Source organism: Sinohyriopsis cumingii, chromosome 9 (genome assembly GCF_028554795.1).
Source record: "Sinohyriopsis cumingii isolate HCF-2022 chromosome 9, ASM2855479v2, whole genome shotgun sequence".
NCBI lineage: Eukaryota > Metazoa > Mollusca > Bivalvia > Unionida > Unionidae > Sinohyriopsis > Sinohyriopsis cumingii.
The window spans coordinates 15,325,877-15,614,234 of NC_142969.1; the positions used below are offsets into that span (position 1 = coordinate 15,325,877).

At 38.3% G+C, this 288,358-nt stretch overlaps 1 protein-coding gene across 1 annotated transcript; it reads right to left on the minus strand.

The window, feature by feature from the left end:
- Nucleotides 1–94,882: 94,882 nt before the first annotated feature.
- Nucleotides 94,883–224,762, minus strand: LOC149791310 (uncharacterized). Its single transcript, XM_089969839.1, has 36 exons — nucleotides 224,680–224,762; nucleotides 211,915–211,984; nucleotides 207,384–207,407; nucleotides 202,408–206,670; nucleotides 201,584–201,711; nucleotides 192,944–193,279; nucleotides 190,010–190,208; nucleotides 188,008–188,267; nucleotides 187,274–187,487; nucleotides 181,413–181,655; nucleotides 179,787–179,945; nucleotides 174,867–175,061; nucleotides 174,358–174,606; nucleotides 169,512–169,722; nucleotides 168,798–168,970; nucleotides 164,822–164,992; nucleotides 162,399–162,527; nucleotides 157,410–157,535; nucleotides 154,468–154,593; nucleotides 150,492–150,608; nucleotides 149,093–149,350; nucleotides 142,953–143,081; nucleotides 141,518–141,643; nucleotides 140,764–140,895; nucleotides 139,560–139,691; nucleotides 138,053–138,304; nucleotides 136,786–136,896; nucleotides 131,652–131,887; nucleotides 131,005–131,069; nucleotides 127,100–127,251; nucleotides 124,087–124,186; nucleotides 123,000–123,019; nucleotides 120,864–120,993; nucleotides 111,574–111,692; nucleotides 106,083–106,132; nucleotides 94,883–101,211 (listed from the first exon to the last, which is right to left on the minus strand). Exons 1-36 carry the CDS (start codon nucleotides 224,680–224,682, stop codon nucleotides 101,200–101,202), a joined length of 9,420 nt encoding a protein of 3,139 aa, XP_089825965.1. The 5' UTR covers nucleotides 224,683–224,762; the 3' UTR covers nucleotides 94,883–101,199.
- Nucleotides 224,763–288,358: the final 63,596 nt, after the last annotated feature.

Consider the following 288,358-nt stretch of genomic DNA (forward strand, 5'->3'; position numbering starts at 1 on the left):
TAATGCCAGGCGGCTGCTGAAGCTGACGTAAGCAGTGTACTATATAAAGCCCAATCAGATAGGTTCAGCATTTAAAATATTTTAGACGTTGTGTGAGACAGTTCAAGCTACTGTTACATAAAACTTATTATTTTATCCATTTACGTACAATAAAGAACAGTAATGCCTCGAAAGTGTGTTAATACCGCGGACAATTTTTGCTATATTTGTGGGGAAGTGACATTTGCCAACCAGAAGAAAAGTATCAATTCTCAAGTGAAGAAGGCATATCATCTTTACTTCGGATGCAAGGTTGGTGACCAAGACAAGCCTTGGGCTCCGCATATATGCTGTGCTACATGTACAACACAGCTTTCACAGTGGTTGAATTGCAAAAGGTCATCAATGCCGTTTGCAGTCCCAATGGTGTGGAGAGAGCCAAGCAACCACCTAAATGACTGTTACTTCTGCTTGGTTCCTCCTCTTTCCGGCGGAATAACGAAGCGAAAGAAGTCGAGAATAGTCTACCCAAACATTCCGTCTGCATTGAGACCAGTTCCACATGGTGAGGGATTTCCTATTCCAGAACCTCCAGCAGAATATTCTCTTGATTCATCTGACGAAGACAAAGGTGAGTCGACCTGTTCTTCTCCTGGTCCATCAGCATGCAGTGATCCAGATTTTCACTGTGGTGCATCATCAACCCCACACAGAATAGCACAGGAAGAACTAAATGACCTGATTCGTGATTTGGACTTATCAAAGAACAAGGCAGAATTGCTAGGATCAAGACTCCAACAATGGAATCTTCTAGAAGAAGATGTCACAATTACTGCATATCGAAAGTGCCACCAGCAATTGGAGCCTTTCTTCAGAAAGGAAAGTAATCTGATATTCTGTTCCGATATTGAGGGCCTCATGAATGCTTTAAAAATCACTCATGACCCACAAGAATGGAGACTATTTGTGGACTCTTCGAAACTGAGTCTCAAGGCTGTGCTTTTGCACAATGGAAACATTCTTCCATCTATTCCAGTAGCGTATGCTGTCCACATGAAAGAGACATACGATAACTTAAGGCAGCTACTGAATTCCATTGAGTATAACAAGTACAGCTGGCACCTCTGTGGTGATTTGAAGGTAGTTGCCCTTTTAATGGGACTGCAGCAAGGATATACAAAATACATGTGTTTCTTATGCGAGTGGGATAGCCGAGCAAGGGAAATGCACTACATGAGGAAGGAATGGACTCACAGGCAGAATGTAGCCATTGGAGAGAAGAATATCCAACACCCAGCTCTGGTTGAGACTCAGAAAATCTTGCTACCACCCCTTCACATCAAACTAGGTTTGATGAAGAACTTCGTGAAAGCCATTGACCGGACTTTGCCAGCATTCCGATACCTGCATGAAAAATTCCCTCGACTCAGCGAAGCAAAGATTAAAGAGGGAGTCTTTGTGGGTCCTCAGATTCGAGAGCTTTTCAAAGATGACTGGTTCAACAACTTGCTGGAAGGTGACGCGAAACAAGCATGGAATGCTTTTCGCCTAGTTTCTACAAACTTCCTCGGAAATGTTAGGGCAGAAAACTATAAGGAACTAGTAGAAGACATGTTGATGAAGTATAAGAAACTTGGCTGCAATATGTCTCTAAAGATTCACTTCCTTCATTCCCATTTGGATTTCTTTCCTAGCAACTGTGGTATTGTTAGTGATGAACACGGCGAACGTTTTCATCAAGATATCGCAACAATGGAACAAAGATACCAGGGAAAATGGTCCACTACAATGCTGGCTGACTACTGCTGGACACTCCTCAGAGATGCTCCCGAACAGCTGTACAAGAGACAGGCGAAGAAATCTAAGATGTAGTCAATGACTTGATTTTTTATAGGTAGGCTATTACAGTTGACCTTTTACTATTGGAATGCATTTCGTTATGTAAACATTAATTTCTTGCAGATTACAAAAAAACTAGAGCCAATTTTGCAATTTGACTGTCATATTCGTGTTCAGCACATAAAAATTGATAAGAATTGACTAATTTTATTTCAGTAACATGACTTTTGTAAAAATTTGTTGTCCAGTGTTATCATTTACGTTTATATGCTCTCTCTCTCTTTATATATATATATATATATATATATATATATATATATATACACACACACACACACTATCTGGTGGTCTGTTGAATTATTTTTAATTCTTCGAATTTGATAATGGGAAAATTAAATAATTCCTGAACTGAACTACAAGTAAGAACTCTGTGATGGATACATATATATATATATATATATATATATATATATATATATATATATATATATATATATATATATATATAACTATTAAATTTAAATTTAAATTTTAACAATTTCGTTCACTGTTGGCATAACTTGCTGTTTATACAGGAGGAAAGTAGAGATTATAGTCTTGTAACAGTAACCATGTGCTGTATCTAGGCGAAGATGGTACAATAATTTGGGCAGCGTTACATTTCAATGCACGTTGTGACAAGATAACCTCGGTTGGCATCTAGTTCTATCTTGCTTTTGTGCAATTGAAGCCACTGAGTAACATCTGTGTGGTAATTCCTTCAAACTGTTTGATTGTGATGTTATGGGTACAGTCCACACAAAATTAAACGTCACACTTTTAAATCTAAAAAATATACCTACGTGTGTTCCATGATAACTTTTAGAAAATGCGAGTCACCTAACAACTGTTCTGAGACTCAATGTTATGAGCAAATTGTATATTGTGACCAGTCAAGACACATTACAGTTGTTGTCTACATGCATAATTTTTGTATTAAAAAAATTGAAAATGTAGATGAGACCGGCTGAATAAAAAATTTCAACAGAATAGATGTTTCGCAAACACGCAATCATCCAAGATTAAACAAATGGTTCATAGCCAAAATGCGTCGTGTTGTTTGATCACTTTGAAACATAGTATACTCCCGTACTTGGCTAACCGCTCAATTAATTGATGCCATTGTAGAAGCAATTTTTGCAAAATGTGGCAGCGTTCCAAAAAGATGGCATTTGAGACCTAGAAGGAACAACTTACTTTCAAGCAATTCAATAAATCTAATTTGAAGTCTCAGGTGTGCACATTGTTCGGTTCAACTTTTAACAAATAAACACATTGGCGTCATTGTAGTCTAAGATGGGCAGACCATTCAGTTTACTAGAACAAATAAACACACACCACATTAGTTCGACGTCTTTTTAAGTCTAAGATGGGCAAACTGTACAGTTCTACTATAAACAAATAACACACTGTACATTAGTTTGGTGACTTTGTAATTTAAGATGAATTAACTGTACAGTTAAATAAATAAATAAATAAATACACCGTACATTAATTTGGTGTCTGTAATCTATGATGGACAAACTATTCAGTTCTACCATAAACAAATAAACAAACACAACTTGGTTTGTCATTATGTTTATTAACCCTCGGCCGCTACTAATTCTCTTCTTAACAAAAATAAATGTGCAGGTACCAAACATAAATACTGTTCCAGGCTTAAAATGTTGACACTATTTTCGGTCACCATTAATGTCAGAAGTCGTAAATGTATCGTTGGTTGTGGTCTTTTTGTTTCTGGTTTCACAATAGATTTATTTCCCATCACTGTATCCATATTCTACATTATTATTATTATTATTATTATTATTATTATTATTGATCCCAATAAAGCACGTTGGAAATCTGTATTGAGAAATTTTGACCATCACATTAAATATGATTCATTGAACGTTACCTGTAATCAAATTTACTTTGCTATTCATTTGTTAACTTCTGAAGGGTGCTACAATATGTTCACGTCTCTGAATATATTTTAATTACTGAATATTAATTATTTACTGAACAAAGGTTACAAGGCTTTTATTCAGAATGTTATTTCAACCTGCACACGAGTATAATGTCAGGATTTAGTTCATATCGTAATTTCGACGTTAGTTTGTTTACATTTAATGCCATAAACCACAAATAAAACCTCAGTGGTGGTCTTTGAAATTTTTGTTTTATAATCGATTTTCCTTCAATTTATCCAAATTCTACAATATTATGATTATTTATGGTCCAAATAAAGCACTCTTGTCATATGTAATCAGAATGGGCGAGTTCATAGAGATATGTTGCCTCGAGTGTTTCCACTCAAGTTTACGATGCTCTTCATGTGTTAACTACGGAAGGGTGATAATAAAGAAAAACGTTCACGTCTGTAAATATTTCACGATATTTGTAGATGGGAAGAGGTCTGCTACTAACTTGACCACAACTAACCGGAATATAGTTTTGAAGAAAGGAGACAAATTTATTTACCTTTTCACAGTCGTTACTCTTTATTTCGACCTTGAATGGAACTGATACTGGTGAACTTTTATTTTTCTTTCATGAATAGATTCGAAAAATCGATCGTAATAGGTTTAAGACAAATATACATGTGTTGCTTGATAATCGATATCAAGGCTCAAACTTGCATCAATATTTCAATCTATATGTAATCATATTAATATCAATTACAGTAATAATATGAGATAAACGAGAACATCTTCATCTAAACAACAGTATAAAGAAAGAACAGTCGTAGTATTCGAATTTTGAAGATTAAAAGAATTTGTCTTGCAGGGTAACACCTCCCACAATTATTCGTCTTGATGATTGTACATACTAATTTGTAATGTTTAAAAATATTTTGAATGTTCTAAAACTAGTAAGATTGTTTTAAAGCTACCTAGATTGCTGTAAAACTATTTTGATTCGTCTTAACTATTTTGAATGTGTTTAGACTATTTTTAATCTTTTTGAACTAGTTTTGGAATGTCCCCTAACAGACCATTTAAAAAAAAAAACTCTTGTGTGTTATTTTTAACGTAATATATGCAAATTAACATTCGTTCTCAGATCAAAACGGTGTGTGTGAGAATAAACGCATGCAGGTCATATCACTAATAATTATAGATTATTAATTAGTTTTCTAAAGTTAAATTTGAATCTTCAGGAAAGTAGAATGAGACAGATGTCCAACCTCGAGCATATTCTAATAAAGCAAAACATTCCAAAACATCCAGTGAAATATAAACAGGGTTCATATATATAGTGCAGCTTATGGAACTGGAAATTTTCAATAAGGCTTCCGTGAATTTGCGTGTAAACGACTGTTGGAATGATGTTGTTTTAATATTTTCCGAACATAAATATCGCAAAATTCTAAACAGATTTTGATTGTTTAAATCAAGATGACCACATTATTTTTATCTCTAATTTTCTACTTCAGTTTCACTTTGTCATCTATCTTTTAAAGTGTGATATTAGTTATCAACTGAATACAAGTTACAAGGCTTCTATTCAGAATGGCTTTTTGTAAATCAAATATTATTCTTCAACCTAGATTTACAGCAGGAACACTTGAGTTCAACTGTAATAGTCATTTTTATTGTTTCGGGTTTTAACAATTGGTAATTTCCCTTACCATTTGATGCAATATTATTTTTTAAATAATGCTTGCTTTCTTCTTCGCCGGTCAAAAATGTGGAGTAATGAATTACACTCACGTATTAAAACAGTTTAAATGTTATTTGAGAACGGGAATACTATCTATAAGCAAGATTAATCCCAAAGGTAAGCGTCTACTTCATATATATATATATATATATATATATATATATATATATATATATATATATATATATATATATATATATATATAAGAATGTAAATCATATGGCGAATAACAATCCCTTCAAATGCACTGGATGCAGCAATGGATCACGTGTGTTAGGGATTTACTAAGATAAATGAAATAAACTGACAACGAACAGTGCGAAACTAGTATATAACTAACCTGAGCGCTTTCGACTCTAAATTTAGAGGCTTTTTCGAAAGCAAATACAAAACATAGACAAGACAAACAAATAAAACAGAAAAACAGTTATGTTTGCAAAATTTTACATGGCTGTTTCTCCTGGGATTAAACCTTTAATTTTATTATGTTTCAACTAGTTTCTGTCAACTTGTTGCTGATACTGGAAAATATTTGTATTGACCTAGAAATCGATCAGCCAGAACGACATCTGTTATTTTATGTAAATTTATGAAGCGCAAATTATATCCCGGATATCGCATTGTTATACAGGTCATTATAGGCTATTAAGTAAATTTAGATAATTATTTTTTTTAAAAATGGTGTCTTTTTCTAGTCTACTTGGTTTAAACCGCTTGGTTTCAATGTTTTAAGGTGGAGTATCCAGTAAGATTCCTTTTCTTTCCTGGTTTGGGAAATCCAGTTGGAGTTGTGAGCAATTGCAATAAGTGTTATATCACTGAAAGTGTGGCCAGGGGAGGAAACGTGTTCTGTGACCGAGTTTCTGTACAGCTTCTTTGTCATCCAATCAGATCTATGAAAGTTGATCCTTTTGTGTAGCTTTTCAGGTTCTCCGACAAACTGAAGGCTACAAATCTTACATGTGATGATATAAATGGTATTCCCTGCTTTACACGTTTTGTTTGGACCATGTATGTTTAGTTTAACTCTAGTCACTGTTCTAGAAACTGTTCTGGTCTCTATCCTATGTTGACAGGTTTTGCACCTTTTATCGCCACAGGAGCCAGATTGACTAGGGTGGTCTTGAATACTGATTGGCGTTAGCCTCGCCCTGAGTAGGATCTTCTTGAGGATTTTTTGTCTCCGGTAGGCTACTACAGGTTTGTTAGGGGGGATTAACTTTAGTGCATCCGACGATTCCACGATGGGCCAGTGTTTCGCGATGATTTTACCTACTTTGGGGTTGTCTGGATGGTAGGTATGTACACACTGACATCCATGCAGAAATCCATTTTAAATGGCCTGTGTATATTATCGCTACAATTTGTACGTTTCTTCGCTGTGACATGGCATGTGTAAGCAGAACATTTGTTATTTTGTGTTCTGGTGTCTTTTAAGATGTTGCTGACATTTTAGAGTAATAAATATGAGATTGCTATAGATATTGTTTAGGTTGAAAATACATATATCAGGTTACTACTGGTATTTTGTAAGTTGTACTCAAAACTCAATATATTGTTTATATCGTATAAGACGCTAAATTGTATGTACCGCACCAACGTCCTCTTGGAAAAACACAGTAAGGCCTAACCTTGGCCGCATTAGCATTTTTGGAAAAGCCAAACCCATACTACCAGAAAATGTGAACAAGCCCTATGCGTTATTCGCTGTTTCAATTCAATCATAAATTCGCATGAGTGACACTTTAACATTGATATAGTGCAGGATTAGGATTAACATGATAACGAGTTCAACTTTCTCTCCCCTCGCTTTTTTTCCCTCATTTCTTTAACTACTTGATAACAAGTTCAATTTTCTCTCCCCTCTCTTTCTTTCCCGCATTCCTTTAACTACCACATGTATAATTAATCATATATCTGTATTCGTGTATGTAAATGTGTGCATATGTATGTGCAAACATGTGTATGTGTGTGCTCGAATAAAGATATCTTTTTGACCTTTGACTTTAAAAGGGTTTTTGGTAGAGAACGTGTAATCTCTCTCTCTCTCTCTCTCTCTCTCTCTCTCTATATATATATATAAAATTCATACTGTAATTTTAGTGATAATTTATACCCCATATACATTTTGTATTTTTGGTGTTATGTACTCCAACAGTCTTTCCACTTGACCACTTGCTTTGTTACAATAAATGTATGTTTTTATCAATCGTTCCTGCTATCGTTCTTTTTATTGTTTATTTTTATGGTTCCATCTGTTCATTCATGTGGGGTGTTTTTGGAAAATCATTTTGCATTCTAGACTCTGTTGTCTTAATTCACAAATCAATATGATTGACACTGTTGTTTTGACAGACGAACATACAGATAGTTTCCTCGTTCGAGCTAGAAGTGCACCAAAACAGACGATATTGCTACATGACGATGCTGTGTTTGCAAATCCTGTAATGTCCCCGGGGGAAAATATATACCCGTCATGGTTGATCTATTATACAAAATCTTTGTCATTTAATTGTTTACTTTTTGAGAGTTTAATCGTATTATCTGTCATTTTCGTGTTTCAAGTAGCTTTATGGGTATCTACTCTACCCAGTACGCTACTGTTATATTACTTTTGGTTTACTTTAATTTTGTTACTAAAAGGTTATGTCAAATTGATTCCTGGTCAATCCCATTCCAAAATATCAGATACAAACAGTCTAAATTCATTTCACTCGGCAAGAATGCACTTTCACTTGTCCAATTAAACGCTAAACCGGTCTAAAACCAACTTGAATTTCTTGCTGATAATTCAGATGACACTTATATTATCGATATTATAATAAGATCATCCATGGCAGGATAGAGAGAGAGAGAGGGACAGAGAGACAGAGATATGGGGGGGGGGGGGGGCAGGCTATGGAAATGTAGAAACATGTGGCGGTGACGGTTCTTTTTGAACATATCTTGAGTACTTTGCCAGTGTTCAGTCACTGCATTTTCACTGTCGTATGCATGTTTTTTTTTTGTTGGTTTTTTTTTTTGGTGGGGGGTGCGGTGGGGGTCTCGTTTTCAAACTTGATTTGTGCCTGTTTGTTGCGTTTGTACACGTGTGAGTGTGCGCACATGCAAACGTAATTCTTTTCAATATCGGATGACATTGTCAACCACAACTACTGCATTATTTAGATTAAATTGCTACATTAATGGATGATTACCAGTCTAAATTCGGGTATAAATTGTATGTATCTTCTAGCATGATGCTCTTTTTTATATAACAAAAGGATGACCAGATGATCAGCAGTTCGTACGAGTGTACGAGTGTGTCCATGCATGCAAGAGTGTTTAAAAGTTCTTCTGAATGGATTCCCATTCAGTGGACAAGGAAAGCATTTTTTTACATTTATCAGATGTGAACGTTTCCTTATCTAATTATGTCATCATTACATTAAATTACAATTGCTTTGTCAAACTTAATCAAAACTGATCAAAGTCCCTTGTAAATAAGTTATTACGTTTCGTATTTTATAAGAGTGGCGTCAGCCATTTTGAATGAAATAACATAATCACAAGTGAAACGTTCACAGATCATAGTATGTCAATATCGAAAATTTTGTTAAAGTAAGAACCAAAACAGTTATTGCTATTTTCACTTTTAGAAGTTATATTTGATACATTATTCATCCTGTGTGAAAGAGCTTCAATGCATTGATACCTATATGTTCCCTAGCTGTGGGCAAAGAATACAGCCTGCATAAGCAATATTTAGTTATAAGTGTCGAAGGAGTGGAATAAAGAGCTTTGATACCACTTTACATAATAGGAACAACTGTGGTAGGGAAGTGCCCTCGGGAACAAATTTGGTGAAACATATTCAAAGGATATTCTTTCCACGTTGTATTCAGATTGGTTACGTGATATTTTAAATATAATTTAAGCATTGGAAATGTGTCGGACGGTCGTACAAGGGACGCTTTCGTATCATTACCTAACATGACCTTCAGTTAGGTAGCCTAAAACAAAAACACTAAGTTAAAAAAAAATACTTGTGTTGGGAAACTGAAGTTAGGAGAGTACACTTTTCAAGGGTCATGATTGATGACGTTGAATCTAAGAATTCAAGCAATTAGGACTATCGTCTCTGTAAGCGTGTATGCTAAATTTGGCTGGAATCCAAAATTTCTTAATAACACTATGCGGATGCAGTAGACACTTATTATGGCGGTCGCTGTGTATTGGATTGCTGAGTGATTAATTTTTTCTCTCGTAGAAATACCCCATGTACTTCTCGTGCCGCAAATCGTGCTTCACGACAGGCTTTGAAATGCTCAGGTCCTTTCTGTTATCATTAGGTGTACCCCTTTTCTACTCTGAGTTTTTTGGTGTGTTGTTCCCTCTTTCTAATAAACGAACGCTGTATGGGCGGCGGCCTTAATCCAACTCGTTATGCATCTTGGGGCAAAATAAAACATTCATCTGATTAGTGTCTGATTTCGTTCATCTTAATCTTGTCAACAACTTTCTTGGTGCCACTGCCGAACACCGGATGGCCAGCCGGGTAGTTATTGGTGTCTATTCTTCCTCTTCTGTCATGTCGAGGTCGACATCAGGAATCTCGATTGGAAGCAGGAGGTTGTTGGTGTCGGTTGAAAGAAGGTTTGCTTTTCACCATAATTTGTCTTGATATTGTAGTAAAAGTCATACATCAATATCTTGCTTGAGTCGAGTACCATCTGCCCAATATCAATCGGCCTGTTTTAGCTTTTGGGTGGTCTTCGCTCTATGGATAGCACATTGGTTGGAGTATTTGGTCGGGAACCAGGCTGCAGAGCTTTTTGTCCTCACCATCGGGAATCACTAAATTCGCCTGGATCTGCTTCCCAAGGTTTTCAATCGTCATCTCAAAGACCGAGATATTCATCAAGTTTAAGAAGTCTTGTTCAGACCTTTGTCCCGTCAATATTAATTGACATTTCAGCGTCAATTGTGTCTAAAGAAACATAAATGGCATTTCGTGTTACTGGTAGGTGACGCTCTAAAAATGTATACCGACGACAATGACAGATGGTCTAAGATACGCACGTTGCCTTCTTTTTACTGCTCGTCAGTTATGAGCACAAACAAGAATATGTCTAAAATTTTTATATTTGTTAAGTAATTAAAAAAATATTTACTATCGAAAACTCAAACGTGATACCGAATGCCTATTAGTTTTGAGGACTTCAAAGAGGCGAAAATCGGGTATATTTGAGTTTTGTTTATTGACAACAGGCTGGTTAGGAACAAAGTTAACTGTTAATTTCGCACTATTTCATTTTATGATTTGTACATATGTTGCAGATGATACATAACCATTATAAATACCATAAATAAATTACCGAGTAATAGACAATTTCAAAAACTTTTATATTTCTTTCTTCGGTTTAAAATATGTACTATACCAGCAAAACTATCAAATATAGATAAATAAACTAGATAAAACTTATCTAAAGATAAAGAAGCATGAAAGATTGCATTGGGTAAGGGGATGGGGAGAGGATGGGGATGGAGATGCATTAAATATGCGAAGTACTCTCATATCCCTGTGTGCGTATGGAAAACACGCCCAGCTGATGTAAATATAAGTACGCTCTTTCGCAAAATGATAACCATGAAGATACGTTAATGGGTAAAAGCAAACAAAGTCCATTATAGCTCAAGCGTTTAAATGCTTTTCTTCAGGTGCACATCCTAATGTAATTAGATCTACAAGGTCCTTCTAATCTAGGTAATGCTTATCAGGTAGGTGTGTGTGTGTGTGTGTGTGTGTGTGTGTGTGTGTGTGTTGATGGCTAGACGGATGAGTGCATGCATGTTTGTATATATGTCTTTATAATTTTTGTTGTTGTTGTCTTATTCTTTAATCTGTAAATGAACAGAATTATACTGTGATAAGTTGTGTTGATCTACTACTTTGACTTTGTTCCACCCTGTACCCAATTATCACTGTTCTACAGTCAGGATTTATTGTGCCTGTTTACGTTACCTGTTGTCTTATAATTTTTAAATCATCTGAATTCGGCCTAGTTAAGACAGAAAGGGTTCTTTTTAAAAGTAGTTCCTAGAGCGAGGACACTTTGACCGAGACGACAGGACTGAGATAACCAGACTGAGATAGAAAAAGTAAGGTTAGCAAAACAGGTAGATTTCTCTGTCGCATGGGTGAAAAAGGGCTAACTCGTACCTGGCTCAGTAACATGAAAACATGACCCCTTATTGTGTCCAAAAAGCATATTGTGCAAAGTCCGTTCCTATGAATATATTTTCATCAGCATGAATAAAACATTATCTTCTTCAGCGTCATTTTGTTAGACATAACCCCAGAGAGAACGATTATGTCAAACATTTCACTGTCACACACAGAAAGAGTGGATTGGGTTGGTAAACATATGGACAACTTAGGAATGCGCCAGAATATATGACTTTGCTTCAGTTGGAATGTTTAAAGTCAAGATGGGTGCATTATCAAGAATTATTATACGTAAAGATATATTATATACGGTCATTCAAGGGCTACTAGTTATATTGCCATAGGGTTATCAATTTGCCCGCAAAAAAAAAAAAATTTTTATAATTCCTATATAAACACAAAAGATGATCCATTGGCCCACCGTTGTCCAAATAATATCTCGAATTTATCGACTTCGACCGTACAGTTTCCTGGTCACTTAGACGTTTCATTTTTAGTTTTAATTTCCCAAATATCATTGACACTTCATACATAAACGTTTTAAAGGTTATAACTAGGAAGTTTACAATATGTGGCTCACACACAATTTGCAATAGGGAATAGCCCGACATAGTTAACTGGGCAGAATCTGACAAATAAGTTGGTTTTCTGGCGTTTCAGGCAGTTACAGTTGATATTTGGAGTCTCCAACCGGACGCTTCCTCTTTTGCCTCACCCAAACATTTTTCATTCCTGCATTATGAGATACATACAAAGAAAAGCCAAAGACACGTGCTATAATGCAAGCTGGAATGGTGCCTTCAGGCGATCGGTTATTCTTCACACGAAATGATACATTAATTAATATTTAATCCCCGAACGAGCGCGACTAATACGGGTAGCTCGCTGGGTGGTGACAATGTTCCCACCCATAGAAAAATTAATTTAGTGTGCAGGGCGCAAACCTTTTAATTAAAAAGCATGCGGTGCATGCATAAACGCGTACGGGAGTATAAGCAGCAGGGAGGGCGAATCCTACAAGCTACTTTTCCGAGACACCCCATCCACTGAAACTATTCCCGATAGAAGCGTTATTTCCATGAAATAACACTTTTATTCAGAAAACGAGACAAAAAAAAAATGTCCTTGAAAATGCTTTGTATTTCCGCTGATATAACGCGAGTTAAATCAATAAATCCGACTCGTATCCGACATAATTTCCACGGTGAGGTATCATCGAAAAATCAGGTGTAGTTTGCACCCTCCCTGCTGCTGTGGGAAGACGAAGATTTCCAAGGAAACATTTTCATGTTAACGGAATTAAATCATTGATAAATAAATAATGGCAAATATCGGAGAAGCACTCACAACTAGATTGGCACGACAACGACTAGCCGCGATTAAAAAATTTCTTCCGGTTCGTGATTCCGTCAAAGAAAAATTAAAAGCAAGACAAGAAGCGCGAGTTGAGTTTGCAACATCTGCGGAGGAATTATTTAAGCCTATTACAGCAGCTACTGGTGAGGTTAAAACTGCAATTGTAGGAAAACCTGATCCTGCTGACCCTACCAAATCAAAACGAGGGCTACTTCAAGCAATAGAAGAACTTAAACAGCAACAGGCAGATGCAGGTGCCGCAGCTGATCCAGGTGCCGCCGGAGTAGTGACAGTTGCTAAGGAAACATTTATTAATAAATTTACCGAAGATGGTATTACTGAAATAAAAAATATTCCGCTTACTAACATAGATGAGCTTAGGGAGTTTTCTACCTGGATTGTCTTAAATTATCCTAACCGGCAAGATTTTCTAAAACCAGGAGCTGGCTCGGGTATGACTCAGGGTGAGTGGCGGGATTATGTTTATAAAGTAAACCGAGGCATTTTTCGAATATCTAGCATTGATGATACCTATAATTTTATAAAAACTGGCATAATTGGGGTTAATAAGGAACTAAGAGACCAACGAATGAAGGCAAAGGAAAAGGAAAAGCAGGCAAAAATGCAGGAAAGGGAAATGAAAAAGCAAGCAAAAATACCGGCGAAGAAAACACAAGCTCTAAAACAGACCCCGCAAATGACACTGCCCGATCCAGTGTCTGAATTTTTATCGCCTGAACAAATGGGCGCTAGCGCTCCCGATGACGATGATGATTTTACCACTTCTGTTTCGTCGCCCATTTCGTCGCCCGAACAAATAGGAGAATTAATCATGAAAAAAGATAAACTGATAAGGGAACAGCTCGATCTTTCAATAAATAAACAAAAAACAAAGGAACTGGACCAAAGCAATCCGGAAAATAAGGCTAAGCACAAAGCCGCAATTGCTGCATATTATAGAAATAAAAAAGAAATTATCGCAATAAACAAAAAAATTGCTGAATTAGAACAACAAGAAAAAGAGAAAACAGGCAGCGGATACGACCACATCTGTCCTGATAGCGTCGTCAACGATGTGTCCAGACTAGAAGTTCTCATCGGAGGAAAACGCGCCGGAAACAACTCCCCAGAAATTATAAATGAGGCCGCAGGTATCTGTCAGCGACTATTTCAGCGTGGCATTATGAATATAAGTACATACCGGGGACTCATTGATGAACTCACGGATGGTTACCACAGCGACTAGTGAATTTAGTTAGAGAAACAATAATTAAATAAAATGATCGTGCACAATTCTCAACCTAGACACGCTAGCGTGTTACCAGTCCGCGTAGTGAACTCGCGATTACCAGTCTACAGAGCAACCTACGGAGATGGTCTCGGTGATACAGTTACTGGTTTGTTTTCAAGAATAGCCCCTAAGGTGTTACCGATTGCAAAACAATTGTCGATGAAAGCTATTGATGTTGTCAAGGATAAAGCCCTTGGATCTGTTGGTGATCTCGCCGGGAAGGCATTCGCGTCAATCAAGGACAGACTGTCACGGTTAATTCGCAGATCAAAAAAACCACCACCGGTGAAACTGGCGAGTACTGAACTTATGCCAGCGGATGTCGGTAAAATAATAAATCAGGCCGCCAATCAAAAACTTGCAGAGCTTGTAACCCAAACACCCGAACAAATAAATACAAGCCTGATATCAGGAAGCGGATTTCGTTTTAGAAGACGATAATTTTATATAAAATGTTTAAACCTATATCTGATCCAGCGTTCGACATGGATGCACCAACACTCAAAGATGAGTCCGTGCGCGATTATCAGTATTATTCTTATGAGGCAACAGTACCTAATCAACGCGGACGAATTGAATTACGAGTCCAGGATACAAGTAGATATTTCCTGCCCGCTGAAGCATTTCTTGAAGTCACGGGTGAACTTGTAACAGATGTTGCCGCTAATACAGCATACGGAGCTAATGTTCGAGTTGGTTTTGTTAACAACGGTATCATGGCGCTGTTCAAAAGTGCCTCATACAACATTGACGGAAGAGAAATTGAAATAATTCAGGATAATGTTGACGTTGCTACAACAATCTTGGGATTAGCGAGATACTCAGATGATTACACTAGATCAGCTGGTCCGACTATGATGTTCGCTAAGGATAATTCTGATCATCCCGATCACAGAAACGTTACTGTAGGTAATGTAAGAAACGCAGCTGGAGATAATACAACGCCCGCAGTATTATCGATGAATGCAGATTACAATTTAGGTTTTGCTACACGTAAATTAATGTTATCAGGTGACCGTAGGAGATTTTCATGCGCAATTCCACTGTCTCACATCTTTAGATTTTGCAGACATGTCAGAAGGGTTATTTTTGGAGCCAATCATACAGTTGTACTTAACCGAAAAAGTGATGACGTTGACGCTATCTGGCGAGACGATGATGCTGGTGTCGCTGCCGGTAAAGTAATATTATTCAAGCTTGCGTTGTGGATGCCAGTGATGTCCCCATCAATCACTGAAGAGCAACGGTTACTCTCTTTCATGGACACAGGTGGTAAATCATTGATATCATGGTTGACAACATCTACAGATTCCATTCAGGGTGCCGGTGCTGGGCAATTCACGTGGCACATAGCATCACAGCAGGGGGTGTCAGCACCACGACATATTTTCGTGGCACTCCAGACTAACGCAAGAGTAAATAGTCAAACACGATCGCATATGATATTTGACAAACTTGCTGTCTCTGAAGTTTCGCTGCGAATAAACGGGCATCAAGAACCATCCGAGGATATAACGATAGATTTTGGAAATAATCAAGTTGCACGTGCGTATCATCGTTTGATGACATTTATGGGACGTGATCAAAATATTGATACCGGGTTGCAGATATCACAACTGGATTTTACAACGCTGTATCCGATTTATTACTTTTCGCTGGAACATTTGGATCTAACAAAACAATCTGTCGTTGATATACACTTCAAAGCTCATGTAGGTGAGTTTCCCGCTGCTGGTTTTAGAGCTGTCGCGGTTATACTCTCCGATAAAGCAATGCTGCTTGAAGGTGTTGGCGGACGAATGAGGGTCATCGACGCTCCAATCGAGAATATGTAACGCAATTAAAATCAAACTTAGGATATAATGTCATACAGTCATGTTAATGTCACCTTGACTTCCGGTCAGACAAAGAAATTGCAATCGAAGAACGCAAGCACGTGCGGGACATCAATAACACTAAAACGAGATCAGATTACTGGTGGTCCAAACAAGCTGTCGTTGACTAATACTCAGATTAAACATTTTAATAAGGCACTAACAGCAAAAACCGGTGTCCGACTTGATTTCTCTGCTGCAGCTATCAAGGACATGACTAAAACCGGTGGAATATTTCCTCTTCTCGCAGCAATACCGGCGTTGATTGCCGCGGCAGCACCAGCCGTAGCAAAAGCTGCAGCGTTAGGTGCAGTTGGAACCGCAGCTGGAATGGCACTTAAAAAGGCAACCGGGGGACGATATAGCAAACGGGGCGCGACAACGGGTGGTATGTTACCATTTGAGGTCCTTCCGGCACTTTTAGCTTCATCGTCATCAGCTTCCCCCGCAAAGCGAGCACTCATGTCAGGTCTTGTTGCACCAGCTCTTGGCGTGCTGGCAACCCGGAAATTTCTTGGATCCGGGTACAAAAAAAAAGGGAGATCCGCTCGCGGATCAGGGCTAAGACTACCAGGAACTCCGGCATCATGGTACCCAAAACGGGTTTAAAAACGCTTCGTGAGACGCAGTCTCCAATGAGCAATTTTGATTTATTAGATGCTGTTAAAAAATTGCGTATAAAACATTTCAGAGGTGTATTCATGCGAGATCAATTACCGCAACGACCAAATAATCCAGAAACTGGCATTATCAATCTCGACAACAAAGACGGTCCTGGAACTCACTGGGTTGCTTACGCGATCGATCCACGTGGAATTATCTATTTTGATTCGTACGGTTTAGCACCGCCAGTTGAGTTTCTCAGGTATGTCAGCAGATTTTTTAATATTCCAGTGTGGCAGTCGACGCTACCAACACAAACATTAGTTGATCCGCCCATTTGTGGGAACGAGGATTTAAATGTTCTTGATGCAATCTCAAGAAATCCGGCAACGTCTCCGCATCGAGTAGTGCATGAATATACCGCATCGAGAAATGCTTAGCATTTTCATGCTCGCATTTGAAAAACAGCAATAAGAATAATGGTAGATATTTACGGAAGACCTTTCACAAGAAAAGTCAAACCAGGCACACATGCTGATCTCTCAAAATATGCGACCCGAGATGAAGTCGATAATCTTTTGAATATAGCTGGAGTTGACCCAGATGAAGTTGCTATTTTTCAAGACAGGCAAGGAAAACTAAGAACGAGCAACATTAAGTGGAATGATATAATTCGCAGAGTTATTGGAGCTACCAAGGATAACTTCGTTGCATTTAGTGATGGCGGCCGGATCAAGGACTCGAATATATCAATCGCAAGCATCAAAGACAGTATTGATAAAGGTGTTGACAAGTGCGTGAAAAAAGACGGTGACACGATGACAGGCGAACTCAGCATGAGCGGCAACAAAATAACCGCGTTAGCGAATCCCGAATCCGACCAGGATGCGTCAAACAAACAATACGTGGACATCGTCAACGGTAAACTAAATACGCTGCGTGCAGAGCATGATGTTCACGTGGGCGCGTTTACAAGATTTCGAAGAAACTTCGTAAAAACTGATGAGGTCGTGGATAAGTTCTTTGGGACTCCTCCAGTCGTCGATGTAAAACTCGCTGATGTAAAGACCGACATTAACACGATCAAACAAACACAGCAGGATATCGTATCGGGTATTCCTGATATCGTTAACAAAACCAGTTTGATTAAAGTTCCCACTGGAGTTACTCCGGGGCATATCACCAACATCGTATTCACGGTATCATCGGGATTCGCAACATGGTCACGACAAAATAACACTATCAAATATACAGCAACAGCCACCGGTGTTTACAGGTTGTCTGTGTTTTCAGCCGCTAAATTTGAAATCTTCACAACATATCCTTGGAGATATTCCACCGATAAGTATTCGGGGGTTTGCACTGTAATACTAAACAGCGGAACCGAGGAAACATTTATGCTTGAAGCCGACGACGATAGTTTAACAGCAACATCTTACTGGTTTTGTTTGGAATTCGTCGCTGCAACGCCTCAATTGGTTACCGCGTAATTGAAAATCGCCAGCGATTTTAAATAATGTCAACGACGCCAGATGCTCAACAATATCGATATAATCAAGTCCGTGAGTGGCAATCTGAGTTAAAAACTGTCATCGAAGTAACCAGTCAAAAAGTAAAAAAATACCGCAGACGCATAACAGTGTTAGACGTTATGGTTTATTCAGTATCCGCCGTTGTTGCATCCGCGGGAGTAATACTATCAGCGGTCACTCCGGTAACAGCAGTAGTCGCCGCCACGATCTCTGTTTGTGCGACCACAACCACGGCAGGAGTTTTCGGCATCATAGCAAAAAAAATATCCTCGTGTGCTAACACAAAATTACACGATTACACGACAAAATTAAATACAGCCACGACCGCATATCAGAAATTATCATCGCTGATATCATCATCGTTAGACGTGCAAAGTAGCGACGCTGCGTTGATATCAGATTCTGAATTCAAACTAATGTCAGATGCGTACAATGACTATTTGAAAACTAAACAAATAAATAATGTCAACGGAACTGCTTCAACAAATAGTCACAAACACAACACCGGTAAGGACCACAATGATCTCAGTGTCCTCGACGACACCAGAATTCAGTATTAATTTTCGAACTCCAATTCGGGTGAACGAAATCGCGTTAGCAAAGCTCAGTGTGTATCACAGCTGGCCCAATATCAGGTCGGCATCATTTGGTGGTCTGCAGCCGAATAATTCGTTTGTGTTCGGGAAACCCAGCGCGGGCCGGGAACAACGTGAATTTGAATGGGATACAATTACACTCCCCACTGGGAGTTATCAGATCGAAGAAATCAACAATGAGATACAACGCCAAATAAAACGAATCACCGGCAAGGAAGCCAAAATATCTATAGCCGCGCACGAACCAACGCTGTCTGCGGTCATTGAAATCTCAACACCGCGATACGCCGTGGATATTTATAAAAGCTCAATCAGGTCCGTATTAGGATGGCCACAAGAACAACCGGGGTTCGTGCCGGGTCCGGAACTGCCACCGAAGTCGGATTTCACGACCACGAAGGAAGAAGTACACGACCTTGTCGACAGGGTCGGCAGCGACAATTTTGTTTTAGTTCGAAACCAACCATTAATAGAAGAAGTTGCGTTTACTTCAACTCACAAAGACGATTTGGGTTTAGGATTTAACCCGTCCGAGAATCATTATCTCAAGATTTTACATGTAACCGAGATAGAACCTCAGATATTTATTCCGATCAAACAAATGCATAAAGAACAACTGGAACTGTTGCGGGCGTATTTCCAGGATTATATTTCTGATACGACAAGTGGAAACGCTAGCGTTTCTACAAGCAGTTCTCGCACGAACATTATCACGACCATAGAAAAACTAAACAAACTCGCATCCGCAATGGAAAAAACAAATCAAATAGTAATTCAAAAATTTCTGGATGATCCCGACAAAGGAATAAAATTTGCGACGTTGTATAATATCCGCGTGGAAGATATTCCTAGTTTTAAATTTCCTGGGTATAACGCACCCGTGCTGCGAGAATCAGTCCGGGATCTCATCGAGGAATCCTACAAAGATATCACTGACGCGTACTCGCGAACAAAACCGCAGCCGGTTATTCTCAAGCACGACAACAGTACTACCGGGGACGGCAGACACATCTCACCCGGGATCGTAAATATCACAGATGTTATCGCGGTCAATCTTGTATGTGACGTCATCGACGGTAGCTACAGCGCAGGCAGCGCTAGCGCTGACACAACGACGGCGACGCAGGGGTTTATCCTGTATACGTTCACACCAAAAGACCCCCCTGGGTTTCTGATTGTGCAAGAACCAATCAATCCCGTCTATCTACGGTGTAATAATCCGTGGTTGTCAACGATAAATTTCAAACTCACCGACCAACGGGGAAATTTGTTGGACCTGCGTGGCGAGACAATCTCGGTACACTTACTGGTGAAGTCCTAAAATGCCCCCGAGCGTGGAAACTCGAAGAGTTTCTCATGCTAGCATCGTTGGAAACGCTAGCGTTTCTCTGGAAGTCCAAGGGACTTCTCACGCATTTAAAAAAAAACGGTTGTATATAATGTATGAATACATTCACGCACGAGTTCATATTCATGATAAGCAAATTCTTTACGAGGCAATAAAAACCGCATTTGGAAACTCTTTGAGTTTCTCGGGACAGACACACGAACAGTATTTCCCCGTTAAAATAATCGTTGACGTGTATGGCAACGAAGACTTCTTGTTAACTCCGTCACAATTGACGCAGTTACAGCAAAATCATATGATCACAGCTTGGTGTCAACGAGAACAGATTATGAACTATTCTCATTGTTGTATTGATGCGCCCGCGCTCGAGTTAATCCTGAAAATGTAAAACATTTCCAAAATGTAAAACATTTCCAAAATCTGAAATTGGAAACGCTAGCGTTTCTCTGGCGATGCTAGCATGAGAAACTCTTCGAGTTTCCACGCTCGCGCAAAAAAAAAATGTATTATTTTTTTTTACCGTGAAAATGTACAAAGCGTGAGACACTTTCAGTGTGTGAAACTCAAAGAGTTTTCCACGCATAGCGTTTCCACGCATAGCGTTTCCACGCACTTATACTTCGTCGACGGAGTCACAAACACTAGTACCCGTAGGCGCTTCCGTGTCAGAACTCGAAGAGTTTTCGAAACTCGAAGAGTTTTCGGAAGTGTTAGCGTTTCCAAGATTCTTTATGTGACCTTGTAGCCGTCGTACCCTGGTGTTGATTAATTTTCGAGTCTCATATTGTTGTGACAATCCAAGCCTGATCTTCTCAACTGCGCCGCACAGTGGAACGAATTCAGATACCTGATCGTCAGTTATCGACGCAAGTGACCCGTAAACGTAATTCTGTATATTTTTAATGAACCTATAACACGCGGCGAGATTGTTCTTGCCGGCGCGCTCATTCAACGATTCAAAATCTGACATAATTGTTTCAGCGTTTAGTAAAATATTAAAACCACGCTGTTGCAATTTTTCGAGTTCAACAATTATGACATTTATGTTTTCGTGATTCATATTATTATATTTTTTATATTTTTAAATTGCATGAGAGTGTTTACGAGTTATCGTCGAGGATAAGCTGTATGTAGGAAAATGAAATATATTGTTTGAGCGATTTTGAAAATGCTGTTTTGTAGATCCCATTTGCGACTCGTTGTACCGAAGGTTGACAAATACCGAAATATTTGCCAGCTGCGGCCATTGATTGAAATATCATTTCTTGGCCCGTCTCTGTATTTCGAGACTTAACAGCCCGTTTTCCAACTGTTTTACAATGACCTGTGTTACCCAGTAAGCAGTTCTTGCGTTGCGTGACCATCCGAAGATTGTTTATGGCATTATTGGTCGGATTCCCGTCAACGTGGTCAACGACAAGACCCTTAGGGATCAATCCATGGAAACATTCATAGACGAAACGATGACAGAGATAATCTTTTCCTCCAGCATGGAATTTTAGATAACCGGTATTGGATACAACACCGATTGGTTTCCGTCGCCGGCAGTGTCTGACTGTACCATCGTGTGACGCTTCATAATTTGGAATAGTTGGATGTGGAACAAATTCTTGTTCGGGGACGAATTCTTGTTCGGGGACGAATTCTTGATTCATTATACTATAAGCAAATCATTTGTCTAATTCATAATTTGTCTGAAAACTTATTTATGTAATCACGCTCCGAGAGAGTGTTCGAGGCTGGATATTTTTATCATAATACCGTTTTAGTTCTCGATAGCGTTTTCCCCCACACGCTGAACATAATTGCGTTTTTCCTCGTACTCCAATGCCGCATCTGATACACGGTATCGGTCCTAGACTCCCGCCGCGGACCTGTTGAGCATGTTGTCCACAGTATTCGCCTCTGCAACGTCTGTTACACGGCGCTGATGAATTTAGTTTGATCCACTTGCATGAGAAACTCTTTGAGTTTCCGTTCATTATATATAATATATTTGTCTATTTAAATACTTGTCTTAATTATAATAATGAGTTTTGAAAGACTATCCAGAATAAAACCCGCAGGTTCTCGATTCGATCTTGACCGGTTAACCACTGATCGTCGACGAAGAGAGTTGGCAACGGTAATTGGTGTTATCAAGGATGCCAAAGAAGAGTTTCGTCGTGATGGTGCCGCACACACGTGGTCTTCGTATAAAATTATCCCGGAAATGCAAAGCATTTCTCCTCGAAGAGTTTCCCGTGAAAACTCCTTGAGTTTCATCATTGATGGTACCATCAACGATACAATCGCGCGTAATATAATTGAGTATCTCGACGATAGAAGATATTTCGTGCAGATAAAATTTATTGTTGGAGTCGACGACGAGGGAACCCGAAAGTGGATTATCAGAGACAAACTAGACCCTGTTCTTGATCCGCGCGGAAAAACCATTTTGTTGAGCAAAGACTCAAACCCGGGAGTACTTGTTGGGATTGATAAACCGTATTATGCCAGAGCGTATCCTGTGACCGCGGTCGTTTATGGAATTTATCCGATAAAGAAACCAAGTGTCGATAAACTCGCCCCGATGAGGGTGTCGCCGTTGACAGAGTCAAGGATGAATTGTGTAGCTGAGCGAGTAATGGAACATTTTAAAAATGCACCACGTGGAAATGGTCTAACCGAGATCAGAAAAAATAAAATAACAGAATGGGCTAAACGAGTAGCGGATACAGGAGCGTCAATAAATGATGTTGCCGCGTTGGAACGCTCGCTGAGATTTCCTATAACGGTTTCATCGTTAACCGGTACGGTATTGTACGAGTCAAAATATAATCGCAATGGAGCTTCAATAAATATTATCGATCATAACAGTCACGCTTGGACTGACCAGGTTAGGATATTTCCGCGAGACCGTGTTGTGAAGTATTACTCGGGAAATATGTTTGATTGTATTCATCGGATAAGTAAAACCGATCCAGTGTCGGTGTGGTTATTCTCGAGCGAAGATGGAGAATATAATCAGTTTGTGAGACCCGACGGGGAAATATACAGAACGGCGGCGTTACAGCACGAAATGAAAAAACTCGCAGAAAAATATCATGCGACGGACACTGATACGTTACTGCGACATTGTTTTACTGTCCCGGGTGTTGCCGCGCATGTAGCCCGGGAACGAAATTCATGGAGACCAACTCCGAAAAGTTTTCTTGCGGATATCCAACAGAGCTGTGTCGAATACGGACACGGCGGTTTGTGGAATACTCGATATGATCACCGCGGTATGATATCCGTCGACATGACGGCGTGTTATCCAGGAAGTTTCCTTGGGCGTGGAGAATGCAGCGAATATTTTAAACGGTTTGGCCACGTTACAAACTCGATGACAAGAGTTGCTGTAAACGGACCATTGCCTGATTTTGACTTGACCGGATTTGCTTGTGTGTCGTCGTTTAAATTCGCTAAGGATTTACATCCTGTGTGTTATGTTTGGTTTGGCAGACATTTCGTTGAGAAGCGATGGGCACCGATAGTGTTATTGCGATACATGCTTGACAGTCGAATACTGTTGTCGCTGACCGTCAGCGAAGCGATTATATGTTATTGTCGTCAAACCGAAGTTTGGTTGCCAACTCCGGTTACGTCACAAGAAGTCATCGAAGATTGGTCACGAGAATATCCAGAAACTTCTATCGACGATATTATCAAAAATGATGCAAGCACAGCAAAAGATCTAGGACGAAGAATAATAGGGAAATTCACTCAAGGTGGAGCGTATGATCATAAACAACATCACAGTCGATTAATCATGGACAAGGCTGAATTGGATCTTGTTGTCGCTGATGCAGCCACGAACAACATACTCTGTAACCGCGAAGATGTGTTTCTGTCAAACGGGGAAAAACTAGGGACTGTTTTTAGTTATATCGACGGAGAATCATCTCAGTACACACATTTGAGATCTTCGATGCTAGCTTATGTATCCATAAATTTGTTGTCTATGATTAATAGATTCCCTGTTGTCGCAGTGAGAGTTGCAACGGATTCATTTTATATTGATAAAAAACACTCAGCGCTGTTGGATAATGTTATATCGGATGATCCATCGTGGGGCTCGTGGAGAATAAAGAATGAAATGTTACACGGATATTGTGAATCGGCTGATGTGACAATCGAAGATAAATACCGCAGCGCAGAAATGCCTTCGACGTCGTTGTCGCCGCCGGTGCACGATCCTGTTACAAGACACAAAACAGTTTATCTGAACGGCCCTGGTGGTTCTGGTAAAACAACTCGGGCGATTGAATTATTTAGAAACTCTGACTTGGTCGTGCTGACTCCCACACACAGACTTGCCAGGGAGATGAGACAACGGGATATTAACGCGTGCACGTATCACAGTTTTTTCAAATACAGCGGCGGCACGTGGACACCATCGCGGATGGGGACGAAATATATTCCCGAGAAAATAATCTGGGATGAGATAGACACTGTGCCGTTGGATACATTAAAACAGTTTCTGGATTGGCTGCTAAAGAAAAATACCGCAGTGGTGATGTGCGGCGATCATGGTCAACCACCGCCATTTACAGGTGAATCTCCACACACGTGGCTGAAAACTTTTGTAGATTATTATGAGGAAATAACTAACGATCACAGAGCACTCGATGAAACGCTGAAAGAGTTTAAGACACTGATCAGGCTACAAACTAATAAAGTCCAGTGTGAGATAATGCGTGAAATAATTCCAGAGACGGAGCTGAGCTACTTTTGGGAAACGTGGAAACCAGATGATTTAATTGTTGCAAGTAGAAAGATAGTCAGGGACACGCTTCAGCAGCAGTTATTTCAGTTACATCAGAAGAAATTTCCCATGCTGGTAGTGCCGTTGTGTTATAGACCAGCTGATACGCGATTGCAGAATATTGATGTTGATATTCCAGGAAAATCGGAAAAACAAAATTTAGTATTAAATGATATTGTTATCGTTGATGTTGATGCTGTTGAACAGGCACTGAAAATGAGCAAATCCCCGTGGACGCTAGGATACGCTATGACCATCCACAGTTCGCAGGGACTAACTATTTCAGATACAACAGTTTGGATTGTTGATGATCGCATCGAGTGGTCAAATTTAGTTTATTTAGCCGTGTCAAGAGTAAGAAGGATAGCTCAGTTACAAAGAATTGTATTAGATGATGTTATCAACGACAGCATCAACAGATCAATCGCTGATGATACAATAAGAAAGAAATTAGCCGGTTACAAACAGAGCGACAAAAAAAAATGGCAGAGAGTTTGATCTCGACGAAACATTTATTATACAATTACAACAACAGCAGAATAATCACTGCGCGAGTTGTAATTGTTTATTGCTGTGGCAGTATTCGAAAAATAATCCAAGGCAATTTACCGTAGATAGAATAGATAGTAATCGCGGTCATACGCGTGAAAATGTAATGCTGACCTGTCTTGAGTGTAATCGACGCAGAGGTGTTGCTGCAGTTATTTAAGTGATCGAGGTGGTAATTGTGTATCCGTGGGAATCACCTGAAGTTGCTCGCGTGTGAATCCACGCTGAGGAGCAGTTGAATCTAATCTGTAGATTGCGTTTCTCCCAGTTGATCTTGTTATGCTGGATATCTTATGTGTAGTAACACTCCATGTGGGATCGGTTGCTCTTTTTTTTCCTCCTTCTAGTTCGCCTGGTTCGTATAAATACCTAACGGTGACATTACCCAGCAGTGGGGACGCTAGCGTCACTGGCTGCGTTGAAACATATCTGCGTGTACTGACGGGGGGTATATATTTTTTTGTGATTGCATTTACAGGTCTCATGTTTGTTGTTCTGGTAATTTCATTATTCAGCGCGGCTATCACGTTTGGCAGTCTTGCAACCCATTCACGAGATCTCGTATCGTAAATGAATTCCCTCGCGTACTGGTATCCGAATAATCTCTCAGCGAGTGTTCTATTAAATCGCTCAACAATTGCCTGATCCCGATGAATTTCAGTATGCCCTCGTCGTATGGTAACGTTACGCTGCTTTGTCAGTGATGATACCGCGCCCTGAAATTCTTTACCAGGATCAACTTGTAATAATCGGGGCCAGCTTAGAGGTCCTCGCTGATAAATTCGTTTAAACGCAGAGGCGACTTCGGACGCTGTTTTAGTCGCTAACGGTTCTGCTTCTTTGTATCTACTAGCAACATCAACTACTGTTAGCGCGTATTTGTATGTTTTTCTACGGACAGTATCATGAGGCAGAAATAGTATGTCAGCCTGATGAACTTCATTGGGGGTACTAACATCAAAATGTGCAAAATTGATTTGTCGAGGTGGTGGTAGGTAGATTTGCCATATTGCTTGTTTTGATAGCCAATTTTTGGCAACCTTGCGTGTTACTTTTGCTGCGCTGGCGAGTTTATTAATTGCTGAGTTACCTCTCCAGTATCCGGCCGGGGAATAATAAATCGCTTCCATTTTTATTTAATTATCCAGCGCCTAATACTAATTTAGATTTCATCGCTGATCTTACTAACCAATTAGCGAGTGACTCCTTAAATGATTTATTTTTTATGGAGCTTAGTGCATGAATTAATTTCACATCCGCGATATGCCTGTCTTGTAGATCTTTACTTCGATAAGCAACATCATGTATGTGACACGCTGCGTCGATAGCGTTTATCGGATACTCTCCCGGTTTTGGTTTAGATTGTTCATCAAGTCTGATATCTAGTCGTGTCCCTGGACCGCAGTAATTGTATCCCGGAAGATGCTTTTCTCCGGGATACTTTGCCCAAGGGGTACCTGGAAGTCGTCCGAGGGTTGCTGCAATGTCACCTCCGCTGACTTTGTCAGGCTTTTTTTTGAAATCTAAATTTTTTTGTGCCACATCGCGTACACTTACCAGAAAGTGCTTGTCTGTTATTTTTTGTTGTAATGGTTGTTATGTCGTTTGTAGGGGTTCGTGCCTTACACTTTACACAATATAAATCCATAATTATTATTCTTTATATACAAATGGAGATCACTGATTTTTCTGCGACGCGAAGGAAAGAACCAGTCAAGCATAATTCCGTGCTACCAAATTCTATCAGAATGATCATCATAGGACCGTCAGGATCAGGTAAAACGCAACTGCTACTGAACATGATAATGAAGTGGATGAAATGGGACAAACTATACTTGATAGCTCCGTCTGTGGATGATCAACGTTGTTATGATGTTATAAAAGATTTTAATGAGAGTGCAAAAGCGCTGAGTGAAGACGGCGACGAAGTAGTTGAATTTATAACTGATATTGAAGAAGCTCCGTCCGTGGAAGACCTTAACGGGGAAATAAATAACCTAGTAGTGTATGATGATGTGATGCTGGACAAGCAAAAAAATCCTGCAAGAATATTTTCACGAGGTCGTCATAAAAACACTGATGTGATTTATGTTACTCAGCGTTATACACAAATTCCTAAAGTAATTAGAGACAACTGTAATCTTCTTGCGGTGTTTAATGGAGTTGATGTTCACACGCTGAGAAACATTCATCAGACATGGTGTAGCGGTGATATGGACATAAATAAATTCAAAAATTTCTTTAGTCGCGCTCAAAGAACCCCGCATGGATTTGTAACAATAAATTTACACGACCCCAGAACAAGATACCGTATCGGACTTGATACACTGTATGGTTAACATGAAAATGTTTCCTTGGAAATCTTCGTCTTCCCACAGCAGCAGGGAGGGCGCAAACTACACCTGATTTTTCGATGATACCTCACCGTGGAAATTATGTCGGATACGAGTCGGATTTATTGAAGTAACTCGCGTTATATCAGCGGAAATACAAAGCATTTTCAAGGACATTTTTTTTTGTCTCGTTTTCTGAATAAAAGTGTTATTTCATGGAAATAACGCTTCTATCGGGAATAGTTTCAGTGGATGGGGTGTCTCGGAAAAGTAGCTTGTAGGATTCGCCCTCCCTGCTGCTGTATAATTCTTATTCCATACCGTACGATTAATTACGAAGCCTGCACTGCAGGTATTAAATAACTCGTCGCACAAGGCTGTATGTCCATAAGCGACGGTAATTTATGATCAGTATTCAAGGGAGCTACGGTGGCACAGTGGTTAGTTCGTAGGACTCACGACTGAAAGGAGGCAGGTTCCAACCCTACCATCAGACCATCCATGGTCAGTTACCGTTGTGTATCCTAGGGCAATGCACTTTACTGCTTGACCAGGCAATAAATAATCTGCATGTGCTTATGTGCAGTAAAGTACCAAACCGCACTCCAGTCTTCATTCTACATGTTTTATTTAGTCATAATTTTTAAGTTCTTTATTTATTTATTTTGTTTTGCTTATATCAATATCAATCTAATAAGAAACATTTACATGGTTACCTTCTGTTCCATTTTAGGGTGCTGTATTTGTTTAAATGTCTTTTTCTTGTTATTATGAGGTACATTTGATAATCACGACTTCTGTTTACAATTTATATAGTTGCTTTCGGGAAGAATTTTACTCCACAAGTCAAATCATCCGATCAAAAACCATAAAGGCGTAAAAACTTAATTTTAAATATGCATTTAATTCGTTGCGGGAGTTTTATTTCACGAACCCAAGTCCAAGCAACACTCATGTTTTGACATGTAAAAGTCGGATATTTAAAAAACAGTCATACATAACTTCGCAAGGGCGATACGTTAATCCGTAGAACTGAACTAAAACTGGATAATAGAAAACAACTCATATATTACAGGATGTTTTACTTGATTCTGTCAAGCACTACGATAATTGAATCCGTACAAGTATTGCAATCATTACTGCAATGGCTCATTTCAAGATAAGCTTCCACGGGCAGTAACGGCCTTAGCAAACGCGAGCCCCGAATTGGATCATTTTGGCGGGGCCCCCTGTCAGCACGGCATTTGGAAATAAACCTTTAAACAAGTTTTATATGATATTGAACTTAAAATGTTCTTCTATCGCTTTAAAATTACTTTCTCTCAGTAGATATATTTTTTAAAAATTACTGACGCGGGGGCACCTGTAAGCGTGGGGCCTAATTGGGTCAAAGGCCGGCCCTGCCCACTGGCTCTGCCAACGTATTTTGCACTAGAATGTGTTTAAGACGGCATTATGAATGGTACTTGGTGCTTTATCTAACACCAGTAACGTACTAACGGGGGGTAGGGGTGACAGGGCGGATGCCCAGGGACCCCGAGATACTGGGGCACCAAAATTCACGCGCGCCAGAGGTTTCGGGGCGCCAAGACCCCTTTGGACCATCATCGTCGCCGAGAGCCCATTTACCTTTAGTACGCCACTGTCTGAAATTTGATTAATGTAAATGCTACAGTAACGGACAAAGACAGTTCTTTTCACACGGTTTTACGCATCAAAAATGTTATTCTGTTCCCTGTTAGAGCGAACATGAACCTGAAAGTATGACGTGATTATTTAAGGGAGGTTATCCCTTCAAGGTTATACCAACTTCTTGCCACTCCTATCGGGTGCCTAAAATTTGAATTACGGAAGCTTAAACTTTTATTTTTGAATTTAATGCATAGTGTCTAAGTTAATTGTGTGATTTAGATTTTTAACGTAGCTTTAACAATTTTTCAGTCATATCGCTACGATGTCTGCAGTGTGGCACTTTATATTGATGTCTAGCACTGGAGCATCATGCCGCAGATATGTGGCATGATGTCCCACCCAGTCACATTATCCTAATACCAGGCCGGCCAATCCTAATACTAACCTCTTAATGCTGAGCGCCAAGCGAGGCAGCTGTTAGTACCATTTTTGTAAGTAAGATTGAACCCGCGACCTCCCGCATCTAAGGCGGATGCTCTAACCACTAGGCCACCGGAGCGATTAGTTAACGAGGAAAATAATAGTAAAGTAATTAAAGACTGTACATAAAACGAAGTTCCATTTTAATATAGTTTGCAGGAATACATTTTTAGACGGGAAAACCTCTGTCCAATAAATCAACCCACAAATCTGTGTTGATACTGATAGACGATATGTGGGTATGTTGTCACATGTTTATTGAAATGTGCAATTTTGCTGCATACAAATCATTCCGGAATAAACTCGCGTACACTTTAGACACAACCCGGTAATTGGTAACAGCCATATCTAGCGCGAAATTCAAAATGGCTACAGGACAGATGGTTGTGTTATTCTACGTGTATTTAAAAGTCAACACACATATGATTTGCTCTGGAAGTATAATGTACATATTACCAAATGAACCCTTCAGCCGACGGTAGCTCCAAAGCCACGAGAAATACCGGTAAGTGTATAAAATATACACCGAAGTGTGCAGCAAAAATTCACAGCAGATAACTGCAGCTTTCAATGAATAGGTGATATCATCCCCTAACCCGAATATCAATATCACCACGGGCGAGGGATTGATTTATTGGCCTAGGAAAACCCCTACGTACATTTAAATATGACCTTTTTCAATGCAATTTTCTACGTTTTGATATAGTACACAGTCATGATGTCATGATTTTTCCATATATTGAATCAAACTATAAATAAAAAATAAAATTAAACCTCATAAAAATGTATAAAACAGTGCCCTTTGAAGTGTTGCCTTTATTTTTGCTGCTAACATGATATAGAACTAACCCTATAAAGTGCACGATGTATTTTGCGGAGACACTATACAATAATGTCTGACTCAAGCAGGGTGTCCATACAGCAAATAAGATGAATATATTTTAAGAAAATCATGGTTAGTTTCATCTGAGAGCTTGTATTTTGCTTTAAAACTTCTGCTTTTATTTTGTTTCCAATCTCCAACGTCCGCTTCACTTAACATACACATGAAACGAGAAAAGGACATGATATCATCGATATCATTGGGAACAACCCCGGCTATTTACGCGAGGCAAAACACGTCTCAGATGAAAGCCGACGCAGTAATGAAGATAAATCAAACATTTTGTTCGCCGAAAACTTCTCCGCATAAAACAAATCTGATCTATTCGCAACCGTCGGTTGTTTCTACGATTGGATAGACTGTAGGATTGACCAAGAGGTTAGGATTTTTAAAAAAATATTTTGATCATTCACAGCATTTCGATCATTCCTGGTTTCTTAAATAGCAGAGGTGGTCCGAATAGCAACTATCATTATAATGCGATGGTATGATCCTTAGGCTTTATCTCGAATTTGCAAATGTGTTTGAAAGAAATAGAGAACTAGTTCCCATAAAGAAATTCCACTTATCTGGGGTATATATTCACATACACAACACCCTTTGCCGGTATAGCATAATTGAAGCAATATGAAGAAGAGAAAAACAACAACACTCCAGCTCACTAGATACAGTGCCGCACACGCGCAGCAGTTCGCTTTCAGCGAAGAAAACTGAAGGGCTTCCTGTTGTTTTTGCATCCATTTTATACCCGTGTTCTACTCCATTCAATTGACAGGTATTACATCATTATGACATTCTTTTTGTGTGCAGCTGGGAAAGACAGTTCAAAAAGGAAGTACTTTCACTTCAAGAAATACGAACTTACACTAAACACCCGGATGCCAAAAGTGTATAGGTGGCTGGGGACAATTTCGTAATTTGGCCCCTGAGAAATTTTTTAATTTTTTAAGAGAAAATAGTCTTAGCGACTGAAATGACTAACAGTGATTACTTGCTGGAGGTTTCTCAAAATACACAATTATTACGAGTCTATACTTGTAAAATAAGTGTTAGAAAAGAGTGAAAGACAACAAGCTTTGTACAATTTAGCAACTATAACATATTTCTCTAAAATACAAAGTGAAAAGAGAAAAAAAGAACTTACGATATTGCGAATTAAATACCAAAATAATCAAAGAATTACATACACAAGTCCTAATAATTTAAAGTCCTGAATAAAACTCAGTACAAGTCCTGAAGAAATCCAAAAATTGAAGGCGATGACGTGTCTGCTATAGTTTACAGAGTGTTGATACGTCAAGTCTTTTGTTGAATCACAGTAATATAATTTCAATTTTTGAATTCAGCATTATTTCCAATGAATGTCGTTATCCAAGAAATTTATCAAAACACTTGTATTTCCAGAGAAAAAATCACTTGAATTCAATAATTTGAACAAAAAGGATGCCAGCCAAAAATTACTAGTCACAACATATAATATACAACTTGAAAGTGCTAGATGTTGAAGCACAAATGACCAAGTCATCATTAGTACAAGATTGTATAGTTCTCTACTTGACCTCAGGTCACAACTAGCATTTCTAAGACAAAAACAATACCTAATAGAAAATAACCTTATAGAATGATGCTGATGCTTACAAAATCAAAATCATAACCTGGATATAACTCAGGAAATTCCAAAACTTGGACCCAAGTAAACATATTTACTTCTTCTATTAATAATGATCCTGATATTAAGTCCATACACAGAGACAATAATTTAGCTATGTATTAGTTGCTTACCCAAAATGAAATATAAAAAGTCAATCAGGTCCAGGAGAGATGAACTCAGTTTTGGACAAGGTCAAGTCCAGCATACAATGTTACATTACAATAGCTTGTATGAAGAAAAAAACCAAATAAAATTTAATATACAAAAAAAAATAATACATAAATTGGTTTAAACGTATTAAAGACCATATTTTAAAACATCCACCAACCCCTTGATATGAGAAAAACAGCCTTTTCTGGTTTCCTGCTTCGTATGTTCCCTGCAGCCATACGGACATAGAACACAATTAATTTTACTATATGTTCTTTACATTTGTTTCTCAATACTGACCTTTCCACTGTGTGATAATCACTACAAATCATATGTTAATCTAAAATACCTTCAAAGATGACTTCACGGTGAAGTTCTCGTCAAAGGTTGACCTGCTCTTTTTCGAGATGCTGGACTGTCATCATATCAGCATGTAAACAGAACACAGATTTCACTTCCGGATCATCACCAAGGCCTTATTACTCATTGTGCACTGTCGCCGAAATACACACAGACAACAACACCCTGAGCTCATATTCTCAAGAATAAATAATTACCTTTAAATCCCTACCCAAAAAGCATAAATAAAACTCTTCTATCACCACCAAAATGAGAGAGGGAAAATGTTCTCAGAAAAGACTAGAACTACATTCGTGGGTACTGAACTGGAAGTATTTATTGTGACCCGATTCCTGACAGGGTTAGACAATTTCACCTCCATGAAAAAAACTTCCATCCGTGATCAAATCAGTGTCTGTTAAATACTGCTGCAAAGTTTTAAGGAATTTTATCCATGAATAGGACAGTTACAGGCTTTTAGCTGACACCACTGTAACACAAGCACAAGCCAATTCCAAATGGGCGAATTTCAAAAATGCACAAAACTTAAAGTTTAATTGTGATTTTGCTAATCAAGATAAACACTTCAAATAAACTGTAATTAGTTTTTAGTTCTAACACCAATCTGGAAATTACTAGAAATTAAACTTGACTGTTTAACTTTCTTAGAAAATTCAATTTTAAAAAATGATACATATTTTTTATGAAAATTTAAATTTAACTTAAATTTTAATGAAAATTTAAAACCTGAAGTCGACAAATTTTTTTCTATTGCAAAGTCTCTCCATTCCTTTGTCATAAACATCAATGGTTTTCCTTATCATGCGTGAAGCAATTAAACCAGAGCTTGTCAATGAAAGGTAACACCTAAAATCTGGTCGCATCTAAATACGCAAGCTAGGTCTAACCAAGTACATGACATCATTTCCACCCATGAAGGGGAGGAGTCTTCAGATGCTAGGCTTCCAGTAGTATTGAAGAGAATGAAGTTCTCTGAAACCAAGCTAGCATGCCTTCTCCTGGTTATATAAGTGAGAGAGAGAGAGGATAATTCTTGTATTTTACATGCAGTTATTGTAACTGAAACCACGAAAGGAAACAAGAAGAGGAAGACAACTTTTTTTAAACCTGGATATATTCCACATAACAAAGGAGTCACATATCTGACTGATGGTACTCTACCAAGTTCCAGTGCTGCATCTGTTCGAGTGAACAGAATAACTGATGCAGTCAAGTTCTCTCTCATAACAGTGACAAAGCCGACAAATGGGGGTCTCAAGTCAGTTCAGGCACCAGACTGTAATGGCACACCTGGGTCTGCAAAAATTCTACGACCATCATCCAAAGCAAAACTGAAAGAGACAAACTTGAATGAGCACGATGTGACACGTATGATCTGTATGAAGAAAAACAATGTTGAAATGTGGAATGATATCATTCATCGCCATGGTAATCAAGTCAACATACGTGGCAGACCAGAGTTCCAAATTGCTAGTGAAATAAAATGGGGACATGCTTGGAAGCATGCTATGATGTGTAAAAAGTGCAGCTTTAAGTAACAAGAGTATAAGTTGTATGAGGAGATAAAAACAAATAAACCTGGGCCAAATTCTGCTGTTGTAAATATGATGTTTCAAGCTGGACTACAAGATACACCAATGGGCAACACCAGGGCTAGATACTTGATTGCAGCCACTGACATTCCGCCACCTAGCAGAACATCTATGCAAAGGGCCTCCAACCTTGTAGGCAAAGCAACTGTGGAGCTCAATGAAATGGACATGACAGACAAGCTGAAACTAGGCAGACAAGTTAATGTTATGCGTGGTGTTCAGCATCCTGAGCAAATACATGTTGCTTTTGATGCAAGATACAATGCCATTAGCTTTGAATATGAAAATAAACCTGGTCAAAGGTCATCACAAGCTGTTGGAATTGCCTGCGAAACTGTTACAGAGAAGCAATACATTGTGGGGACTACAGTAGAAAACAAGCTGTGTTGGACTGGAGCATGGCTGAAGGGGAAAGGTTTTGATGTGCAATGTCCAGGAGGCCATGTTGACTGCACAGCAAATCTGTCACCAGTTGTACCACATTCAGAGTATGAAATGGCAAGAGAAATGGGAAACAAGTTTGTGCTGCAAGAGATTCTCATTAGACATGCAACAACAGATGGAGATGCACAGGCTGCTGCTAGCTTCCAAAATGCTTACACCATTCTGCATCCAACGTGCAAAGTAGAAAGACTGTCGGATCCCATCCATTTGGGTCGTTTACAGTTCAAACGGTGTAATTCTGCAATATTTAGTGAAAACATGTTTCCAGGAATACGAACAAGAGAAGGAAAAAAACTCAAACAGAAAATTGTCAGCCAAGACATTAAAGCACGTTGCGGTTTAATCTTCAAGCAAACGATGGAGGACAATAGTGGTGATGTTACAAAAATTAAATATCAACTTCCCCAAGTACTGGATGCCACTCTGCGCTGTTATTCAGGGAACTGCTCAAAATGCCGGCATTATTCAAAGGTCTGTGGTGGAGGAAGTACTAACAGCTGGTGGATGCGATCAGCATTCTGGGCCCTCATCAAGTGACTCATCTCAACATGACAGAAAATGATAAGAATATCCTGCCAGAAGTTCTGAAAATGAAACTCTCCTGTGATGTTGTAGAAAGACTGCGACTGAACACAATCACAAAGAAATGTGAGGCGGTGAACAGAACAATCAGTGATTCATTACCTAAAAATGTGAACTATTCCAGAAACTTTGAGGCAAGAGTGCATTCAACAATACACAGACTCAATAACAGTCTGGGATCATCACTGAAAATAAAAGTGACACACTTGGGAGGTAAACTTTCAACAAGGACTCTGACATCACTGGAGACAATGGATAAAGACTGCACTTACCATCACTTGTAACAAAAGCATCCACAAACCAGGAAACGTATTCTAGCAAGACGAGGCAATATGATACAGGCCCATCTGAGGTACAGGACACAGCAAGGCAAGAGGAAGTATGACTACTGCAAAGGACTGTTATACACCAAGGGCGATTACTCCTATGCAAAGGTTTAGCAGGAGCCAAGGGACACTGCAGACTGAAAAAGTTATCTTAATTCCATGTGCAAAATGAAAGTGCTCAAAGACACAATGAAGAACACATTGTGCAGAAGGGAAAACTGTAGTGGGGAAATCCGTAGGTAACACAACGCATGTTATGTGCAGTTGTGTTACTTACTACCACCTGATGAGACCTATTATGGAGAGGTCGAAACAGTTTTCTCTGAGTATGAAGACACAAATAAAGAAATTAAAAAGCAAAATAAATAAAGATTTAAAAAATTCAAAATTAAAATAACATGACATGACAATACATGACTTACTAGACTAGCTGAATGAAAGAATGAATGAATCAATCAATGAATGAATGAAATGAAAGAAGGAAGGAAGGGAGGGAGAGATGCATTTAAGAAAGCACTGTCATACCAGCATGGTCTACTAAAATAAAGACCACACTTTCTTTTCTCCTTGTTACTCAACACATCAATCCATCCATCCATCCATCCATCCTTCCTTCCATGACAGACATAAATTGATATGGATGTGGGTGTAAAGGATATATCATGATACCTAAATTTATTCCATATTACAATTTCAACTTTACCATGCAGTCTGGATAGTCACCATGGCCAATGTAATGACCATAACCTTTGCAATACTGCCTATTATTGTTAACGGAATGACGCTCTAGAATCGGATGAATCACATTCACGCACAAACTATTATGGCATAAATGGGATGCATCTAGCTCCTTTGGTATAGTCAGACTTCTCAACTTCACCATCAGTGCCAGTCTGTGAACATATTTTTTCTTCCAAGTGTTTGTCAAGGGATCCTTATATGACAATAGGCCATATAATCCATTGGCTGTTACATTTCCTGTCCATATTTTACAAACACTATTATGTGCTATTACAGAATTTAATGAGATTTTCGCAAACAGGCTTTGAAAAAATCCTATATTGCAACTTCCATATGGTGTATTAATACATTGCTGCTAATAATAATGAGTGTCATCTCCAACAGATACCATTTCTGTGAATTTAAAGGGATTTTTATTTTTAATTTTTAAATTATTAAAATTAATTTCTAAACACAATTAATTAAAAATTTTAAATTTTAATTATATTTTCTGATTGCTACATTCAATATACACATGGTGTGAAAATCTCATTTGTCTATCATTAATAATACAATTTGTATAGAATTTAAAGTTGAATCAATGCTGCCCTGACAGGATATAGAACACAATTAATTTTACTATATGTTCTCTACATTTGTTTCTCAGTGCTGACCTTTCCACTGTGTGACAATCAATACAAATCATATGTTAATCTAAAATACCTTCAAAGATGACTTCACGGTGAAGTTCTCGTCAAAGGTTGACCTGCTTTTTTTGAGATGCTGGACTGTCAACATAGCAGCATGTAAACAGAACACAGATTTCACTTCCGGATCATCACCAAGGAATTATTACTCATTGTGCACTGTCGCCGAAATACACACAGACAACAACACCCTGAGCTCATATTCTCAAGAATAAATAATTACCTTTAAATCCCTACCAAAAAAGCATAAATAAAACTCTTCTATCATCACCAATGTGAGAGAGGGAAAAATGTTCTAAAAAGAGACTAGAACTACATTCGTGGGTACTGAACTGAAGAATTAACTGTGACCCAGTTCCATATCAAGCAGGAAACCCGACTGAAAACAATCAAAACGAGTTAAATGTAAAGGGAGACAACTCGTAAAAAAAACTATTCCACAAATTACACAGAATTTCCACCTTCCGCAATAGCTGTGCGCGCTAAATGTATGTTCATTGGAAATCGTTGGAAATACCAAATTACGCGAATGTCTGCACTGACAGCAATGCAAGCCACAGTTTGAGATTTTGAAAACTGAAAGATTTCTTCATTTTGATATTCGAAAAATCCAGGAATTATATTACAAAGTAAATGTATTTAATTTATTTGAACTGTGAGCAAATACATGTTATTTTCAACACCTGGATTTCATGGTGTCTATGAAAAACGTACCCATTTGGGAGGAAGTATCACTGCGATTACTTCCAATTCTCCTTCTCAGAGTACATTTTATTCGACTCGTGTAGAAAAAGAACATACTTCTTCAGAATGAAGCCTTTAGGTGTCAAACTGAGCAAGGCGATTCCGGAATTGTCCGAATTCGATATACCCATGTGACTTTTTAAAAATTATTCGTGGGGATTGAGACAGTAACTCCGGACTATGAGCCAAAAAATCTACTGGAGTTACTATTGCAGTTCGGCCACCAGACGGAACGAGAACGTGTTTTTAAGCTACAAATATCAGTCAGAAAACTGCTCTCTTACATTTCAGGTGATATCTACATTGATTGCGTATCTTTTGTCTCTCAAGTAATGTATATCTTTCTTGCTTCTAAAGCAATCTACCAATGACAATCAACGCACACATTTAGGGCACAATAGGTTATTACCTGGACACAACTATTAAGGTGCTCGTTTTCATTGCCATTTAACTCAAGCTCATGGGTATATTTGCCGCCTCAAGACAAGATATCTGTAAGTTTTTAGATATCTATTTAGATATATATCTATGATGTCGAACCGAGGGTGTTCTTGAGGATCTGTTTCTTCGGTCGGCAGTAGTAACCTAAATGGTTATTATTTTGCTCACTTTCGTCTCGGTAGTAGCGACTTAAATGGCTGTTATTTTGAATACGTTCAATTCGATAGTAGTGATTTAAATGGTTGTTATTTTTACCACGTTCCATTTGGTAGTAATGACTTAAACGGTTGTTAATTTGACCACATTCCTTTCTTGTCTCACGAGAAAACCACCCATGTTATTTGAAGATACATGATTCCCAACTGACAAATGCGCGGATAACAAATTATAACAGACAAGCAAGCAGACCGTTCAGCGCAAAAACATAACAAAAAGACAAATCTGTCGATACAACCTTCCACATTCACAACTGTATTTTTAAAAAAGGATGATATTCCATCAAAAGGAGTTAAAAGAAAGGCAAAAAATAACGCAGCTGTAAAACTAATATTCATATGTTATGAATGTATTCCTCGTGGACAAGTTTTTTAAAAACAAATTTGTAGTTGGTCAGCTGAAGAAGAAGACAGCTGCCTGTCCAGTTCCTCGTTTCAACATAAGTCTATGAATTGCAGGACAGGTCTTCAAACACAGTAGGGGCCCCGTGTGGCCGAGTGGTCTAAAGCGCTCTCCGTTACGGATCACTGCCATCTCACCTCTGTCTGCGTGGGTTCTAGTCTCGGATTCGTCCAATATTGGTATGTGAGAAAGCTTGCCAGTAGCTTCTCGTGGATCGGTGGTTCTTTCCGGGGTTTTCCTGGGTTCTTCCTCCACCATTAATACTGGCCGCCATTTATAGACTATCGTGTGCTGAAAAATGATGTTAAACCCTACAACAACAACAACAACAACAACATCAACTAACACCAATAAGGTTAATCAGAATGTGTATGATCACATACCGGCAATCAATAATGTTAATTGTATGGAATGTACAATACCAACCCTATACAGTTTCAGCAAATTCCTGTCCTCAGCCATGACTCCTCACTATTTCAAATTAAGGTTTAATACCGTTAATGACACACTTTTTAGCCAGTTTCTTGATCATCCTTAATTGGATTAGTTTTGAAATTTTCTAATGATATTAGTAGTGAATAGGGATAGTATAGCGACAATGGGAATTAGCATTAAAAACACCCTTGGGAACATATAGCGACAATGGAAATTTAACATGGAGAAAAATCGTGGGAACATATAGCGACAAGGGAAATTAACATGGGAATAAATCGTGGGACTGTTGAGCGACAAGGGAATTGAATATGAAGAAAAATCGTGGGACTGTTTAGCGACAAGGGAATTGAACATGGGATTTTTTTTTAAAATTTTTTTTAAAAAAGGGGTAGGCAATTGAAAGGCTATCTCTTTTCGAGAAATATGGCTGGCCCTGAAAAGGGCCTTTGGGTTTCTTCTAACACTTCCACTTCTTCAACCATCTTCTCACTTTTGTCACTATTCCTGTCTTCTTTTTCTCCTTTTCTGGCATCCAGTCTGGATGACCCAAGGCTCTAAACTTTTCCTGGACTTTGATCCAATTTTGATTTAGCCTTTCAAAATCAGCCTGTTTCTTTTTGTTTTCCTGATCTTTTCTTTCTTTATACCATCTCTCTTTAATCTTCTTGACTTCTACCTCCATTACTTTTCTCATCAACTCCTCTCCTTTCCTCAGTCTTTCCTGGCCTCTCTCCACATAAGAGCACTCTGTCCCATGTGACATTTTTTCAAGAAAGCACCTGACTTTGCTTGCATTGTCAAGTGCTTCCTTTAGGCTTCCCACTCTGACATAGGTGGGATTTATTATACCTCTCAATCTTTTTTCCTCCTCTTCAATCATTCCTGCTATCACTTCTTTTGCTATGTTTAGACATTTAGCGTAGTCCAGGTACTCTGCTATCTTCCATTCTTTTTCCAGTCTCTCCACTACATAGATACCATCTATTATCCAGTTGTATATATGTACCAAATTGTTGAACAAGTCACTTGCAACCACCATCTTCGTTTTTATTATTCCGTAGAATGGTTCGAACGACGAACGTGGTGGGTTCTTATAGTGAAAGCGCGGACGTGATGGAAAACATCCCCTAAAAAACATAAAATTAATCTTACCTAGATCATGACCCATCAACGCGCGGACGTGAAGGAAAACATCCCCACTTTTCTCATTTCATATAATCAAACCCTAACTATACTCTCCACATAAGCTAATAAACCCATAATCTACTATTCACACAAACTTACGTGAACTGTTACAAACAAAAACACACAAACACACAAACACATACACTCTCACTATGAATAAAGAGTTAATGTTTATATTCACACTACCCTACCTACACACATTGGCAAATAGATAGTTATTTCTTTTCTAGAGTATTGGGTAGCCCTTAAAAGGGCTGTTTTTTTAACTCCAGATGCACCTATCTAATGGTTGCACCTTCCAGGTCTGGCGCCGCACACGCATCTTTGACTCCAGTCTCTTTTTACTTTTTGTCTTGAGAGTGCAGAGGCGGGATGATTCGCTTCAGCACCCCAATCCTCTGTCTCGGGAATATTGAACGACATCCTCTCTTCTCTTTTCTTTTCCTCTTCTTCCCTCTCTCTTCTCTCCTCCTCTTCTTTCTTCATTCTTGCTTCTTCTACGATAGCCTCCGCTGATAGTTCGTTTACTATGCGCCTGGCATATTCCAGGTGCATCTGGAGTTCTAGCAGCTTCACAATCCTTGTATTCATTGTCTTGCTGTTAACAGGTCGACGATGGGCCCAACTGACGATTAGTTTTTAATTTATACTGAAAGCGCGGACGTGAAGGAAAACATCCCCCTAAAAACATAAAATTCATCTTACCTAGATCATGACCAAAAAAAACAACAACGCGCGGACCTAAAAGAAACACTCACTCACTTTTTTTATGCTACCCATCACTATTTTAAAATTTTTTATAAATCACTTCAATGGACTATCCACATACCCAAATCAATCCAATCTAACCCCAAATATACACCTCTAACAGCCAAAAAAACAAACAAACATCATTTTAATCTACTATCCATACCAACTTACTTGATCACTTACAAACACAAACACACAAACACAAACACACAAACACATACCCTCACAATTTTTTATATAAGAGTTAGTGTTTATTTTCACACTACTCTACCTACACACATTGGCAAATTGATCGTTATTTCTTTTCTAGAGTATTGGGTAGCCCTGAAAAGGGCTGTTTTTTTTGTTTGCTATGGCATTCTTTTTTAGTTTCTAAGAATGCGATGTCCTCTGAGGATTGACTTTCTGGCGATAGGTCTGCTTCTTCGGAAAGAGAAGAAGAACTCTTTGGTGTCGATACGGCAATCGACAAAGCCTCTGTCAGGTTCAGGTTGCTGCTGCTGTTGTTGCTGCTGTTGCTGCTGTCTCTGAAGTCTGTACTTCTCTGTCCATTCTTCTTTCTCCCTGTTCATTTCTTCTCTGAAGAGCTCTTCTATCAGGTCTTCAGTGATTTTTAACATTCTCACATTCTCTATTTCTTCTGGCTTCGGTATCAGGCTGTGTCTGACCCTATGCAAATTCACGTAGGCTTCGTTGAGCTTAGCTAGTTTGGAGCACATCTTCTTAGGAGGATGAGTCGACAATGGATGGTTAGACTGGAAACAACCCCGGTTCTTAAAGTCAAAGCGCGGACGTGAAGGAAAACATCCCCCACACGGTTTTCGAGCCGCAACGTTCAGTGAGTGTCATGAGAGGGATAGTAAGAAATGAAAGAGCATCAATCCAACATTCTTATAGCTAAACAAAAGACAAAGGCATTTTTTTCAAAACACAACATTTTTTATTCAAAAATCACTTAACACTAACCAACAACAACTCTAACATTTTTTAACAATAATCCAATACTATAACATCAAACAATTTTTTTCAAATGACAAACATTTTTTTTCTCAATGAACAATCTACTTTAAACAGGGTTGACAACGTTGTGAATGAAATTGTGATTTCCACTGTTGGAAATCATTAGGCCATTGATGGACACTACGTTTCCTAGCTTGAGACAAAAGATAAGCATAATGGTCACAAAACCATCGATCTACTTTCACATCATTTCTAGCAGAAGAACGAGGATCAAAATGAGTCACTAAATGTTCTAAGGAATAGCCCAGGCTGCGATGATGCAGAAAATACACACAGTACTGTCCACACACCAAGGAATCTGTGCCTTGTAATTTCACGTTATTGAATCGGGTAGTCTGAGCATTTCTTCTCATAAAGTCAATGATATCGTCTTCCAAAGGGGGCAATCCGTACGAATCGAAATATTCCACACATCCTTCTTGAGGAAAGTAGACGGCTACCCAGTGGGTTCCTGGGAGATGACTGTCGTCCGTGTTGATTACGTAAGCTAGATGGTCTTTAGGTTTGCGATGAGGGAGTTCATCTTTAGCACAGACGACAGGATTCCAAGAAGCCGTATACGAACTGTGGTTCAAAAGGTAATAAAGTTCCCAGGTATCCATTGTTTTGTGTTTTTTTCTTCTTCTTCTTCACAGGTAATAATAAGTCGTCAATTCGATCCTGACTTTTTGCTTGAAAATGTCTGACGAATAAACGGTTATTCGTTCTGTTTCCTCACTCTGATTCAGGAGAGCTTCGATACGATGGATCTCTTGAGTGGTTAATGGTGGACAAGAATGTTCACGCAAGTCTTTATACCACTGGTGCAACACGTCTTTGTTCGAGATGAGACTCCAAGCTTCGTCCAGATACTCGTCCAATTTTTCTTCTTGGCTCAACATCAGGCATTTATCGTGTTGAATTTGACTGGGATGATCGTTTTGACATCCATAGCAATTTTTCTTGATCAATTCCGTCATTTTGTCGACCAAGTGTTTGGCAAAACAGGAGACTAAATGGGCTTCTTGTTCTGGCCATCTTGACTTCATCATGATCACTTCTTCTTCCACAGTCTCCTTACATTTCATGTCCAAAGTTTCTCCACTAGGTAAAGAGGGATAACAGTCTTCCATGATTTCTAGTAATCTAGAATGACTTCTCTCAAACTGTTGATTTCTATGGTATTATCGAATTCTGCATACAGGATGACGTTCACTGTCTCTGGCAGAGGATTTGCAAACTGAAGTTCCACACGAATCTGGCCTGATTTTATAGGGTGGAAATGTCCCTCGTCGCTGCCTTGGTCTGGAGTGAAATCGAAAGCCCACAAAGCATAGCCTCCTGAGTAATCGTCGTACGTAATGCCGTGACTGGTGTTGGTTCCTAACTGGCCGGTGGCTTCGTACAGGGACAAGTACGATCTCAAGTAATTCTTCTTGGCAAAGTCAGGCTCGAAAGGTCGGGTACACAAGGTCTTGCCATCGCGACTGACTTCGATTTTCTTCACGTTGAAGTGTTGAAAGTGGAAAGGATTTTCAGCGAAGTCTCCGTTGAAGGCTGAATTCTCGACCATACCAAGGATTAAACGTTTCGGTAACTGTCCTTGAAACAGATGATCTTCGATCATGGAATGATGTCCAACGGGAATGGTGAACGTTTTCACTTCCACACGTCGTATGGGATACTTGGCGGTCGTTCTGCTCAACGTCTGACTGATGTCGTTTCCCACTTTGGGTAACACTTCCACGCGTCGTACGTAGAGTTTGGCCTCCTCGATTTGGCTTTTAGGATTGCCAGTCTTAGTAGCATCAGCATCAGCCAACAAATGGAAAGCGGCACTGCTACGATTCAGTCTCAGGCGAACATTGACACCGTTCAGCAAATATTTCTCTTGCAACCACATGTCCAAATGCAAACGATCCATCAGTTCTAAACTCTTTCCATCTTTGATTCTGCTTCGTCTTTCCCCAAAGCCGTCATTGTCATCTGCGTCAGCTATCTTAAACTTGGTCGCTTCGTCAGGTTCCCACAGCACACAAGCATTGAGATGGGTATCCTTGGCATCTATTCCGTACGTCAAGAGATTTTCCAGGTAGGCACGGTAAGGGTAAGTATCCATGCTGCTGCTGACCAGTTTGTTATTCAAGTACAAATCCACTGAGCTGAACAAGGAATGCATGAAATTGTTGACGGGAGCTACCTTTTCATCGTCTATAGGACCTCCAGTCTTATCTACAACTTTGACTTTCAGGTACAAGTAACTGCTATTCAGATCGATGTAATCTTCGGGCTGTCCTTTGATTTCAAACTCGATGGGAACGGAATCGGTCAATGTGGAGACGGGGTGAAATTCCACCCATTGGGATTCTTGCCTGGTCATCATGGTAGGGGGCATGGCAAACAGATCCAGTTCCGTCTTGGAACAAGCGCAAGACTCTCGGTGCATCATTTTTTGTTCTGTTCTCTCTCAATAATCGAAAACGTCTAAGTCTCGAACGGTTCTTCTTTTCTTGGCCTTTCTCGCTTGAAGTCTGGTGAAAGGGTGTTTTCTTCGTCGTCTCTTTCTGCCTTGTCCTTGTTGAATGCTTGACTCGGTAGCGTGCAGGACATTTATAGGTGTGTCTCGTCGGCCTAAAATGTCTTTGCCCGTTTGCAGCAAGACATTTTTGCCTGCCCTCATGAAGGCTTCTTTAGGGTTTTGTTTGTCGATGATGACATTTTGGAGAAATTCTTTGCCTTGCGTCAGTGCCGCATCTTTCAAGGCGTGCAATCCGCGTGTCACCATCGGTTTCAACAGCGGGGCCACCGAACGAAAGGCCGATTTTAACATGTCTCCTAAACCGTGTCCTCGCTGTCGAGCAACTCCTCGGTACACTGGATACATGACTTACTTACGAGTCGTGAGAGAACCGTTTTCGAAAATGGAGTTTCACAGTGACTTTTCCTTTGGCGAATGAAATATTTTGTCCCAAATCTCCTTTTATAGTAATGTTGACCGTGTCCAAATACGACTTGCTGACCGGTAAATAGTGAGGATGGACAAATTCGCGGTGAACGTGGTAAGTGTTTCCACCTTCCTCGTCAGCGTTTGCGGCAGAATCCACTTTGAAAGGAATGACACGCAGTAACGGTACGGAGGTGTGTCCCACCACGTTATACTCCACCACATCGGAGTACACGAACATCAAATTCAGTCCTTGGTTCAGTTCTACCGGGGTACGAAAATACTTGGCAAAAGTATCGTTGTCAGAAATGACTAGTAATTCGCCTTTTTGTTGTTCTGCTGTCTTCTTCAGGTTCATGTCACCGCCCAACATGTCAAACAATTCAGGACAAAATAAGAAAGACATGATTTTAGACCCCTCAGGAAATTTCATCAGGAAGCGACGAGCTGTTTTGTGGTACTCTAGGGTGACACTTTTTTTGGCATGCTCCAAAGCTTTCCCAAACACGCCATTAAACCTGGTGGCTATGGTGTTGACCAAATGTTGACCACTAAAATAATAACCTGGGGAAATGAACAAGTGATAGTCGGTCCACTTTGGATTTTCTTTTTTACGGGTTTTCTTGTCATATTTGCTATGGGTATCCATCCACTGTTGCATTTGCTCGTCATGAACTTGCACCGTAAAAAAATTTTGATTGGGAAGGACATTGAGGACTTGGGTCGGGTGAATCATTTCTACTAAAGCCACTTCCCAATGGGCTTCGTGATCTAAGGGGATGGCTTGAGGTAATTTGGCCGTGTAACAGCACAACGTGTTATTGGGAAACACCTCCATGGAACTGTCACTGGGTAATGTTAAGTAAAATTGGTTTTGGTGACTCATAATTCCAGAGTTCTGTGGCTGTCCGAGGGGTTAGTGGACGTCAGAGGCGTGTCTCCGCCCAAAATGGGGTTCTGGTTGTTATTGGAGTGGTGACTGGCACTGGTACTGGACACAAGGTTCCCGTGGTTCCCGTTCGAGGAGAATTTCAGGGAGGGATTGGGAAGCAGGTAACCGATGCAACTGCTCAATAAAATGGTCCACAATTGTTTGTCTCCTTGTTGCAAACTCAAATTGGCGATGGCTGCCCCGATGACACAATACACCACGAAGATTTGGCAGAAAAAGACGATTTGTGTTTTGGGCACACGTTCTCCACACCACACCCACAAGGGTTGTTTTTGTAAATCTTGCACAGAAGAACTGGGTGAAGAAGGAGTGGTCGACGTAGCTGCGTCTGTTGTGTGAAAGGGCATGATGGTCACTTCTTTTTATAGTCGATGACTTGCGAAGCGTCGATCCAAGAATCGAAACTGGGTGGATATCCTTTCCAACGTACTTTGACTTCTTTGACACGTCGTTTGCGTACTTTACGGGTTCTGCGTTCGAGAATGCTTTCGATGTCGTACACGTCGTCTTCTTTTTTGGTGACACGTTGTAACTCGGGCAAATAAAACGTTCCTTTGAGTACTTCTCCGTTCATGTCTTCCAATTTATAGACGGCAGGATGACGGCCATGCACTCGTCCAGTGACGCGAAACAATTCGGTCGTCCAGTTAGGTAAGTAACCTTTGTCGAAAGTGCGTTTGGTTTTGCCAATGCGCACCCAATCTCCTACCGTCAACTCTCCACTTTTCTTGGGGACAGCCCTCGTCGGGGACGTACCAAACAGGCGCTCAAACACCAACACTTCGTTCTCGGGAGTCACGTCTTGCGGGGCACGTCCGATGCTTCGATGGTAAGATTGGTTGTACGCTTGCACCAGGTGCGGTAAGATGTCGATGTACTTCAGAGTGTGGTGATGCGTAAAATATTTCCACATGCGTTCTTTCAAAGTGCGTTGAAAACGTTCCACGATGCTGGTTTTGGTTTCGGGATTCTCGGTGGTAAAAAAATGAATGTCACGTTTCTTTAATTCTTTTTGGAAAGCTTGGTTCAGAAATTCGGTGCCTTTGTCCGTTTGCCATCGAAGAGTGTGACGACCGCTTTGTTTCAACACCCGTTGCAGGGCTCGCACTAACTCGCTGCTCGATTTGGAAGTCAAGGGTACGACCCAAGCAAATTTGGAAAAGACGTCGATGACACAAAACAAATATTTGTAGCCACGATTGTAGCTGGCCAAATGAGAGACATCGGCTAAATCGGCTTGCCATTGATGATCGATGCCTTCCACTCGGGTGCGACTTCTGGCAAACTTGCGTCGAATGGGTTTGTGTAAAGTGTAGGTAGATTGTTCTTGTAACCATCGTTGCACTTGAGGTAAACGGAGACTTTTCAGTCGCGTTTTGGCAGCACGATACAATTTTTGAACTCCTGCATAACCTGCAGGATGGGAGGGATCGTAGTAAATGCTGGCTAAGACTTTTTCCATTTTTTTTGGTGTGTTAATAAGACACCCACTCTTGGAAGATGCTACTCTTTTTCTCTTGGGGTACTTTCTTGGATTGCAATGCTTTGCGTGTGCGGCCAGAAATAGGTGTCGAAGAGGAGAAGGATGTCTGAGCGGGGGATATCGGTTCTTGTTTCACTTCTGTCTTCACTTCTGTCTTCACTTTCTTTTTCTCTTGTGAGGAAGAAGGGGTGGCCATCATCTTTTTAATCCATCCAATTCTGGAGGTAGGTGGTGTTGTTAACTTGCGTACTTTTTCTGGTGGAGTTTGAAACCCTTCCTCTTCTTCTCCTTTTTCTGTCTTGGTCACGGGTACTGGTGGTACTGGTACTGGTACTGGTACTGGTGCTGGACTTTTCATCAAGGTCTTAAAATCTTTCAAAGTGGGTAGAGCTGTTTCGTCTAAAGCTTTCTGGTGAAAGAGTTGCAGTCGTTGCAAGAGTTGACCGTACTTTTGCGACTTTTCTGTTTCGGACAAATCTTGGCGATCCATCAAGGACTGCAATTCGTGTTGTAACTGGGACATCTCGCTCAAATGGGGATTGGGAGGTAAATGCGGGGTGTGTTGTTCTTGCCACCGATGGTATTCCATCCATCGTTTGTAAGGCACTAAAGCTAGTTTTCGTCCTTCCATGGGGTTGTCAGGGGTCGATTCTGAGATCTTGGGACTTCCGAAGGCCTTTTAATCTTGCTCCCACAAGTCCTCCCAACATGGTTCCCAAGACTCCTTTCAGTATGGGGCCTAACAAGAGAGGTAAAATACCTCCACGTTGCACTAACATCTTCTTTTTTTGACGAATGGGAATTTTCTTTTGAACCATTTTCCGAAGAACGTGACGATGTTTGCCTAAGCATTGTTTCTGGTGTTTGGACAAAGGGATCGTGCCTTTCAAAACGTTCAAACAACATTCGCACACGGTATCGATGACCTCTTTGGAGGCCGTTTGAATGAGTTTTTTTCGTAGGGGTGGAGAAGCTTTGGACAGGACAGATAACAGGTCCCCATGTTTGGCTAAACGTGGTGGCAGTCCTTTCCTTTTCTTTCCTTGGGGTTTTCTGGAGGGTGACATCTTTGAGTCTTTAGGAGCACCAAAAAACACTGATACCCTACTCGGTCACAGGCCTTTTTTATACTGGAACGCGTCGCCTCTGATTGTCTTTACGGCGTATTAGTTTGAGGACAGGCATGACACGTCGTGCAGGGATACGTAACGGACTAAATCGAGCCAGTTCTTGCTTGGACAAATCCAGTAAACTTTGTAACATGCCCGATCTTTCATGGACTTTGATTTTGGGAGAAGGTACTTTGTGAGCAGCAGCCACTGCCACTAAATTGGAAGGTCCTGCCACTGGGGAAGTTCTTTTGGGGTCATCAACGGAGAAGTTCTTGGTGTGATCAACGTCTCCAAGTACTCTTCAGTTCCTGGTGACATCAACGGAGAAGTGGATAAACGTGAGGCTGCCGGAGACGCAGTCACCGCTGTGGCAGGTCGTGGTTTGCGAGTGTAAGGTTGCGTCCTGGCCGAAGTGCCTCTCTTGCGACTAGTTTTCTTCTGTGGACTTTTCTTTTTCTGGGGACTTTTTCTCTGTTTCTTTTTCTGGGGGCTTCTTTTCTTTTTCCGGGGTGGTGTCTGGTAAGAGGAGGGTCCTGCCACTGGAGAAGTTATTCTTCTTGGGGACCTGTTTTTTTTCTTTTTCTTCTTGGGGCTTCGTTGGACTTTTGTCTTGGGGATAACTTTGGGGGCATTAGGATCCCATCTTAAGAGTGAGCGAATGATGACCCCTCCTAGAGTACCGCTCCCTCCAGGTTTCAAAATGATTTGTTTTTTGGTTTGAGTGTCGATGCGGGGATCGGCCAGTTGGACTAAAGCAACTTTGTTTCGATCGAAAAAGCGTTGGGTTTGATGAGGAATCTGAATGATTCCTTGGAGTATTTGACGTGCTGTCACCGTGAACCATCGTAAGACTTCTTTGAGACTAGCTTCTAAGACACGAGCTCGTGTTTGTGGATTTTTTTCTCGACTGATGCCATACAAGGCACGAATCAATTTGACGGGAAGATGCGACTGAAGGGACGTCATGTTCACACTGTGTGAGACAGACGAAAAAGGGTCTGAGGTTTTTATAGATATTTTTCATGGGGAGTGAAATGAAGTCGAGGACGGAGACGTGTACAGGACAGGCCCTCCGTCTTGGCACCAGTGGTGAAACAAGTGGGTACGAAATCGCAAATCCTCGGGAGTCGTAGGTTTCAAATCGACGAGTAAATAGGCGTGTGGCGTTTGAGTGGCATCGTCGTACGCCTGAGTCAGCCAAGGCGTTCCTAACTGTTTGGCTAAGACTTGCACTTGCGATTTATCTCGAGGGCTTTTAAACAAGACCACGTAATGCGCATTGAGACTGATGGTGCGATGGGCTTTACTTTGTTGAAACAAATTTTTGGTGATGTAAACGACACTGGCATTACGGTGATGCCCTTTGCGCGTGAACCACAATTTAATTTCTTCTTCGTCTTCTCCTAACATGTCGTCGAAAATGACCAAATGGGTTTGACGGGAGTCAGAGACGATGCCGTCGTCTTCTTTAGGAATGCCTTCCACAAACACGATGGAATCGCCTTGACTTTCTCGCAAGAGGCTGTACGCCGATTGCCACACTTTGTAACACCACACGATTCGTTGAGGGGGTCGATCGATCAAATGATGTTTTTGTTCGATCAAACGTTTGACGAATTCGGTTTTGCCTGAACCGCTAGGTCCAGCAATGAGCATGTTAAAGGGATGGCGAAGATACAAAGCCTCCCAACTGGCACGATCTAAGTGTTCGTCGATGACTTTGACAGTAGAGGAAGAGGGAGCAGAGACAGTAGAGGTAGCCATGGTGTGAGAAATGTCACTTGTGACACCAGAACAAACAAGACAAGAGTTTATATACTTTTTCAGAACACGTTTATTGAATGTTTTTTTTTAAACATGAATACGAAAGACAAAAATACATAAAAGCCAAAGGCTTAAGTACAAGGATACAAGGCACATGATAACTATGAACGTGGAATAAACACAAGTGTCTGTACAACAACCACATGTTTTGGGTAATGTTCTAACCAGTTCTATAGTAGGGGGTAAGGTCACACAAGTGTCCTCCCGAAAGGGTCTTTCAGGCCTGTCCACGACAGTCCTGTCCTGGGTGACGGGTTCTTCTGGCACCGTCACTAACACGGGTTGAAAAGTAACTTTTTTCCTTGAACAACTCTCGTGCATACTGGGCCACTTCTTGGGTCCAAGCCTCAAAACCCCATTCTTTCCAGGCACGGACATCTGTCCAATGGGAATGTAAGTCACAAGCTACACACACATCGTCATACACGTCTTGGGTAGCTAAAAGTTGACGAATCTTTTTTTCCTGTTGAGGTCAAGAAGTATCCAGATGAAACCGCAAGGCTTTGAGCAAAAGGAGTTTTTCGTGACCATTTAAGGCCATTGAGGTGGTAAGTACTGATCGTAAAGAGTCCACAAAGAATCGGCTGGTAAACGAAATCCCAGAAAACAAGTCACTAAGACACACACCACTTGTCGTCCCAAATTGAATGGATACAGTTCTTGTAATAATCGATGGTAATGATCCACGGTTTGAATATGGTCATTGAGTTCCTTCCACGGAATCTGTTGGATGACATGTGACATAAACCGTGGCATGGCAGCCTGTTTTTATATTCTCTTTTTTTCGGATGCAATACACGTACTTTCTAGCCAGAGATCTTCGTTCTCCAGTAGGGAATGTAAATCTTGCATACTGTAACCGAAACGTCAGAGTTCCTTTAGGTGTTTCCTCTTCCTCTAAGTAGGTTCCACGTAACAAATGTTTGTAATCCTTTAACTTGTCTTCCTCAATGCGTTGCACTAGGTGAATCTCGAAGTAACCATAATCATGAACATGTCGATCATTAGCGACCTCAAAGTTTTGAACAATGTCTGACCATTGAAAGAATTTCTGACGAATCAGTTCTCTTATACCATTCAGGTACCAGTGGTTAAAGATCTGGTGACGTATCGGATGCAATTGTTCTTTACGTTTCACTTGTATTTTGACCAGCTCTCGGTAAATGCGTTATCTCAACTCCACAGGCAAAGCACGAATGTTCTCTTGTAAAGTATCCATGAATAGGTCATACTAAATCCTCTTTGGTCTGACACAAGAAATGTACTGTTTGCACAAACATGGTTTTAATTCATTGTCGAATCTAAATCGTTTCACCACTAATCTACACATTACAATTCGTTCAGAAGTTTCCTCTTTCACCAAGTTGACATTGCGTGAAAGATGTTGGTAATTCGTTAACTCTTCCTCTGGAATTCGATGCAGTACGTTTACAATGTAGTAGATAGAATCGTCAATACCAAACCATTCCTTTTTATAACCAGGAGGTCGTTGATCAATGTCTGTCCAATGGAACACTTTCAACTCAATCAGTCCTTGTATAGCCTGAAGGTACCAGTGGTTCAAACACCGGTGACGTAACGGATGCAATTGTTCTTTACGTTTCACTTGTATTTTGACCAGCTCTCGGTAAATGCGTTCTCTCAACTCCACAGGCAAAGCACGAATGTTCTCTTGTAAAGTATCCATGAACAGATTATTATGGTAAGAAGTTACTTCAATGTCTCGGTCCCACTAAGGGTAAGTAATAACAATTCGGTGACCATCGAGCATGTTCTACGTAGGCCGAATCTTGCGGTTCCCAGTGGTGAAGTGACACACCGCAACTGAAGCACTTGACTTTATCTCCTTCGCCCAAGTAGAAAAATCCGGCTCTGACTAATTCTTCGGGGGTCGGTCCTCCCAGATACTTAGGCCATTTTCCTTTGAACGATTGAAGACGATTTTCAAAGTCGCAGTATTCCGACAAACGCACAGGAAACGAATATTCGTTTTTCACAGGTTCGTTTCGATGAGGGTTGGGTGACATGAACAGGAGTTTGCTCAGGGCTGGATGACATCCGTAGGGGGGTAGACGTGAAGGTGAACATTCCCCTTTAAAACGAAACCCAGTAAAATGTCCAAGAGGACGAGCGGCATCACTTTCGCATCCCACAGGTTTGACACGCACAGCATCACTTTCCATGATAGGGGTAGGGACACTAAAGTTCCCATGATGCTTTACGGCATCGCTCAGGTCACAACGTACAGCATCGGTCCCATCGCAAGGCTCACAATCGCACTCGTCTGCAAACTCCGTTACGCAATTACAATGGTAACCACATGGACAATCGCAGTTTCCTTCCGGACATTTTCCGTCGCAATGCCTGGGTCTTATCCATCCAGTATTAGTCACACTAGAGAAAGATACAACTTTTTTACAATCCCCAAACTGGAACGATGTCTCTTTCAAAGTATTCATCTTGTTCGCTCGGTCTTGGTAGTCACAATGAACTATCGATCTTGACCATAGCCCCCTTTTTATACTAGTCGCAATGCAGTCTCCAGCTTGTACATCTTTCCTTTTTTACGTTTTTTATGTCTTGTTTCGGAAGGTACCGTCTCTAAGGTACCGTCAACATTGTACCGTAGTGTGATGGGTGGAAAGGCCATAGAAAGGTAAGGGCAGTGCGGAGACCATCGAGTATGTTCCAGAATAGCTGAATCTTTATAGATACATAGATCCATTCGTAACTTTAGTCCGCAAGCGAAACACTGTACCTCGTATCCCAATCCTGACTCAGGTCCCAAGTAGACAAATCCTGTTCTAGCTAAAACATGCGAAGAAGGTAATCCTTCCCTATCCGTAGGCCATTTCTGAAACGTGTCCAATCGACGGGCACAATCACAATAGTCAGGTAAGAAGACTGGAAAATGGTAGGGTTTGAACTTGGAGTTCTCATCGGGTTTCTCACTCGATTCTTGCTGTGACGAAGTCATCTTTCTGGTGGGTGACTATCCTCTTACAACCAATGTTTTATACCAACGTGTCCATACGGTAAGGTGAAATGATTGGGAAGTCGAACTCGCTTCTGGTACACGATTTGATAAACTTTTTCCAAAGGTTGACTGACGATGTGGTGAGTGGGTAAACGTACAATCTTGTTCGGTTGGTAAGTGGTCACTTTAAAGTTTCCATCCTCTCCCGATTGCAAGGCTTCTTTCAATACCCCAAAGTTGACCACTCGACTGGTACGATAATTCAGAGTCAGTCCTTTCACTTTGCACGTCGTGTGCACTTCTCCTTGTTTGTCCCGGTATTCGTAGCCGTAATTTTTGGGACCGCCACTGACGAAACTTAGAATCTTGTCGTCGGGATGCTCGTCTGTCCAGGCTCCTAAACGGTCTCCTTCGATGTTAGGGTGATGTTGAATCGGGTGATGGATGTAAATGCAACTGTCCGTGTCAAAGTACAGGACGCGTTCTTCTAACAGTTCTAAAGCTTCGTACAATTTTAAGCGAGCATGGGCTGTCACGTAAGCCGCAATGATGACATTTCCAAAAGGGTCGTCTTGTACAAAGTCCAGATCTTCGTAATTGACCAAGATCAAATTCTCTCGAACGACGTCCACGTGCTTCATGTATTTGGTTTTGTCGTGAATCATCTGGAAGTAGCGGGAAGGTTCTGTCAAATATTCCGTCTTGGGTAAACACGGTCGTTGTGCCATTTTACCCCACAAGCAATTTAACATCACTTTGGCAAACGATCGCCTGCCTTCGTTTTTCTCGATGTGGTCTAAAGAGATGCCTTCTTGTTCGTAGTATTTCTCTTTGAATTGTATTTGGTCTTCGGGAGTGTGACACCAGGAAGGATAGCCGCTGGCTTCTTGTTTCAGTTTCAGAAAGGCATCCACGTAGTCAGCGAAAATGCCTTTCTGACTGGGATCACCCTTGTGGTATTGTTGTGTCTTGGGAAAGTGGCAAATTTCGTACACTTCTAACAGTTGGTATCCCATGTCCAGAGCTTTGAACAATTCTACGCTGACCCAGGTTCCCGTCAAGGCACGTTCTTCCTGGGTGTGCTGACAAGGTTGGTCTTGGTTGCACGTTTCGGCACAAGTACGGCACAATGGAAACATCAGTTTGCCTTGACAATGGTGAGGTAAGACGGGATGGTATAGGTTCGTGGGAGGCAAAACTTTACACTTGATCAACCCTTCGTATTGTCGAATGTTTTTCAGGTCGATGTGTTCCGTTAACAATTGCGGGTGCCCTACAGGAAAGCGATAATATTTGCACACGTAGGGATACAGCGAACACACGTCCAAGTATTTGATTTCTTCTCCTTTCTCTTCGTCGGCTTGGTACAGCAAACAGGTGGCATTGGTCCTTCCTCCGTACAAACTATCCCTCGGGTTCAGCGGGTCCATGAACTGGTAACTTTCCACGAGGCGTTTAAACTCGGGATCGGTTTTCATACGGTGATCGTACTCGTGTTCCCACATTTCCACCACTTGGTATCCTTGCTGTTCTAACTTTAGGCGCCGCTGACAAGTATCCTGGTACAAGTCTTCCATGGTCCGTTGTAAAAACTGATTTTTAGTGCCACGGTCAGGGTAACAGACGGGACATCCGTGAAATAAGCAACCGTTAAACTCGTACACGATCTTGGGGTTTTCTAAGTCCCAGCCATCGACCGAATACGTTCCGATGGTCTTTTCGCCCCCTCCGTTGCGAGCATGCTGAATCCACTTGTCTTCCTTGTCGCACAAGTAATGTAACCAACGTAGGGCTTTGACCGAGTATTGACGTTTGACATAGTGAGTCGTTTGAGGACTGATGACAGCCACGGTGTTTTCAGGCATGAATCGTTGTCGATACACTAAGGAACACGCTTTGGCAATGGTGCAAGCTTCTTTCAAAGGATCGACCCCTCCGTGTTCCATGAACAGTTCTCGAAATTTTCCACAGCAACGCCGTAAAATGTCCACGTCGGAACGACAATACTTTAGCATTTCTTCCTGAAAGTCGAAAGGGTCCGAGGCGTGAGCCTGGTACCAAGCGTAGAAAGCTTCTCGTTGTTCGGTACGCATGTTGTCGGGGTAGTAATAGTGAGCCTCAGGTAAATGGGGTAGAACGGCGTGTTGATTGGCTTCCGTATTGAAAAAGTGTGGAAAGTACCCTTTAGCCATTTCTGTCATTCCAAACGTTTTAGGCATTCGACTCAAAGGCATGGCCAAGTAACTCATCGAATCTTTAAACTGTACTTGTCCCACTTGCATGAAAATGATTTTGGCTCCGTTCAAAGTCACTTTAGGACGCTCGGTGCCTTGTTCCGTATAGTACCTCAAAAGAAACTGTCCATCGTATCCGGAGAAATTGTGAGCCATCACCGTGGCATGACGATGACAATCTCCGTAACGTTCAATGCATGACGATGACAATCTCCGTAACGTTCGATGTCCTCTTGGCTCCACGTCTTGTCGACGGGGTCTAAGACCCATTGGGCAAAATCGGCTAGCGTGTTCGGTCCCCAAAAGATTTTTTCACGCCCTCCAGGAATCTTGCTGCAGTGAGGGCAATGACTGAAGATAGGTTCTTGAATGCACTTCTCGCACGCTCGATGAGCCACGCAGAAATTAGGAATGTGAATGCCGGTTTCTTGCATGCATTCGAAATCGAAAAAGATGAAATTGCCTTTCTTCTTGTGACCGTCCTCTTTCTCTGGTGGGGGTTGATATTTTTGCACGTAACATTGGTGTTCCAAGTCCACGATGTGGTGACAAATGTGACATTTTTTCTTTCCTCGACATACGTGTGCCTTGGCAGCATTGGTACATATGACTTGTTCACACGTAGGGCACAATCTCAGGAGTTGACAAGCACATTTCTTCTGTGAACCTTGCGTTTTCAGATGTTGTTGGTAACAGGTAGGGCTGACAAACGTGCGCAGACAAGTTGAACAAGGCACTGGTTCTTCGCTCAGACAGGGTGAAGAGGCCAAACATCCTGAGCATTTCAATCCACAATGCTTGTGCTGCTCTCGATTATTATAACCATGGTCACATTTCTCACAGTAATAACCGTATCCCAGGAATCCGGTGATACTGGTAATGGTATCGAAATGGTCATCGTGATGATAAACATGAATGTATTTTCCGTCCTTAAAGTCTTGGCCTCGAAACAACAGAGGTCCGCGCACTTCTTGAGGGTGCACTTTCAAGGTGTAGCGTGGAGCTAGGGCATCTTGCAATTTTTGCATCTCAGGAATGCCACAGGGTGTGTCTTTGGACAGTCCGGCTTGTTGTAACAGGAGTTCTGCTTCATTTCGTTGTTTGGCTCGATCGGATCGTTGAATAGTTTTCCAGGTTCTTTTCCATTCTACCGTGTCGTTCTTGTTGGCATAGGTTCGTCCCACCACGATGGCACGGGCTAAACACATCTGGTCATGAGGGTTGTGAATTTGGACAAGGCTACGCTTAATGCTGAGAAGGTCGTTCACCAATAACATCTTTTTGCGTCCGGTCCCTTGAGGAGGAGAGACGTGGGTCATGTCCAATGTGGCTTTTCCATCGGTGATGTCAAACTGGTCATTAGATTGTTGCACGTGTTGAATCTTGTCCATGACTTTGGAAGCGGTCAATTCTGCAGGGGTGCTAAACTCGATCCAAACAGGGGATTTCAAACCGTCGTGTTGTATGGAAAGTCTCAAGCGATCGTCTTCTTTGGGTTGACATTGTTGCTTGAGTGCAGTGAGCAAAGAATCCCACACCTCAGTGATGAACACTTCTGCTTTCTCTAACGGCACTTCAGCCTTGAAATCTTTAAACTTCACTGTGTATTTGTAAGCCGTGGTTCTAAATTTTCTAGAGGAGCGCTTTTCCGTCTCTCGAATGGAATAGTACTTTTCAGGGTTGACTAAGGGTGGTGAACTTGGTTTAGAGGGTTCTGATTCTGGTTCACTCATGTCCTCTTCAAAATCACTGGCATGAATTTGTGCCAAGATTTCAGCCCTGGTACGAGGCGATAGATCACGTTTCTGCCTCTTACTTTCTTCTTCTTTCTTCTCGAATGAATTAGATCGTTTCATCTTGAAAGCAAAAAGTCAAATGACTCAAGTTCAAACACCATGAGCTACTTTATAGTCATAGCAGACCAGCGTATATAAAAGGGTGTGTGTCTTGTCCTTTCACTATTCATTTCACTCTCAAGCCGAGCACAACGATGGAAGAGACTAACCAGATGGAACGTTTCGTCAGAGCTTTGCGAGGGGTCATTAGAAAATTCTCTTCAGACCAGCCTACGGACAAATCTTGGCGATCCATCAAGGACTGCAATTCGTGTTGTAACTGGGACATCTCGCTCAAATGGGGATTGGGAGGTAAATGCGGGGTGTGTTGTTCTTGCCACCGATGGTATTCCATCCATCGTTTGTAAGGCACTAAAGCTAGTTTTCGTCCTTCCATGGGGTTGTCAGGGGTCGATTCTGAGATCTTGGGACTTCCGAAGGCCTTTTTATCTTGCTCCCACCAGTCCTCCCAACATGGTTCCCAAGACTCCTTTCAGTATGGGGCCTAACAAGAGAGGTAAAATACCTCCACGTTGCACTAACATCTTCTTTTTTTGACGAATGGGAATTTTCTTTTGAACCATTTTCCGAAGAACGTGACGATGTTTGCCTAAGCATTGTTTCTGGTGTTTGGACAAAGGGATCGTGCCTTTCAAAACGTTCAAACAACATTCGCACACGGTATCGATGACCTCTTTGGAGGCCGTTTGAATGAGTTTTTTTCGTAGGGGTGGAGAAGCTTTGGACAGGACAGATAACAGGTCCCCATGTTTGGCTAAACGTGGTGGCAGTCCTTTCCTTTTCTTTCCTTGGGGTTTTCTGGAGGGTGACATCTTTGAGTCTTTAGGAGCACCAAAAAACACTGATACCCTACTCGGTCACAGGCCTTTTTTATACTGGAACGCGTCGCCACTGATTGTCTTTACGGCGTATTAGTTTGAGGACAGGCATGACACGTCGTGCAGGGATACGTAACGGACTAAATCGAGCCAGTTCTTGCTTGGACAAATCCAGTAAACTTTGTAACATGCCCGATCTTTCATGGACTTTGATTTTGGGAGAAGGTACTTTGTGAGCAGCAGCCACTGCCACTAAATTGGAAGGTCCTGCCACTGGGGAAGTTCTTTTGGGGTCATCAACGGAGAAGTTCTTGGTGTGATCAACGTCTCCAAGTACTCTTCAGTTCCTGGTGACATCAACGGAGAAGTGGATAAACGTGAGGCTGCCGGAGACGCAGTCACCGCTGTGGCAGGTCGTGGTTTGCGAGTGTAAGGTTGCGTCCTGGCCGAAGTGCCTCTCTTGCGACTAGTTTTCTTCTGTGGACTTTTCTTTTTCTGGGGACTTTTTCTCTGTTTCTTTTTCTGGGGGCTTCTTTTCTTTTTCCGGGGTGGTGTCTGGTAAGAGGAGGGTCCTGCCACTGGAGAAGTTATTCTTCTTGGGGACCTGTTTTTTTTCTTTTTCTTCTTGGGGCTTCGTTGGACTTTTGTCTTGGGGATAACTTTGGGGGCATTAGGATCCCATCTTAAGAGTGAGCGAATGATGACCCCTCCTAGAGTACCGCTCCCTCCAGGTTTCAAAATGATTTGTTTTTTGGTTTGAGTGTCGATGCGGGGATCGGCCAGTTGGACTAAAGCAACTTTGTTTCGATCGAAAAAGCGTTGGGTTTGATGAGGAATCTGAATGATTCCTTGGAGTATTTGACGTGCTGTCACCGTGAACCATCGTAAGACTTCTTTGAGACTAGCTTCTAAGACACGAGCTCGTGTTTGTGGATTTTTTTCTCGACTGATGCCATACAAGGCACGAATCAATTTGACGGGAAGATGCGACTGAAGGGACGTCATGTTCACACTGTGTGAGACAGACGAAAAAGGGTCTGAGGTTTTTATAGATATTTTTCATGGGGAGTGAAATGAAGTCGAGGACGGAGACGTGTACAGGACAGGCCCTCCGTCTTGGCACCAGTGGTGAAACAAGTGGGTACGAAATCGCAAATCCTCGGGAGTCGTAGGTTTCAAATCGACGAGTAAATAGGCGTGTGGCGTTTGAGTGGCATCGTCGTACGCCTGAGTCAGCCAAGGCGTTCCTAACTGTTTGGCTAAGACTTGCACTTGCGATTTATCTCGAGGGCTTTTAAACAAGACCACGTAATGCGCATTGAGACTGATGGTGCGATGGGCTTTACTTTGTTGAAACAAATTTTTGGTGATGTAAACGACACTGGCATTACGGTGATGCCCTTTGCGCGTGAACCACAATTTAATTTCTTCTTCGTCTTCTCCTAACATGTCGTCGAAAATGACCAAATGGGTTTGACGGGAGTCAGAGACGATGCCGTCGTCTTCTTTAGGAATGCCTTCCACAAACACGATGGAATCGCCTTGACTTTCTCGCAAGAGGCTGTACGCCGATTGCCACACTTTGTAACACCACACGATTCGTTGAGGGGGTCGATCGATCAAATGATGTTTTTGTTCGATCAAACGTTTGACGAATTCGGTTTTGCCTGAACCGCTAGGTCCAGCAATGAGCATGTTAAAGGGATGGCGAAGATACAAAGCCTCCCAACTGGCACGATCTAAGTGTTCGTCGATGACTTTGACAGTAGAGGAAGAGGGAGCAGAGACAGTAGAGGTAGCCATGGTGTGAGAAATGTCACTTGTGACACCAGAACAAACAAGACAAGAGTTTATATACTTTTTCAGAACACGTTTATTGAATGTTTTTTTTTAAACATGAATACGAAAGACAAAAATACATAAAAGCCAAAGGCTTAAGTACAAGGATACAAGGCACATGATAACTATGAACGTGGAATAAACACAAGTGTCTGTACAACAACCACATGTTTTGGGTAATGTTCTAACCAGTTCTATAGTAGGGGGTAAGGTCACACAAGTGTCCTCCCGAAAGGGTCTTTCAGGCCTGTCCACGACAGTCCTGTCCTGGGTGACGGGTTCTTCTGGCACCGTCACTAACACGGGTTGAAAAGTAACTTTTTTCCTTGAACAACTCTCGTGCATACTGGGCCACTTCTTGGGTCCAAGCCTCAAAACCCCATTCTTTCCAGGCACGGACATCTGTCCAATGGGGATGTAAGTCACAAGCTACACACACATCGTCATACACGTCTTGGGTAGCTAAAAGTTGACGAATCTTTTTTTCCTGTTGAGGTCAAGAAGTATCCAGATGAAACCGCAAGGCTTTGAGCAAAAGGAGTTTTTCGTGACCATTTAAGGCCATTGAGGTGGTAAGTACTGATCGTAAAGAGTCCACAAAGAATCGGCTGGTAAACGAAATCCCAGAAAACAAGTCACTAAGACACACACCACTTGTCGTCCCAAATTGAATGGATACAGTTCTTGTAATAATCGATGGTAATGATCCACGGTTTGAATATGGTCATTGAGTTCCTTCCACGGAATCTGTTGGATGACATGTGACATAAACCGTGGCATGGCTGCCTGTTTTTATATTCTCTTTTTTTCGGATGCAATACACGTACTTTCTAGCCAGAGATCTTCGTTCTCCAGTAGGGAATGTAAATCTTGCATACTGTAACCGAAACGTCAGAGTTCCTTTAGGTGTTTCCTCTTCCTCTAAGTAGGTTCCACGTAACAAATGTTTGTAATCCTTTAACTTGTCTTCCTCAATGCGTTGCACTAGGTGAATCTCGAAGTAACCATAATCATGAACATGTCGATCATTAGCGACCTCAAAGTTTTGAACAATGTCTGACCATTGAAAGAATTTCTGACGAATCAGTTCTCTTATACCATTCAGGTACCAGTGGTTAAAGATCTGGTGACGTATCGGATGCAATTGTTCTTTACGTTTCACTTGTATTTTGACCAGCTCTCGGTAAATGCGTTATCTCAACTCCACAGGCAAAGCACGAATGTTCTCTTGTAAAGTATCCATGAATAGGTCATACTAAATCCTCTTTGGTCTGACACAAGAAATGTACTGTTTGCACAAACATGGTTTTAATTCATTGTCGAATCTAAATCGTTTCACCACTAATCTACACATTACAATTCGTTCAGAAGTTTCCTCTTTCACCAAGTTGACATTGCGTGAAAGATGTTGGTAATTCGTTAACTCTTCCTCTGGAATTCGATGCAGTACGTTTACAATGTAGTAGATAGAATCGTCAATACCAAACCATTCCTTTTTATAACCAGGAGGTCGTTGATCAATGTCTGTCCAATGGAACACTTTCAACTCAATCAGTCCTTGTATAGCCTGAAGGTACCAGTGGTTCAAACACCGGTGACGTAACGGATGCAATTGTTCTTTACGTTTCACTTGTATTTTGACCAGCTCTCGGTAAATGCGTTCTCTCAACTCCACAGGCAAAGCACGAATGTTCTCTTGTAAAGTATCCATGAACAGATTATTATGGTAAGAAGTTACTTCAATGTCTCGGTCCCACTAAGGGTAAGTAATAACAATTCGGTGACCATCGAGCATGTTCTACGTAGGCCGAATCTTGCGGTTCCCAGTGGTGAAGTGACACACCGCAACTGAAGCACTTGACTTTATCTCCTTCGCCCAAGTAGAAAAATCCGGCTCTGACTAATTCTTCGGGGGTCGGTCCTCCCAGATACTTAGGCCATTTTCCTTTGAACGATTGAAGACGATTTTCAAAGTCGCAGTATTCCGACAAACGCACAGGAAACGAATATTCGTTTTTCACAGGTTCGTTTCGATGAGGGTTGGGTGACATGAACAGGAGTTTGCTCAGGGCTGGATGACATCCGTAGGGGGGTAGACGTGAAGGTGAACATTCCCCTTTAAAACGAAACCCAGTAAAATGTCCAAGAGGACGAGCGGCATCACTTTCGCATCCCACAGGTTTGACACGCACAGCATCACTTTCCATGATAGGGGTAGGGACACTAAAGTTCCCATGATGCTTTACGGCATCGCTCAGGTCACAACGTACAGCATCGGTCCCATCGCAAGGCTCACAATCGCACTCGTCTGCAAACTCCGTTACGCAATTACAATGGTAACCACATGGACAATCGCAGTTTCCTTCCGGACATTTTCCGTCGCAATGCCTGGGTCTTATCCATCCAGTATTAGTCACACTAGAGAAAGATACAACTTTTTTACAATCCCCAAACTGGAACGATGTCTCTTTCAAAGTATTCATCTTGTTCGCTCGGTCTTGGTAGTCACAATGAACTATCGATCTTGACCATAGCCCCCTTTTTATACTAGTCGCAATGCAGTCTCCAGCTTGTACATCTTTCCTTTTTTACGTTTTTTATGTCTTGTTTCGGAAGGTACCGTCTCTAAGGTACCGTCAACATTGTACCGTAGTGTGATGGGTGGAAAGGCCATAGAAAGGTAAGGGCAGTGCGGAGACCATCGAGTATGTTCCAGAATAGCTGAATCTTTATAGATACATAGATCCATTCGTAACTTTAGTCCGCAAGCGAAACACTGTACCTCGTATCCCAATCCTGACTCAGGTCCCAAGTAGACAAATCCTGTTCTAGCTAAAACATGCGAAGAAGGTAATCCTTCCCTATCCGTAGGCCATTTCAGAAACGTGTCCAATCGACGGGCACAATCACAATAGTCAGGTAAGAAGACTGGAAAATGGTAGGGTTTGAACTTGGAGTTCTCATCGGGTTTCTCACTCGATTCTTGCTGTGACGAAGTCATCTTTCTGGTGGGTGACTATCCTCTTACAACCAATGTTTTATACCAACGTGTCCATACGGTAAGGTGAAATGATTGGGAAGTCGAACTCGCTTCTGGTACACGATTTGATAAACTTTTTCCAAAGGTTGACTGACGATGTGGTGAGTGGGTAAACGTACAATCTTGTTCGGTTGGTAAGTGGTCACTTTAAAGTTTCCATCCTCTCCCGATTGCAAGGCTTCTTTCAATACCCCAAAGTTGACCACTCGACTGGTACGATAATTCAGAGTCAGTCCTTTCACTTTGCACGTCGTGTGCACTTCTCCTTGTTTGTCCCGGTATTCGTAGCCGTAATTTTTGGGACCGCCACTGACGAAACTTAGAATCTTGTCGTCGGGATGCTCGTCTGTCCAGGCTCCTAAACGGTCTCCTTCGATGTTAGGGTGATGTTGAATCGGGTGATGGATGTAAATGCAACTGTCCGTGTCAAAGTACAGGACGCGTTCTTCTAACAGTTCTAAAGCTTCGTACAATTTTAAGCGAGCATGGGCTGTCACGTAAGCCGCAATGATGACATTTCCAAAAGGGTCGTCTTGTACAAAGTCCAGATCTTCTTCGTAATTGACCAAGATCAAATTCTCTCGAACGACGTCCACGTGCTTCATGTATTTGGTTTTGTCGTGAATCATCTGGAAGTAGCGGGAAGGTTCTGTCAAATATTCCGTCTTGGGTAAACACGGTCGTTGTGCCATTTTACCCCACAAGCAATTTAACATCACTTTGGCAAACGATCGCCTGCCTTCGTTTTTCTCGATGTGGTCTAAAGAGATGCCTTCTTGTTCGTAGTATTTCTCTTTGAATTGTATTTGGTCTTCGGGAGTGTGACACCAGGAAGGATAGCCGCTGGCTTCTTGTTTCAGTTTCAGAAAGGCATCCACGTAGTCAGCGAAAATGCCTTTCTGACTGGGATCACCCTTGTGGTATTGTTGTGTCTTGGGAAAGTGGCAAATTTCGTACACTTCTAACAGTTGGTATCCCATGTCCAGAGCTTTGAACAATTCTACGCTGACCCAGGTTCCCGTCAAGGCACGTTCTTCCTGGGTGTGCTGACAAGGTTGGTCTTGGTTGCACGTTTCGGCACAAGTACGGCACAATGGAAACATCAGTTTGCCTTGACAATGGTGAGGTAAGACGGGATGGTATAGGTTCGTGGGAGGCAAAACTTTACACTTGATCAACCCTTCGTATTGTCGAATGTTTTTCAGGTCGATGTGTTCCGTTAACAATTGCGGGTGCCCTACAGGAAAGCGATAATATTTGCACACGTAGGGATACAGCGAACACACGTCCAAGTATTTGATTTCTTCTCCTTTCTCTTCGTCGGCTTGGTACAGCAAACAGGTGGCATTGGTCCTTCCTCCGTACAAACTATCCCTCGGGTTCAGCGGGTCCATGAACTGGTAACTTTCCACGAGGCGTTTAAACTCGGGATCGGTTTTCATACGGTGATCGTACTCGTGTTCCCACATTTCCACCACTTGGTATCCTTGCTGTTCTAACTTTAGGCGCCGCTGACAAGTATCCTGGTACAAGTCTTCCATGGTCCGTTGTAAAAACTGATTTTTAGTGCCACGGTCAGGGTAACAGACGGGACATCCGTGAAATAAGCAACCGTTAAACTCGTACACGATCTTGGGGTTTTCTAAGTCCCAGCCATCGACCGAATACGTTCCGATGGTCTTTTCGCCCCCTCCGTTGCGAGCATGCTGAATCCACTTGTCTTCCTTGTCGCACAAGTAATGTAACCAACGTAGGGCTTTGACCGAGTATTGACGTTTGACATAGTGAGTCGTTTGAGGACTGATGACAGCCACGGTGTTTTCAGGCATGAATCGTTGTCGATACACTAAGGAACACGCTTTGGCAATGGTGCAAGCTTCTTTCAAAGGATCGACCCCTCCGTGTTCCATGAACAGTTCTCGAAATTTTCCACAGCAACGCCGTAAAATGTCCACGTCGGAACGACAATACTTTAGCATTTCTTCCTGAAAGTCGAAAGGGTCCGAGGCGTGAGCCTGGTACCAAGCGTAGAAAGCTTCTCGTTGTTCGGTACGCATGTTGTCGGGGTAGTAATAGTGAGCCTCAGGTAAATGGGGTAGAACGGCGTGTTGATTGGCTTCCGTATTGAAAAAGTGTGGAAAGTACCCTTTAGCCATTTCTGTCATTCCAAACGTTTTAGGCATTCGACTCAAAGGCATGGCCAAGTAACTCATCGAATCTTTAAACTGTACTTGTCCCACTTGCATGAAAATGATTTTGGCTCCGTTCAAAGTCACTTTAGGACGCTCGGTGCCTTGTTCCGTATAGTACCTCAAAAGAAACTGTCCATCGTATCCGGAGAAATTGTGAGCCATCACCGTGGCATGACGATGACAATCTCCGTAACGTTCAATGCATGACGATGACAATCTCCGTAACGTTCGATGTCCTCTTGGCTCCACGTCTTGTCGACGGGGTCTAAGACCCATTGGGCAAAATCGGCTAGCGTGTTCGGTCCCCAAAAGATTTTTTCACGCCCTCCAGGAATCTTGCTGCAGTGAGGGCAATGACTGAAGATAGGTTCTTGAATGCACTTCTCGCACGCTCGATGAGCCACGCAGAAATTAGGAATGTGAATGCCGGTTTCTTGCATGCATTCGAAATCGAAAAAGATGAAATTGCCTTTCTTCTTGTGACCGTCCTCTTTCTCTGGTGGGGGTTGGTATTTTTGCACGTAACATTGGTGTTCCAAGTCCACGATGTGGTGACAAATGTGACATTTTTTCTTTCCTCGACATACGTGTGCCTTGGCAGCATTGGTACATATGACTTGTTCACACGTAGGGCACAATCTCAGGAGTTGACAAGCACATTTCTTCTGTGAACCTTGCGTTTTCAGATGTTGTTGGTAACAGGTAGGGCTGACAAACGTGCGCAGACAAGTTGAACAAGGCACTGGTTCTTCGCTCAGACAGGGTGAAGAGGCCAAACATCCTGAGCATTTCAATCCACAATGCTTGTGCTGCTCTCGATTATTATAACCATGGTCACATTTCTCACAGTAATAACCGTATCCCAGGAATCCGGTGATACTGGTAATGGTATCGAAATGGTCATCGTGATGATAAACATGAATGTATTTTCCGTCCTTAAAGTCTTGGCCTCGAAACAACAGAGGTCCGCGCACTTCTTGAGGGTGCACTTTCAAGGTGTAGCGTGGAGCTAGGGCATCTTGCAATTTTTGCATCTCAGGAATGCCACAGGGTGTGTCTTTGGACAGTCCGGCTTGTTGTAACAGGAGTTCTGCTTCATTTCGTTGTTTGGCTCGATCGGATCGTTGAATAGTTTTCCAGGTTCTTTTCCATTCTACCGTGTCGTTCTTGTTGGCATAGGTTCGTCCCACCACGATGGCACGGGCTAAACACATCTGGTCATGAGGGTTGTGAATTTGGACAAGGCTACGCTTAATGCTGAGAAGGTCGTTCACCAATAACATCTTTTTGCGTCCGGTCCCTTGAGGAGGAGAGACGTGGGTCATGTCCAATGTGGCTTTTCCATCGGTGATGTCAAACTGGTCATTAGATTGTTGCACGTGTTGAATCTTGTCCATGACTTTGGAAGCGGTCAATTCTGCAGGGGTGCTAAACTCGATCCAAACAGGGGATTTCAAACCGTCGTGTTGTATGGAAAGTCTCAAGCGATCGTCTTCTTTGGGTTGACATTGTTGCTTGAGTGCAGTGAGCAAAGAATCCCACACCTCAGTGATGAACACTTCTGCTTTCTCTAACGGCACTTCAGCCTTGAAATCTTTAAACTTCACTGTGTATTTGTAAGCCGTGGTTCTAAATTTTCTAGAGGAGCGCTTTTCCGTCTCTCGAATGGAATAGTACTTTTCAGGGTTGACTAAGGGTGGTGAACTTGGTTTAGAGGGTTCTGATTCTGGTTCACTCATGTCCTCTTCAAAATCACTGGCATGAATTTGTGCCAAGATTTCAGCCCTGGTACGAGGCGATAGATCACGTTTCTGCCTCTTACTTTCTTCTTCTTTCTTCTCGAATGAATTAGATCGTTTCATCTTGAAAGCAAAAAGTCAAATGACTCAAGTTCAAACACCATGAGCTACTTTATAGTCATAGCAGACCAGCGTATATAAAAGGGTGTGTGTCTTGTCCTTTCACTATTCATTTCACTCTCAAGCCGAGCACAACGATGGAAGAGACTAACCAGATGGAACGTTTCGTCAGAGCTTTGCGAGGGGTCATTAGAAAATTCTCTTCAGACCAGCCTACGGACAAATCTTGGCGATCCATCAAGGACTGCAATTCGTGTTGTAACTGGGACATCTCGCTCAAATGGGGATTGGGAGGTAAATGCGGGGTGTGTTGTTCTTGCCACCGATGGTATTCCATCCATCGTTTGTAAGGCACTAAAGCTAGTTTTCGTCCTTCCATGGGGTTGTCAGGGGTCGATTCTGAGATCTTGGGACTTCCGAAGGCCTTTTTATCTTGCTCCCACCAGTCCTCCCAACATGGTTCCCAAGACTCCTTTCAGTATGGGGCCTAACAAGAGAGGTAAAATACCTCCACGTTGCACTAACATCTTCTTTTTTTGACGAATGGGAATTTTCTTTTGAACCATTTTCCGAAGAACGTGACGATGTTTGCCTAAGCATTGTTTCTGGTGTTTGGACAAAGGGATCGTGCCTTTCAAAACGTTCAAACAACATTCGCACACGGTATCGATGACCTCTTTGGAGGCCGTTTGAATGAGTTTTTTTCGTAGGGGTGGAGAAGCTTTGGACAGGACAGATAACAGGTCCCCATGTTTGGCTAAACGTGGTGGCAGTCCTTTCCTTTTCTTTCCTTGGGGTTTTCTGGAGGGTGACATCTTTGAGTCTTTAGGAGCACCAAAAAACACTGATACCCTACTCGGTCACAGGCCTTTTTTATACTGGAACGCGTCGCCACTGATTGTCTTTACGGCGTATTAGTTTGAGGACAGGCATGACACGTCGTGCAGGGATACGTAACGGACTAAATCGAGCCAGTTCTTGCTTGGACAAATCCAGTAAACTTTGTAACATGCCCGATCTTTCATGGACTTTGATTTTGGGAGAAGGTACTTTGTGAGCAGCAGCCACTGCCACTAAATTGGAAGGTCCTGCCACTGGGGAAGTTCTTTTGGGGTCATCAACGGAGAAGTTCTTGGTGTGATCAACGTCTCCAAGTACTCTTCAGTTCCTGGTGACATCAACGGAGAAGTGGATAAACGTGAGGCTGCCGGAGACGCAGTCACCGCTGTGGCAGGTCGTGGTTTGCGAGTGTAAGGTTGCGTCCTGGCCGAAGTGCCTCTCTTGCGACTAGTTTTCTTCTGTGGACTTTTCTTTTTCTGGGGACTTTTTCTCTGTTTCTTTTTCTGGGGGCTTCTTTTCTTTTTCCGGGGTGGTGTCTGGTAAGAGGAGGGTCCTGCCACTGGAGAAGTTATTCTTCTTGGGGACCTGTTTTTTTTCTTTTTCTTCTTGGGGCTTCGTTGGACTTTTGTCTTGGGGATAACTTTGGGGGCATTAGGATCCCATCTTAAGAGTGAGCGAATGATGACCCCTCCTAGAGTACCGCTCCCTCCAGGTTTCAAAATGATTTGTTTTTTGGTTTGAGTGTCGATGCGGGGATCGGCCAGTTGGACTAAAGCAACTTTGTTTCGATCGAAAAAGCGTTGGGTTTGATGAGGAATCTGAATGATTCCTTGGAGTATTTGACGTGCTGTCACCGTGAACCATCGTAAGACTTCTTTGAGACTAGCTTCTAAGACACGAGCTCGTGTTTGTGGATTTTTTTCTCGACTGATGCCATACAAGGCACGAATCAATTTGACGGGAAGATGCGACTGAAGGGACGTCATGTTCACACTGTGTGAGACAGACGAAAAAGGGTCTGAGGTTTTTATAGATATTTTTCATGGGGAGTGAAATGAAGTCGAGGACGGAGACGTGTACAGGACAGGCCCTCCGTCTTGGCACCAGTGGTGAAACAAGTGGGTACGAAATCGCAAATCCTCGGGAGTCGTAGGTTTCAAATCGACGAGTAAATAGGCGTGTGGCGTTTGAGTGGCATCGTCGTACGCCTGAGTCAGCCAAGGCGTTCCTAACTGTTTGGCTAAGACTTGCACTTGCGATTTATCTCGAGGGCTTTTAAACAAGACCACGTAATGCGCATTGAGACTGATGGTGCGATGGGCTTTACTTTGTTGAAACAAATTTTTGGTGATGTAAACGACACTGGCATTACGGTGATGCCCTTTGCGCGTGAACCACAATTTAATTTCTTCTTCGTCTTCTCCTAACATGTCGTCGAAAATGACCAAATGGGTTTGACGGGAGTCAGAGACGATGCCGTCGTCTTCTTTAGGAATGCCTTCCACAAACACGATGGAATCGCCTTGACTTTCTCGCAAGAGGCTGTACGCCGATTGCCACACTTTGTAACACCACACGATTCGTTGAGGGGGTCGATCGATCAAATGATGTTTTTGTTCGATCAAACGTTTGACGAATTCGGTTTTGCCTGAACCGCTAGGTCCAGCAATGAGCATGTTAAAGGGATGGCGAAGATACAAAGCCTCCCAACTGGCACGATCTAAGTGTTCGTCGATGACTTTGACAGTAGAGGAAGAGGGAGCAGAGACAGTAGAGGTAGCCATGGTGTGAGAAATGTCACTTGTGACACCAGAACAAACAAGACAAGAGTTTATATACTTTTTCAGAACACGTTTATTGAATGTTTTTTTTTAAACATGAATACGAAAGACAAAAATACATAAAAGCCAAAGGCTTAAGTACAAGGATACAAGGCACATGATAACTATGAACGTGGAATAAACACAAGTGTCTGTACAACAACCACATGTTTTGGGTAATGTTCTAACCAGTTCTATAGTAGGGGGTAAGGTCACACAAGTGTCCTCCCGAAAGGGTCTTTCAGGCCTGTCCACGACAGTCCTGTCCTGGGTGACGGGTTCTTCTGGCACCGTCACTAACACGGGTTGAAAAGTAACTTTTTTCCTTGAACAACTCTCGTGCATACTGGGCCACTTCTTGGGTCCAAGCCTCAAAACCCCATTCTTTCCAGGCACGGACATCTGTCCAATGGGGATGTAAGTCACAAGCTACACACACATCGTCATACACGTCTTGGGTAGCTAAAAGTTGACGAATCTTTTTTTCCTGTTGAGGTCAAGAAGTATCCAGATGAAACCGCAAGGCTTTGAGCAAAAGGAGTTTTTCGTGACCATTTAAGGCCATTGAGGTGGTAAGTACTGATCGTAAAGAGTCCACAAAGAATCGGCTGGTAAACGAAATCCCAGAAAACAAGTCACTAAGACACACACCACTTGTCGTCCCAAATTGAATGGATACAGTTCTTGTAATAATCGATGGTAATGATCCACGGTTTGAATATGGTCATTGAGTTCCTTCCACGGAATCTGTTGGATGACATGTGACATAAACCGTGGCATGGCTGCCTGTTTTTATATTCTCTTTTTTTCGGATGCAATACACGTACTTTCTAGCCAGAGATCTTCGTTCTCCAGTAGGGAATGTAAATCTTGCATACTGTAACCGAAACGTCAGAGTTCCTTTAGGTGTTTCCTCTTCCTCTAAGTAGGTTCCACGTAACAAATGTTTGTAATCCTTTAACTTGTCTTCCTCAATGCGTTGCACTAGGTGAATCTCGAAGTAACCATAATCATGAACATGTCGATCATTAGCGACCTCAAAGTTTTGAACAATGTCTGACCATTGAAAGAATTTCTGACGAATCAGTTCTCTTATACCATTCAGGTACCAGTGGTTAAAGATCTGGTGACGTATCGGATGCAATTGTTCTTTACGTTTCACTTGTATTTTGACCAGCTCTCGGTAAATGCGTTATCTCAACTCCACAGGCAAAGCACGAATGTTCTCTTGTAAAGTATCCATGAATAGGTCATACTAAATCCTCTTTGGTCTGACACAAGAAATGTACTGTTTGCACAAACATGGTTTTAATTCATTGTCGAATCTAAATCGTTTCACCACTAATCTACACATTACAATTCGTTCAGAAGTTTCCTCTTTCACCAAGTTGACATTGCGTGAAAGATGTTGGTAATTCGTTAACTCTTCCTCTGGAATTCGATGCAGTACGTTTACAATGTAGTAGATAGAATCGTCAATACCAAACCATTCCTTTTTATAACCAGGAGGTCGTTGATCAATGTCTGTCCAATGGAACACTTTCAACTCAATCAGTCCTTGTATAGCCTGAAGGTACCAGTGGTTCAAACACCGGTGACGTAACGGATGCAATTGTTCTTTACGTTTCACTTGTATTTTGACCAGCTCTCGGTAAATGCGTTCTCTCAACTCCACAGGCAAAGCACGAATGTTCTCTTGTAAAGTATCCATGAACAGATTATTATGGTAAGAAGTTACTTCAATGTCTCGGTCCCACTAAGGGTAAGTAATAACAATTCGGTGACCATCGAGCATGTTCTACGTAGGCCGAATCTTGCGGTTCCCAGTGGTGAAGTGACACACCGCAACTGAAGCACTTGACTTTATCTCCTTCGCCCAAGTAGAAAAATCCGGCTCTGACTAATTCTTCGGGGGTCGGTCCTCCCAGATACTTAGGCCATTTTCCTTTGAACGATTGAAGACGATTTTCAAAGTCGCAGTATTCCGACAAACGCACAGGAAACGAATATTCGTTTTTCACAGGTTCGTTTCGATGAGGGTTGGGTGACATGAACAGGAGTTTGCTCAGGGCTGGATGACATCCGTAGGGGGGTAGACGTGAAGGTGAACATTCCCCTTTAAAACGAAACCCAGTAAAATGTCCAAGAGGACGAGCGGCATCACTTTCGCATCCCACAGGTTTGACACGCACAGCATCACTTTCCATGATAGGGGTAGGGACACTAAAGTTCCCATGATGCTTTACGGCATCGCTCAGGTCACAACGTACAGCATCGGTCCCATCGCAAGGCTCACAATCGCACTCGTCTGCAAACTCCGTTACGCAATTACAATGGTAACCACATGGACAATCGCAGTTTCCTTCCGGACATTTTCCGTCGCAATGCCTGGGTCTTATCCATCCAGTATTAGTCACACTAGAGAAAGATACAACTTTTTTACAATCCCCAAACTGGAACGATGTCTCTTTCAAAGTATTCATCTTGTTCGCTCGGTCTTGGTAGTCACAATGAACTATCGATCTTGACCATAGCCCCCTTTTTATACTAGTCGCAATGCAGTCTCCAGCTTGTACATCTTTCCTTTTTTACGTTTTTTATGTCTTGTTTCGGAAGGTACCGTCTCTAAGGTACCGTCAACATTGTACCGTAGTGTGATGGGTGGAAAGGCCATAGAAAGGTAAGGGCAGTGCGGAGACCATCGAGTATGTTCCAGAATAGCTGAATCTTTATAGATACATAGATCCATTCGTAACTTTAGTCCGCAAGCGAAACACTGTACCTCGTATCCCAATCCTGACTCAGGTCCCAAGTAGACAAATCCTGTTCTAGCTAAAACATGCGAAGAAGGTAATCCTTCCCTATCCGTAGGCCATTTCAGAAACGTGTCCAATCGACGGGCACAATCACAATAGTCAGGTAAGAAGACTGGAAAATGGTAGGGTTTGAACTTGGAGTTCTCATCGGGTTTCTCACTCGATTCTTGCTGTGACGAAGTCATCTTTCTGGTGGGTGACTATCCTCTTACAACCAATGTTTTATACCAACGTGTCCATACGGTAAGGTGAAATGATTGGGAAGTCGAACTCGCTTCTGGTACACGATTTGATAAACTTTTTCCAAAGGTTGACTGACGATGTGGTGAGTGGGTAAACGTACAATCTTGTTCGGTTGGTAAGTGGTCACTTTAAAGTTTCCATCCTCTCCCGATTGCAAGGCTTCTTTCAATACCCCAAAGTTGACCACTCGACTGGTACGATAATTCAGAGTCAGTCCTTTCACTTTGCACGTCGTGTGCACTTCTCCTTGTTTGTTCCGGTATTCGTAGCCGTAATTTTTGGGACCGCCACTGACGAAACTTAGAATCTTGTCGTCGGGATGCTCGTCTGTCCAGGCTCCTAAACGGTCTCCTTCGATGTTAGGGTGATGTTGAATCGGGTGATGGATGTAAATGCAACTGTCCGTGTCAAAGTACAGGACGCGTTCTTCTAACAGTTCTAAAGCTTCGTACAATTTTAAGCGAGCATGGGCTGTCACGTAAGCCGCAATGATGACATTTCCAAAAGGGTCGTCTTGTACAAAGTCCAGATCTTCGTAATTGACCAAGATCAAATTCTCTCGAACGACGTCCACGTGCTTCATGTATTTGGTTTTGTCGTGAATCATCTGGAAGTAGCGGGAAGGTTCTGTCAAATATTCCGTCTTGGGTAAACACGGTCGTTGTGCCATTTTACCCCACAAGCAATTTAACATCACTTTGGCAAACGATCGCCTGCCTTCGTTTTTCTCGATGTGGTCTAAAGAGATGCCTTCTTGTTCGTAGTATTTCTCTTTGAATTGTATTTGGTCTTCGGGAGTGTGACACCAGGAAGGATAGCCGCTGGCTTCTTGTTTCAGTTTCAGAAAGGCATCCACGTAGTCAGCGAAAATGCCTTTCTGACTGGGATCACCCTTGTGGTATTGTTGTGTCTTGGGAAAGTGGCAAATTTCGTACACTTCTAACAGTTGGTATCCCATGTCCAGAGCTTTGAACAATTCTACGCTGACCCAGGTTCCCGTCAAGGCACGTTCTTCCTGGGTGTGCTGACAAGGTTGGTCTTGGTTGCACGTTTCGGCACAAGTACGGCACAATGGAAACATCAGTTTGCCTTGACAATGGTGAGGTAAGACGGGATGGTATAGGTTCGTGGGAGGCAAAACTTTACACTTGATCAACCCTTCGTATTGTCGAATGTTTTTCAGGTCGATGTGTTCCGTTAACAATTGCGGGTGCCCTACAGGAAAGCGATAATATTTGCACACGTAGGGATACAGCGAACACACGTCCAAGTATTTGATTTCTTCTCCTTTCTCTTCGTCGGCTTGGTACAGCAAACAGGTGGCATTGGTCCTTCCTCCGTACAAACTATCCCTCGGGTTCAGCGGGTCCATGAACTGGTAACTTTCCACGAGGCGTTTAAACTCGGGATCGGTTTTCATACGGTGATCGTACTCGTGTTCCCACATTTCCACCACTTGGTATCCTTGCTGTTCTAACTTTAGGCGCCGCTGACAAGTATCCTGGTACAAGTCTTCCATGGTCCGTTGTAAAAACTGATTTTTAGTGCCACGGTCAGGGTAACAGACGGGACATCCGTGAAATAAGCAACCGTTAAACTCGTACACGATCTTGGGGTTTTCTAAGTCCCAGCCATCGACCGAATACGTTCCGATGGTCTTTTCGCCCCCTCCGTTGCGAGCATGCTGAATCCACTTGTCTTCCTTGTCGCACAAGTAATGTAACCAACGTAGGGCTTTGACCGAGTATTGACGTTTGACATAGTGAGTCGTTTGAGGACTGATGACAGCCACGGTGTTTTCAGGCATGAATCGTTGTCGATACACTAAGGAACACGCTTTGGCAATGGTGCAAGCTTCTTTCAAAGGATCGACCCCTCCGTGTTCCATGAACAGTTCTCGAAATTTTCCACAGCAACGCCGTAAAATGTCCACGTCGGAACGACAATACTTTAGCATTTCTTCCTGAAAGTCGAAAGGGTCCGAGGCGTGAGCCTGGTACCAAGCGTAGAAAGCTTCTCGTTGTTCGGTACGCATGTTGTCGGGGTAGTAATAGTGAGCCTCAGGTAAATGGGGTAGAACGGCGTGTTGATTGGCTTCCGTATTGAAAAAGTGTGGAAAGTACCCTTTAGCCATTTCTGTCATTCCAAACGTTTTAGGCATTCGACTCAAAGGCATGGCCAAGTAACTCATCGAATCTTTAAACTGTACTTGTCCCACTTGCATGAAAATGATTTTGGCTCCGTTCAAAGTCACTTTAGGACGCTCGGTGCCTTGTTCCGTATAGTACCTCAAAAGAAACTGTCCATCGTATCCGGAGAAATTGTGAGCCATCACCGTGGCATGACGATGACAATCTCCGTAACGTTCAATGCATGACGATGACAATCTCCGTAACGTTCGATGTCCTCTTGGCTCCACGTCTTGTCGACGGGGTCTAAGACCCATTGGGCAAAATCGGCTAGCGTGTTCGGTCCCCAAAAGATTTTTTCACGCCCTCCAGGAATCTTGCTGCAGTGAGGGCAATGACTGAAGATAGGTTCTTGAATGCACTTCTCGCACGCTCGATGAGCCACGCAGAAATTAGGAATGTGAATGCCGGTTTCTTGCATGCATTCGAAATCGAAAAAGATGAAATTGCCTTTCTTCTTGTGACCGTCCTCTTTCTCTGGTGGGGGTTGGTATTTTTGCACGTAACATTGGTGTTCCAAGTCCACGATGTGGTGACAAATGTGACATTTTTTCTTTCCTCGACATACGTGTGCCTTGGCAGCATTGGTACATATGACTTGTTCACACGTAGGGCACAATCTCAGGAGTTGACAAGCACATTTCTTCTGTGAACCTTGCGTTTTCAGATGTTGTTGGTAACAGGTAGGGCTGACAAACGTGCGCAGACAAGTTGAACAAGGCACTGGTTCTTCGCTCAGACAGGGTGAAGAGGCCAAACATCCTGAGCATTTCAATCCACAATGCTTGTGCTGCTCTCGATTATTATAACCATGGTCACATTTCTCACAGTAATAACCGTATCCCAGGAATCCGGTGATACTGGTAATGGTATCGAAATGGTCATCGTGATGATAAACATGAATGTATTTTCCGTCCTTAAAGTCTTGGCCTCGAAACAACAGAGGTCCGCGCACTTCTTGAGGGTGCACTTTCAAGGTGTAGCGTGGAGCTAGGGCATCTTGCAATTTTTGCATCTCAGGAATGCCACAGGGTGTGTCTTTGGACAGTCCGGCTTGTTGTAACAGGAGTTCTGCTTCATTTCGTTGTTTGGCTCGATCGGATCGTTGAATAGTTTTCCAGGTTCTTTTCCATTCTACCGTGTCGTTCTTGTTGGCATAGGTTCGTCCCACCACGATGGCACGGGCTAAACACATCTGGTCATGAGGGTTGTGAATTTGGACAAGGCTACGCTTAATGCTGAGAAGGTCGTTCACCAATAACATCTTTTTGCGTCCGGTCCCTTGAGGAGGAGAGACGTGGGTCATGTCCAATGTGGCTTTTCCATCGGTGATGTCAAACTGGTCATTAGATTGTTGCACGTGTTGAATCTTGTCCATGACTTTGGAAGCGGTCAATTCTGCAGGGGTGCTAAACTCGATCCAAACAGGGGATTTCAAACCGTCGTGTTGTATGGAAAGTCTCAAGCGATCGTCTTCTTTGGGTTGACATTGTTGCTTGAGTGCAGTGAGCAAAGAATCCCACACCTCAGTGATGAACACTTCTGCTTTCTCTAACGGCACTTCAGCCTTGAAATCTTTAAACTTCACTGTGTATTTGTAAGCCGTGGTTCTAAATTTTCTAGAGGAGCGCTTTTCCGTCTCTCGAATGGAATAGTACTTTTCAGGGTTGACTAAGGGTGGTGAACTTGGTTTAGAGGGTTCTGATTCTGGTTCACTCATGTCCTCTTCAAAATCACTGGCATGAATTTGTGCCAAGATTTCAGCCCTGGTACGAGGCGATAGATCACGTTTCTGCCTCTTACTTTCTTCTTCTTTCTTCTCGAATGAATTAGATCGTTTCATCTTGAAAGCAAAAAGTCAAATGACTCAAGTTCAAACACCATGAGCTACTTTATAGTCATAGCAGACCAGCGTATATAAAAGGGTGTGTGTCTTGTCCTTTCACTATTCATTTCACTCTCAAGCCGAGCACAACGATGGAAGAGACTAACCAGATGGAACGTTTCGTCAGAGCTTTGCGAGGGGTCATTAGAAAATTCTCTTCAGACCAGCCTACGGACAAATCTTGGCGATCCATCAAGGACTGCAATTCGTGTTGTAACTGGGACATCTCGCTCAAATGGGGATTGGGAGGTAAATGCGGGGTGTGTTGTTCTTGCCACCGATGGTATTCCATCCATCGTTTGTAAGGCACTAAAGCTAGTTTTCGTCCTTCCATGGGGTTGTCAGGGGTCGATTCTGAGATCTTGGGACTTCCGAAGGCCTTTTTATCTTGCTCCCACCAGTCCTCCCAACATGGTTCCCAAGACTCCTTTCAGTATGGGGCCTAACAAGAGAGGTAAAATACCTCCACGTTGCACTAACATCTTCTTTTTTTGACGAATGGGAATTTTCTTTTGAACCATTTTCCGAAGAACGTGACGATGTTTGCCTAAGCATTGTTTCTGGTGTTTGGACAAAGGGATCGTGCCTTTCAAAACGTTCAAACAACATTCGCACACGGTATCGATGACCTCTTTGGAGGCCGTTTGAATGAGTTTTTTTCGTAGGGGTGGAGAAGCTTTGGACAGGACAGATAACAGGTCCCCATGTTTGGCTAAACGTGGTGGCAGTCCTTTCCTTTTCTTTCCTTGGGGTTTTCTGGAGGGTGACATCTTTGAGTCTTTAGGAGCACCAAAAAACACTGATACCCTACTCGGTCACAGGCCTTTTTTATACTGGAACGCGTCGCCACTGATTGTCTTTACGGCGTATTAGTTTGAGGACAGGCATGACACGTCGTGCAGGGATACGTAACGGACTAAATCGAGCCAGTTCTTGCTTGGACAAATCCAGTAAACTTTGTAACATGCCCGATCTTTCATGGACTTTGATTTTGGGAGAAGGTACTTTGTGAGCAGCAGCCACTGCCACTAAATTGGAAGGTCCTGCCACTGGGGAAGTTCTTTTGGGGTCATCAACGGAGAAGTTCTTGGTGTGATCAACGTCTCCAAGTACTCTTCAGTTCCTGGTGACATCAACGGAGAAGTGGATAAACGTGAGGCTGCCGGAGACGCAGTCACCGCTGTGGCAGGTCGTGGTTTGCGAGTGTAAGGTTGCGTCCTGGCCGAAGTGCCTCTCTTGCGACTAGTTTTCTTCTGTGGACTTTTCTTTTTCTGGGGACTTTTTCTCTGTTTCTTTTTCTGGGGGCTTCTTTTCTTTTTCCGGGGTGGTGTCTGGTAAGAGGAGGGTCCTGCCACTGGAGAAGTTATTCTTCTTGGGGACCTGTTTTTTTTCTTTTTCTTCTTGGGGCTTCGTTGGACTTTTGTCTTGGGGATAACTTTGGGGGCATTAGGATCCCATCTTAAGAGTGAGCGAATGATGACCCCTCCTAGAGTACCGCTCCCTCCAGGTTTCAAAATGATTTGTTTTTTGGTTTGAGTGTCGATGCGGGGATCGGCCAGTTGGACTAAAGCAACTTTGTTTCGATCGAAAAAGCGTTGGGTTTGATGAGGAATCTGAATGATTCCTTGGAGTATTTGACGTGCTGTCACCGTGAACCATCGTAAGACTTCTTTGAGACTAGCTTCTAAGACACGAGCTCGTGTTTGTGGATTTTTTTCTCGACTGATGCCATACAAGGCACGAATCAATTTGACGGGAAGATGCGACTGAAGGGACGTCATGTTCACACTGTGTGAGACAGACGAAAAAGGGTCTGAGGTTTTTATAGATATTTTTCATGGGGAGTGAAATGAAGTCGAGGACGGAGACGTGTACAGGACAGGCCCTCCGTCTTGGCACCAGTGGTGAAACAAGTGGGTACGAAATCGCAAATCCTCGGGAGTCGTAGGTTTCAAATCGACGAGTAAATAGGCGTGTGGCGTTTGAGTGGCATCGTCGTACGCCTGAGTCAGCCAAGGCGTTCCTAACTGTTTGGCTAAGACTTGCACTTGCGATTTATCTCGAGGGCTTTTAAACAAGACCACGTAATGCGCATTGAGACTGATGGTGCGATGGGCTTTACTTTGTTGAAACAAATTTTTGGTGATGTAAACGACACTGGCATTACGGTGATGCCCTTTGCGCGTGAACCACAATTTAATTTCTTCTTCGTCTTCTCCTAACATGTCGTCGAAAATGACCAAATGGGTTTGACGGGAGTCAGAGACGATGCCGTCGTCTTCTTTAGGAATGCCTTCCACAAACACGATGGAATCGCCTTGACTTTCTCGCAAGAGGCTGTACGCCGATTGCCACACTTTGTAACACCACACGATTCGTTGAGGGGGTCGATCGATCAAATGATGTTTTTGTTCGATCAAACGTTTGACGAATTCGGTTTTGCCTGAACCGCTAGGTCCAGCAATGAGCATGTTAAAGGGATGGCGAAGATACAAAGCCTCCCAACTGGCACGATCTAAGTGTTCGTCGATGACTTTGACAGTAGAGGAAGAGGGAGCAGAGACAGTAGAGGTAGCCATGGTGTGAGAAATGTCACTTGTGACACCAGAACAAACAAGACAAGAGTTTATATACTTTTTCAGAACACGTTTATTGAATGTTTTTTTTTAAACATGAATACGAAAGACAAAAATACATAAAAGCCAAAGGCTTAAGTACAAGGATACAAGGCACATGATAACTATGAACGTGGAATAAACACAAGTGTCTGTACAACAACCACATGTTTTGGGTAATGTTCTAACCAGTTCTATAGTAGGGGGTAAGGTCACACAAGTGTCCTCCCGAAAGGGTCTTTCAGGCCTGTCCACGACAGTCCTGTCCTGGGTGACGGGTTCTTCTGGCACCGTCACTAACACGGGTTGAAAAGTAACTTTTTTCCTTGAACAACTCTCGTGCATACTGGGCCACTTCTTGGGTCCAAGCCTCAAAACCCCATTCTTTCCAGGCACGGACATCTGTCCAATGGGGATGTAAGTCACAAGCTACACACACATCGTCATACACGTCTTGGGTAGCTAAAAGTTGACGAATCTTTTTTTCCTGTTGAGGTCAAGAAGTATCCAGATGAAACCGCAAGGCTTTGAGCAAAAGGAGTTTTTCGTGACCATTTAAGGCCATTGAGGTGGTAAGTACTGATCGTAAAGAGTCCACAAAGAATCGGCTGGTAAACGAAATCCCAGAAAACAAGTCACTAAGACACACACCACTTGTCGTCCCAAATTGAATGGATACAGTTCTTGTAATAATCGATGGTAATGATCCACGGTTTGAATATGGTCATTGAGTTCCTTCCACGGAATCTGTTGGATGACATGTGACATAAACCGTGGCATGGCTGCCTGTTTTTATATTCTCTTTTTTTCGGATGCAATACACGTACTTTCTAGCCAGAGATCTTCGTTCTCCAGTAGGGAATGTAAATCTTGCATACTGTAACCGAAACGTCAGAGTTCCTTTAGGTGTTTCCTCTTCCTCTAAGTAGGTTCCACGTAACAAATGTTTGTAATCCTTTAACTTGTCTTCCTCAATGCGTTGCACTAGGTGAATCTCGAAGTAACCATAATCATGAACATGTCGATCATTAGCGACCTCAAAGTTTTGAACAATGTCTGACCATTGAAAGAATTTCTGACGAATCAGTTCTCTTATACCATTCAGGTACCAGTGGTTAAAGATCTGGTGACGTATCGGATGCAATTGTTCTTTACGTTTCACTTGTATTTTGACCAGCTCTCGGTAAATGCGTTATCTCAACTCCACAGGCAAAGCACGAATGTTCTCTTGTAAAGTATCCATGAATAGGTCATACTAAATCCTCTTTGGTCTGACACAAGAAATGTACTGTTTGCACAAACATGGTTTTAATTCATTGTCGAATCTAAATCGTTTCACCACTAATCTACACATTACAATTCGTTCAGAAGTTTCCTCTTTCACCAAGTTGACATTGCGTGAAAGATGTTGGTAATTCGTTAACTCTTCCTCTGGAATTCGATGCAGTACGTTTACAATGTAGTAGATAGAATCGTCAATACCAAACCATTCCTTTTTATAACCAGGAGGTCGTTGATCAATGTCTGTCCAATGGAACACTTTCAACTCAATCAGTCCTTGTATAGCCTGAAGGTACCAGTGGTTCAAACACCGGTGACGTAACGGATGCAATTGTTCTTTACGTTTCACTTGTATTTTGACCAGCTCTCGGTAAATGCGTTCTCTCAACTCCACAGGCAAAGCACGAATGTTCTCTTGTAAAGTATCCATGAACAGATTATTATGGTAAGAAGTTACTTCAATGTCTCGGTCCCACTAAGGGTAAGTAATAACAATTCGGTGACCATCGAGCATGTTCTACGTAGGCCGAATCTTGCGGTTCCCAGTGGTGAAGTGACACACCGCAACTGAAGCACTTGACTTTATCTCCTTCGCCCAAGTAGAAAAATCCGGCTCTGACTAATTCTTCGGGGGTCGGTCCTCCCAGATACTTAGGCCATTTTCCTTTGAACGATTGAAGACGATTTTCAAAGTCGCAGTATTCCGACAAACGCACAGGAAACGAATATTCGTTTTTCACAGGTTCGTTTCGATGAGGGTTGGGTGACATGAACAGGAGTTTGCTCAGGGCTGGATGACATCCGTAGGGGGGTAGACGTGAAGGTGAACATTCCCCTTTAAAACGAAACCCAGTAAAATGTCCAAGAGGACGAGCGGCATCACTTTCGCATCCCACAGGTTTGACACGCACAGCATCACTTTCCATGATAGGGGTAGGGACACTAAAGTTCCCATGATGCTTTACGGCATCGCTCAGGTCACAACGTACAGCATCGGTCCCATCGCAAGGCTCACAATCGCACTCGTCTGCAAACTCCGTTACGCAATTACAATGGTAACCACATGGACAATCGCAGTTTCCTTCCGGACATTTTCCGTCGCAATGCCTGGGTCTTATCCATCCAGTATTAGTCACACTAGAGAAAGATACAACTTTTTTACAATCCCCAAACTGGAACGATGTCTCTTTCAAAGTATTCATCTTGTTCGCTCGGTCTTGGTAGTCACAATGAACTATCGATCTTGACCATAGCCCCCTTTTTATTATACTAGTCGCAATGCAGTCTCCAGCTTGTACATCTTTCCTTTTTTACGTTTTTTATGTCTTGTTTCGGAAGGTACCGTCTCTAAGGTACCGTCAACATTGTACCGTAGTGTGATGGGTGGAAAGGCCATAGAAAGGTAAGGGCAGTGCGGAGACCATCGAGTATGTTCCAGAATAGCTGAATCTTTATAGATACATAGATCCATTCGTAACTTTAGTCCGCAAGCGAAACACTGTACCTCGTATCCCAATCCTGACTCAGGTCCCAAGTAGACAAATCCTGTTCTAGCTAAAACATGCGAAGAAGGTAATCCTTCCCTATCCGTAGGCCATTTCAGAAACGTGTCCAATCGACGGGCACAATCACAATAGTCAGGTAAGAAGACTGGAAAATGGTAGGGTTTGAACTTGGAGTTCTCATCGGGTTTCTCACTCGATTCTTGCTGTGACGAAGTCATCTTTCTGGTGGGTGACTATCCTCTTACAACCAATGTTTTATACCAACGTGTCCATACGGTAAGGTGAAATGATTGGGAAGTCGAACTCGCTTCTGGTACACGATTTGATAAACTTTTTCCAAAGGTTGACTGACGATGTGGTGAGTGGGTAAACGTACAATCTTGTTCGGTTGGTAAGTGGTCACTTTAAAGTTTCCATCCTCTCCCGATTGCAAGGCTTCTTTCAATACCCCAAAGTTGACCACTCGACTGGTACGATAATTCAGAGTCAGTCCTTTCACTTTGCACGTCGTGTGCACTTCTCCTTGTTTGTCCCGGTATTCGTAGCCGTAATTTTTGGGACCGCCACTGACGAAACTTAGAATCTTGTCGTCGGGATGCTCGTCTGTCCAGGCTCCTAAACGGTCTCCTTCGATGTTAGGGTGATGTTGAATCGGGTGATGGATGTAAATGCAACTGTCCGTGTCAAAGTACAGGACGCGTTCTTCTAACAGTTCTAAAGCTTCGTACAATTTTAAGCGAGCATGGGCTGTCACGTAAGCCGCAATGATGACATTTCCAAAAGGGTCGTCTTGTACAAAGTCCAGATCTTCTTCGTAATTGACCAAGATCAAATTCTCTCGAACGACGTCCACGTGCTTCATGTATTTGGTTTTGTCGTGAATCATCTGGAAGTAGCGGGAAGGTTCTGTCAAATATTCCGTCTTGGGTAAACACGGTCGTTGTGCCATTTTACCCCACAAGCAATTTAACATCACTTTGGCAAACGATCGCCTGCCTTCGTTTTTCTCGATGTGGTCTAAAGAGATGCCTTCTTGTTCGTAGTATTTCTCTTTGAATTGTATTTGGTCTTCGGGAGTGTGACACCAGGAAGGATAGCCGCTGGCTTCTTGTTTCAGTTTCAGAAAGGCATCCACGTAGTCAGCGAAAATGCCTTTCTGACTGGGATCACCCTTGTGGTATTGTTGTGTCTTGGGAAAGTGGCAAATTTCGTACACTTCTAACAGTTGGTATCCCATGTCCAGAGCTTTGAACAATTCTACGCTGACCCAGGTTCCCGTCAAGGCACGTTCTTCCTGGGTGTGCTGACAAGGTTGGTCTTGGTTGCACGTTTCGGCACAAGTACGGCACAATGGAAACATCAGTTTGCCTTGACAATGGTGAGGTAAGACGGGATGGTATAGGTTCGTGGGAGGCAAAACTTTACACTTGATCAACCCTTCGTATTGTCGAATGTTTTTCAGGTCGATGTGTTCCGTTAACAATTGCGGGTGCCCTACAGGAAAGCGATAATATTTGCACACGTAGGGATACAGCGAACACACGTCCAAGTATTTGATTTCTTCTCCTTTCTCTTCGTCGGCTTGGTACAGCAAACAGGTGGCATTGGTCCTTCCTCCGTACAAACTATCCCTCGGGTTCAGCGGGTCCATGAACTGGTAACTTTCCACGAGGCGTTTAAACTCGGGATCGGTTTTCATACGGTGATCGTACTCGTGTTCCCACATTTCCACCACTTGGTATCCTTGCTGTTCTAACTTTAGGCGCCGCTGACAAGTATCCTGGTACAAGTCTTCCATGGTCCGTTGTAAAAACTGATTTTTAGTGCCACGGTCAGGGTAACAGACGGGACATCCGTGAAATAAGCAACCGTTAAACTCGTACACGATCTTGGGGTTTTCTAAGTCCCAGCCATCGACCGAATACGTTCCGATGGTCTTTTCGCCCCCTCCGTTGCGAGCATGCTGAATCCACTTGTCTTCCTTGTCGCACAAGTAATGTAACCAACGTAGGGCTTTGACCGAGTATTGACGTTTGACATAGTGAGTCGTTTGAGGACTGATGACAGCCACGGTGTTTTCAGGCATGAATCGTTGTCGATACACTAAGGAACACGCTTTGGCAATGGTGCAAGCTTCTTTCAAAGGATCGACCCCTCCGTGTTCCATGAACAGTTCTCGAAATTTTCCACAGCAACGCCGTAAAATGTCCACGTCGGAACGACAATACTTTAGCATTTCTTCCTGAAAGTCGAAAGGGTCCGAGGCGTGAGCCTGGTACCAAGCGTAGAAAGCTTCTCGTTGTTCGGTACGCATGTTGTCGGGGTAGTAATAGTGAGCCTCAGGTAAATGGGGTAGAACGGCGTGTTGATTGGCTTCCGTATTGAAAAAGTGTGGAAAGTACCCTTTAGCCATTTCTGTCATTCCAAACGTTTTAGGCATTCGACTCAAAGGCATGGCCAAGTAACTCATCGAATCTTTAAACTGTACTTGTCCCACTTGCATGAAAATGATTTTGGCTCCGTTCAAAGTCACTTTAGGACGCTCGGTGCCTTGTTCCGTATAGTACCTCAAAAGAAACTGTCCATCGTATCCGGAGAAATTGTGAGCCATCACCGTGGCATGACGATGACAATCTCCGTAACGTTCAATGCATGACGATGACAATCTCCGTAACGTTCGATGTCCTCTTGGCTCCACGTCTTGTCGACGGGGTCTAAGACCCATTGGGCAAAATCGGCTAGCGTGTTCGGTCCCCAAAAGATTTTTTCACGCCCTCCAGGAATCTTGCTGCAGTGAGGGCAATGACTGAAGATAGGTTCTTGAATGCACTTCTCGCACGCTCGATGAGCCACGCAGAAATTAGGAATGTGAATGCCGGTTTCTTGCATGCATTCGAAATCGAAAAAGATGAAATTGCCTTTCTTCTTGTGACCGTCCTCTTTCTCTGGTGGGGGTTGGTATTTTTGCACGTAACATTGGTGTTCCAAGTCCACGATGTGGTGACAAATGTGACATTTTTTCTTTCCTCGACATACGTGTGCCTTGGCAGCATTGGTACATATGACTTGTTCACACGTAGGGCACAATCTCAGGAGTTGACAAGCACATTTCTTCTGTGAACCTTGCGTTTTCAGATGTTGTTGGTAACAGGTAGGGCTGACAAACGTGCGCAGACAAGTTGAACAAGGCACTGGTTCTTCGCTCAGACAGGGTGAAGAGGCCAAACATCCTGAGCATTTCAATCCACAATGCTTGTGCTGCTCTCGATTATTATAACCATGGTCACATTTCTCACAGTAATAACCGTATCCCAGGAATCCGGTGATACTGGTAATGGTATCGAAATGGTCATCGTGATGATAAACATGAATGTATTTTCCGTCCTTAAAGTCTTGGCCTCGAAACAACAGAGGTCCGCGCACTTCTTGAGGGTGCACTTTCAAGGTGTAGCGTGGAGCTAGGGCATCTTGCAATTTTTGCATCTCAGGAATGCCACAGGGTGTGTCTTTGGACAGTCCGGCTTGTTGTAACAGGAGTTCTGCTTCATTTCGTTGTTTGGCTCGATCGGATCGTTGAATAGTTTTCCAGGTTCTTTTCCATTCTACCGTGTCGTTCTTGTTGGCATAGGTTCGTCCCACCACGATGGCACGGGCTAAACACATCTGGTCATGAGGGTTGTGAATTTGGACAAGGCTACGCTTAATGCTGAGAAGGTCGTTCACCAATAACATCTTTTTGCGTCCGGTCCCTTGAGGAGGAGAGACGTGGGTCATGTCCAATGTGGCTTTTCCATCGGTGATGTCAAACTGGTCATTAGATTGTTGCACGTGTTGAATCTTGTCCATGACTTTGGAAGCGGTCAATTCTGCAGGGGTGCTAAACTCGATCCAAACAGGGGATTTCAAACCGTCGTGTTGTATGGAAAGTCTCAAGCGATCGTCTTCTTTGGGTTGACATTGTTGCTTGAGTGCAGTGAGCAAAGAATCCCACACCTCAGTGATGAACACTTCTGCTTTCTCTAACGGCACTTCAGCCTTGAAATCTTTAAACTTCACTGTGTATTTGTAAGCCGTGGTTCTAAATTTTCTAGAGGAGCGCTTTTCCGTCTCTCGAATGGAATAGTACTTTTCAGGGTTGACTAAGGGTGGTGAACTTGGTTTAGAGGGTTCTGATTCTGGTTCACTCATGTCCTCTTCAAAATCACTGGCATGAATTTGTGCCAAGATTTCAGCCCTGGTACGAGGCGATAGATCACGTTTCTGCCTCTTACTTTCTTCTTCTTTCTTCTCGAATGAATTAGATCGTTTCATCTTGAAAGCAAAAAGTCAAATGACTCAAGTTCAAACACCATGAGCTACTTTATAGTCATAGCAGACCAGCGTATATAAAAGGGTGTGTGTCTTGTCCTTTCACTATTCATTTCACTCTCAAGCCGAGCACAACGATGGAAGAGACTAACCAGATGGAACGTTTCGTCAGAGCTTTGCGAGGGGTCATTAGAAAATTCTCTTCAGACCAGCCTACGGACTACTCTCCTTCCTTTCGAGATAAAAGTCAAGATACTTGCTATATCTGTCAGAAGAAAGGGCATTGGTCTTCAGAGTGTCCAGACCGTCAAAAAAGAACAAAAACAGGGACTAAAAAAGACAAAAGTCAAGATACCTGTTATTATTGTAAAGAAAAAGGACATTGGTCTCCAGATTGCCCAAAAAAGAAACAAGAGGAGTCAGAAGAAAAGAGGGATTCTTCAGAAGAAGAGAGGGATTCTTCAGAGGAAGAAGAGGAAGAAAGAAGACAATTCTATTTACAAGAGGCAAAGAAACAGGAGAAGAAGAAAAGAAGAAGGGAAGATAATGAGGAAAAGACAGTGAAGAAATTTAAAAAACAGAGACTAAACAAGGAGAAAGAAGAAGTCAATGAACTTTTTATTAAAGTGTTGTGTTGTGAATTGTGAATTGGATTGTAAAAAATGGATAAAAGAATAAATTAATGATATAAGGTAAGTGTCTTTGAGTTTTGATTTTAAAATAAGAACGTACACTCACGCACTCATACATAGACACGTACTATAAGGGTAAAATGGGTGGGTTTTTTTTTTTTTTTTGAATTATTGGCAAATTGAAATTGTATTTCTTTTCGAGAAATGTGGGTGGCCCTGAAAAGGGCCTTTTTCTTCATGGTGAAGGGGTGAGTTTAAGCAATCAACTTTAACTGCCTTAAGCCTTTGCCACGGCCAAGGCCTACTTCTGGACTGCGTAATGTTGATGATGATGATAATGATTGGGTTGAAATCACTAAGGGTGGTACGGTAGGCTTAGTCACAGGGTTGACGTGTTTAGCTCGGGAAGGTCGTATTCTCTTCGGTCGTAATAAAGAAGTCTGATATATTTGTTTCAGACTTCTTAACTCCGCTAAAATGTCCAACAGTACCGTGACCGTTTGATTTTCACCCCCTTGTTTCTTTGCTGCTACTTCTTCTTGCTGTTGTTGCTGTTGTTTTTTTCTTACCTCTTCTTCTTGCTGCTGTTGCTGTAGGAGAAAAGCCTGTTCCGCTTCCTTTTGTCGTTGTATAAATTTCTCCAATTCTTCTTTCTGTCTCTGTCTAAAATTCTCCACTTGCGGTAATGAAGAAGGTAACGAAGGTTCCGGAACAAATTCTTGCGAGGAGAGAAAATCCACAAAATCCCAATTCACCTCTTCTGAAAGTAAGTCCGGGTTCCCTTGGGCGGTCTCCCCTGCTGGTGCACCCCATTGGATCGTTTTCTGAGTTTCCGTCATGTTGAATCACTGTCGCATAGATTGACTGCACACAAGCGCTAGCGAATCTATATAGACCAACAGACGTCACAGACTGCTCTCTTCGGATTGGATGCGGGCTGAGTGAATTTTGTAACGCGTGTTCGGATAGGTGAATGAACTCAATCCGTTTCAATCCTACCACTGCCTATAAATAAGCGCAATTCACTGCATTGATTCACCTGTTCTCGTCGCTTCAAGATGTGGACCACAGTTGAGTCATCCACCCTTGTGTCTTCCATGATGTTTCGGACAGACTTGCTCATGTATGTCCGATCCAAGTGGACCGTTGTCCACAGGACAAACACCAGCCTGTGGATACGTAGGATCTACGTCGAAAGACAAGGATGCCTCAAAAGAGTGCTGATTTACGGACCAACAGTGAGACGCAGCCTAAGGACAAGAAGAAGACCAATGCGGTGCCCTTTATGTTAATGAATACATTAACATAAACCCAAAGGCCCTTTTCAGGGCCAGCCATATTTCTCGAAAAGAGATAGCCTTTCAATTGCCTACCCCTTTTTTTAAAAAAAATTTAAAAAAAAAAATCCCATGTTCAATTCCCTTGTCGCTAAACAGTCCCACGATTTTTCTCCATATTCAATTCCCTTGTCGCTCAACAGTCCCACGATTTATTCCCATGTTAATTTCCCTTGTCGCTATATGTTCCCACGATTTTTCTCCATGTTAAATTTCCATTGTCGCTATATGTTCCCAAGGGTGTTTTTAATGCTAATTCCCATTGTCGCTATACTATCCCTATTCACTACTGATATTCACTATTGATCTAACTATTCGAAAACTATCCAGGTTTATTGTAATCCTTAGTGTGTGTGTGTGTGTGTGTGTGTGTGTGTGTGTGTGTGTGTGTTTCAACCTGTAACATTTGCCACTTAGTCCAAAAATAGACAAGGAAATATAACAAATGACAAAAGAGAACATTTTACAAGTTTCTATATAGCACAAATACAAAACTACAAAAATCGGTGCTTCGGTTTGTTTTGTTCATGGAAATGTGTACTTTGTTAATGAGACTAATTATGTGTACTTTGTTAATGAGACTAATTATGTGTACTTTGTTAATGAGACTAATTATGTGTACTTTGTTAATGAGACTAATTGCATCGCCCCTGAACAGTTTAGAGAAAAATGGGTTGCAATCAGAATTTTAAAAAAGCAATAATTAGAACAAGCCTTTAAGCATAATAGATCCCTTATTTCACCACCCTGATCCTTTGATAAGCTCAATCTGAATCGACAGTATTTATACAAATCGGGATCAGATGACAAAGGTTTCTTAGTCTCGTTCAGTATGAAAAGTTTTCTTTAGTTAAGTTTTACTGAATTCGTCTCAGCCGTCTTGAGGCAGTCCTCAAAACCATGGATTGTCAGTGCAAATTACCTTATAGATGTGGTTGTATTATACGCTTTACCATAAAGTAACATTAATCATTTTCTCGCTTCGAGCATGGTAAAGTTAGTGTGTAGTAAACTTGCTTGCTTTGCTTATTGTGTCATCTTCGTCTGATTACAGCTATGGCGTAAGTCTAACATATGTGTAAATGCTGAAGGTAAGAGTAAAAAGAAAATGATGCCAGGAGGTAGTATCCAAACCAGTCATTCATCCTGTATTTAGACGTCAGCAATTTATATAACATGACATTGTTACAATATGGTCCTGTAAAAAAGAGAGGAAAAAAAAGAACTAGAGGAGGAAGTGAATATGAAATTCAATATGCAAAGGAAAGCTAGCAAAACATTTATGTTCATAATGACAGATGTTGGTTTAGAAATACCGATAAAAATATACAAACTATTTCAATACCATCCATTGCCATCTGAAGAAGAAAAAAAACATTCCAAACGAGAAACCATGTCTGATTTTGAAAAATAAAATAACCAACTGTACCTAAACTACTTTATATTTTTGAAAAACAAAGCCAAATACAAGATTAATTTCCGAAATATCATGCTTTTATATAGAGTTTGGTCTGTATTGAATTAAGATCTCAAGCTTTTATTTTACGGTTTGGACTGTATTGAATTAAAGAACACTTAATTAATCCTTCTCAATAAACATCCTTAACCCAAAAAAACAATGATTTTGAAAAAACCGTTTTAATTGATGGACAACTCTGTGTTTTGCAACGCGACAGAAAGAACCACAGTCAGAATATGTAAAAAAAATAAAAAGATATATTGAATGCTATACAGATATGTTATTTGCAAGGAGAACTATCATAGACGACAACTTAGTATTGGTTAGTACCAAACACAAAACCATCTTAAACTCTCCAAACTAATTATATGGTTGAACTACAGTAAGGCATGCTTTAAACTCCATCAAGTTACAAGAAGTATAGATTGAAATTGTTGATGACAGATACTTACTCACTATGTACATTTTTAGGGCTAAAACAGACGTATGTTATGACGTCATGAATACAAACACCAATTACTTTAGCAGGAGTGACTCACTATATTTTAGTGTTGAAACAGATGTGTTATGACGTCATGAATACAAACACCAATTACTTTAACAGGTGTGACTCACTATATTTTAGTGTTGAACAGACGTGTTATAACGTCATGAATAAAAACACCAATTACTTTGATACGAGCGATTACTCCAAGGACAAAATATTTAACATCCCACACATGAATCAGAAAGTTGTTGGAATTTATGACATGAATAGTTTAACTAATACATTTAAAGAAGCGAGTATTGTGAAATTTTGTTTCCCTGGAACAGTCCATTTGGAGAAAGCGTTTTTACAGTTATATTTTGTTTATATACCATAACTTTTCGATTCTGTTTTGTCTTACATGTTTGTTTCTGATAAAGGATTGTTTGAAACAGCGTATTCTTTTACACTGCTTTGTGATTCATGAACTATGCCAATTTCCTCTGAACATTTTTGCATATGTCAAACCAAGCATTATTTTTTCCCCCATTTCAATTAATGTGTTTTTAAAAATATAGATTAAACAGTATTTTCTAATTTATTCAAACTCATGAATTTACAGTAAAACGCGTCTTTCTACACCACCTAATATTTATCTGGTAGACGTAAGATGTTCCTTTAGAATATTTCTCCTTTGGAGACAACGAAATCGTTAGATCATTCAAATATTTTGGAGTTTATTTTTTATTGAATCTAGAATCCATTTTGAAATTTGAAGAAGCAGAAGATTAAGACATGAAGTGGCATTGAATATCAAATCCCCATGACACTTCCTCTGCATCCTCTGGTGTTCATATTATCCCATAATACTTACTCTGCATCCTCTGGTGTTCATATTATCCCATAATACTTACTCTGCATCCTCTGGTGTTCATATTATCCCATAATACTTTCTCTGCATTCTCTGGTGTTCATATTATCCTTGCATCATTTTCTGTACACACTGATGTGAGCAGAACATCATAGCTCTAAAACAATGACATTTGCCAACTCTCGTATGACATAATAAATAGTTGTCTTGGGTATAAAAAAAGATAAATCCGTATTAAATGGTGGATTTGTATTTGTTATACACTTTACATGAAATTAAAGCAATATTGTACAAAAAAAGAGTTTAAGATGTGACAGGACTTGCTTATTCTTTGCTTTCAATTTCCATGTGGCTTGCAGATAAGTAGACAGGTTTATCATCTTAAATATGAAAAGTTCTAGTGGGATTTATAATTATTTGAAGGACCCTGAGCATGTCAGCAATGTGAAAAATTTATATTATCTCTGAAATCAAAACTCTAGCTTGTGTTTCTGCTCACCACCTGCATATCCGAATGATCAGCCACACGAAAGTGTCGTAAAAAGGCAATTAATTCTCCATGTGTACAATATGGCAGTAATTATGCTGAAATGTCTTCAGTCTTGCAAAATGGATATGGTTTTGCATTCAATCTTACTACGAGTTTTCCAAATTATTGACGCTTATGAAATAAAAGCGAACATGATAAATCTTTAAAACCAGGTTTTTTCAACCTTAAGTTCATATTAGTCTAAACGTTGCTAACTTTTGAATGGCTTCCATTACATCAGCCTTGTCTAGCTACCAAATGATAGAGACGAAAACAACACACACACCCACCCCTACAGCAGAAAAGGAAGAATAAAAACAACAAACTGCATATATTCACTTTAAAGTTTGAGAGGTGACAAGATACATATCTTTAAAAACTATGCTATGGTTAGAACGAATACTTCCAAAAAACACTATGTGCCCAGATATCATTTTCAGCTTGTACATGTTTAATATCGTAAACTCAGAATTTCCCTATAAATGAAGGGACCTCATTATCAATGAACTGGAATTGGGTGTTCTCCAGATCACTTCATGTAAAGGTGCTGAATTGAACCTCAGTATAGCCAGCTAGTATGGCCACCGTATAGCCAGCTGGTGTCAAAATAGCAATGACTTAGAATAAGGGGCACATTCACAGAAAATCTATTAATAAAAAGTTATATTGGGAAACCTTCCTGTCACGTTGTGGGAAAAATTTACTGATGCTTCGTGCTTCATGTATACTCACATCTTCTTATAGTTAATTCATAGTTAAGAGACACCTTGGATAATGTCAATACGTATTATGTAAGATTACGACTATAGACCCGATACTGGACACAAAGAAACTGCCCGTCTGTTGTTTAACCATTACGCAACAAGCCGTACGTGGTAAATTCACAAGGAATTATACCACCAGACCGACCAGAGACTCCTCTGTTTTGCAATCAGTCAGTGATGTCACGACCGGTTTGGAAGCAATCTTGGGTTTTGGGGGACCAGAAACCCGAGAGACACAAGTAAGTGCTGAATTACCCCAGGGCAGTTTTCAAAGATACCAGACCATATCCAATCAAAATTGAGAGATACAAATCTAGGGCTGTGTCGCAATAAGCAACCGCTGATGCTCAGACTAAATCCATTTATTAATCAGTATATGTGTGAACCCCGCCAAGGGTGGATCATGGGTCATGTAGAAGCTGAGAGGCATTAGACTGTAAGCCAAGTTGTGAGCTCGTTAAATGCCAGGAAAGAATTCCAGTGAAATTCTAGGTTTCTTGAGGATGCTTAGAGTCGACATCCTAGGATCGGAGAGAGGGAAGACACGTGGAGAGTGCGTGGCAGGCGTTATTGTGACGTCAGCAGTGAAGGGGCAGTGCCAGAAGGAGCACGTGATAAACAGTACTGGAAGTTTCTGAAGGATGGATCCGGAAGTGCCAGGAGAGTACATAGTCAAGGATACTAGAAGTACCAAAGAGAAACAAGAGGCAGACAGCGATTGACAGATGAGTAAAAGAGACAGCACTGAAAGGAAACAATCCCACTTAAGACCTGTAATTTCAAATGATGAAATAGTAATTGGCAAATGTGACTAGGTCATTGATTGTATTTGTTCAAAATAAATTGTGATTGAGAAATTTGTTGATGAAATTATTGAATGCATTCGATATATTTTATTAAATTGTTATACCTGTCACTTTGATGTATTTATACACCTAGACCATTGGCATTACTGACTGCGGGCTTAGAGCTATATGAAGTTTAATTGTCCACCTTCTTTGGTATTAGAAATAATATTGTTGGAGGCAGATAGCACTTCCCCACCCATTCCTGAAATAACTCTAGTAACACACATTCAACATGTTCATGATAATTTTTTGGCCATTGATATTTTCAAAATAAATTTCAAAAAACCCAAAGAGGAAACCCCAAATATTGAATTTACAATGGGTGAAGTTCAACTTGTGTGCATGTGAGGAGGAGATTACTCTATTTTGAAATTAACCTTTCATCACTTTATTGAAATTCTGCACAGTAAACGGTTGTGTGTGTGTGTGTGTGTGTTTACATGTTAATATAAATATGTACACGTATTACTTGGTAAATGAAGTAATCCATGATTTCATTTTCATATGGATTTTTTTTACTTATTCTATTGTCAGCTTGATATTTTTAAAACTGAATATTACATCAGTATTGCCTGACATATTTATACCAGACAAAAATATGAAGCAAGTATTTGCATTACATTCAAAGCAAAACTAAGTCAAAATAAATAACAAAAAATCTGAATATACAAATAAAATTTTATTGAAGAAATTCTGTTGAAGAAAACTTAAAAAATAAAGCACATTTGTAAAGTAAAACAAATTTTGCTTTAAAAAATCCACAAGTTATTCTGCAAGATAAAGCTGTTGATGAGCAGGTGCTCATAATGTATACCTGCATCTTTCCCATGCATCAGCAAGTGTTACCAACAATGTTGAGCAACTGATTGAAAACAAGTCATCTAACCCAAATCTTACTGTATTTATGTGCTTATTGGGTAGGGGTTCTATTGTTTCCACAATAATATCATTGTTCACTGAGCCTTTGAATTAATGGCTTGCAGTAACAAATGAATCAACAAAAACTGGGATCACATGAATAAAATGGCTTCAGGGTAGTAAAAAGCAGTCATGGGGATGCAAAAAGGGAAGAAGGAACCTCAAAATGAAATGTACATAACACAATGTCAGATGAAATGAGCTAAATGCAAAACACATGTGATCACTGGAGCATGAAAATATGTCAATGTGATGTGCCTGTGTTAAGCAGTACCCTCCAAAATAAAAACACCCAGTTAGCTTCAGGACTGCATATGAAACAAAATTAGAGAAATGGAGCTAAATACAAACGTATAATGTGTATCCCTGGAGCACAGAATGTAGGTCACTGTGACTCATTAGTTCCCTTCAAAATGGACATGTATATCAAACTTTTGTGACCTTCCTTTGCCTGTTTGCAAGTAGCATCTGTCAGCCAGTTAAACTAAATACAAAAGCTTACCATAATTGCTGGAGCATGGAAATATGACCTTCTTATTCCCGTTGTGATTAGTACACTGTAGAATGAATGTACCCATCAGGTGTGATGACTGTCAATACAACAGTGTCAGGGAAATTAAGCTAAATACCATATATTTAATCTAATTACTGGAGTGTGGAAAGTAGGTTGTTGTGACCAACTTTTGGCTGTGGTGATTAATACACATATCAAGTTTCATGCTTGTACTTGCAATAGTGACAGGGAAATGAGTCAATACAAAATCTTTATGTGGACACCAATGCCATTAAAAGTGACCCCCCCCCATTTTACCTGAGCGTCACAGATGAGACAGTAGAGCATAAATACATGTTAAAGAACCGAATGAAAACAAATTTCAAATACCATAATTAAAACATTCACAAAAAAAGTATGTTAATTTTATTATTAATTTAAGAAAAAAATGTATGCAGTGTATTGCTAATCTCACAAGTTTAATATATAATACATCTTATGATGAATAAGTAATATGAAATAATTTTATTACATCAGTATAATAATGAGCACCGACAACTAATTTAATTCCCAAAGACCATAATGTTAATATTTTGCCAAATTACTATACCTTCGTGGTAAAACCATAAAAACACCTGCATTCTACGCATGATCTATCCAAGGGCAAACTTTAAAAATGATGAATATTGTGTGATGCACACCTCACACCTCATGTTTGAGAGGAAATTATTATACTACTAGGTGCACAGTAAAAAATCCAGTTGGTGAAATATCCCCAATTACATCTCGTAGTGCTTGTGAGGTGACACTGATAATATGAAATTTACTTCAGCCTACTAGTTACACACAGTCTTCTGAAACATTATGTTGCATTTTATCAGGTAATTCTTTCAGCCAATTAGCGAGTTTCATTCTCTTAAATATAGTATTTAACACATCACCACATACCAGCTTGCTCTATAGCTCTTAAATTAATTGTCTGTGATCATTAATTCAGAGAGAACATTTTTTTTTATAGCAAATGGAATAATAAGGAAATACTGGCTAGCTGTGCCGATATTTAAACATCACATCGACTGTATAAATTCAAAGAACAGTGCCAATAAAGAGCTTTATAATAAAGCAATACATGAATAAAACCTGAGTTTTGCATGGTTAACTTTGCAGAATTATATTAGGACAGTGTATTTCACATTGACTCTGGGATACTAAACATGGCTATAATCATCACGCATTCCAGCAGGCACTGCTGCCATGCATCGGCATCATATGATATTAAATTACATCATGTGAATTACCAAATATATTAAATTACATCATGTGAATTACTAAACATGTCGAGTTACATCATATGAATTACTAAACATATAGAGTTACATCATGTGAATTACCAAAATATATTGAATTACATCACGTGAATTACCAAAATATATTGAATTACATCATGTGAATTACCAAATATATTGAATTACATTATGTGAATTACCAAATATATTGAATTACATCACGTGAATTACTAAACATATTGAAATACATCTGGTGAATTACCAAATATATCATTGCCTTCTCACCTCGAAACTGTTGTTCTACAGCATTCTTTGGTGAAGTACAAGAGAACACATCATTAGGGCGAAGGCAATAATGGAATTATAGTTTTATTTCTATGGATCTTCATGCTTGGAATTGTTTTGGAAAAGGTGGCAAAAAAGTATATTAGCTAGAATCTTGTGAACATTGTCACCAGGCTTTTCCCAAATACCCGTCATCCAATATATCCCTTGTTATGCCTATAATGTTATGTGCAAAATAGCACCCCACCAGAAGCACTACCCCAACAGTAATAATCAAAATTATAAAGCTGTTGAGTACATATATAGACAACAGGAAATTACATTCCAAAGTTTTAAGCCCATATTGTGAACTGTGTAAGTCATGGTGACATTACATATCCATGCAGACACAGCTTGATGAGCAGAATCACTCAATCCCAAATTTCCCATGAAAATTAAGTGGTAATAAACAATTTCTTTACCATCTATGGGCTCTAAGTTGAATAGTAGACCAGTATTCAAATTTTAACTGTCAACTAAAATGAAGAGTAGATCTGTATTCAAATTTTAACTGTCAACTAAAATGAAGAGTAGATCTGTATTCAAATTTTAACTGTCAACTAAAATGAAGAGTAGACCAATATTCAAATTTTAACTGTCAACTAAAATGAAGAGTAGATCTGTATTCAAATTTTAACTGTCAACTAAAATGAAGAGTAGACCAGTATTCAAATTTTAACTGTCAACTAAGATAGAATAAATTGTCAATATGCATAGTTTCCATGCAATAGGAGAAATTATTGGCAAGAAAATATTAGGAGTGTTTATTGCAGTTATACTGATGAGAGCACTGAAGCTGTCAAGGCGATTCTGTAAGTTAAATATTATTCGTTCTGGTTCCAGTTTCAATGCAGTGAAAAATATCAAAAACATTTTGCCAAATCATATTAGAGATAATTCATTCAAATCAATTATTATTTATGCAGGTTCAGAATAAATTTATTCGAAAGAATTCCACATTCCACTTGTATTTTCTAAGAGTTAAAAAAAATATTACAAATTCCTTGTGACACAATTAGTATACACACTTGTCTTCATTGTAGTCATGCATTTAAACCTATTTATATACAAACATGAATAAAGTGACGTCATCATGAAAAATGGAAAAAAAATATTAAAGTCTAATATAATTACTCACACAGTGACAGACACAAGTAACACTGACAGACACAAATAACAATGGCACAACTCTTCAAGTTGACCTTCAAACAAATTAACATCCACAAAAATGCTTCACATGTAAACCAGTTTGTAACAGTACCATGAAACATACAAATCCACTAGATAACAACACAACAACTGTCATAGAATATAAAATAAGACACATTTATGACAGGCTGTTATAATGAAGATTTTCAAATCTGATCCATTTAACATGCCTCTAGTCAAACAATAAAATGATCTAATACATTATGATTTCATTCACCTGCCAAATTATCTGAACTGTCATGAACACAAGGATGTCCAGTGTCTGCACTGTATTACAAGCAAAAATCTGTCTCAGTGTCTGCACTGTATTACAAACAAAAATCTGTCTCAGTGTCTGCACTGTATTATAAGCAGTGAGCTGTCCCAGTGTCTGCACGGTATTGTAAGTAATGAACTGTCCCAGTATCATCACTGTATTATTAGCAGCGAGCTGTCCCAGTGTCTACACTGTATTATAAGCAATAAGCTGTTCCAGTGTCTACACTATATTACAAGCAATGAGCTGTTCCAGTGGCCAATGCCGCATTGTCATAAAAATTAATTTCTCTCTTTGTATCCAGATAATGTTTATATGTTTTGAAACTGAGTAAGCATCTTGATAGTTTCTAAGTTACCAGCCATGAGCAATTCCCTTCCTTTACAGCAAGAACCAAGACCTGTATTGGATATACAAGTGCATTCATTTTATAATTACCATTAAATGTTTGGTCATAGGGTGTGGATCTCAATAATTTCCAAATCCTGACCTAAAGAAGAGTATGTTACTCCAGGACATGATTTAGGGTCCATACTAGATATATGTCTGACTTCAGTGTTTTTGTGTTCTACAGAATTATCTAGATATGGTCGTATATGCAAATGTTCACATCTATTTTAAAATATTGACAAATATTTTAGATTTTCAAAAGACAGGTCCAACTTCAAACTGCTACTGCATGTCATGATTGGTGGTGTGTTAAGAGTAGTCAGCAGAACAGACAATGTAGACCCATATCTGCCTGCACCCCTACTTTCAGAGGTAATTAAAAGAAATGTTCAAACCATTCAATGCATGTAAAGCAACCAACAAAAGCAATATCCTAAGGTTTCAAGGATTTATAAACTTCAGAAACGAGCAGCACATGTAATTTTAAATGCATCTGTTGATCATCCCTCAAAAGCATTATTTACAGAACTCAAATGGTTCACAATATATGACAGGATAGATTTTCACAAGGCAGTTCTTTTATATAAATGTCTTCATGGAATTGCACCAGAGTATCTTCAGGACTTATTCATGCCTTTTTCAACACAATACCAGTTGAGATCAATATCACATGGAAACCTTCTAGCACCAAAACCAAGAACAGAGCAATTTAAAAAGAGCTTCGAATACTCTGGTACAGTTCTGTGGAACAAGCTTCCACTACATGTAAAATCTGCTGAAAATATTACAGTATTTAAGAAGAGATATCACGAGCATGTATCTGTTTCTAATAGATAATGGAATTTTGTATTTTAATACTAAACATGTTAAAATAAACAGTAATTATTGTTATCTTCATATAATGTGTATTGTTATACTCCTCTTAAGAGGGCCTCAAGGGAGAATAGTCCTTGGAGTCACCCTCTATAAATAAAGCATTATTATTATTATTATTATTATTACTAATACAGAGATGAATGGGCAGCAATACATATAGGCAGTATAACACAATCCCCACCTTTATAAAAAAAAACAGGAATAATTGATGTGAAAGGTCCTGCCTCTGAACAGTGTTGTAATGCAGCTTTTATTGAGTTGGCTAACAGTAAATCTAGTATAAGAATAACGAATTTAGGCATATAGTAGTAACCGATGAAAGTTTTAACTCAACCCATCAGCTAATGGAGAAGTCTAAAAACTATGTAGCTTTCAAAAACTCTATCAGAGAGTCTTAATGTTGATGCCAGTATTGGTGACAGAAATGTGAACCAATGTCTAATAATTCACAGGCTTGACTAAATAAAGAAAAGGAGAAAATGACTAAAAGCAATTGATGGCTTACTAATACCAACACTGGTTTAATAGTGCAAACATATACAAGTGGAATGAATATAATCTTAACAGTGTTAATAAAATGGGCCAGTATAAATCCATTAAAATCAAGCAACATGCAAAGAATTTAGACTTATACTTGCTTATAAGTCCTGTCCAAATTCAAACAACACTGACTCTGACCTGTTGTCACATAATGTGCAGGCAGATAAGGGTCTATGTTGTCTGTTCTAGTGACTACTCTTAACACTCTACCAATCATGACATGCAATAGTATAGAGTTGGGTCTGTTTTAAGTTTGAAGTTGGACCTGTCTTATAAGCAAGCGTATTCATGAATATCGCATCCAGGTTTAGCTGCAATGCGGAAATTATCAAGGAAAATATATAAGCAAGCGTATACAATATCCCTTCCAGATTTAGCAGCAATGTGGAAATTATCAAGTAAAATATATTAATCTTGTAAATAATAAAACCCGCATCAGAGTTAGATAAATGCATGGATCTATAAAGAATAATGATAAAATAGTTGCCAATTTACTTTACATAATAAATTATTTGCTTACTACGCCCTGAATACATGTGTAACTTGATTAGTACAATGTATGAAATATCAATATACAAAGAACGAGACCTATTAAAATAACAAGTAGTTTTTCTCCGATCCTTTAAGCCGGCATTATCTGCAGCACTGTGATGACTTTATCCATGACCGGTGGGAATGAAGATATTAATCTATACCTCAGCCTGAAAAAAAGAGCAAGTGAGTCGCTTACTCAATTACAGCTTCAGATTATAATGTTTGTAAACATATCATAGAAATGACTATGAACATTATCCAAATGCACTACACCACTAGCATCAAAATAAGCAATTGTGACCTATATTTTATGATCTAGTAATCTGTATTATTTATCTTTCAGTTGTGTTTCTCTACTACATTTGCCTGCAGTCAGGTACCCTGATATGCTGATGCATCATGGGTAATACAAACTGAGTAGTGGAGCCTCAGTAAAACTGACAATACTGGCATTGTTTGAAAAACGACTTCTCTGTTTCATTTTCCTACTAACATGGAATCAACAATAACCAGAATGTAATCAGAAAGTACACAGTCTATACCTAAGAATCATTTAGGAGTCTCCAATGGCAACTGTAAACTTTAAACATCATGCATAGAACAAACTCCGACTAAAGTGATCTTGACACTGTATTATGTGATGGCAGATCTTGGTCTGTGCAGTTTGCAGTTGGATTTGTCTTATAAGACAGTATATATAAAATACACATCCATCCTGATGAAGGTTACCTATCATATTAATATACAATGCAGAATCAAAAACTTATCACAGAATAAACATGTATTACTAAATATCATCTGAGCAAGTCAGAGAGTGTGTGTGTGTGATTAGGATTTTTAATGTAGTTTTAACAATTTTTCAGTCCTGTCGTTATGATGTCTGCTGTGTGGCAATTTATAGTGATGTCTAGCACTGGGGCATCATGCCGCAAACATGTAGCATGATGTCCCACCAAGTCACATTATCCTGACACCAGGCCTACCAGTCCCATCACTAACCTCTTAATGCTGAGCACCTAGCGAGGCAGCTGTTAGTACCATTTTTTGTAACTCTTTGGTATGACCTGGCTGGGGTTTGAACCCATGACCACCCGTTTCTGAGGCGGACACTCTAACCACTAGGCCACCGGAGTGGTCTGAGCTAGTCAGAAATGACTTTAATATAGCATGGAGAAATTTATGTAGCCATGTGCTTAACAGAAATACTTAATCTGTGTCAGTACAGTATAAAATATAAATTACAATGACCTTTCTTTGAATGTAAGGATCTATTACTTGTCATAGAATGTAAGGTTCTATTACTTGTCATAGAATGTAAGGATCTATTACTTGTCATAGAATGTAAGGATCTATTACTTGTCATAGAATGTAAGGATCTATTACTTGTCATAAAATGTAAGGATCTATTACTTGTCATAAAATGTAAGGATCTATTACTTGTCATAGAATGTAAGGATCTATTACTTGTCATAGAATGTAAGGATCTATTACTTGTCATAGAATGTAAGGATCTATTACTTGTCATAAAATGTAAGGATCTATTACTTGTCATAGAATGTAAGGATCTATTACTTGTCATAGAATCCAGTTAACAAGTTTCATGATTACATAAATGTACATTAACCACAAAATCTCAATAAAATCATTCAAGCATGAAATATGGGTCACAAAGAGCTTTTTTTGCAACAATGCTGAAGTATTTATCAAGATGATCTCCTCACTAAGATTCCTGGTTCTAAGTGGTACAGTATTTGTGCTGCATAACAAATCTTACATGGTCACAAAATAAATGTAAAAACGTAACCAAAGACAGTAAAATGATGAAAAATTGGGCCATAATGTTTTGTTTTTTTTGTTGTTAGGCTGTGTTAGTAACTGCAGTGCATGAAGCTCATGATAACAGCACAGCATTTAACCTAAGTCAGTGAAGCATAAAATATGTGCCATAATGATCTACTTCTGCAATGATGGATTTGAGCTCATAAAGTTGTATCCATTCACTAAAGTTCATGATTCTAGTTAGGACATATCACACAAGAAATCCATGTGGTTACAAAAGTAGCATTACTATTTAAGCACCCCTTATTTACTGTTTATGTTGGGACATGATAAAATAATTTTTTTTTTCCTGTCCCAGAACTTATGGTGAAACATTTTTTTCACTTTGGTCATATGTCCCAAGACTTACGAAACAAAATAAATTTGTATTGCATTTGTGCTTGCCCCCCTCTCCACATACTGCATGTTGCAATAAAATAGATTTAAAAAATGCTTAATTGATAATAAAAGGAAAGAAACTAACCTTGTATTGTTATCATTTATTCTTTTTTTCAACATGAGCATTAAAGAATAAAATATATCCATGAAATCCGTAGGCTTCCATGAAGCATGTATCAGTTATGTCCGATAACACATGCCACATTGTTCATTGATGTGAACACTGAGAAACAAATTGTGTGTGGTTGTGGTCAAAGGTTTGTACATGTTGTTCGACTGAAAACTGGATCCAACAAAATCGCAAACAAGAGGGAAATAATCAACTGATATCTTGAAGATGCCATTCACATATGACACGGTGTTAGGTGCAAAATAATCAAGACTGAATTATATCCAGCTCTACTATATGACGGTATCTTGCAAATAAAAATCATCATTTGAAAATGCATTCACTTGAGTGTAAGTGACAATCTTTTCACCAGCACAGGTTACAGGATACTTTTCCCCGTAAGTATCCTTACTATTTATCCGCAGACATCAATGCTCCTTTGTATTAATTGTAACTACAGATGCCAAGCACACAGAAGCCCAGGTCTACTGTATGACAGTATCTCACAAATAAAAATCATTATTTGAAAGCACATTCACCTGAGTGTAAGTGACAATCTTTTCACCAGCACGGGTTACAAAAGTATCACTACTATTTACCCGCAGACATCAGTGCTCCTTTTTATTAATTATAACTACAGATGCCAAGCACATAGAAGCCCTGGTGGTGAATAAACACAACTGGCAGCCAGCAGCAAACTTCTTCCTTGAACTTACCGACAGGACTTCAAAGACAAAGGTTATTTTTATTGCAAAGCAAGCTGACCTCAGAAGCTGTCTATGGATTCTTTTACGTGTACTGATTTTTTATCTTTTATACAAAGATGGCCATGATATGGAAGCTAACTTTGGTTTCTTTTCACTGGTATTCATGGAAATTTTGAAAATAAATTGAAACAATGGAACAGTTTTTAAAGTGATACAAAATAGTGATTCGTGCACAAACATAGACGACCTAGCATTGCCCAGAAGATTTGGAGAAAAAAAAATCGTGATGAATTCATGAAGGCCAGAAGAGAAACAGATCATATGATCATTAACATGGATGAAATTCTAGTGTACTTTGATCGCATTCCTGGATGGACTGACAACAAGATGGGGGTCAAAAGTGTGAGAATTAGTAAGACTAGTGCAGATTTGAAAAAAATCTGACTTTTGTCTTTGCAGTTTTTGCTTCAAGTGATGTGTTGCCTCTTAAAAAAAATTCATGGTATGAGAAAGCTAAACAAAATATTCACATACCAAAAGAATAGATCGTACATGTGCAGGAGATGGGTTGTATGGATGAGGTGCTGCTGTAGTGGATTAAAAGTTTTATCTCAAGTACAAAGTGCATTTTCCGACCTAATTTTCGAATGATTTAAAAGGTGTCCCACAACTTATGACTCGAAAACAATGATGTGTCCCACAATATACAGTGCACAAAATAAATTACTATTAAAATTAATTTATGGTGTCCAAACAAATACAGTGTCCCAACATATATGGTAAATATGGGTAAGCAAGCGAAATGTAGATCACAGTGGCCTTCACTGTACAGGTTTGTACTAAGAAGATATGTATATACTCATCTAGTTAAAGTACAAATTTAAACAATGTCAACAAAATGTGAAATATGGATCACTCTGACCCATATTTGTAATGATAGTATATTACACATCAACATGCATTCCCTCATAAAGTTTCAGCATTCTAAGCATAACACTACATATACAGAATGCATAAAAAAGCTATTAGGTCATAAAATAAATGCAAAAGTTGAACTTAAGCCTGTAAAATGTTAAATGAAGGTCACAATCTTTTTTCTTTTGCATGGATGTTGTGCTAATTGATATGCAAGCACTCAAAACATTTGATAATTTTAGCAAAAGCACATTCTTGATAAATAAACTTGAAACACAAAATGTAACTAATGTCAGTGAAGCATAAAACATTTGTCAAAATGACCGGCTATCCTTCTGATGACATTGTAGTACATGAAAAGATGGATCCCCTGACTAAGTTTCATGATTCCAGATATGTATGTATACAGGGTGCCAACAAATTTGCACTGAATGCAAAGGTTTATGGTTAATGTACATGCATGCACAATGTTTGCCCCTTTAGCCTCCCCCCTCCTGATGTACAATGTTTGCTCCTTTAGTCTCCACCCTCCTGATGTACAATGTTTGCCCCTTTAGTTTCCCCCTCCTGATGGCAAGTGCTAGGAATCATACTCTTAATTACACCCGAGGAACTACAAAGAAACAATAGTTGTGACAAAGCAAGTCTCTTAACACAGTTATGTATAGCGAATAAACTTTCCAAATGCAATAGATCTTCTGAACTTCCATTTTTGTAAAGGAAAACTTACACAGGACACAAGCCTGACAAAGAATGGTAAAACAAGTTAGAACTGGCCACTTTTGAGATCTTTGGATACTTTCTTCAAGGTAAACAAATAAACAATTACATGCAGATAAATTAGGAAAAATATCTATTTACATGATGCTGTGTTACTGTATATATATATATGGAAACACTGATAATGACCTCGATGCTGGTAACAAGGATTGCACAATGCTCTTCTCTACAGAATAGAGGTGAGCTGAAGAAAATTGCAATTAACTGCCATTAGTAACATTTCTTAAGTTAATATCATCACTGCTATTGTAGATTATTCAATGTTAATTCTATATTCTATTGTGACCTACTCAAAGGTATTTCCACCTACCCTTGTCATTGCCCAGAAAGATCCCCTTGGTGGCTCTCCATTTTCAATACCTGAAGAAAAGACAATGTTGTAAAGGTAGTGGACCTTCATGGATCACATCACATAATTGTGTTGGCAACAAACCAAAGATTTTGACGAAAAGAGTCAAAATTTATGACCTAAACTGAACAGTACAACACTGTAGAGGTGACTGAAGAAACTATGGTCTTTTTGGCTGACAGGTTAACCAAATGTCATCCTTATGGCAAGAATTAATGAAGAATAAACTATATGTAATCTATACAGGCTAAGACAATTTCTGTCCTATGAAATTTTATGTCAGCATATCAATATGTGAACTAACATTGTTGTTTTCAAAATAGGGCTGATATAAAAATAGATCAGTTTACAAAATGTATTCCAACTGTTAAATTAGAAACCAGTTCTAAAGTCAGTAACATTAACACACATCAGAGAAATCTAAGATTTTCATGTGAAACATCATTTCTGCCATTCAGTGTACATCTGAAAAGGATATTTGTTTCCATGCAATGTTCTCTATAAGAATGATAAGTCTTCTTGGATGACAGTCAGTGACAAATTCCAGAACCATTTTCAAATCTACCTAAGTGCACAATTTTCTCTGTAAAATCTGTTTACCAAATATTTTGGTTGTGATTTGCAGCAAGTCCATTCTGAACCAAATTAAATATGGCAGACTTGCTGGGCATATCTTTCATATACTGTGGAATTACATGTTTACATGATTGGAAATTGATGGGTTGCTGCTGCAGTGTATTAAATATAAAGAGAAAAGCACTGGCATATCCATCTTATCAGTGACATGACTATCCAAATCTGTAATTTATCTGAATTATTCTCAAAGCCATCTGTCCACTGTAAGACAGTCTTGACTACTTAAGGGATATTTTCCTGCAGTTCATAAAATGCTTGATGTGTTTCACTAATAACTAATGTAAGTATATATTCTTCCATACTGAGCTAACATGCTCTACTTTAAATCTGACTTTGTTTTTCATTAATATGATGTGTATCAAAATAATAGTGGATTCTTTGTCTTCAAAGTTTGAATGGTCTAGTAATTATTAAATTTGTGAACTAAAAGGCCTAATCTGACTGGTCTAGTAATTTTTTTAGTATCAATATTGGCAGTTCTGGAATTAGAATTTTTCAATTTAGTTAGTGCTTTATTTATTGCACATGTGAAAAAGCAAGTTTAGTCATATCAAATTTCACTATTTTCCATAACTGTCAACATGCATACTATAAAGGTTCCTTTTACTGACAATTGCATAGTTGTCACTCCATAAACAAAACTCGTAGAATATTTGTAAACTAGGTGGCTATTCCAAAATAATCCTCATCAATGCTGCCTAGTGAATTAATTTCTGAACCTAATAGAACAGATTACCTGCTGACATTTCCCAAAAAATGTCTGAGTGTAGGTTGAACTGTTGTATATAAAAGAAAATTAATGAGACAAAAATGGAATGGAGGTATCAATGTTTTAAATTCAGGTTTCCTTCAGTTTTTATTGACCTTAGTAATGCAGAGTGTGTATAGTTGATGAAATTTTCACAATCATTTAGTTTTGACCATATTAATGGAAACACTATTTTGCTCCCTACAGGAAAGTACTTAGGTGTATGAACTATCATAAGGGTTCTTACCTTTGTTATGAATTGTCATTACATATACTTGAATACAGCAGTAAAGCAAACACCAATAAATCAATGACTAATTGTTACACTGTTAACCCTTCATGCTAGACACCAATGAAATCACAATACTAGTTCAATGAAATCACAATACTAGTTCAATGAAATCACAATACTAGTTCAATGCTAGTTCAATGAAATCACAATACTAGTTCAATGAAATCACAATATTAGTTCAATGAAATCACAATACTAGTTCAATGCTAGTTCAATGAAATCACAATACTAGTTCAATGAAATCACAATACTAGTTCAATGCTAGTTCAATGAAATCACAATACTAGTTCAATGAAATCACAATATTAGTTCAATGAAATCACAATACTAGTTCAATGCTAGTTCAATGAAATCACAATACTAGTTCAATGAAATGACAATACTAGTTCAATGCTAGTTCAATGAAATCACAATACTAGTTCAATGAAATGACAATATTAGTTCAATGAAATCACAATATTAGTTCAATGAAATCACAATATTAGTTCAATGAAATCACAATACTAGTTCAATGCTAGTTCAATGAAATCACAATACTAGTTCAATGAAATGACAATATTAGTTCAATGAAATCACAATACTAGTTCAATGAAATCACAATACTAGTTCAATGAAATCAAACTAGTTCAATGAAATCACAATAATAGTTCAATGAAATCACAATACTAGTTCAATGAAATCAAAATAGTTCAATAAAATCACAATACTAGTTCAATGAAATCACAATACTAGTTCAATGCATGACAAAATGTAATGAATGATTGTCTAACTTTATTTCAAATATAGTAGAGTGGAACAATATTAAGACCCAGCAAAATTACAATATCGCTATTAGGATATACACAGAGCAGGAATAATGAAAGTGCATAATAATAATACGTATCACTGTATCGCTATTAGGATATACATAGAGTAGGAATAATGAAAGTGCATAATAATAATACGTATCACTGTATCGCTATTAGGATATACACAGAGCAGGAATAATGAAAGCGCATAATAATAATACGTATCACTGTATCGCTATTAGGATATACACAGAGTAGGAATAATGAAAGTGCATAATAATAATACGTATCACTGTATCGCTATTAGGATATACACAGAGTAGGAATAATGAAAGTGCATAATAATAATATGTATCACTGTATCGCTATTAGGATATGAACAGAGTAGGAATAATGAAAGTGCATAATAATAATATGTATCACTGTATCGCTATTAGGATATGCACAGAGTAGGAATAATGAAAGTGCATAATAATAATATGTATCACTGTATCGCTATTAGGATATGCACAGAGTAGGAATAATGAAAGTGCATAATAATAATATGTATCACTGTATAGCTATTAGGATATGCACAGAGTAGGAATAATGAAAGTGCATAATAATAATACGCATCACTGTCAGAATGCATTCTGCCATATGATTGTGACATGTAGTAGGTATCAAGGAATAAATTTGAATAATTCAAAAATTCTATAAACTTTATCAAGTTTACTACCATCATGTCACAGCAGCCTATGTATGCATGGGAGAATAGATGGACTGACTTGCTTTTGAAAAAAATAAACAACTTCTAATTGCTCAACAATGAGTCTGTTATTCTTACATTGAGGGTATCATACAAATTAACATACTTAAAACCAGATAGTAATCAATTTCATCAGTCCACCACCTGTCAATATTAATCAATTTCATCAGTCCAGCTGTCAATATTAATCAATTTCATCAGTCCAGCTGTCAATATTAATCAATTTCATCAGTCCAGCTGTCAATATTAATCAATTTCATCAGTCCACCTGTCAATATTCATCAATTTCATCAGTCCAGCTGTCAATATTAATCAATTTCATCAGTCCAGCTGTCAATATTAATCAATTTCATCAGTCCACCTGTCAATATTAATCAGTTTCATCAGTGCACCTGTCAACAATTTAATTTCCTCATTGTACCATTACTATGAAATTAAGGCCCATCTTTCCTAGCTCACAATATTTGCTTTCTATAAATAACTTTAAAATACCTGTAACATGCTAAACAAATTTTGCATACATCTTTAGTATAGAGACCACTTTTTTGGAAGCCAAACATGTTAAAGTTGTTTACTGAAACAGAGGTCCTTGCAAACTTGCAGCATAATTTAAAAGTAACATGAAAAAATATGAAATAAATATCACACTATTGAATCAACTTTTGCTTTTGATTAGTGCAGGGTCCTAAGTGTATAAGGTCATTCAAACTTACTGCTGCAGACAAACTAAGATGTTTCAAACAGAATCTTTTGTATCGAATAGGCATGGACTAACTTTACATTAATATCCTATCCACTGTACTGGCTCATTAGGATCTGTGGTGTTCAATGTAAGTATGATTTCAAGTGAACAGCATAGGGTCTGTGCTGGTCAGTGAGTATAATTTATGTCAACAGCATAAAAATAGATCGGCAGATCTAGATATGTACATTTCACTGTAAATATATGAATTAAAGTGAACAGTGCAGAAATTGATTATTATATTATTATATCTGGATTATAGTGATTAAGTGTAATTATAATTTGAAGTTAACAACCTAAAATAGGATTAGATTTTTTTGCGGCTGGGTGCCCATTATCCTCAACTAAATATGGTATATACAGAAAATTACACATATTTTTGTTTTGGTGTCATGGAAGGAATGAGTCTGATATTGTGTAGGGATGCATTGATGCTACCAGGCCAAGATGTATTCAGACATCAACTTCTTTCCAATTCAGGACACAACTTGAATGTGGTACTGTATTTATTACACATCCATTATTTGTTATTCCAAAATATTGTTATTTAGACAGTATGAATCAAATTAGCATTAGTATGTATGTATGTATGTATGTATGTATGTATGTATCTATATATGCATGTATATATGTATGTATGTATGTATGTATGAATGTATGCATGCATGCATGTATGTATAAATTAGTTTACCTTCTCTTTAACTTTGCTGCACCTCTTTAGTTTACAAATGTTGTACATGTATACATATCGAACTACATGTCAATGTAAATGTGCAACACATTTGTTTATTATTTTAAGATACATACCTGGAAACATATTAAAATAAACATGATAAACTTTTAAACCATCTTTTGCTTTCTAATACTGCAGGGTATTTAGTGCACATGGTCATTCAAACATATTACTGCTGTCAGACTTTGATGTTTTGAAGACACTTTAGTACTGAATTGGTATGAAGCAAGGCCTGATGTTTAGACCGAGTTTATATTCAGCATCTGTCAAAGTCGAAAACTAAGAATGTTTCTGCCATTTCAATGCCTACTGAACACTAAGAATCCTCTTGAGCTTCAAACATTTTCTTGGAACAAGAATACTTCACCAGTGCATGAAGTGTCTGAAATGGACACAAGGATGTACAAACGGTCAGACAAGTGTAACACCGTATGAGCCATACAACTAAGGTGCGATGGACAGATGGATATACATACTGACAGACAAGCATAACACCATATGTGCCATACAACCAAGGCATGATGGACAGATGGATGTATGTATGGACAGACACAGGGTAACATCATATTTCCTATACAACTGTTGTGATGGACAGATGGATATATGTAAGTCTGCAGAAGATATAAGGATCCTTATAGCTGCTGATGTTATTTGTTTTTTTTTCTTCTCTTGTACCAATAGTACAGATGCCTCCTTGATATTCAATGTCAATATCATGACATAAATCCAATGCTTGGTGAAAGAGGTCCTAACGATGATATCTACCTTCATCTTCATCAGGGTCATATTCTGGCTTGTTGGCTTCAAATCCAAATGGGCTTGGTGCATGGTCAGATAGTGTTCTGTGTTTTCCCATGGGATAAAACTTTGCTTTTGTGGCCCATCTGTAAGAACAGAATAGCATGTTATATACAAATCCTTACCTTTTTTAATTTCCAACACTAAATTCAAAGTATAAATAACGATCAGTTATGGCCTAGTGTGATATCCAATAAAAATGCATAAGGCATAAAATGTTGATATTTCAGCCTTCTTGGAGCATGATGAACTTGACTGTCAACAATACTAAGAGAACAGTTTGTTGATGTGTCACAAGGGAGCATGAACTCCATGTGAAGCACATCAGCACAATACAAACAGCGTATTATCACTGTTCTTACATGATCAATTATAAGGTACTGCTATTATATAACATATACCAGGAAAATTTAACACTTAAACACAAAACAACCTTTACATGAACAGCCCATACAATTCTTGCATTTTACTAAAGCTGATGATTTAAAATGGGACACTGACGATGGACTCAAACATGGATACTTTGCATATAAAATGGGACACTGACGATGGACTCAAACATGGATACTTTGCATATAAAATGGGACACTGATGATGGACTCAAACACGGATACTTTGCAAATAAAATGGGACACTGACAATGGACTCAAAATGGATACTTTGCATCTGTATGGCTGCATACTGATTGTAAATAACCTAGCGTGAGGTCCTCGTAGCACAGTGTGCTATAAGAATTCAAATATTTATCATTTAAAAATTAACTCAATATCCTATAGTATTAACTTTATATTTACTTCTAAACTTCCATGAAAAAGCATAGGAACCTGTTCAAATTATGACCAAATTTAATAAGTATATGCTACACAGAAACAGTCACATTCATGGTAAAACATAAAACTTATACACCTCTACCTCTTTAACTCGCGCACATTGGGGGGTCCAAATACACATACTGCATTATAAGCAAGGGCACGAGTAACCAAGGGACCTCCAAAAAACCCACTAGACATCCAGAAAATTGCGGCGTTGGGGGGTGGGGAACTGGGTTGTTTAATGACTGAGTCCTCATTTTATAATTGAGTTGAGAAAAATTGTACATAAAGTGTTTTTTCTGATGAAGTTGTTTGTTATTCTCTATAAATTACATTTATTTTTAAAATGTCCAACATCTGAAAGATTGGCAACATGATTGCAACTTATTTAAACAACCATGTCAACACAGTACACAAAAGCATTTGTGTGTTATGTCATGGCTATTAGTTTTGTTGATTAGTCTGATTCCAAGAGTGATGTATAATAGTATTTTACAAAACTAAGAGTCTACGAAGCAGGGAACCAGACTAACTGTTGATACACTACTAAACAAGATTCCTTTTAATCGAAAACATGCAGCATTTATTTTTGTGAGACAATTGTCAACGTCAAAACTCAATTTCTGTATTTTTCAAATTAGTAAAATGTTGATGCTGAGATTTCATTTCAAGTAACAGTGAAACTTCTTATCATCATTGAGGATATCTCTATGTGCAAATTCAGGAATTCTCTGAAACTCATTTTTCTCACAATGGTTTGTATCTGTGAAACAAAGTTATTTTATTTACAAAGTACTCATTTTGCTTGGTTGCTTTGCTCTCTTCAATCACATTTATGATTGACTAGGTTAATTCGAAGTAGTTTAATTAGATTAGGTACACAATAAAATTTATAACAGTGTTAGATTGAACAATAAAAATGAGTTACCCAACATAAAACTGGGGCCGCTGGTTCTTAAGCATATAGGATTTGTATGCCTTTAACTTCTTTCATTCCACCTTCTTAATTATTTGATTCAAAAGACATAATTGCTGTGATAATATAAAAGAAGGCCCACTTTTTATTATGCAACAATACAATAAATGCTTCCATTTCTCTGATATCAAACATGGTGTGCACTTAATAAAATTCTTAGAGAAATGCTTGTGGACATAGCTGTTACAGTAGATTGACACATTTTACATTTAATTACAAGAGAACACATTGCATTTATGATGATTACACTTAAAAGGAACTAAAAGATAGAACTAGAACACAAATTCAATTGATAACAATTATTTAATTGGTATTTATTTATTAAAGTACTGCATCCTCTAGGCATAAGTAACATTTTATTGTTCAAAATGTCCTTGAATATAGTTGATTGCTGTGCATTAAGAATGTCGTTTGAAAAGAAAATGTAACAAATTATATGAATTCTTATTAAAAGTTGATATTTCATATTGTTGATTAAAATTTCCAGGTTCAATCTACCATTTTTGACAATAAAATAAGTGATATATCAAGTTTCCATTACCAATTTTCATCATGATTTTCTTCAAGTTCAACAAATAGGGATCAATTTTTTGGTATTTTTTGGTTTAAAAAATGGGATCCATGCCTGCATTGTTAGTGGGTTTGCAAGTTATCAGGGCATGAGTTACTGAGGGAGTGGTTTATGTGGCAAAAAACTTTATGTGTCTATAAGAATGTAATATACTTTGTACATTGCCAACAAAAGCAGCACATGCACATGTTACTGTCAGAAGGTGATCACAAATTACACCGAAGCCCATTTTCTTAGTATATTATGTTTCTTGGAGAATACTTACCCAGTCATAATACATTTGAAGAACAACTACTCCTCACAAATCCAGCCCTCGTAGATACTATGTTTAGCTTAAGAGAACTAAAAGTTGTCTGCCAACACAGGTGGTGGTTGGGCAGAGTGATCTCCCCTTAAGTATAAGGATTGGCAGCAAAACTTGTGAACCTGTCAGTTACTAGTGGAGTGTAAGACATGCTCTCTATGAACATAACTGCGGGGAGGGTATATGTGTATTATGATTGGGTAGGTATTCTTGAAGAAACATTTTACCAGGAAAAACTGTTTCTTCTTTAAATACGTTACCCAATCATAATGACTAAGAATAGGTATGAGGTGGAGGGAAGTACTTCCCCTTACCCCGGAGATGCAATCGCCAGTCCCCTACGGCTTGTGAGACTGCTTCTAGGTAACCCGACTGGAGGGTACTCCATCTGTCAGGCAGCAACTTCAAACAGGGAAAAAAATTCCCCCTGCAAATCCAGTGGAAGTTATGAAGCTGCATCTTAAAAGGCTGTCAGTCGACCTGGAAGGATGACCTGTTCAGCTGCAGACATGGGTACCACCACATCGAACTGGGCCCTTTCGGATGACGCATCTCAGAGATAAAAGCAAGAGAATGTGGATCCAATCTCCATCCCATGGCATGAATGATGTCGGCCAGAGAACAGTTCTGGTTGAATGCTATACTGGTGGCAATTGCTCTAACCTCATGAGCTGAAATGCATAATAAGTTAATTTGAGCTGGGGTTATTTCTCAATGTGCAAGGTGAATAACCCATTTAATACAGGACTAGATAGTCTGTGTATATATATCCTCCTGTTCTTTCTTGAGAGGTAAAAATAGGTGTGATCTCCATCAATGCAGCAGCTCTGTTCTACTAAGGTACGACTTCAAAGCCTGAACTGGGTCTTGCAAGTGGCCTTGAGCTGATGTGTCCAGATTAGACAGAGGTTCATGACAAAAGTCTGGGTACCTGTAGAAAGCAGCCTGTTCTTGGTGATGAAAGAGGACGCCATCATGAGTAAGACTAACCCATCTTGTCAGAACCGCATGCAATTCGGATCTGCTGATATGGCCTGTATTCACTAATTCTGCCTGCTGTCACTAATGCCTAGAAGAAACAGGTCTTGTATGAAAGGTGCATGAGAGATGACCTTGAGAATTGTTCAAAGGGTGTCTTGTCCAGCCAGGTTAATGCCCAAGATTGGGCACAGGGCTAAAATGATTTTGGCTGTGTATACTTAAAGTTGGAGAGAAGGTCGGATATGTCTTTTCTTTGTCCAATATCCTCAAAGTGATCATGGAGCATTAAACGTTTATCATACTCTGTGCAAACTTTCTCTCTTTGAAGAGCCAGAGAAAGTTAGCTATTTGCATATAGACGCCTGGAGAGGAAGGATGTGTTTGTGTGTGCACCACTGGGTGAAAACTTGCCATTTATATTCGTATGTTTTCAGAGTGGAGACCTCCTTTGCTAAAGCAAAATTCTCTCCATAAGTGGTTGTGATAATTGTTTATTTCTGAGGGTCGGTTTAATATGATCCAGATGTGCAGGTTCAGTAGCGCTGGGTAGGAATGAAACAACTGCCATTGTGGTTGTCTGAGTAGATGAGGGAAAATTTCTATTGTGAGACTGATCAGGTTGTTGGACCATGACTTCTCCCATCTAAGTTGTGCAATGAGATAAGGTGACACTTTGATTCTCTTGATTTCTGTATCACTTTTGGAATCAAAGGAATGGGAGGATGGGTTTATGCATCCTGGCCTTTCCAATCTATCAACAGAGCACTGAGTGCCCAAACTTTTGAGTCCAGGACTTGAGATATATATAGATTGGGAGTTTGGTATTCCACCTTGCTGCAAACAGATTCATCAATAGTCTGTCCCATCAAGTATATATCTAAGAGGAAACTGAAGGATGAAGAGAACATTCCATCTGTATTAGTTTATTGTTCTGGGACAAAGACTCAGCTAGTATGTTAGGCATCCCAGGATATAGCGAACGTGTAAGTGGATTCATTGTTGACACTTTAGAAAGTCCCAAACCAGGTCCTGCAAAGGTCTGGGGACTTGGTCCCTCCTTGTCATTTGAGAATGACATAATGAGAACTCCCCTACTATTTAAGTAATCCTGCCACAAATTAAAGGCTTTCACAATAGATGTCATCTCCAAAATACTGATATGCTGAAGTTGTTACTGGGCAGACTATACACTGCTGGCTTCCTGGAAGGATGGTAGTAGATGGACTTCCCAGCCTTCTGTACTAGCATCGGTAGAGACTGTAATTTCAGGTAGTTGTACTTGCAGAGGTATACCAACCATGAGCTAAGTTATGTTGTCCAATTCCACAGACAGTTTCTCCATTGTGTGAGAAGGTGAGAGGTTGATCCAGTGGGCAAACATTTGGCCTCAATTAGGACAGAAGAATCATTTGCAATGGATGCATAAAATGGTGACCTAGGACAATGAGGTCTGCTACAATGAGCAAGCCTAGTAGGTGAAGGAATTCCCATGTGAATAGAATTTTCCTCGAAAGTAAAGAAGCCACCATGGTTCGGATTTTCAATGCCCAATCCTGAAGGAGAAGAACTATCTTGCCTGTGTTTTTAAGTCCATATCTAGGTGAACAAATTGTTGAAATGGTAAAAGGTTTAATTTTTCCTTGTTGCTGTGATAGCCCAGGTTGGTAAGCAGTGTAACAAGGGTTATCATGTTGTGTTTAGATATAACTCCTGTGATGTTTAACAAGGATGTCATTCAGGTAACTTGATGCTGCTGCCATAGAAATGGTCTGGACATGAGCCATTACTCGATTTATCAGACAAGTCAAGACACAGGGTCTGATGCTGAGTCACCCTGAATTGCGAATATGGACATGAAGGTATGTGTCTTTTATGTCCACAGTGATGGCAGAGTCTCCCTCCTGGAGGCATTCAAAATGTGCTGTGGTGTTTCCATTGAGAACCAAGAACATGAATGAATTGATTTATAGTGCTTAGGTCATTGACCTGACGCAGAGTGCCATTTGTGTTTGGGATCAAGTCTGGAATAAAACCCTGGAGAATTTGTGTTTAGAAGGTGTTCTACCACCCTCTTCTGGAGGTCGTTTATTTCTTGCTGCAAGGTTTGGCCTTGAATGGGTCCATTGGGACATTAGTAACTGTTGGGACTATAAGCTGAGGATGAGGAGCGTAGAAAGTGATGCAGTGTTCCTCAGAAACCACTTGTTGAGTTCATGGATCATTGTGACAAATCTTGTCTCATTTGGCAGTGAAGAATTGAAGCCTTCCACTGACCAGGAGGTGTGGAAAGGGAGGAGTGGAGATGACATCCTTTTTGAGGAGAGGAGGCTATCAGGAGGAGAAATAGGACCCTCTCTGTGCTTTTTCTGCTTTGGTTTGTGAGAATGGTGGTTTTCGCTGGCTGTAGATTCGATAGGATGGTTTTTGTCCTATATATGGCCCTTGGGTCCTTCCATTGATTTCCCATACTATCTCTGTATCGATGTTGTAGTTGATGGGGAGGGAAATTTGTCTCCTTGGTGGCTTCTTTGCTTTGTGGACTTCTTCAATCTGGCTGTAAAACAGAAGGTTAGAGGACAAAGGCTATGCTCTTAGCTTGACCTTATGGTGGTCCATCAGAAAACTGCAGGCATTGGTCAAAATGTGTTGAATGGCTCTGTTCAGGATCCATCCACTTTTTAAACAGACTCCTTCCCATGCATGCCCTGAGGTATTTGGAGTGGAAGAAGATAAGGCTATGATCTGCCTGTTGAAAGATAGCAATAGAGACAAAGTCCAACAACAAAGCCGCTGCAACAATATTGCACAATAACTGCTGAGTGTCATCAAAGGCCATAAGATCCATATGTATGAGGTGTGGCTTTGTAATCCTCATAGCGGCGATATCATTGTTGATTGTTGGGGGTTCCAAATGAAATACCGGTGTATGACAAAGGTAGAACCATCAACAAACTGATGATGAAGGCAGGTCAAAACATATTTGTCTCTTAGACTGCAAAAGTCGGACTGTTCCTTTTCATTATAAAATCAATAGATGCTGGAGCTCTGGTCCAAGTTGTTGATGGAGTGAGAGGAGGAGGGCAGAACTCCTGGGGTCAAAGGCTGAAAACTTCTTCAATAGTGATTCAGAAGGTTGAATCTTCCTGTGACATCGGATAGTCTAGGGGTCAAAGGCTGAAAACTTCTTCAATAGTGATTCAGAAGGTTGAATCTTCCTGTGACATCGGATAGTCTAGAATTGATGACATCACTTAAGAAGAAACAACATCTTCTTGATTGCAGGAGTTGAGGCTAAGGAGTATTGTAATGCTTGTGACATAGCTGCCAAAGAGTGACAAGGTCAGCCACTCTCTAAACTCATACAATGCCCTGAATTAGAAACAGTTGCTTCAAGATGGTCATTGAGTAAGGAGTCTCTTCTCATGGCAGATTGTAGAGAGATTTGTGAAGCGACATCTGCTGAAGCATGAAGAACTAGTCTTTAGATCACATAAGTGGTCTGTACAACTGCTGAGCAAGAGGGAACTTAGCTGTTTGTTTAGCTCTTTCTCTCACATTTCTGCAATAGAAATAGAGTCAAACCTAGAGGAGTCAAGGCCGATACGATTTACCACTAATGCTGAGTCCTGTGATGGTGACTTGGTGCCAGAGCTGTTTCGAAGCATGTCGATGTTCTGCACTTTTAGGCTGATGGGTAAGAGAAGACTTATCTCCCTTGTCTGCCAGAAATTCTTGCAATGAGCGAAGGTTAGCATGCAGACATATGATGTCTTCATCCTTAGCTGTGCATTAGTTTTGCCCATAGTTCTAATTTGTAAGACAATACGAGTAAAACATATCAAAACTGTGTAGCCCTGCACTGGTCTTTAGAAAGCAATGCAGAGCAAAATCTTACAAAGTTGATCTGGAAATAGATAACAGACAGTCTAATAAAGCAATGAAGTGTACAGGTAAAATATAATAATAATACCACCTGTAGGGAGGAGAATTATAAACCTGTCTTGTTTGAATACAGAGCGTGTGCAAAACTATATAAAGTGATGGTTAACTGGAAAATTGTGATAGCAGACAATCTAAATTACAATACTATCTGTAGGGAAGTCCAAGGATGGCATGTACAGGTAGAATCATTGAAGCATTGAGTTCTAAGGCTAAGGAAGCCATGGTAAAGGAAACTGACCTGTATGTACCAGTAATGACAGAATTATACATATGTAAGGAGTTTCTTAAGGGCATAAAGACATGCATGCATATAAAATATTGTAACCTGAACCTATCTTGTGAAGTCACATAGGCAACCCATGTGAGTGATTAAGTACTCATTAAACATGATGGAATGCTTATGCAGATAAACATCGCTCAACTGTCGCCTATGAGCACAATGTGACTGAGTAAACCATGTATAGAAAGTCTGTACTTGTTCAACCAGGATGAAAAACATACAGAAATCTACACAAATGTCTGTATTATACACATTAAGAGACAGTTTTACCTGTAGGGAAACAGGCCCACAGACAGCCTGAACAAGTAAAATAACTGAAGCTTGGTGCCTGGATGCTACAAATGCCTTGAAATAGAAACTTGGGCCCCGAGTGGCTGAGTGGTCTAAAGCGCTCTCCGTTACAGATCACTGCCATCTCACCTCCGTCTGCGTGAGTTTGAGTCTTGGATTCAGCTAATGTGGGTATGTGAGAAAGCTTGCCAGTAGCTTCTCATGGGTCAGTGGTTCTTTCCAGGGCTTTCACGGGTTCTTCCTCCACAATTAATACTGGCCGCCATGTACAGCCTATCGTGTGCTGAAAAATGGCGTTAAACCCTACAACAACAACAACTGAAATAGAAACTCACCAATATGTACCCATTCATAATGGAAAAACACATATATTAGTTTTTTTTTATAAGCACTAGAGACATGCATGTACATAAAAAAATTATAACCCGAACTTAACGTGAAGTTGCTTAGGCCCCTCATTGAAGTACCTAAATGAGTGACGTCGACAAAGAGTTAACAAATTGTAAAGGCAGAACTATGTCTGCATAGGAGAGAAAAAGAATTATAAATCAAGTATACTTTTGTTAGAAGTGAAAAACTCCAACTGGTGTATCTTCCACATAGATTCTGTCTTTTACAAGGTCTCTCATGATGAGAGTGCACTTCTTGGCTCAAGCGAAACTAGTAACTGGCAGGTTCACTGGTCTTTCCAGCAATTTTTATCACACTGCCCAACTGCCACCAAGGTGGGCACAACTTTCAGCTTGCTTTATCTAAAAGCAGTATCTGGAAGGGCTGGGTTTGCGAGTTAGTAGTAGTTCTCATAAGGTATTATGATTGAGTATCATATTTAAAGAAGAAACATGACATTTTATTGCAATCAAGGTAAGAAATTTTGCAATAGATACTGACACTTTCTTTAATAAAGTTAGTATGACCGATTTATGAAATTACCTCCCTTGGAATATGGTGCATCCGAGATAAACAGTAAAATTATGTAAGTTCATGGACTCTGAAAACTTTAACTTTCAAAAGTCTTAAAATTGCTCATGCTGGCAGTCACTAGAAAAGTGATATCTGTTAACACAAGGTGGTACATTAAACAAACACATGGAACTTACCTTCCACGACAAAATGCAACATCATAGATTTTATTACTTTTAGACTTCAGAACAAATACAATGATAACTGCAATGAGGATCACACCAAGTGGAATTCCAACACTAAGGCCAATCACAAGTGCTCTATTGTCTGAAAATAAAAAAAGCTACACTTTATATAAGACAATTATGCACCTAATGAAGAGACATGTCCCAACCACATGGTTCCCCCACCCCCAGGCCAACCAAGTCCAAGACTTTAAAATTTTTGGAAATGGAAAAAATGCTAATAATAATGAATCTGGTCATCCATATATAACAGAAAAATTTCAATCAAATTTGATTATAATTTTGCATACGTGTCCTGGAAAAATGTCAAAGTTCAAGAAGTCTGAAAACTTGTAAAATAATTTAAAATTCCTGAATGAAATCAACTTCTTATTAGGTCAACTTATGCATAAAAACATGGTTCTGTATATCACAATTACAAGTGTATTCATATCTAATGTATATGCTGAATAGAGTATCAACACCGTTTACTATCATGCCATTGTGGCATGCAGTTAATTCATAATACATGTAATTCCATTGAACAATGGCACACAGATTTACAATATTCAATAATTTTATCACAGATCATTGTGTCTGAATTCAACATCTAATATATAGCATGAACATAGTATTAACACTGTTTACTTGCCATCTGATATCGTACCATCGGGGCTTGCAATTAATCCATTATACATGTAATTCCATTGTAAAAATTGCATACATATTTAAACTATTCAATAATTTTGTCATAGATCATTATGTGTCCGAATTTAATGGCAAAAATTAACAGCAAAATTAGGTTAAGAAAGACATTAAGCATGTATTTGGTTCATTACGTTCCAGTGTCCATGAATGTTGTCTGTACAAATTTCATAATGCTAAAATTTTCTCATGCGTTTTCCGTGTACATTTATCCAATGTAAATTTCCAATAATTAACGCTTGTATGCCTATTTGTTTCAATGACTACAGCAAGAATAATTAACAATCAACACATGCTTTCATCGTGCATATAACTTTTACTTCAGATTTTGGGAATATCAAAAGAAACGTGAAATCTAGTATACTAATCATTGCACAAAGTCCAGAGAATGACTTGCGTTTGTGAACTTGCTTTTCCATAATGGTAAAATATTTTTATAAAAAATAGGAAATTAATAACGAGTCCATAAGCAAATGCCATACACATGTAAAACCCGAGAACTAAGTGCAGTAGGCCTGCAATGGTCACAAGTCACTTTTATAAATTTGTTTAAGCTGAACGCATGTACAATTTCATAGTACCCTTTCAATTTCCAGTTAATAAAGCGGACATTATTTACTGGTCAACTGATTGCGTCTAATAACACCGCCAAGCCCAGCACACATGTTGGCGGCTTTCGTTTTTTTAATGTTTATTATAATGTGAGAATCTTTTATCAACCACCGCATTGTCTGCTGCTTGGTTGTGTATACAGTTAAAGAAGAAACACATGTTGGCTATTGTTTGAGCAATGATTGTGTACAGAATTAACTGAAAACAATCACAAAGACAACTTACTGGCTTTACTCATGGAGCAGAAATAAGTATCTTTTGCGATAATGTTTCTTTTGGCATAACACTTCAAGAACCTGGTGAAACTGTTAAATTTTAGAAGCTATGCCACGATCATATTATATTCAAATTCATACACAAACTCTTCCCCAAACTGATAATAAACATTTTACATACAATTTCTCGTACTTAAAAAAATATTTTTTCCAGGTATGAGAAAAATACATGTACACGTAATTAAAATGTCAGGAACCAAGCTACGATCGTATTATATTCGAATTCATACGAGATCTCTTCCCCAAAATGAAAATAAAATTTGTATACACTATTTCATGTACTTTAAAAAAACATGAAATATTTTTCCATACGCGAATGAATATACAATATTTTGTAATTTTGGGAGCCATGCCATGACTGCATTATAACTGATTTTGCATTATCATGGGGCACGTTATGGCGGGGTCGCACTATAATATATATATATATATATATATATATATATATATACACACACACACACACATACATATGCAACTATTCCAGGGAAATACATTTATAAATATGTCATCTTACCACTTTCCTTGTCAACTGGTCTGAAAAATAAACATTGCAACATGGGTCACCTTCATGATAGATGTAGTCAGTAGACATATACAGGAGGGTATTTAATGAAACTGAAATTTATAAATTTGTCTGATATTTATTTACAATAGTGAGGTGATTGTTTTGCATTCTAAACAACGACAACATATTAAAAATATCATCAGCATTATCAGCAATTCTCATTTCCTAGCAAAAGATATGATCTCTAATTTTCAAATGAGCTATCTTAAATTGCATTGCAGATTTTTGGAGTCTTTGGAGTGCCATTATATGATATGACTTTAGAGTGCCATTTTAACTGATGGATGGCCAATGCTGCGCTCTGGTCATGGAAATGTTAACAGATCACAACTGACAATGACCTGCTGACTACTACAGGCAGAAAGATTGTTTTAAAACTAAAAATTGCTATAATTTCAAGAATTCTGATCCAAAGTTAGGGAAAGTTTCAGCTAATATGGTTCTTCCTCATCACAATGTTGCAAATGGATCTAAAAAAATGCCTATTGTGTCATATACATAACTTATGTTGTCACAAAAGATACAACTCAATTGTGTTCTATGTAAAGGGGATAGGGTTGGTGCCAGCTTGGAAATGATTTATAATAAAAGAAATCAAATCTCAATTTTGTGCAAGTTCATGTCAAAATGGGTGGGGTTGGTGGCAGCATGGAACTGATGTATATTACAATAGATCATAACTCAATTCTGTCCATTTTTATGTATATAGTGGTAAGGATGGTGGCAGTTAAAGATGTCCAACACAAGATAAAAACACAAAAACTTTCAAATCAGAGTCATTTCTGCACAAAATGTGTTCTTGCTACATCATAGTAAGCATGCAATGAACCTGTTCAAGTTACAAAATCTCATGTACAAACTGAAAGATTAATTACCAAAATGTGCCATTCTTTCTTCAATCTGGACTTAAGTTAAGTCCGGCATGTTCATTTCTAAAGTTGATTTTTCGAAATTTGAGCAAATAGTTTTCATAAATACCTTAGTCAATGTTCATTTAGTCATGGCTTATGTCAGTGAATAAGTAACAAGTCCTTACCCACAAGATGGATGACCTCCGTTAACAGAACACTTGTAGTCATGTGGACATGTACCTACTAGCGCCTCATACATTTCACACAGACCTCCACTGCTACTCACTGTCAAAATGGATAATATGAATAATTAATTAGGCAGGCCTATCATCACGAAAAAGGGAAATAAGGAAAGGAGTAAAGAAATAGATAAAAGAAAGTCTCATTTAAATATCCCCAAAATCAGTGTCTGACTATCCTGCAGATGTTGCCACAATACTATTGCTAAAATGTAGAGCAACATGGATGAAAAACAATTATTTTTTCACATCTTGCAGGCAAGAACATTACATGCAGAATCATTGCATAGAACAACAAGAGAAACTACCACATGGTACAAAATGAAATCATTGGAAACTCGAGACGTGAACATATAACACAGATGTCCCCAACCAAAGTGATGGAATTAACAGGCAAACTTGTAAGTAAATAGTAGCTGTAGCATCAGTGAATTTATTTACAAACTGGTAAAAATATGATATTAATCAAAGTTTTCTTAACAAAAAGCCCTCAATACCAAATTTGGCGTCAGATTTATTGGAAATAAAATCTTCAATGTACATGACTGGGTTGTTGGACAGACAGATGTGGGTAAAACTGTGTACCCTCTACAGCTGTGGTGAGGGATACAAAAAGGTAATATACCAGTCTTAGAATTTCTTAATTTCTATAGATTTGTTCTTAATTTCTACAGAGGTGGTGATAGATAAAAAAAGTAATATAACTTCTTAAATTCTACATATGTGGTGGGGGATAGAGAAAGGAATTGTATGAGTCTGGAACTTTTTAATTTCAACAGATGTGTTGGTGGATAATAATGAAGTAATATAACAGTTTGGGAATGTTTTAATTTCTGCAAAATTAAAAATTGTCCCAACAAATTGCTGCTTCTAAAGGTTGTGAAATACAATTCTGTTTCTTTAAATACTCTGCATTGTTCATTATGTATCAGCATAAATAAACTAATCTTTGGTTGTTTGTATAATGTGTAGCCTACTTTATATAGTCTGCACTCAGATCTTTGGTTGTTTGTATAATGTGTAGCCTACTGTATATAGTCTGCACTCAGATCTTTGGTTCTTTGTATAATGTGTAGCCTACTGTGTATAGTCTGCACTCAGATATTTGGTTCTTTGTATAATGTGTAGCCTACTTTATATAGTCTGCACTCAGATCTTTGGTTCTTTGTATAATGTGTAGCCTACTGTATATAGTCTGCACTCAGATCTTTGGTTCTTTGTATAATGTGTAGCCTACTGTATATAGTCTGCACTCAGATCTTTGGTTCTTTGTATAATGTGTAGCCTACTGTATACAGTCTGCACTCAGATCTTTGGTTCTTTGTATAATGTGTAGCCTACTGTGTATAGTCTGCACTCAGATATTTGGTTGTTTGTATAATGTGTAGCCTACTGTATATAGTCTGCACTCAGATATTTGGTTGTTTGTATAATGTGTAGCCTACTGTATATAGTCTGCACTCAGATCTTTGGTTGTTTGCATAATGTGTAGCCTACTGTATATAGTCTGCACTCAGATCTTTGGTTCTTTGTATAATGTGTAACCTACTGTATATAGTCTGCACTCAGATATTTGGTTGTTTGTATAATGTGTAGCCTACTGTATATAGTCTGCACTCAGATCTTTGGTGGTTTGTATAATGTGTAACCTACTGTATATAGTCTGCACTCAGATCTTTGGTTGTTTGTATAATGTGCAGTCTACTGCATATAGTCTGCAGTCAGATCTGTCAGGAAAAACATTACCAAATAACCATCTCTAGAGAAAATTGCTACAACTCTAGTTGGGTGCACAGACTGGTAAATATAGTACCATGCTATCAACTTTGGAGACTACTGCTACAATTTTATGGAACTTCAAAGATTGTGATCTATATTGTAGTACCTGAGCACTCAACTTAATACAAGGTCCCAAGACCAAACTTGGAAATGAAATTTGTCATGTACATGACTGGGTTGTTGGACAGAGAGATATGGGTAAAACTGTGTACCCTCTACAGATGTGGTGAGGGATAAAAAATAAGGTAATATACCAGCCTGGGAACTTCTTAATTTCTACAGATTTTGTGGGGGGGATAAATAAAAGATATTACACCAGTCTGGAAACTTTTTAATTTCAACAGATGCGGTGGGCTACAAAAAATGTATTATACCAGTCTGGGAAGCATTATCAATTCAACATATGTGGTGGTAAATAAAAAAAGTAATACACTTACAACATTCTGGGAACTTCCTAATTTCTGCAAAAATGCTCGATTTGCAAGGTAGTAGTAGTAATAGTAATCCTGTGGTATTATGCTCAAGTAATATATTTGAGGAAGAAATATTACTGCTTTGTTGTTGTTGTTGTTGTAGGGCTTAACACCACTTTTCAACACACGATAGGCTACACATGGCGGCCAGTATTAATGGTGGAGGAAGAACCCGGGAAAACCACGGAAAGAACCACCGACCCTCGAGAACCTACTGGCAAGCTTTCTCACATACCCACGTTGGCCGAATCCGAGACTCAAACCTATGCAGACAGAGGTGAGATGTCAGCGATCCGTAATGGAGAGCGCTTTAGACCACTCAGCCACTCGGAGCCTCGAATATTACTGCAATTCTGTTCAATCATCAGCTGGATGCAGACTGGTAAATATAATACTATGTAATGGTAAATATAATACTATGCAATGGTAAATATAATACTATGCAATGGTAAATATAATACTATGTAATGGTAAATATAATACTATGCAATGGTAAATATAATACTATGCAATGGTAAATATAATACTATGTAATGGTAAATATAATACTATGCAATGGTAAATATAATACTATGCAATGGTAAATATAATACTATGTAATGGTAAATATAATACTATGCAATGGTAAATATAATACTAAGCAACCAACTTTGGAGCGTATTATAACAATTCTGTAAACCTTCAAGACCTGATAAAAGCTACTGTACCTGTAGAACCACCAACAACTAGTGACTGAAGTGTAGTATTTATTCCACCTATAACAAATGGCTCATTCAACGCATCTATCAGAATATCAACAATTTGTGCAGCAGTAGAGTTTTGCATCAGCAAGACGAAGATTGCGATCAGGCTGCCTTTCCTAAAATGAGAAAACAATAGAGTGTTTTTGGAAATTGGGGGAGTGACATCAGTACAACCAATATTTATGTGATTCTACTGGTGGTAGGCATAAATAATGCTTTATAATCCCCTACTGTACATATAGTTTTATAGATGAAATCTACTGCTTTTAAATTTTCTTTCTAAAGCATGGCATTCTCACATGTTCTATCATGTTAGTGAAATCGGCCAGAACTAGTCTACTGGGGTTCAAAAATGTTCCACCCATGCAAAGAACACTGATGATGTATGGCTGAGTAATCATATTAAAATAGTTAAAGAACAGTTAACAGGTGCAAACAGCTGTTCATTGGGTCAAAAGTGTAACAAACACACCACTCTAAAATGCCTTGAGACTGGGTCAAAAGTGTAACAAACACAGCACTCAAAAATGCCTTGAGACTGGGTCAAAATTGTGACAAACACAACACTATAAAATGCCTTGAGACTGGGTCAAAAGTGTAACAAACACACCATTCTAAAATGCCTTTAGACTGGGTCAAAAGTGTAACAAACACACCACTCTAAAATGCCTTGAGACTGGGTCAAAAGCGTAACAAACACCACTCTAAAATGCCTTGAGACTGGGTCAAAATTGTAACAAACACACCACTCTAAAATGCCTTGAGACTGGGTCAAAAGTGTAACAAACAGTCACCATTCTAAAATGCCTTGAGACTGGGTCAAAAGTGAATAAAGTGGCACCTGAAGAGATTGTATGAGTCTTGTAGCAGAACAGAACTGAACATTCCTCAGAGCAGATCAATCAGTTAAAATGGTTAAATACTTCCAGACTCTAGGATTGTTCACAACTTTTCAAGCCAGTATACAGTGACAATGCACATTGTCACTCAGGCCCTAGTGCCTAGTGACTGGGGCAGAAATGTTGAAAATATGTGTAGGAGTCCAAAGTTCAGTATCATGATTGATGAATCAAATGATCAAAGCAATGATAAAATACTGAATGTTATAGTCAATGTGCGTGTTCAAACAGTTCTGCATATTTCTACCAGATTTCATGGTATGCCAGCATTTAAGAGGTACAAATGGTTACCCATTTTAATTTTTCTTTTATTCTATATTTTGGGAATTTTTGGAATAGAAAACTAAGTAATCACAATAATTATCATCAGAAGTCGCCAGACAGTGATCTTGTGAAGGATACTAAAAATTCTTTTTACATGAAAACAATAAAAACATTTACAGTGAACCGAATGATATACAACTGTTCCTTTTACATTTAATTGAAAATATACTGACTCATATTAATTAATTACAATTGTAACATTTTCCATGAGAATCTGACTATGTTTAAAGCTTGCTGTTTTATTATAGTATGATGGACATACAAATAATGTCAGAAAATACAAGTTTTATTTTCAATCGCTGAAAAGATAAAGAATTTATCTGGATAAAAATCTACTGGCTTAGAATCCAATCTACTAATCAGAAGTCTGGTCTGTCACATCTATGAAACTATGGTTGGAAGAGCATTTAAACTGGCATTAATTTCATAAAACCTATGAATCTAACTTTGGGAAAAAGCATTATTCTATCTGATATCCTTGACCACTTGTATTTATTCCCATTCATTCACTACATTTGTTAAGGAAGAGTCTCACAAAAGGACTGATGCTTTACCAGGTGAAAAGGATTTCCAGTTATTCAAGATAAGACCATTTCTTCTATTTAACTGCAGAGTGCTGAAATGGCCTCTGATATTCTTCAGCAAAACCAAGAGTTTAAAATTTGCTGATGTGGTGAAAAAATTAGATGTCATATTGATACCATTTTCATTTAGGACCAAACAGACAACATTAGAATAATTTTGGTGAAAAGCGCATGTCAATATCACCATCCATTCAGGGACAGAAAGATTATCAATACAGTCCCTGTGGCAGTTAAATTGGATGTAAAATTGGCATCATTTTCATTTAGAACCAACTAGATACCATAAGAAGTATACTGGTCAAAACTCCCACGCTGATATATCCGTCCATTTGGGAGGAGAAGAGATAATGATATTATTCAAGATGACCCCCGTGATGGCTTTACTGAGGGTCAGTCATTTTCGTTTTGGACCAACTGTATGCCATAAAATCTCTTCTGATGAAACCCCATGACAAAATGACTTTCCATTTAAGAGAAGTAGCAATAAAAAGAGTTTCAAGATGCTCCAACCACTCCTCAGTGGCCATGTTGGACATCAGAAGAGCACCATTTTAATTTAGGAACAAGATGTTATAAGAAGTTTTCTAGTGAAGTCTTCCCATGCTAATATGACCATTCAACCAATCAGAAGCAATGACACATTTTTCATGATGGTTGCTGTAGACTTTAGATGAGAACCATTTTGTTTAGGACCAATTAGACATCATAAGTCGAAACCCATTTCAATATGACTTTCCATTTGGGAGGAATGGCAGTGACAAGATTTTCAAGTTTTGGCAGCCATATTGGGTATCAGATCAACACCAGTTTCATTTGAGACTAACTGGACATCAAGCAATGTGTTTCATTCCAATGCTGATAGGAACAAAACACATATCATAAGAAGTCTTTTAGCAAAAGAAACCATGCTGATATGACCATCCATTCAGGAGGAGTAGCAATGTTAAGTTTCTCAAGATTGCCACTGTTGCAAACATCATGTCAGTATGACTTTCCTTTCAAGATGAGTAGCAATAACAAGATGGCCATATTAGGCATCACATCGGCACCATTTTCATTTATTACCAAATAGACATTATAAGAAATCGTCTGGTGAAAACCGAAGACCAATCAATATAATGTTTCATTTTGAAACAGTAACAATAACTCGATTTTCAATATGGCTGCTGTGGTGGATATGTTGGAGGTGAGATTGTCAGCATTTTCACTGTAGACCAGCTAGACATCAAAAGAAGTCTTTCAGTAAAAACCCCATGCTGATATGACCATCCTTTTAGCAGTAATGGTGGCCATATTGGACATCAGATTAGGACAATTTTCATTAGGACCAGTGGGACATTATAAGCAGTAATTTGATGGAAATCCCATGTGAACATGACTTTCTATTCAAGAGCAGAAACAATAATAAGATTTTCAAGATAGCTGTCATGGAGGCAATATTGGACATCAGAGTGGCATTATTTTCATTGAGGACCAACCAGATGCCATAAGGAGTATGTTAATGAAGACCCAATGTTGATGTGGACAGACATTCAGGAGGAAAGGCAATAATGAAGATTTTCAAAATGGCCACTGCAGTGGCCATACTGGATATCTGAGAGGCACTGATATATCATGAGTTAGACCATGGGATGAATGTTTGTGTTTGTGTAAAGTTTCATGGCAATACTCCAAGTAGTTTAGGAGGAGCAGCAATTACAAATTTTTTCTAATGGATGGACAATGGACGAAAGATGATGGACAATGGACGAAAGACGATGGACAATGGATGAAAGACGATGAACAATGGATGAAAGATGATGGACAATGGACAAAAGATGATGGACAATGGATGAAAGATGATGGAAAATGGACAAAAGACAGATGATGGACACAAACGATGGACAATGGACGAAAGACCATCTCACAAGCTGCTCATGACCAGTAGAACAATAAACTTGATTATTTTTATCAATCTGATGTAGGTGTCTTTCAAATATAACTCACATAATCAAATACTTCAAGAGATGCTAAGCATTAATGTTAGAATAAAAAAAAGAATACAAACATTTACTACACTTACGAAAGAGTGATGTTATCTATGCTGATAAAATCTTTTCCCATCTTCTTATAGAAATAACTGGAGAGCTACAAAAGATGAGAGCTGCTTATGTAAAGGCATATTAAAGACATTAGGTAAAGTATTATGTTATGTGTTTAGGCTCTAATAAACAGTAACAAAGAAAGAGTGAAAACAACAAGCTTTGAAAAATGCAACAAATAATTTATTTCCCTGGAAAAACAAGGTAAAAATGAAAAAATAAGAACTTCACAGCTTTAAGAAACAAACCAAGAATAATCCATGAATTAAATTTTAGAAGTCCTAGTAATGAAATGTCCTAATGAATTCAAAGTTTGAGTCCAGACTCAACTCCCCCACCTTCAGTTCCATCCGTGGCGAATGATTAAACATTCTGAAACCTTGGTACACATCTAGAGACCATACCTAATCTTATCTCAAAGTATGAAATCTCTCTGTCAATGATGTAGATGCTATAAGCACAGATCACCAAATTCATATCACCACTCTTTCTTTGTAGAGCAAAGGGACCAAAACTTACAAGAATAATTGAATCATGACATTTTACGCAACTGATACGCAAAGAATAAGACCTTCATTATTTCAAATAGTCCATGTGCATTTATCATTCAGACAGCACAAGAGCTTACCGTGTGATTTACATCATATAGATACGTGTCATACGTATCTGTCATGCTGAGATTCCCAGTGATTTGAATATCGAAAGTAAACTTTAGGCCTGAAGATGTCATAGTGTGTCCAGGCACGGGTGTGCAAGTAGTACCATTCAATTCATATCCTGAATAACACACACATTCATAACTTCCTTCTGTGTTCTGACAACCCTGTGAACAATCATCTTCACCCCGTAAACACTCATTTACATCTAGAAAGAAAGAAATTCATAACAAATCAATAAACCTATAAAATATATAAGTTTAGGAAAAATAAAAATTTGGACAGATTTAGCAATACCCCTATATATCTACCATATACATATGCTCAAACCTACATATACATATTGTTCCAAGTCGATGCAAAGAACCAGTCTGCAAGTCGATGCAAAAAACCAGTCTTAGTTGTCAAAGTGATATGCTGTACCAAGTTGATGCAAAGAACCAGTCTGATTTGTCAAAGGGATATGCTGTACCAAATCAATGCTAAGAACCAGTCTGAATTGTCAAATGGATATGTTGTATTGAGTCTATGCATAGAACCAGTCTGAATTGTCTAAGGGATATGCTGTACCAAGTTGATGCAAAGAACCAGTCTGAGTTGTCAAAGGGATATGCTGAGGACATCTGGCCATGACATATTCATAAGCCATATACAAGTTCTTTCCCAGAATTCAGAATAAGACACAAATGCTTATCATCTCTTTCATGCTTTGCAAATATTTAAGATATATTTTGTGTGGATAAAATCCAAAATATTCTGGAATCTTAAGTTTGATTTGATGCATCAAAGGATATTGATGATTGGACATTAATGAAAACAACTAAAATAGGTAACATGTTTGTTTAGAATATGATAATATGAACTGAACACCTGTACTGAAATCAGATCATCCATGTAAGGTTAAATGGGCATGCAAAAATACTCTATATACAGTATGTACATAATGCTAGTCCTGCAGATGCAGGCTTATCAGTCAAATCAAACTGCATACACCCAGATCTGCCACTGAATAATGTGCTGTCACTGATGTGGGTCTATATTATTTGCAGTTGTACTTGGCTTATAAGTGAGTCTATTAGTTACACAAATTTCCTTCTTTCCTTGAAGAAAAGAGACCAACTCCAAATGCTGACATCAGCGGTGCATGACTCGTACAACATCTAAATATGTTTTTGTCAGCAATAAGCACCTTAACCAGTATCAGATCATTAGGTGTCAAAAAGGTCCACTGTTCTCCATAGTGTTTGGCCCAGCATTCTGGTTTTTAGTTTGACTTGGATTGTGTTTTATGGCACAGCTACACTTTAAAGGTTATTCTCAAGTAAGCAGAGTAAAGTGCCTTGCCATAATACACACCATAGTACCCAACTCAGGCTGATGTGTTGGCAGGAATCAAACCCTAATTTCTCTGGTAACAAATCTAATGCCTTAACCATTAAGCCACCATGTCTCCACCACAACATTCTGGGGAAATTGTTATTATGAATAAAAGATTCAGGCATAAGATCCTAAACTTAATTAGTTCAGATGATATTAAATTATATTTTGTTTGAAAATAAGTCACTTTACATTAGGCACGAGTCTCTGTTTTGACCAAAAGTAAACAGGTTTTGTCTTCAAATACATTACCCAGTCATAATACCTTAGGAGAACTACTATACCATGCAAAGGCTGTATAAATGGACAGGACACAATGCTTGCAGAATATCCTAATTGGGATCACTAAGCAAACGTGCTTCCTTTTTAGTGGCAAAGGCATGCGAATACAGTCAATATCCTGTGTGTATTATGGCACTAAACTGGGTACCAGGTGCAGTGACTGACCTATGATACTACACTATGGATGCTATCCATTAGAGTGCCGTTATGGTGTGCGATAGGCAAACTGGATAAAGACCTTCGGTCTTTTGGCATAATGGTAAGATTGACTGTGATGAGGACCTGTTGTGATCTGAGACATCTGGCAATGTCAGGTCATGATGGAACAGTGCCATTTAATCTTGCATGATGTTGTCCAGTTCTTTGTATTGGGTAATGGGTTAGGGGATATTTAATCCACAAATCCGATCCATACCTCTGACGAACAATATTAACTGATTAGGCTTGCTTTGAGCTTGATCTCGCTCAAATATAGCCAATAGAGACTGGGCATTGAACAATGCAGCATTAGACCTATTGGTTCTGCCAATAATTGTCATGTTGAGGCAGTGATGGTTGATCCAGTGATGTTCCTAGCGCTGACTCAGGGTAACTTGTGTTGCTCCATGGCTGATGATCCTTATGGAGTGGGATACCCTTTGAAAAATAAAACATTCACCGCAATAATGTTAACATATGTGTCCCCAGTACTGCAGCCCAAATGGCATACAGTCCATGCAGCACATGTCGCTTGACATATATTCCAAAGTGTCAAATGGAGTAAACTAGACATGTAGAATATGTTTGTCAATCCCATGTTTCTACAGCATACATAACTTACACTCAATCCTGCCCATGTCTAAATCAGAAAGACAAATGCCAACTAAATGAAAACTGAATCCAGGATGAGTTTCATGGGACGGTTTTGAGGTGGAGAATGATATTATAAGTATCATCCTTTGAACTGGACCAAAGGAACAAAAGTTCCTCAGGGTATTCCTTTGTGTAGAGGACTTTATGTTTAAATCTGTCCTCAGGTGAATGTTTGTTGTCCAAATTACCTTATTCAAAAAATGTTTGTATTCATTATAATAAACGGAACATAGAGCAAACCAAACACCTTTCAAATCAACTTCACAATGGTGGCTGTTGATTAAAAAAAATGTAGAGTATCTAACTACCAGATTGGAATATTAAAAGAAAAAGAATTTGACTGAAAATGACAGAAAATTACTTTCTGAACATAGAATGTGCAAAAAATACATTTCTGAGTGTATAATTTTATTTTTTTGCCATGTTAATCTGGGATGTTTCTTGGAACAATCAATACAGTTGGCAGGTCTGCAGGTGTAGTCAGGCATGCATCTTCCTTTATGAATTCATTGTGGACATACCATGCTAGACTATATGAAAATTATTTGTAAGAAGGACCCATGTGGCAGCCTATACAGGAAAAACATTGAAGGATAGTGAGTAATAGTTATGAAGAATATGCAAAAATATCAATTCTAATAAAACGTTACATGTAGGAAAGGCCAAGTGACTGTCTATACAGGTAAATTCATCAAAGCATCTTATAATATCCATGAAGTGAATGATATGACTTCATTATATTTAGAAAACTTATCTGCATGTATCTGACAGCTGCCAAAATTATATAATAATTTTTTAGTTTTGTATAGCACACTCACTACCTGTACACAAAATACAGCTATAGTCATGTGAGGAAATGCATGAGTGACTTGTGCAGGTACATACAAGGGCACCAAAGTGTGTGATGATGGCAAAGTTATCAAACTCTAAACAGACAGGTAAATTCTGTCATTGAAAGAAAGGAGCAAGAAAAGTTGGATAATAATAAATGGAGCATACTTTACTTCAAAGAGAAAACTACTCCAACTTGCTTTAAGGTAGAAAAACTTCCAGAAAACTTGTATGGATCGTCAGGCCTTTATGTATGGATTGTCAGGACTCTATGTATGTAAAAAGTGTGCTACTAATTTTGCACGAGATCCAGTAGTAAGATTTGGTGCCTATTCCTGTGTCAAGGGCAGATCACTCTCTAACTGCTACCTATGTGGTCAGATTATTTTTAACTTCTTCGCTAAAAAGTTGTAGCATGGGAGGGCTGGATTTACAAGGTAGTCATTCTCCTATGGTATTGTAAGTGGGTAAAATATTTGAAGAAGAAATATGCACCATTTAGTATGTTTATTGTTAGTGACCTTTACTTTTCCTGCATACTGTCATAAGCACAGCAGCACTGCATTATCAATAGTTGAATTAGAAACTGCCTTATCATTGGGTGAATTAGAGACTGCTATTTCATTGGTTGAATTAGAAACTGCCATTTCATTGGTTGAATTAGAAACTGCCTTATCATTGGTTGGATTAGAAACTACCTTATCATTGGTTGGATTAGAAACTACCTTATCATTGGTTGAATTAGAAACTGCCTTATGATTGGTTAAATTAGAAACTGCCATATCATTGGTTGAATAAGAAACTGCCTTATAATTGGTTGAATTAGAAACTGCCTTTACACTGGTTGAATTAGAAACCTAAAATTGAGATGTAAAATATGACTGCTGGGAAAAATCTATGTTAAGGGTAGGTCCACTCATGGGAATGCTATTTTGTGGGTACTTACATTCACAGATTTGGGAAGGGTCCTATTCTCTCAACATATGACCCTATGTCATATCTTTAAATTCATTGATTTTGGAAGGGGTGTCATTACATTCGTGGATTTTGGACAGGGTTACATTCTCTCAACATATGACTCTCATATCATTACATTCAAGGATTTTGGAAGGGGTCATATTCTTTCATCATATGACTGTCATGTCATTACATTCGTGGATTTTGGATGGGGTCATATTCTCTCATCATACAACTGTCATGTCATTACATTCGTGGATTTTGGATGAGATTACATTCTCTCAACATATGACTATGGTATCTTTACATTCATGAATTTTGGACAGGGTTATATTCTTTCATCATATGACTGTCATGTCATTACATTCGTGGATTTTGGATGAGGTTACATTCTCTCAACATATGACTATGGTATCTTTACATTCATGAATTTTGAACAGGGTTATATTCTCTCAACATGTGACTATGGACTGTCATTGAATTTGTGGATTTTGGGAAGGATACTGTTCTCTTGACATATGATTGTTGCGTCCTTAAATTTGTTGATTTCTGAATGGATCTATTCTTACAACACATGACTCGTGTCAATACATTCATTGATTTGGAAAGGGGTCCTATTCTCACAACATAAGACTCATGTCAATGCATTCATGGATTTTGGAATGGGTCCCATTACACAATGTATTATTTTTTTTTTATGTCTTTAAATGTATGGTGCGTAGCATCCATGAAATCCAGAAAAACTGGTTCCAACATATTTAAAATCTTGCAAAGAGAATTAATACAGTGTGATACAAGCAAATTTACCTGCACAGTAAGATCCATTGACTTTATATCCAGATTGACATGAACATTGGTAACTTCCATCGGTGTTGTTGCAGGCATATGAACACACTGGCCCAGTGCACTCATCAATATCTGTACAAGACAAAATAAGAAAAGTACAAATTTAATGAATTACGAAGTTATAGGTAAAATGAATGTTCTAACATGAACAAACTTTAAAACCTGTGGAAAAATACCTGAAAAGATGGCATATAGTTGACTGGTTTTACAATAAAAGATTTCCATGCATCTGTGGTGAATAATTGACTACTGCAAAAACATAAAAGAGAATTAAATAAAACTGGTAGCAATGGCAAAAAAGATATTTAAAGGAGAGTGTCAGCAATGCAAAACAACACTGTACAGTGTTCACAAGTCAAAATAAAGCTGTAGTCATTTAGCAAGACCAAACAAAACTATACAGTGTCTGCAAGGCAAAACAAGGTTGTACAGTATCCGCAAACCAAAACAAGGTTGTACACTGTCTGCAAGCCAAAACAAGACTCCTGTAGTACTCAATGTGTAGACTGCAAACAAGACTTCCATGTGGAACAATGTGTAGACTGCAAACAAGGCTTCCATGGGGAACAATGTGTACCCTGCAGACCATGCTATAATGTACATTCTTTGTCATTTACAACATAAAATCATACCACAAACACTGCCAATACTGGTGGAAAGTTATAGGTTTTTCTGTTTTTTCTCTCTCTGAATACAGGTAAAATAATGGACACTAAAAATTATCATAGAAAATATGTTTGTACTAAAAAACTTGGCTGATTTTAAAGTCATAAATTATATGTACTCTATCTGTTTTGGTTTATAGTTGTATTTTTAAATTTTAAGGATATTTTTCATTCTATATGACATATCTAACCAATTCTAGATGGATGAGAAATAATACAAAATATAAATAAAATATATTTGTACATATAGCTGTTCCAATAAAAGTTAACTGTGACCTAGGTAAGGCACATTCAAAACTGATAAGTGAGCAATGGATGTCATTTAAATTTTGTAACATTTTAAAATAATCAGACTACAATAAAACAACTTGCTTATCTGGGTGCCATATGTGTTTAAATTCAACAGCCCTTTGTGCAAAATGACTATGTAATTGAGAATAAATATACTGCTTATATCTTTTAGTAAATTATATGCATATATAGATGCATTTGTGTATATATATATATATATGTGTGTGTGTGTGTGTGTGTATTGGTGTCTAGATTGATTGGGTGAGTCTCACCTATGCATGATCCATTTACATTGTTGTAACCATTTTCACATTCACATTGGTAAGATCCTGGAGTATTGAGGCAGTACATATTGGCCCCTGTACATAACGCTGTATTACTGCATTCATCGAAGTCAGTGTCACATTTTGTTCCATTCCAGCCATTTTTACACACACATCCAGATAGTCTGTCACACCTTTCTGCTCCAACACTGCAGTTGCAATCAGCTGAGCAGTTGATACCATAATGGAATTTGTCACATTCTGTAAGAAAGAAAAACAAACCAACCTGAAAATAGTTTGGGTTGGCAAAAGTCTCCTTGTCAAGTGGAATCTGCTGTTTTCCACTTCATCTTTTTCCAAAATCTAATCCAAAGAAATATTCAAGGCATGTTTTATTTCTAACATACATCAGAGACTGCATACCATAAATAAATTTTGTTGCACTCTACTTTTGGATTCCATCAACTCAAAATATAAACCAGTCTTTCTAATGGTATAATTTTCTATATTGTTTTTTATGCATTGAGTTGATGCATTCTTGATTATATCATGTAAAAGTGAATTGTTGGTAAAACACAAGCAAGATTAAAAATCAACCTTCTCTTTTCCTATAACATATTAAAAAAAAGTTGATATGTCCATATATAGTAGTAAAGTTTAAATTTAGCGTGGATGCTCTTAGGTCAATATAATGTATATACATCGTGAGCGTCCATCATGATGATTTAAAGGACTTGAAATTTTAAAGGATGAACATACTCATATTTTGTTGAATATATATATATATATATATATATATATATATATATATATATATATATATATATATATATATATATTGTTGTTGTAGTCTTTAATGCCATTTTTCAGCACACGATAGACTATACATGGCAGCCAGTATTAATGATGGAGGAAGAACCTGGGAAAACCCCAGAAAGAACCACCGACCCACGAGAAGCTGAAACTGGCAAGCTTTCTTACATACTGACATTGGCTGAATCTGAGACTTGAACCCACGCAGGCATAGGTGAGATGGCAGTGATCCATAACGGAGAATGCTTTATACCACTTGGGGCCCCATATATATATATATATTCAACAAAATGGATCCTGCAGAGTCATAATTATTCCAAGCAGGAATCACATCTGGCTGCAAGTAATGGTATCTATCAATTACCTTTCTGGCACAAGGAACATGTACAAATGAAGGATTGCTAATATCTATCACATCATATCCAACAGTAAACATGCAAAAATGGAGCATCAGTTTTACAAGTCTCATTTCGCCTAAAATTAGAAAATTTCTCCTTTCTTCAAATCAAGTGGAAAAATCCCAAACCAAATGTTTGGTACAATAACTGATCCTGTATATAGGTACAAAATCAAATCCAAACACTCAAACACAAATGTACAACTTACTGTGCTACGAAACTTGTCAAAAAATGGGATGAACAAGCTAAAATTGATGCTAAACAAATACATTTCGAAGAAGGTCATAAATCTGGAATGAACCTACCTGAACAAGTTCTGCCATCATTTTCCAACTTGAAGCCTGGACTACAAGAACATACATAGCTCCCATTCGTATTATGACAGTTGTTTGTGTCATTACATTTATTCAGATCACCAGAGACACATTCATTGATATCTGAAACAACACAAGCAAATAAATAAATATGCAACAGAAAAGCAAACGAAAAGAGATGATATTATAGAAGACAACTCGAGAAAAAACAGTGGTACATGTAAGCCTTACATCACATACCTAGGGGGCATGTGGTAAAATGCCAAAAGCAAGAGAGACTGGGCAAGAAGCTCAAGTCAGAGAAATGCTTTCTATAGAAATTTCTTACAAACCTGTTCATTCAAAATGTTATGTGACAACTGATTTGATGCATCTTTGATTTGAAATGTTATAAAAATGAATGCCTTCATGTATCCTGGATTTGAAATGTTATAAAAACAAATGCTTTAATGTATCTTGGATTTGAAATGTTATAAAAACGGATGCTTTGATGTATCTTGGATTTGAAATGTTATAAAAACAGATGCTTTGATGTATCTTGGATTTGAAATGTTATAAAAACAAATGCTTTGATGTATCTTGGATTTGAAATGTTACAAAAACAGATGCTTTGATGTATCTTGGATTTGAAATGTTATAAAAACAAATGCTTTGATGTATCTTGGATTTGAAATGTTAAATAAATTCCATTAGTGACTTCATTGAAGGATTTATTTCCAGAAAAGAATTAGTTAACAAATGTTTGGTTTCTAGTGGAGTTGGGCAAACAGTTTGGGTATGAGGGCGAGGCCCTTAGATTATTCGTTCAGGAGAGCAGTCGATGCTGTCTGTCTTTGTGTCTGAACATTACTGTCTGTGATGTGATGGAGCTGATGAGAAAACCAGTGACTGTCGGTGTTTGTTGGGCCACTTTGGAGCTGTCAGTGTTTGTGTTGTCAGCTGTGAAACTGTGTTAGATGCAGAAGTACTTAACCGTGTCATACGTACTACACGGTTTAGTTGCTATAATTTTAGCTGCTTTATACATGCTGCCATGCCTTATACATGGTTTGAACAATGACTTTTTGTTATCCAGATTTGTTGGTCATTGCAACTGTCATCAACTGATGATGAGACTCATCTTTACTGATGCTCATAGCTCACATCTATCACAGTTCTTTTGTTTAACTCCAAATATTTTGAGTAAAATACTTGCCTTCACAAGTTATGTTATCGCCTACAAGTTTAAATCCTGCATTACATGAACAGGTAGCTGTTCCTGCATGCAAGTCCACCAGACAGATCTGATCACATGTAATGTTGGCAAACATCTTGCAGGGATCATCAACTATGAAATACAGAATGGACAATACATTAGAATTTGATACTTCACTGTGATAAGAGTGTGGACATTAGCTACACTGCGATTAAAAACATCAATACATAACAGCATATTTCATTCAAACAATTAAACAGGTGTCCCTATTTTGAGATGCAACACTCTAGTGGGACTATACCCTGATCACATTTCACCTTGTCTTACACATAAGTAGTATATATTTAACAATTCTGTCCTCATCAAATGGGGATCACCATTTTATAAATTGGAAGGTTTGTATTATGATTTACTGCTTAAGGGAAAACTGTAACATTTTTCTTGTATTGGATATGATTTCTGACTTGCTGAAAGTAACATTTACTGCAGTTTAATCATTCATGTGCTATTGGGAACTGGCAACTTTGTAACTTTATGTTATGTCCAGAGGATATTTTGTTCATCTAATGAAAGAATTTAAAAACTGAAGCACTGAGTATTATGTTCCAATGAACACAAACGTTCAAAAATAAAAATTAAAACTAATTACACTGCATATAATAACATTTCGACCTGTTTAAAACTTCTAAATATTCTCAATTGGAAATTTATCTTATTTAGGTGAAAGTAATTGTAATTAAATTACGGTACATACCCTCTATGCAAGTCTTTCTGTCTCCCGTCAGCCCGTATCCAAAATAACAGGAGCAAGAAAATCTTCCAGGAGAGTTTTCACAGATTTGCTGACACCCTGACTGTTGTGCTGCACACTCATCTATGTCTAATAAGTGTAAGAAACAAACCCCTAGTTGATTATGCATCAGAAAGAAAATAAAGTTGTACAGCAAAAATTTAAGCAAATTTTGATTTCATGTTTGTTAGCTAACAAACAATGTGATCAGTTAGAATCTGGTTCTCAACTATACATCACATGGACAAATTTCTCATATTCAGTAAAAAAAAAACCTCAAAATAATAAATTATATTCTTAACTTGTGAATTACATTTTTTTAAAAAATCTGTGGATGAGAATCCAGAAAATAATGCTTCATCTTCAAAATTAGTAAAGAAAAACTATTTGGTTAGCTCTAAATGTATAGGTTCCAAAAACAGAAAAGATATAAGAATGACAATCATTGGAGAATCTGGTTTTAGAATGTTTGGTGAGATGAATTTCCTATAATCATAGGGTTCTGTAATAATTAAGCTCAATGACTTTTCTTGTGGGTGTAAATTTTTATTTTTTATTTGCAGAAAATGACATCGTCACAGGTATTATAATTCCGGGATATGTTTCTGATAGGGAAATTGGTCATACTGTCTGCATGCATATATTATTTTTTAATACACTGAAACAGAATCAAAACATTCAAACATGAATTTCACTTGACAATATATATTTAACTGGTGTTTATTTCTTTTGTGTTATAACCTGTTAGCATTTACCGCAATTTTTCATTAATTTCTATTTTGACATACATTATTATTTACAGTGCACTGAGAAATATTTTTCCAATAAAATCTAACAAAATGTGTAATTTCTTATTAAAACTTGCACATTTCTTGATGTTACTTATGACTTTTTGGGCACTAACTGTCATTTTGACAATAAAATGAGCGATATATCAAGGCTGATGTTAATTATGACTATTTGGACACTAACTGTCATTTTGACAATAAAATGAGCAATATATCAAGGTTGATGTTAATTATGACTTTTTGGGCACTAACTGTCATTTTGACAATAAAATGAGCGATATATCAGGGTTCATGTTAATTATGACTTTTTGGACACTGTCATTTTGACAATAAAATGAGCGATATATCAAGGTTTCCTTTACAGAGTCTGATTGTGATTTCAGGCGCATTCAACACATGGGGACCAATTTTTAAAAAAAAATCTTGGAAAAAAATGGAATCCATGCCAGTCACTGCATTATTATTGAGTTTGTAAGTTATCAGGGTGCAAGTTAATGAGGGAGCAGTGTAGAGAAAAAAAGAATGAGAGAGAGGTAGGTACAGACATATATAGATAGATCACCACAAACACTGGTAAGTAGATATCCAAAGACAAATACATTACCACTTACCTATACATTTAGTATGGTTATACGGATCTGTGTTGTATCCGGACTTACAGCTGCAAGAAAATCCACCCAGGGTGTTGATGCATATTTGCTCACATGTATTTAGGGTTACGTCTTCACATTCATTGACATCTTCAAAACAGAAATATCAAAGAAAATTGAGTTAAAAAGAAATTAAATAATGAATTTCGCTTCATTTTTTTCTTACACAATCTGTCTTGTACTTTTATTAAGAACAAATATTATACAAGAAAAGGTTTTTATTGACCAGTGTATATTTCATCACCATGAAATGAATGTTTCAGGTCTTGGGAATTTGACAACATGTTCTAAATGTGAGATATCATGGTACAGTGTATTTCAACATTCAAAGAAATACTTGCAATTATCAACTGAAGAAACTTGAAAAAATTAAGCATGATCAATGAATGTATACATATAATGAAGCCTGATCAATGAATGTATACTTATAATATAGCATGATACATGAATGTATACATATAATGATACATCATACATGAATATATACATATAATGATACATCATACATGAATGTATACATATAATGAAGCATGATACATGAATGTATACATATAATGATACATCATGCATGAATGTATACATATAATGAAGCATGATACATGAATGTATACATATAATGAACCCTGATCAATGAATATATACTTATAAAGAAGCACGATACATGAATGTATACATATAATGAAGCCTGATCAATGAATATATACTTATAATGAAGCATGATACATGAATGTATACATATAATGAAGCATGATACATGAATGTATACTTATAATATAGCATGATACATGAATGTATACATATAATGAAGCCTGATACATGAATGGATACTTATAATATAGCATGATACATGAATGTATACCATAATGAAGTGTGATACATGAATGTATACTTATAATATAGCATGATACATGAATGTATACATATAATGAAGCATGATCAATGAATGTATACATATAATGATACATCATACATGAATATATACATATAATGATACATCATACATGAATGTATACATATAATGAAGCATGATACATGAATGTATACATATAATGATACATCATACATGAATGTATACATATAATGAAGCATGATACATGAATATATACATATAATGATACATCATACATGAATATACATATAATGAAGCCTGATCAATGAATGTATACTTATAATGAAGCATGATCAATGAATGTATACATATAATGAAGCCTGATCAATGAATGTATACTTATAATATAGCATGAAACATGAATGTATACATATAATGATATATCATACATGAATGTATACTTATAATGAAGCATGATACATGAATGTATCCTTATAATGAAGCATCAGTTCATGTATATATATTGTCTGAATTCAAACATGTCATTTCATGTGCATATATTGTCTGAATTCATACATGTTATTTTACGTACATATATTGTCTGAATTCAAACATGTCAGTTCATGTACATATATTGTCTGCATTCATTTATATTGTATCGTGTACTTCAATTGTCTGAATTTAAACATGTCATTTCATGTACATATATTGTCTGAATTCATACTAGTCATTTCATGTACATATATTGTCTGAATTCATACATGTCATTTCATGTGCACATATTGTCTGAATTCATACATATCAGTTCATGTGCATATATTGTCTGAATTCATACATGTTATTTTACGTACATATATTGTCTGAATTCATACATGTCAGTTCATGTACATATATTGTCTGAATTCATACATGTTATTTCATGTACATACATTGTCTTCATTCATACATGTCATTTCATGTGCATATCTTGTCTGAATTCAAACATGTTGCATCATATAAGTCAATGTTTCTTACAGAAAATTTGATTGATGCAGAGTAAAAGTCATCTTCTAAGTGTGGCATTAAAACAGATTTTAAAAATATAGGAGTACTACATGTTGGCAAGTCTGTTTGCAGTGTATAGAAATACTATCATTGAATGTTTTCATGCCACTGTGAATCCCATTCAGAATTGCATATATGATATGGATTATATTTATCCCTTTCATGATGGTATTCAGTACATAATAGTTGTATCTACAGTTATTTGGATTTTAATAATTTAAAAATATCACTGGTACATTTATAATAGTTGTATCTACAGTTATTTGGATTTTAATAATTTAAAAATATCACTGGTACATTTATAATAGTTGTATCTACAGTTATTTGGATTTTAATAATTTAAAAATATCACTGGTACATTTATAATAGTTGTATCTACAGTTATTTGGATTTTAATAATTTAAAAACATCACTGGTAAATTTTAAAATTACCCACTGCAAAGTGAAACATGTTAATGTTCTTTACAATGGGTGTATACTAGCAATAATACTGCTTCCATTTTCATGCAAGACCAAACAACCTGTATTTGATATATTTTATGTTTTGCCAAATAAACACTGTTTAAATTTGGTGCAATAAATGTTTTCACTTAATTTGTATTTTCCTTTTTTATAAGTTAGATTAAGTTATGATTATATATCCCAATTTATCTACCAGTCCATGTGGGTTGATAAGTGCTTGACTTGTGAAGGAAGCATTCGTTTTGTTCCCAAGACAATAATCCTTTTGATAGAACTGCAAATTTTACACTTGTAAAGAGCCAAGAAGTGTTCTATAACTTCCTGTCTAATACATTTGACCTCAGCCCCATAGCTTCTAAGAAGCAACCTTTTTCAGCCAAGGACCAGATCGCATTTTCTAGGACCATTTGAGGGCTGCAAACATCTAATTTCATTAATATAAATACTGTTCAAATGCCAGATTTCATGTTGCTTTAATTTGCCCTGAGGGCTGAACAGAACAATTAGTTCATGGGCCAAATCTGGCTGGGGGTTGTGCACCCCTGTTCTAAAGGCAGTACCCTCTTTGTTTTTTAAGCATGACAACACTTCGATTATGACATGAGTTTGAAATTTCTTCAATGCCAACCAAATGAAGGTAGTTATCTGCACTTCCTGTGATATTGCCACACTACTGACACCTTTATCTGCACTGCCTGTGATATTGCCAAGCTACTGACACCTTTATCTGCAATGGCTGTGATACTGCCACACTACTGACACCTTTATCTGCACTGCCTGTGATATTGCCACAGTACTGACACCTTTATCTGCACTGCCTGTGATATTGCCACACTATTGACACCTTTATCTGCACTGCCTGTGATATTGCCACACTAATGACACCTGCTCGGTGACCTGATGAGCCAATGATCTAAGTTCCATCAAAACAGGATAAAATATAGCTTCCAAAGAGGTAATATTTCATCAAGTCAGATGCAAGATGGCCTCAATAATAGACATGGATCTTGTTCATTATCAAACTCATCTGAGATTTTGACGATATAAGCCCACATTCCATGTTTGGTCATGATAGTTTCAGAAGATATTACATTCCAAGTTATAAGCTCAGCCAATCAAAACTCTTCTGAAATCATGATGACATAAGCCCAAAACAGGTCTTGTCAAATCCGAATCAGAAAAATGATGTCTACACTGGTAAAAAGCTCAGATGATCAAATGCAAGATCACCTCATTATTTTGCATGGATATCACTGAGCCAATCCAATGCAATATCAAATCATTATTTTGCATGGATATCACTCAGCCAATCAAATGCAAGATTACCTCATTATTTTGCAAGGATATCACTGAGCCAATCCAATGCAATATCAAATCATTATTTTGCATGGATATCACTCAGCCAATCAAATGTAATATCACCTCATTATTTTGCATGGATATCACTCAGACAATCCAATGCAATATCAAATCATTGTTTTGCATGGATATCACTCAGCCAATCCAATGCAATATCACCTATAGTAGGAAAATATCTTACTCATTAATGAATTCATCTGATAACTGCATGACATGAGCCTCTACTTCAAGTTTGATCAGATTCAAAAGTGGTAATAAGTTCAGCCAATCAGCTGAAAGATTTCTCATTAGTACAGGTGAATTACATTGATTAACAAACTCAGATGAGATCTTGATAATTTAAGCCTATTTTTTAAATGTGAGCAAAATCAGATATGAAATATTGCTTCCAAAGTGGTGCAAAATGTTGCCACACAAGGTCAATTCATTATTATGCATGGATCTCACTAATTATCAAATCTAAAAATTTATGATATAAGCCATATTCCAAACTTGATCAAAATGTCACCAAAAATATTTTTTCCTGAGTAGTGACAAGCTCCAACCATTAGCTGCAACATCATCTCAATATATGTGACTCTCACCCATTATCTAAGTCTTCTGTGATCAATATAAGTCCATGTTCCATGTTTAATAAAAACAGATAAAGAAATATTGTGTCTGTTGTGCTGATAAGACGGCTGACAATAGATGGTGTAGAATGGATACAGGTCCACGCTTTAAGATCACCTGAATGCAGTGCGACCCCGCTATAATGGGTCTCATGATAACGTGAATTTGGATATAACGTGGCTGTTCATAGACCCTGGAACATAATGAACCGTACATGTGCTTCATCTTTCTTAACCTTATTTTGCTGTTAATTTTTCTGATTGAATTCAAACACATAATGATCTATGACAAAATTATTGAATAGTTTAAATATGTACGCAATTTTTGCAATGGAATTACATGTATTATGGATTAATTGCAAGCCCCAATGGTATGATATCAGACAGCAAGTAAACGGTGTTGATACTCTGTTCATGCTGTATATTAGACATTGAATTCAGACACAAAGATCTGGGACAAAATTACTGAATATTGTAAATCTGCGTGCAATTTTTCAATGGAATTACATGCATTATGGATGAACTGCATGACACGACAGTACGATAGTAAATGGTGTTGATACCCTATTCATGATACACATTAGACATGAATACACATATATGCGCCAATGTCTTGTTCTCTGAAGAAAAAAAAATACTGTAAAACTCCACATTAATGCGACCCCTCTATTAACGCAATCCAATTATTTGGACACCAATTATCACGTTATAGCAGGATTCCACTGTATATATCCAGGTCAACTCAATATTACTTCAACATTATTTTGCTATATAATGTTGGGCACTTACAACAGTTGGTAACTCACATTGGTTTATTTTATTAGGCTATGGCATGCTTGATTTGACTCACACAAGTTTATAACTAAAACTGCTTTCCATTTAGACCATGGCATGTTTAACTCAGCTCACACAATTTTATAACTTAAACTGCTTTACATTTAGACCATGGCACATTTAACTCGGCTCACACCAGTTTATAACTAAAACTGCTTTACATTTAGGCCATGGCATGTTTAACTCGGCTCACACCAGTTTATAACTAAAACTGCTTTACATTTAGACCATGGCATGTTTAACTCAGCTCACACAATTTTATAACTTAAACTGCTTTACATTTAGACCATGGCACATTTAACTCGGCTCACACCAGTTTATAACTTAAACTGCTTTCCATTTAGACCATGGCATGCTTGATTTAGCTCACACCAGTTTAAAACTTATATTGCTTTAAATTTAGACCATGGCATGCTTGATTTAGCTAATATCTTCTGGATTATAATAGAACTGCATATTTGAATGTTTAATCATTTTGTAAAATCTTTATGACACTTTTGGTTCACAGAAACATCACTTTTCTGGGACTCTAAATCAGGTGCTAAAATTCTCTTAGTTCATAAACTGTATTATTATATCTGGTTCCATCCTATCTTAATAATCCTACCTGTACCTTTTACATTACTTTTATTATTATTATTAATATCCTTACTACTATTCAATTTTAGTCATCACACCTGTAAGTAAAAGTACTATTAATCTTCTCTATTGTAATCACCTCACCTGTACATGTAGCAGTGGTAGTATATTTGCAGCTTGCCTTTCCTTCATTTCATTTGTTCCTGTATTATTGTTATTATATATGTCTGGAGATTGCCTTTCCTTCATTTCATTTGTTCATGTATTATTGTTATTATATTTATTATGTTTGGTACTATCCTGTCTTAAGCATATCACCCGTACAATGTATTGTTATTATTACTATTATTATGCTTGGCATTATCCTATCCAAATTATCTCACCTGTACAGGTATTACTATTATTGGTCTGATATCCAGATACACAACTGCAGGCATATGATCCAATGGTATTGAAACAGGTTTTCAATGTACTGTTACATATATTGGGATTCTCCAAGCATTCATTGACATCCTGATCACAGTTGGTTCCTGTCCACCCTGACTGACACACACACCCTCTTAAAGGGTCACATTTTATGGCTCCAGTCCCACATGTACATGTATTTGAACAGTTATTTCCATAGTAGGGATAGGCACATGCTGAAAGGAACAATAAGAAGACAGTATAGTTCATGTCTCATTATTATCAACATGCAAATAACTGACAACCCTCTATGTGATATTGTCATTTATGTCAAATATATTTCAAATTTACAGAAACAATGTGAATAGAATCCAAATTAATCAATCATGGTTTGTGAAATCAGGGCAAGACAAAATTCAAGGACTTTTTATAGATTAATAAAAAAAATTAAAATATAATTCCAGTTTTCTCGCATGTTATATCAAGTGTCCACTGAATATCAACATGACTAAACAATAAAAGGACACTTCCTTATCTTTGGTATGAAACAATTATGTTGCATCAAAAATGATCAAACTTGTGAGGATGGATTGGCTGAAGGCTGCTTAAAAAGTACAGCAACACATTAAAGGTTATGTTGTGCCAAGCAACCAAACTGGACATCCTGATTTGAATCATGAGGAAAAACAATACAATTTTGCATAGTCTGAATTTTAATTTTCAGTGCATTTAAATGTAAATGGAATTATCACAAATGTGTTTCCACAACCACAGTAAATTAAAATGATGTTAAGAAAATCTTTTTTTCAGTAAAATTAATAAACCTGAAGCACTCAAGGCCTAAATATTTTGGTTCAAATTATACGCCATTCCAAGCTCACTGAAAGGAGAATACAATGGAACTGAGAAAGTCTTTCGAGTGATACCCTATATTTGATGTTTTACTTACTGATGTTTTTAGAATGAGTTTTTACTAATATATAGCTAACAACGCAAGATCATCTTACCACTACCCAAGGTGTAGCCTTGTAGACATTTACCATGCAAACCACTCTATATTTCATGTGTTATTACAAATGAATACTTAAAAGCTATCTTACCACTACCCCCACAGTGTAGCCTTGTGAACATTCAAAGTAGAATTTCCCCTGTATATACTTTCTTTTTACAAATAGATACTTACAGATTAAAGATGCCATTTTACTATCATGGTGTAGCCTTGTAGAAATTTACAGTGGAAACTACAAGCATTTAATATGTTATTAAAAATGTGTATTTAAAAATTGAAGATGTCTTATTACTACCAAGATGCAACCTTGTAGACGTTTAGAGTGGAAACCACCCTGTATAAAATGTGTTATTACAATGTATACTTACGGACGCAAGATGTCTTATCACTTCCCAATGTGTAGCCCTGTAGACATTTACAGTGGAAACCACCTTGGACATTTTCACAGTCTTGGGAACATTTCTTCCACAGACATTCATCAACATCTGAATAAAAAACAAGAGATTTTTCTGTTGAGTCTGATTTTTATTTGCTTTAAAAGACATGTATAAAGGAATAAGAAAAGAAAAAATTAAATTCTGAAGTTAATCTTTGGTGCAAATATGATGATACAGGCATATGGACTTCGAAGTGACCACAACCAATTATGGATAAAGCAAATCTGTAATACTAGTATTATCTTTGTAACTGTTCAGTTATAAACTGCTAAAGATGAGTGAACTGGTAAAATATGATAAAGATGAGTGAACTGGTAAAATGTGATAATTAAATTTGGTATACTTAATATCGTAATTTTTGTGATGTTAAAAACATAATTGACTTCTATATAAAAGACCATCTGAATTTTCATTCTTCTAATCCCATACTTATCACTAATAATTTTCTAATATACAGAACAGATATAGACACATACTAAGATAATCTTTCAATAAAGCAAATGAAAATTCTGCACCATTAAAGGTTTTATAAAATATCTGATTTCAATCATTTCTCTCTTCCTCTTCAAAAAGAATTTTTTTCTCATAAATTCCTACCCAGTCACACAAAATTTCACAACATAAATTGTATACTGATTCATAGAAACTCTGATACAAATTTAGAGATTAGTTATGTTAATAGATATAGAAATTTTTTATGCAGAGATGCTGCCAGGAATTTTTTTATGAGGGAAAGGTCCCCCACACCTACCTCCCGAGGGGGAAATCGGGGGGGACAATGCCAAATAGGAATTTATGGAGGACAACATTATTAAAAGGCATATGCATATCTAATTTAAAACGAGCATTTAACAACTTTATATCACTTCTTTGACAGCAAATAGCATAATGACTATATGTCTTGGGACACTCAAAAATAATACTTTTTCATGTCCCAAGATTTATATGTATTTAAAAATAATAGCATTTTCAGTGTCCCAACACTTGTAGATGTAAAAAAAAATCAGGACAAAATTGGCAAGATTGCCATACTGTACCAGTGACCAACTCTTGTTTATTTACTATGGCAATAAACTGTTATAAACTACTATTATTTTTGTCTCTATGTTTTAATTTTGCATGTGCCTATTTTCTGATTTTTCCAACATGAAATTAAAAAAAAGGTCAATAAAAACATCAACAAATTCAAGGGGCTCTCAGAGTTTCCCAGGCATTTGGCACTATATACAGTGTACAGACCAGTACTTACATGGTGCAAATTGTATATCCTTGTTTATTCCCAAGAATAATAGATGCAGTTTTGCTTCATTCATCGTTCTTACCAAATCTCATTCTCCCAAATCACATTTCAAAACGTCAATTGCTATTTTGTTTAATTTCACCCACACGCCCAAGAATGACTGTTTTTCAGCAATATAAGCAATCCATCTAATTGATGTAACTCATATTAAATGACAAAGATCTTTAATTATACAAGTCACATAACCAGCATACAGTATATTCATACAACAGATCATCAATGATACATTTTAGTTTTGTGTTTCTGCTTACCTTAACACAAAATTGTAGCTTTCAACTGAGTAATCATTCCACCTTTGAATTTGGACAATTGGTTGCTTTTGCATTTCCTTGTGTTTATAATCAGCAGATTTGTCTTTTGTTTTGTCACAGAAAACCAGGTAATTGTTTGAATCATGAAACTGGTTTGTCAAAAAAGGGGAATTTTTGTCTGGCAGCAATACAGGTAAACTGATTGTTCTGCAATATTAATCCACACAAATTAATTGTTGTACAATTTGAAGTTGGTTGAGCAGGATGAGATGCCCAGCATAATAGTGGCAGTAAATTATTTAGCCCCCCAAAATTATATTGGACTGACTCATCACTGACTATCATTGTCAATCAATTAAGGTATGTTGTTGTTGTTGTTGTTCTAGGGTTTAACGCCATTTTTGAGCACAAGATAGGCTATACATGGCAGCCAGTATAACTGTTGGAGGAAGAACCCTGGAAAACCCAGGGAAGAACCACCAACCCATGAGAAGCTACTGGCAGGCTTTCTCACATACCCATGCTAGCCGAACCTTGGACTCGAACACACACAGACAGAGGTGAGATGGTAGTGATCCGGAATGGTGAGTGCTTTAGACCACTCGGCCACTCGGGGCCTTTAATTAAAGTATGAACACTCACTCAGTTGAGTAGCACGATTACCACAGCCAAGTAAATGGGTACTTATTTATGGTCGCTTACATTAAAGCAAGCTACGTCTTGGTGTTGAAGACATTACAGTTATTTTCAAAGCATTATTTCTGAATCTTCTTTATCATCTTTTGGAGGAATTATTAAAGTTGAGCACAACTATGCCAATAAATTGAATCCAAAGGATGTACTTCATTAAGTTGAAATCTTCAATGTACATGTGGTGACAACGTGATGTACACATGCTATCTAAATGCGAATGTTGAACCAAACACTATTGTTGCTCATTCTTGTTTTAACAAGTCAGGTATTGACATTTTCAAGGCAAATAAAAACATAATTACTGGTGCACTGATACAGTATTCTAATGCAATAATGCTTACACAAACAATAATACGATGAAGATAAAAGGGATAGGCTACTGTTGTAAATGCTTACAGCAACTCGCTAATGCTCAACTCTTGCCATCGACCAAACTATACACAGCTGGTTGAATTGGGTACAAATAATAAGGAAACAGAAGAAAATTGAATATATTTATTGTCTTTTTAAACAAAATGTTGAAGGTGTCCAAAGACTTATAGTACATGAAAAAATTGCAATAATTTTGTATCCCAACATTTATAGGTCATAAAAAAATTACTTTGGAAAATAATTTAGGGTGTCCCAAGATTTATAGTGTCCCAAGATATATAGTCATTACAGTATACAAAATATCGGCACATCAAATTTAGTTTGCTGTGCTGGTAAATATTCTTTTCTTTTACTTAACACTATAACATCTTAATGCCTGATCACTCCAATTTATTATGTTTCTGATGTTCAGAACAGTGTCAATTCTGTTTTGTGAACTAAATCCCCTTCTCCACTGTAATTTTGGCCAATTTAAACAACTTAGGGAACTTGTGTTCATGATATTCAAACATGTTCTTTTACTTGATTATGTTTTTCTTGGGATATTTCTGTTGTAGGATGACACATGTCGCAAGGCTGCATGCCAAGGGTGCAGCCTAAATTGAAGAACATAGGTTAACCTGTGCAACCATTTTTCTTTGTGAATGGATTATCTTTCTTATGCTCTCAACAGAAAACACACAGCATCTATCTATCTATATAAATATGTGTGTGGGTTTGTTTTTTTTAAGAACAGAAAATTCGAATGATGCAGTCTAAGACCTCTGTTTTTGCATACCTGTTTGGTTCAGATCCACTATTACAACAAAAAGCTACAGCAATCGCACAGTTACAATACATATACCAATGTATAAATTAAAAAAGTGACTGGTACACATGTAGTGTTTAACGTGATTTAAAGGCTGGGCAGTAAGTTCAAAAAAGACTTACCAGTCCTACTTCAACCAGCTGTTATGTTAGAAAATGTGTTGATCCACTGATCATTTTAACTGTGCTGTTATTTAGAATGACATAATTCAGTAATTCAGTGGCAGAAAAACCCCAGTTGTACAGGTGGTCATTATAAGAGTGCATGAAAAAACAAATTTAGCTTTCATTATTTGAATCTAGTAAAGCCCTTCCCCCCATTTGAAAATGTAATGTCTCCAGAGGCCTTGATTAGGATATATGTATGCAACATTTGACAAATACACCTGTCCTTATGGATCATCAGGAAAAATTTCAAATAACCGTGTCATCATTAAGACTCCTATATTTTAGCACTCACAAAATACGTTTATATGCAGCTTACCTTCACACAAATCTGTAGCTGTCAGCTGATACCCAGATCGACAGAAACATACTTCTTGACCTGTTTCATTTCTAGTACAACCATGAGCTCCCGTGCAGTTCTTTGTGGGACAAATTGTGCCATTCACTGCAAAAAAAATTGATATAAGAATAACTCATTTACACACACACACAGACACATTCTGACAAAAGACAACTGTTTAATTCAGTGAATGTCTTTTGTATACACATAATGTAATATATATTTTGTTCAAAACCAAAAGGTTACCAAAGTGAATGATTATTAAGTATGTCCAATCTTTGCCTCAATATATATACATGTGTACACGCCATAAAATGCCAATGATTAACATGGTGCCCTCCACATTTCAATCCATATTGTTCTTACATATTGGAAAATAAATCTACAGTGATTACAACATGGTAGGCACCTTGTTACCCATATGCTTTTGTAACCTTCTACATCCATACACTAAGACCTACATGTTTTATTGTTGCAGCCATGTTGATTCTTTGTCTAAACCTGAGATGAAATTTAAGACACCACTATGCCCATCAACAACAAATGAGTGCAAAGTTATGGTACAAATCATGAAACACCAACTATTTTTCCATAATTCCATAGGTTATTGGAAAGAGATGCCACTCCAAGACTCATAAAAATGTCATTATCCTGGTCCTAGCTACAAATGTCATTATCCTGGTCCTAGCTACACGTCATTACCCTGGTCCTAGCTACACTTGGCATTATCCTGGTCCTAGCTACACTTGGCATTATCCTGGTCCTAGCTACACTTGGCATTATCCTGGTCCTAGCTACACTTGGCATTATCCTGGTGCTAGTTACAAATGTCATTATCCTGGTCCTAGCTACACTTGGCATTATCCTGGTCCTAGCTACACATGTCATTACCCCGGTCCTAGCTACACTTGGCATTATCCTGGTCCTAGCTACACGTCATTATCCTGGTCCTAGCTACACATGTCATTATCCTGGTCCTAGCTACACTTGGCATTATCCTGGTCCTAGCTACACATCTCATTATCCTGGTCCTAGCTACACTTGGCATTATCCTGGTCCTAGCTACACATCTCATTATCCTGGTCCTAGCTACACTTGGCATTATCCTGGTCCTAGCTACACTTGGCATTATCCTGGTCCTAGCTACACATCTCATTATCCTGGTCCTAGCTACACATGTCATTATCCTGGTCCTAGCTACACTTGGCATTATCCTGGTCCTAGCTACACATCTCATTATCCTGGTCCTAGCTACATATGTCATTATCCTGGTCCTAGCTACACTTGGCATTATCCTGGTCCTAGCTACACATCTCATTATCCTGGTCCTAGCTACACTTGGCATTATCCTGGTCCTAGCTACACATCTCATTATCCTGGTCCTAGCTACACATGTCATCATCCTGGTCCTAGCTACACTTGGCATTATCCTGGTCCTAGCTACACATCTCATTATCCTGGTCCTAGCTACAAATCTCATTATCCTGGTCCTAGCTACAAAATGTCAGTATCCTGGTCCTACTGCTACACTTGGCATTATCCTGGTCTTAGCTACAACCCTTCTGCTCTCTAGATATGCCCTTCCAACCCTAACTGCATTTATCTCTAGAAAAATTTCCCAGAATCCTGCTTTTCACCAATGATACCATTTTTTTTCAACCTAAATGTTAAATAAAATGCATTCCGCAGTCAAAATAATTGAAACTATCATGTCTTAGCAAAAAATTGTTATAAGTAAAGGATCTGCCTGAACTATACATAAAAGATTTACAGAGTAGTGAATTACAAGATGATTCATCTTTGAAACCCCAATCCCCCTGCAAAAAATTTATTTAGATTGACATTCCTGTTTTATTAGACAATACTGACATCTATTATAAGTTTGTTTTCAGAATCTTTAAACAAAATACCCACCTTCTGACAAACCTGCAGTTTACTTAACAAATTAAAGCACTTTAACCCTTTAAGCCCCGATCCCGTCTGTAGGCGTGATCCAGTTTCTGCATTCAATGGCCGATCCCGCCTGTAGTCGTGATTTTTTTACTGCATTCAATGGCCGATCCCGTCTCCAAGCGTGATGAATGTGTGTTAGATTCAACGTCTCTGATTGGTTAGAAATGGGTTTAGTCCAAGAACTAACAACTATTAAACCAATCAGAAATGATTTTACTTTCATTTGTGGAAATTTGAATTGTTCAGAAGCTAAGGGCTCCTGTTTTGAAAGCGGTTTAACTACACGTGTTCTGGTCATGAAAAATCGTAAATGATGGCGGACGTAAGAGTGATTTTTGATGAGAGCAAAAATGAGGAGTTTCTTGGGTTTGATCTTGAAAATACTGAGCAAGCTGAGGAAACATATGTTCGGCAGTTGGATATTTTGTGAGATTTCGATTCGGACATAGAAGTTTCTGAGATTGAATTGTCCGAAGATGAGGATGCTGACAGCGATGATGATAGAGTTCTTGCGGATAAACGTTGCACATAATTTTGTAAATTCTGTATAAATAAATCGTGAAAGACTTGGACAAATAGGGAAAAAAAATACATCACTGTGTAGACAAATTCATTTGCAATAAATGGTGAAACTTTCTTGGATTTTAATTGGATATAAGCAGAGAAATTAAGGTAAGAGTGAATGCATGTGCACGATGTTTACAAAATTTTCAAACAGGTAAAAACTCTGGGGCACACGCAGCTAGACACAGCTTAGCGCTGCTGGGGCATAGCAGCAGTGATACTGATAATGGGTCTGGGGCTGAATGAGTTAATATTGCGTTTAACAATGATAAATGGATGCATCAGCATGCAGATGGAAACAGCAGGCTCAATAAAAAATAGTTTTGGAGATAGGGATGTTTTCCTTGCAATAAAATATATACTCATTGATTATTTCTGATTATGTAACATATATATTTTCTAACCTTGTTCACATGCTTGCTTGGTGTTGTTGTACATATATCCGTATTGACAGCCACAAATATATCCTCCATAACTGTTGTTACATACTTGATCACACCCAGACATCCCTTCTAGGCACTCATCAATGTCTGAAAATACATGTTGTAATTTCATTATTGAGACCTATATTGTCTTAACTCCTTAGAATATAAAATGTATATGATAGAATTTCAGTCCTTATAACAAAATATGGGAGAATAATAAAGAATGGCAAGCAAGGTGAATACAGTATTAAACAATTTCATGAAACCATTTAATATTTCCATGATAACTTTATGAAAAGTGGTATTTGGGGAACTCGTATTACAAGAGAAACCTCTTTGTCTGAATGTCTTTGGGAGACAAAAATAGGTATGGATAAATGTAGGGTCAGATGAAATAAGGTCACACCGAATCTGCATCTCTGGAGAAATATATATGTACTTAGGAAAACTGATAATGTGTGTGTGTGTGCGTGATCATGATTTTTAACATAGCTTTAACAATTTTTCAGTCATATCGCTATGATGTCTGCGGTGTGGCAGTTTATAGTGATGTTTAGCACTGGGGCATCATGCTGCAGACATGTAGCATGATGTCCCACCCAGCCACATTATCCTGACACCATGCCAACCAGTCCTAACACTAACCTCTTAATGCTGAGCACCTAACAAGGCAGCTGTTACTACCATTTTTTAAGTTGTTGGTATGACTTGACCGGGGTTCGAACCCACGACCTTCTGCTTCCAAGGCAGATGCTCTAACCACTAGGCCACTGGAGCGGTCAAAACTGATAATCAAAATAACTAATTTTTGCCAAGTTTCTGATCATGATTTATGAAGTAATGGGCACAATGTGCATATCCCAAGCAAACTTTATTACAGAATTTTTCTCACTATCCCATGTAAAAGGAAATGCCAGCTGTGAACAAAATGGCTTCAAAATTGTACAGTCAGTACATTAATGCCTTCAAATCTTGACAAAAAGTGTGTGAGAATTGTTTACACTGTATACCGACTGCTCCACTGGCCTAAGTGGTTAGAGCATCTGCCGCGAATGCAGGAGGTCGCGGGTTCAATCCCCAGCCAAGTCATACCAAAGACATAAAAATGGTACTAGCAGCTGCCTCACTAAGGCGTGCAGCATTAAGAGGCTGGCAGTGGTGTCAAGATAATATGACTAGATGGGGCATGAAGCAACATGTCTTTGTCATGATACCCCAGTGTCCTAGTGACTGAAAATTGCTAAAGTTACTTTTAAATTCCAAATATCGCACACACACACACTGTAAGCTGAGCATATGGTTAAAACACATACTCAGATATCTCAAGGTCTGAAATAAAATGATCGAAAAAAGATGACATAACATAAAGTATGTGGTACATGAAGATACCGTAAACTGGTCATATTTGTGAAGCATCAATTAAAATGCAATTATGATATGTCATGTTTGTTACGATTACACCCGTACAGAAATTTCTTATGGATTCCATATGGAATACTTATGGAATCCATATGGAATAGATATGGACTGAAAAACTTATGGAATCAGACAATTTATTCCATACCAATTCCATAAATACTTCACAGCAAGTGAAAATTCCATATGGAATAAAGTTGCAACTTTAATCCATAAGCACTTTTTTCCATATGGAAATCAGGCTCGTGTGTTACAGTATCATGGAAAATACTCTCTGAAGACTTAATAACTAAACTATCTGATTAAAATAGAAATGTTGGTGGGAGTTTGTGTACCTGTATATGTCAGTGTAGCTGATGTGGAAGGATGAGTATATACTCATAAATTTTAAGAAACACATGTATGTCAGTTTTCTTTAATTTATTTCCACAGATGTTTAAAAACAAAGACATGACCAAAAAAGTAGGGAAAATGTAAACATGATCAGAAATTTAATATTAAAATACAAGCATACATGAATCTTTGGTGCAAGGTGGATTTTGGGCTTGATCTAATGTTTATTCTGAAAAGTTTTTTGGCTTCCTATTAAAATATGCTCTACAAAAATCATGCCCTAGTGAAAATGTGACTTAAATTTCAGCAAAATCAATGAACATTTCTTGACATTCACTCAAATGTCCATTTTCACTAAAATCATGGTATTTTAGGAGATTTTACCAAAATTTAAGAAAATATCAGTGAAATTTTGTGATGAAATTTCACTGATTCTGCCAACATTTCTGAAAATATTAGCAGGAATTTTTTATTGAAATTTCACTGAGAGTTTGTCAAAAATTCTAAAAATATAGTGATATTTTGTGATTGCAAAATCACTGAAATTTTAGTTTAAAAAAATATAAATAAGATATAATAAAATTTATTTTTGTTTCTTGTACAATTTGATTGATTTTCAGCAGCATTTATATTCCCTGTTTCTGATAGCTGTAATTGTATTGTTTATTTTGGGAACAATAACTTCTTTCCACATCTTTCTGTATTATATTTCTTTATCAAATTTTGTTATTGTTGTTGTTGTATTTTTTTAAACTTAAACTGGATTTAACTGCCCTCAAACAAGTTTTCTTGTTTTCTGTTTTGAATCAGAATTTCGCTTTTCTCCTGACCTGAATTTGATTTTCCTTGACATGGACCCTTTTTTAATATCGTCTCCGAAACTTTTTTTAAATAATGCTCTATCCGGTCCCATTCCGCAACGGGCTTTATAATAAGTATTTGTTCCATTTATTATTTAAAGGATGATCAATGTAAAGAGCTTTCTGATCGGTCAAAATTTTGTACTTGTCCAATGAGTCGTTGTGTAACGGAAACTGACAGGAATGCTAAACATGGCGATTTGAGCGGGATACGAGTTTGAATAACCATTTGAAAAATGTGCGGCAAAGAGAATAGCTTGAATCAAAGTCGATGGGAGCATAATTGGTCAGTGTGTATGAAAACTGAACGCCAGGATTAGCATTTCGCTTTTTGTGCCATAACAGCTCTACAGTAGCGGCTAACATGCTAAATAGGACAAGGAATTGAACCAGGATGATTTCGAAGTTATATAACTCAAAACTGATTAACTTCCAGGATGAATTTAAGGAGGACAAAGTATAGATCACTGGTGGAATTCTTGCGAAATACCCATGTCTATCAAAGATGCTCATATCTTTGCGGAATTTTCTTGGCCCACGTAGAATCATCATTCAATATCGTGAGGCATTATTGTGTATATTTATCTAAATATTCTAGGTGTGTTGGAATTCAGTGTAAAATAAGAGTACTTCTATCATTATAAACGTTTGTCACACTGCTTATATAACAAGGACTAATTCAAGAGACCACAACAGCATCATAGTTTGTACATTAATCAAAAATCAAGTTGCAGTACAAGTGACATAGCAGGCTTTTAGCATTTCTTTTCATGTCTCAAATGGATGCTTTTCTGTAATTTTGCATTATTTTCACAGTTGAATTTTTCAATGCAGATTAATATTTTATATATGTTTATGTGTTCACAGATGCCTGTGCATATATTCTAGGCTTGATACTTTGATTTTTAAAATCACTTAATTATTTAGTTTCAAGCCAGATTCTTCACATCATGTTGTATATACTATAAATATTGTACATAACAGATAGGCCTCAAGGTAGATTAGTTCTTCAGTTAAGTTACTTTCTCTAAATAAAGTCATTATTATTATTAATTTTATTATTATTATTAACTCCCATATCTCTTGCCTTGGATGTCATATAATTACAACATCTGTAAAAAAAATCATGCAAACTTAATATCACCTTGGTTAATAAAGTTCTGTTTAAGTCATATTCATTATTAATCTGAAACCTTCTGAAATGTATGAAAAACTTCTGAAACTTCAGTAAAATACTATACAATGATCAAAATTGTAGTGAAATCTCACAAACGTTTTAGTTAAATATTTGTGAAATCTCACCAGACTTTTCAGTGAAATGAACAAGACTTAAGTGATGCCATCATGGATTAGGCTTTGTATGCGAGAAAGAAAATGAGGAAAAGAAAAACCTAAATCTTATTTGATAATGTCTGTCAAAATAAAATTTATATCCATTTTAAAAATTGTGGTGAAATATTCATCATTGATTCCCAATAATGTCTAAGAATCATTAGACAGCAGATTTTTTTATGGTTTAGACAGAAAGTACTTAAAAAACCTGTCTGAAATCCGCCTTAAGTATGCCTGGAAATTTTTGTACGGGATGAACTATTAGCAAATTCCATATGAACTATTTACAAATTCCATATGGAACATTTACAAATTCCATATGGTATATTTGCCAACTCCATATGGACTATTCACAAATTCCATATGGATTATTGCCAAATTCCATATGGATTATTCACAAATTCCATATGGATTATTGCCAAATTCCATATTGACAACCTACAGATCTCATGGACTAATTAGCATATTCCATAAGATTTTCCATACAGAGTACGTACGGAGTCCATAACATTTCCATATGGATACACTGAAATCCATAAGAGTGCTTTAACTATAGAATAGAAATGTCCATATGGATATTTCTGTAAAAGTACGTATGGATTCCATATCCATTCCATGTGGAAAATTTTGTACGGGCAGTCACATTAGGTAATCAATAATCACATGCACTGAAGTGGGACAGAGAGACTCCACCCAGTATTTAGAAATCTGGAAAATGCTCTGCTGATTTTCTACCCACAATGAATGATGCAAACAGTTTTGAAAATGTAAACATAAATGATAAAAATACTGTATTTGTCTGAAAATCTAACCAAGTCATTGTCTTACACCCCTAATAGAGTGCACCCAATTCTATTGCTTGAGATAAATAGGTTGTGTGCTATTGTACTTCAACAGATCTTGAGAGGGAAGCAAAACAGTATGTCCTAATAACAATATGGTAATTCACTGGGGACTACTTAAAATAATGCTGGACAATTTGTAGGTGTGTGCTACATATAGAGGGATTAAAAAGCAATACAGGTACCTTGACAGTCCTTTCCATTGGAGTGTAATCTAAATGTACTGTTACAAGTGCAGTAATAGCTCCCTTCTGTATTAACACAGGTCTGGTTGCAGCCATGGGTAGCATTAGTTGCATTACATTCATTTATATCTGTAACAAAAAATGATTTATAACTAACACAATACAAATCTTCCAATTAGTTTGATTAGCATCACATAATCATTCCTATATCATTTTACATGGCTCACTGGTTAGCTGAACACTAACCCCAGATTTGACTATTTATAAGTATTTCTAGGTCTTGAGATAGATGTACATTATACTTCAAGCAGCCCCACATCCCCAAACTAATGAAGTGAATAATAATACTGACACCTGAACTAATTAAATGAATTCATATGCAGGCACCTGAACTAATGAAGTGAATACTAAACACAGGTACCTGAACTAATGAACTGAATTCATATGCAGGCACCTGAACTAATTAAATGAATTCATATGCAGGCACCTGAACTAATTAAATGAATTCATATGCAGGCACCTGAACTAATTAAATGAATTCATATGCAGGCACCTGAACTAATTAAATGAATTCATATGCAGGCACCTGAACTAATTAAATGAATTCATATGCAGGCACCTGAACTAATTAAATGAATTCATATGCAGGCACCTGAACTAATGAAGTGAATTCATATGCAGGCACCTGAACTAATGAACTGAATTCATATGCAGGCACCTGAACTAATGAAGTGAATTCATATGCAGGCACCTAACTAATGAAGTGAATAGGAATGCAGGCACCTGAACTAATTAAATGAATTCATATGCAGGCACCTGAACTAATGAAGTGAATACTAAACACAGGTACCTGAACTAATGAACTGAATTCATATGCAGGCACCTGAACTAATGAAGTAAATACTAAAACACATCAAAACGTAAATGGGTGCTTTGCCACTTCTAATTTAAAACCATTTTAGTTATATTACAATTGACAAATTTGCCACTAAACTGTATACATTTTAAAAATTGGCTAATATATATCATGTCATATTCAGGTATTGTTCTACAATTTTTATTCCTTGAGAAACATAATAAACTTAGGAATGCATTTTAACAAACCCAATTACAGTATTTCTTCTTTGAAATGGATAATGAGCCAGTCCATTTGATTTTCGATGAAGTAAAGGTAGATTTTCATACAGACAAACATAAAACCTATCTTTGGTAAATACTTGAGAAAACTTTGTGAAAGTGATTTGTGGCCTTATTATCAAATGTAGGTTTATCGGTGTACAAACACAGTCTTCTGAATAATTCAAGGGTAATACATGGTTTCTGTTACTTTGCTGATCATGAAAACACAAGCAGTATTAAGAAAAAGAAATTGGTACATTATTTATTCTCTTTTTGACCAAACTGCACAGATTTAATATGAAATGCATGGATTTAAGATAAATAATTTAGTCATGGCTAAATGATGTGTATACACTTTCATGTCACCTGTATAAGCAAACCTGAATACAGTATCACATCATTTTTGAGAAATACAAGTAATAGCCAAAGACAGGAACATAAATGGCAGTGTAAGAAAATTGATGCTTGCCAAGAAATGATAATTATGATGATTATGACAATCGTATTTACCAATACACTTAGCAGGGTGTTCTGCCCCAATTTTGTATCCATTGGGACAGGAGGGATAATAACTTTATTTACCTATACACTTAGCAGGGTCTTCCACTCCATCTGTGTATCCACTGGGACAGGAGGAATAATAACTATATTTACCTATACACTTAGCAGGGTTTTCTACACCATCTGTGTATATATTGGGACAGGATGAATAATAACTGTATTTACCTATACACTTAGCAGGGTCTTCCACTCCATCTGTGTATCCACTGGGACAGGATGCGTAATAACTATATTTACCTATACACTTAGCAGGGTTTTCTACACCATCTGTGTATATATTGGGACAGGATGAATAATAACTGTATTTACCTATACACTTAGCAGGGTCTTCCACTCCATCTGTGTATCCACTGGGACAGAATGAGTAATAACTATATTTACCTATACACTTAGCAGGGTTTTCTAAACCATCTGTATATCCATTAGGACAGGAGAAATAATATCTGTATTTACTTATAAACTTAGTAGGGTCTTGTACCCGATCTGTAATTATATTGGGACAGGACTAATAATAACTATATTTACCTATACACTTAGCAGGGTCTTCCACTCCATATGTAATTATCTTGGGACACGACTAATAATAACTATAATTACCTATACACTTAGCAGGGTCTTCCATCCCATCTGTGTATCTATTGGGACAGGAGGAATAATAACTATATTTACCTATACACTTAGCAGGGTCTTCCACCCCATCTGTGTATCTATTGGGACAGGACATAAATAATAACCATATTTACCTATACACTTAGCAGGGTCTTCCACACCATCAGTATATCCATCAGGACAGGAGGAACAGTTGTAGGTCTGATTCAGCATCTGATGGACATCAGCAGGATTGTCTGTACAATTTCTTAGAGAAGAACATGGTCTGGTGGCACATCCATCAAAATCTCTTTCACAGTCATCACCTGTAGTGTGAAGCATAATTTTCAAGACAGTTATTTTAGTGATATTAACATGTAGTATAGTGAAGTGGTCCAGGGTAGACAATCTAATTACAAATTGCTCTGGTACAGGCATTTTGATCGAAAAATATGTGCGCTTTCAGGTCATGCTTGAATCTGGATTAGAATCTATGTTACAACATCTTATAACAAAAAACAAGATCAGCATTCCATTCAAAACAAACAAGAAAAATATTACAATCTTTAAAAATTTGAATAAATTACCAAGTAAAGACCACTGTCAGACTTTCACCTTTGTATTCTGGGAGAGTTGGAGTTGCAAGTAATGCTCTTAAAGTATCATGATTAGGTAATGTATTCAAAGAAGAAACACCACAGGTCACATTTTGGGGTTTTCATTTGTCTCAATGCTGGATGGATGGATGGAGGTTTGAAGTCAAAATGAAAGGGGAAACCATTAAATTTTATTCTTCAATGATGACTACATCATTTACCAAAATGGGCTGAAAATCAAATAAATTATCAGCAATAATGTGTTTAAATTTATTTATGTATTCATTGAGCCTTGAATTACTGGCAGCACTGAACCATCATGGCTCTAAATACATCCACAGCTATACCAAACCTCTAACATCAGCCAATAGAACTTCAAGTTCACTGAAAATAGCAGACCTTAGCTGAACATGTATAATACTATATGCCCCTGCACAATCACGTGTAACACTATATGCCCCCTGTACATTCATGTGTAACACTATCTGCCCCCTGCACATTCATGTGTAACACTATATGCCCCTACACAATCATGTGTAACACTATATGCTCCCTGTACATTCATGTGTAACACTATATGCCCCCTGTACATTCATGTGTAACACTATATGCCCCCTGTACATTCATGTGTAACACTATCTGCCCCCTGCACATTCATGTGTAACACTATATGCCCCTACACAATCATGTGTAACACTATATGCCCCCTGTACATTCATGTATAATAATATATGCCCCCTGCACAATCATGTGTAACACTATATGCCCCCTTTACATTCATGTGTAACACTATATGCCCCATGTACATTCATGTGTAACACTATATGCCCCCTGTACATTCATGTACAACACTATATGCCCCATGTACATTCATGTGTAACACTATATGCCCCCTGCACAATCATGTGTAACACTATATGCCCCCTTTACATTCATGTGTAACACTATATGCCCCCTGCACATTCATGTGTAACACTATATGCCCCTGCACAATCATATGTAACACTATATGCCCCCAAAACATTCATGTCTAACACTATATGCCCTCTGCACATTCATGCAGAGGCCCTGAGTGGCTGAGTAGTCTAAAGCGCTCACCATTATGGATCACTGCCATCTCACCTCTGTGTACGTGGGATCGAGTCTTGGTTTGGCCAATGTGGATATGTGAGAAAGCTTGCCAATAGCTTTTTATGGGTTGGTGGTTCTTTCCAGGGTTTTCCCAGGTTCTTCCTCCACTATTTATACTGGCCATAATGTATAGCCTATCTTGTGCTGAAAAATGGCATTAAACCTATAACAACAACAACAAATTGATGCATAACACTACATGCCCCCTGCACATTCATGTCTGACACTACCGTATTTCATGTTATTTTTCGTACCCTTTAATTTTTCGTACACCATCAAGCCATAAAATTAATAATCAATTAATTCTATCATATTTTTTCATACACAAAATTTAATATTTTCTCGGTCATCCTATTATTTTTTGTACATAAAACAATCTTCTGTGAAGATTTACTTTTGCCAGTGTGATAAAAAAAAAGTACGGCCCTTTAAATTTTACAGCCAAGAATAAGAGATAAAATCATTGCTTTAGCTGCATTTTTATTTTTTATTTATCCATTATTTTTATTTATTTCATTTTGTTAAAACTGAAGACAGGTTCCCATTTTAAACGGATTCAAAAATATACCAAAGTTCGATTTAGGTACATCAAATAACCAGGGTATTGTTTTGCTAAGCAAGTTATGAGTAATGACTAACTTTGGGCATGTTCTTAACTGAGGCACAAGTCGTCAATTCATTTTCAACTGGCTGAGATATTTTGAAGAAGGAGTGTATCACCAAACATGAATCCAGGCGGGGTAAGTAATACATGTATGTTAATTTTGCTCATTGATCTTTTACTTTTGCAATCAATACCATGTTACGACTCCATTGTCTTAATCTATGCAACAATAAATAGCAAAACAAACAAGTTTTGCATAATTGAAAATAATTTATTTCTCAAAATACATAAGTGAAAGAATTAAATTAACTTACAGCATGGTGAATGAATTCTTGTTTCCTAAAAGTCCTTTCAATTCCAATAATTCCAAGAAATCTGAAAAATGCCCCTTCTGTGTTGAAGTTTCAAATGTACAGAAAGATTTCCAAAGAATTCACCAATTATAAGTGTATAGAAAGCCCATTGCTCGGCTTACTCAGAAAGGGCAACTGTTTTGTTAACTGAGAATCTATTCACATTCATTTTATTGACCTTCTTCGTCTTTTGTATCGGCAAGAACATATAATGATTGATGTGTTTGTTCTGTTGTTGTCATTACAATATATACTGCTATTCATCAACAGCTGGACAGCGTCAATAATGAGCGCTCTTCATTACGTCAGTCAGAGTAACAAAGCAAAGCGCACATTTGAAAATGAGTTCAGCCATTTGAGTTTATTTATCCAGTAAAAATAATAATATCTCAATACAGGAAGACACGAAGACCACAGACCATTTGGAAATTAATCTTATTGGCTCAATATAGTAATGCAGTAAACAACTATAAAAACCCAGTTACTTTTAATCATAAATGCAAAAGTCATTGACTCGATGTGAGTTCAAGTTATATATACCGGTACTTAATATCTTCAAAGATCTTGGTCTGTTCATGCTTGGGCATGTCTTCATTATTAAGTTTCTTCAAACCCCTGCCAAAGGGAGAGACTTTTATCCCACCACCCCCTAAATGCACTGAACCACCAAACAAAAGGCGGAAAATTGGACCTGAATGGCCCAGAAAACTAACTATCATTAAAATCATTTACCCTTTTTTTAACTGGCTTCAGAACAAGCATTAGTAAATTAATATTTTTCTTGAGCTAATGGACTTGTCGTATACATTTTCAATACCCCATGGGTAGCCTCATTTCCCTATGTAGAGCCTCCTTAATTTGATCTGTAGAGGTGACTCTGGTCTTCAATCCAGTATTTACAGGAAAAGACCAAGCTAAAGGTCAAGCGTATTTAATTAGCATGTATATTACATCTGCATAGCCATGTGGCACAGTGACAATGGATCTCATACTTACATCCAAAACGATTTATTTATTCAGGTTTTAATTGCCAATGGAATATAATAGTGACAACTGACAGGTTACTGAACAATAAAGATTATTTTCTTATTTCTCTCTCTCTCTCTCTCTCTCTCTCTCTCTCTCTCTCTCATAATAACAACTGATTTTTCTTGAGCTGAGCAGAATGAGACCGATTTTGTACATTAGTTTTGTAAGTTAGGTTGTCGAGTGTCGTGTGTTCCACAGGCCTTGTCAGGTATGATCCCTTTATTTTTCGTACACGGTAATTACCACAAAATGATAATTATTTATTTTACCTATAATTTTTCGTACATTGAAATTAATAATTATTATTTCGTGTACGAAAAATAACATGAAATAACGGTATATGCCCCTTGCACATTCATGTGTAATATACTATATGCCTCCTGCAGATTCATGTAGGGGCATAAAATAATTTAGTTACCTTCCCAGTATGGACTACAATTGCAGGCAACATATTTAAAATGTGTTGTTGATCTATTGTCCTCCCTTTCTTGGGTGAAGTCACAGTCCCCATGGTTAGAACAGCCACTACACATCAGTATAGTAAGGTCCAGTGCAGGGGCTTGTACGCCATAATTGTCTTCCACAGTTACACTGATATAAAAAAAGGAAATACACATAGCTCCATGTCTAAAAGTACTACTGCAACATCCACTAATGTTGATTACCAAATCAGTAGTTCATTACAGAAGACAGATATCGCATACCATCTGCATTGCTCTCATTATAATCTGGCATCTGGCAAACTTTTTGGATTAATGGAACTTTTCCACAGTGAATATCCTGTTTTAAGCATTAAAAACTGTTCTGTTTTCTACCGTTTGAATGAAAATATTTATATAAAAAAAACATTTTCCCTGACATTTCAAATTATTGGCGAAACCAGTTAAACAGCAGTTATAATGGTGAACAATGTATCTGTACCTCAAAAAAGTTGTATAGGTGTACTGCAATCTAAAAAATTGATCATACCTTTCCAAGCTGAATAAAAAGTCAGATACAAACAAAATGCTACTCAGACATCTCTCTCTTTCTCTACAGGTAATTCACCTTGCCTGTCCATTAAAATTTTGCCTACTGGTGATATGGATTTGTTTGCAACATCATCATTATATCATGACCTGGCATTACATACCTCACTGATACAGGATTTAGATTGTCAAGAAGAAATGACAAAACTGCAGCTCTAGTGTCATTATCATTGAACTGGAATGAAGCATTGGCTGTGTTCTGTAGAAACTTAAATGAAATGTTTCCATCGTCAGATCCATTTATATTGACCATTACACGGCTGCCATTATATGCATACACTGTACCATTTCCAGAAATACTTGGAACAGCATTTCCTGAAATAATAATAATAATAATAATAATAATAATAATAATTATACTACTACTACTAATAATAATAATAACAATAATAAAATGAATACACTATTATGATGGGTATACTGCAAAGTACCTAACTCTCTACAGTTTGCTCAGCAGAGCTTTAAATAGAGGTTATGTTTGGAAGAAAAAAATTTGGAGATAGGCAGTCAGGGGCCACAACTCTTCTGAAATCAAATGTGAAGTTCTGGAAATCAAGGTCATTTGAAGTACAATCAATATATCAAATTTCATGTTTTTGTTTGTACATGGAAAAATAATTATTAATTTCAGTGTATGAAAAATTATATGTAAAATAAATAATTACCATTTGGTGGTACTGACCGTGTAAAAAAAAAAAAGGGATCGTACCTGAACAAGTTCTACAGAACACAAGCTACTCGACAACCTAATCATACAAACGTACAAAGTAAATGTTTATTTTTTGTCTCATTCTGCTTTCAACTCAAGAATCTAATTACAATATACCTAAATAAAGTAATCAAAGATTTTTGTTGTTATTAGTGAACGAGAGAGAGAGAGAGGTGGGGGGATTATATCTCTGTGTGAAAGCTCGTCTGCATTTAGAGCATCGGTAGCTGTTACATTGTGTAATGTTGGCAAAATGATTAAGATGGTTTGAACATGTATTAGTTATGGGTATTATATATTGGTAAATTGTACACAGCGATATGAGACCTCACTGTCAAGAAATTAAGATCAATTTGTATTTTTACAGCAACAATAATCTCATTATCAAATTGCAATAAAAAATACAGAACTTGAAATCATGCTTTAGTTAATGCGCATGATTGTGCATGTGTGTGTGTCAGAGAGAGAGAGAGAGATGAAACAAAATTTTGTCAGTGTACATGATCGTATTTATTCAGGTTGGTTTTTATTTGTAGCATTTGCAAAGAGAAGAAAAGACTATTACCTGATGATAGTGATAATCCTCATGTATTACGATCCTACTTCATTCCATTATCAATAAACACTGCTAAATCAACAATTCATTCTTGTTTTAATTATGATGTACAGTGTCACAAAAACCATATGGTTATGCAGCGTTATTTACAAGGTAATTAAACATGCTTAGCACTTTGGGTCATTCCATTTAAAACAATTATGAGTGCAAGAATAGACAGAAGAAGTCAAATCAGTGAGGCTGCCAGTAGAAAAATGAGGCTCTCTTTATGGAAATGAAATTCTGTCGATGTGCTAACTGAAGCCGTTGTCCATACAGCAGATGTTGGCATTTAAATAAGCTACATTCAAAATTTTGAAAAACAAAGAAATTAAGACTATGTTTCAACTTTAATTTATTTTGTTTTCAAATCTTCAATGTTCTTTTTAAATATTTTAACAACAATGTCTTGATGATCATCTTGTTTATTAGCTCTGACGAAAATCTCAGAGCTTATGTATTTTTGGTCAAGAGATGACACAAGACCCAAATTTGGCCCTAAAAATGGAGGTGAACTGAGAGACTCAAATTTAGCCCCAACAGTGGAGGTGGAACAAGAGCCAAATTTGACCCTAAAACTGGAGGTGAAACAGACCCAAATTTGGCCCGAAAACTGGAGGTGAAATGAGACCCAAATTTAGCCGAAACACTGCAGGTGGAGCAAGAGTAAATTTGGCCCTAAAATTGGAGGTGTAATGAGAGCATAATTTGACCCCGAAACTGGAGTCGGAAAATCACACTGCTAGTGGTGATTAAATAGTTTTTCAAGAGAACGGCAATCACTCTGTCGAAATTTGACCTGGAAAGATAAAAACTTAAAAACTATCTCTACCCATAACTGGCAATTTGCCAATAAATGCCATCCAGTTTTATGCAAAGGTAGCAAACTAACTCTGGTTACAATAAGTGTATATGAAAAGAAGAACTGATGGCTTAAAAAGGTGACTGTAACAGGGTACCAGCAACTACGTGTAGACCACTAATGCTATAGAGATTCCTTGATATGAATTCATCAGAATGTAAAATATTTAGGATTTGTATATTTCAGATTCATTATAAAGACGTCAGATTTATCCAATGTTATTGAAATATTTACTTACAATCACTGATTCTACTTCGTTATGTTGGAGTTTTAGATAACTGTAGTTCTTTTGCAATAATATATATATATATATATATATATATATATATATATATATATATATATATATACATGAAAGCAATCATAAAATATCTACATCATTATATTTTGTCCTCTAAATCTGACTTTTTGCCATCATCCAACCTCAAAATGCTGCAACACAGATCTGAACCTACAGTATCACGAACACATCCTCCAGAAACATCAATGTAACTAAATATATAAGCACATTAATGGATATAAAAAACACAACAAAAGTAACAATGTGCCTAATAGCACTAGTCCCATTTACTGTTTTCTACCTCTCATGTTGATGCTAATATGTAATACCAATAGTACCCTCATGTTGATGCTAATATGTAATACCAATATTACCCTCATGTTGATGCTAATATGTAATACCAATATTACCCTCATGTTGATGCTAATATGTAATACCAATATTACCCTCATGTTGTGTAATACCAATATTACCCTCATGTTGATGCTAATATGTAATACCAATATTACCCTCATGTTGATGCTAATATGTAATACCAATATTACCCTCATGTTGTGTAATACCAATATTACCCTCATGTTGATGCTAATATGTAATACCAATATTACCCTCATGTTGATGCTAATATGAAATACCAATATTACCCTCATGTTGATACTAATATGTAATACCAATATTACCCTCATGTTGATACTAATATGTAATACCAATATTACCCTCATGTTGATACTAATATGTAATACCAATATTACCCTCATGTTGATACTAATATGTAATACCAATATTACCCTCATGTTGATACTAATATGTAATACCAATATTACCCTCATGTTGATACTAATATGTAATACCAATATTACCCTCATGTTGATACTAATATGTAATACCAATATTACCCTCATGTTGATGCTAATATGTAATACCAACAGTACCCTCATGTTGATGCCAATATGTAATACCAATATTACCCTCATGTTGATGCTAATATGTAATACCAATATTACCCTCATGTTGATACTAATATATAATACCAATTATTTACATAGCATTAAAAGTCTATTCAGTGGACAACATTTTCTAAGCCCAATTTAGCAAAAAATAAGTATTGTTGTTGGGGCAGTGAAATTGCATTATGCAGTCCAAAGTTTACATGGACAAAATCAAAAGTAATTTTTTAAACATTTCTCTCTGCATCATCCTTATTTGGATATCAGGTCAAAATTGGAATTATCACCCTCTGCTAATCCTAAGATTATCCAGCTGTTAGTTTAATCAGGTGCTATCAAAAAGAAAATTATGCACTGCACTAACAAAGAAACCTGATGAAATGTGAAACAAACTTTCTTGGAGAAAAGTCATTCACATTTTCGCATATGAATGTTGAAATCTCTAAGAAAGCTGTACTCTCTTAACTGTGTGCATATCTCACAATAGTGAAATTTTCTTCATGACTGTATCTTATTTACACATTGGATGTTAATACTCTGTGTATAAGGCATCATAAAGCTATGTCATGGATTCATCAGCACATATGATGGTTGTATCCTTTAATATAATTAAAAAATCATTGTAGATCATATGAAAGAAACAGTAATGCATAACTCAGGTAGACTTCTCAGCTTGCTGAGAGGAACCTGGTGCAAAAATGAAATAGACATACATGAACTTCTGTTGCTTACCTTGGCAAATACCCATAATTGTATATTACACATGTCCTTGCTGACTCAATGGTAAACAAAAAACAAGTCACACATTTCATATGTCCTTATAATACAATTGCATGTGTAATATTGGTAACAAATATAAGAAAATTCCCTCTAACTTGAATTTTTTGTATAAATGATATTTGATTTCTCACTATGACCCCAGAGTATGGGCAAAAAAGGAATCCCAAAATGGGGCCTAAACACTATGACACTCTTGTGTATGGTTACCATATTAGCAACCTATGTACAAAAGTTTGGAGAACTTCCATCCAGTAGTTCATGATAAAGTTATGAACAGACAGATAGCCAGACAGTATACAAATATTTCCTCTAAAGCATGGGATAACTATCACGCATGCAGAGCAAAGACAGTAGAGGGAAAAATGTGCCTAATTTATGTTTTTGTATTTTCAGAACATCTGAGCACAAAATTCATAATTATGCATACAGTTTTTTCATTGATTAACACAAAACTCATAATTATGCATACAGTTTTTTCATTGATTAACACAAAACTCATAATTATGCATACAGTTTTTCACTGATTAACACAAAACATTCAGTATGTTCTTGAGAACTGCTACAATGGCCCTCTCTTACGATCAAGGGCCATCAAACTCAACATCAAAATCATAATTTTAGCATTGTCTCCCTTTCCAAAGACTATACCCTTGTTTAAACCACCCTATTGCAACAGGGAGAGAGACATCTTAAAGAGGGGATGGTTATATATTCAAAGAATTTTATGCTAAGAATTTGTCAAAAATGTGTCCAGAAAAGACATTGATGGTAACCAACCAATTTCAATCTGGCCTTGTAAGGCTCGGCTTTCAATCTTCCGAGTGTTGTTTGCAACTGCCTCATTCTCTGTGAAGACAAGATCAAATATGCACTCCTGGTTGGCTTCACCACAGCTCTCCTTAGCTTTCACCACCTTAGCTTGATCGGCTTCATCTAGGAACTTGGGAGTAAAGTTTCCATGGTGGAAGTTTGAGTGGTTCTTTCCTGGTGGATATAGGAAAACTGACTCACTTCCAGTGACCTCCCCTTTAATATACCAATAAGAATTTTACAAAGATGAATACCAAGTTATATATATATATATATATATATATATATATATATATATGTACACACACAAACAAATCCACACACACACACTGTACATTATATAAAAAATAAAAGGATTACAAGAGTCAAGCAGTCAATCAAAGCAGAAACTAAATGGACATTATTTCTATACAAAATCTGATTCGAGAGGCATCTAAACATGGTTGAAAAACAACAAACATACAGAAGCAACTTACACGTTTGTCCGTAGTTGAATATCTCTCGCTCCGAGATATTGGAAGGTAGGGATGTACCATTTGGACATATAAAATCATTGTCAGGGTCTCCATCAAAGTTTCCAAGCAGACCTTTTGGCATTCCTCTGAATGTTGTTGGTAGCACCACACTGACAGAGAGCATTTGAACTCCCACTGATATGTTCAGTGATATGCCTAAAATAACCACAAATAAATTTGTTAGAGTCTGTGTGAAGTGCTAGTTTCCTTGACAACTTCCTATAGTTATATGAATTCTTGATCTTCAATCCAAATCTTGTGTGGCAATGAAGAACAACTCCTTAATGATCTGCACTTGTTAATTTGGAATACGTCCTATTTGTTCCATTAAGTGCAAGATGCATTCCAATTATTTCCATTAAGTATAAGGATTATTCCTATCAGTTCCATTGTAAGGCATATTCCTATTTGTTCCATTAAGTGCAACGTGTATTCCAATTATTTCCATTAAGTATAAGGATTATTCCTATCAGTTCCATTGTAAGGCATATTCCTATTTGTTCCATTAAGTGCAACGTGTATTCCAATTATTTCCATTAAGTATAAGGATTATTCCTATCAGTTCCATTGTAAGGCATATTCCTATTTGTTCCATTAAGTGCAAGGTGTATTCCAATTATTTCCATTAAGTATAAGGATTATTCCTATCAGTTCCATTGTAAGGCATATTCCTGTTTGTCCCAATAAATTAATTGGTGTATTCCAATTGATTCCATTATGTAAAAAATCTATTCATATTCATTCCATTAAGTGTACCGTGTATTCCTGTCAGTTCTATTAGGTGTAAGGCTTATTCCTATTGATTCCATTAAGTGTAAGGTATTTTAGATAAGTTTATTTTATCTTTAAATACTGTGAAAACATGTTCATTATTTAACTTTCATCTTCCAACACCATACTGCATTTCAAAACGTTTTGGTATATGGCTTGTATATTGGCAATTCATACAAACCTTAATAGTATTTTCCCTTTATGTATTTGTACCAAAACGTCTTAACATATTAAAATTATGCAAATTACATATATAGAATAGTTTTACCTATGATTATTGTAAACCCTACACAAATAATAAAAATAAAATAAACATTTCAAATATCTGTCATATTAATACAGTCATACCAATGTCTCACTTGATTACAATCATTCCAATGTCTCACTTGAATACAGTCATACCAATGTCTCACTTGAATACAGTCATACCAATGTCTCACTTGAATACAGTCATTCCAACAGGCAATCAAGGTCCGAGCAATTTGCCACTGGACTCAAACTTGTAAGCAAGTATATACAGTATACAGTATATCAGCTATTACCTCACTTTATAACATTTATATAATCTGACAAAAATCAAATTCAGTCCCAAGCTATCCATCATCAAAACTAAGTTATGTATTGCACATACTCACTAGTAAGTCAATTATTACCTCAAACTGCACAGAACCAGATGATGTGCTGGCAGATCAGGGTCTATGCAGATTGTAAGCAGTAATCAGTACAATAAACAACAAACACTTATCTGTCAGTACATTATCAGGATCTATGGTTTCTGCAGTTGGACTGAACTAATAAGCAAATATATAAAGTAATATAAATGAGTGAGACCACATAATGCAAGGGTCAAGGTCATTAAGAAATACCACTCTTGCTGTCACAACCATTCACTTGTCTTTCGGATCCATGTGGCCTCATCAAGCATATCAATCATAGCTGATTATGCTGGTACAATCAGAACACTATATACAAAGCAAAACTTGCAAATAGTTTGAAATTACTGGGTGGTAAATGATGACTTTGATAAGCTGGTACAATCAGAACACTATATACAAAGCAAAACTTGCAAATAGTTTGAAATTACTGGGTGGTAAATGATGACTTTGATAAGCTGGTACAATCAGAACACTATATACAAAGGAAAACTTGCAAATAGTTTGAAATTACTGGGTGGTAAATGATGACTTTGATAAGCTGTATTGGACCCGTAAATGTGAACTGACAACCTTAGAGTGTACATGAAGCTGTAGCTAGAAAAATTACTGACCTGGAAAAACCTCTGAAAAATGTAACTTAAGAAAATATTAGCATAAATTTTAACACTGGTGAAGATGATTATGTGGCCTCCGAAAATGATCAATAATGGACATTATTAAAGTTCAAGTGTATACAGTCAGATGTGGAATCAGACTCAGACTTGCAAACCATAATTAACTTGTTCACACATATCTTTTCTTTAAAATAAAATCAATGACAAAACCTTGAAAAAATAAATTCTTCCTTTTAAGCCCTTGTCTTTAAAGTTGTCTAAGTTAAGTGACTAGTTAGATATGATTGTGTGAATTATGTCCCTTGTAACTTGTGAGAATGCGAATTGAAATCAATGGCATTAGCCAAGTCTGGTTGGGATGTAGTTTGTGGTAATTCTGAAACAATATGTGAGCATTCTTTTCAATGTGATATGTTTAATATTCCAAGACATCTTGTAAACAACATTCTTTCCAATGAAGGGGCCCCGAGTGGCCGAGTGGTCTAAAGTGCTCTCCGTCACGGATCACTGCCATCTCACCTGTCTGCGTGGGTTCGAGCCTCGGATTCTGCCAATGTGGGTATGCGAGAAAGCTTTCCAGTAGCATCTTGTGGGTTGGTGGTTCTTTCTGGGGATTTCCCAGGTTCTTCCTCCACCATTAATACTGACCGCCATGTATAGCCTATCGTGTGCTGAAAAATGGCATTAAACCATAGAACAACAACAACAACTTTCCATTGAAAACCATGAAAACTGAAAATATAAATCCTTTCAATTTCTGTAAATCATTTCAATGAAAATGAGAGCTATTCGCTATAGGTCTGAGTTTAATCACTTCTCATCAGATTCATTTATTACTCAATTTTTATCCTTATTCTCTGAACTAATTGTTTATTTTTAAAATATATATATGTGTAATAATTGAGGGAAAGATATGATAATCCTCAGATGCATCAATGGAACTGGCAAAAGTTAACATTAGGAGTCGTCAGCTTACAATAGAATATTTCCAATCATTCCAGACACAAGTATTTTAATAACTGCCATAGAATTTTGACCCATCCCCACACTTGGAATGCCACTGGCCATTTCTGTTACATGCTAGACAAAAAAAACTTTGATGTAAATAGTAGCCACTTTTAAAAGTCCTTAGACCCATTGTTTTGATTGCATAATAATAAACTCAATGACATCACAATGATTTAATGTGTCATTACTGAGAGTACTGGTTTGAAAATATGAGAAATGAAAGATTTCTATTTTTTTATTAAACATATACAGAAATTACATACAAATTAAAAGTGCAGCTATTTCGTTGACAGCTGTAACATCATGAAAAGCTATTTTAAACAAATGTAGTTCATTGATCTATTCTTTGTATGAAGATTGATCATAAAAAACACTTGTCAATTCAGGAAGTATCACTATGATTACTTCAAAGTCTCTTTTTCAGTCAAAGTTATTCAACCTGTGTTAGAAAGAGACACTACTCTCCCTAAAGATTATAAAAACATTCTCAGACAATGCTTAAATAATCTAATATTAATTGTTATATACTCCCAAATCATGTCTTGTTATGGTATACTCCCAAATCTTGTCTTGTTATGGTATACTCCCAAATCTTGTCTTGTTATGGTATACTCCCAAATCTTGTCTTGTTATGGTATACTCCCAAATCTTGTCTTGTTATGGTATACTCCCAAATCATGTCTTGTTATGGTATACTCCCAAAACTTGTCTTGTTATGGTATACTCCCAAATCTTGTCTTGTTATGGTATACTCCCAAATCATGTCTTGTTATGGTATACTCCCAAATCTTGTCTTGTTATGGTATACTCCCAAATCTTGTCTTGTTATGGTATACTCCCAAATCATGTCTTGTTATGGTATACTCCCAAATCTTGTCTTGTTATGGTATACTCCCAAATCATGTCTTGTTATGGTATACTCCCAAAACTTGTCTTGTTATGGTATACTCCCAAATCATGTCTTGTTATGGTATACTCCCAAATCATGTCTTGTTATGGTATACTCCCAAATCTTGTCTTGTTATGGTATACTCCCAAATCTTGTCTTGTTATGGTATACTCCCAAATCATGTCTTGTTATGGTATACTCCCAAATCTTGTCTTGTTATGGTATACTCCCAAATCATGTCTTGTTATGGTATACTCCCAAATCTTGTCTTGTTATGGTATACTCCCAAATCTTGTCTTGTTATGGTATACTCCCAAATCTTGTCTTGTTATGGTATACTCCCAAGTCTTGTCTTGTTATGGTATACTCCCAAATCTTGTCTTGTTATGGTATACTCCCAAATCTTGTCTTGTTATGGTATACTCCCAAATCATGTCTTGTTATGGTATACTCCCAAATCTTGTCTTGTTATGGTATACTCCCAAATCATGTCTTGTTATGGTATACTCCCAAATCATGTCTTGTTATGGTATACTCCCAAATCTTGTCTTGTTATGGTATACTCCCAAATCTTGTCTTGTTATGGTATACTCCCAAATCTTGTCTTGTTATGGTATACTCCCAAATCATGTCTTGTTATGGTATACTCCCAAATCTTGTCTTGTTATGGTATACTCCCAAATCATGTCTTGTTATGTTATACTCCCAAATCATGTCTTGTTATGGTATACTCCCAAATCATGTCTTGTTATGGTATACTCCCAAATCTTGTCTTGTTATGGTAAAGATGATTTTATTACATCATAGTCCTCAACCATTTTCTTTAAATTTAAGTCCATATTGCAAGTGATCAGGTAAATAATTGATTTCCCCAAAGGAGACCTAAATGATAAATCTCTGCCAACTTTCAGCAAATATATAAGCAAATATTTTTTTTTCTTACCTGAGGAAAAAACAGCAGTAAAGGTCTTTGAAGCATCATCTCTGGATAGGGAAAGATATTCATCCTGCACATTAAACTCTTTGGACATGTCAGCAAAGTCAGTGGTGAAGTCGTCAAAAGAAGAGGCATTCTCGTTTGATTTGGCATATATTATCAAACCTGTAAATGTTTGAAATACAATTAAATTGATGTTACAAAAGACTAGAAGATGAAAAATGAATTTAGGCAGCAGTTTTAAACATCTGCAAAGCACATTTTTTATTTTACAGTGGTTACTAATTAAAAAATAAAGACCCACAGATCACTATATGTAAAACAGATAACCTCCCATGTTTGAACACCAGCCAACCCAGACTGGAGTCACATGGTTAAGAAAATAATGTGATGTACATGTGCACTGTGTAACTTTATATCCTGAAAAGTACATATCTGGTTGGATGATAGTGTTTCAAGGTAATGACCTGGGAGCTATGTTGCCATGGTAATGTGTGGGGAGAAGAAGGTCAGAAGTTACTCAAAAATCAAAATTATGTGCATATATTTGTTTGTCTATTCATTATAATGTTGGGATCTCAAAATATTTTGAGATGTCAGAGAAAGCTAAAGGCTGGGGGCATATGAAGATTTCATTAAAATATTTTCCATTGGCATTAAATACCCTTTTCACTTTTTGACTACAACATGGGGCCTAAAGTGATGGTTACAGTGGTGTGTTCATCAAAGCTGATCAAAATCAAATATACTTCACACCACTTTATTTCACAAAGATACCCTCAACTGTTTTTTTTTTTTTAGTTTCCTCTAAAGCTGTAGTAGGAGCTAAAACTTGTCTGATGCAAAAATGGACAGACAGACATAAAGACAGATTTAGGCAGTCATGATTATATATCTGACTCTAACTAAAATGTGAAGGAATAATTTTATGCATGATACAGACCATGTTGCAAGAAAGCTAATATTAACTTAAAATAATTATATAACTTTAATGTTAAATAATTACACGAGATAATTGATTTTTGCTAAACATTTGTTCATGTTAAATTCTGTGATAAAATATATAATACTGTAAGGCGTATGGAGGACTACTCGGACTGATGGTTCTGAACATTCTAAATACACTCAGTAGCCACCATTTCACTAACTCATTGTTAGTGAGTGAAAATGGTGGATTTTACAGTCTGAATATTTTTTAAAATCAATTACTGCTGCATAATGCTAGTGTATCTATCAAATTTGCTTGAATTCTTTCAAGCAAGCTTTTGAGGCTGATTTTCAAGGTGTTTCAAGAAAAAGAAGTCAGGCAAATAACCATTTCTTCAAACTTAAAATGTTCTGATGTGAACCTGATCCAAGTGTCAGCTTTGGTTAAATGGTGTTGTTGCTTTTGACTCCGATCTCCCTCACCCTCCATTCCCCCTGCAGTTTGTACTATCTACTGATTTTAAAAACAAAAAGCATCAAGGATATAAAATGGGGGATACAAACTGCCAGGAGGGTCACAGGCTAAAACTACAGAAGGTTTTTAGGAGAAGGAGTTGATTTAAGTCAGTAAAATGATAAGCAGATTAAGACATGGCACAAAGACAGTGGAAAGTCAGAAAAATAAATGTATCTAAATGTTCTTACCATCCTTAGTCTGATTAAGCTCTACATGAATATTTGCACCAACGTTATCCTTTGCAGCAAAAGCGGAGAATATGGTTGCATCAGTATCGTTACCATCAGCCTTTGGAGCTCTTGCTGTACGAGACTGCAGGATAAATGTGGTGTTATCTGTTTGCAAGGATACGAGTGTGTATTCTCCCCATCCATTGAAGGTGAACTTCTTTTTGTCCAATGTCTCAATATGAGGATCACCCCAGAAAAATGCTGCAACAAATATATTTAATATGCATTTGATGTTTTTTGGGGAACAACTATTGTATTTGTAATCTTAAAGAAACATTTTAGTGAAAAAACTTGTTTAATAGAAAAACTGGTGCCTGCTTTCCTTAGTGTTCCATATCTATTGAAAATAAATTGCACTAATCTGATAAAAAATTTGGAATATTTATACAACTTGGCAGGCCCATCACACACAAAGTTATGAAGCAGCAAGTTAATAATTATTATCTATACACTTCTATAACTTTTTAGACTGATGGCTTATTTATCACCCTGTAGGATCGAATTTGTGTCTACTGTTATTGCTTTATGACAGAGACTGATTTTAATGTACTACACAAGAATGCATGCTTAATGCTATACTACATACTTTACTATATGTATACTTGACTCACTTTACTATATGCATACCTGACTACACATTTCACTATATGCATACATGACTCCATACTTTACTATATGCATACCTGACTACACATTTTACTATATGCAAATATGACTCCATACTTTACTATATGCATACTTGACTCACTTTATTATATGCATACATGACTCCATACTTTACTATATGCATACCTGACTACACATTTTACTATATGCATACATGATTCCATACTTTACTATATGCATACCTGTCTACACATTTTACTATATGCATACATGACTCCATACTTTACTATATGCATACTTGACTCCATACTTTAATATATGCATACTTGACTCCATACTTTACTATATGCATACCTGACTCATACTTCACTATATTCATACTTGACTACATACTTTACTATATACATACATGACTCCATACTTTACTATATGCATACTTGACTCAAACTTTGCTATATGCATACTCGATTGCATACTTTTCTATATTCATACTTGAATCATACTTTACTATATTCATACTTGACTACATACTTTGCTATATTCATCTTGGACTACATACTTAACTATATGCATACCTGACTACATACTTTACTATATACATACATGACTCCATACTTTACTATATGCATACTTGACTACATACTTTACTATATGCATACTTGACTCAAACTTTGCTATATGCATACTCGATTGCATACTTTTCTATATTCATACTTGACTCATACTTTACTATATTCATACTTGACTACATACTTTACTATATTCATATTTCACTACATACTTTACTATATTCATACTTGACTCATACTTTACTATATTCATACTTGACTACATACTTTACTATGTATAATAATAATAATAATAATAATAATAATGCTTTATTTATAGAGGGTGACTCATTAGTTAAGGACTATTCTCCCTTGTGGCCCTCTTAAAGAGAATATAACAATGTACATTAAATGAAGATAGCGATAATTACTGTTTATCTTAACATGTTTAGTATTAAAATACTAAATTCCATTATCTATTAGAAGCACATACATGTTCATGATATCTCTTCTTAAATACTGTAATATTTTCAGCAGATTTTACATGTAGTGGAAGCTTGTTCCACAAAACTGTACCAGAGTATTGGAAGCTCTTTTTAAATTGCTCTGTTCTTGGTTTTGGTGCTAGAAAGGTCAAATTCCATGTGATACTGATCTCAACTGGTATTGTGTTGAAAAAGACCTGAATAAGTCCTGAAGATACTCTGGTGCAGTTCCATATGGACATTTATATAAAAGAACTGCCTCGTGAAAATCTATCATGTCATATATTGTGAACCATTTGAGTTCTGTAAACAATGATTTTGAGTGATGATCAATAGATGCATAAAACATTACGTGTTTCTGAAGCCTATAAATCCTGTCAAGTTCAGATTTAGCACAATTTCCCCATACATTAGAACAATAATCCATTGTTGGAAGAAAATATGACTTGAAGTAAAGATTGCAAGTTTCCATAGGTAAATATTTATTGATTCTGCTGAGTATGGCAATTTTGGATGACAGTGTTTTTCCAAGCTTTTCAATATGGTCATTGCATAATAAATTATTATCTACGGTCACACCTACAAGCTTTTCATGTCTGACATTTTCTAATGGATGATTTTTTATTGCAAGAGATAGTTCTGGGTTCCCTAACTTGTGTAGCTTTTGTGATGTCCCAAAAACCATACATTTTGTTTTACCTTCATTAGTTAGCATCATATTTTGTTGTGCCCAGTTTTGGACTCTAATAAGGTCTGAGTCTAATCTCATTTGGATAACTTCAGTATCAGAGCTAGGTGTATTCAAGATGTATGTCGCTTTCTTAAAGAATTTGATGTTCAGACAGTTAACATTAAAGGCATTAAGCTCATTTTACAGTTTCTCGGTACATGAATACCAACAGCCTCATCTTTTTTCCAGTAGAAAGGCAATTTCTATCAGTTAAAAACAGCATACCAGTGTAGAGGAACATTTGAAGATCAACAAAAGCGATCAATTTTCATGCACAATTTTGGTCTGTTTCTTTTTGCTACTTAAGTTAAAGTTAACACAAACAATCTGCCCAGCCATTTACAGCTGTGTTCAGATATAATTTAGAGGAATCGTTTATTTAAATTATTCACTGGGATGACAAAGTGTTCAATGACTTTTTGTACTAAAACACTACTTCGGGATTATTTTGAATTCATCCAAAGACATTCTGAATTATATCATTATGATACATCAGGACTAGGGGTGAAACGATACACCTGTGCTGTGTATCAATACAATTCATGATACATAGCCTGCGATAGGATACATATCAATATGTATATGAACTTGATGGTCTTTCCATCTTTAAAGTATCATATACTTTTATGCAATTCTCACTGATGAGAAGATAACAACAATACTTTCAAACAGACTACCTGTTGGTGGAAATGAGTTTTATCTAATGTTTTAGGCTTTTTAATAGTGAACCTATTTAACTCCCTTAGTTTTGCACAACATGAATAATTTAAAAACATCTTATTACCACTTTCATGTCTCAGTTACACGTGGAAGACATTACTATGTTATCTTGAAAACAGAAAAAATAATGAAATTTCCTTGTGGAAAGGATATCTCATCTAGAACAAACTTGGGCATGGGAATAAGGTTGAATGAAAACAAAATCTATCACATTTTACCTCCTGCAGATGCAAAAGACTGTTGTAGCTACAGGTACTTGTATTAGTTAGTAAGAAGGAAAACTACTGACTACACCCAGTCCTATTCTACAATTTTTCTTAACTTACACAACGTAATAAGCTTGAGCAGTTTGAAACCTGACCCATAGCCTATTCTTGCTAATTTCATTTATTCCATCAGCACCAAATTCATTCACTGGTTAAATATCTCTGCATAAAAAAGGGAAATTTCATATTTGTTTCCCATGTACAATTTAAGTAGAGATGATGACAGGATTTTATCTTAAGGGGGACCTCCCTCTTTATCAAAGATATAAGATGGGGGACGAAGAAACAGCAAAGTTCAATATTGATCTAAACTTCAATATATGTCTCTTTCTTCCTGCTCCACTTTCTTAGCGCTCTACTGAAATCAACATCTTTGACAGATGTCACCTCTAGTTGTATAAGCATTAATCTGTTAATTAATTCTAAGCATACTCTGCTCCTTTTCTTGATACCAATAATGTTATGTGCTTCTTTCTGAAGGGGCATATACATAGCTAGCTTTGTCAGCTTGAACATGTTGAGAAACTGATCTTTGTGACTGTTTTGTACAATTTTCCAGGCACTATCTTTTGGATACATCTGCTCCAAAATAGAATTTTTCATTAACATAAACTTACTTTGTTAAATCAGTACTTTACAGACTACTACGCCAAATTTCTTATCAGTTCCATAATGCTGTATAAGGGTATTTAGTTCATCAATGCTGAATAAGGGTATTTAGTCCATAATGCTGTATAAGGGTATTTAGTCCATCAGTGCTGTATAAGGGTATTTAATCCATCAATGCTGTATAAGGGTATTTAGTCTATCAATGCTGTATAAGGGTATTTAGTCCATCAATGCTGTATAAGGGTATTTAGTCCATCAATGCTGTATATGGGTATTTAGTCCATAAGGCTGTATAAGGGTATATAGTTCATCAGTACTGTATAAGGGTATTTAGTTCATCAATGCTGTATAAGGGTATTTAGTCCATCAATGCTGTATATGGGTATTTAGTCCATAATGCTGTATAAGGGTATTTAGACCATCAATGCTGTATAAGGGTATTTAATCCATAATTGCTGTATAAGTGTATTTAGTCTATCAATGCTGTATAAGGGTATTTAGTCCATCAATGCTGTATACGGGTATTTAGTCCACCAATGCTAATGCAGACTTTAGTGGTATACAACACTGCCATATTCCAAGATGGTGTTTTGGGTGGGGGTGGACGAAAAATGTGTCTTTTGAGGTCACAAAGGGGGTCACTACCTGTTACCCAATCGGGTGACATTGTCCAATTTTGGAATATTTTATCTTTTCATATAAGCTTATGGAAAATTACTAGAAATTCCAATCTGATCCAAGAAAAGAAACAAATTAATCTTTTCTCTGAAGCATTTAATATTTATGAACCAAAAAGTCAGTAAATTTCACAATGTCCAATATCATAAACCTACCCACAATACACCATGGGCCTAAACTCACATAAACACAAACACAAAGACATTAAGAAACAAAAATGAGTTTCTACCTGTTCATCTCTGCAATCAAATGCTATGAGGGAGTTTCAAACATGTCAGGTGTTGTTTCTATGTTGCTGGATGTCATGCTACTAAAATAACCTCATTTTTCATTTGAAATAAGGAGAAAAATCTGAATTCAAAAAAACATTGTCGCTTCTTATGAACTTTCACACAACCTTTAATAAAGATAGTTTAAACAGACTCATTCAAGGCAAAGATGTGAAATTAATTATTTTCTTCAATTTGCATCTCTATGATTAACCTACCATCAAACTTAGTGTACTTTACAGAAGCAAACAGCTGAGTGCCAAGGATCTAACATGGCATTACAATAGCTCTTTACAGCCAGTTAAATAATCTGTGAAACTGGTTGCTAATTTCTGACTGCTTAACCCATTAATTGACTCTGTAATAATCTCACTTTTGCTATGGATATATGTATAGTATTAGTCAAAAAATCTCTTTCTCTATATTCTTTTTCCCTCTTAGATTGCTGACAACCATGTTTTTCACAAACACAGCGGTGTCAAAAGGGAGGTTTGGGAGTAAATAAGTTGTATTCTTGTGACACGTCATGTTATGGCATGAATGTCATGCACTGCCAAGGAAATTCAAATAGCAGATCTGCAATACAGATGTTTTACTTCAGTACATTCCAATCAATGTCAGCAATAACACTTTTCAGCTTGGTTTCTGTCACTGCACATGAATTACATCAGTGCATGTCTCTCAGTCTGTATTTAAAATGTTCAATAATACATTAGTACAATCCTGGCTATAGAGTGATAAATCAATCAGCAGAGGCAGTCTTTGAAAGACTCGGCATCAAAACATTGTCTATTGTCCATGTCATATCAAATAAACATAGGATGGGTGACATGCAATGAATGTGTGTGAAGCACTACTTATTTTCTGGAGGTTTTAATGTTCATTCTTGAATTACATGTAACACTCACCAAAGAAAAATGGAAAACTGCTATAGCACCAACTGACTGGTCGAAGCTCATAGTACAAATGACAGAGATTGGTTTTTTGGCAGCAATATTCTTTCATTCTTTGGTCTACAGCCTGATATTGCCTGGAGTACAGTGTTTTATGATACTGCAGGAACCCACCTGCAGTTGGTGCTTGTTGCTGGTACTGGCCAGTCCATATGTTGTAACAGCAGGTCTGTTGGTAAATAATAATAATAATAATAATAATATTAATACTAATAATAATAATAATAATCAAATAACAAAAACAGTAATGACAAGAATTATAACAACTGCAACTGAGATAATCATAAAGGCGCTATCTATGAAAACAAATAATCAAGACTTGGGGATTTTAAATGGCACATTGCCATAGCTACTGCTGGACTGGAACCTTAAATGGTCCTAAAATGACCATTAAACTATTGCAGGACTGGGACTTTAAATGGCCCTAAACAGACCATGCTATTTCAAGACAGGGACATTAAATGGCCCTAAACTGACCATAACTATTGCAAGACAGAGACTTTAAATGGCCCCAAACTGACCATAACTACTGCAAGACTGTCCCTAAGCTGATCATGGCTGTTGCATGATGCTGAAAAATATACTAGATGAGGTTCTTCCTTGAAAAGGTATTAACATGAATTAGGCAAGTGTGTCCAATATCAGTTGTGTGACACTGGTCCAGACAATAGAAAAATATATATCTATACCTTCCCATGAGGGCTGTACCACCATCTTGGCTGTACAACAGCACAGTAGATACTGTCATCCTGGAAGTAGTAGCTACCAAATGAGCTATCCCACCAGAGCAAGTTCAGTGTGCAAGGACACCATGGCATGACGATATTCATCCACCAGTTGTACCATCTCAAGTATCGATTTTCTGACCACCATGCCCGGCAAACACGTTCCTCGCTGCTGACTTGGAATCCAACAGGTGTCAATCGGTAATACAGGACACCTCTTATGCCTGTAAAATATTTGATCCAAAAGTTTTTACCCTTCTTTTTTCTGTATATGCATAAAGAGATTGATATGAGATATAGTCTTCAGAGTGACTTTACAACAGAATATTATTTCTTCAGCAAGAGACCCTTGAAGAGACTGATGCTCTACTGAAAAAAAAGAACTTCCAGGAATTCAAGATAAGACCATTTTTTCCTTTTAACTGCCAAGTGCTGAAATGATCTCTGATATTCACAACAGCAATAACACAATATTTAAATTAGCTCTGTGGATGTTGGATTGGCACCACTTTCATTTAGGACCATCAAGCCATCATCCAGGACAAACAAGACATCATTTAGGGCCAACAAGACATCATAAAAAGATTTCTTGTTGAAACCCCTTTTTCATAGGATTTTCAAATTTTGGAAAACAATAAAAATAACTGTATGAGTGCTGATATGGTGTCTACATTAGATATCAGACTGGCACCATTTTCATTTAAGACTGCAACTAGCCTTGATTAGGGGTTCTTTCATGAAAGCACAATATTCTGAAGATGGCTGAACAATTAGACATCACAAGAAGTCTTTCTGAGAAGATCCTATGTCAATATGACTTTCTCTTCAGCTGATTTATTGGTAAGAACATTTTCAAGACTGCTGTCATGGTGACCATAGTGGTTATCAGATTGGCACCAATTTCATTAGGACCAACTGGGAATCATGTATAGTCTGTTAGTAAAAACACTATGTTGATATATCCATCCATTCATGAGGAATATTGATATAAAATAACTTTAAATGGCTCCTGTGGCCATATTGGATGTCAGAGCAGCACCATTTTAATTTAGGATTAACAAAACCCTGGGATAAATGTGTCTAACATTTCATGGCAATCATCCAGGTAGCTGATGTGAAGCAGTGATAATGAACCTGTGCTAATGAAGGGATGACATGTATTAGGTTGGTCACTAATCTAATACATGCAAATAACATTGTTGTTTAGACTGTGAACCAGACTTGTCACATCCAATAACGAAACAGACTGGCAGTCTAAAAATGATTATGAGGTAAACCTTAAAATAAACTGCATGTGCTATTTTTAGCACAAAACATTGACATGATTATGAACTGTTGATATCATTTTTAGTTGCTGCAATACGATTGCTTATGTCAGAAGATGGCTACAAGTTGACACTTTTCACTAGTCAATGACAATGCTTGACTTTCAACCTGGGGTAATGAAGGGATGGCATGTATTATGTTGGTCTGCAATGTGATTGCTTATGTCAGAAGATGGCTACAAGTTGACACTTTTCACTAGTCAATGACAATGCTTGACTTTCAACCTGGGGTAATGAAGGGATGGCATGTATTATGTTGGTCTGCAATACGATTGCTTATGTCAGAAGATGGCTACAAGTTGACACTTTTCACTAGTCAATGACAATGCTTGACTTTCAACCTGGGGTAATGGAGGGATGGCATGTATTATGTTGGTCTGCAATGTGATTGCTTATGTCAGAAGATGGCTACAAGTTGACACTTTTTACTTGTCAATGACAATGCTTGACTTTCAACCTGGGGTAATGGAGGGATGGCATGTATTATGTTGGTCTGCAATGTGATTGCTTATGTCAGAAGATGGCTACAAGTTGACACTTTTTACTTGTCAATGACAATGCTTGACTTTCAACCTGGGATAATGAGTTTCATAGATTATTACAAATATATCAAAGAAATAAATATACATGAAGATGGTTACCATTGGTTACAGCATTTCTGTCCATACTCAATGCTCCACTTGTGAATGAATTCAAATCCTTCTTTAAAATCCCTGAGTTTGCAAAGGAATAACCAATGAATATATAATTATAATCGAAATGCATCTGATCAGTGAAGTAGATGTAAGCGACAAACGTATTCAATCCATCGGTTGCCAAGGCAAGTTGAAAAGTAACACTCTGAAAAATAAAGGAATAAACACTTCATATTATCTTACTCTAATGCATAATTGCAGTGTATTCGTACTGGAAAAAAGACAATTCTACATAAACATCATTTTAAACTATCCATCACATAACATGGTCATCATTAGAAAACTAATTTAGAGTGCTCCTATGATTAAAATCAGAAAATCACTTGGCCATTCTGCCAAGTAAAGAAATAACCACATACATTTGATGGGTCTGGTGCATTTGGAACACCCTTGTCTTGTTCATTGTGAGATTACTTCTGAATGACACTCAGAAGAATCCCAATTTAGTAAACATGCGAAGAACAGTCTTATAACATGATAGGTTTTGAAAATAACACTTAATGATGTTTTAGTAATTAATAAAATACATGCACAGAAAAAATGTAAGAAATCAATTACTTTCTTTTGTATCCAACTATAACCTGAATTGATGCTAGTGACTACTTGTTATCTATTCACTGTCACATTATATACTTATTTTTAGGTAATAACAACCACAGGACTGAGAACAGTTAAAACTGGCTATTATTTAGATTTGAAGTCTTTACTAGCATGCAATTGAAAAGACCAAGGACAATCAGACTGGATTTGATGATTTGCCTTAGGCTGTGTGCACCAAGAGTGTTGCAACAGAAAAAGCTTAGAATGTTCCAATTATGACACAGTTTCCTACCACAACATTGTGCCAAGTGAACAAAAGCATTTCTGAATATAGTTCAAAATGGTTGTAAAATAAATCTAAGATTTCTTTGAGAAAAAGGCTGAAGATGTTCTGATTGCAGATGTTATATAGCATGGCTTGGTAGGTAATAGAGTAATCCAAGTCAATAATCAATGTGGTATTATTTTGAGTTAAATATTTATTACCAGAAATACATTACCCATTAGTACTGATTACCAGTAATACATTACCCATTAGTACTGATTAACAGTAATACATTACGCATTAGTACTGATTACCAGTAATACATTACCCATTAGTACTGATTACCAGCAATACATTACCCACTAGTACTGATTACCAGCAATACATTACCCATTAGTACTGATTACCAGTAATACATTACCCATTAGTACTGATTACCAGTAGTACATTACCCATTAGTACTGATTACCAGTAATACATTACCCATTAGTACTGATTACCAGTATTACATTACCCATTAGTACTGATTACCAGTAATACATTACCCATTAGTACTGATTACCAGTAGTACATTACCCATTAGTACTGATTACCAGTAATACATTACCCATTATTACTGATTACCAGTAATACATTACCCATTAGTACTGATTACCAGCAATACATTACCCATTAGTACTGATTACCAGTAATACATTACCCACTAGTACTGATTACCAGCAATACATTACCCATTAGTACTGATCACCAGCAATACATTACCCATTAGTACTGATTACCAGTAATACATTACCCATTAGTACTGATTACCAGCAATACATTACCCATTAGTACTGATTACCAGTAATACATTACCCATTAGTACTGATTACCAGTAATACATTACCCATTAGTACTGATTACCAGCAATACATTACCCATTAATACTGATTACCAGTAATACATTACCCATTAGTACTGATTACCAGTAATACATTACCCATTAGTACTGATTACCAGCAATACATTACCCATTAGTACTGATTACCAGTAATACATTACCCACTAGTACTGATTACCAGCAATACATTACCCATTAGTACTGATTACCAGCAATACATTACCCATTAGTACTGATTACCAGTAGTACATTACCCATTAGTACTGATTACCTGTAATACATTACCCATTATTACTGATTACCAGTAATACATTATCCATTAATAATGATTACAAGTAATACATTACCCATTAGTACTAATTACCAGTAATACATTACCTATTGGCACTGATCACCAGTAATACATTACCCATTAATAATGATTACCAGTAATACATTATCCATTAGTACTGATTACAGTAATACATTTCCCATTAATACTGATTACCAATAATACATTACCCATTAGTACTGATTACCAGTAATACATTACCCATTAGTACTGATTACCTGTAATACATTACCCATTATTACTGATTACCAGTAATACATTATCCATTAATAATGATTACCAGTAATACATTACCCATTAGTACTAATTACTAGTAATACATTACCTATTGGCACTGATTACCAGTAATACATTATCCATTATTTTGATCAATTCTCTGCTATTTTCACATAGTAATCAGAACCAGTTAGGCTGACTGTGTTGAACGTGTGTGTTGTTAGCAATAAAATGTCTTTGAGAAAAAGATAAGATGCCTCATTACCAAATGAAAACATAGGGTACATGTGTTTGTGGTTGTGTACATGTTTAGATGAAATCTGAGAAAAGATTGTAGCAGTATTATTCTGTACGACAATATATGTATATCATAACACATCTACCTAGATGTTTCTATTGATGTGTCCAAACTTCTTTTTGATGAAAAGGCTGGGAGCGATAAATTTAATGAATATTTTCAGTTTGTTCATATTATTGCTAAATTTACTAAATATGATTGATGTTGTAAAATGGGGTCGTGGTGGGGTCAGTTAACTGGTTGCCAAATTTTGTAACAGGTTAACAGTAATACTTGAACCTGTGCATGTTTATTTGGTTAATCCTTTCTGTACTGTATGTACAAAATTAGTCAAACTGTAGTCAACAAACCTCAGATTGACGATAATATACTGGGTATGGTGATGCCCTTTCCCAAGTTACAACCAGGAGAAATGTAGGATTGAAATTTCCCTGATCTGTTTCATAGTTTCGAACATAGTCACGTGCTTTGATGACATTGCTGTTATTCTTAAGACTGTTATTTTCAATGACATCATAAGCATGGTAGTAGATAACACCGACTCCAGATGACCAATATCGTCTAAAGTCAAGGTCATTGAAGTAAGGGGCAAGGTAAGATCCCTGACTCTGAAGCCCAATATCATCCCATGGTGGACCTGGTGTTGTGATCCTCTCATCAAACGACACAATGCCATTACTGCAGATCTGCAAGAAACATTAGGGATATAAATGAGTGCCATGCAAAGAAAACTAGAAAAATTAAAAAAATATGTCCTCTTTGATCAGGAATGAAATAAATGGCAGATAAATGTTATATACAGGATTCTAACTTGGTGTCTGCAATCTCCAAACTGCCAACAGTAACTGAAACATTCTAATGGCAAGTTGTTATTATGAAAACTTTTGATGTCAAGTAAGTACACATGTATTATGAAAATGTTTGATGTCAAGTAAGTATTATGTAAACTTTTGATGTCAAGTAAGTATTATGAAAACTTTTGATGTCAATTATGTAAACTTTTGATGTCAAGTAAGTATTATGAAAACTTTTGATTTCAAGTTAGTATTATGAAAACTTTTGATGTAAAGTAAGTATTATGAAAACGTTTGATGTCAAGTAAGTATTATGAAAACTTTTGATTTCAAGTTAGTATTATGAAAACTTCTGATGTCAAGTAAGTATTATGAAAACTTTTGATGTAAAGTTAGTATTATGTAAACTTTTGATGTCAAGTAAGTATTATGAAACCTTTTGATTTCAAGTTAGTATTATGAAAACTTTTGATGTCAAGTATTATGAAAACGTTTGATGTCAAGTAAGTATTATGAAAACTTTTGATTTCAAGTTAGTATTATGAAAACTTCTGATGTCAAGTAAGTATTATGAAAACTTTTGATGTCAAGTTAGTATTATGTAAACTTTTGATGTCAAGTAAGTATTATGAAACCTTTTGATTTCAAGTTAGTATTATGAAAACTTTTGATGTCAAGTAAGTACTATGAAAACTGTGATATTGTAGGAAGGAAGGTCAGTTCATTCCACAAAGGAAAATGAAAGTGATCCACTTTTCTCATTGAATTACAACATCGGTGTCTCGAAGAGTAACTTAAATTATACAGAATATTTACGTGCATGATTTATTTAAACTAGTTGTGCAAAAGTCCATTTTTGATGCAGTACATGGACATTATGAGAACTGTTACCTGCCACAGGTAAACAAACATCATCTGCATCATCTATGCTTTTCTTTAATTAGTATTTCTACTATTTCTATTTTCACACTGAACGTGTCAGTGGTAAAAAAAAATCATAAACAAAGACAAACGATTTGCCTAAAATGAAAAAATGATAGTAATTAACATCTGAATATAAGTAATGCACATTTGGCAACTTTTAATAATAATAATAATAATTACAATTTTATTTTGAATAATAGGTACAATTTTCATGCTGAATTATTTCCTTTGTTTCAATTGTTACCTTAAACACTATTTTGAATAACTATGTGATTAGTGAATATCTTAACATCAGTGCATTATTTGTGATCTTTACTAATATGTAAACAATTTATTTTCTTATGCATTTATTCATTTTAGTCCATATATTTTTAACAACTTATAATTTAGTGCCAACATTAACACAACATCAGTCACATAGCCCCATTTTGTTTATATTACACAAGAAAGGAAATTGTTATAAATGGTTGCTTCTATGTACATGGTTATGATCCAATAATAAATTCAATTTACTTTTTGAGCAAGGTGTAAGCATTATTTTTTTAAATACATGTACATGAAATATAAAAATTGTGCCTGCCATTTTAGTTGGGAATAAATTTGTTGGTTAATTGCAGAATTATGTGACCACCCACCCCCAACTAACCACCATATCTCCTGTAACAATTTTGTCTTTTAGCACATTGCTTTCATTTTAAAGGTAACATATTTTTGGCAGGTTTGGCTACAAATATTATGCATCTGGCACTGTCAGAGAGAGGCTTCAATGGTTAAACATTTTTCCTCCTTTCTTTGCCTTTAATATAGGAATAAGACCTAGATATTATGAACTGCAACTGCTGTATGTTAAAACATTGCAGTACAGGCTTGTGTACTGATGTACAAAATTAAATACATCTCAAGAAAATAACAGTGAATCTTTTAAAATAATTTCACTCTTCCAAATTTTTCAGTATTTGTGTATTTACATTACAGAAGTTCTTTTGTATTCCAGTGATTTTTCTTTATGCACAAAATATAAAATAGTGTGAGAATTTGACTTCACCTCTTTTCATCCATCTGTTTGTTGATATGCTTTGCTATTCATTTCATATATCTTATGACTATATTTCAAAAATATTGAATAAAGAAAAAACTTTTTTTATCATAGCAATATTCATAGGCTTATCAAGCAACGATTAGATATTACATATAACTTATATGTTTTATGCACAAAACGTAAGGAACATATATATATATATATATATATATATATATGCTTTGCATACAATATATTTTGAAATGAATGTTTAACATATGTTGAATAGTCAAACGCTAAATGGCACTGTCTGTATAGTCAAACACTAAATGGCAAACTGTATAGTAAAAAACTAAATGGCAAACTGTATAGTCAAACACTATATGGCACACTGTCTTGTCTGTATAGTCAAACACTAAATGGCACATTGTCTTGTCTGTATAGTCAAACCCTAAATGGCACACTGTCTGCATAGTCAAACACTAAATGGCACACTGTATAGTCAAACACTAAATGGCACTGTCTGTATAGTCAAACACTAAATGGCGCATTGTCTGTATAGTCAAACACTAAATGGCACACTGTATAGTCAAATACTAAATGGCACACTGTCCTGTCTGTACAGTCAAACACTAAATGGCACACTGTCTGAATAGTCAAACACTAAATGGCACTGTCTGTATAGTCAAACACTAAATGGCAAACTGTATAGTCAAACACTAAATGGCACACTGTATAGTCAAACAATAAACGGCACACTGCCTTGTCTGTATAGTCAAACACTAAATGGCACTTTCAATAGACAAACACTAAATGGCACTGTCTGTATAGTCAAACACTAAATGACAAACTGTATAGTCAAACACTAAATGGCACACTGTCTTGTCTGTATAGCCAAACACTAAATGGCACATTGTCTTATCTGTATAGTCAAACACTAAATGGCACATTGTATAGTCAAACACTAAATGGCACACTGTACAGTCAAACACTAAATGGCACTGTCTGTATAGTCAAACACTAAATGGCACATTGTATAGTCAAACACTAAATGGCACACTGTATAGTCAAACACTAAATGACACACTGTCTGGTCTGTATAGTCAAACCCTAAATGGCACACTGTCTGCAGTCAAACACTAAATGGCACGGTGTATAGTCAAACACTAAATGGCACTGTCTGTATAGCCAAACACTAAATGGCACACTGTCTTGTCTATATAGTCAAACACTAAATGGCACACTGTCTGCATAGTCAAACACTAAATGACACACTATAGTCAAACAATAAATGGCAGACTGTTTTGACAGTATAGTCAAACACTAAATGGCACATTGTCTGTATAGTCAAACACTAAATGGCACACTGTATAGACATACTAAATGGCACACTGTCTTGTCTGTATAGTCAAACACAAAATGGCACACTGTTTGCATAGTCAAACACTAAATGGCACTGTCTGTATAGTCAAACACTAAATGGCAAACTGTATAGTCAAACACTAAATGGCACACTGTCTTGTCTGTATAGTCAAACACTAAATGGCACATTGTCTGTATAGTCAAACACTAAATGGCACACTGTCTTGTCTGTATAATCAAACACTAAATGGCACACTGTCTGAATAGTCAAACACTAAATGGCACTGTCTGTATAGTCAAACACTAAATGGCACACTGTATAGTCAAATAATAAATGGCACATTGTCTTGTCTGTATAGTCAAACACTAAATGGCACACTGTCTGAATAGTCAAACACTAAATGGCACTGTCTGTATAGTCAAACACTAAATTACAAACTGTATAGTCAAACACTAAATGGCACACTGTCTTGTCTGTATAGTCAAACACTAAATGGCACATTGTCTTGTCTGTATAGTCAGACACTAAATGGCACATTGTCTGTATAGTCAAACACAAAATGGCACACTGTACAGTCAAACACTAAATGGCACATTGTATAGTCAAACACTAAATGGCACACTGTATAGTCAAACACTAAATGGCACTGTCTGTATAGCCAAACACTAAATGGCACACTGTCTTGTCTGTATAGTCAAACACTAAATGGCACACTGTCTGCATAGTCAAACACTAAATGGCACACTGTCTGAATAGTCAAACACTAAATGGCACACTGTCTTGTCTGTATAGTCAAACACAAAATGGCATACTGTATAGTCATACACTAAATGGCACAATGCAGCATAGTCGTCAAACACTAAATGGCACACTGTATAGTCATACACTAAATGGCACAATGCATAGTCAAACACTAAATGGCACACTGTATGAATAGTCAAACACTAAATGGCACACTGTATAGTCATACACTAAATGGCACAATGTAGTCAAACACTAAATGGCACACTGTCTGAATTGTCAAACACTAAATGGCACACTGTCTGAATAGTCAAACACTAAATGGCACACTGTCTGAATATTCTAACTCCATAGCTGATGTCCCATCAAGCAGATTTTTATGCAGTATTTTTTTTAAAGTTGCAGTAGAGCCTCAGGTTTGTCGTTTGACTGGGCCCGAACATTAAAATCGGAAAATCGTTAGTCTTTTTGCATCTGCTACTATGTTATGGTCTTCTTGTTGTCTTAAGCATCATGTGTTTACAAATCCATAAAAACCTGTTCTGGAAGACTACCACATTCCGGACTTGGGCCAAAAAAAAAAAAAATGACAGTTTCCCATAGCACTAGTTTTAAAATTAGGGTGGCCAGGTCTTTTGGTTTTTTTTTTTTTTTTTTTTTAAACATTAAAATATTTATAATGCAATTTCATGTACTCCTGTTGCTCCTCACCCGCAACGATCGCCATGTGATATAGTAAATTCTTTATTTATCTATTGACTTTGATCACCCACCACCACCACAAACTTGGACTTACGTGCGATACTGAAGGATTATGAGTCTATATAATATGAACCTGATCTTGACCCTCATCTCATTTATCATTGTAGTTTACATTCAAGACAATGTATTGATGAAATAAGTTCGTTTTAGTTGAATACTGAAAGTAGTTGAGACGTAGTTAGACGTACAAACCTGCTTCACTTTGACGTGATGGCTTCATGCAAAATAGATGCACGCTGTACCGCGAACACAAATTCGTCACGTCTGATCTGTTGGTAATGTCGACTGTGAGACCAAATCATACCTCGAAAGTTTACTAAAATTATCTGGTGTTATTCTCTCTCTCTCTCTCTCTCTCGTTATTTTTGTTTTCAAAAGTATTCTCAAATTCAAACTTTCAAGGATGCCCTGCATTTTCCTCTTTTATCTTTTAAATGCTTGTCGAAGTAAAATTTGAAATTACGGAAGCGCCTGCAGAATCGGTGTAAAAGTATTTTAAAGCGTCAGATATAATCCTACATCGGTAGCATTCGGTCGTTTCTCGAAGTTTTCCGACTGTCATAATGGTGATATGGTTAAGTAGAAGTCGTACAGGTCATGTACGCATTTAACACCGACTATTTCAGTCATGGGTGACAGTTTTTAGCATTTTATTATACATACCTTTAAGTGGAAAGTATTCACTTCATTTGAATTCTGATATATCCACATTCCTTTGGAATATTATTATTTAGACGCGCCGACAAGTGCCTACCGCAAATTTAATGTTAAAGTACGTAGACATTTTGGACGAAATGAATCTAAAGGTATGATCTCGTACAACCCGGATTGAATGTCGCCCGCTGTGATGTCGCAATGAAAGCTACGCATATTGATACACAAATTCATTACTACCCTATATTATGACGATTCCACTCAATGTTCTCTTTACTCAACCCAAGTATAGTACATGGCCACCATTGTATAAGACCATATAGATCGATAATTTTCGCCTGGAAGTTTCTTGATGACAGTTAAGGTGCAGAACCTTACATAATCACTCAGGATTAAATAGACTTTGTTTAAAGAACGTTAGTGTTACATTTTCAAAGAACAGTTTGTATTTAATTTCAAATGAGTAAATGCGCATTCATGACCCATGTGACTTTTACCACAGTGGCTCGTTACAAAGAAAATCAAGGGATGGGGGTTCTAACCTGTTATATTATTACAGGTTAGAACCCCCATCCCTTGATTTTATTTGTAACGAGCCCCTGTGACTTTTACTAGGAATTCCATCACATAATAAACACCGTACAGTGGTGTATATACTGACTAAACCACCGAACATAAAGAAGTACAGCATATCAAGACATAGCCACTGGACATAAAGAAGTACAGCATATAAAGACGTAGCCACCAGACAAAGAAATACAGCATATCAAGACGTAGCCACCTGACATACAGAAGTACAGCATATAAAGACATAGCCACCGAACATAAAAGAAAAGGGGTTGAGCACAGAATAGAAAGAAACATGCACCGAAAATAATTGAGAAAACACCACATATAATGAGCAAACATACGCATAGAATAACACAACCGCATATGGTGGCAAAACCACCTAATGTAATGTAATGGATATGTTAACGAAACCACCGCATATAATAACAACAATGCCGCATATGGTGGCAAAACCACCGCATGTGATGTCAAAAGTACCGTTTTTTTTATTATTAATGTAACCACCGCATAAAATGTCCAAACTATAACATATAATAAGCGATCCACAGCATACACTGATAAAATCACCGCATATAAACAATAATCCCCTCAGCATAACAAGGAACAGCCACATAAAGAACTCACGGTCCAAATTCAGTTCCCAAAATAAACCTATGCAAACACCATGATATTAAAAATTCAATAACTTTAAATTTCTGAGTGATCGTGATAAAACCTCTATTTATCAGTATAGATTCACCATGGATGACAGTTTTTGTGTAAAGACAAGGATATGAATCCCGGCATTTTCTGGACCTACGTGTATTTGAAACACGTGCTTTAAATTCCGCGCCAAAGAGTCGGGTGCTAATATCAGTAATTTGTGTTCAAAACTCATGGCTGTTAAAGAACTGAAATTATATCAATAAAACAATGTCTCTATTTTTCAGTTACAACTAGGATAAGTTCTCATAAGATTTACTAAAATCTAAGTTTCATTATCAACCTAGCATGGCCAATCAGACATATGTACTCCATTTTATCTACCATTAGTAGGGCTGTAGAGAGCGATCACGGGTCCTGTTGTAAGAAACACCCGGGCCTCTCCTAGTTCTTGTTAAAAAAAAAAAAAATCTTTTATAGAATTAAAAGGTGTTGTTCGGACCGGGCCCTCTTACGACCCCGAGACCCAGGGATATATCCTCGGTTGCCACACACACACACCATCCACCATGTCGGCCCTGACCATCAGTAGCGTGTCCATAATACAGTCGTGACATTCCATAGGGCTGCCACTTCCCCAGAATTAAAAAATTAGCACGCAAAAATTACGGATCTCTAACCAATATAATAATATCAGTAAGAATAGAAGCGACCTAAGTGAGGCAAAACACAAGTGATGTTCACTTTCAAGAATTTTCGGTTGCAGTCCACCCAATAATATACGTATAGCAATTAAATTAAAAATATTGCATTACGCAGTATTATTTTAAATTTTCGCGGAAACAAATATAAATAATGGATACAATAAAGAAATTATTCGCACAGTAAATTAATGTAATTTCGTATTGATGGCAATTTTTTTTTATAATTATTTCTCCTATTTCTTAGCCATATGTCAAACGGTGATCAAATTAATCCTATGATAACCTACATGGTTAGTTTTGGTATTTAAAACAATTGCTATTGATTAACTTTAGGCATTTCATTGCAGTATCAATTAGTTACGTATTACAAAGATCGAATAAACAAAATGGCAGCGACAATACAATAGATTTATAGAAAAACAGAAAGAAAACAAATCAGCGTAATATTATAGCATTAAATGTGTGAAAATACTAAGACACTATTAGTCGGGGCTTAGGTTTCAATAGTCTTGCTCACAGTTTTGTAACCTTCGGGCTTTGTCATTATTAGTAAATACAATTACTTCCACTATTCATAATATTGCTATGGCAGCAGCCGTAGATGATGATGATGATGATGGTGATGATGGTGACGACGACGACGACGACGATGATGATGATATGAACATATTCAACGTTCAGCTGCCCAAATAATAAAAAAAAAAAAATAATGATGCAAACATTCTCAAAAGGTTCGTCTTCTATTATTGGAAAAGTCCATAATACTGCGTGTGAGCTACAACAGTTATCAGACAAGAAAATATTTTAATATTACTTACATACATAGTGCTGTAAAGGACACCATAGATTGGAAATTGTAAAGATGACCTCACTTCCGGTATACAAGCATCATCAATATTTGTGAAAATTGAATCTCCCGCAGCTGTGCCGTACTCTAATGCCAAACCTGAACAAAGAGTAAATATACGCATGTGCTGAAACGTAAGTTAATCAATTAATCAGGTAATCGATGATTCGATTAAGGGGTGATGGCGCTTAAAGATTAATGATGTTAGTGGTGTTGATGCTTACTGTGATGGAGACGATGTTGATGACGATAATGATGACGAAGGCAATAATGAAGACAGCGAGGATAAAAAAAGAAGACAAAGATGTATGTTGAGTCAAAGTAATAGTCAATGTTTCTTTCTTTGTTAATGGTGTTTTAAATAATTGTCCCTTAAGAATAGGTCAATATATTCTGTGCTTGAATATAGTACCATTGAATAATTTATATCTTCGACCCTTACGAACAGGTAAAATGTGGTCAGCATTTACTTTGAGGCGTTGGTGGTGTAATTTTGGGCAAGCACCCTCAAACAGCAAACTTCATTGAATACTAGCTACTCCCTAAACCATTTTGAAATATGTACCAATGAATACACAGGCCTAAATATGTGATCAGAAAACCAGTTTTAAGCACTGGATGTAGAAAGTAGGCATTTTGCCAAATACAGTTTCACATTTTGCCCGCTAGTAACTATTGCAGATCACCTTTTCCCTCTAAACGATATTCAGTAAACAAATGACGTAAATTAGTCGTAAGTGTAAAGAGTAAATATTAGAATTATTGAAACATGGTTTTTGAATAGGTTTCATTTACCTCCATACTCTGTCCTACGAGTAGTCGTCTGAGGGCCTAATGTCGTGGTTGTTCTCGAAGTACTTGTCTGTGTCTCTGACGACGCCGATGTGTGGAGACTCGTCTGTGGCGCTAACGTTGTGGTTATTGTGTGAGAACTTGTGCCTGGTTCTAACGTTGTGGTTGATGTGTCTGTACTCGCCTGCAACTCCAATGTCGTGCTTATTGTGTTTGTACCCCCCTGTGTCTCCACGATGGTAGTTGCTATCACAGTAGTCGTTTGTAGCTCTGACGTTGTATTTATTGTGCCTGTACTTGTTTGTGGTTCTGATGTCGTGCTTGGTGTATATGTACTTGTCTGTAGCTCTGGTGTCGTCGTTGTCACGAGAGAAGCAGCTTGTGTCTCTGAGGTTGTGGTTGGTGTATTTGGACTAGTCTGTAGCTCTGATGTTGTGTTTGTTATGACTGTACCTGTCTGTAGCTCAGACGTTGTCATTGATGTGCCCGTACTAGTCTCTGACTGCGAGATTGTAGCTGTTGTGAAAGTGATTATTTGTGATTCTGATGTGATTGCTGAGCCCGTACCGTTGTGTGATTCTGATGTCGTGCTTGGTATATATGTACTCGGTTGTAGCACTGGCGTCGTTGTCATCGTCGGAGAGCTAGTATGGGTCTCCGACATCATGGTTGTTGTCCGTGCACTACTCATTGACTCTGTTGTCGTGAGTGTTAAGCCTGTACTCGTCAGTGGCTCCGACATTGTCGTCGTCGTCGTGACTATACTTGTCTGTGGCTCCGGTGTTGCAGTTGCTGTGCCCGTACTGGTCTGTGGCTCTGACATTGTGGTCCCCGTAATCGCATTCGTCTGTGATTCCATGATCGTAGTTGTTTTCAGTGTACTTGTTTGTGGATCTGACGTTATGTTTGTTGTGCCTGTATTTGTTTGTGGTTCTGATATAGTGGTTGGTGTGGATGTACTCATCAGTAATTCTGGTGTCGTGGTTGTCACGGGAGAAGCAGTCAGTGCTTCGGAGGCTGTTGTTGGTATAGGTGCACTAGTCTGTAGCACTGATGTTATGTTTGTTGTGTCTGTACTCGTCTGCAGCTCTGATGCTGTGGTTTGTGTGCTCTTACTAGTCTCTGACTCCGGGATGGTAGCTGTTGTGAAAGTGATCGTTTGGGACTCCGACGTTGTAATTGCTGAGCTCGTACCGTTGTGTGACTCTGATGTCGCACTTGGTGTGTATGTGCTAGTATGTAGATCGAATGTCATTGTTGTCGCTGGAGAAGCAGTCGGTGTCTCAGAGGTTGTGGATGGTGCAGGAGCACTTGTCAGTAGCTCTGATAATATGCTTATTGTAACTGTATTCGTCTGTGGCTCGGATGTTGGGGTTGCTGTGGTCGTACTAATCTGTGGTTCTGACATCATGGTTCCTGTAATCGTACTCGTCTGTGATTTCGTAATTGTAGTTGTTGTCAGTGTACTTGTTTGTGTGTCTGACGTTGTATTTGTTGTGGCGGTACTTGTTTGCGTGTCTGACGTTGTACTGGTTGTGCCAATACTTGTTTGTAGGTCAACTGTCGTGCTTAGTGTGTATATACTCGTCTGAAACTCGGGTGTCGTTGTTGGCACGAGAGAAGCAGTCGATGACTCTGAGGTTGTGGTTGGTGTTGGTGCACTAGTCTGTAGCTCTGATGTTGTATTTGTTGTGTCTGTACTTGTATGTGGCTCAGATGCTGTGGTTGCTCTGCTCGTACTAGTATATGACTCAAAGATTGGAGCTGTTGTGAAAGTGTTCGTTTGGGACTCTGACGTTGTAATCGATGAGCTTGTACTGTTGTGTGATCTGGATGTCGTGCTTTGCGCATATGTACTCGTTTGTAGCACTGGCATAGTTGTCATCGTCATAGAGCTAGTTTGGGTATCCAACACCATGGTTGTTGTCCTAGCACTGCTCTGTGACTCTGTTGTCGTGAGTGTTACACCTGTACTCGTTAGTGGCTCCGACATTGTCGTCGTTGTGACTGTATTTGTCTGTGGTTCCGATGTCGCATTTGCTGTGTACGTATTAATCTGTGGCTCTGACATTGTGGTTCCTGTGATCGCACTCGTATGTGATTCCATAATTGTAATTGTTGTCACTGTACTTGTTTGTGTGTCTGACGTTGTATTTGTTGTGCCTGTACTTGTTTGTAGTTCTGATGTTTGGCCTACTGTGTATATACTCGTCTGAAACTCGGGTGTCGTTGTAGACACGAGAGAAGCAGTCGGTGTCTCTGAGGTTGTGGTTGGTGTAGGTGCACTAGTCTGTAGCTCTGATGTTGTATTTGTTGTGTTTGTACTTGCCTGTGGCTCAGATGATGTGGTTGCTCTGCTCGCACTAGTCTCTGACTCAGAGATTGGAGCTGTTGTGAAAGTGTTCGTTTGGGACTCTGAAGTTGTGATTGCTGAGCCCGTACCATTGTATAATTGTAATAGCGTACTTGGTATGTATGTACTCGTATATACCAACGGTGTCGTTGACTTTGTGTGAGAGCTAGTTTGGGTATCCAATACCATGGTTGTTGTCCTTGGACTCGTCTGTGACTCTGTTGTCGTGAGTGTTACACCTGTACTCGTCAAAAACTCCGACGCTGTCGTCGTTGTGACTGTATTTGTCTGTGTCTCATAGGTTGCAGTTGCTGTGCCATTACTGTTCTGGAGCTCTGACATTGTGGTTCCTGTAAGCGCACTTGTCTGTGAATCCATGACTGTAGATGTTGTCAGTGTGCTTGTTTGTGGATCTGACATTGTGTTTGTTGTGTATGTACTTGTTTGTAGTTTTGATGACGTGCTTGGTGTGTCTGTACCGGTCTGTAGCTCTGGTATCGGTGTTGTCACGAGAGAAGCGGTCGGTGACTCTGAATTTGTGGTTGATGTCGGTGCTTTAGTCTGCAGCTCTGATGTTGTATTTGTTGTGCCTGTAATTGTCTGTTGTTCAGATGCTGTAGTTGTTCTGCTCGTACTAGTATCTGACTCCGAGATCGTCGCTGTTGTGAAAGTGATTGTTTGTGACTCTGATGTTGTGATTAATGTGCCCGTACCATTGTGTAATTGTAATATCGTACTTGGTGTGTATGTACTCGTTTGTAGAGCCGGCGTCGGAGAGCTCGTTTGGGTCTCCAACATCATGGTTGTTGTCCTTGCACTACTATGTAACTCTGTAGTCGTGAGTGTTTCGTTGGTACTCGTCAGTGGCTCCGACACTTTCGTCGTTGTGACTATACTTGTATGTGGCTCCGGCGTTGCAGTTTCTGTACCATTAATGGTCTGTGTCTCTGACATTGTGGTTCCAGTAATCGCACTCGTCTGTAATTCCACGATCGTAGTTGTCAGTGTATTTGTTTGTGGCTCTGACGTTGTGTTTGTTGTGCCTGTACTTGTTTGTGGTTCTGATGTCGTGCTTGGTGTGTATGTACTCATTAGTAGCACTGGCGTCGTGGTTGTCACAAGAGAAGCAGTCGGTGTCTCTGAGGTTGTGGTTGGTGTAGGTGCACTAGTCTGTAGCTCTAATGTTGTATTTGTTGTGAGTGTGCTCGTCGATGGATCTGATGATGTGGTTGCTCTGCTCGTACTAGTCTCTGACTCCGAGATTGTAGCTATTGTGAAAGTGATGGTTTGGGTTTCTGACGTTGTAGTTAATGAGCCTGTACCGCCGCTGTGTGATCCTGATGTCGTTTGTAGCACTGGCGTAGTTGTCATCGTCAGAGAGCTAGTTTGGGTATCCAACACCATGGTTGTTGTCTTAGCACTGCTCTGTGGCTCTGTTGTCGTGAGTGTTACACCTGTACTCGTTAGTGGCTCCGACATTGTCGTCATTGTTACTGTACTTGTCTGTGGTTCCGACGTTTCAGTTGATGTGCCCGTACTAGTCTGTGGCTCTGACAGTGTGGTTCCTGTAATCGCACTCGTCTGTGATTCCATGATCGTAGTTGTTGACACTGTGCTTTTTTGTGGATCTGACGTTGTGTTTGTTGTGTCTGTACTTGTTTGTGGTTCCGATGTCGTGTTTGGTGTGTACGTACTCGTCTGTAGTTCTGGTGTTATTGTTGTCACGGGGGAAGCAGTCGGTGTCTCTGAGGTTGTTGTTGGTGTAGGTGCACTAGTCCTTAGCTCTGATGTTGTGTTGGTTGTACTTGTACTCGTCTGTGGTTCTGATGCTGTGATTACTGTGCCCGTACTGTCGTGTGATTCTGATGTCGTGCTTGGTGTGTATGTACTCGTCTGTGATTCTGATGTTGTTGCTGACGCAAAAATAATCATGAAACAAGAATGTATATGTTGCATAGTTGAAATAAATTGCAAAGAAACGAAAAATATCACAGTATATGAAAGCATCGTAACTGGATGATAAACTTGAAATACATATGTATCTTGAGAAATTATATTGTTCAGAAATTTCGGAGATTTCGGAAATCATTATTTTATCTTTTATGAAGAATTTTATTTAAGTTACTCTCCGATGGTATACATTGAATGGATTATTCTTGAATCAATTATATTCTGTACAAAAAATCATTTTACTGTATTTGGAACCTAAACGAATATTGGCTAAATCCTAACGTCATCAAAATGTCATAAATTCGTCAAGTGGGTCTTACATATTCAATCTGATTTACAAGCAAATTGAGTCACACTATGGATGATACATTTTTTAAAAATACAGTTAATATAAACGTTTTGTTTCTCGCAAAATTGAAAATTAACATTTGTTGTTTGAATAATTGTTCGATTATGTATGTATATGCCTCGTTAAAATGGCTTAAATGAACATTTTACAAAATAATTATCTGAAACACCTGTTATTTTAATGTTTTGCCTTTTGAGACCATTTGAGTACATTGATCTTCTATTACATAATCATTTTATTACAATTTATTTACACTGGCATAAACTTTTTATTGTTCTACAAATAATATACAAGAACAAAGGTTCAAAGTGGACATGTTAGTCATACCTTCTGTAGCACTGTTTTTGCAACCTGCAATAAAGACGAGGATCAGTTTTGGATATACTACTGAAGTGAACTTTGTCATAAAAAGACACGATTAATATAAGATTCATCTACATAGAGAGTACAACTCTGACAACGATCACTAAGGAAACCATCTTTAACTGGTCTTTACGTATCAGCACGAAGAGCCCAAAGCGGTATTGTTTTTGTTTTTGCTTTGGGGGTGGGGGGCTGCCATTATCAAAGTCCTATAACTTATGGTTTGGAAACAAACTGCTAAAACCTTAAACGTAAAGGTTTTGTATCCACTATTATGAGCACTACTTGAGATCGTATCCCTGATTCTGCGAAACGAATAACGTGTGCGATGCGAAACGAATAACGTGTGCGAAAAGAATAACGTGTGCGAAGTTTTTTCTCTGGATAACGGGATTTACATGGCAGCTAGTTCATAGATTTACACAATAATATAGTCAATGAGATGTATGCTAGACCTTTGGGAATTTTTGAACATTTATACGAAACTAATATGTAAAATTAATTCATCTAGAGTTGTATCATACAAATAAATGACAGGTTTTGTTTTCAGCCGTACGTGGCCTGCATTACGGAATGAAAATTTCATTTTATGTTAGTCTGGCTTTTGTGTCTTAAAAAGATATTAGTTAAACCCATATTAATGCTATGTGGTATACTCATATTGAAACTATATGTGGTTACACGCATATTAATACGTGATGTGGTTACACACACGTTAATACGATATGTGCTTAACTCGTCTTAATTTGATTTATGGCTACACACATTAATACTTTTATAAATTTGGAGTATGCTTGTAGTGCTTCGTTTTAAGGAATTTGCAGATATTTTTGGTTACTTGTTTGATTATGGGAATTCGGTGCTGGGAATATATTCCTCAGCACGAAATAATTAGCAAGTTACTAGGAGCAAACATCACGGAGTGAAGTGTTAGTGTGTTTCCATTATGTCATGGTTTACTTTTTGGTGAATTCAGGTCAGAGCCGCGTGAGTGTCCCTGTCGTTCAATAGTCCCTATAAAAATCTAGTAGTGGACATTGATCGTGTCACTCCAGGTACAGTATTTAAGATTGGAGACTAGTATATAAAACAATGGAATAAACGACAAGGGACTGTTCCGTCGTCGGCAGGCGCCGTTTATCGTTGCCATGGTGGTAAATGTGACGCAGTTTTACAGGCGAAATGTGGCTTAAAACCATGATTTGACTGGCATAAGGAGGCGTAGTAAAAATATTTCCCTGTATTAAGGGGAGTTGTATAGTTTTACGCCGTGAAATGCTGACGGTACGTTACGGAAAGTTAATGAATAGAAACCATGTAGTTGTGTGGTTGATATACAATTGGGAAGTTGTGAGATCTGTGGTCTTGTATTAATTACAGCAAATTTTTACAGAATGGACACGTAGGACTTTCCAATTTACAACAGAAGTTGTATAGAGGTCTTTGGAATTAAGGGAATCATCTGATTTCTACCAAAATTGTGACAGGTTTTGACACCGCTCGGTCAAGTAGTTGTTGTTGTTGTTGTGGGGTTTAACGCCATTTTTCAGCACACGATAGGCTATACATGGCGGCCAGTATTAATGGTGGAGGAAGAACCCGGGAAAACCCCGGAAAGAACCACCGACCCTCGAGAAGCTACTGGCAAGCTTTCTCACATACCCACATTGGCTGAATCTTAGACTCGAACCGCCGCAGACAGAGGTGAGATGGCAGTGATCCGTAAAGAAGAGCGCTTTAGACCACTCGGCCACTCGGGGCCCCTCGGTCAAGTAAAACCCTTAGATTGTTATAATACTGTATGTAGGTAAACTCATATTAACACATGTGGCTACACTCATATCAATGCAATATTTGGCTACATTTGTCTTCATACTACATGTGGTTAGACACATTAATACTAAATGTGGTTAAACTCATATTAATACCATATGTGTTTCCAATCATATTAATACGAGATGTGGTTACATTCACATTAATACGATGTGTGGTTACACTCACATTAATACAACATATGGTTACACTCACATTAATACAATATGTGGTTACACTCACATTAATACAACATGTGGTTACACTCACATTAGTACGATATGTGGTTGCACTCACATTAATACAACATGTGGTTACACTCTCATTAATACGATATGTGGTTACACTCACATTTGTACGAAAAGCTGTATATTGTGGCCAATGCTAATAGTTGTCAAAACTATTTAAGATCATCTTTGCTTACATTTTTCATAAATGATAACACATTTCAATTTTATTTTTATCTATGTTTCTTTTATTCTGATTTATTTATTTTTAATGTGTATTACAATATGATATTATTTATATCTCTATCTTGGAATTTGCAATTGATTTGTATACATATGATCAACTGCCAATAAGCCTGAAATGATAGCACGGTTATTCGTTATGCTTTGACTAACTAGAAAATACGATATCTTCAGCAAGAAAACGTTGATATTTCTTTTCAAAATAAAGGACAACAGCTGTAATAACAAGCTTGACTGAAAATACATACAACAAACATAATATTGATTAGGATAGTATAGTGTGATGGACATAACATTGGTATGATTGGTGTAGTTGTCTATATATGATATTGATATCGTTGGTGTAGTGTGATGGACATGATATTGATATCGTTGGTATAGTGTGATGGACATGATATTGATATCGTTGGTTTAGTTTTCTATATATGATATTGATATCATTGGTGTAGTGTGATGGACATGATATTGATATCATTGGTGTAGTGTGATGGACATGATATTGATATCATTGGTTAGTGTGATGGACATGATATTGATATCATTGGTGGAGTGTGATGGACATGATATTGATATCATTGGTTAGTGTGATGGACATGATATTGATATCATTGGTTAGTGTGATGGACATGATATTGATATCATTGGTTAGTGTGATGGACATGATATTGGTATCGTTGCTATAGTGTGATGGGCTTGATATTGATATCATTGGTTAGTGTGATGGACGTGATATTGATATCATTGGTGTATTGTGATGGACATGATATTGATATCGTTGGTGTAGTGTGATGGACATGATATTGATATCGTTGGTGTAGTTGTTTATATATGATATTGATATCATTGCTGTAGTGTGATGGACGTGATATTGATATCATTTGTGTAGTGTGATGGACATGATATTGATATCGTTGGTATAGTGTGATGGGCATGATATTGATATTATTGGTATAGTGTGATGGACGTGATATTGATATCATTGGTGTAGTGTGATGGACATGATACTGATATCATTGGTATAGTTGTCTATATATGATATTGAAATCGTTGGTGTAGTGTGATGGACATGATACTGATATCGTTGCTATAGTGTGATGTGCGTGATATTGATATTATTGGTATAGTGTGATGGACGTGATATTGATATCATTGGTGTAGTGTGATGGACATGATATTGATATCATTGGTGTAGTTGTTTATATATGATATTGATATCGTTGGTGTAGTGTGATGGACATGATACTGATATCATTGGTATAGTGTGATGGACGTGATATTTTTGTCATTGGTATAATGTGATGGACATGATATTGATATCATTGGTGTAGTGTGATGGACGTGATATTGATATGATTGGTATAATGTGATGGACATGATATTGATATGATTGGTATAGTGTGATGGACGTGATATTTCTATCATTGGTGTAATGTGATGGGCATGATATTGATACCACCGGTGTAGTGTGAAGGACGTGATATTGATAACATTGGTGTAGAGTTATGGGCATGATATTCATATCAGTAATGTAATGTGTTAGACATTAATATTTTTACCATTGGTGTAGTGTTATGGGTATGATATTGATATCATTGGTGTAGTGTGATGGACATGATGCGATGGGCATAATATTGATATCGTTGGTGAAGTGTGATGGGCACACTATTCATATCAGTAATGTAATGTGTTAGACATTAATATTGATACCATTTGTGTAGTGTGACGGATATTATATTGCTATCATTGGTGTACTGTGATGGACACAGTATTGATATCAGTAGTGGAGTAGTCTGGACATGGTATTGATATGAATGGAGTAGTGGGAAAAGAGAAGATAAATATAAACAAGTGTAAGAGAAAGTATTGACTTCATTTAGTTTGCATCGGAATCACAGTGATTTAAATAATCTTGTTCATGAAAATCAGAAACAGGTAAATATTATTTAAATAATTTTTCTTCCTCTACATTATTCCTAAAATTCAAATAAATTTTCATCTTGCTTACATGTGTAGGATATGTTTTACAAATGTTAGGTTTCCAAAATTCAGCAAAATGTTGAAACTTGAAAAGGTAGCAATATTCATCAACGATACAAGGGGGGGGGGGGGCAATTTCTGCTATGGTTCCGATTATTTATTTATCTGTTTGTTTCATAAGGAAGATGGTGAAAAGAAAGCTGAGAGGAGAAGTAGGTAAGAAAGATCTAAATTACCTGCAATCAACACGAAGATCAAATAGACCGATGTATGAGTGCTGCTTGTACTTAACATCATGTTTGTCGGCTATAGGTGAAATATTAAATAAACAAAGTAAATAATGAAAAATCTTTTTCAAAAAGTTTTAATCTAACATAAAATATGGTTATACATGTAAGGAACTTATCACCAAAAAAGATACAATCGAAGACTTGTATGAGATGCACGATCTCATATATATATATATATATATATATATATATATATATATATATATATATATATCATCGTTCTTAAATTTTGACTCTACTATATACCGAAATACTCGTATACGTTTGACGCAATATTTCGTCTTCATTTCATTTTTCTGGATCGTACCTTGCACAGGCTATTAAGATTCATAATACCAGTTGCGTTCCTCTTTTGATAAAAATGCGACAACCACACTCTGTAAGTTGGAGTTATCTGCCTTGAGGAATAAAAATGGCAGCTTGTTATATGGAGGGTTATAATCCATTTCATAAACGAAGCACGGATTTAAAACGATTGCAAGGATCATAATAATGAGATGATACATGATATGTATTGTCTAGGTACAAGGGTTGCAAATAGCATGAGGGACCAATACCCTTTGCAATGGTTGTTCTGAATATAGTAATTCTACAGAAGCTAAAAAATGACGGAGACTATCTGCTTCTTGGGCGGTGGAAATTGGGTAGGAACAGGAGTTAAAAATCATTGAAACTCTAACCAACCAACCTTATCCCATCCCTTACAAGATCCTTGAAATGTATTACTTATTTTGCGTCATAGCTAGAGAGAAACTATTGAAAACACCGGCCGTAAATCCTCTGGGAGATTTTATTTGTCTCCACATATCGCTTATGTGTGTCGCGACCTTTTTTGAAAATGGATAACGATAGCTAAATAATAAAACGATTTTCGAGACAAAGAACACTGTCTAATAGCAGGTTCGATCCAGGAATAATGATTAAACCTTGCAGCGGTTCCCAACCTCAGTTCGCGACCCAAATTAGGGTCACGGGGGGGGGGGATCCTCAGTGAGTCGCGAATGGTCATCAGATGAAATCATATTATAAGCATACGGGTCGGGAGGACCGGTTGATGGCCAAGTTAATGTCACAGCAAAAAAATAAAAAATAACAAATAGAACCACCAACTCCCCACCTCGGTGCGTTACCGTGGAAACATTTGCACGTGTTCATTTCTGCGCTCGAGACGTTTCCAACCCGAAATGTTATATATTTATTTTCGAGTTTATGTATCAATCATTAGATCAGTGCTATGGACCTCGAGATCGTTTATAAATAGTGCTTTACACATGACTGCAAACAAGCGGCTGTAACTTTCCAAATATAGTTCGTTGATTGGAACGACAGTTACATCAAGTCATTGATATATCAATGTGAAGCAATGATATGTATGCGGAGTGTTGAAGGGCTTACAGATGTAATCAACCCGGGGTCCACGGGAATAGTACAGAACCTGCGACCGTTGTATTACAAGTCAAACTCTACCAACTGAACTACGATGGCTGAACGAGCAAATCGATTAATTTCGAAATCTGTGTACAGGGTGAAAATTGACAGGGTTTATTTACAGCAGAACGAATGCTTCTAAACTTGAGTACGGCGTTAAATATTTATAAATGGTCCTTATATAATGAAGTAAAGTCCTTTTTAAAAAACAGCACAGATATTCACATTTTATGGTAAAATAGCCCATTAACATTAAATATGCTTAAACACATCATGGGACGTGTAAATCAGATCTTTACAATTTCCTTAGGATGAAGTTACTAACATAAATGCATATTCTTTTCAAAAAGAAATTTGTCTCCTAAAATTGCATCGGTGTTACATTTCAACTTGCATTATTAGTTTTAGCGTAATCTAGTACATGCATTAAGAACATTATGTCATACAATATTCATATTAGCTATTATCGAATACTTCAATGAAAAATCAGACACGCTTGTGCTTGATTTAGATTTAGTCAATACATTAACACAATGATTAAATCCATTACGTTCATCATATCATGAGTCTGATGACTACAGCAGGACGATGGATTCACGTTTCCTGATTGATCAATAGGTCTCCATTGCTGCTTAAATATAAAAACCTTCAAACTTCAAGTCCAAGCATGTACCATACTAAGTAAATTATTTAAAAAAAATTAAAATTAATATCATGCATAGACCTCGTAGAATGAAACTTTGTTCTTCAAGGAAATTTCATTTAGTCTAAATTTGTAATGCATCTAAAGACGTTAGCGTATGTTGTTGTAGTTCTTGGTTAAAAGCCATTTTAACACATGATATGTCATACATGGGGGTCAGTTTAACTGGTACAGGGAAAATCGGGTGAATAAACAACGATCCACGGGAATCTACTGGCAAGCTTCCTGAAATACCCATATTGGTCGAACCTAGACTCTAACCCACGCGGAAAGAGGTGAGATGGCAGTGATCTGTAAATACGAGAGCATTAGACCACTCAGTCACCCGTATGACGTTAAATTAATATATAGTGCTGGTAATCATTGCTTTCTATAACGACAATCCCATACCTACCCTAGAATAAAACTAGATTAAAATATGTACTGATGCACACACACACATATATATATAACAGGAGCGTAATGTATAAGCTTCCTACGATTCTCATATCGACACGTCTTAATTTTTGATAGGGCAGGTTCACATCTAAATCTAAATGAATAATTTGTTGGTTAGCTCATTTCACAATATTATTGTAGTGAATCTGTACTGAGGCATTTTTTTAATTGTCCGTTTCACTCAGACCAATGCCGTTACTAATGACGGTCATCATGCAATCGTATGGCTTTAGTTAGTTCTTCAACTTACTTGCATATTTAAATGTTATACAATGTATCAGAGTATTTCAGATTACCTGTGATATGTAAATTGTCTGTTTTTGTATAACAATTAGTACACGTTTGAACAGCAATTAGTACAAGATCATGCATAAATTAGTACAGAGTCATAAAGCAAATAGCACAAGGTCATGCATAAATTAGTACAGTTATAACAAAATTAGTACAAAGTCATGCATAAATAAATACAGTCATACATCATTTAGTACAAGGTCATGCATACATTAGTACATTTTCAAACAGTAATTAGTACAAGATCATGCATAAATTAGTCATGCAGCAATTAGTACAAAGTCATGCATAAATTAGTACAAAGTCATGCATACATTAGTACAGTCATACAGCAATTAGTACAAGGCCAAGCATAAATTAGTACAGTCCTACGGCAATTAGTACAAGGTCATGCATAAATTAGTACAGTCATACAGCAATTAGTACAAGGTCATGCATAAATTAGTACACGTTCGAACATCAGTTAGTAAAAGGTCATGCATAAATTAGTATAGGTTTATACAGCAATAGTGCAAGATCGTTCATACATTAGTACAGTCATACAGCAATTTTTAAAAGGTCATGCATATATTAGTACATAGTCATATAGCAATTAGTACAAAGTCATGCATAAATTAGTACAGTCATACAGCAATTAGTACAAGGGCGTGCATAAATTAGTACACGTTCATACAACAGTTAGTACAAGGTCATGCATACATTAGTACAGAATCGTACAGCAATTAGTACAGGATCGTATAGAAATTAGTACCGGGCCATCTAGCAATTAGGACAGGGTCATTTAGCAATTAGTTCAGGATCGTACGACAACTAGCACAAGGTTATGTAGCAGCCAGTATATGGTCATATAATAATTAGTACAGTCATGTAGCAACTATTACTGGATCATTGAGCATCAACACAAGGTCATATACCAAATAATTAGTACAGGGTTATATAGCAGGATAATTCCCCATTAGTACAACGTCATATACCAATTCGAACAAGATCAGTGAGCAACTAGTAGAGGGTCACATATCAATTAGTACTGGGTCATATATAAACTACTATAAGGTCATTCGGAAATTAGTACTGGGTCGTATAGCAACTGCTATAGGGTCATCTAGTAATGGGTACAGTCATTTAGCATTAGTACAGGGTCATATACCAATTAGCACAGGGTCATATGTTGGTTAGCATTGACTCATATAGAAACACTGCCATTGAGCAAATATTGCAGGGTCATATATAAATTTGTACAGGGTCATATATAACCTAGCACAGGGTCATATGTTGGTTAGCATTGACTAATATGGAAACACTGCAATATGGAAACACTGCCATGGAGCAAATATTGCAGGGTCATATATCAATTTGTGCAGGGTCTTATTATAAATATTACAGGGTTATGTAACGAATATTACGGGATCATAAACAAATATCACAGGGTCATGTAATACATACCATAGTATTATATAGTAAATAGTACAATATCATATAAGAAATAGCACAGGGTCATTTAGAAAATTTTACAAGGTCATATAATAAATGTAACAGGATAATACAGCAATTAAAGTATCCAAATTTACACACATTAATTTCATGTTCCAGTGTCTAATAAAAGCGGGTTGCCAACTCATGTCGAAGAATAAAGATGTGCTCACCAACACCGAGATTGTAATTCCATGGAGCTTTTTCTAAGAGTGTTTATACAACCAAAACATGTTAATTGTTTGTCTTACTTAACCGATATCCTCAATATACCATTTCTAACCTCTGAACAAAGCTTGAGATATCATTTGCACAATTTGTTCCCATGCGCGTGTATAACTTGACAAAAGACATTTAAAGTTGTTAAGGCTAAAACATCAAATTTTGGTTTGTCACACTTCTACAGGTCCTCATTCCGACTTATAAAAAAGAATTCGATTTTAAAAAATTGAACACAAGCGACAATAAAAATACAAACATGAAAATACAGATCTACCACAAAGACATACTACAGTGAACAGGTTATCAACATATCGTTTTATATCATTCAATTTTTAATTCAGATTTTTATTATGCTGCAGACCTTAGTGATTAAGTTGTATTCTGATCACGAAAGCCCGCGACTGTTATCATATCGGATTGTTTGTTTATCTAATGTTTCATTACCACCCAAAATAGAGTTGTAATCATTAAGAGCTGCGTCACAATGGACACATTTCGCGAATAAAGCAAATTATTAGTAATATGACATATTGTGTAATTGAGTTTTAAATTTCGTATTAATTACCGTTAATATCCACCTAATAATTGGATTAAACTTAAAACAAATTGCATAGGTCCAGATTTTCCGTTTCATAAAGTGTCAGCAGATCTGACAATATGCAGTTTGTTAGGGTTGCGTCGGTATATACGGTACATCTAAGCTTAGACGTGAAGTTACAATTCACTGGAATTAATTCTTTATTAATATTTGATCACCGTTTAACTCACATTAATACCACAGATGTTAATAACACATTGTATGCTGGTAATAGACTTATCATACGCGGAATGTTAATTGCATTACAAAAGACCACCGTACCCCCAAAAACTCAAAATATACGCGGTGATTTTGAAAAGATCTGTTGATACAGCTTTTTCTTAGTGTTTTAATATGTCAGTACATGTAATGCCGATCGAAATACAAAATAACATTCATTACCGTGATCAGCAGCTGTACATATTGCAGGCTGGGCATGTACAGATATATAAATGTGACGTAACATTAGTAACGAGACTGGCCTAAAAATATTGGAGAACGAACATAATGTAAAGTCTGGGCGTTTTTAGGGTCCTCTCGAGGCCGACTTGCCTACAGTTTCCGGATGTAATTCTCTGGTAGACCATACACATATACTGAGGTTGATCGGTTAGTTATTTTTTAAATGTTAGCGAATCTATGGAAAATAACTCACGTTCTGGAAGACCCCTGTACGTGTCCGGAAGTGGCTTCTGCACGTAGTTTTTATGCGACTCCCTCATGATAAAGATGTTCATTATATAGAGGAATATACTTATGTTATCTCAGACATTGATTGGCAAACTTTTTAAAAATTAGTATAATAAAGAATCATTTTGCAGCTAAGATAAAGGTTTGTGCAAAATGGGTCCAGCGTTTGTTGAAGATTGATAAAAAAATTATACTCAGATTGAAATTATTAAACAGTTACTCGCCAAATATGAAACGAATGACCTGAAAAATTGAAATGAGATTGTCACAAGTGATGAAACGTGTATTTACGTTTCTAAACCCAGCTCAAGAGAAAGTAAAATCGGAGACAACTTGCAGAGGCCACAACTCGCTCGAAACATTCCTACTGTCAGGATAGGTTTTATGCAGAGTTGTTCTCCTAGTCGTACGGAAACCTGTTCCCGGCACGAAATAGTGTCAGTGGGTATTTTCGTGCCTCTGAGGTGTGGCCAGAAGTTAAAGAACACTACCCAACCATCCGTCCGTTCGCCGATACCTGAGATATCCATCTATTCCACGACAATGCAACGGGTCATAAATCCGCTATTGTGGCATATGTCATAAAGAATCACCGAGTCCAAACTTGGCTATATCCTTCCTACAGTCCAGGCTTAGCTCAGAGTTATTTTGGACTGAATCCCGATTTAAAAGTCATCATGCAGTTAGATGTGCAGTGTTCCGTTGTATGATGAACAAATCAAAAAGTGAATACAAAATGGCCTTTAATACCATGATAACCAGGCTGAGAATGGGTGGGTTGGTGGTGTTTTGAGAAGGTACACTGACCTACTGAGGTACTATCTACTATTAATGAACTTTTTTTTGTCCAGCGCAAACATGTTCATAACTTTTTAAATACCGTTCGTAGTTGACAATATCAATTGTCAATGGGTTGTTTTTACGGACGTCACGACCATGTACACAAATATCCATAATGCACCTTGCGCCGCCATTTTTCTTCAAGATCAGGAATTACATCACAATTAATACTTCCAGTTCAGTACCCACGAATGTAGTTCTAGTCTATTTTTAGAACATTTTTGCCTCTCTCATTTTGGTGGTGATAGAAGAGTTTTATTTATGCATTTTTGGTAGGGATTTAAAGGTAACTGTTTATTCTTGATAATATGAGCTCAGGGTGTTGTTGTCTGTATGTATTTTGGCGACAGTGCACAGTGAGTAACAAGGCCTTGGTGATGACCCGGAAGTGAAATATGTGTTCTGTTTACATGCTGTTATGTTGACAGTCAATCATCTAAAAAAAAAGAGCAGGTCAACCTTTGACAAGAACTTCACCGTGAAGTCATCTTTGAAGGTATTTTAGATTAACATATGATTTGCATTGATTGTCACACAGTGGAAAGGTCAGTACTGAGAAACAAATGTAGAGAACATATAGTAAAATTAATTGTGTACTATGTCCATCTATGGCGAATTCTGCATTTGGATCACCTCGGCTATTTTTTAAACAATAATTGACAGAGAAGCTGCGAATATGTATCCAACGGTTTTCTCATTTATAGCCTATTGGTCAATCCTACAGTTAATCCAATCGCAGGAATTGGAGAGTTAGTCCAAATAGATGAAGTCTTTTATTTATTATGTAAATCATAGCATAGCCCATGCTTACAGGAGCACTGAATTTGTCAGGTCTTCAGTTTCTAAGGTCACAAAATACCTAAATATAAGTGATTGGTTTTAAAGAATAAAAATCGTTACTTGTAAAATTTTAACTTATTTGTTATAGGGTGCGTCTGCAAATTTTGTTGAATTGAAAATGCCTTTGACTTCTTAAGATAGTGTTGCTTATTAGAAGAAAATGTTGATATTGTGTTTTACAGTTGTTGCCCTATGTTACCTTCATCCATGTTTCAAATGTTTTTTGTTGGATTTTTTTAAAATCATCATTAGATTGTATCATCTTTCTTATCGTACATATTTACTTATGATGTTTCCTTTTCTGGTGGTGGTGGGAAAATTAGGTTTTTTTGTGTAGATGTTTTGGCAATGACTTCGCCTTCACCAGTTTTGCTATCTTTCTGCTGCAAGACACTATATATCTAGGATTGTGCTTATGTGCCGTTAAACCTTATAATAAACATACATACATACATACATACATACATACATACATACATACATACATACATACGTACATGCATGTTGAGGTATCAACCTAACTTTCATCGCTACTCAAATAAGATTTGTTGTAACTGGTACGAATGTGAAAATTAAGAGCCCAATAAAAGGAAAGAAATTAATATTCAATTAGTTTCATATGCATCATATTATGTCATCACTGGTGTACGATCCTCTGTGAAGATATACTTTCCACATACGTTTTCAAGAAGTGAAACTTATCATATAAATCTATGGAATTTCGGGAAGTGGAAAGAATCCTATGTCCACATACTGTGTGTAATTTTATATTGTTGTTGTTACAGCCACATTCGGCTGCATAATCAAAGCAAATACAAGTTTTGAAACAAAATGGTCTAAAACAACACGGTATTTTGTCCAGAAGTTGATCTCGATAAAATTAATAATACAAAAGTGTTTCGTATCGGGTATCTCTTTTGTAGGAAGCTGTGCAGTCTCCCTGTAATTCTCATATCGATCCGTCTCGGTTTTCTATGGGGCAATGTCACATCAAAAGGCACGATGGACAGTTATAATCATTTCGCAATATTACTCCACTGTAGTGATTAATAATAAGTGGCTAATTGATTTGGGACCGAAACTGCTATTGTTTGTTATCCTAAATTACTTTTCCAATCTGTCACTTTCTCATGTTATTGATTTTATGTGTTTCTTAAATACCGGTAAACTTGTATTTTGTAATGTACTACTAAGATATGAGTATCTCTGGTGACCAATGTTACCCGTTGTTTCTTCACAAAACTTAAAATTCTCGTGGGTTGGTGGTTCTTTCCGGGGTTTTCTCGGGGTTTTCCTCCATCATTAATACTGGCCGCCATGTATAGCCTATCGTGTGCTGAAAAATGGCGTTAAACCCTACAACAACAACAGCAACAACAAAAATTAAAGCCAATTATGTCAGGGTCGGCCTGTCTTATAATTCGTCAAATTAGCAAGTTAGCTATTAAGACAATTAATATTCATATGAATAGAATTGATTGGTTTTGAAGAATGAAAATCGCCACTTTTAAAATTTTAACTTATTTGTAGTAAGGCGCGTCTTCAAATTTTGTTGAACTGAGAATGCCTCTGACTGCCAGCTCCAATAATTACAAACACGTTTTCATTGTATAATAAAAGCGTGTTGCCAATTCATGCGCAGAGATAAGCACGTGTAATTGTGCAACACCCATAAATAAAACCCTTGTTGTAGAGGTTGTGCATACATAAATGTGTTGTATGGTATATTAAATACCGTATTCACCTTGATGAATGTCGCTAATTAGCTAACGTATAAAAAATGTAAACGAAAAGACATGTCCTCAGAATGCAGCTGTGTACATATAAATTGTACGCAATAGTAGAATTGAATGTAAAAACAACTTTATTTTTAGCTGTCAAAGCAGATGTCTTACTGAATGTAAATGTGCAGATTTCACTGGGCTTGATTTTTAAACTGGGCATCTACAAGGAAGTTTCTCAAAACTGAGCCGCGCTGAATATAATTTGAAATCGTTTTCAAAGTTTCCTTTTTGGATATCTCGTTCATAGTCTGTAAGCGTGTATTGCCGGTTAATGTTGCCATATATTAACATTAATGTCAACGGAATTGGAATTTGTCATCTGTTCTCCTATTCAAATATTGTAGCCGTGCAGGAAATAACTAAGCGAACTAGCTACCTCTGAATCAAAACATTAATTTGTATTGCTTTTCATTGTTAATCTTACTGTAAGTGAGTAATCGAATATCTTAATCTTCTATCGATCACCTTATCATCACATCAGTCGTTGAAAGCGTGACATATTATTACACAATTCGTTCCCACGTACTAGTATAACATGGCAAACACGTTGAAGGTTGTTAAAGCTACAAAACTCGAAATTTAGGTCTGTCAGACTTCGTCTCGTGCAGATTTTATTTATTTAAAAACAAACTGATTAAAACCACGAATTAGAGGACAGGGATATGACTGTAATATAACAATTATTAACTCGTTGTTAGACATGATTTAACTGAAACTATCAAGTTCCATTCCGCGTATCAAGTCAGTGTGTATCATATCAGACCGTATCAAACCAATGAATCTCAAATCAGCGTGTATCATGTCAGTGTGTATCAAATATGCGTGTATCATATCAGTGATTATCAAATCAGCTTGTATCATATAATTGTATATCAAATCAGCGTGTATCCTATCAGTGTGTACCATATCAGTGATTATTAAGTCAGCTTGTATCACATCATTGCGTATCAAATCAGCGTGTATTATGTCAGTGTGTATCATATCACTGTGTATCAATTCAGTGTATATCATTATCAGTTTGTATCATATCGGATATTTCTTATTCTAATAATTAATATCATCCATAAAGCATGCATTGCCAAATATATAACAGTGGAATAATCATGCATATGACAAGATATTGATAATGCCAGAAGCATCATTTTTCTTGCAAATATAGATTTTTAAATCTATTCTCAATTGAATTTAAGTATAGATCTGGTATAGGATTATAATACTCACTATATTTACTTGTGTGTAAATTTCCTTTAACGTCTAGATAATAACGAAAGCAAGACAAGGAGAGTGGCAGATGCCAGAAAATTTAACGGAATAAAACAAACCCTAGCTAGACATACATGACAAGTTTAATTAATTGCTTGTTTTTGCAATTGACTGCACTAGTTACCTCATATTAATGTTATTTTATTACCGTCAATATATTATCATTCATGGAAGTTGGAGTGACAATTAGTAAGATGCACGAAAATTAATCCAACTGTACGAAATAATATACACCACGTGCCCTCCTGGATGTCGCATGAAGAGACCAATGGAGGCAACTTGTTTGCAGTAGGGTCAAGATCCTCCAAGCATGCTCAGATGAGAATGTCACGAAGTTTAAACGTAGTGCAGTGTATAGACAAACGGTTTGATCTTGCATTTGGGATTTAATCCTATTTGACCTTTATGATGCCTCGTCTGTTCTTTTTCTTGAGGTTTCGACCACTGTTTACATATTTGTTTATGGTGGTGGTGGGTTGTTCTTTTGGATATTGTTGTTTTTCCATGTTTTTGGCAAAGTTGTTTGCCTTTACCGTTGATGCTACTTATCCTTTATGGGCAATCTATGCCATGAAAGTGCTGATGTGTCGTTAACAATATATAAAACTTATGTGCACTTAGAAAATAAGGGTTACATTTGTATAAATAAAAAATATGCTATTCAATTCCTTTTGCAGATTTTATCTTGAATGATCTCTGGTGCGAGAACCGTATAAAACTGAAGTTTCAAATTGCCATACATGTAACTGGAATTTAGACAAGTGGGAACTCGTTTATGCTATCGTGCTGCAGGTAATTTTATCTCATCATTTACGTCAACCACATCTCTTAACATAGTCACAGTAAATACAAATTTTCGAACAAACGGCTATGTTGGGCACATTGGCGTCACGCGGGGATTACGACCGCACCGGGTGAAACAATCAGAGGGGATGACACCAAAATGACTGTCTATAAAAGTTTGGTATGGTCCGTAACGGAAGGAGGTACATGGGGATGGCAGCATGAGTTACCGCACTGGGTGACACCAATCCTAGTGACGCCACTGGTTTTAGGCAAAAGCACACAAACTGATTTTCATACCAATAAAGACACCACATGAGTTTCGTATTAATTATCTGCAGTAAGATGTGTATTAACATAATAAAGTCACTGCAATTCGAATTGTGTTTAAAACCAAACATGCCATTGCTTGACTAAGTTGAGCGGATGACTAAGTAAACAGACAATGATCTCTTTGTTACACGTATTGTGGATTCTCACGGGAAATCATTATAAAGACCAAAATAAAACAGAATTGTGCAAAAATAATGGGTAAAAGTGGATACAATTTAAGGAGAATAAAAAGTTGTTCTTGATTATATGGCTAAGATTTTGGACTCGATGGTTGGAGTTTCTCTCCAGACATATTGAACTTTGCATACGTTAATAATTGATTTGAAACAAGTTTAAATAAACTATTACTAATGCTTATAATACTGGAAATAATAAATAAATATATAAATAAATAAATACATAAATAAATCATGTACATTCATTCACAAAATTCCATCACTGTTTTATATCTTCAGTATTAGTGAAGATGGTGAACACATATTCTACTTAATACAGAAGATAATGCCATGGAGAAGACGAATAAACTTCCCAACCATGTCAATTAAATTTTATATGAAGTTGGTGCATTATCTAATGTACTTATAATACCGAATCACCAACCAGTGGTGGTTTAAACATGGACAGTTTTTCAGCATCACAGATTCAACATTCCCTGTCACGCAATATTAGTTACCATGATTATGCGTACAGACAGACAAACGTACAGACCTACAAACATGCAATAAATATGAAATCATTAAGTGTGATAATATATTAAGAATATTAATATTTGTCTTAACAAATACGAATGTATTTATCCAGTACTGTATTTATATTAAGTCTAGCAAGCATAATTGAACATTAGGGTCAAATTTAGTGCACGCGCAGAAATAAATCCATCGTGGTGACGCGATTACATTTAGAACATTAACGCAAATGTGTGAAATGTTCAATTCATTTGAAAGAAATGTAGTATTAACTATTGTCATCACTACTGCAATTGCTCCTTCTACTACTACTACTACCATTAATACTACTACTACTACTAATAATAATAATAAATAGCTCACCATCAAGCTTCAAATTCCGTTTTGCTCCTTAAAATGTAAACATTTTCTGTCAGTCGCTGAAAAATCGTGTTTTTCGATAACGGTAACTACACTGAGTGTGGTGCAGAATTCGTATTCAATTGTTATTAAAATGACACACCACGCCTCGCGAGTCGCGCGCATAGAGACAGTTAATAGCGATTGTATTTGATAGTGTCGGATGATCAATGTTTTCAGGTGGGAAATACATACTACATACAACCAATCGTGTGGAATAAAACGTCAGGAATTGCTTTACAATCTAAATTATAAAAAACATATTCTTCCTATCAATTACGAAAATAAACAGTCTCGCAATTCATCTTTTGTTAGAGATTTCAAATATCGTACCATAATTACAGGTTATTATTTACAAGCAATATCCACACGTGCTATATCAAAGTATGGCATGATGATAAACGGCCGACAAAAGCGGATTGTTTATAATTGTTGACATAGAGTTCGATGTTGTTACGCTGAGGCCACCTGAAAAATAAAATACTCGTTTGAACATTGCCGAACATATTTTCTTTTCACGCAGTCATGACACGTGCTTCTTAAGTAAAGTTGGAAATTTGGACTACAGGAATTATATGCATGAACCAATTAGAAGACTTCATAAAGGAAAGAGACTCCAAAAGCATTTGTGTTTTTTTTTATGTTACGATAAGCTGTAGCTGAGACACACACACACACACACACACACACACACACACACACACACACACACATATATATATATATATATATATATATATATATATATATATATATATATATATATATATATATATATATATATATTCTCTATAATTAATTCTATATACCTTGATTTCTTTCATAGGAATCAGGAATGACTGTGTAGATACATGATAATTAATTACTAGGTCATCATGCGAGTGTGTTTGCTACACACGAGTGCATATTACACGGATTGAATAACATCATTTTTGGTGATGTGTGCTTAGTCGTGAGGGTATATGGGGTCGTGTGTGCAGGCAAGTCGATGGGTGCCGTTTTTCCGCGGACCTGGGTTAGATACCCCGTAGAATACGAATCAAAATGTCTCTAACCTGTATGATAGTATTATTTGTATTAATGTCTATATCTATCTATCTAGTTTCATATTTTTTATATTATACCATGTAACATATCACTTTATGTGATTCTGATTGGTCTAAATAAACCCATGAAATCATTATGCAGTGTTCTCTTTTACAATTGGCTGCGATAGGGGTAACACGTTTTACACACCGCCTTAGTTTTCAAAGAACATCTTGGTGGCCATTTTTCACCTTGACACGCGAAAGGAAATTAAGGAAAAAGTATCTGGGGTATTTGAATATGGGCAATTTAATGCGCTCAGCATTAAGAGGTTAGTGTTAGCACTCACATCCCGCCAAATATCTATCAAGTGCACATCTGCGTGGTTTCTCTTCGTTATGTTTCCGTATCGCCAAACAGAAACTATACAACTGTCCCCTAACACAGGGAACGATTTTAGCTACGCCACCTTAGGCCAGCCAATCCACGGTTTCCAGGCACATATCGCCAGTACAACTGCATCACATTGACACCATGGCGACATAAATGGTGTGTTGATGTCAATTCTTGTTGATTCCATTGTGTCATTTGCAGGTTTCCAACCGTAAATACTGCCACTAAAGTCACACCACCAATGTACACCACTAGATTTTAATAGGGACTTTGTTATTTCAGATTTTGACCTGAATTCACTACAAGGGAACCATGGCATCATCGAAACTCACTAACACCTTACTCTGTGACGTTCGCTCCTAATAACTGGCTAATTATTTCGGGCTAAGCAATATTTACATTGCACGGAATTCCAATAATCAAACAAGTAATCACAATAATCTAAGAAGTCCTAAAAACGGGGCGATATCTGTCTATCTATCTTATATATATATATATATATATATATATATATATATATATATATATATATATATATATATATATATACATGCATACATACATACGCAGTCTCAAGAAACTAACAGGTGTTACATAGAATGTGGATAGATTGTTAGATATGTACGTATATATAGAATGTGGATATATTGTTAGATAGGTACGTAGATGAAATCTATAGGTTGATAGCTTGCTTTGGGAGAGAGAGAGAGAGAGGTACTCCAGTGGGCTGATTAATCCCCTCCCCCCCCCCAAAACAAAAAAAAAAAATAAAAAAAAAAATTGCTGAGATGAGCGGGGACCATTTTACTTAGTTAGCATGTGAAGCTTATTCCCTTCAAAAGCAGGAGTGTGTGTGCTGTGTCAAATTTTAAAAGTAGTTTTAACATTTGTTTCAGGCACATAGATACGATGTCTACAGTGTGGCAGTTTATAGTTATGTCTAGCACTGGGGCATCATGTCGCAGATATGTGGCATCATGTCCAACCCAGTCACATTTTCCTGACACAAGGCCGACCAGTGCTAACACTAACCTGTTAATGCTGAGCGCCAAGCAAGACAGTTGCTAGTACCATTTTTATAAGTCTCAAATATGACTGAGCTGGTGTTCGAACCCGCGACTTCCCGTAGCCGAGGCAGACACACTAACCACTTAGGCCACCTGAGCGATCTCAACAACAGGATGGTAGATTACAAGAAGTAAAACGTCGAAGGGTGCTGAATAGTGATATCAATTAATGTTTTCGTGAATATTATCAATTACAGTTTTGTAATTAATTATAAAAAATAAAAATAATCAAATTGTAACCTATAACGACATTGACCCCATTACACTCGTGGTTGATAGCATTATGCTGTGTGGACGGTATTTGTTTTTGATCAAATCTTATATTTTATCCAGAAACCACAAGAAGTCTTGTAAGCTCGCACGATAGCATGTATACATACTTCGGTCACTGAATATATGGAAGCAAATATAAATAATATAGACATGTTTTTAAGGTATTTGCATTTCATAGGACAAACAAACACACAATATGCGCATACCTCGATTGCTTGTTAGTACCCTTAATGACAAGGTTGAATGAATAAAGTAACTTAATACATCTTTACCCATCAATGAAGGATTACGCCTATAAAAAAAGTCCTTTGTTTCATTGCTAATTACCATACTTGTTACAATACATACTAGTTGGGGGCAGATAACCAATTAGGTTTCCATAGAGCGTAATGTTATGATTTGGACACATTATTTGATACTTTCGCGGTGAGAACAGCAAAACATGCTTACACTTTGTGCACGTTTTATTCTGATGAAGATTATAAAGCTCTGAAAATGAAATGCTGCGCTACTGTTTTAAAAGAAAAAACCGAACGTTATGAAAATACAGCCCATTACGCACAGTTGTTCCTATCAGCAATAAAATAAAAAATGGCTTTAGGTTAATTCCAACTATTATATACAAGTTTTCCATATGGAGGCTTCTGACGAATTTTTGTTGTTGTTGTTGCGGGATCTCTTTGCTCATCTAGCGAGCGATCTTTCTTCGTTTAGATACATATACAAAATACCAAAACACACTAGCTGGTTATGTATATCAAACAATGTGCTGGCTGTGAACAAAAATCCAATCTTACCTTTATAATAATTATTTATAGCCAACATTTTTGTTCTTGAAACCTTCCGCAAAAATATCGTTTTCTCAAAGGTTGTCGTCTATAAGATATTTCTTTAAATTTTGGACCCATATGTAGCGATAAACTGAAAAAATATTTCACCGAAGATAATGCTTCCACTTTCTTTTTTTTTCAAAGCACTAATTTGTTTGGTTCATATGTGAATATGTAGTGAATATCCCAAGCTAAATAAATTACGACGCACAGGTAGTCTAGGTAATCTGTAATCGTTGATTAGGCAACTAGTCGATGAAAATATATCTAAATGTTTTGCGTTTTTCAAAAACAATTACTCAAGGGCATTGAATGTGCATTTATAAAATTAATAAGAACTGCCTTACTTCATTTAGAAGTGTATGTCTGGTAAATGTTTATTTGAAATGTGTGTTTGCGTGCGTGGGCGCGCGTGTGTGTGGGTTTTAAATGATCGCCATACAAACTACTAGTATATTTTATCAATTATCGAAGGGTAATATTTCCTTGACCATTTTCATTACTGTTCCCGAGGCGCTGAGTGTTTTGCGTGTTATAAAATCAGCCAAACATATCAACCATGCCGTGGCTTGTAAAGTACTTAGTTGTCAATGATCACGTAACTAATATAGCGAAGGTCAATTGCTCTAATCATTCGTAGATAAACCGTTTTTTTTTTACTGTAAATAAAATGTATATTTTTTCTTCCATTCCACTGGATAAGTCGACATTTAACTTTGTATGGGCAATGCTATCAGATGGGATTATTAGTAGTTCACAATGTTAACTACATGACGCCACTATGAGATAAATACACATGGACATAATTACATCTAAAAGAGTCTGATTTTAGATGAACGGCCTTTAATGCAGTGTTACTCACGTTGGCATGACATCTAATAACCTAATGCAGATTTGCATGGATTAAAACACAAAAGGATCTTTGTATTTCATAAGTGCATTGCCTACATTTCATTTATTAAACCCCTTGAGAATATAGCTGAGTATTTGTTACAGCCGTTACGGCAAATGATTAAACAGGTAAGCAAACAATGCATTAAATTTTATGTTTGAAACAAATCCTTTTGGTAAAACAAGACGAATACTGAAATGCTTCATTTACTCTCCTTGTGTACATTTTTAGGTAGGAAATGGGGAAATGTACTTAATATAAATATATGCTTCTATTACGTTCCCTTTATCAACAACTCGGTCGTTCGGGAAAACGGTGAAATAAAAATCTCTGGAAACAATATCCAGGCGCATTAGATATCTCTCAAGAAACATTACCCTGGAAAAGAGATCCAGGTGCAGAAAGCATCTCTCATGAAATACTACTTTGGAGACCGGGTCCAGGTGCAGAAAGCATCTCTGTAGAAACCAGATCCAGGTATAAGAGACTTCTCTCAATCAACAGTGTATCTGTTCATGTTAGCTAGATATGGAGTTTTTTCTTCAATCCTTGATTGGCTGAGATCACCGAAAACCATGCCAGAGGTCTTGCTGAACCAGACTAATCTTGGATCAAATCAATCGGAATACGGTCAGACCTTTCTGTCAATCATCGTAGAAAAAAACTACCTCGGAAGTACTAAAGTAGCCACGATTGTTGACACAGGCATAGTGGTTAACAAATAATGTCATGTGCATCACACATCCTCATAACGTTCATTACGGTACCGGTACACTAAGCGGGGATAAAGACGCGCGAGTACCGCATGCAACAAGAAAATGCAGCCCTATTTCCAATTCTTTATGACTGGCTTTTATCTGTTCAAAACACATTCTCCAGCTTGACTACCTTTCTTTTCTTTTTTTTAAAAATCAGTTCACACCCGTGTTTAGATTGATACATAGGTCTCAAGAGGACTTCATTTAAATGCGTTGACAAATCGACCAAACGCATATTTTGTACAGTTGTCAGAGACGTACACGCGACCAAATCCCCATTTCGACATCGCACTTTCTTTACCTAGACGAAACACATACGTTATGCTTGCAAAAATATCCTGAAGTAATTTATTTTGATTGCAATACTTTTGCATGTGACAGAAGTGAGCTCATCGAGCCTAAGTAAAGCGGAAACCACTAAACAATTATAATTGCTGACCAGTTGCGAATCTTCAAATTCAAGATAAGAATTACATAGGGATCTGATATGTAAAGTGCTACGATTTTTTTTTATTGTCCATATTTTGGCAGTTTCCAGTAGGTTCTTGACAAAACCATTTTGAGTAGGATTTTGAATATCAGGCATAATATGAATACATCTGATGGAAAGAAATACACTAGAAATAACAAGAACAGACTTTCCGGGATCCGAAAACATATTGTTTACAAAACAACATGTACTTAGAGGGCACTGAGGAGAACTGAAACCTCATTATCTAATTATAAAATATTCACAGTCATTAAAGAGAAGAACATATACGTAAATATTGTAGAACTTACTCGATATTAGGGTCAGCTACGACGGCAACGTGCCCACAAGGTGCTCGGACCTCATCACGCAGGCTCGAGTTCTCCACCATTTGCTCCACTGTGCGTTTCTGATCACCCATGAGAAGACAACGAAATAAGATATATGCAGCTCTAATCCTATCTTGTTCTGAAGGCACAAAACACGGAAGCCATTGGATTCTTGGTAAATATACCATTTAAGGCCCATGCGGGCCGTAATGATTTCAAAACAGGGCAGCTCTATTTCGGGCAGAACATATTTCACATGTATTGGGTCTTGAAAGTGCCAACAAGTTGCAGATTTCATCCCAGGCAATATAAATGTTTTCATCATGTTCTCAGTAGCCATTTTGTGTATTGTTTTTTTTTTATATAAATTTTTTGTAATTTATCCAGCCTGAGAAGGAGTAGTACTATACAAAATTGGTCATCTAACAACGTTTGCTCCAAATCTTCCACCCACTGAGTACCTAGATAACACCAATTAGAGTAAAATCTCATGCAATTTATGTTATAATGGGATGCGAATCTGTCCGCCATACGTGTCCCCCGAGACCTGTCGAAAGGTTCAGATAACACTACCTTTTCTAACAAAGATACGACTATATTATCAATATGGTGGCAACGTGCAAACAGGTGTGGAAATCGCTTCTCTCTGTTAATGGGATTTGATCTAGATCTTACTCGACCATTGAGTAAAAGCATCAAAGACTCCCCTGACCGCTTGTCTAACCCGAAGCGCAATAGAGATCTCTCTGCTAGTGCTTTATCAAATACGGATTCTCCAAACGACGACGTATCTACAATGGAGCAATCCACCCATACTACGGAGGGGACTGTGTAACATACAATCTGGATTTAACTAAGGCGTTCACCATTGAACACCACAAACGTCTGGAGTTCTATTATTCCATCTTTAGTGGAGGCCATGAAACCAGTCATAATAGTTGTCGTGAGTGATGCAGTTTCATTAGCTATTTAGGCAGCCAGTCAACATCACCTAAAACCTATAAGTCAGAAGTGGGCCGAGAAGGACCAAGCGATTAACAGATTGAAACAGACGATGTCTAAGTAGGCTAAAGATCTTCAGACCAGTAGTCGTGCATTAGACAATCTTCAACAGTATACGGATGTGATGTTTTACCCCAACCCCTTGTATTATACATGTATTTATAAGTCTGTAAGTGGAGCCAGGTAAGCTTTGTTTTTCCAAGTACCTAAGTTGGCTAATCCTCTTACGTAAGCCAGTCTTTGTTTGAGCTCTTGAGTGGAAATCTGGCGGGAATCTTTGTACATGGGAACACGTGACGTAGACAACTTCAAAGAGCCGGAAGCCGACAATGGTAGGCTGGACAGTACATGGGGACACACAGACTGACATTTTTATGATTGACAGTTCGATCAAATGACCAGAGTCCGTCGCCATCCAATCGGGATGCGTTGTAGGTGGGACTTGATTCGAGAAACTGGCATAAGACTTGTACAAGCCTGAAATTCGTCAGTTGGTGTTTAAGAGTCGCAGTGACACACACTCCGTTAGCCATTCGTAAAAATTGGCGGAATTTAGGAAATTCATGAAATAGCTTCGATCAGGTAAGTTTGATGTTACGTTGATTCTGCTTGATACGACTGCTGTTAATTGAAGAGAATTTGTCGTATGTATACATTTTACTTGTATTGAAGTATGAATAGTTAATTATGACCTTAATATTTTGCATTTTTTTCATGACTTTAGCTAGTACTTTTGTTTACGATTGATTACGATGTTGATTCGTTGCATCATTATTCATAATGTTACTATGTACACCTTATTTGTGAGGCGAAGATGTTCTCTTCTTTCGCTAGTAATATGTGTGCATATTATTTCGTGGATTATTACGTTTACACCCTTTTGAAAGGACGATTTGTATTTGTGAAGAATTGTATTGCTCGCTAGCCGCTATAAGAATTAATATTGTAATTCTTTGCGTAGTTATATTTTGGTAGACAAGAAATTTGTTTACGTAATGATAGATTTTGCCATTGAGTAACGGATTGCCGTTTATCACCATTTGAATGTGAATATTGTGGATTTGGTACGCTTGTGTAGGAAATATATATAAATATATAGATAGTCATATTACTAATCGTAGTAATATTTTAGTACAATCATATTTGAAATATTTTGTATGTATATACTGATAGGGCTCAGTATGTAGATATTTGAATCCTTTGTGTGATTGTGTTATGGCGCCATTTTTGTAAGCGGCGGAAGTGTATGGGAATTTCGATGTGTGCGCATGCGCGACCCAAATGTCCCGCCTTAAACTGATGGTTCAGTTCAGTGACGTAGTGTGAGGGAAGATTTTTATAACCCTATGCTAATGCATTATACCTTTCAACAGGAAGCTTTCGGGGGACGAAAGAATTTCAGAGAATTTCGGGGGACGAAAGAATTTCAGAGAATTTCGGGGACGAGAGAAGTTCAGAGAATTTCGGGTGACGGTGAGAGATACCGAGTGAATTTCGGGTGACCTCAAGGGATACCGTCAAGGGTTCCGGATACGAGAAGAGGAACCGGAAGTCAAGATAACGGCAAGGAACAAGGATTATAGAAGAGGAAGCGGAAGTGGAGATCACGAAAGGAGAGAAAGACAAGGGAACGAAGAGATTTAGATGAGTAGCACTCAAGAAGGGAAAAATCTCCTCACACTGTGAACTCAAATGATGATCAAAGGGATCATTGGCCACTGTGGGGGTGTAGTGGTTGTTTAGGGGTGGGGTTCTTCTTATAGACTTTAACGAATTATGAGAAGTTCCCCTGGTCCTTATTCAGAAGGTTAATTCTGGACACTATATTATTTATTGACTAAATATATTTATGGCTACGAGCCCCCAGTCAGCAATGCCGACAGTTAAATTAAAAGAAATACAAAGATGAAATTTAAACAATAACAATTTAATAAATGAAATTTAAAAGAATTTAAAGTAATCAATGTCTCTCTTTCACCCAATGATCCCTTTGATCATCATTTGAGTTCACAGTGTGAGGAGATTTTTCCCTTCTTGAGTGCTACTCATCTAAATCTCTTCGTTCCCTTGTCTTTCTCTCCTTTCGTGATCTCCACTTCCGCTTCCTCTTCTATAATCCTTGTTCCTTGCCGTTATCTTGACTTCCGGTTCCTCTTCTCGTATCCGGAACCCTTGACGGTATCCCTTGAGGTCACCCGAAATTCACTCGGTATCTCTCACCGTCACCCGAAATTCTCTGAACTTCTCTCGTCCCCGAAATTCTCTGAAATTCTTTCGTCCCCCGAAATTCTCTGAAATTCTTTCGTCCCCCGAAAGCTTCCTGTTGAAAGGTATAATGCATTAGCATAGGGTTATAAAAATCTTCCCTCACACTACGTCACTGAACTGAACCATCAGTTTAAGGCGGGACATTTGGGTCGCGCATGCGCACACATCGAAATTCCCATACACTTCCGCCGCTTACAAAAATGGCGCCATAACACAATCACACAAAGGATTCAAATATCTACATACTGAGCCCTATCAGTATATACATACAAAATATTTCAAATATGATTGTACTAAAATATTACTACGATTAGTAATATGACTATCTATATATTTATATATATTTCCTACACAAGCGTACCAAATCCACAATATTCACATTCAAATGGTGATAAACGGCAATCCGTTACTCAATGGCAAAATCTATCATTACGTAAACAAATTTCTTGTCTACCAAAATATAACTACGCAAAGAATTACAATATTAATTCTTATAGCGGCTAGCGAGCAATACAATTCTTCACAAATACAAATCGTCCTTTCAAAAGGGTGTAAACGTAATAATCCACGAAATAATATGCACACATATTACTAGCGAAAGAAGAGAACATCTTCGCCTCACAAATAAGGTGTACATAGTAACATTATGAATAATGATGCAACGAATCAACATCGTAATCAATCGTAAACAAAAGTACTAGCTAAAGTCATGAAAAAAATGCAAAATATTAAGGTCATAATTAACTATTCATACTTCAATACAAGTAAAATGTATACATACGACAAATTCTCTTCAATTAACAGCAGTCGTATCAAGCAGAATCAACGTAACATCAAACTTACCTGATCGAAGCTATTTCATGAATTTCCTAAATTCCGCCAATTTTTACGAATGGCTAACGGAGTGTGTGTCACTGCGACTCTTAAACACCAACTGACGAATTTCAGGCTTGTACAAGTCTTATGCCAGTTTCTCGAATCAAGTCCCACCTACAACGCATCCCGATTGGATGGCGACGGACTCTGGTCATTTGATCGAACTGTCAATCATAAAAATGTCAGTCTGTGTGTCCCCATGTACTGTCCAGCCTACCATTGTCGGCTTCCGGCTCTTTGAAGTTGTCTACGTCACGTGTTCCCATGTACAAAGATTCCCGCCAGATTTCCACTCAAGAGCTCAAACAAAGACTGGGTTACATAAGAGGATTAGCCAACTTAGGTACTTGGAAAAGCAAAGCTTACCTGGCTCCACTTACAGACTTATAAATACATGTATAATACAAGGGGTTGGGGTAAAACATCACAACGAAGCAGAACAACCTCCGTGTCATATATTGTTTAGTCCCCCTCTGCTGACTCAGCGGAGTTTAACACAGACACTGTGGTTACTATCTTTTCCAAAGAAAAGCGTGAAGTTGATACGCCGCTTGATAAAATCGACCGCTCTCATAGTTTTGGATCAAATGATAAGAAGTCGCGCAGGGCACAACTAATTATGAAGTTTGTGTCGTATCGTTTGTATCGAATCGTATAGTTTGTGTCGTATCGTACACTATCTATTATTATGCAGGAGAAAAAGAAACTGAAAAACGCTGAAAATAAACCTTCATTACTGAAGATTTAACCGAGGCTAGGTATAACTTAATAAGAAAACTTGAGAACTTAACAACGAATGGGGATATCTCATTCAGTTAAGGCGAAGGAGGTGAGATATTTGATGTAAAGGCAGAATCAAATATCCCAGTCCCTTCCTAATTTACGTTAATTAATTAAAATGTTTAAACTCCAATTCATGAGTTGTGCGCACAAGTGAAATATTTTCAGTAATTATGTACACCTTGCAAATTTTTTTTGAATACCTCTAATAGTAATCTCAACCATGGTCCATAAACATACAAAATTAGTCTTGTCTTTACTATGTCAGCCATCATCCATAAACACACAGAATTAGTCTTGTCTTTACTATCTCAACCATGGTCAGTAAACACACAGAATTAGTCTTGTCTTTACTATCTCAACCATGGTCCGTAAACATACAGAATTAGTCTTGTCTTTACTATCTCAACCATGGTCAGTAAACATACATAATTAGTCTTGTCTTTACTATCTCAACCATGGTCCATAAACATACAGAATTAGTCTTGTCTTTACTATCCCAGTGGTAAGGTTAATCATTTAGCTAAAGACTCCGCGTATACTTGCATATTATCCATCCATCCACCCATTGATCCAGCTATCATACCTACCTACTTACCTACATACCAAGATACAGATACATACATAGTCATCCAATTATCCAGCCATCTATGCATAATCATTCATTCATCCATATATATTATACAACCAGTAATGCATGCATACGTACGTGCATACTTACAAAGAAGTAAAACCAACTGAATTTATACACAGCTGTTATTTTCCATTGTGAGTTTTCACCTTCATGTAACAAGCTGATGTATTGGAAACGAACAAGACAAATGCTTATCCTAAGAACCTGTCAAACTTGCACAATTATCACTTATAAAGTGAGGCAATAATTATCATGCATAATGTCAGGCAAGAATTATCATGTATAAAGCGATGTAACAAGTATCATAAATAAAGTCATGCGACAATTATCATGCAAAAATTTAGGCGACAATTATCATGCATACAGTTAGGCGACAATTATCATGCATAAAGTCAGGCGACATTTATCATGCATAAGGTCAGACAACAGTTATCGTGCATAAAGTCAGGCGAAAATTATGATGCATGTATTTAGCAAACAGATCAATAAAAGTAATTCCTGATTCGTATGTTATGCACTCGATAGAAATTCATAAATAGACATCTCAGGTTCCGGTACATGTTTCCTTGATCAGGCTTGCTTATAATTTGGTGACATATTATTCGGTATCAGGTATAAAATGTGCCCTCAGTTCCTTGTAATGTCAAGGTAGTCGATTAAAATATCGAATTACGGAACATTTAACGCATCTCTGATTTATTAAACTAAAGCGTTGTTTGAAGTTGCATTTAATTTCTGCACACTAACGGCCAGGGTAAATACCACTAATAACACAACAGTCAAGCAGAAGGTATGCATCATCCATGCCGGGGTAAATACCACTAAATAATACAGCAGTCAAGGTATGCATCAGCCATAAGGCAATAGGCATTTTCTACATTTCTTCAGAAGGATTTATTCTCATTAATTATATTGTTACGGCAAATAACAACAACAACTTCAACTAAAGATACACATGTTACTTCTACAACTATTCATCACGATAGAGGTGAGGGTGCAAGACTAACTACTGATAAAGGTGTAGGTTCGAATCGTAGAACCAACCTGTTCCGCTACCGTAGTGCGCTATTGGGCAAGGCAAGTTTGCACCAATTGCCTCGGCACTAAATAATCTACTTGTGTTGCTGTGCCGTAAAGTAGCAAACCACACCGAAACGCACTACTACTGCTGCTAAATTAATTATCATGCTACTGACAATAATAATCATTCATGAAGCTTTGGACACCGATATATAAAATAAATATTTGCAAATCTCTTATCTCACACTGGTTATTTAAAACACACCGACATCGATGCAGATGTTGCAGCAAAAATATTTTGAGACAACAGAAACAAAAACAAGGAAAAGATCCCCAACCACAAACCACTATAACAAAGGACAAATATTGAAGAGAGAGAGAGAGAGAGAGAGAGAGAGAGAGAGAGAGAGAGAAGCAAAATCAAAGGCAACGGAATGTGCCTTTGATTTATATCATTACTGTGTTACTCCAAGTATTGTACTAGCACTGCTATTATGACATTGTTAGACAAGTGCGCGGAATGTAATTTTTTTTTATATCTGTTGACCCTAATTATCCTTGATAATGAATTTCATAATATTTAGCTATAGAACTGACACGCGTTTTTTTTAACTCTCTGGCTAAGTTGGCCATTTTCACAAAGATTTTCATTTTTAAGATTTATCGGAATATATGGTCTTGTTTTATTACAATGGAATGTATGGTCTTGTTTTATTACAATGGAATACATGGTCTTGTTTTATTACAATAGATTATATGGTCTTATTTTATTGGTCTTGTTTTATTACAATGGAATATATGGTCTTGTTTTATTACAATGGAATATATGGTCTTGTTTTATTACAATCGAATATATAACACATTTGTTATTATCATGCAGTGTAAAACAATTTTATTACATACGCAGTTCCAGGAGCGGCGGTTACTCAGTAGTTAGCGTGCAGGACCCACGACCGAAAGGGCGCGGGTATGAATTTTACCATAGGATAATCCCTGTTTAGTCACCTTGGTGCGTCCTTGGGCAAAGCACATTGTTTCAGTTGACTCGCCACTGAATATACTACCCGTGTTGCTGTGCTGAAAAAAACAACAAAGATGCCAAATCTAACAAACGCAGTTCCATCTACAGGAAAATACTATCTATGGAATTTGCAGCCATCTATTTCTGTGCAAGTCTTTCAATAATCTAATTTTGCGGTTTTCGTGAAAATAAGAAACTTTAATTCTTACCCAGTAAGAATTAAAAATAGCTATCTGAAATTTAATGAAAATAGTTTTCTCTATCACTTCACGATTTTTCTGGCCGGTAAAATGTCAGCTATACTCGCTGTTAAATGAAGCGTCATGGACATGTTCGGAAACGCTCAGAAGGTTTCAGTGTTTTAGGATCCAATACACTCTGATATAGAGAGGACATGTGTATTTTTGGAGGACAGTATACCGCCCTTCCGCGGACATCTTATCTCATTCATATCTGAACATGCGTTGCAATAAAATCAGAGTATAATAAATTGTAATGAAATCACGGGTACAGAATAAAAACAAAAAGCATTTTCCTTTTTCTGAAAACATTGGGCTTTGTTGAATGATATAATATAATGGTGAGCATCAAAGTTGATCGCAAGTCTCAAAACAATTCATGAAAAAAAATCTTTCTTACATTGTCCAATTTAAGGACATGGTTGGCAAGCCATATTTAGGGTTATAGCCCCAGCTTATATAATTCCTAATTACATACATTTTTTTAATAAAAAAGTTGAATCATTTAGATATTGTTAGTGACTTATCAGTAGCAAAAATCACAATTATCTTCCTGGCGTCTTCATCAAGTAAATATACTGGCCGCCATTTACAGCCTGTAGCTACTTTAACCGAGAACTTGTGTAGTTCGAAGTTATCCGAATAGATAAGTTATAAGACCGACATTGTAAATTTCAATAATTTTAAGACTTGTTATAATGCGTTCATAGGATTTGAATGATTTGCAATAATTGTATACATACCCTTTATAAGTATTATGATAATGTACGTATACACTTTGTAAGATTTATGATTATGTACGTATACGCTTTGTAAGATTTATGATAATGTACGTATACACTTTGTAAGATTTATGATAATTCACTCATACGCTTTGTAAGATTTCTGAATGTGCTCATGCGCAAAATAAGTTTGATGATAATATCGTACAAAAGGATGGAACAATATGTCGCCAATGTGAATAACAGAACTGACGAGTTTAAGAAAAAGTGGACCATTTTGTCAACTTTATGTTTCACCGCTAAGTTTTTCCTTATTTTCGCATCAAAGAAACAAACAAGCAACATAAAACACCTTGGAGTTGTAAATAAGTGGTTCCTTTGTACAATATTCGAGAATGTACATGTGTGTGTGTGTGTGTGTAAATAAAGGAACATAAGTAAAGATCAGGATGGAAAATAATCATGGTCTTCGTACCAGTACAATCTTGATCTTCTTGATTATGTAATCATGGTTTTTGTGATAATGCAGTCATACACTTTGTGATAATGCAGTCATACCCTTTGTGATAATGCAAGCATACACTTTGTGACAATGCAAGCACACACTTTGTGATAATGCAAGCATACACTTTGTGACAATGCAAGCATACACTTTGTGACAATGCAAGCATACACTTTATGATAATGCAAGCATACACTTTGTGACAATGCAAGCATACACTTTGTGATAATGCAAGCATACACTTTGTGACAATGCAAGCATATACTTTGTGATAATGCAAGCATACACTTTGTGACAATGCAGTCATGTTCCTGTCAGTTAACCTATTCATAGATGTTATTAGTTTGGTTATACGCGTAAACACTGTCACTGTGTTGATATATCCTTACGCGGACACACTGTTACTGTGTTGATATATCCATACGCATACACACTGTCACTGTGTTGATATATCTATACGTATACACACTGTCACTGTGTTGATATATCCATACGCGTACACATTGTCACTGTGTTGGTATATCCATACGCGTACACACTGTCACTGTGTTGATATATCCATAGCATTTGTAAGCTTTGTGATACTTGATTTATAAATAACGATTTTATTTTGGTATAATCATTTCATTTGTTAAGTTTATTTCCTTTTACACTTTGTAAGCTGTGGGATAAAATAATCTGGCACATTGTTTTATAGAATCTGGCAAAATGGAAAACGTTTCGATGACCAACTGGTTTTGATTCGAAAATGCAAAACTAAAATTAATCTATGACAACATTTAGTTTTAAGAACACAACTTATAACAGTTTTCAAAATAGACATTAAGGCCGCTAACTCGCCATGCATCAGTCCTACTTGTGTTCTCACAAACTTCCCCACTCCAAAATTCATTTTGTTTGGCCCATAGCATCCAGTATTTTATCTGAAACTATATGAAAAAGCATGTTGTAGAGGACCTTCTAGACTACACTTTACGATATTTGGTCTTAAAATAGATTCTCTTTGTGTATATGTTACAATGGGATTGTGTGATGCTAATCACACATGATGCATGACGGTCATATAATCGAACAATTTCAATCCTACATCATGAAATGTAAAGGAAAATTCAAATGCCGTTGTAGTTATCAGTTTGTCTAGATATTTAAATTGCAAATAAAAGCTGGCAATCAATAGCTAAATGTTTAAAGAGTGTTCAGGCTGCGATGGGAATCATAATTAATCGGATGGCTCCCAAATACTTGTGCACAATATTAACAAAGTATTTGGTGTCTAGAACATGTATGTATCTTTAACTGAAATGAAATGTGTCTAAACTGGCATTATGCAACCCAATATATTTTATTGGTTAATCGATTTGACAAACAAAATTAACGAAAGCATTTCTATAGCGATCGATGAGTAATGTATTGGAAAAATGTGCAAATTAGATATCGTTTAGAAAACGGTGGGGGTCTGTAGAATGATTTTTGATTTAGTGAAAGCATGTATCGTGTTTTCCCCGTTCCATACCATTTATTTCGGGAATGGTAAGCGTTTAACGCATTGCCATTTTCATTGTGGCTTGGATATGAGTGGATCTTACGCGTTGATGAAATTTGTGAATATTTGTAATACGTTTAGGGATAGCATGACTGAGAGAAAAAATATATTTGATGTGTTGAGGGACGAAACATTCTTGTCTGATTTTACGACTGCAACCAAACAAACAGCTCTGTATCAGACACAAAGCTAAATCGTTACGGTCATAAGGGAACATCCATACAAATGACGGTTTATACTTAAAAAATATACGATAAGAATATAATCTACTGGCATTTTTGGTTTTACTAGATACAACAGGATACATTTCACCCTTTAAGTCGAAATTTGTTATGTTTTTTCTCGTGGCTTCGTCACTTCTTTACAAGTTTTTCCACTTCACTCATGAAATATATAGGCAGTACATGTTCATTGTACCACTCCACCACCACCACTACTAATAGTGCTAGTACTATAAATACGTTTACCTAGGCAACTTAGATTAAATGTGACATTGCAGCGGATATAGTGTTTTTATGCGATATATTTAGCTTCACCACGATAATGTGGAAATATAAACTTTCACCGGTGTAGTCGTTATGACCAGTTCCTGCAGTCCACGGGGGAACGTTGTTACTGGACAGTTGTTTACAATGTGTGACATGGTCTGTAGAGCTCCACATCAACATGAAGAGTTAGTGGCCTGGCTCCATTGGAAAAGGTTGACCGCACAGCGACCTGTCCTGTCATATCCTGTCCGAAAGCGGTTCAGCGTGGTCCATAGATGATGTGGAATGTTTAAACCAGGAGTGTAAACAGATGGTTCAGCTATGAGAGAATGGTTTACAACATCTGTTGAGGACCTTTCCACGCTCCATGCCGAAATAGCTGTCATATCTTTTAGCAAAGAACCTAACCATATTGGGAGTCTCGAAGTCAGTCTGACTGCTGGATGTGAGGTGATGTCCATGTACAATAGAAGTTTCTCACCGGCGTAGATCTTAGCCAACACTTTTGTGGCTGCTTCCTGGTTACGCATATGTGGATGAGGAATGTTGCTGAGTACCGGCAGCCATGGTAAAGGAGTAGCACGTAATGTTCCAGAGATTATGCGCATTGTTGTGTTGAACTGGACATTGGTTAACTTGGTGTGGAACGAATCATTGAACATGATATGCAGCATTGGTTTGCATACTGGTTACCGACACGTTTTTAGATATATATTTTCCTGCTTCCGCACTATGTTTTTAAATCGACTGGGTACGCTCAAGGTGGCACTTTATGTTAATGAGTCATATTGTTGACTCCTCTACTCGTTAAGCTTATTGACCTACCTTGAAAGAGTCATACGTTGACTCCTCTACTCGTCTTACTGACTTACCTTGAAAGAGTCATATTGTTGACTCCTCTACTTGTTAAGCTTATTGACTTACCTTGAAAGAGTTGTTTCTAAAAAAAAGGCGTGAATTACTTTTTGCATTAGCTGTCAGATACTAGCCTTCGACAGAGGATATAGATTTTAATCAGATTCCAGTTTGTTATAAATGTTGTCTTTGAATTACAATAGTGGAAAATACATTAGGGTTGACCTTGAATGAAATAATAAGGAATTGCTGTCAGGTGTTCCTTTGGTGGAGGAGGAGTTATTATGCCATATGGAATAGCGAATAAATATAGTCATGTGAATTTTTTGTCACATGCGGACATACTCATGTATCAAAAGCCTCAAATAAGGCCTAACAAGTTGCCCAGAATTCCAATGTAAAGCAATACTAGTCCTAATTATGACAACGAGGGCATGTCGGCCAGGTACCGGAAGGGAAAGTGATCTAGAATTGTATAGATTCTTAAAAGTGGTTCAGTGATTTGAACTGGGATTTATAAAACTCAAGTAATATCAATAATTAGGGTTCTTCATATATTTGATAACAATGAGGACCCACCGTCTTTAGTTGACAGTATGGGCGTGTACTTAATCTCAACTGGTCCGTTATAGCAGTTTAAATAAATTTATGGAACGTTCCAGACTTGTGCAATTTTGTCAGAATGTTGTGTATATATTTTGTGCATGTACAAAAGTTTATGAAGCCAGTGTTAGCAATGTATTATGTTACTATAAAATCAAGTACATCATAACCAACAGATAAAGAACTCAACTGAAGTGTAATCCTAAATCTTTCAGCAGCTATGAAAAATAGTACATTGTGAAAATATTGCCTCTCATTCGAAAATTATCTAAATTGTACGTACATCGGTAAGATTCAAATCGCTAGATATATTACAGATGAACAAACATAAAAAGTGGCTTGACCTAACTTATAAACTCAATGAATTACATTTGCTGAAATTTATTTAAATTTAAAAACAAAAAACAAAACATTAACTTGCTTACATTATGACTTTAAAATTTTAACATTTTGTAGCGATCTGCAAATGAAGTTTACTAACGAAGCTAATTCAGGAACCAAATATATACCTGATTCTAATTGCAATATTCATTGTTTACCTCCATTCACCTCTTGTTTTATATGGAATGGGAAGCAGCAAGGGCATAGATTACATTCACTTAAGTGTCGAGACAATGTCTCCCCAAGAGAGTTTTCACATCGTTGTGTAAAGATTTGTAATAGATTTCGAATAGCTGATATAAAGCTAATTTAATGGAACATCAGTATGTACATATTGAATTATATATTATGTTAATAAGACTGTAGCAAATAATACAATATAACATATCAAGTATACATGAACTAAGATCTTTGAAAAAAGCACGAAAAACAACTCATTTTCATTTAATTGAGTTATGGCTGTTTCCATATATAGACCCTGACACAATATGATGAACTGTCAAATCGGCCCAAAATATTATCGCTTACACCCGGAAGCTGACACAGAAACTACATGTTTATTCAACACTGTGCCTTATATATCTGTGTTGTATCAATATTGAAAAATTGCAAAATGCAATTAAAAAAGCGTTATGTAGCTTGTATCTGAACTAGTCATTTACGGTGTAATACTTTCTAATACATATTCCTCTCGATACATTTATCTGCTATTCCGTTATCAACTGATGCACTAAACTTCGTTAGAGAAGAATGATAAAAGTCCACTTCCAATTGTCTTTTACACTTAAATTTCGATATTTATTTATATATTAATTTGCCAGATTAATTGGCATATTGAAAATGAAATGTATAAAAACGCAGCAAATGCACTGGCTTTTTATTCTAGGTTATTGGCGTATAGGAGGTATGGGTGGCCTATGATTTTTCATAAAATTGTAAATAATAGTTTTTGTAAGGGTTATTTAGTTAATGACATTTTTAATGCTAATATCTTGTGAATTGGTTTTCACATTTAGATGAGTCATGCATGTTGTGCAGGTAGATTTCGTCCCTCAGTTTCAAGGTTGAGTAGTATTGTAAAGTACAAGTAAACATCACGTGATCCGATAAGGATAAGGGTTCTTGTGGATGTGGGTTGTGGGTGTCCGAAAATAAAAGACAAATCACCTATTTTCTGACCATCTCGAGTAAAGAGAGTGACACTTATTGAGCTCAAATTTATTTAAAGAACATTTACATTAACATCATGGTGATTCGTCTGCATTGTTGGTACATCAGTGCAATAGAGACACCATTCGGAAAACCTTTGGAACATATTAAGATTACTTGCAACAATTGGAATTGATGTCACTTTTAGGATTACAGGAATTCGTTCACCATACTGTAAGTTATTTTTAATTCTTCACTTTTGTATTTTATAGAAACAAATTTATATTTTCAATCATACAAAACGTGTTCGCTATCGTTCTTTTCTGTGACGTAGTTTAAGACCTAGAGCTGTAACAGAAGTGACTAACTAGGCAACTAAACGTCGATACCTTCTGTAAAACATTACTACCATATGCTTTTGAACACCGCAGAACAGTTGTGGAGATATTATCCTTTTCATATCATGTTTACTCCTCCAAGGCTATGAATGCTTATTTTGCCCTCGTATGTAAATATTCCTCCAAGGCTATGAATACTTATATTGTCCTCGTATGTAAATATTCCTCCAAGACTACGAATACTTATAGTGCCCTCGTATGTAAATATTCCTTCAAGGCTATAAATACTTACATTGGTCCTCGTATGTAAATATTCCTCCAAGACTACGAATACTTATAGTGCCCTCGTATGTAAATATTCCTTCAAGGCTATGAATACTTACATTGGTCCTCGTATGTAAATATTCCTCCAAGGCTAAAAATACTTATATTGTCCTCGTATGTAAATATTCCTCCAAGGCTATACATACTTATATTGTCCTCGTATGTAAATATTCCTCCAAGGCTATACATACTTATATTGCCCTCGTATGTAAATATTCCTCCAAGGCTAAAAATACTTATATTGTCCTCGTATGTAAATATTCCTCCAAGGCTATGAATACTTATATTGTCCTCGTATGTAAATATTCCTCCAAGGCTATGCATACTTATATTGTCCTCATATGTAAATATTCCTCCAAGGCTATGAATACTTATATTGTCCTCATATGTAAATATTCCTCCAAGACTACTAATCCTTATATTGTCCTCGTATGTAAATATTCCTCTAAGAATACTAATACTTATATTGCCTTAAGACTACGAATACTTATATTGCCCTCGTATACAAATATTCCTCCAAGACAACGAATACTTATATTGCCTTCGTATGTAGATCTTCCTCCAAGACTGCTTATATTGCCCTTGTATGTAAATATTCCTCCAGGACTACGAATACTTATATTGTCCTCGTATGTAAATATTCCTCCAAGACAATGAATACTTATATTGCCCTCGTATGTAAATATTCCTCCAAAACTATGAATCCTTATATTGCTCTCGTATGTAAATATTCCTCCAAGACTACGAATCCTTATATTGCCTTCGTATGTAAATATTCCTCCAAGACTACGAATCCTTATATTGCCCTCGTATGTAAATATTCCTCCAATACTACGAATACTTATATTGCCTTCGTATGTAAATATTCCTCCAAGACTACGAATCCTTATATTGCCCTCGTATGTAAATATTCCTCCAAAACAACGAATACTTATATTGCCCTCGTATGCAAATATTCCTCCAAGACTGCTTATATTGCCCTTGTATGTAAATATTCCACCAGGACTACGAATATTTATATTGTCCTCGTATGTAAATATTCCTCGAAGACAATGAATACTTATATTGCCCTCGTATGTAAATATTCCTCCAAAACTATGAATACTTATATTGCCCTCGTATGTAAATATTCCTCCAAGACTACGGATACTTATATTGCCTTCGTATGTAAATATTCCTCCAAGACTACGAATCCTTATATTGCCCTCGTATGTAAATATTCCTCCAAGACTACGAATACTTATATTGCCCTCGTATGTAAATATTCCTCCAAGGCTGCTTATATTGCCCTTGTATGTAAATATTCCTCCAAGACTACAAAAACTTATATTGCCCTCGTATGTAAATATTCCTCCAAGACTACAAAAACTTATATTGCCCTCGTATGTAAATATTCCTCTAAGACTATGAATACTGATATTGCCCTCGTATGTAAATATTCCTCCAAGACAGCTTATATTGTCCTCGTATGTAAATATTCCTCCAAGACTACGAATGCTTATATTGTCTTCGTATGTAAATATTCCTCCAAGACTATGAATGCTTATATTGCCCTCGTATGTAAATATTCCTCAAAGACTACGAATGCTTAGATTGTCTTCGTATGTAAATATTCCTCCAAGACTACGAATGCTTATATTGATTCGTATGTAAATATTCCTCTAAGACTGCGAATACTTACATTGCCCTCTTATGTAAATATTCCTCCAAGACTAGGAATACTTATATTGTCCTCGTATGTAAATATTCCTCTAAGACTATGAATATTTATATTGCCCTCGTATGTAAATATTCCTCCAAGACTACGAATACTTATATTGCCCTCGTTTGTAAATATTCCTCCAAGACTATGAATACTTATATTGTCCTCGTATGTAAATATTCCTCCAAGACTATGAATATTTATATTGTCCTCGTATGCAAATATTCCTCCAAGACTACGAATCCTTATATTGTCTTCTTATGTAAATATTCCTCCAAGGCTACGAATATTTATATTGTCCTCGTATGTAAATATTTCTCCAGGAGTACGAATACTTATATTGCCCTCGTATGTAAATATTCCTCCAAGGCTGCTTACATTGCCCTCATATGTAAATGTTCCTCCAAGACTACGAATACTTATATTGTCCTCGTATGTAAATATTCCTCCAAGGTTGCTTATATTGCCCTCGTATATAAATATTCCTCCAGGACTACGAATGCTTATATTGTCTTCGTATATAAAAGTAGTGAATAGGGTCACCCTAGCGACAACGGGAATTAGAATTACAGACCCCCCTGGGTCACACTAGCGACAATGGAAATTTAACATGGGGAAAAATCATGGGTCACTCTAGCGACAAGGGAAATTAACATGGGAATAAATCGTGGGTCTGTTGAGCGACAAGGGAAATTAAGATGGGGAAAATTGTTGGGTCACTCTAGCGACAAGGGAAATTGAACATGGGGAATTGATCGTGGGACTGTTTAGGGACTAGGGGAAATGAAACAGGGTTGGGACCCTATTTCACAAAAATAAAAAAATATATATAAAAAGGGGTAGGCAATTGAAAGTCTATCTCTTTTCGAGAAATGTGAGTGGCCCTGAAAAGGGCCTTTGGGTTTATATATGCCCTTAACATAAAGGGCATCTGTGACTTCTTCTAGTCCTTAGGCTTCGTCTCACTGTAGGACCGTAAATCAGGACTCTTTTGAGGCATCCTTGCCTCTCCACGTAAATCCTACGTATCCATAGGTTGCTGGCAGTCCTATGGACAACTGTCCATTCGGATCGGACATACATCGGTATGTCCGTCCTGAACATCATTGTTGACACAAGGGTGGAAGATTCAACGTCAGTCCACATGCTGAGGCGACGAGAACAGGTAAATGAATGCAGTGATCTGCGCTTATTTATAGGTAGAGGAAGGATTGAAACGGATTGAGTTCATTGACCAATCCAAACACGCGTTACAAAATTCAGTCAGCTCGCATCCAATCCGAAGAGAACAGTCTGTGACGTCACGTGGTCTATATAGATTCGCTAGCGCCTGTGCGCTGTCAATCCATGCGACAGTTATTCAACATGACGGAAACTCAGAAAACGATCCACTGGGGTGCACCAGCAGTGGAGACTACACAAGGGAACACGGACTTACTTTCAGAAGAGGTGAATTGGGATTTTGTGGATTTTCTTACCTCGCAAGAATTTGTTCCGCAACCTTCGTCACCTTCATTACCACACGTGGAGAATTTTAGACAGAGACAGAAAGAAGAATTAGAGAAATTTATACAACGAGAAAAGGAAGCGGAACAAGCTTTTCTTTTACAGCAACAACAGCAAGAAGAGGTAAGAAAAAAACAAGAAGAAGAAAAAGCAGCAGCAAAGAAACAAGAGGGTGAAAATCAAACGGTCACGGTACTGTTAGACATTTTAGCGGAGTTAAGAAGTCTGAAACAAATGTATCAGATTTCTTTATCACGACCGAAGAGAATACGACCTTCCCGAGCTAAACACGTCAACCCTGTGACTAAGCCTACCGTACCACCCTTAGTGATTTCAACCAAAGCATCATCATCAGAAGTAGGCCTCGGCCGTGGCAAAGGCTTAAGGCAGTTAAAGTTGATTGCTTAAACTCACCCCTACACCAAAAACCAAAGGCCCTTTTCAGGGCCACCCACTTCTCTCGAAAGGAGGTAGACTTTCAATTGCCAATAACTCAAAAAAAACCAAAAAAAAAAAACCCAAACTATTTTACCCTTATAGTACGTGTATATGAGTGCGTGAGTGTAGCTTCTTATTTAAAATCAAAACTCAAAGACACTTACCTTACATAATTAATGTATTCTTTTATAAATAGTTACAATCCAATTCACAATTCACAACAGAGCACTTTAAAAATTACATTCACTTCTTCTGTCTCACTGTTTAGTCTCTCTGTTTTTTAAATTTCTTCACCGTCACAGTCTTTTCCTCCTCTTCCTCCTCACTTTCTTCCCTTCTTCTTTTCTTCTCCTGTTTCTTTTTCTTCACCTGTCTGCTATCTTCCTCCTCTTCTTCTTCCTCTGAAGAATCCCTCTCTTCTTCTGACTCCTCTTGTTTCTTTTTTGGGCAATCTGGAGACCAATGTCCTTTTTCTTGCCAATAATAACAGGTATCTTGATTTTTGTCTCTTTTAACCCCTGTTTTTCTTTTTTGACGGTCTGGACACTCTGAAGACCAATGCCCTTTCTTCTGACAGATATAGCAAGTATCTTCACTTTTATCTCGAAAAGAAGGAGAGTAATCCGAAGGCTGGTCTGAAGAAAATTTTCTAATGACCCCTCGCAAAGCTTTGATGAAACGTTTGATTTGGCTAGTCTCTTCCATCGTTGTGCTCGGTTAGAGAGTGAAATGAATAGTGAAAGGACAAGACACACACCCTTTTATATACGCTGGTCTGCCATAACTATAAATTAGTCCATGCTGTTTAAATTTTAGTCATTTGACGTTTTTCACTCAAGATGAAACGATCCAATTCATTTGAGAAGAAAGAAGAAAGTAAGAGGCAGAAACGTGATCTATCGCCTCGTACCAGGGCTGAAATCTTGGCACAAATTCATGCCAGTGATTTTGAAGAGGACATGAGTGAACCAGAATCCGAACCCTCTAAACAAAGTTCACCACCCTTAGTTAACCCTGAAAAGTACTATTCCATTCGAGAGACAGAAAAGCGCTCCTCTAGAAAATTTAGAACCACGGCTTACAAATACACGGTGAAGTTTAAAGATTTCAAGGCTGAAGTACCGTTAGAGAAAGCAGAAGGGTTCATCACCGGGGTGTGGGATTCTTTACTCACCACACTCAAGCGACAATGTCAACCCAAAGAAGACGATCGCTTGAGACTTTGCATACAACACGACGGTTTGAAATCACCTGTTTGGATCGAGTTTAGCAGCCCTGCAGAATTGACCGCTTCCAAAGTCATGGACAAGATTCAACACGTGCAACAATCAAATGACCAGTTTGACATCACCGATGGAAAAGCCACATTGGACATGACCCACGTCTCTCCTCCTCAAGGGACTGGCCGCAGAAAGATCTTATTGGTAAACGACCTTCGCAGCACCAAAACAAGTCTCGTCCGAATTAACAACCCTCAAGACCAGATGTGTTTAGCCCGTGCCATCGTGGTGGGACGAACCTATGCTAACAAGAATGACACGGCAGAATGGAAAAGAGCCTGGAAAACTATTCAACGATCTGACCGAGCCAAACAACGAAGTGAAGCAGAACTCCTGTTACAACAAGCCGGCCTGTCCAAAGGCACACCCATGGCATTCCTGAAATGCAAACATTGCAAGATGTCCTAGCTCCACGTTACACCTTGAAAGTGCACCCTCAAGAAATGCGTGGGCCTCTGTTGTTTCGAGGGAAAGACTTTAAGGATGGAAAATACATTCATGTATATCATCACGATGACCATTTCGATACCATTACCAGTATCACCGGATTCCTGGGATATGTTTATTATTGTGAGAAATGTGACCATGGCTATAACATTCGAGAACAACACAAACATTGCGGATTGAAATGCTTAAGATGTTTGGCCTCTCAACCCTGTCTGAGCGAAGGACAAACACCAGTGCATTGTCCAGCTTGTCAGCGCACGTTTGTCAGTCCTACCTGTTACCAACAACATTTGAAAACGCAAGGTTCACAGCAGAAATGTGCTTGTCAACTGCTGAGATTGTGCCCTACGTGTGGACAAGGCATATGTACCAACAGTGCCAAGGCACAGGTATGTTCAGGAAAGAAAAAATGTCACATTTGTCACCACATCGTGGACTTGGAACACCAATGCTACGTGCAAAAATACCAACCCCAACCAGAGAAAGAGGATGGTCACAAGAAGAAAGGCAATTTCATCTTTTTCGATTTCGAATGCATGCAAGAGACCGGTATTCACATTCCTAATTTCTGCGTAGCTCATCGAGCGTGCGAGAAGTGCATTCAAGAACCTATCTTCAGTCATTGCCCTCACTGCAGCAAGATTGCTAAAGGACGGGAAAAAATCTTTCGGGGACCGAACACGCTAGCCGATTTCACCCGATGGGTCTTAGACCCCATCGACAAGACGTGGAGCCAAGAGGTCATCGAACGTTACGGAGATTGTCATCGTCATGCCACGGTGATGGCTCACAATTTCTCCGGATACGATGGAGTTTCTTCTCAGATACTATACGGAACAAGGCACCGAGCGTCCTAAAGTGACTTTGAACGGAGCCAAAATCATTTTCATGCAAGTGGGACAAGTACAGTTTAAAGATTCGATGAGTTACTTGGCCATGCCTTTGAGCCGAATGCCTAAAACATTTGGAATGACAGAAATGGCTAAAGGGTACTTTCCACACTTTTTCAATACGGAAGCCAATCAACACGTCGTTCTACCCCATTTACCTGAGGCTCACTATTACGACCCTGACAACATGCGTACCGAACAACGAGATGCTTTCTACGCTTGGTACCAGGCACAAGCCTCGGACCCTTTCGACTTTCAGGAAGAAATGTTAAGGTATTGCCGTTCCGACGTGGACATTTTATGACGTTGCTGTGGAAAATTTTGAGAACTGTTCATGGAACACGGAGGGGTCGATCCTTTGAAAGAAGCTTGCACCATTGCCAAAGCGTGTTCCTTAGTGTATCGGCAACGATTCATGCCTGAAAACACCGTGGCTGTCATCAGTCCTCAAACGACCAACTATGTCAAACGTCAATACTCGGTCAAAGCCCTACGCTGGTTACATTACTTGTGCGACAAAGAAGACAAATGGATTCAGCATGTCGGCAACGGAGGGGGCGAAAAGACCATCGGAACGCATTCGGTCGATGGCTGGGACATCGAAAACCCCAAGATCGTGTACGAGTTTAACGGTTACTTATTTCACGGATGTCCCGTCTGTTACCCTGACCGCGGCACTAAAAATCAGATTTTACAACGAACCATTGAAGACTTGTACCAGGCCACTTGTCAGCGACGCCTAAAGTTAGAACAGGAAGGATACCAAGTGGTGGAAATGTGGGAACACGAATACGATCACCGTTTGAAAACTGATCCTGAATTTAAACGCCTCGTGGAAAGTTACCAGTTCATGGACCCCCTGAACCCAAGGGATAGTTTGTACGGAGGAAGGACCAATGCCACCTGTTTGCTGTACCAAGCCGACGAAGAGAAAGGAGAAGAAATGAAATACTTGGACGTGTGTTCGCTGTATCCCTACGTGTGCAAATATTGTCGCTTTCCTGCAGGGCACCCACAATTGTTCACGGAACACATCGACCTGAAAAACATTCGACAATACGAAGGCTTGATCAAGTGCAAAGTTTTGCCTCCCACGGACTTGTACCATCCCGTCTTACCTCACCATTGCCAAGGCAAACTGGTGTTTCCTTTGTGCCGTACTTGTGCCGAAACGTGCAACCAAGATCAGCCTTGTCAGCACACCCAGGAAGAACGGGCTTTGACGGGAACCTGGGTCAGCGTAGAATTGTTCAAAGCTCTGGACATGGGATATCAACTGTTAGAAATGTACGAAATTTGTCACTTTCACAAGACACAACAATTCCACAAGGGTGACCCCAGTCAGAAAGGCATTTTCACCGACTATGTGGATGCCTTTTTGAAACTGAAGCAAGAAGCCAGTGGCTATCCTTCCTGGTGTCACACTCCCGAAGACCAAATACATTTCAAGGAGAAATACCGGGCACAAGAAGGCATTACTTTAGATGACATCGAGAAAAACGAAGGCAGGCGATCGTTTGCCAAAGTGATGTTAAATTGCGTGTGGGGTAAAATGGCACAACGTCCGTGCTTACCCAAGACGGAGTATTTGACAGAACCTTCCCGCTACTTTCAGATGGTTCACGACAAAACCAAATTCATGAAACACGTGGACGTCGTTCGCGAGGATTTGATCTTGGTCAATTACGAAGAAGATTTGGACTTTGTACAAGACGACCCTTTTGGAAATGTCATCATTGCGGCTTACGTGACAGCTCATGCTCGCTTAAAATTGTACGAAGCTTTAGAACTGTTAGAAGAACGCGTCCTGTACTTTGACACGGACAGTTGCATTTACATCCATCACCCGATTCAACATCACCCTGACATCGAAGGAGACCGTTTAGGAGCCTGGACAGACGAGCATCCCGATGACAAGATTCTAAGTTTCGTCAGTGGCGGTCCCAAAAATTACGGCTACGAATACCGGGACCCACAAGGAGAAGTGCACACGAAGTGTAAAGTGAAAGGATTGACTCTGAATTATCGTACCAGTCGTGTGGTCAACTTTGGGGTATTGAAAGAAGCCTTGCAATCTGGAGAGGATGAACACTTTAAAGTGACCACCTATCAACCCAACAAGATTGTACGTTTACCCACTCACCACATCGTCAGTCGACCCTTGGAAAAAGTCTATCAAATCGTGTACCAGAAGCGAGTGCGACTTCCCAATCATTTCACCTTGCCGTATGGACACGCCGGTATTGGTCTTTATATAAAAAAGGAACCCTAGGCAAGATCGATAGTTCATTGTGACTACCAAGACCAAGTGAACAAGATGAATACTTTGAGAGAAACACAAAACAAGTTTAGAAAAACACAATTCAAGTTTGGGGCTTCTGAAGTGGAATGCGATTGTGAGCCTTGCGACTTTTCAACCTGTGTTAGCGACAGTACCAGAAGAACCCGTCACCCAGGACAGGACTGTCGTGGACATCAGTGAAAGACCCTTTCGGGAGGACACTTGTGTGACCTTACCCCCTATAGAACTGGTCAGAACATTACACAAAACATGTTGTACAGACACTTGTTTTTATTCCACGTTGATGGTTATCATGTGCCTTTTATCGTTGTACTTGAGCCTTTGGCTTTTATATATTTTTGTCTTTCGTGTTCATGTTTAAAATATTCAACAAACGTGTCCGGAAAAAAGTATATAAACTCTTGTCTTGTTTGTTTTCGTGTCACAAGTGATATTCTTCACACTATGGCTACCTCTGCTGTCTCTGCTCCCTCTTCCTCTACTGTCAAAGTCATCGACGAACACTTAGATCGTGCCAGTTGGGAGGCTTTGTATCTTCGCCATCCCTTTAACATGCTCATTGCTGGACCTAGCGGTTCAGGCAAAACCGAATTCGTCAAACGCTTGATCGAACATAAACATCATTTGATCGATCGACCACCTCAGCGCATCGTGTGGTGTTACAAAGAGTGGCAATCGGCGTACAGCCTCTTGCGAAAAAGTCAAGGCGATTATATCATGTTTGTGGAAGGCATTCCTAAAGAAGACGACGGCATCGTCTCTGACTGCCGTCAAACTCATTTGGTCATTTTCGACGACATGTTAGGAGAAGACGAAGAAGAAATTAAACTGTGGTTCACGCGCAAAGAGCATCATCGTAATGCCAGTGTCGTTTACATCACTCAAAATTTGTTTCAACAAAGTAAAGCCCATCGCACCATCAGTCTCAATGCGCATTACGTGGTCTTGTTTAAAAGCCCTCGAGATAAATCGCAAGTGCAAGTCTTAGCCAAACAGTTAGGAACGCCTTGGCTGACTCAGGCGTACGACGATGTCACTCAAACTCCACACGCCTATTTACTTGTCGATTTGAAACCTACGACCCCCGATGATTTGCGATTTCGTACCCACTTGTTTCACCACTGGTGCCAAGACGGAGGGCCTGTCCTGTACACGTCTCCGTCCTCGACTTAACTTCATTCCACAAAAAAAATCTATAAAAACCTCAGACCCTTTTCGTCTGTCTCACACAACGTCAACATGACGTCCCTTCAGTCGCATCTTCCCGTCAAATTGATTCGTGCCTTGTATGGCATCAGTCGAGAAAAAATCCACAAACACGAGCTCGTGTCTTAGAAGCTAGTCTCAAAGAAGTCTTACGATGGTTCACGGTGACGGCACGTCAATTACTCCAAGTGATCATTCAGATTCCTCATCAAACCAAACGCTTTTCTGATCGAAAGAAAGTCGCTTTGACCCAACTGGCCGATCCCCGCATCGACACTCAAACCAAAAAACAAATCATTTTGAAACCTGGAGGGAGCGGTACTCTAGGAGGAGTCATCATTCGCTCTCTCTTAAGATGGGATCCTAATGCCCCCAATGTTCTCCCCAAGAAAAAAGTCAGACGAAGCTCCAAGAAGAAGAAAAAGACCAGGTCCCCAAGGAAAACTTCTCCAGTGGCGGGATCCTCTTCTTACCAGACACCACCCCGGAAAAAGAAAAGAAGCCCCCAGAAAAAGAAACAGAGAAAAAGTCCCCAGAAAAAGTAAAGTCCACAGAAGAAAACTAGTCGAAAGAGAGGCACTTCGGCCAGGACGCAACCTTACACTCGCAAACCACGACCTGCCACGGCGGTGACTGCGTCTCTCGCAGCCTCAAATTCATCCACTTCTCCGTTGATGACACCAAGAACTGAAGAGTACTTGGAGACGTTGATCACACGAAGAACTTCTCCGTTGATGACCCCAAGAACTTCCCCAGTGGCAGGACCCTCCAATTTAGTGGCAGTGGCTGCCGCTCACAAAGTACCTTCTCCCAAAATCAAAGTCCAAGAAAGATCGGGCATGTGACAAAGTTTACTGGATTTGTCCAAGCAAGAACTGGCTCGATTTAGTCCGTTGCGTACCCCTGCAAGACGTGTCATGCCAGTCCTGAAGTTGATACGACGTAAAGACAATCAGTGGCGACGCGTTCCAGTATAAAAAAGGTGTGTGACCAAGTCGGTACATCAGTGTTTTGGTGCTCCTGAAGATTCAAAGATGTCACCTTCTAAAAACCATCCCTCTTCTAAACAACCCCAAGGAAAGAAAAGGAAAGGACTGCCACCACGTTTAGTCAAACATGGGGACATGTTATCCGTCCTGTCCAAAGCTTATCCACCCCTACGAAAAAAACTCATTCAATTAGCTTCCAAAGAGGTCATCGAACCGTGTGCGAATGTTGTTTGAACGTCTTGAAAGGTACGATCCCTTTGTCCAAACACCAGAAACAATGCTTAGGCAAACATCGTCACGTTCTTCGCCAAATGGTTCAAAAGAAAATCCCCCTTCGTCAAAAGAAGAAGATGTTGGTCCAACGTGGAGGCATTTTACCCCTCTTGTTAGGCCCCTTGCTGAAAGGAGTCTTGGGAACCATGTTGGGAGGACTGATGGGAGCAAGATAAAAAGGCCCTCTGAAATCCCAAGATCTCAGAATCGACCCTTGAGAACCCTATGGAAGGACGAAAACTAGCTTTAGTGCCTTACAAACGATGGATGGAATACCATCGTTGGCAAGAACAACGCACCCCTCATTTACCTCCTAATCCCCATTTTAGCGAAATGTCCCAGTTACAACACGAATTGCAGTCCTTGATGGATCGCCAAGATTTGTCCGAAACAGAAAAATCGCAAAAGTACGGTCAACTCTTGCAACGACTACAACTCTTTCACCAGAAAGCTTTAGACGAAACAGCTCTACCCACTCTGAAAGATTTTAAGACCTTGATGAAAAGTCCAGTACCATCACCAGTACCACCACCACCACTACCAGTGACCAAGACAGAAAAAGAAGAAGAAGAAGAAGGGTTTCAAACTCCACCAGAAAAGTACGCAAGTTAACAACACCACCTACCTCCAGAATTGGATGGATTAAAAAGATGATGACCACCCCTTCTTCATCACAAGAGAAAAAGAAAGTGAAGACAGAAGTGAAGACAGAAGTGAAACAAGAACCGATATCCCCTGTTTCGGCATCCTCCTCTGCGACACCTATTGCTGGTCGCACACGCAAAGCATTGCAATCCAAGAAAGTACCCCAAGAGAAAAAGAGTAGCATCTTCCAAGAGTGGGTGCCTTATTAACACACAAACACAAAATGGAAAAAGTGTTAGCCAGCATTTACTACGATCCCTCTCATCCTGCAGGTTACGCAGGAGTTCAAAAATTGTATCGTGCTGCCAAAATGCGACTGAAAAGTCTCCGTTTACCTCAAGTGCAACGATGGTTACAAGAACAAGCTACCTACACTTTACACAAACCCATTCGACGCAAGTTTGCCAGAAGTCGCACTCAAGTGGAAGGCATCGATCATCAATGGCAAGCCGATTTAGCCGATGTCTCTCATTTGGCCAGCTACAATCGTGGCTACAAATATTTGTTTTGTGTCATCAACGTCTTTTCCAAATTTGCCTGGGTCGTACCCTTGACTTCCAATTCGAGCAACGAGTTAGTGCGAGCCCTGCAACGAGTGTTGAAACAAAGCGGTCGTCACCCTCTTCGATGGCAAACGGACAAAGGCACCGAATTTCTGAACCAAGCTTTCGAAAAAGAATTAAAGAAACGTGACATTCATTTTTTACCACCGAGAATCCCAAAACCAAAGCCAGCATCGTGGAACGTTTTCAACGCACTTTGAAAGAACGTATGTGGAAATATTTTACGCATCACCACACTCTGAAGTACATCGACATCTTACCGCACCTGGTGCAAGCGTACAACCAATCTTACCATCGAAGCATCGGACGTGCCCCGCAAGAAGTGACTCCCGACAACGAAGTGCTGGTATTTGAGCGCCTGTTTGGTACGTCCCCGACGAGGGCTGCCCACAAGAAAAGTGGAGTGTTGACCGTAGGAGATTGGGTACGCATTGGCAAAACCAAACGCACTTTCGACAAAGGTTACTTACCTAACTGGACGACCGAATTGTTTCGTGTCACTGGACGAGTGCATGGCCGTCATCCTGCCGTCTATGAATTGGAAGACATGAACGGAGAAGTGCTCAAAGGAACGTTTTACTTACTCGAGTTACAACGTGTCACTAAAAAAGAAGACGACGTGTACGACATCGAAAGCATTCTCGAACGCAGAACCCGTAAAGTAGGCAAACGACGTGTCAAAGAAGTCAAAGTACGTTGGAAAGGATATCCACCCAGTTTTGATTCTTGGATCGACGCTTCGCAAGTCATCGACTATAAAAAGAAGTGACCATCATGCCCTTTCACACAGACGCAGCTACGTCGACCACTCCTTTACATAGTTCTTCTCTGCAAGATTTACAAAAACAACCTTTGTGGCTGTGGTGTGGAGAACGTGTGCCTAAAACGGAAATCGTCTTTTTCTGCCAAATCTTCGTGGTGTATTGTGTCATCGGGGCAGCCATTGCCAATTTGAGTTTGCAACAAGGAGACAAACAATTGTGGACCATTTTATTGAGCAGTTGCATCGGTTACATGCTTCCCAATCCCTCCCTGAAATTCTCCTCGAACGGGAACCACGGGAACCTTGTGTCCAGTGCCAGTGCCAGTCACCACTCCAACAACAACAATAACCCCATTTTGAGCGGAGACACGCCTCTGACGTCCAGTAACCCCTCGGACAGCCACAGAACTCTGGAATTATGAGTCACCAAAACCAATTTTACTTAACCTTACCCAGTGACAGTTCCATGGAGGTGTTTCGCAAGAACACGTTGTGCTGTTACACGGCCAAATTACCTCAGACCATCCCATTAGATCACGAAGCCCATTGGGAAGTGGCTTTAGTAGAAATCATTCACCCGACCCAAGTCCTCAATGTCCTTTCCAATCAAAATTTTTTTGATGTGGAAGTTCATAACGAACAATTGCAACAGTACTTGGATACCTATGGCAAATATGACAAGAAAACCCCTGGCATAAAAAATCAAAAGTACACCACCTATCACTTGTTCGTTCCCCCAGGCTATTATTTTAGTGGTCAACATTTGGTGAGCACCATAAGCTCCAGGTTTAATGTCGTGTTTCTGAAAGCTTTGGAAAGTGTCAAAAAAAGTGTCACCATGGAATACCACAAAGCAGCTCGTCGCTTCTTGATGAAATTTGACGGGAGTAAAATCGTGTCCATTTTATTTTGTCCTGAATTGTTTGACATATTGGGCGGAGACATGGACATGAGAATGGCCATGCTCAAGAAAAAGGAATTACCAATCATTTACGACAACGAGTCTTTTAGCAAGTTATTTCGTGCCCCGGTAGAACTGAACCAAGGACTGAATTTGATGTTTGTGTACTCCGATGTGGTGGAATATATCGTGGTGGGACACACCTCTGTGCCGTTACTGCGTGTCATTTCTTTCAAAGTGGATTCTGCCACGGTCACTGACGAGGAAGGTGGAAACACTTACCACGTTCACCGCGAATTTGTACATCCTCACTATTTGCCTGTCAGCAAGTCGTATTTGGACACGGTCAACATTGCTATAAAAGGAGATCTGGGACAAAATATTCCATTCACCAAAGGAAAAGTCACGGTGAAACTCCATTTTCGAAAACGGTTCTCTCACGATTCGTAAGTCATGTATCTAGTGTACCGAGGGGTTGCTCGACAGCGAGGACACGGTTTAGGAGATATGTTAAAATCGGCCTTTCGTTCGGTGGCCCCGGTGTTGAAACCGATGGTGACACGCGGATTGCACGCCTTGAAAGATGCGGCACTGACACAAGGCAAAGAATTTCTCCAAAATGTCATCATCGACAAACAAAATCCTAAAGAAGCCTTCATGAGAGAAGGCAAAAATGTCTTGCTGCAAACGGGCAAAGACCTTTTGGGCTGACGAGACACACCTATAAATGCCCTGCACGCTACCGAGTCAAGCATTCAGCAAGGACAAGGCAGAAAGAGACGACGAAGAAAACACCCTTTCACCAGACTTCACACGTCTAAAGCTAGAAAGGCAAAGAAAAGAAGAACCGTTCGAGACTTAGACGTTTTCGATTATTGAGAAAGAGAAAAAAATGATGCACCGAGAGTCTTGCACCTGTTCCAAGTCGGAACTGGATATGTTTGCCATGCCCCCCCACCATGATGACCATGCAAGAATCCCAGTGAGTGGAATTTCATCCCGTCTCCTCTTTGACGGATTCCGCTCCCATCGAGTTTGAAATCAAAGGACAACCCGAAGATTACATCGATCTAAATAGCAGTTACCTGTATTTTAAAGTGAAAGTGATCAAAACGGACAACACCAATCCAGGAGGCGATGCTAGAGTAGCTCCTGTCAACAATTTCATGCATTCCTTGTTCAGCGAAGTGGACTTGTACTTGAATAACAAACTGGTCAGCAGCAGCATGGATACTTACCCATATCGTGCCTACTTGGAAAATCTCTTGACGTACGGAAAAGAAGCCAAGAATACTCATCTGGATGCTTGCGTGGTATGGAAACCTGACACGGCAGGTGTAGGCAATTTTAGCGACACAGTCCTGACAGAAGATGACAATCCTCACAATGTGGGGTTTAACGACCGTCGTAAGAAAAGTCTGCAAGGGCGAAGTTTAGAAATGATGGATCGTTTGCATTTGGACATGTGGTTACAAGAAACGTATTTGCTCAACGGGGTGGATATCCGTCTGAGGCTGAATCGTAGCAGTGCCGCTTTCCATTTGATGGCCCATGCCAATGAATACAAAACTATCATTCAAGAAACCCGACTTTACGTGCGTCGTGTGGAAGTGTTACCTAAAGTGGGAAACGACGTCAGTCAGACGTTGAGCAGAACGACCGCCAAGTATCCGATACGACGCGTTGAAGTGAACACGTTCACCATTCCCGCTGGACAGCGATCTATGATCGAAGATCATCTGTTCCAAGGACAGTTACCCAAACGTTTGATTGTTGGTATAGTCAGAAATTCAGCCTTCAACGGAACCCACAATCAAAATCCTTTTGAGTTTCAACATTACAATGTGTCCAAGATCGAAGTCAGTCGCGACGGCAAGACCTTGTGTACCCGACCCTTTGAGCCCAACTTTGGTGTCGCAAAGAATTATTTGAGATCGTACTTGTCCTTGTACGAAGCCACCGGACAGTTAGGAACCAACACCAGTCACGGTATTTCGTACGACGATTATGCAGGAGGCTATGCTTTGTGGGGTTTTGATTTCACTCCAGACCAAGGCAGCGACGAGGGACATTTCCACCCTATAAAATCGGGTCAGATTCGTGTGGAACTTCAGTTTGCAAATCCACCTCCAGATCACACAGTGAACGTCCTCCTGTATGCAGAATTTGACAATACGATAGAAATCAACAGTTTGAGAGAAGTCATTCTAGATTATTAGAAGCTATGGAAGACTGTTATCCCACTTTGCCTAGTGAAGAAACTTTGAAGATGGAATGTGAGGAGACCGTGGTAGAAGAAGAAGAAGAAGAAGAAGAAGAAGAAGAAGAAGAAGATGATGATGATGAAGAAGAAGAAGAATCCCAAGACGAAGAAGATATCATGATGAAGTCAAGATGGCGAGAACAAGAAGCCCATTTAGTCTCCTGTTTTGCTAATTCCTGACAGATGTAATGAAAGAATTGATCAAGGAAGAGTGCTATGGATGTCACAACGATCATCCAAGTCAAATTCAACACGACAAATGTCTGATGTTGAGCCAAGAAGAAAACTTGGACGAATATCTGGACAAAGCTTGGGGTGTCATCGAGATAGAATTCGTGTTGAACGAGTGGTATAAAGGCTTGGATAAACATTCTTCTCCTTCATTAACGTCTCTGGAGCGCCGTCGCATCAAATCTCTCTTGGACCAGAGTAAGAAGTCGGAGCTAAACGCCTTTTACTTGTCAGACATTTTCAAGCAAAAGGTCAGGATCGAATTGATGACTTATCATTACCTGTGAAGAAGAAGAAGAAGAAAAAAAACCACACAAAACATGGATACCTGGGAACTTTATTACCTTTGAACCACAGTTCGTACACGGCTTCTTGGAATCCTGTCGTCTGTGCTAAAGATGAACTCCCTCATCGCAAACCTCAAGACCATCTAGCTTATGTGATCAACACGGACGACAGTCATCTCCCAGGAACCCACTGGGTAGCCGTCTACTTTCCTCAAGAAGGATGTGTGGAATATTTAGATTCGTACGGATTGCCTCCTTTTGGAAGACGATATCATTGACTTTATGAGAAGAAATGCTCAGACCACCCGATTCAATAATGTGAAATTACAAGGCACAGATTCCTTGGTGTGTGGACAATATTGTGTGTATTTTCTGCACCATCGCAGCCTGGGCTATTCCTTAGAACATTTAGTGACTCATTTTGATCCTCGTTCTTCTTCTAGAAACGATGTGAAAGTGGATAAATGGTTTTGTGACCATTATACTGGTCTTTTGTCTTAATCTAGGAAACGTAGTGTCCATCAATGGCCTAATGACTTCCAACAGTGGAAATCACAATTTCATTCACAACGTTGTCAACTCTGTCCAAAATAATGTGTGAGTTGAAAAAAATGTTTGTAATTTGAAAAAAAATGTTTGATGTTATATTGTTAAAAATGTTATAGTTGTTTGTTAGTGTTAAGTGATTTTGAATAAAAAATGTTGTGTTTTGAAGAAAAAAATGCCTTTGTGGTTTGTTTGACTATAGAAATCTTGATTCATGTTCTTTGACTTCTTACTATCCCTCTCATGACACTCACTGAACGTTCCGACTCGAAAACCGTGTAGGGATGTTTTCCTTCACGTCCGCGCTTTGACTTTAAAGCCGGGGCAGACTCCAGTCTAACCATCCATTGTCGACTCATCCTCCTACGAAGATGTGCTCCAAACTAGCTAAGCTAAACGAAGCCTACGTGAATTTGCATAGGGTCAGACACAGTCTGATACCGAAGCCAGAAGAGATAGAGAATGTGAGAATGTTAAAAGTCACTGAAGACCTGATAGAAGAGCTCTTCAGAGAAGAAGTGAATAGGGAGAAAGAAGAATGGACAGAGAAGTACAGACTTCAGAAACAGCAGAGAGAGCAGCAACAGCAGCAACAGCAGCAGCAGCAACCTGAACCTGACAGAGGCTTTGTCGATTGTCGTATCGACACCAAAGAGTTCTTCTTCTCTTTCCGAAGAAGCAGACCTATCGTCAGAAAGTCTATCGTCAGAGGACATCGCATTCTTAGAAACTAAAAGATTGCCATAGCAAACAACAACAACAAAAAAAAATCCCAGTCCTTTTCAGGGCTACCCAATACTCTAGAAAAGAATTAACAATTGATTTGCCAATGTGTGTATGTAGAATAGTGTGAATATAAACACTGACTCTTTTTTTATAGTGTGAGTGTATGAGTTTGTGTATATGATTGTGTGTTTGTAAGTGCTCACGTAAGTTTGTGTGGATAGTAGATCATGATCATGTTTTTTTTTTTGCTGTCTGACGTGTGGGGAGAGTAGATTTGGGGTTTGATTGCTTTGCGTATGTGGATAGTATATTGAAGTGATTAATGAAAATTTTTAAATTAGTAATGGGTAGTATAAAAAAGTGAGTGAGTGTTTCTTTTAGGTCCGCGCGTTGTTTGGTCATGATCTAGGTAATATCAATTTTTGTTTTAGGGGGATGTTTTCGTTCATGTCCGCGCTTTCACTATAAATTGAAAATCGTTCGGCAGTCTAGCTACCTTTGTTGATTGATCAAGAAAATGAACACCAGACTGGCAAAACTGCTTGAACTTCATGTACACCTGGAATATGCCAGGCGTATAGTGAATGAGCTGGCTGCAGAGGCCATAGTAGAAGAGGGAAGAATGAAAGAGGAGGAGAGAAGAAACAAAGAAGAGGAGGAGAGAAGAAAGAAAGAAGAGGAAGAAAAGGAGAGAGGAAATTTCAGAATCCCAGAGACAGAAAATTGGGATTCTGAAGCCACTTATCTCGCCTCTGCTCTCCCCACAAAAAGAGTGAAAGGAGACTGGGGAAGAAGATGTGTGTGTGGTGCCAGGCCTGGAAGGTGCCATCATTAACCAGGTGTCATGGAGTTCAAAAACAAACAGCCCTTTTCAGGTCTACCCAAACCTTTAGAAAAGAAATAGTAATCGATTTGCCAATGTGTGTGTAAGTAGATTAGTTTGAATATAAACACTGACTCTTTTTTAATTTTGTGTGTGTGTGTGTGTGTGTGTGTGTGTGTGTGTTTGTTTGTAAGCGATCACGTAGGTTTGTGTGGATAGTAGATTATTGGGTTATGTAAGAGCTTAAGTTGGTTTGTGTGATAGTAGATTAGGATTTCATTTTAATGCTTTGCGTGTGTGGATAGTAGATTTGGGGTTAGTTTATTGCTCCTTCACGTATGTGGATAGTAGATCATATGAAATGAGAAAAGTAGGGGATGTTTTCCTTCACGTCCGCGCGTTTAAAGTAATGATCTAGGTAATATCAATTTTATGTCTTAGGGAGATGTTTTCGTTCACGTCCGCACTTTAACTATAAGAACCCACAAAGTTTGATGTTCCAACCATTCTAAGGAATAATCAAAGCGAAGATGGAGGTGACAAAATTATTCAACAATTTGAGAGACGGCTATTTTTGGATCATGGATGGGACTTATGTAGTAGAACGATTTAATAAGGAAGGAAGATTTGAAGGTAGCCTGAACAATGTGAAGAGTCTTGGAGTAGCAAAAGATCAAATAGGGGGAATGATTGAGGAAGAAGTAGAAAGAATCAGAGGATTCATTGACCCACCTTACGTGAGAGTATTTAGTTTAAAGGAAGCCTTGGATCATGTCATAGAAGTCAGGAGCTTCCTAGAAAATAGCTTTCATTGGACTGACTGGTGGTACGTAAAGTGGGGTTATAACCAGTTGATAAAAGGAGAAGAACTAATTAGAGAGGTAATGAAAGTAGAAGTGATGAAGATAAAAGAAAAATGGAGCAAAGAGAGAAAGGAAGAAGAGAATAAGAAGAAGAAATTAGAGTTTGAAAGATTGAATAACAACTGGATGAAGATCCTGCAGAAATTCAGAGAGATGGGCCATCCTGACTGGATAACAGAGGAGGAGAAGAAGAAGAAGAAAGGAATAATGAAAAAAGTGAGAACTTGGTGGAAGAAATGGAGGAGTTAGAAGAAGAAACCCAAAGGCCCTTTTCAGGGCCACCCACATTTCTCGAAAAGAGATAGACTTTCAATTGCCTACCCCTTTTTATATTTTTTTTTAAAATTTTTTTAAAATAGGGTCCCGACCCTGTTCCATTTCCCCTAGTCCCTAAACAGTCCCACGATCAATTCCCCATGTTCAATTTCCCTTGTCGCTAGAGTGACCCAACAATTTTCCCCATCTTAATTTCCCTTGTCACTCAACAGACCCACGATTTATTCCCATGTTAATTTCCCTTGTCGCTAGAGTGACCCATGATTTTTCCCCATGTTAAATTTCCATTGTCGCTAGAGTGACCCAGGGGGGTCTGTAATGCTAATTCCCATTGTCGCTAGGTGACCCTATTCACTACTTGTAAATATTCCTCCAAGGCTATGAATACTTATATTGTCCTCGTATGTAAATATTCCTCCAAGACTACGAATGCTTATATTGTCTTTTTATGTAAATTGTGACTGACCTATTATGTTCAATATGTAATAAACTTTAATGATAGCATCACCTACCACACCTCGAAACTGGTCTAATGCCAATGTCAATAAAAACTTTTATGTTCTTTAATTTTGTCAGACAAAAAAGAAAAAAGAATAATATATTCGTTCTCACAAACGTCAATTGAATACTTGGGCACACGATAGTTTTACAAAATAAACAAACAAAATATGGAAACGTGGTACATTGCCCAGGTACGTCGTGATTAATAAATGAATCTCCGATTAGCTCCAACCAAGGCATTATTGGCGTTGATATTAAGACTCATCAAATACATTAACTGACTATTTTTATTTCCTTTTAATGCATCTATACACTAAACAGTGGAAATAATTTATAAATTTTGAATGAGAATGTCCTCTGCTAACTTTCAGTTAACGTTTCCTTTCCGTCAGTTTATATGGCATGCAATGGCGGACAAATATTGCACATGATCCGAAAAAACAAAATGGGGATTTTCTATGACGACAAGTCACTTATAAATACTTATATGGTACTTTTAAATTTCATTTCAGCTTATTATAATATACCTGAAGTGTGATCTTTCAAAACTTATTGTATGGCAATGGTTCTCAACAGTGTTTGAGGTTATGAATACATAATTGAACACCCAGGGCCGGCGCTACCATATAGGCAAACTAGGCAGCCGCCTAGGGCGTTGATTTCAAGGGGCGCATTTTTAAAAATAATTATTGTTTATAAATTTTGAAATTCATATTTTCCGGGCGGGGGGGGGGGGGGGGGGCGGCAGACTTTAACCTTGCCTAGGGCGCCGGCCCTGTGAACACCCTTTCATTTTTACTCTTATTTCATCCTATTATTAGCATTTTCCTCTGGATTTCTAATGTATTTTTAGACTGGGTAAATAAGGGGCCCCGAGTGGCCGAGTGGTTTAAAGCGCTCTCCGTTAAGGATCACTGCCATCTCACCTCTGTCTGCGTAGGTTCGAGTCTAGGATTCGGCCAATGTGGGTATATGAGAAAGCTTGCCAGTAACTTCTCGTGGGTCGGTGGTTCTTCCCGGGTTCTTCCTCTACCATTAATACTGTCCGCCATGCATAGCCTGTCGTGTGCTGAAAAATGGCGTTAAATCCCACAAAAACAACTACAACAACAACTGTGTAATACAAGACTTGGCCTCTCTCGTTACTATTGTCTTTATAGATCTAGTATAAGTCTGTATTGCTACCGCTTTTGTCTCAAAAGATTTGCGCCTTAACCATTGTAACAAACCCTGCACATCTTATTCAGTGGTAAGTCCACATGCCAAGGTGAGTAAATTTAGAAAGAAACAAGCACACGTGTGCACTGGCATGTGTGGATCGTGGAGTTCAATGAATACATGCTCAACAAGAACCCTGAACGAAGGATAGTTTACCGATCATTGATGGCGACGTAATAATCAACATATGACATTTCGGAAAACCTAACAACTTCTCTGCAAGGAAAAGGCGGGTTTCAATTCGAAAGCAAGCATTACCAAACATAAAATTTGCGTAAACATGAATGTAGGTAAAATGTATAATATAATCATTGCGGTCATCTCTATTATTTTTTTTAAAAAAAATGATAGTGTACTAGGCATGTATTGAGTTTTTAAAGTTCCTGACATTTTCTGCACATGTCTGTGCAAGTAATCAATCGCACTGTCCAATTGGTAAAGGAGTTATGTTACACGTTTAGTGTACACATTTAAGTGCATTTATTATTTACTGTGTCAATACAAACTAACCATTATATTTTCAAGTCGAGCGTAAAATGGATATTTCTGTTTTAAGGAGTACTACCCGCAAGTTCTAAGTCAAAGCAATGACTCCAATGTTAATGTCCATTTCCTTCGGCAGTTTAAATACTACTACTACTGCTACTACTAATACTATTAACACTACTAATGATGATGATGATGACGAAGACGACGATGACGACGATGATGATAATAAAGATGATGATGATGATGATTTATTAAAGCGCCTACACTTTAGAAGTAGTCGTTTTAAAATATTCGATTCTACATGCAAATATATGTAACAATATTTACAAAAACAATACAATAGAATCACAAAACAAAACATTCTGACAATAATTAAGGAATTAATCATTATTAATCCTTTAAGTATGTTCATGTAGTCAAAATAAGCTAGTTTTAAGAGCACTCTTCAGCGAGGTCACAGTGTTTCTGTGTCTCAGATCTATGGACATTTCTGTCTACGTAACGGGGCCATGTATAAATTCTAGCCAGGTGCAATGCCAAATAACAGTCAGTATAATTCCTACTATTATGCTCATATAGGTTTATGTTCACGCTTTACACGTTAGGGAATCACAGGGTGTAGAGGAATGTACTGTGAAATTATGTAAAGGAGGAAAATAATGAAGGAAAGTAAGGACGAAAACACATTATAAGAACAAGGTCCAGTTTTCTTGATACTTATGGCTAGAATGAAATATTCATAGTTTCCACTTACTTGATGATTGATGAAAAATAAATATTTAATTGTCGTATTCCAAGTATACAATATGCTTATCATAAACAAGTTAAGGTCATTTTATTTGTGGGCACACCTTCGCCCTTTAGCTATGATAGCTATTGGCCTCAGGTGATCTACACCCCAGTACAAACAAAGTCTTGAATGTATCGTTCATATAACGATATTGAAATACATGTAAATTTGAATGTTTCGATAATATAACGAAATTGAAATGCATGTAAATTTGAATGTATCGTTCATATAACGATATTGAAATTAGAGGCCGACCGAAATTCGGTTTCGGTTTCGGCGCCGAAAGTTGGCAAATGGCCTCTTTCGGCATAGTTTCTGTTTCGGCCGAAGCCAAAACGTTAGCTTCGGTTTGCTTTCGGTTTCGGCCGAAACTGATATTGACTTTCGGTCATCAGTCGAAGATCTATTTTAACTTTCAGAATGCAACGCTAGTGCTGCGTCTATTACTCTGCTTGTCGGCCGGTCAGTCGGCGCTAATCAATTCTAGGCACTGCTGCATTTCAGTCTACTCGCATGTTGAATACAGAGATTTTGAAGTCTGACAATATTGATAATTTCAGTTAGTTAAACTGTAGCTAATTAATCTGTGTGAAGTAGAAAATTGATGTTAATAATAAACGGATTAGTTAATCACCGCAAAGAATGTCGAAAATGCAGTGTGGGATTACTTCACAAAAATCGATTCTGATGCAAGCAAGGCGCAGTGCAAAGAATGCAACAAACTGTTATCACTTGGCAGCGATAAACCAAGACTTCAGACAGTTTCAGGCTTGAAAGGTCATCTGGCCAGCTGCCACAAGGAGCTCCATGGAAAGTATCTCAAGAGGTCCATGAACGACGGAGCAGAGCGTGCCTCGAAAAAGATGATGATGGAAGAGAAAGCGACTAAACATGCATTACCGAATTTTGTGCAGACGTCCTTGAAATCAATGGTCGAGAGCAGAATGGTATGGCCTGATGACCACGTTGCATTTCAGCGAATTGATAAGTGCATCATGGACTTGATCGTTGTCAACATGTTACCCTACTCAGTTGTTGAATTGTAGCACTGCATCATGACCCAGGCCTATTTAATAAATCTTGTGTTCGGCAAATTCGGTTTATCTTTCGGTTTCGGTTTCGGCTGAAGGTGTAGTTAAACTTTCGGTTTCGGCTTCGGTTTCGGCCAAAAGTCAATTTATAACTTTCGATCTGGTTTCGTTTTCGGCCGAAACCAGAAATTTAGTTTCGGTCGGCCTCTAATTGAAATGCATGTAAATTTGAATGTATCGTTCATATAACGATATTGAAATGCATGTAAATTTGCTCAGATAGCAAGAGTGAAATTAACAACATGGAACACATACTATATATAAATATCGTTGCTCCCATTTGACGTCTAAGATGTATCTCCGGTTCCACTCGCTCTAGTCAATGGTCAGAGAAGCGCCCACGCACGGTCCGCCCTTCTCAGTCTGTTGAATGATTCCTCGAGAGCCCTCACATTTAATACGGACCCGATGGTCGCGAAGCCCTGGTCCCTCGCATGGAGAAAACCAGTACACACTTCCGAACCAACGTCACCAGACACAGCGTACACGTCACGAGAAACCACACATAATTCTGTGACTCCACATCAAACCATGTATAAGGCAGCTAAAATTATAACTAAACCGTGTAGTACATATGACACGGTTAAGTACTTCTGCACTGGTATATGTTGCGCATGCGCGCACATGAATTCGTTACCGATAGTAGTGAAGGGGGTAGGATTAGCCTCAATGGGAATTAGCATTAAAAACACCCTTGGGTCAGATTAGCCTCAAGGGAAATTTAACATGGAGAAAAATCGTGGGTCAGATTAGACTCAATGGAAATTAACATGGAGAAAAATCGTGGGTCAGATTAGCCTCAAGGGAAATTTAACATGGGAATAAATTGTGGGTTAATATACGTACAAGGGGAATTGAACATGGGATTTTTTTTTTTTTTAAAAAAAAGGGGTAGGCAATTGAAAGGCTATCTCTTTTCGAGATATATGGCTGGCCCTGAAAAGGGCCTTTGGATTTTTCTTCTTCTTCTTCTTTTATCTTCTTAACTTTTTCCAACATCTTCTTAATTTTTCCATCATTCCTTTCTTCTTCTTCTTTTCTGTTTCCGGCAGCCAGTCCGGGTGGCCCATGGCCCGGAACTTCTCTTGGATTTTCATCCAGTTTGTGTTCAGTTTTTCTAGTTCATCCTTTTTTCTTCTATTTTCTTCGTCTTTTCTTTCATTGGACCACTTTTCTTTGATCTTCTTGACCTCTTTGGTCAGCACATTCCTCATTAGTTCTTCAGCTTTCTTAAGTTTTTCTAACCCCCACTTCGCGAAACACCAATCTGTCCATTCTACAATGTCTTCTAGAAAGCACCTTGCACTCGTCACATGATCTATTGCTTCTTTTAACTTACCCACTTTGACATACGGTGGGTTAATTAAACCTCTGATTCTCTTCTCCTCATCCTCTATCATTTCTTTCACGATGTTTACGGCTAAGTGCAGGCTGTTTACTTGTCTTGAGACGAAGTCTTTTGTCACTTCATACCTCCATTCCTGTTCAACCCTTTCTGCTACACTCAATCCATCTACCATCCAATACCAACTTCCCATAAGATCGTTGTATAAAGCTGAAGCTGCTGGCATCTTCTTGTTTGCTTATTCCGTAGAATGAGCTCCAATGGCCAACACTGTTAGTTTTATACTGAAAGTGCGGACGTGATGGAAAACATCCCCCTAAAAACATAAAATTGATCTTACCTAGATCATGACCCAACAACGCGCGGACGTGAAGGAAAACATCCCCCTACTTTCTCATTTCATATAATATAACCCTAACTATACTCTTCACATACGCTAAGAAACCCATAATCTACTATTCACACAAACAAACCTGAGCTCTTACAAGCACCAACACACAAACACATACCCTCACATTTTTTTAAAAAGAGTTAGTGTTTATATTCACACTACTCTACCTACACACATTGGCAAATTAATAGTTATTTCTTTTCTAGAGTATTGGGTAGCCCTGAAAAGGGCTGTTTTTTTGAACTCCAGATGCAACTATCTAATGATTGCACCTTCCTGGCCTGGCGTCGCACACGCATCTTCTTCCCCAGTCTCCTTTCACCTTTCTTCTGGGGAGCGAAGAGGGAGGATGATTCGCTTCAGCACCCCAATCCTCTGTCTCGGGAATATTGAACGACATCATCTCTTCTCTTTTCTTTTCCTCCTCTTCCCTCTGTCTTCTCTCCTCCTCTTCCTTCTTTATTCTTTCTTCTTCTATTATAGCCTCCGCAGCCAGTTCATTTACCAGGCGCCTGACATATTCCAGATGTATCTGGAGTTCAAGAAGTTTGCTTATTCTGCTACTATTCATTCTTGTGTTGATCAATCAACAAGGGTAGCTAGACTGCCGAGCGAGTTTAAATTTATACTGAAAGCGCGGACGTGAAGGAAAACATCCCTCTAAAAACATAAAATTCATCTTACCTAGATCATGACCAAAAAAAAAACAACAACGCGCGGACCTAAAAGAAACACTCACTCACTTTTTTATGCTACCCATCACTATTTTAAAATTTTTTATGAATCACTTCAATAGACTATCCACATACGCAAAGCAATCCAATCTAATTCAAATATACACCTCAAACACCAAAAAAACATGATTTTAATCTACTATCCACACCAACTTATGTGAGCGCTTACAAACACAAACACACAAACACATACCCTCACATTTTTTTTAAAGCAAGAGTTAGTGTTTATATTCACACTACTCTACCTACACACATTGGCAAATTAATAGTTATTTCTTTTCTAGAGTATTGGGTAGCCCTGAAAAGGGCTGTTTTTTTGTTTGCTATGGCATTCTTTTTTAGTTTCTAAGAATGCGATGTCCTCTGAGGATAGACTTTCTGGCGATAGATCTGCTTCTTCGGAAAGAGAAGAAGAACTCTTTGGTGTCGATACGACAATCGACAAAGCCTCTGTCAGCTTCAGGTTGCTGCTGCTGTTGTTGCTGTTGTTGCTGCTGTTGCTGCTGTCTCTGAAGTCTGTACTTCTCTGTCCATTCTTCTTTCTCCCTGTTAATTTCTTCTCTGAAGAGCTCTTCTATCAGGTCTTCAGTGATTTTTAACATTCTCACATTCTCTATTTCTTCTGGCTTCGGTATCAGACTGTGTCTGACCCTATGCAAATTCACGTAGGCTTCGTTGAGCTTAGCTAGTTTGGAACACATCTTCTTGGGAGGATGAGTCGACAATGGATGGTTAGACTGGAAACAAACCGGTTCTTAAAGTCAAAGCGCGGACGTGAAGGAAAACATCCCCCCACACGGTTTTCGAGCCGCAGCGTTTAGTGAGTGTCATGAGAGGGATAGTAAGAAGTCAAAGAGCATCAATCCAACATTCTTCTAGCTAAACAAAGCACAAAGGCATTTTTTCAAAACACAACATTTTTTATTCAAAAATCACTTAACACTAAACAACAACTCTAACATTTTTAACAATAATCCAACATTATAACATCAAACAATCTTTTTAAATACAATCTACTTTGAACAGGGTTGACAACGTTGTGAATGAAATTGTGATTTCCATTGTTGGAAATCATTAGGCCATTGATTGACACTACGTTTCCTAGCTTGAGACAAAAGATAAGCATAATGGTCACAAAACCATCGATCTACTTTCACATCGTTTCTAGCAGAAGAACGAGGATCAAAATGAGTCACTAAATGTTCTAAGGAATAGCCCAGGCTGCGATGATGCAGAAAATACACACAGTACTGTCCACACACCAAGGAATCTGTGCCTTGTAATTTCACGTTATTGAATCGGGTGGTTTGAGCATTTCTTCTCATAAAGTCGATGATATCGTCTTCCAAAGGGGGCAATCCGTACGAATCGAAATATTCCACACATCCTTCTTGAGGAAAGTAGACGGCTACCCAGTGGGTTCCTGGAAGATGACTGTCGTCCGTGTTGATCACGTAAGCTTGATGGTCTTTAGGTTTGCGATGAGGGAGTTCATCTTTAGCACAGACGACAGGATTCCAAGAAGACGTATACGAACTGTGGTTCAAAAGGTAATAAAGTTCCCAGGTATCCATTGATTTGTGTGTGTTTTTTTCTTCTTCACAGGTAATAATAAGTCGTCATTTCGATCCTGACTTTTTGCTTGAAAATGTCTGACGAATAAACGGTTATTCGTTCGGTTTCCTCACTCTGATTCAGGAGAGCTTCGATACGATGGATCTCTTGAGTGGTTAATGGTGGACAAGAATGTTCACGCAAGTCTTTATACCACTGGTGCAACACGTCTTTGTCCGAGATGAGACTCCAAGCTTCGTCCAGATACTCGTCCAATTTTTCTTCTTGACTTAACATTAGGCATTTATCGTGTTGAATTTGACTGGGATGATCGTTTTGGCATCCATAACAATTTTTCTTGATCAATTCCGTCATTTTGTCGACCAAGTGTTTGGCAAAACAGGAGACTAAATGGGCTTCTTGTTCTGGCCATCTTGACTTCATCATGATCACTTCTTCTTCCACAGTCTCCTTACATTCCATGTCCAAAGTTTCTCCACTAGGTAAAGAGGGATAACAGTCTTCCATGGCTTCTAATAGTCTAGAATGACTTCTCTCAAACTGTTGATTTCTATCGTATTGTCAAATTCTGCATACAGGATGACGTTCACTGTCTTTGGCAGTTCTTTTGCAAACTGAAGTTCCACACGAATCTGGCCTGATTTTATAGGGTGGAAATGTCCCTCGTCGCTGCCTTGGTCTGGAGTGAAATCGAAAGCCCACAAAGCATAACCTCCTGCGTAATCGTCGTACGTAATGCCGTGACTGGTGTTGGTTCCTAACTGGCCCGTGGCTTGGTACATGGACAAGTACGACCTTAAGTAATTCATCTTATTCTCCTCGTCACTAAAGACAGGTTCGAAAGGTCTGGTACACAAGGTCTTGCCATCGCGACTGACTTCGACTTTCTTCACAAAAAAGTGTTTAAACTCAAAAGGATTTTCAGCGAAGGCTCCGTTGAAGGCTGAATTCTCGACCATACCAAGGATTAAACGCTTGGGTAACTGTCCTTGAAACAGATGATCTTCGATCATGGAATGCTGTCCAGCAGGAATGGTGAATGTTTTCACTTCCACACGTCGTATGGGATACTTGGCGGTCGTTCTGCTCAACGTTTGACTGATGTCGTTTCCCACTTTAGGTAACACTTCCACGCGTCGTACGTAGAGTTTGGCCTCCTCGATTTTGCTTTTAGGATTGCCACCAGTAGTAGCATCCTCATCAGCCAACAAATGGAAAGCGGCACTACTGCGATTCAGTCTCAAGCGGACATTCACCCCGTTCAGCAAATATTTCTCTTGCAACCACATGTCCAAATGCAAACGATCCATCAGTTCTAAACTCTTTCCATCTTTGATTCTGTTTCTTCGTTCTACAAATCCCTCATTGGTGGTTGTTTTTGATTTGGGGTCAGCTTCAAGATTTTTTTTATCGAATTCGCCCGCTTCGTCAGGTTCCCACAACACACAGGCATTGAGATGAGTATCCTTGGCATCTATTCCGTACGTCAAGAGATTTTCCAGGTAGGCACGGTAAGGGTAAGTATCCATGCTGCTGCTAACCAGTTTGTTGTTCAAGTACAACTCCACTGAGCTGAACAAGGAATGCATGAAATTGTTGACGGGAGCTACTTTCTCTTCGCCGTTTATAGTATCTCCTCCCTTATCTAGAACTTTGACTTTCAAGTACAAGTAACTGCTATTCAGATCGATGTAATCTTCGGGCTGTCCCTTGATTTCAAACTCGATGGGAGCGGAATCGGCCAGTGAGGAGACGGGATGAAATTCCACCCATTGGGATTCTTGCATGGTCATCATGGTGGGGGGCATGGCAAACAGATCCAGTTCCGTCTTGGAACAGGCGCAAGACTCTCGGTGCATCATTTTTTTTGTTCTGTTCTTTCTCAATAATCGAAAACGTCTAAGTCTCGAACGGTTCTTCTTCTTTTCTTGATCTTTCTCGCTTGAAGTCTGGTGAAAGGGTGTTTTCTTCGTCGTCTCTTTCTGCCTTGTCCTTGCTGAATGCCTGACTCGGTAGCGTGCAGGGCATTTATAGGTGTGTCTCGTCGACCCAAAATGTCTTTGCCCGTTTGCAGCAAGACATTTTTGCCTGCCCTCATGAAGGCTTCTTTAGGGTTTTGTTTGTCGATGATGACATTTTGGAGGAATTCTTTGCCTTGCGTCAGTGCCGCATCTTTCGAGGCGTGCAATCCGCGTGTCACCATCTGTTTCAAGACTGGGGCCACCGAACGAAAAGCCGATTTTAACATATCTCCTAAACCGTGTCCTCGCTGTCGTGCAACCCCTCGGTACACTGGATACATGACTTACTTACGAGTCGTGAGAAAACCGTTTTCGAGAATGGAGTTTCACCGTGACTTTTCCTTTGGTGAATGGAATATTTTATCCCAAATCTCCTTTTATAGCAATGTTGACCGTGTCCAAATACGACTTGCTGACAGGCAAATAATGAGGATGGACAAATTCGCGGTGAACGTGATAAGTGTTTCCACCTTCCTCGTCAGTGGCCGTGGCAGAATTTACTTTGAAAGGAATGACACGCAGTAACGGTACGGAGGTGTGTCCCACCACGTTGTACTCCACCACATCGGAGTACACAAAGATCAAATTCAGTCCCTGGTTCAGTTCTACCGGGTAACGAAAATACCTTGCAAAATGCCCGTTGTTGTCAATCTCTGCCATTTTAATCGTTTTGGTCTGCTTATCCGTGACCAAATTGAGCTCTCCACCCAGAATGTCATACAATCCAGGGCAAAATTTAATACGTATACTTTTTTCCTCACTTTCAAATCTGATGAGTAGACGGTGAGACAGTTTGTGGTACTCCATGGTGACACGTTTTTTTAGTCCGGTCAGAACTTTGTCAAAGGCTGCATAGAATTTGTCAGCGATGGCCTCCACCAGATGTTGACCACTAAAATAATGGCCTGAGTTAATTTTAAAGTGATACACGTAAAGAGGAGGAGAAGTGTCACTGCTGCGGGGTATTGGGGTCTTGGGAAGTGATTTATGTTGAGAAGTGGTCGTCATGGTTTGCTGCACTGTTGGGTCCAGAATTTCGACGTCAAAAGTGTTTTGAGTTTCAGTGATGTTTTTGATTTGTGTTGGGTGAATCATTTCTATCAAAGCCACTTCCCAATGGGCTTCGTGATCTAAGGGGATGGCCTGAGATAATTTGGCCGTGTAACAGCACAACGTGTTGTTGGGAAACACCTCCATGGAACTGTCACTGGGTAAGGTTAAGTAAAATTGGTTTTGGTGACTCATAATTCCAGAGTTCTGTGGCTGTCCGAGGGGTTAGTGGATGTCAGAGGCGTGTCTCCGCCCAAAATGGGGTTCTGGTTGTGGTTGGACTGGTGACTGGCACTGGCACTGGACAAAAAGTTCCCGTGGTTCCCGTTCGAGGAGAATTTCAGGGAGGGATTGGGAAGCAGATAACCGATGCAACTGCTCAATAAAATGGTCCACAATTGTTTGTCTCCTTGTTGCAAACTCAAATTGGCAATGGCTGCCCCGATGACACAATACACCACGAAGATTTGGCAGAAAAAGACGATTTGCGTTTTAGGCACACGTTCTCCACACCACACCCACAAGGGTTGTTTTTGTAAATCTTGCACAGAAGAACTAGGTGAAGAAGGAGTGGTCGACGTAGCTGCGTCTGCTGTGTGAAAGGGCATGATGGTCACTTCTTCTTTTTATAGTCGATGACTTGCGAAGCGTCGATCCAAGAATCAAAACTGGGTGGATATCCTTTTCAACGTACTTTGACTTCTTTGACACGTCGTTTGCCCACTTTACGGGTTCTGCGTTCGAGAATGCTTTCAATGTCGTACACGTCGTCTTCTTTTTTGGTGACACGTTGTAACTCGGGTAAATAAAACGTTCCTTTGAACACTTCTCCGTTCATGTCTTCCAATTTATAGACGGTAGGATGACGACCATGCACTCGTCCAGTGACGCGAAACAATTCGGTCGTCCAGTTAGGTAAGTAACCTTTGTCGAAAGTGTGTTTGGTTTTGCCAATGCGCACCCAATCTCCTACGGTCAACTCTCCACTTTTCTTGGGGACAGCCCTCGTCGGGGACGTACCGAACAGACGCTCAAACACCAGCACTTCGTTGTCGGGAGTCACGTCTTGCGGGGCACGTCCGATGTTTCGATGGTAAGATTGGTTGTACGCTTGCACCAGGTGCGGTAAGATGTCGATGTACTTCAGAGTGTGGTGATGCGTAAAATATTTCCACATGCGTTCTTTCAAAGTACGTTGAAAACGTTCCACGATGCTGGCTTTGGTTTCGGGATTCTCGGTGGTAAAAAAATGAATGTCACGTTTCTTTAATTCTTTTTGGAAAGCTTGGTTCAGAAATTCGGTGCCTTTGTCCGTTTGCCATCGAAGAGGGTGACGACCGCTTTGTTTCAACACCCGTTGTAGGGCTCGCACTAACTCGCTGCTCGATTTGGAAGTCAAGGGCACGACCCAGGCAAATTTGGAAAAGACGTCGATGACACAAAACAAATATTTGTAGCCACGATTGTAGCTGGCCAAATGAGAGACATCGGCTAAATCGGCTTGCCATTGATGATCGATGCCTTCCACTCGGGTGCGACTTCTGGCAAACTTGCGTCGAATGGGTTTGTGTAAAGTGTAGGTAGCTTGTTCTTGTAACCATCGTTGCACTTGAGGTAAACGGAGACTTTTCAGTCGAGTTTTGGCAGCACGATACAATTTTTCAACTCCTGCGTAACCTGCAGGATGCGAGGGATCGTAGTAAATGCTGGCTAAGACTTTTTCCATTTTTTATTTTTTGTGTTTGCGTGGTAATAAGGCACCCACCCTTGGAAGAGGCTACTCTTTTTCTCTTGGGGTATTTTCTTGGATTGCAAGGCTTTGCGTGTGCGACCGGCAATAGGTGTTGAAGAGGAGGATGTATGAACGGGGGGTATCGGTTCTTGTTTCACTTCTGTCTTCACTTCTGTCTTCACTTTCTTTTTCTCTTGTGATGAAGAAGGGGTGGCCATCATCTTTTTAATCCATCCAATTCTGGAGGTAGGTGGTGTTGTTAACTTGCGTACTTTTTCTGGTGGAGTTTGAAACCCTTCTTCTTCTTCTTCTTTTCCTTTTTCTGTCTTGACCACTGGTACTGGTACTGGTACTGGTACTGGTGATGGTGCTGGACTTTTCATCAAGGTCTTAAAATCTTTCAAAGTGGGTAAAGCTGTTTCGTCTAAAGCTTTCTGGTGAAAGAGTTGCAATCGTTGCAAGAGTTGACCGTACTTTTGCGATTTTTCTGTTTCGGACAAATCTTGGCGATCCATCAAGGACTGCAATTCGTGTTGTAACTGGGACATCTCGCTCAAATTGGGATTGGGAGGTAAATGCGGGGTGCGTTGTTCTTGCCACCGATGGTATTCCATCCATCGTTTGTAAGGCACTAAAGCTAGTTTTCGTCCTTCCATGGGGTTGTCAGGGGTCGATTCTGAGATCTTGGGACTTCCGAGGGCCTTTTTATCTTGCTCCCACCAGTCCTCCCAACATGGTTCCCAAGACTCCTTTCAGTATGGGACCTAACAAGACAGGTAAAATGCCTCCACGTTGGACCAACATCTTTTTTGACGAATGGGAATTTTTTTTCGAACCATTTGGCGAAGAACGTGACGATGCTTGCTTAAGCATTGTTTCTGGTGTTTGGACAAAGGGATCGTGCCTTTCAAAACGTTCAAACAACATTCGCACACGGTATCGATGACCTCTTTGGAGGCTGTTTGAATGAGTTTTTTTTCGTAGGGGTGGAGAAGCTTTGGACAGGACAGATAACAGGTCCCCATGTTTGGCTAAACGTGGTGGCAGTCCTTTCCTTTTCTTTCCTTGGGGTTTTTTGGAGGGTGACATCTTTGAGTCTTTAGGAGCACCAAAAAACACTGATACCCTACTCGGTCACAGGCCTTTTTTATACTGGAACGCGTCGCCACTGATTGTCTTTACGTCGTATCAGTTTGAGGACAGGCATGACACGTCGTGCAGGGGTACGTAAAGGACTAAATCGAGCCAGTTCTTGCTTGGACAAATCCAGTAAACTTTGTAACATGCCCGATCTTTCATGGACTTTGATTTTGGGAGAAGGTACTTTGTGAGCAGCAGCCACTGCCGCTAAATTGGAAGGTCCTGCCACTGGGGAAGTTCTTTTGGGGGTCATCAACGGAGAAGTTCTTGGTGTGATCAACGTCTCCAAGTACTCTTCAGTTCCTGGTGACATCAACGGAGAAGTGGATAAACGTGAGGCTGCCGGAGACGCAGTCACCGCTGTGGCAGGTCGTGGTTTGCGAGTGTAAGGTTGCGTCCTGGCCGAAGTGCCTCTCTTGCGACTGGTTTTCTTCTGTGGACTTTTCGTTTTCTTGGGGCTTCTTTTCTTTTTCGGGGGTGGTGTCTGGTAAGAGGAGGGTCCCGCCACTGGAGAAGTTCTGCTCTTTGGGGACCTGGTCTTTTTCTTTTTCTTATTGGGGCTTCGTTGGACTTTTGTCTTGGGGATAACTTTGGGGGCATTAGGATCCCATCTTAAGAGAGAGCGAATGATGACTCCTCCTAGAGTACCGCTCCCTCCAGGTTTCAAAATGATTTGTTTTTTGGTTTGAGTGTCGATGCGGGGATCGGCCAGTTGGACCAAAGCGACTTTGTTTCGATCGAAAAAGCGTTGGGTTTGATGAGGAATCTGAATGATTCCTTGGAGTTTTTGACGTGCCGTCACCGTAAACCATCGTAAGACTTCTTTGAGACTAGCTCGTGTTTGTGGATTTTTTTCTCGACTGATGCCATACAAGGCACGAATCAATTTGACGGGAAGATGCGACTGAAGGGACGTCATGTTCACACTGTGTGAGACAGACGAAAAAGGGTCTGAGGTTTTTATAGATTTTTTTTATGGGGAGTGAAATGAAGTCTAGGACGGAGACGTGTAGAGGACAGGCCCTCTATCTTGGCACCAGTGGTGAAACAAGTGGGTACGAAATCGCAAATCCTCGGGGGTCGTAGGTTTCAAATCGACGAGTAAATAGGCGTGTGGCGTTTGAGTGGCATCGTCGTACGCCTGAGTCAGCCAAGGTGTCCCTAACTGTTTGGCTAAGACTTGCACTTGCGATTTATCTCGAGGGCTTTTAAACAAGACCACGTAATGCGCATTGAGACTGATGGTGCGATGGGCTTTACTTTGTTGAAACAAATTTTGGGTGATGTAAACGACACTGGCATTACGGTGATGCCCTTTGCGCGTGAACCACAATTTAATTTCTTCTTCGTCTTCTCCTAACATGTCGACGAAAATGACCAAATGGGTTTGACGGGAGTCAGAGACGATGCCGTCGTCTTCTTTAGGAATGCCTTCCACAAACACGATGGAATCGCCTTGACTTTCTCGCAAGAGGCTGTACGCCGATTGCCACTCTTTGTAACACCACACGATCCGTTGAGGGGCCCGATCGATCAAATGATGTTTATGTTCGATCAAACGTTTGACGAATTCGGTTTTGCCTGAACCGCTAGGTCCAGCAATGAGCATGTTAAAGGGATGGCGAAGATACAAAGCCTCCCAACTGGCACGATCTAAGTGTTCGTCGATGACTTTGACAGTAGAGGAAGAGGGAGCAGAGACAGCAGAGGTAGCCATGGTGTGAGAAATGTCACTTGTGACACGAAAAACAAACAAGACAAGAGTTTATATACTTTTTTCAGAACACGTTTATTGTATTTTTTTTCAAACATGAATACGAAAGACAAAAATACATAAAAGCCAAAGGCTTAAGTACAAGGATAAAAGGCACATGATAACTATGAACGTGGAATAAACACAAGTGTCTGTATAACAACATGTTTTGGGTAATGTTCTAACCAGTTCTATAGTAGGGGGTAAGGTCACACAAGTGTCCTCCCGAAAGGGTCTTTCAGGCCTGTCCACGACAGTCCTGTCCTGGGTGACGGGTTCTTCTGGCACCGTCACTAACACGGGTTGAAAAGTAACTTTTTTCCTTGAACAACTCTCGTGCATACTGGGCCACTTCTTGGGTCCAAGCCTCAAAACCCCATTCTTTCCAGGCACGGACATCTGTCCAATGGGGATGTAAGTCACAAGCTACACACACATCGTCATACACGTCTTGGGTAGCTAAAAGTTGACGAATCTTTTTTTCCTGTTGAGGTCGAGAAGTATCCAGATGAAACCGCAAGGCTTTGAGCAAAAGCAGTTTTTCGTGACCATTTAAGGCCATGAAGGTGGTAAGTACTGATCGTAAAGAGTCCACAAAGAATCGGCTGGTAAACGAAATCCCAGAAAACAAGTCACTAAGACACACACCACTTGTCGTCCCAAATTGAATGGATACAGTTCTTGTAATAATCGATGGTAATGATCCACAGTTTGAATATGGTCATTGAGTTCCTTCCACGGAATTTTTTTTTGATTACATACGACATAAGTCGTGGTATAGCAGCCTGTTTTTATAGTCTCTTTGTTTCGAAAAGAATACACGTACTTTCTAGCCAGTGATCTTCGTTCTCCAGTTGGGAATGTAAATCTTGCATACTGTAACCGAAACGTCAGAGTTCGATTAGAAGTTTCCTCTTCCGCTAAGTAGATTCCACGTAACAAATGTTGGTAATCCTTTACCTCGTCTTCCTCAAGGGGTTGCTCTAGGTGAATCTCGAAGTAACCAAAATGATCAACACGTGAATCATCGGGGGCCTGGAAGTATTGAACAAGGTCTGACCATTGAAACAATTTCTGACGAATCAGTTCTCTTATACCATTCAGGTACCAGTGGTTAAAGATCTGGTGACGTAACGGATGCAATTGTTCTTTACGTTTCACTTGTATTTTGACCAGCTCTCGGTAAATCCTTTCTCTCAACTCCTCAGGCAAGCCCAAAATGTTCTCTTGTAAAGTATCCATAAGTATATGCACTGTTTTTGGAATCGTTGGGTGGTGGCCAATAGCCTCGTTTACCTTTGTGCCTAATGTAATATCCACTCATAATCAGTCTTCTTGTACTTTGGAACATAGCATAATTTAAAAACGGACGAATCACTTTGAGTTTGCGTTTCACTTGTATTTTGATCAGTTCTCGGTAAATGCGTTCTCTCATCTCCACAGGCAAAGCACGAATGTTCTCTAGCAAAGTATCCATGAATAGGTCATACTAAATCCTCTTTGGTCTGACACAAGAAATGTACTCTTTGCACAAACATAGTTTTACTTCAGTGTCGAATTTAAATCGTTGAGTCACTAATCTACACATTACAATTCGTTCAGAAGTTTCCTCTTTCACCAAGTTGACATTGCGTTCAAGATTTTGGTAATTCGTTAACTCTTCCTCTGGAATTCGATGCAGTACGTTTACAATGATGTAGGTAGAATCGTCCATACCAAACCAATCCTTTTTAAAACTAGAGGATCGTTGATCAATGTCTGTCCGATGGAACACTTTCAATTGAATCAATCCTTGTATAGCCTTCAGGTACCAGTGGTTCAAACACCGGTGACGTAACGGATGCAATTGTTCTTTACGTTTCACTTGTATTTTAACCAGTTCTCGATAAATGCGTTCTCTCAACTCCACAGGCAAAGCACGAATGTTCTCTTGTAAAGTATCCATGAACAGATTATTATGGTAAGAAGTTACTTCAATGTCTCGGTCCCACTAAGGGTAAGTAATGACAATTCGGTGACCATCGAGCATGTTCTACGTAGGCCGAATCTTGCGGTTCCCAGTGGTGAAGTGACACACCGCAACTGAAGCACTTGACTTTATCTCCTTCGCCCAAGTAGAAAAATCCGGCTCTGGCTAATTCTTCGGGGGTCGGTCCTCCCAGATACTTAGGCCATTTTCCTTTGAACGATTGAAGACGATTTTCAAAGTCGCAGTATTCCGACAAACGCACAGGAAACGAATATTCGTCTTTCACAGGTTCGTTTCGATGAGGGTTGGGTGACATGGGTAGGAGTTTGCTCAGGGCTGGATGACATCCGTAGAGGGGTAGACGTGAAGGTGAACATTCCCCTTTAAAACGAAACCCAGTAAAATGTCCAAGAGGACGAGCGGCATCACTTTCGCATCCCACAGGTTTGACACGCACAGCATCCCTTTCCATGATAGGGGTAGGGACACTAAAGTTCCCATGATGCTTTACGGCATCGCTCAGGTCACAAGGTACAGCATCGTACCCATCGCAAGGCTCACAATCGCATTCCACGTCCGAAGCCTCACACTTGAATTGTGCCTTTCTAAACAACTTGTTCTGTGTTTCTCTGAAAGTATTCATCTTGTTCGCTCGATCTTGGTAGTCACAATGAACTATCGATCTTGACCATAGCTCCTTTTTTATACTAGTCGCAATGCAGTCTCCAGCTTGTACATCTTTCCTTTTTTACGTTTTTTATGTCCTGTTCTGGAAGTTCTCATCGGGTTTCTCACTCGATTCTTGCTGTGGTGAAGTCATCTTTCTGGTGGGTGACTATCCTCTTACAACCAATGTTTTATACCATACGGTAAGGTGAAATGATTGGGAAGTCGAACTCGCTTCTGGTACACGATTTGATAGACTTTTTCCAAGGGCCGACTGACGATGTGGTGAGTGGGTAAACGTACAATCTTGTTCGGTTGGTGAGTGGTCACTTTAAAGTTTCCATCCTCTCCCGATTGCAAGGCTTCTTTCAATACCCCAAAGTTGACCACTCGACTGGTACGATAATTCAGAGTCAGTCCTTTCACTTTGCACGTCGTGTGCACTTCTCCTTGTTTGTCCCGGTATTCGTAGCCGTAATTTTTGGGACCGCCACTGACGAAACTTAGAATCTTGTCGTCGGGATGCTCGTCTGTCCAGGCTCCTAAACGGTCTCCTTCGATGTCAGGGTGATGTTGAATCGGGTGATGGATGTAAATGCAACTGTCCGTGTCAAAGTACAGGACGCGTTCTTCTAACAGTTCTAAAGCTTCGTACAATTTTAAGCGAGCATGAGCTGTCACGTAAGCCGCAATGATGACATTTCCAAAAGGGTCGTCTTGTACAAAGTCTAAATCTTCTTCGTAATTGACCAAGATAAAATTCTCTCGAACGACGTCCACGTGTTTCATGTATTTGGTTTTGTCGTGAATCATCTGGAAGTAGCGGGAAGGTTCTGTCAAATATTCCGTCTTGGGTAAACACGGTCGTTGTGCCATTTTACCCCACAAGCAATTTAACATCACTTTGGCAAACGATCGCCTGCCTTCGTTTTTCTCGATGTGGTCTAAAGGGATGCCTTCTTGTTCATAGTATTTCTCTTTGAATTGTATTTGGTCTTCGGGAGTGTGACACCAGGAAGGATAGCCGCTGGCTTCTTGCTTCAGTTTCAAAAAGGCATCCACGTAGTCGGCGAAAATACCTTTCTGACTGGGATCACCCTTGCGGTACTGTTGTGTCTTGGGAAAGTGGCAAATTTCGTACACTTCTAACAGTTGGTATCCCATGTCCAGAGCTTTGAACAATTCTACGCTGACCCAGGTTCCCGTCAAGGCCCGTTCTTCCTGGGTGTGCTGACAAGGCTGATCTTGGTTGCACGTTTCGGCACAAGTACGGCACAAGGGAAACATCAGTTTGCCTTGACAATGGTGAGGTAAGACGGGATGGTATAGGTTCGTGGGAGGCAAAACTTTACACTTGATCAAGCCTTCGTATTGTCGAATGTTAACCAGGTCGATGTGTTCCGTCAGCAATTGCGGGTGCCCTACAGGAAAGCGACAATATTTGCACACGTAGGGATACAGCGAACACACGTCCAAGTATTTGATTTCTTCTCCTTTCTCTTCGTCGGCTTGGTACAGCAAACAGGTGGCATTGGTCCTTCCTCCGTACAAACTATCCCTCGGGTTCAGCGGGTCCATGAACTGGTAACTTTCCACGAGGCGTTTAAACTCGGGATCGGTTTTCATACGGTGATCGTACTCGTGTTCCCACATTTCCACCACTTGGTATCCTTGCTGTTCTAACTTTAGGCGCCGCTGACAAGTGTCCTGGTACAAGTCTTCCATGGTTCGTTGCAAAAACTGATTTTTAGTGCCACGGTCAGGGTAACAGACGGGACATCCGTGAAATAAGCAACCGTTAAACTCGTACACGATCTTGGGGTTTTCTAAGTCCCAGTCATCGACCGAATACGTTCCGATGGTCTTTTCGTCCCCTCCGTTGCGGGCATGTTGAATCCACTTGTCTTCCTTGTCGCACAAGTAATGTAACCAACGTAGGGCTTTGACCGAGTATTGACGCTTGACATAGTGGGTCGTTTGAGGACTGATGACAGCCACGGTGTTTTCAGGCATGAATCGTTGTCGATACACTAAGGAACACGCTTTGGCAATGGTGCAAGCTTCTTTCAAAGGATCGACCCCTCCGTGTTCCATGAACAGTTCTCGAAATTTTCCACAGCAACGCCGTAAAATGTCCACGTCGGAACGACAATACTTTAGCATTTCTTCCTGAAAGTCGAAAGGGTCCGAGGCGTGAGCCTGGTACCAAGCGTAGAAAGCTTCTCGTTGTTCGGTACGCATGTTGTCGGGGTCGTAATAGTGAGCCTCAGGTAAATGGGGTAGAACGGCGTGTTGATTGGCTTCCGTATTGAAAAAATGTGGAAAGTACCCTTTAACCATTTCTGTCATTCCAAACGTTTTAGGCATTCGACTCAAAGGCATGGCCAAGTAACTCATCGAATCTTTAAACTGTACTTGTCCCACTTGCATGAAAATGATTTTGGCTCCGTTCAAAGTCACTTTAGGACGCTCGGTGCCTTGTTCCGTATAGTACCTCAAAAGAAACTGTCCATCGTATCCGGAGAAATTGTGAGCCATCACCGTGGCATGACGATGACAATCTCCGTAACGTTCGATGTCCTCTTGGCTCCACGTCTTGTCGACGGGGTCTAAGACCCATTGGGCAAAATCGTCTAGCGTCTTTGGTCCTCGAAAGATTTTTTCACGCCCTCCGGGAATCTTGCTGCAGTGAGGGCAATGACTGAAGATAGGTTCTTGAATGCACTTCTCGCACGCTCGATGAGCCACGCAGAAATTAGGAACGTGAATGCCAGTCTCTTGCATGCATTCGAAATCGAAAAAGATGAAATTGCCTTTCTTCTTGTGACCGTCCTCTTTCTCTGGTGGGGGCTGGTATTTTTGCACGTAACATTGGCGTTCCAAGTCCACGATGTGGTGACAAATGTGACATTTTTTCTTTCCTGAACATACGTGTGCCTTGGTATTATTGGTACGTATGACTTGTTCGCACGTAGGGCACAATCTCAGCAGTTGACAAGCACATTTCTTCTGTGAACCTTGCGTTTTCAGATGTTGTTGGTAACAGGTAGGGCTGACAAACGTGCGCAGACAAGTTGAACAAGGCACTGGTTCTTCGCTCAGACAGGGTGAAGAGGCCAAACATCCTGAGCATTTCCATCCACAATGCTTGTGTTGCTCTCGATTATTATAACCATGGTCACATTTCTCACAATAATAAACATATCCCAGGAATCCGGTGATACTGGTAATGGTATCGAAATGGTCATCGTGATGATAAAGGTGAATGTATTTTCTGTCCTTAAAGTCTTGCCCTCGAAACAACAAAGGCCCACGCACTTCTTGAGGGTGCACTTTCAAGGTGTAGCGTGGAGCTAGGACATCTTGCAATTTTTGCATTTCAGGAATGCCACAGGGTGTGTCTTTGGACAGGCCAGCTTGTTGCAACAGGAGTTCTGCTTCGTTTCGTTGTTTGGCTCGGTCCGATTGTCGAATAGTTTTCCAGGTTCTTTTCCATTCTACCGTGTCGTTCTTGTTGGCATAGGTTCGTCCCACCACGATGGCACGGGCTAAACACATCTGGTCTTGAGGGTTGTGAATTTGGACGAGGCTCTTTTTGGTACTGCGAAGTTCGTTCACCAATAACACCTTATTGCGTTGTCCGGTCCCTTGAGGAGGAGAGACGTGGGTCATGTCCAGTGTGGCTTTTCCATCGGTGATGTCAAACTGGTCATTAGATTGTTGTACGTGTTGAATCTTGTCCATGACTTTGGAAGCGGTCAATTCTGCAGGGGTGCTAAACTCGATCCAAACAGGGGATTTCAAACCGTCGTGTTGTATGCAAAGTCTCAAGCGATCGTCTTCTTTGGGTTGACATTGTCGCTTGAGTGCAGTGAGCAAAGAATCCCACACCCCAGTGATAAACACTTCTGCTTTCTCTAACGGCACTTCAGCCTTGAAATCTTTAAACTTCACCGTGTATTTGTAAGCCGTGGTTCTAAATTTCCTAGAGGAGCGCTTTTCCGTCTCTCGAATGGAATAGTACTTTTCAGGGTTGACTAAGGGTGGTGAACTTGGTTGAGAGGGTTCGGATTCTGGTTCACTCATGTCCTCTTCAAAATCACTGGCATGAATTTGTGCCAAGATTTCAGCCCTGGTACGAGGCGATAGATCACGTTTCTGCCTCTTACTTTCTTCTTCTTTCTTCTCGAATGAATAGGATCGTTTCATCTTGAGTGAAAAACGTCAAATGACTCAAGTTCAAACACTATAGACTAATTTATAGTCATGGCAGACTAGCGTATATAAAAGGGTGAGTGTCTTGTTCTTGCACTATTCATTTCACTCTCAAGCCGAGCACAACGATGGAAGAGACTAACCAAATCGAACGTTTCGTCAGAGCTTTGCGAGGGGTCATTAGAAAATTCTCTTCAGACCAGCCGACGGACTACTCTCCTTCCTTTCGAGATAAAAGTCAGGATACTTGCTATATCTGTC

What these genes read in the sequence shown, in the direction of transcription:
- LOC149791310 (XM_089969839.1), bottom strand. An exon ending in CTAAATCCTGTATCAGTGAG is followed by an intron (nt 168,971 to 169,511) that starts GTATGTAATGCC and finishes TTTTTATATCAG; the next exon opens with TGTAACTGTGGAAGACAATT. An exon ending in ATAGATAACATCACTCTTTC is followed by an intron (nt 127,252 to 131,004) that starts GTAAGTGTAGTA and finishes TTCTCATTTTAG; the next exon opens with GAAAGGCAGCCTGATCGCAA.